The sequence below is a fragment of the Dryobates pubescens genome, chromosome 33 (genome assembly GCF_014839835.1).
Source record: "Dryobates pubescens isolate bDryPub1 chromosome 33, bDryPub1.pri, whole genome shotgun sequence".
Taxonomy (NCBI): domain Eukaryota; kingdom Metazoa; phylum Chordata; class Aves; order Piciformes; family Picidae; genus Dryobates; species Dryobates pubescens.
The window spans coordinates 6,616,186-6,892,595 of record NC_071644.1 but is presented as its reverse complement, the minus strand read 5'-3'; the positions used below and the strand labels follow the sequence as shown (position 1 = coordinate 6,892,595).

The window sequence follows — 276,410 nt, the reverse complement described above, 5'->3', positions numbered from 1 at the left end:
CAACCACCCCCCTGGACAACCCATCCCAGGGCTTCACCACTCTCCTGGGGAAGAACTTCCTCCTCACCTCCAGCCTGAATCTCCCCACCTCCAGCTTCATTCCATTCCCCCTAGTCCTATCACTGCCTGAGATCCTGGGAAGTCCCTTCCCAGCCTTCTTGGAGCCCCTTTCAGATCCTGGAAGGCTTCAACTGCAGCAGTCCCAGTCAGGATTCCTTGGTTTCTCTGGACACTTCATTAGTTAATTAGCTTTCATTAGCAGAGTTTCTTTCAAATGGGAGAGGAAGGTTTTGATTACTTAGTTTTCTTTACATTAACTCCAAAAGGAGGTGGGGGGGGAGGGAGGAGGGGAAAGCACTCAAGCTTCCTGCAGTGAACCCCTCTGTGTGGTTCAGGGCACACCCTAATCTGTCATGCAATTAACTTAGTTGGGATCTTTGCCACCCTCCTTGGAAACTGATGCAGAAGTAATTAACAGTGGATGCTCACTTCCAGCTGGGAAGAGCTGCCAGGCTGAGTGACAGCCTGCAGAGAGTGGCAGTGCCTCTGTGCACAGAGCAGCAGCAGCACCATGAGCAGAGCCAACAGCTTTTGCTAGCACAGCTCAGGCTGTGCCTTACAGGAGATGAAGTCCAACCCACCTGGTGCCAGACCTGATCTGTGGTCATGGCTGAGGCTGCTAAGCCTCACAGATTGATCCAGCCAGAGAGACTTGGACAGGGTTGAGACCTCATTGCCCTCTCCAAGGCCCTGAAGGGAGGTTGGAGCCAGGTGGGGGTTGGGCTCTTCTCCCAGGCACCCAGCACCAGAACAGGAGGACACAGTCTCAAGCTCTGCCAGGGGAAGTTTAGGCTGGAGGTGAGGAGAAAGTTCTTCCCAGGTAGAGGAATTGGCCACTGGGATTTGCTGCCCAGGGAGGTGGTGGAGTCCCCATCCCTGGAGGTGTTTAGGAAGAGCCTGGATGAGGCACTTGGTGCCATGGTTTAGTTGATCAGATGACACTGGGTGATAGGTTGGACTTGATGATCTCAAAGGTCTTTTCCAACCTGGTTCATTTCATTCCATTCCATTCCATTCCATTCCAAAGCTACTCTATGCTTCTATGAGGACAAACCAGAGCAAGCAGTCAGGGTAGGATCAAAGTGAAGCCACTGAGGTTCAAGCTCCTGCTGAAGGGCAGGGTGGAGCACCACAGCCCATGCAGATCATTGTCCTTACCAGAGAATTGGCAGGGTTGGAAGGGACCTCAAGGCTCAGCCAGCTCCAGCCCCCTGCCATGGGCAGGGACACCTCACACCACAGCAGGTTGCTCACAGCCACCTCCAGCCTGGCTGCAAACACCTCCAGGCAGGAGGCTTCCACCACCTCCCTGGGCAGCCTGTGCCAGGCTCTCACCACCCCCATGGGCAATAACTTCTTCCTCACATCCAACTGTTTGCATCACTCCTCTGGAGCTTCAGATGGGGAAAGAGCCTCCTGCAGTGATCCAGAGCTTGGCTTCTCCTTTGAGCTACTCAGTCAGCATCTACCAGCTCAGCTCCTTGTAACACAGAAGCAGGGAATTGCTTTGTGTGGAGGAGACCTTTGAGATCACTCCAGGATTCCACCATCTCCAAGGTCCCTTCCAGCTCAAGCCCTTCTGTTCTGACAGCAAAACTTCTTCCTTTTCCCCACTCACTACCTAAACTGTGTGTGTGTTTCCCCCCACCCCCAGGCTTCTTTTCCCACTCTCCTCCAGTTTCTCCTGCAGCTTGACAGCTTTCACATCTTCCTGCCAGGAAGCTGCAAGGCTTGTGCCTGAAATCCCAGGTGGCTTGGTCCAAGCAATGCTCATGAGAAGCTTTTGATGGAGACAGGGAGGAGAGGAGAGAGAGAGACCCAAACAAAAGGCAAAGAAAGCCACAGGAGAGCAGTTCAGAGCAGCTCCTGGGAACTTTGATCAGTGCCTGGGCTGAACCCAAGCTCCTGTGCTTGCACAAAGCCTCAGCCCTTCATCTGGCAAACTTCAGACAGCTCCACGCAGCAAAATACTCCTCCTGAGTGCCTGCATGCAGCAGAATTTCTGTGTCACCCTTCAGGAACATGACACCAGCCTTCTGGAGGGCCTATAATTGGCTGACAGCTCTCAAGTGAGACACCAGGCTGGGGGCTTAAGAGGAAGTGATTGTCACACTCCTCCACCCCCGGTGCACTGAGGGGCAGATGGTGGCAGAGCTCCTCTCAGGTGTGCCAAAGGCAGCCTCGAGTGGTCTGCTGGGCCGGTGCCTCCGCTTCCAGCCCTCCCCAGCTCCCTGCCTGCCTCTCTCCCCTGCTCACCTGGGCTGGGGGACTAAGCACAGAGCGTTAGGGGATGGAAGGGGGCTCCAGAGATCATCCAGCAGCAGCCCAGCCCTCCTGCCACAGCAGGGGCAGCCAGGAACACAGCCGGGGGGGTTGGAGGGTCTCCAGGGAAGGAGGCTCCACAACACCCCTGGGCAGCCTGCTTCTTGTCATGGAATCAGCCAGGCAGGAAAAGACCTCAGAGAGCATCAAGTCCAACCTGGCACCCAACACCTCCTGACTAACTAAACCCTGTGCCACATCCAAGCCCCTCTTGAACACCTCCAGGGCTGGGGACTCCACCACCTCCCTGGGCAGCACATCCCAATGGCCAAGGGAGGGGGCAGCCACAATGTCCCTGGACAACCTCCAGGGCTCTGCCACCCTCACATGGCCAAAGTTTCTCTTTCTGTTCCCCTGGCACCTCCTCTGCACCCAGTGCCCCTTTGTGCTGTCCTTGGCCATCCCTGAGCAGAGCCTGGCTCCAGCCCTGCTCATCTTTGTCACCAGCAACGAGGGCAGCCCTCAGGCTGCTCTGCTCCCAGCCCCAGCTCCCTTCAGCCTGGCCTCACAGGGGGATGTCCCCTCCCTCAATGGCAAGGACACCTCTTCCTTTCCTTCCCCTTGCCAAGAGGCTGTCACAGGGTGGTGTGCAGGCTGCTCAGAGCCCCTTTACCTGACACATCCACTGCTGAGCCTTCCCTGCCCCAGGGAGATCAGTCCTCAGGTCAGTTCCTCTTTGGCTGTGACATCCAAGGTCATTAGCCTTGCCCCAGTGCATGCACAGGACACAGGGAAGCCTTTGGTTCCTCATCAGGCTGCTCCCTGCAAGCAGCATCTTCCTCATCCCTCAGGCTGCGTTGCAAGGGAAAGAGCACTGCTGAATTTAACTGCTCCTGTTCCAGGCCATATGGCTCAGCAGCTCAGCTCCCTTCAGCTCAGCCCTCCTTGTTGGGGTTTGTTTTGGCAGCTGGGGTGAAGAGCACAAGGTGGATTTGTAAGAAGTCCAACAGCAGCACCAAATTCCAAGGAAAGGAAGGGAAAGGAGATTTAAAACACCCCCAGCCCACACTGTGATCAGAGAGGAGACAGCAAAACCCCCAAGCCAAGACCATCACCTTCAGTTGAGATGATCCTGATCCTCTGCTCAGGCCACACCTGGAGTCCTGTGTCCAGTTCTGGGCTCCTCAGGTTAGGAAAGAGGTTGAGCTGCTGGAAGGTGTCCAGAGAAGGGCAACGAAGCTGGGGAGGGGTCTGGAGCACAGCCCTGGGAGGAGAGGCTGAGGGAGCTGGGGTTGCTTAGCCTGCAGAAGAGGAGGCTCAGGGAAGACCTTCTTGCTCTCTCCAACTCCCTGGAGGGAGGTTGGAGCCAGCTGGGGGTTGGTCTCTTCTCCCAGGCAAGCAGCACCAGAACAAGAGGTCACAGCCTCAAGCTGTGCCAGGGGAGATCAGGCTGGATGTCAGGAAGACATTCTTCCCAGCAAGAGAGATTGGCCCTGGGGATGTGCTGCCCAGGGAGGTGGTGGAGTCCCCATCCCTGGAGCTGTTTAGGAGGAGCCTGGATGAGGCCCTTGGTGCCATGGTTTAGCTGATCAGATGGTGCTGGGTGATAGGTTGGACTGGATGAGCTCTGAGGTCTCTTCCAACCTGGTTAATTCTCTTCTCTTCTCTCTGGTACATTTCATAGAACCCCAGAACCATTTGGGTTGAAAAAGACCTTTGAGATCACCCAGCCCAACCATTCCCTACCTCTGCCAAGGCTGGTGCTAAGCCCTGGCCCTCAGCACCACATCTCTGCAGCTTTGAAACACCTCCAGGGGTAGGGATTCAGCCACCTCCCTGGGCAGCCTGTGCCAGGCTTTGAGAACCCTTTCAGTGAGGAAGTTTCTCCTGACATCCAACCTAAACCTGGTGCCACTTGAGGCCATTTCCTCCTGGCCTCTCACTTGTTGTTAGGGAGAGGAAACCAACACTCACCTGGCTCCAGCCTCCTTTGAGGGAGCTGTAGAGAGCAATGAGGTCTGCCCTCAGCCTCCTTTGCTCCACACTGAACCCCCCCAGCTCCCTCAGCTGCTCCTCTCCAGCCCTGTCCTCCAGCCCCTTCCCTGGACCCTCTCCAGCCTCTCAATGTCCTTCTTGGAGTGAGAGGCCCCAAACTGAACCCAGTATTGAAGTGTGGCCACACCAGTGCCCAGCACAGGGGGCACCATCACCCCTCCCCTCCTGCTGCCCACACCAGTACCCAGCACAGGGGGCACCATCACCCCTCCCCTCCTGCTGCCCACACCAGTGCCCAGCACAGGGGGCACCATCACCCCTCCCCTCCTGCTGCCCACACCAGTGCCCAGCACAGGGGGCACCATCACCCCTCCCCTCCTGCTGCCCACACCAGTGCCCAGCACAGGGGGCACCATCACCTCTCCCCTCCTGCTGCCCACACCAGTGCCCAGCACAGGGGGCACCATCACCCCTCCCCTCCTGCTGCCCACACCATTGCTGAGCCAAGGGGGCACCATCACCCCTCCCCTCCTGCTGCCCACACCAGTGCCCAGCACAGGGGGCACCATCACCCCTCCCTTCCTGCTGCCCACACCAGTGCCCAGCACAGGGGGCACCATCACCCCTCCCTTCCTGCTGCCCACACCAGTGCCCAGCACAGGGGGCACCATCACCCCTCCCCACCTGCTGCCCACACCATTGCTGAGCCAAGGGGGCACCATCACCCCTCCCCTCCTGCTGCCCACACCAGTGCCCAGCACAGGGGGCACCATCACCCCTCCCCTCCTGCTGCCCACACCATTGCTGAGCCAAGGGGGCACCATCACCCCTCCCCTCCTGCTGCCCACACCAGTGCCCAGCACAGGGGGCACCATCACCCCTCCCTTCCTGCTGCCCACACCAGTGCCCAGCACAGGGGGCACCATCACCCCTCCCTTCCTGCTGCCCACACCAGTGCCCAGCACAGGGGGCACCATCACCCCTCCCCTCCTGCTGCCCACACCAGTGCCCAGCACAGGGGGCACCATCACCCCTCCCCTCCTGCTGCCCACACCATTGCTGAGCCAAGCCAGGCTGCTGGTGGCCTTCTTGGCCACCTGGGCACCCTGCTGGCTCATGCTCAGCCAGCTGCCAACCAACACCTCCAGGTCTTCCTTCCAGCCACTCACTCTGCCCCCCAAGCCTGGAGCAGTCATGGGGTGGCTGTGCCCCAAGCTTTGCTTGAGCTCCACTCCTGCTGCAGACAACACACCCTGGGAGCTGAAGCCAGGAGCTGATTTTCTGCTCCCTTCTGAAGGGGACACCCCACTGACCTCCACACACACCACACACACCCAAAGGAAAAGCTCAGATGGGTTTATTTTGGCACCATTGGAAAGTATACAAATCCATGAGAGATCAGGGTGCAACTAAAGCCAGCTCCTTAAAAAGAGAGGTTAGGTCTTTGGAGGGAGATGGAAACCAAACTAACAAACACCAAACCACCACAGCCCAGGTGTGCTTTGACAGTGCAAAGAAAGGAGAAACTGCTTAGAGCAGGAGGCCAACTGTGGCAGGCAGCAAGGAGGGCTCCTGAAACACACAAAAACAGGGGAGAAGAGGAAGAGGAGAAGGGGGGGAGAGGAAAGGAAAGGGAGGAAGAGGAGAAGGGGGGGAGAGGAAAGGAAAGGAAGGAGGAGAAGAAGGGGGGGAGAGGAAAGGAAAGGGAGGAAGAGGAGAAGGGGGGGAGAGGAAAGGAAAGGGAGGAAGAGGAGAAGGGGGGGAGAGGAAAGGAAAGGGAGGAAGAGGAGAAGGGGGGGAGAGGAAAGGAAAGGGAGGAAGAGGAGAAGGGGGGGAGAGGAAAGGAAAGGGAGGAAGAGGAGAAGGGGGGGAGAGGAAAGGAAAGGGAGGAAGAGGAGAAGGGGGGGAGAGGAAAGGAAAGGGAGGAAGAGGAGAAGGGGGGGAGAGGAAAGGAAAGGGAGGAAGAGGAGAAGGGGGGGAGAGGAAAGGGAGGAAGAGGAGAAGGGGGGGAGAGGAAAGGAAAGGAAGGAGGAGAAAGAGGGGAGAGAAAAGGAAAGGAAGGAGAAAAAAGCGGGGAGAGAAAAGGAAAGGAAGGAGGAGAAGGGGGGAGAGAAAAGGAAAGGAAGGAGGAGAAGGGGGGGAGAGAAAAGGAAAGGAAGGAGGAGAAGGGGGGGAGAGAAAAGGAAAAGAAGGAGGAGAAGGGGGGGAGAGGAAAGGAAAAGAAGGAGGAGAAGGGGGGGAGAGAAAAGGCAAGGAGGAGAAGAGAGGGAAGAAGAGTGTGTGGAAGGGATGGGAGTTGTCATCACAGAGAACAACTTGAGCACACAGAGGCAGGAGCAGGAGCTGCCTGCCATTGAACTGCTCCAACCTGCACTCCAGGAGAAGAAAGGCTTCAGCCAGCACGGCGACAGCGACGATCCTTCAATAATTGATGTGGGGGAAAGCAGCTGGCAGCAGCTAAGCAACACAAGGATGCAGCCTGGCTGACAGCTTTGCAAGCAGAAAGCTCCCTGGCTTTCCAAAGTGCAGTTTCTGGGCATGATTTGCATAGTTCCTCCTTGGTTTTTCCAACCCCCCCCTTAGTGGTTAGGAAAACAGTCCAGCAACTAAGTTCAGGCAAAACCAAAACCCAACCACCCCAAACCCCTTCACACCCTCTGCCCCTTCCCCTCACCCCAGCCTCCAGCTGTGGGAAGTGGCAGCAGCACAAAGACAAAGAGACATCAAAATGGCAGCAAGCCCCAGCTGCCACCTCCTGACCTGGCACAGGGCAGAGCTCTTGAGCCCATTCCAGGCTGCCAGCTGAAGGCTCTCCCCACTGGCACTGGCTGCTGCAGGACAGGTTTCATGCCTTGTGGTGACACAAAGCCAGCTCAAGTTCCACCATGGAGCAGTTCAGGCTCTTTGGGGGAGGGGGTTTGGCACAGGGGACCTCTTCCTGGCTTGTTCTTTACCTCTACCCTTTGCCCTACCTGGTTTGGGTGCTCCAAGCAACCTCATTGCCTGGTGAGCAGAGAGGGGGAAAGGAAAAGCAGAGACTCACAGAGTGGTAGAGGTTGGAAGGGTCCTGGAAAGGGCACCCAGTCCAACCCCTCCATGCCAGGGCAGGGCACCCAGGAGCACAGCCAGCTGGGTTTGGAAAGCCTCCAGAGGAGACTCCACAACCTCTCAGGGCAGCCTGCTCCAGGGCTGCAGCATCCTCACAGGGACAAAGTCCTGCCTCCTGTTCCCCTGGCAGCTCCTCTGCTCCAGCTTGCCCCCAGTGCTGTCCTTGGCCATCCCTGAGCAGAGCCTGGCTCCAGCCCTGCACAGCTTGATCCCCAGCACTGAGGGCAGCCCTCAGGCTCCTCTGCTCCCAGCTCCCTCAGCTGTGCTCACAGGGAGATGTGCCACTGCCTGCAGCAGCCCTGTGGCTCTGCCCCAGCAGCTCCCTGAGGTCCTTCTTGAAGTGAGGGGCCCAGACCTGGACACAGCATTGCAGATGTGGCAGAGGGGAGGGGGAAGGACCCTTCCCTACAGCCAGGTCTAGTCAGCTCAGCTCCATTTCTCTCCTCCCACCCCAGTTGTCCTCTTTTAGCTTTGAGGCACACAGCAAAGGGAATCTGCTGAGGAGGCTGGGACTCCTCAGGAGGTTTGGACTCTCCATCTGGGTGTCATGTCAGCTCCAGACAGCTCTGGTCACATGCTCCTGACAAAAAGAGAACCTGCTGTTCCCAGGTCCTGTTCCTGCCAGGGGAGCCTGGGGAAGAGCTTCCAAGGGCTTTATTTTAGGAGCAGAGACCCAGCATGGAGTGCCAGCTCCACCAAAAGAGGCAACAGCAACACAGGTAGGTGGGAAGAGACAAGCTGCAGAGTTAGCATTCCACAGATGGTGGCAGTGACACTTCTCAACCAATTTAGCAAGCTCAGGGGTTGGGGGGGGGGTTTTCTCCCCCCCCCTTCCCCACTCTTCTGCCCATCCCTGTGTGCCCATCCTGCCGGTTCACATGGCAACAGGCAACTCATGCCAGCACAAGCTAGGGGATGAAAGCCCAGGTGGGTGATAACCTAGCCAAAAAACAACCTCCAGCTGGTGTCATGTCCTGACCAAGGGGACTGCTGGGCCACACAGCTGGCACAGGATGGGCAAGAGCCAGCACCTGAGCGTGGAGGGACTGCTTGGGGAGCTCTGCCAGGAGGTGCTGGCCTGCAGGTGTGTGTCAGGCATGTTACCAGAGGGCTTGAGCAAAGCAGCCCCTTTATTGCATTGGCAGGAGCTCACTCCCTGACCTCTCCAGCTCCCCCAGCACTCAGTGATGTGCACACACAGCCACCCTGGAGGAATCTGGGGGTTCCCCCTTCCAGGGCAGGAAGCTACAGAGCTGATCTTTGCAGGACAGGCAGTGGAGCCTGGGGGTGGCAGAGCCACAGCCAAGGGCTCTTTATCCAAGGACTCAGCTAAAGCCAACTGGAGAAAGGTTCCCAGGCTTGGGATTGGACCCATACTGACCACAGCCTTCAGAAGCACCAAGAAGAGCATCTGGATAGCAGAGCTCTGGTCACAGTCAACATCCAGGGGCAGCTCTGTCAGAGGCTGAAGAGGATGCTCCAGGAGGCATCATTTGGTTTTGCTTCAGAAGGATGCTGCACGGAGGAGCTTGGCTGTGGTGGCCTGGGAGGTTCAAGCAGTGGCACTTAGTGTTAGCATTGCCTAGGGGGGAGGTCCCTTCAGGAGCTCCACATCCTTGAGGAATCCCAGGGTGGAGTCCCGGCCCGCAGCACTGAGACCTTCAGGCTCTGGGGACACAGAAGACAGCAGGAGACAGGAAGGAGACACTCGCCAGAGCTCCAGGAGCGCCCCACGGGCGGGCAGGGCTCCCTCAGGGGGCTGGGCTCTAACTGGAGCAGACAATGAGAGCAGAGGGCTGGGACAGTGCACCCCCAGGGCTGATCTGGCATCAGGATCCCGGCACCGGGTTCAGGGTCCCCGGGAAGGTTTGGCACAGCCGCTGGGACGCAGCGCTTCGGCTTCCACGCAGGGTCAGCTGCCGGCGCTTCCGTGGAGGCAGGGAAAAAACCCCCCCACCACGACCCCCCCAAACGGGTCCCTTGGACACTGTGTCCCTTTCTGAAGTCCTCAGCCAGGCAGGAAGGTCAAACGTTGCTGACCCTGGTTTCAGAGGCGGCGACGATGGCAGCGGAGGCGGAGGTGACCAGCGAGCGCTCGCGCCTGACGTACCGCGGCTTCCGCACTGCAACGGGGGGGACACGGCGTCAGCACGGCCTCGGGGGGGGCGAGGGGCCCCGGGGGGGGCGAGGGGCCCCGGGGTCACCCTGACCAACCCCCCTCTGCTCAGCGGGGACCCCTCCAGCCAGCCACAGCAGGGCTGCCCCAGCCGGCCTGCCCCAGCCAGCCACAGCGGGGACCCCTCCAGCCAGCCACAGCAGGGCTGCCCCAGCCGGCCTGCCCCAGCCAGCCACAGCGGGGACCCCTCCAGCCAGCCACAGCAGGGCTGGCCCAGCCGGGCTGCCCCGGCCAGCCACAGTGGGGACCCCTCCAGTCAGCCACAGCAGGGCTGCCCCAGCCGGGCTGCCCCGGCCGGCCACAGTGGGGACCCCCCCAGCCAGCCACAGCAGGGCTGCCCCGGCCAGCCACAGCGGGGACCCCTCCAGCCAGCCACAGCAGGGCTGGCCCAGCCGGCCTGCCCCAGCCAGCCACAGTGGGGACCCCTCCAGCCAGCCACAGCAGGGCTGCCCCAGCTAGCCACAGCGGGGACCCCTCCAGCCAGCCACAGCAGGGCTGCCCCGGCCGGCCTGCCCCAGCCAGCCACAGCGGGGACCCCTCCAGCCAGCCACAGCAGGCTGCCCAGGGCCACAGCAGGGACCCCCCCCAGCCAGCCACAGCAGGGCTGCCCAGGGCCACAGCAGGGACCCCCCCCAGCCAGCCACATCAGGCTGCCCAGGGCCACAGCAGGCACCCCCCCTGCCAGCCACAGCAGGGCTGCCCAGGGCCACAGCAGGGACCCCCTCCAGCCAGCCACAGCAGGCTGCCCAGGGCCACAGCGGGGACCCCCCCCAACCAGCCACAGCAGGGCTGCCCAGGGCCACAGCAGGGACCCCCCCCAGCCAGCCACAGCAGGCTGCCCAGGGCCACAGCAGGGACCCCCTCCAGCCAGCCACAGCAGGCTGCCCAGGGCCACAGCAGGCACCCCCCCTGCCAGCCACAGCAGGGCTGCCCAGGGCCACAGCAGGGACCCCCCCCAGCCAGCCACAGCAGGCTGCCCAGGGCCACAGCAGGGACCCCCCCAGCCAGCCACAGCAGGCTGCCCAGGGCCACAGCAGGGACCCCTCCAGCCAGCCACAGCAGGGACCCCCCCCAACCAGCCAGAGCAGGGCTGCCCAGGGCCACAGCAGGGACCCCCCCAGCTGGCCACAGCAGCTCTGCTCTTGAATGTCTCCAGGGATGGGACCTCAAGCAGCATCCCTGGAGGCTCCAAGCTGGAAGCAGAGGAGGCCTTGGGGAAGGTGGAGCAGGAGCTGTCCCTGCCCATGGCAGGGGGGGTTGGCACTGGGTGGGCTTTAAGTTGCCTTCCAACCCAGCACATCCTATCACCCTGTGAGTGTGAAGCCACCACAAGCCTTGTTAAGGAGGTGCTCAGGAGGGGCTTGGAGGTGGAGCTTGGAGCCAGGGTTTAGTTAGTCAGGAGGTGCTGGGTGCCAGCTCGGCCTTGATGATCCCTGAGGTCTCTTCCAACCCTATTGGTGAGTGTCAGATGTATGAAAGCTCCACCGTGCCTCCCAAAGCCAGCTCCCAGACACCCCCCCAGCACACACACCCCTCCCACCCCCTGACTGCTGCATTCCAGACAGGCTCTCTCCTTTGTTTTCAAGCAGCTGATAAAGCCTCAGCTCAGCAAGCCTGAAAATGAGCCAGGCTGGCACTGCCAAAGAGATTCCAACCCTGAAAATAGATCCCAGACTGAACCACTTCTTTCTGAGCACTTCTAAGGAGATGCAAGATGATGGTGATGATTATTTCCCTCCCCCCACCCAGACTTCTCTATTAGGACAGAGAAGTCAAAGATCTATTTCAGGAACTATTCTAACAGCAAGCTCTCCATCAAGGCTGGAGGCCTACAGTAATTAAAGCAATAAATCCCATCCAGAAAGCTCTGCTAGCCAGAATTCATTGGATTCCTGCCCCCCAACCCCCGGGAGAAGGGAGGAGAAGGGAGAAGGGAGGAATTAACCAGGTTGGAAGAGACCTTCAAGATCATCCAGTCAAACCTATCACCCAACACCATCTAATTAACTAAACCATGGCACCAGGCACCCCATCCAGGCTCTTCCTAAACACCTCCAGGCATGGGGACTCCACCACCTCCCTGGGCAGCACATCCCAATGGCCAACAACTCTCTCTGGGAAAAACTTTCTCCTCCCCTCCAGCCTAAACCTCCCCTGGCACAGCTTGAGACTGTGGCCTCTTGTTCTGGTGCTGCTTGCCTGGGAGAAGAGACCAACCCCCACCTGGCTGCAACCTCCCTTCAGGGAGTTGCAGAGAGCAAGAAGGTCTCCCCTGAGCCTCCTCTTCTGCAGGCTAAGCAACCCCAGCTCCCTCAGCCTCTCCTCCCAGGGCTGTGCCCCAGACCCCTCCCCAGCTCTGTTGCCCTTCTCTGGACACCTTCCAGCATCTCAACCTCTTTCCTAACCTGAGGAGCCCAGAACTGGACACAGGACTCAAGGTGTGGCCTAAGCAGTGCTGAGCACAGGGCACAATGACCTCCCTGCTCCTGCTGGCCACACTGTTCCTGCTGCAGGCCAGGATGCCCTTGGCCCTCTTGGCCACCTAGGCACACTGCAGGCTCATATTCAGCCTACCATCACCCACTACCCCCAGGTCCCTCTCTGCCTGGCTGCTCTCAGCCACTCTGCCCCCAGCCTGTAGCTCTCCCTGGGGTTGCTGTGGCCAACGTGCAGCACCTGGCACTTGGCTGTGTTCAATCTCCTGCCCTTGGCCTCTGCCCATCTGTCCAGCCTGGCAAGGTCCCTCTGCAGAGCCCTTCTGCCCTCCAGCAGATCAACTCCTGCCCCCAGCTTGCTGTCATCTGCAAATCTACTGCTGATGGACTCAATGCCCTCATCCAGATCATCAGTGAAGATACTGAACAGGATGGGGCCACAGCTCTCCACCAGGTGACTGCTTGGACTTGCTGTGTGGTGGCAGCAGGTCTGCTCTGGGATGGTTGCCTGCCCCTCAATTAGAGGCACGAAAGGGCAGCCAGCAGCTGAAGTGTGTGCAGCAGCATGGCCCAGGGAAGAGTTCCTCACCTGAGGAAGCTGGGGGAGGTATCATGGATGCCTGCAGAAGAGAGGGATTGAGCCTGTCAGACAAAGCACCTTTGGGCCTCAGCCTTGCAGCAGCAAATGCAGCAACAGATCAGAGCTGCAAGAAAATTCCCTGAGGCTTTCTTGGAGAAGGCAACTCAATAGAATCCATAGGGTCTGTATTCCCCTTCCCCCCCTATTTCCTTCCACCCCTTCCCCCCCCTATTTCCTTCCACCCCTTCCCCCCCTATTTCCTTCCCACCCCTATTTCCTTCCCCCCCATTTCCTTCCACCCCTTCCCCCCCTATTTCCTTCCCCCCCTTCCCCCCCATATTTCCTTCCCCCCTGCCCCCCCATTTGTCATCTGATTTTCTCCTGTCTCTGGCTAAAGAACCTCCCTCCCCCCCACACCCTTTTAGCTTCATTTCCTCCAAGCAGCTCCCTAATGCACTGTTCAAGCCTCCTAGTCCACACCAGGAGGACAGAGTTCACTTAACTGTTTCACTGGGCTGGAGAACAGAAGCTGAGAGAGAGAAGAGAAAGAGAGAGTGAGAAACCAACCATCATTCATTTCAACACCCCCCCCCCCAGCAGCTCCAACCTCCCAGACAAACACAAACCTGCAACAGAAGAGTTCTGCTGGTGGGGGGGGGGGGGGGGAAAAACTCCACCACAGAGATGAGTTTTGGCACAAAGATTGCAACAGAGCTGGGGAGAAAAAGCCTCAGGTTTGGCACCAGGCTCACACCCACAGAGCAGAAGCCTCTGAGGTGCCATTGGTGGCACACATGGTCTGCAGGGCTCTCTTCAAGACAAGAGCTAAAGGGGTTGCAAAGGTCTCTCCCTCTCCAAGGATGACTTCTTTGGTGTTCAAAGAAAGGAGCCCCAGCAGCAGCTCTTTCATAGGAGGTTTCCACAAGAGGTGGGGTGGAAAAGAAGGCACTTGGAGGCCAAGTGAAAGGCAGGAAGGGAGCAGTGAAGGTGCAAGCCTTTCCACACAGCAGCTTGCTGCCTTGGGCTGGCCACAGGAGAATCATCATCCAGGCAGGACAATGAGCCAGAGAAATGCCTCTGATTGCTTCTCCTTCAAAGGTGGAGCTCAATGCCTTCACCTGCTGCACCAGAGTCGACTGCCAGGCCATGGGGAAGTCACAGCCCAGCCTCAGAGGTCTCCTGTCCTGCTCAGAAGTGTCAAAGCAGATCTTGCTTGACCCACTTGGAAACTGAAGGAGGATCTTGGACTGATGGCTTTTACTTCAGGACACAATGCAAAGGCAAGCCAGAGGCTTCAGCAGGCAGCTGTCATGAGGGCACTGGCACTTCCTGTGCCACTGATCAATTCAGCCCTTGGCCAGCAATGATACCAGAGAGGCTGGAAGCTATGGAATGGGTTGGAAGGGACCTTAAAGATCAGCCAGTTCCAACCCCTTGCCATGGGCAGGGTTATCTCCTGCCAGCCCAGGGCCTCATCCAAGCTGCCCTTCAACACTGCCAGGCTTGGAGCCTCCACAGCTTCTCTGGGCAACCTGTTCCAGTGCCTCACCACCCCCCTGGGGAAGAGGTTGCTGTGGCTAGGCACAGCATCCTTAGCCACAGGATGCAATTGCATTGGGGTGCTTACTCCCTTTTCTCCCCCCTCTTCTCCACACTGATTTTCATTGTGACAGCCCAGCTTGAGCTTGGTCCTTTTAAGACATGATCTAGGCTGGAGATGAGGAAGAAACTCCTTGCAGTGAGGGTGGGGAGACACTGGAGCAGATTGCCCAGGGAGGCTGTGGCTGCCTCCTCCCTGGAGGTGCTCAGGACCAGGCTGGATGAGGCCTTGAGCAAGCTGGGCTGGTGGGAGGTGTCCCTGCAGAGGGAGTTGGAACTGGCTGATCCTTAAGGTCTCCTCCAACCTAAACCATTCTGTGAATCCATGAAGAAAATCAGAGGAGGTCTATTTGTTGAGCAGACCCAGGCAGGAAACAGCTTGCTTTCAACAGAAGGAGCTCTAACACAGCAAATGCTGTGCTGGGGCTTGCTTGGCAGGGGAATCACTCAAAGTGGCTGCAGACCAGGGCCAAGCCAGGGTCAAAGCCGAGGCTCTGCCTCCTGCCAAGCTGGGCAGCACTGGAGGCATCACCTTCCACTGGCTGTGCTCAGCACCTCCCAGCCACTGAAGAGCCAGTGAAGGGTGGACAAAAGAGAGCAACTTGAAGCTGCAGCAGCTGCCAGAAGCAGAGGCAAGCCCTGGGCTGCATCCTACCTTTGTTTCTCCTGTAGAAGATGTTGGGAAGTTTATTGGCACGTTTGAGGTAGAAGAAAGAAGCAACAGAGAGAATCAGGAAGAGGCTGATGAAAAAGGTCCCCAGGATGAGGGAAGCTGCTACTTCTGGGCCACCTGTGCAAACAAAGGAGAGAGAGAGGGCTTTTAGTCACCAGAAAGCCCTTTGGAGAGGACCAGCTTCTTGATAGCCACAGGAGCAAAACAGGACCTCAGTGCTGCTTGCTCTCTGCAATGCAAGCAGAGACCTCCCTGGCAAATTCCTCTCACCCTTCAGTTCTGTTAGCTCAGCAGCTCCCCCCCAGCCCCCACCTGCCAGCAAAGCCTCACTCTCTGCTCTCCCTCAAGACAGCCACAGATTTGTTTTGTAACCTACTGCTGTTTCTTCCCTCTGACTTTCCAAGCCAGTGCTGGGAGGCACTCCACATGGATATTGTTCTTTGGTGCCTTAAATGAAGCCTCCCAAGGCCAGATCCTGTCAGCAGACAATAAACCACTGCTGCAGCACACCCACTGTTGTCTTGGGCCCCAAGAAACCATCCCCCCTGAGGCAGACCTCTAACCCCAAAGATGCCTTCCCTCACCCCTCTGCTCCACTTTCCCCAGCCCCTGCAGATCGACTCAGCTGCTTCATTGAAGGTTCTGATCCCGACCTGCAAGGAGCTGAAGGAATAAAAAGCTGCTTGGGAGCTTGGGGCAGGGGAGCTTAGGCCACCAGATCTACCTCTGCCAAGCCCTGCTTGGAGAAGCCCACACCCTGAGGAGCACTGAGATGTTTCAGGTCGTAGAATCATAGCATCAATAAGGTTGGGAAAGGCCTCAGAGATCAGCAAGTCCAAGCTGGCAGCCAACACCCCCTGACTAACTCAACCATGGCACCAAGGGCCTCAGCCAGGCTCTTCCTAAACACCTCCAGGGCTGGGGACTCCACCACCTCCCTGGGCAGCACATTCCAAGGGCCAATCTCTCTTGCTGGGAAGAATTTCTTCCTCACCTCCAGCCTAAACCTCCCCTGGCACAGCTTGAGGCTGTGGCCTCTTGTTCTGGTGCTGCTTGCCTGGGAGAAGAGACCAACCCCCACCTGGCTCCAACCTCCCTTCAGGGAGTTGCAGAGAGCAAGAAGGTCTTCCCTGAGCCTCCTCTTCTGCAGGCTAAGCAACCCCAGCTCCCTCAGCCTCTCCTCCCAGGGCTCACTGGGCCAAGCTGAAAACTTCCCCCCAGCAAAACCCTGGGGCCTGGAAAACGCAGCTGCAAGCCCTGCCAGAGGCTTCTTGGTGAGACCAAACCAAAAGTGGCCATAAAACCCTCTGCTGGAGCCCTCCAGATTCCACAGCTTGGTTGAAATGGCCCCTGGCAGGCAGGGAAGCACCACACAGCTGCTGCCATCCACTCACCTATGCTCTGCAGGAAGGGAGTTACAGTGCTCATGTTCATGTGGGAACTCATCCCTCTGCTGCCAGCTGGAAATCAAACAGCAAGGAGAAGAGAGACTTGCTTTAAAGTCACACCTGAGCAACCTTCCACATCCCCTGGGGGTCCACTTCCCAGAAGTTCTTGAAGGCATTGAAACTGGGGGGAGAGTTTTGCCATGAAAACTCCCAAGCCCTTTGGAGAATTCAAAGAGGAGGAAAAACCAACCCAAGCAGGGTCAGAGTTTGCCCTCCCCCTGAAGAGCAAAGACAGGAAGTCTCCAGTGCAGCTCTCAGGAAGTTAGGTCTGGAGCTGAGGAAGAAGCTCCTCAGGACAAGGGAAGGGAGAGTCTGGCACAAGGCTGCCCAGGGAGGCTGTGGCTGCCTCCATTGTGGGGATGTGCAAGGCCAGGTTGGATGAGTGAAGGGAGTGCTTGGAAATCATGGAGTCATTAAGGCTGGGAGAGACCTCTAAGATCATCTCCAACCTCCCTGCCATGTGCAGGGACACCTCCCAGCCAGGCTTGGCTGCTCAAGGCCTCATCCAGCCTGGCCTTGAACACCCCCAGGCAGGAGGCAGCCACAGCCTCCCTGGGCAGCCTGTGCCAGAGTCTCAGCACCCTCAGACTGCAGAGCTTCTTCCTCAGCTCCACTCTGACCCTGCTCTGCCTCAGCTTCAAACCATTCCCTTTTGTGCTGTCTTTAGACACCCTCAGGAAAAGTCCTTCTGCAGCCTTCCTGCAGGATCCCTTCAGCTATTGGCAGGCAGCTCTGATGTCCCCTTGGAGCCTTCTCCTCTCCAGGCTGCACATCCCCAGCTCCCTCAGCCTGTGCTCACAGCAGAGCTGCTCCAGCCCTTGGATCATCTTTGTGGCCTCCCTCCAGCAGCTCTGTGTGCTTCTGCTGCTGGGGACACCAGGCCTGGCTGCAGGATTGGAGGTGGGGTCTCCAGCAGAGCAGAGCCAAGGGGCAGAATCCCCTCTCTTAAGCTGCTGGCCACAGCCTTCTTGAACAGGCCCACACACAGGAGAGGAGAGAGCCCAGTACCCAAGACACAAGCACCCAAAGAAAGGGCTGGCAAAAGACTCACAGCTTCTGCATTCAGTCAGGTTGTGCCCAGAGGAGACAGGAAGGGATTCATTTTTGCACTTAATGCAGCTGCTGCTGCCATCCTCATTCCACCTTCTGTAGCAACCTGCAGGGGAAGAAGGTGTCCAAAGGTTTGGAACAACAAAGGCAACGCTGGAAACACTTCCTTGGTCTGGAGGGAGAGGCAAAGGCAACAAACCTCCTCTGTTTGCTCCACTGCTTGCAAACATCTCCTGCTGGCTCTCACACAGGTGAAAGAGGCTCTATAAATGCACAGAATGGGTTGGGTTGGAAGGCACCTCAGAGATCAGCCAGTTCCAACCCCCCTGCCATGGGCAGGGACACCTCCCACCAGCCCAGCTGGCTCAAGGCCTCTATCACCCAGGGAGGAGGCATCCACAGCCTGCCTGGGCAACCTCTTCCAGTGTCTCAGCAGCCTCCTTAGCCAAGACCTTCTTCCTAATGTTCAATGTAGATCTCCTCTCCTCTAACTTCAAGCCATTGCCCCTGGGCCTGTCCCTGCAGGCCTTTGCAAACAGTCCCTCTGCAGCCTTCCTGGAGCCCCCTCCAGGTCCTGGCAGGCTGCTCTTAGGTCCTCCCTGAAGCCTTCTCTTCTCCATGCTGAACACCCCCAGCTCCCTCAGCCTGGCCTTGCAGCAGAGGTGCTGCAGCCCCCTGACCATTTTCAATGGGCTCCTCTGGACCCTCTCCAGCAGGTCCATGTCCTACCTGTGCTGAGGGGCTCCAGGGCTGGCACTGCCATGCCTCAGCCCTCTCCCAGTGCTGTCTGCCTGGTGCCACTTTCAGAGCCCAGCCTGCTTCAGCTCCTCTGTGCCAGCTGGGAGGTGCTGCCTACCAAGCCACCCTCCCTTGCAGGCTGGAGACTGATTAAACATTCATCCTGGCCTGTGTCTTGGCTGCTGAAAGCTCTCCCTTTCCAGCTGAAATGCAGACACTGGGATGCCTTTGTTGAGGGGAGAAGGAAGCAAAACCCCAGCACATTTAGGGCACATCTTCCAGAACAACTTCATTTAATGCACTAAAGCTGTGGCTGCTTCACTGGAGGCTTAGACTGGAAGGGATGAAGATTAGGAGGCTGCTCCCTCCTAGATCCTATTGCAGCCTGCATTTAAAGGGAAGGAGAAAGGAAGGAAACAACAAACCTTCACTGTGCTGGCTAAAGCCCAGCCTTGTAGAGCCTTGAGCCAGACTGGGATCAATTATGCCATAAAGCAAACAATTAGTGAGGTGCTGAGTTGAGAACAGCTCTGCTGGGAGGCTGCCCTCAGAGGGGAGCAGCACTGCTGGATGGCCACAGCCATAAATCCCCCCCTGACACTCAACCTCCACACAGGCAGAGCCAGGGGGAGGGCAAAGGCTTGCTGCAGGAAGAGGAAGGAAGCATCAAAGCACCTACCTGACACCAAAGCTCTGGGGAGGTCAGCAGCTCATGAGGGGATTGGAGTGAGCACAGCCCCCATGGCCTGCAGGCAGCTGTTTGCACCACAGCTAAACCCACTCAGGAGCAGAAATCAAGCTAGACATAGAATCACTGAGGTGGGAAGAGACCTCAGAGAGCATCAAGTCCAACCTCTCACCCAACACCTTCTGGCTAACTAAACCCTGGCTCCAAGTGCCACATCCAAGCCCCTCTTGAACACCCCCAGGGATGGGGACTCCACCACCTCCCTGGGCAGCACATCCCAAGGGCCAATCTCTCTGTCTGGGAAGAACTTTCTCCTCACCTCCAGCCTAAACCTCCCCTGGCACAGCTTGAGACTCCAAGTGGGGTTTCCCCAGAGCTGAGCAGAGGGGGAGAATCACCTCCCTTGCCCTGCTGGCCACTCTTCTCTTGCTGCAGCCCAGGATCTGTGGGCTGCAAGTGCACACTGAGAGCTCCTGGTGAGCTTCTCCTCCCCCAGCACCCCCAAGTCCCTCTCCTCAGGGCTGCTTTCCAGCCTGGATTTGTGCCTGGCATTGCCTCCACCCAGCTGCAGGAGCCTGCCCTTGGTCTTGTTGAACCTCATGAGGTTGGCTTGTGCCCTTCCCTCCAGCCTGCCTAGGTCCCCCTGGCTGGATCCCTTCCCCCCAGCCAGTCTGCTGCCCCACACAGCTTGGTGCCATCAGCAAACCTGCTGAGGCTGCACTCAGTGCTACTGTCCATGGCACCCACAAAGATGTTGAACAAGCCTGGTCCCAGGACTGATCCCTGAGGGACTCTGCTTGTCCCTCCTGGCCTCCAGTGGGACAAGGAGCCATTGAATGCTCCCCTTCCAATCCCCACTGCAGCAGCCCTGCTTCTCATGGTCAGGGTTGGAGCTTTTTAGGGGCTCTTGAGCATTTGCAGAGGGCTCCCACCTCACCCAGCTGCATGCCCCATGAAGAAGAATAAGCTGATGGATGGTGGGCTGCAATCCCTTCCCCAGGCAGGAGCAACAGGTCTGAGCCAGGAGAAGCACAAGCCTTGGGTACAGAGAGGAAGAAAGGCTTCACCCTGCACCCTCTGCTTTCACTCCCCAATTAAATCAGGAGCTTTGTTCCCTGGTGGAGTGGCCAACCCCACCTGGGATGTCACTGAGCAGTGAGACACTTTACCTGGGCTGCACTGGTTGGACACTGGACAGGAGCTGTTGGAGTCCAACATATCCACACAGCATTCTGTTTCTGACACCTAAACAAAGAGCAGAGATATCAGACAACCATGGGAGGCTTTGGCTTGGAAGGGGTTCCTCCCCCTCCCCCAAAAGTCACCTAAGGCCAAGCCCCACTGCACTCAGCAGGGACATCCTCCACTGGATCAGGTTGCTCAGAGCCTTGTCCAGCCTGGCCTTGAGTATCATAGAATCAAAAAGGTTGGAAAAGACCTCAGAGATCATCAAGTCCAAGCTGCCACCCAACACCTCCTGACAGCTAAACCATGGCTCCAAGTGCCACATCCAAGCCCCTCTGGAACACCTCCAGGGATGGGGACTCCACCACCTCCCTGGGCAGCACATCCCAATGGCCAATCTCTCTTTCTATGAAGAACTTTCTCCTCCCCTCCAGCCTGAACCTCCCCTGGCACAGCTTGAGACTGTGGCCTCTTGTTCTGGTGCTGCTTGCCTGGGAGCAGAGACCAACCCCCACCTGGCTCCAACCTCCCTTCAGGGAGTTGGAGAGAGCAAGAAGGTCTCCCCTGAGCCTCCTCTTCTGCAGGCTAAGCAACCCCAGCTCCCTCAGCCTCTCCTCCCAGGGCTGTGCTCCAGACCCCTCCCCAGCTTTGTTGCCCTTCTCTGGACACCTTCAAGTCTCTCAATGTCCTTCTTAAACTGAAGGGCCCAGAACTGGACACAGGAGTCCAGGTGTGGCCTGAGCAGTGCTGAGCCCAGGGCAGAATGCCTTCCCTGCTCTAGTTGGAAGTGCCCTTGCCCACAGCAGCAGGGTTGGACAAGATGACCTTTGAGGTTCTCATGGGAGTTTGTGCTTTTAGGTCCCCAGGGTTTGGATGGTTTGCAGTTCAAGTGGCAAGCAGCTTGCCAAGTGTGTGTGGGGGTTGCTCATCAAGGTGGGGGGGACCCTTTTCCACATGAGTGGTGCTCTCAGTGACCTCCTTGCCCTCCTACAAGCCCTTGAGCAGGGAGAATTCAAGGCAGTCAGCCGTCACAGCAAGCTGACCCTCCGTGCGAGTTCCAGTTAATGACTGCTGGCAGCCAGGGTCATTTCTGTTCAGTGGGAGAGAGGAAACACTCTGATCTGCTTGGCCAGCACCCAGCATGACCAAAACAAGACACACACCCCCCCCTCCCCCCAGCCGAGAGCCACGGAGTACCCACCGAGCTCTCCGGGGATTTGCTGGCGACCTCTGCCACCAGCCGAGTGAAGAGCAGCACGAAGGGCACCTCCATGCCCAGGAGAGGCACAGGCCTGCCTGAGAACAGGGAGAGGAGTCAGAGTGGCTGATGCAGCACAGAATAGCTTCACTTGGAAGGGACCTTCAAGATCACCCACTGCCAGCCCCACTGCCACAGGCACAGACACCTCCCACCTGCCCGGGCTGCTCCGGTAAGGTTGGAAGAGACCTCAGAGAGCAGCAAGTCCAAGCTGGCACCCAGCACCTCCTGACAGCTCAACCATGGCCCCAAGTGCCACATCCAAGCCCCTCCTGAACCCCTCCAGGGATGGGGACACCACCACCTCCCTGGGCAGCACATCCCAGTGGCCAACAACCCTCTCTGGGAAGAACTTTCTCCTCAAGGCTTCACCCAGCCTGGCTTTGTCCCAGCCTCCCTGGGCAGCCTGTGCCAGAGTCTCCCCACCCTCACTGGAAGGAATTTCTTCCTCATCCCCAGTCTGAATCTGCCTTCCTCAAGCTTCAATCCATTCCCTCCCATCTTATCACTCACAACCCCTTGCCAAAAGTCCCTCCCCAGCCTTCCTGCAGCCCCCCTTCAGAGAACCATAGAACCAATAAGGCTGGGAAAGACCTCAGACACCAGCAAGTCCAACCTGCCACCCAACACCCCAGGACTAACTAAACCATGGCTCCAAGTGCCACATCCAAGCCCTTCCTGACCACCTCCAGGCCACCCCAGAGGAGCTCACAGTTTCCTTCTGTTAAGGAACTTTTGACCCCCCCCATTGCTTTTCTCTGGCTACAAAGCCCTCCAAGTTAAATATGCTGGGAGGTGAGGTGGGGGGGGGGAGGGTGGGGAACGACTTACCTTGCTTGGAGACACCAATCTGAGACACTCAAAGAGGGCTTTTTTCCACCCCCCCCCTCCCCTCCAGCTGCAGAGGGGCAGGTTTCTTGCCTAGGGCTGACTGTGGTTGCTAAGAAACCAGGAACCTTATCAGCCTGCTCCAAACTGGGCCAGGCAGAGCCTATTCCACACCCAGGGTCTAGGGAAAAAAAAAACCCCAATCAATGTGACTGCCAGAGAAGGGCTACTGCCTGGCACCAACCCTGATAAGCCTCTCCCCAGCTCCCCTGGCTGCAGCATCGAGCTGGGATGGATTGGGAGCAGGACAGGCAGCAGGCACTGCTGGGCAGAGGCAGGGCTGGCAGTCATTTCTCCCCTGCCAGCACAGTCATGAAGCATTAATGAAGCCTGCCTCTGAACAGGGAGCATTGCTGCCTTGCCTCAGAGCAGAGCTTCCCAGGGTGGAACAGGATAGTTCAGCCTGCTGCCAGCTGAGCTTCCTCCTTCTTCTTCTTCTTCTTCTCTCCCCTGCCCCCACCTCTGCTTTTGCCACCTGCCTTCCTGCTGGAGCAAGTTCACCTCTCCTGCACAGAAGGGTTTGGGTCATGGTTGAGCTACAGAGTGCAGACACTCCTTGTGTCAACATCCTGACATCTGCCTCTTCTCTGGACAGCAGCATGGTGGGAGCTACACCCAGCTCTCCCAAGCACAGAATGTACGTGGGGCAGGCTGTGGATGAGGTCTGCCTGGACCTCAGCAAGGCCTTTTGACACCATCCCCCACAGCAGACTGCTGGCCAAGCTGTCAGCCCCTGGCTGGGACAGCAGCTCTCTGAGCTGGGTTAGGAACTGGCTGGAGGCTGAGCCCAGAGAGTGGTGGTGAATGGTGCCACAGCCAGCTGGCAGCCAGGCACCAGTGGTGTGCCCCAGGGAGCAGTGCTGGGCCCCAGCTTCTTTAACATCTTCATTGATGATCTGGATGAGGGCATTGAGGCAGTCAGCAGCAAGTGTGCAGATGACACCAGGCTGGGGGCAGATGTTGGTCAGTTAGAGGGCAGAAGGGCTCTGCAGAGGGACCTTGACCGACTGGACAGATGGGCAGAGGCCAACAGGATGGCACAGAGCAGGTCCCAGTGCCAGGGGCTGCACTTTGGCCACAGCAACCCCAGGCAGAGCTACAGGCTGGGGGCAGAGTGGCTGAGAGCTGCCAAACAGAGAGAGACCTGGGGGTGCTGATTGACAGCTGCCTGAACAGGAGCCAGCAGTGTGCCCAGGGGGCCAAGAAGGCCAAGGGCATCCTGGCCTGCATCAGGAACAGTGTGGCCAGCAGAAGCCCTGTGCTCAGCACTGCTTAGGCCACACCTTGAGTCCTGTGTCCAGTTCTGGGCTTAAGAAGGACATTGAGAGACTTGAAGGTGTCCAGAGAAGGGCAACAGAGCTGGGGAGGGGTCTGGAGCACAGCCCTGGGAGGAGAGGCTGAGGGAGCTGGGGTTGCTTAGCCTGCAGAAGAGGAGGCTCAGGGGAGACCTTCTTGCTCTCTGCAACTCCCTGAAGGGAGGTTGGAGCCAGGTGGGGGTTGGTCTCTTCTCTCAGGCAAGCAGCACCAGAACAAGAGGCCACAGTCTCAAGCTGTGCCAGGGGAGGTTTAGGCTGGAGGTGAGGAAGAAGTTCTTCATAGAAAGAGAGATTGGCCATTGGGATGTGCTGCCCAGGGGGGTGGTGGAGTCCCCATGCCTGGAGGTGCTTAGGAAGAGCCTGGATGTGGCCCTTGGAGCCATAGTTCAGCTGTCAGGAGGTGCTGGGTGACAGCTTGGACTTGATGAGCTCTGAGGTCTTTCCCAACCTGGTTAATTCCATTCTATTCTATCCCTGCAAAGCCACCCTCCACACAAACCCCTCTGTGAAGCCAAACCACCTCCAACCTCCCAGCCCAGCTCTTTGCTAATCCCAGCAGCTCCACAGCTCAGCATTGATTGGATCCCCAGGCCTGCAACAAATCAAGGCACTCATCAACAATCCTGCTGCATGGATGGGCAGATCTCTGTGCACAGCCCCTCCTGGCTCTAACAAAGCAGAAGAGCTGCCCTGCAGCTGCACCCAGTGGAAGCAGGGCACCAGATCTATTTGCCCTCAACTCATCAGCCAATATCTTTTTTATCTCAGTGAGACAGAGATGATGCCAAAGCTAAAGGTATTGAGTGGTTGGCTGGGGGGGTTTTGTTGGGCTTTGGGTTCAGTTTGAAGCAGCTTGCAGTGCAGAGCTGAACCAAACTGCTTTCAAAGCTTCCAAACACAGCAGACCTATCAGAGAATCAACAAGGTTGGAAGAGACCTCAAGGATCATCCAGTCCAACCTGTCAGCCAAGACCTCCTGACTGCTCAAAGAATGCTTTGGGATGGAAGGGACCTCCCCAAAGCTCATCCAGGCCACCCCCAGTGCACTCAGCAGGGACATCCTCCACTAGGTCAGGTTGCTCTGAGCCTTGTCCAGCCTGGCCTTGGGTATCCCCAGGGATGGAGCCCCAGCCACCTCCCTGGGCAGCCTGCAGTGTTCCAGCAGCCTCTCCTGGTGCAGAGCTTGGTCCTCACAGCCAATCTCAATCTGCCCTGCTCCAACTTCAAACCATTGCCCCAGGGCCTGTCATAGAATCAGCCAGGTTGGAAAAGGCCTCAGAGATCATCAAGTCCAACCTGGCACCTCCTGACTAACTAAACCATGGCTCCAAGTGCCACATCCAAGCCCCTCTTGAACACCTCCAGGGATGGGGACTCCACCACCTCCCTGGGCAGCACATCCCAATGGCTCTCTGGGAAGAACTTTCTCCTCACCTCCAGCCTAAACCTCCCCTGGCACAGCCTGAGGCTGTCCAGGCACTGTGTGCCTGCAGACCTCTACAAACTGTCCCTCTGCAGCCTTCTTGCAGCCTCTTTCAGGTACTGCAAGGCTGCTCTTAGATCTTTCCAGGGCCTTGCTCAGGCTGAACAAGCCCAGCTCCTAGCAGAGGTGCTTCAGTTCCTTGCTCATCTCTGTGGCCTCCTCTGGACCCACTCCACCAGGTCCATGTCCTTCCAGAGCCTTCCCTTGCTCAGGCTGAACAAGCCCAGCTCCCTCAGCCTGTCCTCATAGCAGAGGTGCTTCAGTTCCTTGCTCATCTCTGTGGCCTCCTCTGCACCCTCTCCACCAGGTCCACATCCTTCCTGTGCTGAGGGGCTCCAGAGCTGGACCCAGCACTCTCTTTGAGGTCTCATTTCACATCCTTAACTTCCAAGTTCACTTCACACCATAAACTTCCAAGCTCAGAAAGAGCCCCAGAGCCTCCAAGACATTCAGCACACAGCAATGCTGAACCTGCCTCTGAGTGTGAGGCAGCTGAAGGTTTAGCCTGCAAACCACTTGTGTGGATTTGATGAGGACCAGAGATCCACAGCCAACCAATTTACAAAGCCAGGGAGTAGGTTTCACATTTGGCAGCATTTTCCTCTTTGGATTAAGGTTGGAGGGGGGAAAAGGTGGGGAGGGAACACCCTGATAATGTCACACACACACACTGCTGCTCAAATTAGAAGGCAATTTGTGCTTGAGAAGCCAACAGAGTTGTGAGAGCACAGACATTCTAATTACAACAAGGATTTCACACCAGAGCCTCACAGTTGAAGCAAACCTCAGAGCAGTGACAACTTGGATCTGGAGCACCACAACACACAGAAGCCAAACCACATCAAGATTCACTGAGCTTCCTCTCCTTGCTTTGCAAACAGAGCACAAACAACTCCTGAACTCTTTGAGCACTGGAAGGCTTTTCCCTTCCAGTTCCTGGAAGCAAGTGCTCTGTGATGCACTTGATTTCCACACACAGAGCTGTGCAGCTCTCCTTCCTGCTCCAGGAGCAAGCTCTGCCTTGCTGGAGCAATTGTTGGAGCAAAGTGATGATTTGCAAGCTGTGTAGGAAGGGAACAAAAGCCAACAGAAGAACCATTCATGGAACCAATAAGCTTGGAAAAGACCTCAAGGATCATCAAGCCCAACCTGGCACCCAACACCTCCTGACAACTCAATCATAGCTCCAAGTGCCACATCCAAGCCCCTCTTGAACACCTCCAGGGATGGGGACTCCACCACCTCCCTGGGCAGCACATTCCAAGGGCTAACAATTCTCCCTGGAAGAACTTTCTCCTCACCTCCAGCCTAACCCTCCCCTGGCACAGCTTGAGACTGTGGCCTCTTGTTCTGGTGCTGCTTGCCTGGGAGAAGAGACCAACCCCCACCTGGCTCCAACCTCCCTTCAGGGAGTTGGAGAGAGCAAAAAGGTCTCCCCTGAGCCTCCTCTTCTGCAGGCTAAGCAACCCCAGCTCCCTCAGCCTCTCCTCCCAGGGCTGTGCTCCAGACCCCTCCCCAGCTTTGTTGCCCTTCTCTGGACACCTTCCAGCAGCTCAACCTCTTTCCTAATCTGAGGGGCCCAGAACTGGACACAGGACTCAAGGTGTGGCCTCAGCAGTGCTGAGCACAGGGCAGAAGGATTTCCCTGCTCCTGCTGGCCACACTCTTCCTGCTGCAGGCCAGGATGCCCTTGGCCTTCTTGGCCCCCTGGGCACACTGCTGCCTCATGTTCAGGCAGCTGTCAATCAGCACCCCCAGGTCCCTCTCTGGCTGCTCTCAGCCACTCTGCCCCCAGCCTGTAGCTCTGCCTGGGGTTGCTGTGGCCAAAGTGCAGCCCCTGGCACTGGGACTTGTTGAATGCCATCCTGTTGGCCTCTGCCCTTCTGCCCAGCCTGGCAAGGTCCCTCTGCAGAGCCCTTCTGCCCTCTGACTGACCAACCTCTGCTCCCAGCTTGCTGTCATCTGCAAACCTGCTGCTGACTGACTCAGTGCCCTCATCCAGATCATCAATGAAGATACTGAACAGGCTGGGGCCCAGCACTGATCCCTGGGGGCCACCACTGGTGCCTGGCTGCCAGCTGGCTGTGGCACCATTCACCACCACTCTCTGGGCTCAGCCTCCAGCCAGTTCCTAACCCAGCTCAGAGAGCTGCTGTCCCAGCCATTCCTTAAATTCCAGGTGAGGGTACAATTCCCTCAGCAGACCTGTTTGAGCCATCACACTCCTGCTGCTGCCAACAGCTTCTTAATTCTGATGTGACCTTGAATCAGCCATGACTCGGGGGGGGGTGGGAAGGGGAAAAGAAGTGACACCAGAGAAGCCAAAATGTGCAGTTGCACTTGTGAAGACCTCAACCCTGACTTACCAGCAGCTTCAGAGGCAGGCAGCAGAGCCCTGCATCCTCCCCCAGATAACCCCCAGCACTTGTGGCATGTGGTTGGCTGCTAATTTCCCATTGACACTGCAACTGTTTCACAATCCACCTGCAGGGCAGAGGAGCAGATTAGGTGGAACAATCCTTCCCCGACTCCAGGCTGAAAGGGGACTGGTTTTTCCAGCTCTCTTCACAGGCACCCGTGAAAAGAGCTCTTATCACCCTCCTGGCACCGACAGGATTATGCAAGAGGCCAGCAAGCAGCAATTTGAAACACACACCTTGCAGCCCAGAGAATCAAGATACCAACTTGAAGCCAGGCTTGGCTGCAACAAGCAGCTAGGTGCCTAGAAGGTGCCTAGAGCAAGCACTAATTAACACCAACACTTAGCTGTTGCCATCAACACGAAGCTGGCAGAGACACTCTGCTGTCCTTGCAGCCTTCCACACTGAAGGCAGGAAGGGAATACTGCTGGGAGCTGGCTGCCAATAGGCATCACCAGATGTTGAAATGGGACACATGCATGGCCCCAAAACCCAGGGCTCAGGGATTTCGTTTCCCCCCTTCCCCTCTCCTCCTAAGCAGTGCAACACAAATGTGCATTTCAGAGGTGTCAATGTGCTTAAAGCTTACCCAGAAAACAAAGCAAGCCCCAAACACCCATGAGCCTAAGAAGCAGAGAGTTGTTAAGGTTGGAAGGGACCTCCAAGGATCAGCCAGCTCCAGAGGAGCAAAAGGAAGGAAAGAGACTACTTGAACATTGGCTACCCTCCCATGGACAAAGGCAGAGCCAAGGGGCAGCCCCCCTCACCACGGAGCCCATCTGGGTAAGCTGAATGCCCTCAGGGATCTCTGAATTGCCTTCTGGATGGCTTCTGAATGGCCTCAGGACTTCTGCAGCAGTAGAGAGGAGAAGCTCCAGCACTTATCCTTTGCCAGCCTGCCTCTCCCATACCTGAAACCTGAGCAGCTGGTGGCTGTCCTATGGGAATCATGGGATCAGAGAATTGTCAGGGCTGGAAGGGACCTCAAGGCTCAGCCAGCTCCAACCCCCCTGCCATGGGCAGGGACACCTCACACCACAGCAGGTTGCTCACAGCCACCTCCAGCCTGGCTGCAAACACCTCCAGGCAGGAGGCTTCCACCACCTCCCTGGGCAGCCTGTGCCAGGCTCTCACCACCCTCCTGGGCAACAACTTCTTCCTAACATCCAACCTGAATCTCCCCACTTCTAGCTTTGCTCCATCCCCCCCAGTCCTATCCCTCCCTGACCCCCTCAGAAGTCCCTCCCCAGCTTTCCTGGAGCCCCCTGCAGATCCTGGAAGGCCAGACTGCCCCACACCGTAACAAACTGAGTGAGTTCGTCAAGGAAAACAGCATCCAAAGTTGTACAGGAGCAGGAGGGAGAAAGGATTCGCTTCCAAAGGCATCTCCCGAATCCCGCCCCCCAACGTCAATCGCCCCAGGAGCCAAGCAGCCTTCAAGAAGCTGGGAAAGGAGGAGGGCCGAGGGGCGACTCTTGCCCAGCCTCTCCCTACACGGGCAGACCGCCGCCGCTGCTCCCACGGCAGCGCCGGCCGGAGGTCCCGGGGCCTGCCCTGCGCTCCGCCGGCTGCACCGCTGGGCACAGCCCGGGCCGCGGGGCTGGCCCCGGCAGCCCCCCCCCCGACCCCGCCGCTTCCACCGGCGGCCAGGGGGGCCCTGGGCCGCGGCCGGCAGAACCGCTCCGTGCCCGGCGGTGCTGCCGGGGCCCGCAGCCGAGCCGAAAGCGGCAGCGGCTCCCTCCCGCCCTCTCCTCACCTGCCCGCCGGCGCCTCCCACGCCCCGAACAATGGGGCAACGCCCGGGGGCTCGGCTCGCCGCCCCGCCCGGGCCTTTCCCCCCCTTCCCCTCCCACCACCCCACCGCCTCCCGCCGCCGGAGGGGCCCGGCACCGCTTCCCCGCCGCCTCCTCACCTGAAGCAGCAACCCCCGGCAGCACCGGCGGCAGGTTCCCGTTCGTACCCCCCGCCCTCCGGCAGCGCCCGGCCCGCTCCTTCCCGCCGCGCCCTGGGAGTTGTAGTTCCCCTCGCCGCCGGCCCACGCCCTGCCCAGCGCCGCGGGCCGCCCCGCCCCGAACTACAAATCCCAGCAGGCACCGCGCCGGGCCCTACCTGCGCCCTCCTCCCCCGCAGGTAAAGCCCCGCCCCCGGCCCCGCCCCGCCGCGCCTGCAGCAGCGCCGAGCCCCGGGGAAAGGGAGTCCGGCGGCCGCGGGGGTCCGGGGGGGCGGCCGGGCCCCGCACAGCCTCTCCCGGCGCGGCCGCTCCCGGCGTGCCTGGCGCCGCCGCCGCCGCCATCTTGGGCGTTGCTGGGAGACGCGGACGCGCCGGGGCGGGGGGCGGGGAGCGGCAGGTGGACAGCGGGGAGCTGGAGGGTTCTTCATCCCCCCAACCTCGTCCATGGTCCAGCCTTGCCCATTGTCCATCCTTCAGCCTCGTCCATCCTCCAGCCTTGCCCATTGTCCATCTTTCAGCCTCGTCCATCCTCCAGCCTTGCCCATTGTCCATCCTCCATCCTCACCCATCCTCCAGCCTCATCCACAGTCCAGCCTTGTCCATCCTCCAGCCTTCTGCTCTGCTCTGCTGAGACCCCACTCTGGAGTCCTCAGCACAGCACAGCCCTGGTGGAGCAGGGTCAGAGGAGGACACAGCAGTGCTGGCAGGGCTGGAAGCCCTCTGCTGTGAGGCCAGGCTGGGAGAGCTGGGGTTGTGCAGCCTGGAGAAGAGAAAGCTCCAAGGAGACCTTCTGGTGGCCTTGCAGTGCTTCAAGGGGCCATGAGAAAGCTGGGGACAGACTTAGGGGCTGTTGTGACAAGGGGCGATGGTTTGAACTAAAAGAGGGAGGCTGAGAGTGGAGAGGAGGGAGAAATGTTTGACACTGAGGGTGGTGAGACCCTGGCCAAGGTTCTGTGGAGAAGCAGCAGATGCTCCATCCCTGGAAGCATTCCAGGTCAGGTTGTTTGGGGCTCTGAGCAAGCTGCTGTAGCTGGGGCTGTCCCTGCTGCCTGCAGGGGGGTTGGACTGGATGGCACCCAAACCACTCTGTCCTTCTGTGATTCCACAATCAAAGGAGTAACCAAATATTGAAGCCTCAGGAGAGAGGGCACCAGGAGGTTGTGGCTTTTCATGGTCCCTCCCCCACCTCATCCTCCCCTCAGCTACATTCCTGCTGTGTTTCAGAGGTACTTCAATGCTTCTATTAATTAGGTTTCTATGCTCAGCTTCCTGCCCTGTCTCTTCCTGCCCACAGCTGCCACCGAAGCCCTTCTCTCCTTTGGGCTTCCTGGCTCCTTGTGGCTTCCTCACAACTGGCTGAGGCACTCACCAAGATTTCCTGTGTGAAAGCAAAGCCACTCTCCCTCCACAGCCCAGCTCTGAAGCGAAGCAGGAAGCACGGCTCACACCCTTACTCGGGCACAGAGATCCTCCTGGGGGAGCTTTCTGCTCTACACCACAGAAAGCTGTCCTGCCACGCTGCTCAGGGAACCTGCTTCCTCTCCTCCACAGCACAGGCAGTGACCAACTACCTTGTGATGCTGCTGCCTGATTGATGGCTTCGGGGAGCGGGGGTGAGCCTGCAAGTGACGGTAGGAAGCTGGATGCCCCTGAGCAGAGTCTGTTCCTCGTTGCTGTGAGCAGTGAGCATTTTCCAGTGACTACTGTCTCCTTAAGAAGGCAGCTTGGAGTGCTGGCTCCTGTGGAGGCAATGCCATCTGGAAGCAGTGCTGACAGGTTTTCACGCAGCCCCAGCGTGGTGGGGGTTGGAAGGGACATCTGGAGATCAGCCACTCCAACCCCCCCCCCCCGACTAAAGCAGCCTCACCCGGGAGCAGCCTGCCCAGGATCACAATGCCCAGGCAGGTTTGGCACCTCTTCACTTCCCAACCTCCCTGGGCAGCCTGCTCCAGGGTTCCAGCAGCCTCACAAGGAAGATTCCACACCCCCCACCTCCCCACCCCCCAGATTTGTCCCACTGTACTTCTAATAAACGAAAGCATCAATCCAGGCAAGCAGCTGCAGCCAGCTCTGGTGTCCCCAGCATCAGAAGGACACAGAGCTGTTGGGAGGAGGCCACAAACATGATCTGAGGGCTGGAGCAGCTCTGCTGTGAGCACAGGCTGGGGGAGGGGAGGGAAGAGGGAAGAAGAGAGGGGAGAGAGGGAAGAGGGAAGAAGAGAGGGGAGAGGGGAGAGGGAAGGAGAGAGGGGAGAGGGAAGGAGAGAGGGGAGAGGGAAGGAGAGAGGGGAGAGGGAAGGAGAGAGGGGAGAGAGGGGAGAGAGGGGAGAGAGGGGAATAGAATTAACCAGGTTGGAAGAGACCTTTAGATCATCAAGTCCAACCTCTCACCCAGCACCATCTAATCAACTAACCCATGGCACCAAGCTCCCCATCCAGTCTCTTCCTAAACACCTCCAGGGATGGGGACTCCACCACCTCCCTGGGCAGCACATCCCAGTGGCCAGTAACTCTTTCTATGAAGAACTTCTTCCTAACATCCAGGGGGACCTCAGAGCTGCCTTCCAATAGCTGAAAGGATCCTGCAGGAAAGCTGCAGAGAGGCTTTTCCTGAGGGTGTCTAAAGACAGCACAAGGGGCAGTGGTTTGAAGCTGAGGGAGAGCAGGGTTAGAGTGGAGCTGAGGAAGAAGCTCTTCAGTCTGAGGGTGGTGAGACTCTGGCACAGGCTGCCCAGGGAGGCTGTGGCTGCCTCCTGCCTGGGGGTGTTTAAGGCCAGGTTGGATGAGGCCTTAAGCAGTCAGGTGTGGCTGAGAGGTGCCCCTGGCAGTGGCAGGGAGGTTGGAGTAGGTGAGGTTGGGCTTGATGATCCCTGAGGTCTTTACCAACCTTACTGATTCTCTGATCTCTGAGGTCCCTCCCGACCTAAGCCATTCTGTGACTGTTATGTGTATTCCCATTCTGCTCAGACTGCCCCAAATCAGTCATGATCTGTAAGCTCCTGCCCTGGAATTGCATCTGTCAGGCTGCTTGCCCTGACAGTGCCTCTGAATGACATCATCTGAGAGCCCCACGGCTCCTCCTCACCCAGCCAGCACTGCTGCTGCTTTCACAGAGACACTTGGAAAGCTTTGCTCCTGATCAAAGCAGCAACAGGAAGGCTTTCAAGCTTTCTCTCTTCCAGAGCAGCTTTACATGATGGTGGATTTGCATCCATCTGAAGGCAGAGCCCAGCAGCTCTCTGGTGTTGAGGCAGGGACACACCAAGTCACTTGTAAAATCTGCTGCAGGACTCAAAACAACTCCACACCAGATGGCCAAATCCACAAAGCCACTTGCTCAGCCTCTCTCTTGTTTCTTCCCTGGAAGGATACCTGGCTGGCACACAGCTAGGCAGTCAAGCTGAAAGGGAGAAGAGAAAGAGAGAAGAGAAAGAGAGAAGAGAAAGAGAGAAGAGAAAGAGAGAAGCCAAAGAGAGAAGAGAAAGAAGAGAAGAGAAAGAAGAGAGAGAAGAGAAAGAGAGAAGAGAAAGAAGGATGGGATAGGATAGGATAGGATAGGATGGGATAGGATTCACCAGGTTGGAAAAGACCTTTGAGATCATCAACTCCAACCTATCACCCAGCACCATCTGATCAACTAAACCATGGCACCAAGTGCCTCATTCAGGCTCCTCTTGAACACCTCCAGGGATGGGGACTCCACCATCTCCCTGGGCAGCACATCCCAATGGCCAATCTCTCTTGCTGGGAAGAACTTTCTCCTCACCTCCAGCCTAAACCTCCCCTGGCACAGCTTGAGACTGTGGCCTCTTGTTCTGGTGCTGGTGGCCTGGCAGAAGAGACCAACCCCCACCTGGCTACAGCCTCCCTTCAGGGAGTTGGAGAGAGCAAGAAGGTCTCCCCTGAGCCTCCTCTTCTGCAGGCTAAGCAACCCCAGCTCCCTCAGCCTCTCCTCCCAGGGCTGTGCTCCAGACCCCTCCCCAGCTTTGTTGCCCTTCTCTGGACACCTTCCAGCAGCTCAACCTCTTTCCTAACCTGAGGAGCCCAGGACTGGACACAGGACTCCAGGTGTGGCCTAACCAGCGCTGAGCTATTCTGTTCTAGGTGTTCCTCCTTAGCTCTAAACCACACCAGGGTCCCAACAGGCAGGTACTGGTTCAGACAGCACAAAGGGAGGGTGTGGGACCCCATACATATTCATCACTCTTCCTGAAACATCGCTGCCTGCACGTTCAGCTGCAGGGAAATTGATCAAATGTGGTAATCGCATCAATTACCCATAATAGGCTTTAAACCTTGTTCAATTTCCATGGCCTTGCAGAACATCTTCTCTACCTTTGGCATAGGGGGAAGGGGAGGGAAGGAGGGAGGAGAGGATGGAGGGGAGGGAGAGAGGTGAAGAGAGGGGAGGGGAGGAGAGGGAGGGAGGAGAGGGAAGGGAAGGGAGGGAGGAGTGGGAACGGAAGGGAGGGAGGAGAGGAGAGAGAAGGGAAGGAAGGGAGGGGAGGGAGGGAAAAGAGGGAAGAGAGGGGAGATGGGAGAGGGGAGGAGGGAAGATGGGGGAGGGAAGGAAAAGAGGGGAGGGAAAAGAGGGGAGGGGAGGGAGGAAGAGAGGGGAGGGAGGAAGAGAGGGGAGGGAGGAAGAGAGGGGAGGGGGGAAGAGAGGGGAGGGGGGAAGAGAGGGGAGGGGGGAAGAGAGGGGAGGGGGGAAGAGAGGGGAGGGGGGAAGAGAGGGGAGGGGGGAAGAGAGGGGAGGGGGGAAGAGAGGGGAGGGGAGGGGAGGAGAGGGGAGCAGAGGGACAGGGGGGGAGAGAGGGGAGGGAAGGGACAGGGGGGAAGAGAGGGGAGGGGAGGGGAGGAGGGAAGAGAGGGGAGGGGAAGGAAAGGGGAAGGCAAAAGAGGGGAAGGCAAAAGAGGGAAAGGAGGGGAGGGGAGGGAGGGAAAAAGAGGGGAGATGAGAATGACTCTGGAGGCTCTGGCTGTTGCTCTATAAATACACCTGCAAGTGCCTGAAGGTTTCAATGCCTCCAGTAATCTACAGCTTTAATTACTCTCCCATTGAAAAGGGATTTTTATGGGGGGGGGGAGGGGAGGGAGATCTATTGATTTCCATTGGAGCTTTATTAAAAAGCAAATTGCACTCTGCTGTGCTTGGGCTGTTCATCTGCCTGGATAAGCACACCCCACACACACACAAACCAAGGTCAGGGCAAGTTTGTCTTGGGAGTTGGAAGTGAGCAGTTTATGGCAGAGGTGCCCCAGGGTGGGAAGAAAGGTATTTTCCTATTCTATTCTATTCTATTCTATTCTATTCTATTCTATTCTATTCTATTCTATTCTATTCCCCAGGGGTGGAATCAGGTGCTCCAGGGTGGAACTAGGTGCCCCAGGGGGGAAATCAGGTGCCCCAGGGTGGGAATCAGGTGCTCCAGGGTGGAACTAGGTGCTCCAGGGGGGAAATCAGGTGCCCCAGGGGTGGAATCAGGTGCTCCAGGGTGGAACTAGGTGCTCCAGGGGGGAAATCAGGTGCCCCAGGGGGGAAATCAGGTGCCCCAGGGGGGGAAGAAAGGTATTTTCCAACCTGTTCTATTCTATTCTATTCTATTCTATTCTACTCTACTCTACTCCCCAGGGGTGGAATCAGGTACCCCGGGGTGAAATAGGTGCTCCAGGGGTGGAATCAGGAGATCCACGAGTGAAATAGGTGTTCCAGGGGGCAAATCAGGTGCCCCAGGGGGGGGAATCTGGTGCCCCAGGGGGGGAACTAGGTGCTCCAGGGGGGGAGAAAGATGTTTTCCAACCTATTCTATTCTATTCTATTCTATTCTATTCTATTCTATTCCCCAGGGGGGGAATCAGGTGCCCCAGGTGGGGGAATAGGTGCTCCCGGGGGGGTGGAATCAGTTGCCCCAAGGGGGGAATCAGGTGCCCCAAGGGGGGGGGGGGGAGGGGTAAGATATTTTCCAACCTGGTCTATTCTATTCTATTCTATGCCCCAGGCAGGGAAATCAGGTGCCCCAGGGTGGAACTAGGTGCTCCGGGGGGGGGGGAATCAGGTGCCCCAGGGGGGGGAATCCGGTGCTCCAGGGGCTCATATTGTTCCCGACCCGAGCGCTTTCCCCCCTCCCCGCCCCCAGCCCCTTTGGAGCACTCCGGGCTGGATTTGCTCCCGAAGCAATTCGCAGGCACAGGAAGCAGCGAGGCAGCAGATTTGCGTAAGAGGATTTCCTGCCCAGGAGCCTTCGGCCCCAGCCTCTGCCTCTGGCCGCCGTGGCGGCTCTGCTGCCCACGAGGAGGATGGGGAGCGAGGTTGGTGCCATTTGTGAGGCAGTCCCCGGGGGCTTAACCTTTCCGTTCCCTCCTCGCAGCCAGGAAATTCACAGCATACTCCCGAAGGCACGCAAGGAGCTGCGGAGGGAGGGGTGAGCCTGGCTCCTTTATTAGGGGCTTGTTTCACCGCTTTTATGAAAGGAAGCCCTTCCCAGAGGGTGTTTTTCTTGAGGGATGCTTCAGAGGATGACAACATCACCCCTGGCAGGTCCTGGCAGGCTGCTCAAGGTCTCCCTGGAGCCTTCTCCAGGCTGAGCAGCCCCAGTTCCCTCAGCCTGGCCTCACAGGGCAGGGTCTCCAACCCTCTGATCGTCTTTGTGACCTCCTCCTGCAGCTCCAGGTCCTTCTTATGCTGTGGGCACCAGAGGTGGAGGCAGTGCTCTGCTCTGCTCAGACCCCAGCTGCAGCAGAGGGGCAGAATCCCCTCCCTGTGCTGCTGCTCTCCCTGTTTTGTTCTTGAGGGATGCTTCAGAGGATGACAGCATCACCCCTGGCAGGTCCTGGCAGGCTGCTCAGGGTCTCCCTGGAGCCTTCTCCAGGCTGAACTTCCAACCTTGGTGATTCTGTGATTCTTATGCTGTGGGCACCAGAACTGGAGGCAGTGCTGGCACAGGGTGATAGGTTGGACTTGATGATCTCAAAGGTCTCTCCTCTCCTCTCCTCTCCTCTCCTCTCCTCTCCTCTCCTCTCCTCTCCTCTCCTCTCCTCTCCTCTCCTCTCCTCTCCTCTCCTCTCCTCTCCTCTCCTCCCTCTCCCTCCCCTCTCCTCCCTCTCCCCTCCCCTCCCCTCCCCTCCCCTCCCCTCCAGCACTGCCAGGCTTTGCCACAGATTCAGCTGGAAGCTGCTGCCTTGCCTAAGGAAGGGAAATCCATTGGCAGCCTCTGAACTCCTGGTTTGATTTGAGTTGGTTCAGCTCACAGCAAGAGGAGCTGCCAGAGCCTGGGCAGTCTGCTGCCACATCCACACCCCAGACCCAGGCATTCTGTCTGAGGCAACCTTTCCCTCTACCTTCTCCAAGACTTTGCTGTGTGGCACAGCTTCCAGCAGAGCAAATTCACCAGCAGCTCCCAGCCTGCAGCTCCCAGCCTGCCAGCTGAGGCAGTAATGGGCATCCAGGTTGTAATTACCACTCACTTTCTCCAGGCTGATCTTCCAGCACTTGATTAGCAACCTCCTGTCTTCACCCCATGGACAAAAGAGAAAGCAAGCAGAAGGCCAACCCTGTCCTGGGCTGCATCCAGAGCAGCAGCACAGGGAGGGGATTCTGCCCCTCTGCTCTGCTCTGCTCAGACCCCCACCTGCAGCACTGCCTCCAGTTCTGGTGCCCACACCAAAAGAAGGACCTGGAGCTGCTGGGGAGGGTCCAGAGGAGGTCACAAAGATGATCAGAGGGCTGCAGAGCCTTCCCTATGGACAAAGGCTGAGGGAGCTGGGGCTGTGCAGCCATTGGGGTGTGCTGCCCAGGGAGGTGGTGGAGTCCCCATGCCTGCAGGTGTTCAAGAGTGGAGTGGATGTGGCACTTGGTGCCATGGTTTAGTAGTCAGGAGGTGTTGGGTGATAGGTTGGACTTGATCTTTGAGGTCTTTTCCAACCTTATTGATTCTATGATTCTTCTTCTTCCCAGAGAGAAAGCTCCAGGGAGACCTTGAGCAGCCTGCCAGCAGCTGAAGGGGGCTACAGGAGAGCTGGGGAGGGACTTGGGACAAGGGCTGGGAGTGATGCTGCCAGCTTGCTGGGTCCACAAGCACCTTCACATCATGCAGCACTGCTTAAATCACAGAATGGTGAGGCCTGGAAGGAACCTCCAGAGATGATCCAGTCCAGCTGCCCTGCCAGAGCAGCATCACCCAGGACAGGCCACACAGGAACACATCCAGGCAGGACTGGAGAGTCTGCAGGGAAGGAACCTCCACAGCCTCTCTGGGCAGCTTGCTCCAGGGCACCAGCACCCTCACAGCAAAGTTCCTCCTCATGCTGAGGTGGAACCTGCTGGCTTCCAGCTTGTACCAACAGTTCCTTGTCCTGTCAGTGGGCAGCACCAAAGAGCCTGGCACCTTCCTCTTGCCCCCTCAGATGTTGACAGGCATTGCTCAGATCCCCTCTCAGCCCTCTCTGCACACTAAACAGCCCCAGGGCTCTCAGCATTCCTTCACAGGAGGGATGCTCAAGTCCCTGCATCCTCCTCAGAGCTCTCTGGTGAGCTCTCTCCTGTGGATCCCTGCCTCCCTTGAGCTGGGGAGCCCAAACAGGTTCACACTAAATACAAACCCTGCTTGGTCCACTCCAGATACAAAGAAATAAGTCAAATAAACCCCCCAAAAGAAGACTCTCAGACCCTGGGGAGTACCTGAGGGGGAGTACCAGGTGAGTACCTGGTCATACTACCAGGTACTGAGTACCTACCAGGGGAGTACCTGAAGGGGAGCAAAGATCCTGCAAGGCAAAGTAAATCACCAGAGCCAGGGAAGAGCACAACCAAGGCTATGACAAATGCAGTTCAAGGAGGGGAGGACCTGAGCTGCCAGCTTCTGAAGCTGTGGGTCTAACCCTTCAGGCCATGACCCCAACTGCTCACCCCCCCCCCCCCGGGTCCTTGCAGCATTTTTGCCTCCAGGCAAAAAAAAATGGATGAGGGATGGAGAAGTTATGTCCCACCCAGGGCTCTGACAAAGCTCTTCTGTGCCCAAGGCTCCACAGGGGCTCCAGTTGGGCACTGTGTGGTGGCTTTTCCCCCATCCTGCCCCAGCACAGCCAGCTGGGAACCTCAGCTCCACCCCCCCTAAAGCAGTCTGCTCCTCCGTTCCTACCACAGCATTCCTTCCCCATCACCTGGGGCCGCGGGAGGGAGGAGGCACCCGGTGTGGGCTTTGCCCACAGCATCCTCTCAGCCGACAGGATGTGAGCAGAGGAAGCAGCGACTTCTTTTCCTCCCAGGCACCCACTCATGGCTGTAAAATCCAGGCTGCAGACTGCTCCAAGCCGGGCACTTGTCATCATCTCCTGCTTGCCGGAGGCTGCCGGGCTCAGGAGGACACTTCCAGGGCGGCAGTAGCTTGCAGGTGCCAAGCAGCTCTCCTACAGCCAGCCGCACCTCGTCCTAAAGCCAAAGAAACCAAAGCAGAAGGGAGTTGTGGTCTTGTTTCCTGGAGGGGGATGGACGCTTTGGGGGAGGTGAATGGGAGCTCAGAGTCTGGGAATCAAAGCTCCCAGCACAAAGGAACTTCCTAAACAAAAGCTGCCTGGAGCCTGCGGTGTCGCAGCTGGCAGCTCCTGCGCCCGGCAGCTTTCCCTTTCCCTTTCCCTTTCGCTGGGAGCTCTCAGGACGGGGCCAGACCCAAGGCTTGCTGCGGGGCTTGGAGCTCACCACCTGCCGGCACCCAAAGGAAACCTGCTGCCCCCCCCCTGCCCCTTTGTCACTCAATAACGAGACCGAGCAGGACGTTCCGGGCTTTCAAGCCAAGCTGTGGAGGCGACCCGGCTCTGCTGTCAACGCTCCATCCATTCCTTTCCAGCGGGTGAAGCGGTGCAGCAGCAGCAGCCAGCCCACCCAGCAGGCAGCAAGACCTTGTCTGGATGACGAGGCACTCTGCTGCCAGGGCTGTGAGTCCTCCCCATCAGCTCAGCAAGCTCTGAGCGCACCAACGGCTGGCAGGGGAAAGGAGCAGCAATGCTTGGCTGAAGGAGGCAGCTGGATGTCATCTGAGCCGGCTCCAGAGCAGTTAGAGTAAATGGGAATGATGCTCAAAAGGAAGGAGGATGCAGCAGAGGGAGGGGGGAAAGGGGGGGAAAGAGATAAATGTTGCAATAGATTTTGTTGGAGGCTTCTCCATTAGAGAAAAGAAAGAGAGAGAGAGGGAAATAAAAAGCAAGAAAAGGAAAGGCAAATCTCCTTTATGTTGGGGAAAATAGGAGAGGAGAGGATAGGAGAGAAGAGAATTAACCAGGTTGGAAAAGACCAGCACCATCTGATCAGCTAAACCATAGCACCAAGTGCCACATCCAGGCTCTTCCTAAACACCTCCAGGGATGGGGACTCCACCACCTCCCTGGGCAGCACATCCCAAGGGCCAATCTCTCTTCCTATGAAGAACTCCTTCCTCACCTCCAGCCTAAACCTCCCCTGGCACAGCTTGAGACTGTGGCCTCTTGTTCTGGTGCTGGGTGCCTGGGAAAAGAGACCAACCCCCAGCTGGCTACAACCTCCCTTCAGAGAGTTGGAGAGAGCAAGAAGGTCTCCCCTGAGCCTCCTCTTCTGCAGGCTAAGCAACCCCAGCTCCCTCAGCCTCTCCTCCCAGGGCTGTGCTCCAGACCCCTCCCCAGCTTTGTTGCCCTTCTCTGGACACCTTCCAGCACATTCAGGGACATGGAAGGGCATAGGATGGAAGGGCATAGGATGGAAGGGCATAGGATGGAAGGGACCTTTGAGATCATCCAGTCCAACCTATCACCCAACACCATCTGATCAACTAAACCCTGGCACCAAGCAGTGGTTAGATGCTCATTACCAAGCAAACCACCACCCTAAATCGAATGAAAGTGTTCCTGGTCCTACAAATGTCTTCTTCAGTGCCATCTCTGCTTGTGAACAGGGAGTTTCAGCTTGATTCCATGATGGAATCACCTCCTCCAACAGGCAAACTGCTCCAGAGGCAAGCAAGTGACTGAGCTGGGTGGTTGGAGTATCACAGTGTCACTAAGGTTGGAAGAGACCTCGAGGATCATCGAGTCCAAACCAGATCCCCGATGGAAATGAGAAGGGAATAAAGTCAGCTGGGGTAAGGTGAGATTTAGAAGAAGAAAGAAAGAGGGAGGGGGGAAAAGAGCTGGCTGAGGAAGAATTGCTTCCTGCCCCGCTGGAAGGTGAAGCTGGGAAACGTCCCAGGGAAAGGGAGAAGGCAGCCAGCAGAGGGCTCGGTGCCGGCGGGAGAGGTCCCCGGGGAGGAGAAGCAAGGCGGCCCCGCGGCCGTTCGCCGCTCGGCTCTGACATCACAAACCATTTCCCGAGCCCGTTCTGCCACCGCACCGGGCCGGGAAGTGAGTAAGGCCGCCGGAAGATCAGCTCCCGGGGGCGAGCAGGGCAGCAATTAGCGACGTGGCGGTGAGAACCTGCCGGCGCTGCCCTCCTCCCTGCCTCTGCTGCCACCTCCCCTGCTCCTCCAGCCCTGCCGAGGGCACCCCTCAGCTGCAGCTGCCTCTTGGTCATTTCCTCGAGCAGTTGGTAGCTGCTGCTAGAAATAATCTCCTCTTTGTCTGGCTCTTTTTTTCATTACAAAGCCTCCTGAGACGGTTGGTAGGGGGTGATGCTTTAGGGGTGAAATGGGGAGAGGTGCAGGTGGGAAGGGGCTGCCAACTGAAAGCTTCAACAGTTCAGTCATGAGGAGAGGCTGAGGGAGCTGGGGTTGCTTAGCCTGCAGAAGAGGAGGCTCAGGGGAGACCTTCTTGCTCTCTACAACTCCCTGAGTTTGTAGCCAGGTGGGGGTTGGTCTCTTCTCCCAGGCAAGCAGCACCAGAACAAGAGGACACGGTCTCAAGCTGTGCCAGGGGAGGTTTAGGCTGCAGGTGAAGAAGAAGTTCTTCCCAGCAAGAGAGATTGGCCCTTGGGATGTGCTGCCCAGGGAGGTGGTGGAGTCCCCATCCCTGGAAGTGTTCAAGGAGAGACCTGGCACTTGGTGCCAGGGTTTAGTTGATCAGATGGTGCTGGGTGATAGGTTGGACTGGATGATCTCAAAGGCCTTTTCCAACCTGGTTAATTCTGTATTCATTATTCCCAGAGGATCCCATTTCTGCTTCAGGAGAGGTTATTATGCTTCCCATGCACTTCAGAATCATACAATGGTCTGGGTTGAAAGGGACCTCCAAAGGTGATCTAACCCAACCCCCTCTGCAGTCAGCAAGGGACATCCTCCACCAGATCAGGTTGCCCAGAGCCCTGTGGAGCCTCACCTTGAGTATCTCCAGGGATGAAGCCTCAAGCACCTCCCTGGGCAACCTGTTTACCTGCACTCCCTCTCAACTCCAGCTGCACTGCAGCCACTCACAGCGTCAGAAGTACGCTGCAGCTCTTGGGAGCATCCAGCATCCTTTCAAGCAGGTCCACTCCTCTCATGGGCCACACTGGTGGCATCACCTCAGCTGAAAGGACTGCCACCCTCACTGAATGCTTCCAAGGACCTTAGTGCTGCTGTGGTTTACTCTTCCTTTGAGCCACTGATGACTGAGAGTGACAGCTTGTGGAGTCTCCTCCTCTGGGAGACCTTGCAAACCCACCTGGCTGTGTCCCTGTCTGACCTGCTCTGGGCCTTCAGAGCTCCCTTCCAACCTCTACCATCCTATGATTGCTATCAAACTTTCCTTGCAAGCCACTCCTGAAGCAGCCTGGCCACTGGGAAAGCCAACAGTCTCCCAGGCATGGTGCCATGGATCAGCAGTGCTCTACAGACCACACTTTAGCCACGGCTGCTCCAAATCACTTGCTCCTGCTGGCAAAGCAGACCTGACCTTATGCCCAGGGAATGGTTGCCATCCTTGCTATTTGAGAAGCCAGCCATGGGTGGCTGAATCACAGGCCCTGAAGCCACTGGGGACTCACAGTCACCTGAGTTCCAGAGTATCAGGAAGATTGCTGTGTGGCACCTGCACCTTGGAGTGATTATCTGATGATGCTGCTTGCCTGGGGACTACAGGAAGTGAAGAGCAGCTCCCAGGCAAGGTGCTGGGGTGGAGCCAGTGTTTGAATGAGATTCAGCTCCCAGCATCAGCCAGGTTGGAAGAGACCTCCAAGATCAGCAAGTCCAACTGCTCACCCAGCCCTAACTAACCAACCAGACCATGGCACTGAGTGCCTCATCCAGGCTTTGCTTCAACACCTCCGGGGACATCGACCCTGGGCAGCACATCCCAAGGGCCAATCTCTCTTGCTGGGAAGAACTTCTTCCTAACATCCAGCCTGAACCTCCCCTGGCACAGCTTGAGCCTGCATCCTCTTGTTCTGGTGCTGGGTGCCTGGCAGAGGAGACCAACCCCCACCTGGCTACAGCCTCCTTTCAGGGAGCTGTGGACAGCAAGAAGGTCTCCCCTGAGCCTCCTCTTCTCCAGGAGCACGTGGCTCCAGAACTTGGGCTTGGGAATCACTTCAGGGAGTCACCTGAGGGGTTACAATCCATGGCTCTATCTAACTGGAGCAGCCTCTCTTCCAGGCTGCCCCAAGCCACCTTATCAAGCCACCTTATCAGGCTGTGTCTTGGCACCGCGCAGCTCCGCCGGCGTTTCCCGTTCCACCGCCGCCTCCCCCAGGCCCTTTTCCTCCTCCCCCAGCAGCTCAACTCTGCCATGATAAGGGGCAGCAACCTTTCCAGGCATTGCTGCTGGCACAGAGGTCAGAGCAGCCTTGCTGAAGGGCTGCCTTGAGCTTCCCCCACGACACCACAAAGCAAGACAACAACCCCAAGCAACTTCCTGGGCTGTAAAAAGGAGATAACCTCCTTGAGGAGCAGCAGTTACTGGAAGGCTTGGATCACCCTGCCTGGGAAGTGGCTCGAGATTGCCTGATAGGAACAGCTAGAGGGAGGATAAAAACACAATTAGAGCAGAAGTAGCCCACAGTGAGTTCCCATCCAGCTTTATCTGATGACTCAAGGCAGGCTCGCTGCTGACAGGACATAATCCAGGCGCTGGAATTTCAACAGCCCAGGCTAGCCCTGGGTGCAAACCACAGCAGCAATGATAAGACTTCCCAAGGGAGCACCTGGGGGAGGCAGCCAGCTGCACGTGAAGGCAGGCAAAGGAAAGAGCTCCATGAGCCAGCATGGGAGGCAGCACTTAATGGGGCTGTTTACCAGCCTGGAGCGGTGCTTGCACGGAGCATCAGGGCCTCCTGACTCTGGATGGGATGGGATGGGATGGACCAGGTTGGAAAAGACCTTCAAGACCATCAAGTCCAACCTATCACCCAACACCATCTAATCAACCAAACCATGGCACCAAGCACCCCATCAAGTCCCCTCCTAAACACCTCCAGGAATGGGGACTCCACCACCTCCCTGGGCAGCACATCCCAATGGCCAATCTCTCTTGCTGGGAAGAACTTCTTCCTCACCTCCAGCCTAAACCTCCCCTGGCACAGCTTGAGACTGTGTCCTCTTCTTCTGGTGCTGCTTGCCTGGGAGAAAAGCCCAACCCCCAGCTGGCTACAACCTCCCTTCAGGGAGTTGGAGAGAGCAAGAAGGTCTCCCCTGAGCCTCCTCTTCTGCAGGCTAAGCAACCCCAGCTCCCTCAGCCTCTCCTCATGATTGAGCTATCCTATCCTCTTCTCTCCTATCCTATCCTGGTTAATTCTCTTCTCTTGGCTTCTCTTCTCTTCCCTTCAAGAGGAGGTTGAGGTTGGATATTGGAAGGAAGTTCTTGACTGAAAGGGCTCTCAAAGCCTGGCACAGGCTGCCCAGGGAGGTGGCTGAATCCCCATCCTTGGAGGTGTTTCCAAGGGCCCTGGTTTAGCCCCAGCCTAGGTAGAGAATGGTTGGGCTGGATGATCTCAAAGGTCTTTTCCAACCCAAATGCTGCTGGGGTTCTGTGAGACGCAGCAGAGAGGCTCAGGATCATCTCAACTGAAGGTCATGGTCTTGGCTTGGGGGGTTAGCTGTCTTCTCTCTGATCTCTGATCAGAGGGTGGGGTGGGGGTGTTCCACATCTCCTTTCCCTTCATTTGCCTGGAATGTGGTGCTCCTGGTTTGGCACCAGGTTTGGCAGAGGCAGACCCTGGTTGGACTCCATGGTCTTAAAGGTCTTTTCCAACCCAAACCATTGACTCCACTCTGTGACTCTATGACCTAGGCCATGAGCCACAGGAGTCCATGGAAATGAAGTGTGCTGCCACGGTGCTTCTGCTGGAGGTTTGCATCTCCTACATCTCACCCCAGCCTCCCAGTCACATCACCACCTTCGTGCCTGCATGGCCAGGCAGAAGAAAGATCAACCCAGAGCAGGGATTTTTTTCAGGCTGCTGTTTGCAAACACTTCAGCTGGCCTCAGAGCACACCTCTGGGAAGCCCCTGAGGTGTGCAGATGGAAGGCAGGAGCAAGGAAATCTCTGTGCTAACGAAGCCACTGCCTCTCCTCAGTGCCACTGCTCCTTTAAGGGCAAACACCACGGAGGGTGCTCCCGCAGCTGCTTGCTCCCCAGCCTCTGGGATCCACCCAAGGCCAGCTGCAGCTCCTGGCACGCTCAGTCTGCTCCTCTGAGCTGCAGGTAAAACTAACAAGCAGCCTCCCCCTAGCTCCTGGGAGCCCTGCCCTGCTCGTCATCCTGCCGCGGTGCTGGGGCTCAGCACGCTCAGCACATCCTCACCGAGGGAGGAGTGTGTAGGGCAGCCCAGCTTGCCCCAGGCTCTCGGGTTGGACTCGACCCACTGCAGGCAGCACTCACCTTGAGGCTGATGGGGAAGCAGCCTCAGAGAGGGCAAAGCTCTGGGGGGAGGGCAGTGGGCTGCAGCTCAGCAGTCCTGGGCCTGGCAGGGGGCTCCAGGGGTGCCTGTGTCTGACCTGAGAGCAGGAGCAGAGAGTGGGTCAGTGCTGCTGCCAGGGGAGAGGGTCTCAGCTAGACAGAAACACAGCAACACAGCGTTGTCCTGGGTGGGAAAGCTCTCTCAGGTCACCCAGTCCAGCCACTCACCTAAGGCCCCCATGGCCACGAAACCCTGGCCCCAAGGGCCATGGCCACAGGGCTCTTGAACACCTCCAGGGATGGGGACTCCAGCACCCCCCTGGGCAGCCTGTTCCAACCCCTGACCACTCTTGCAGCAAAGAAACTGCTCCTAATCGCCAACCTAAACCTCCCCTGGTGCAACTTGAGGCCATTTCTTTCATCCTATCCCTTGTTCCTTGGGAGAAGAGACCAAGCCCCACCTGGCTCTAGCCTCCTTTCAGGGAGCTGCAGAGAGCAATGAGGTCTTCCCTCAGCCTCCTTTTCTCCAGACTAAACACCCCCAGCTCCCTCAGCTGCTCCTCCCCAGCCCTGTTCCCCTTGCTCCCCAAAACCCAAGGACTTCCACCCCTCAGTGTGCTGCTGAACAGATCACCCCCCAGGATACTACTGGACCAGGGGTTATTTGGAGCTCAGTTTCCCCAAGTGCTCGTGCAAGTGACTCAGTGAGCAAGACCTTAAACAATCTGATTCCCATCCATTCATCAGCTCTGCTGCTGTGTCAGCTGCAGGCAGGGTTTGCTCCCAGCCTCCCTCCTCCCTCCACAGCAGCATAAATAGAGAGGGGAGTGCTCCCTGCTCAGCCTAGACCACGGTTTGGTGTCCCCATGGTGTGTTTGCCCTCCCCTGAGGTGCACATCTGGCCAAGTTGAGTCTCAACCTGCATCCCTTACTGAGCTGTTTGCCTTGAGCAAAGTGGAGTTGGATTAAATGGATCTCCCAGGGGTCCCTTCCAAGCCTTAGCACTCCCTGGTTCTAGATTGTGATCCACAATGCTCATTGTGATCCACAATGCTCTAGACCAGATCCTTCCAGCTGCTGTTGGAAGGGACCTTGAGAGATCACCCAGCTCAACCCCCCCCTGCTAGAGCAGGTCACACAGGAACACATCCAGTTGGGTTTGGAATGTCCCCAGAGAAGGAGACTCCACAACCTCTCTGGGCAGCCTGAGTGATCAGATAACTTTAGACTTCAGCCTAAAACTGAGTTCAAGCCTGACTTGATTTGAAGGCTGTGAAATTGATTTTAAATGCTCATTTCAACACTGAGGTTTGGTTGGGGGTTGGGTTTTCCACACACACCCCACACACCCCCCCCAGCCTCCTTTTGGATTTCAGCTCACTAAAACTAAACCTAAAGAAGAGTGGAAGGGAATGTGGAAACCAAATGGGACCTGGAAAAGCCAGATGTGGAAGGCAAACGTGACCTGGAGAAGACAAATGTGATCTGGAGAAGCCAAATATACCTGGAGAAGGCAAATGTGGAAGCCAAGTGTGACCTGGAGGAGCCAAGTGTGACCTGGAGGAGCCAAGTGTGACCTGGAGGAGCCAAGTGTGACCTGGAGGAGCCAAGTGTGACCTGGAGGAGCCAAGTGTGGAAGGCAAACATGACCTGGAGGAGACAAATGTGATCTGGAGAAGCCAAACATACCTGGAGAAGGCAAATGTGGAAGCCAAGTGTGACCTGGAGAAGCCAAGTGTGACTTGGAGAAGCCAAATGTGACAACCAAATGTGACCTGGAGAAGACAAATGTGATCTGGAAAAGCCAAATGTGGAAGGCAAACGTGACCTGGAGAAGCCAAGTGTGACCTGGGGAAGCCAAGTGTGGAAACCAAATGAGACCTGGAGAAGCCAAATGTGATCTGGAGAAGCCAAATGTGACAACCAAATGTGACCTGGAGAAGACAACTATGATCTGGAAAAGCCAAATGTGACCTGGAGAAGCCAAATGTGGAAGGCAAACATGACCTGGAGAAGACAAATGTGATCTGGAAAAGCCAAGTGTGACCTGGGGAAGCCAAGTGTGGAAGCCAACTGTGACCTGGAGAAGCCAAGTGTGGGAACCAAGTGTGACCTGGGGAAGCCAAGTGTGGAAACCAAAGAGAGTTGCATCTGACTGTCACAAAAGCCACAAAGACATAGAATTGTTTTGGTTGGAAGGGACCTTTAAGCTCACCAAGTTCAACTCTAGTCTGTGGTTCTCTGTGTCCCACCAGGTCCCTGCCTGCCTCCTTCTCCTGTCCCACCAGGTCCCTGCCTGCCTCCTTCTCCTGTCCCACCAGGTCCCTGCCTGCCTCCTTCTCCTGTCCCACCAGGTCCCTGCTTGCCTCCTTCTCCTGTCCCACCAGATGAAGACACTTCTCTGTATGTTCAGAGCAGGTTTCTCAACCCTGCTTAAGGAAGGGACTCTTTGATACCACCCTTAAAATAAAAGATCCACAACCACCCTGTGCTGGCTCTTGGAGAACCTGGACAAAGGAAAGCATCATTTGCACCCAGGGAGGCCTCAGCTTGCCCACCCCCATCTGCACCTGAGTGTAAATGTCTTGCTGCTTCCTTTCTGCCTCGTGGGCTGATGGCCTGTGAGCCACTAGAGCTTTGCAAGTCCAGTATCATTTCCTCTGAGCCAATTGCTGCCAAGAGCTGCAAAGGATTGAATGCCTTCTCCCTAGGAAATCCATGCAGGATTAATCTGGAGCATTGTGCAGGAGCTTGAAGCAGATAGAGCATTGCATGGAGTGGTTCAATTCATTTCCAAGCAGCTTGCAGACTTCAGCTTCTCTTGCAATAATTTGGGGGGTGAGGGGGAGGTGGTTTTTCTCAACCCATCACTGCAAATTTGACTGCCAGAGATTTGCTTCTGCCATTCAGCTAAGGCACTTGGAAAGGATTTGTTCTCCAGGAAGGCATCAGAGGATAATAAGGAACAAGGGGACAAGAAGAAACAAGAGGGCAAAAAGAAAGGGGAGGAAAACAAGTGACAAGAGGGCAAAAAGACAGGAGAGGGAAAGAAGGGACAAGAGGGCAAAAAAGAAGCAAGAGGGCAAAAAGAAAGGAGAGGAAAAGAAGGGACAGGAGGACAATTAGAAACAGGAGGGCAAAAAGAAAGGAGAGGAAAATAAGGGACAAGAGGGCAAAAAGAAGGGAGAGAACAGTAAGGGACAAGAGGACAATTAGAAACAAGAGGGCAAAAAGAGAGGAGGGAAAAAGAAGGGACAAGAGGGCAAAAAAGAAGCAAGAGGACAAGGAGAAACAAGAGGGCAAAAAGAAAGGAGAGGAAAACAAGTGACAAGAGGGCAAAAAAAGATACAAGAGGACAACAAGGGACAGGAGGACAATGAGAACAAAAAGAAAGGAGAGGAAAATAAGGGACAAGAGGGCAAAAAGAAACAAGAGGACAATGAGAAACAAGGGGATTGTAAGGACTAAGAGGACAAAGAGAAAGAAGAGGCCATGTTTTGGTGTCCTGGCATTTCCTCTTAGGAGATTTGCTGCCCTGTGAGAGCCTGACCCAGAGCAGGTCTTAGAATCACAGAGTGGTTCAGGTTGGAGAAGCCCTCCAAGGTCATTCACTCAGTCCAACCATTGCCCCAGCACCACCCTCCCCACTCAACCATGTCCCAGAGTTCCCTGTCGAGGTGGTTTTGAACACCCCCAGGGATGGGGACTCCACCACCTCCCTGGGCAGCCTCTTCCAATCCCTGCCCACTCTTGCAGCAGAGGAATTGCTCCTAATGTCCAGCCTAAGCCTGGTGCAATTTCAGGCCATTGCATCTCATTCTATCACCTAGAGGGAAGAGACCAAGCCCTGCCTGGCTCCAACCTCCTCTCAGGGAGCCGAGGGGAGACCTTTTCCCCAGACTAAACACTCCCAGGCCCCTCAGCTGCTCTTCTCCAGCCCCTTCCCCAGCCTGGCTGCCCTCGGAGCGACCACCGCCCCCCAAAGCCAGCGGAAGGAGTGTGAGAGAAGTCAGCAGGGAGCAGGTGGCCTTCCCCACTTCAGGGAAGATGAAGAAACAAACATTTCTCCCCCTTTGCTTGCCCAGGGCAGGCACAGGCTCCTTATCAGGAGCATTCCAGCCTGCCCTGTTTGTCACAGGAACCGGCTGGAGCGGGAGCGCGCTCGGAGCCGAGGGAGTGATTCAGTGGTGATGGGGAAAGGCAGGTGGAGCAGGTAAAGTCACCTCCAGACAGGAAGGTATAAAAGATACTTGAATTACAGCAGCTGGGCCACTTGGAGACAGGCAGCTGGGGGAGGTGACTTGTCTTGCCGTGCTTGGGAACGGCTCAGGAGGCCACTGGGGAGCTGGAAGAGCAGCAAGCGGCTTGGAAATACAAAAGACCCTGAGCTTGAGGCGGTCCTCTGGAGAGAAGGCTCTTCAGGGGTAGAGATCAAGAGGCCAGAAGATGCTTTCCTCCTCCTAAGCTTCCCTTTGAACAGGTATTTATGGGCTTTAACACCCTGTGCACCTCTTGCCTTGCTGTGTACTCCAATCCCTCCGAGGCCAAGCTGCCACTGGGGACTGGCAGGGAGCAGCCTGCTTCACTCTCTTGCCTGTGTGTTCTGTTTGGTGGTGTGGAAAGAAGTCCTCTAGAGCCTGGAGGAAGTGACTCCACTGCTTAGCTTTAAACCTAGGGTGGTGTCTGCCTCTCCTGAGTGGTTTTATTTACTGATAGTCCTCTTTGGTTTTTATCCTGGAAGCAGTGGAGAAAGGGAAGGGGAGGGAGAGGGGGGAGAAAAAAAGGCTGAGGGGTCAGAGGAAATGCAGTGTGGCCACGGAGGTCTGAGCAGCTGAAGAGATTTGTTGGTGCTAAAGAAAAAGAAGCTTGAAAACCCCACAGAAAACCAACCCAAACCCTCCAAACTTTACCTTATTTTATGGAGCTTCCATGCTGCAAGCCTTCACCAGGACTCTCCAGCTGTAGAGCCTGGCTCCCCCCAGGAGAGAACCCTCCCTTAGCTGCTGCCCAACCCCAGGTTGGTTTTGTGAGCATCACAGCAAAGGATCTCCAGCTGTAGAGCCTGGCTCCCCCCAGGAGAAATCCCTCCCTTAGCTGCTGCCCAACCCCAGGTTGGTTTTGTGAGCACCACAGCAAAGGATCTCCAGCTGTAGAGCCTGGCTGCCCCCAGGAGAGATCCCTCCCTTAGCTGCTGCCCAACCCCAGGTTGGTTTTGTGAGCACCACAGCAAAGGATCTCCAGCTGTAGAGCCTGGCTGCCCCCAGGAGAAATCCCTCCCTTAGCTGCTGCCCAACCCCAGGTTGGTTTTGTGAGCATCACACCAAAGGATGTCCAGCTGTAGAGCCTGGCTCCCCCCAGGAGAGATCCCTCCCTTAGCTGCTGCCAACCCCAGGTTGGTTTTGTGAGCATCACACCAAAAGACACAAGAAGCAGGCACAGGCTGCCCTGCCCTGTGTGGCAGGGGATGGATTGAAAGTCTTGACCCTGTGCCCTGCTCTTCATGACTGACCTCAACTCCTTGGAGAACACATGAGAGGGACTTTGTGCAAGAGCTTGTAGGGATAGGGTGAGGGGAAATGAAGGGTTAGAGGTAGGAGATTTAGACTGGAGATGAGGAAGAAATTCTTGCCAGTGAGGGTGGGGAGGCACTGGAGCAGGCTGCCCAGGGAGGTTGTGGATGTCCCCTCCATGGAGGTGCTGAAGGCCAGGCTGGATGAGGCTTTGAGCCACCTGGGCTGGTGGGAGGTGTCCCTGCCCATGGCAGGGGGGTTGGAACTGGCTGATCCTTGAGGTCCCTTCCAACCCATCCCCTTCTGTGCCTCTATGATCTTTAAGGTCCCCCTCCAACCCAACCCATTCTGTGATCACCCCGAGATGCTGACTCTAAAAGGGCATCCACAGAGCCCACAACCATCTTGAGCAGGGGGGTGGTGGTGAAAAAAAAAGGCTTCTGTCCTCAGCTAGAAGCAACTCTTGTGAGTAAACTTCCTCCAGTTTACAGCCAAGATCCTGCTGTTGATATTGCTGCTGTATCACAACCTGCAGCAACCCAAGCAGGAGAGCTTTTACACCTGGGTTATGAACTCACCTCTGATTGCATAAGCAAAGGGCTCTCTCTTTCTGAGGTTACCTCCTGCCACTGGTCCCTGCTGCTCATCAGTCCTTACCAAACACTCCAAGGAACTGCGGGGGGGGGGGGGGGAAAGCAACCCCCAACCAACCCCAGAGTATAGGGAATGGAACTCTGCAAAAGAGTAGGGTTGGGTGAAATAAGACCAAAGGAAAACCCTAACAAGTGCTAAAGAGAGGTTTCCCTCCTCTCTGTGCCAGCTTGGGCTTGCATTTGCCATGCAGCTGCCAGGTTGTGCTGCAGGGTGGTCTGCAGGCAGGGGGGGGGGGGGGCTGGAAAATGGCTATTAAGAACTCTATTGCAGCTTGCTGGAAAGTGCAGAGCAGCTCTGAGTGAAAAGGTGGCTTGGGGAGAGGCTCTTCTTTTGCATTAAGAGAAGGATGGTGGTGGGGGGAAAGGGCTGTTGAAGCTGGGTTCAGCCCTGGCAATGGTAGCTGTGCTGGGAGAGAGGAGAGCTCTTCCCTCTTGCATCATGTGTGCAATGTGAGGTCTTTCTGATGCCTTTAATAAGCCTTTCCTGCCGAGGAGCTCAGGGGCAGGGTCTGGCTAGTGGGGTGTGCAGGGAGATGGTTGGGGTAGGGTCGGACTGGCTGAGCTGAAGGTCCTCATTCTGTGGCTCTGTGGAGGATTCTCCAGCCCATGCTGGTGAGCCACTGCTGGGCTGGCTGGAGACCTATAATTACAGCAGCAATCTCCACATTTCTGGCTTGTCATGGCTCAATCTCCCAGCCCAAAGAATCAAGCCCAGCTAGTTCAGTGACACAGCCCCAGAACAATGCTCCCCAGGCACGCAGCACCGGGGCTGGGAAGCTCCTCCGGCTCAGTGCTTGCATCCAGGCAAGAGTGCTCCACAGCCAAGGAGAGCTCCTGCCTTTGAGGATCACAAGGTAGGAGAAGCTGCATGTCTAGCCTGGGAAAAGTGGGATTTGAGGCGCTGCTGAGCTGGCTGAGGAGGCTGCGGGGAGCTGCAGAGCAGTTTGCTGGCAGTGGGGCGGGAGCTGCTCAGCTGGAGGCTGCTGCTGGCACAGCAGAGCTCAGCTCACGGAGCGTGCAGCAAGGCTGGGGCTGTGCTGGCACTCCTCCAGGGCTGGGGGACAGGGCAGAAGTCTGTTTCCCTAGGGAAACCAGGACAACAAGGAAACAGTGGAGAATTCCCCTTGCTCTGGCACCAAGGCCATTTCCTCAACAGAGCTTTTATTGCCGTGTCATGGTGACCCGAGATGCTTCTCCTGCTGCTTGGGGTGGAGGATGGAACTCTGCAAGGGGTTGCCTCACCTCCTTTGGATGCTCCTGGGACACAAGATTCACAGAATGGGTTGGGTTGGAAGGGACCTTAAAGCTCAGCCAGTTCCAACCCCCCTGCCAGGGGCAGGGACACCTCCCACCCTTGGTTGGGACACCAACCACCCAGGTTGCTCAAAGCCTCATCCAGCCTGGCCTTGAGCACCTCCAGGGAGGGGACATCCACAGCCTCTCCCTGGGCAACCTGTTCCAGTGTCTCCTCACCTTCCCTGGAAAGGATTTCTTCCTCATCTCCAGCCTGAATCTCCTCTTTTCAGGCTCCAGTGATGATCCTACTGTGGAGAGACAAAACCAGGCAGCATCCTTGGGTGGTGCCTCGCTCGCCTGGCAGGCTGCAGAGCCACACTTGGAGGCACACCAAAGGGACTCTTCAGCACCACCCCCCTGCTGCCTCCACCACTGAACAGTGTTATCTGTCTCTTAGGCCATGCCCATGCTGTCACCATAATAGCTGAGTGCCTCCCAGACTAATAGGCTGCCATAGCGAGGTCCCTGCTTGACCTCATGGAGTCCTCTGCTCTCCTCCCTGCTCAGGTGTCGGGGAGCACCAGCCGGGGTAGGTCCTTGTCGTCATCTCTCTGCCAGAGGGGGAGAGGCTGCAGCCATCTGTCACGCCGTGGTGGTGCTGGTGGAGAGGCTTTGGCTGGATGCTGGATCTCTGCTGGCTGCCTTGCTCCTTTCCAGGTTGTTGGACTTCACCTCGGGTACAGCAGCTTCCGGCAGGCTACCTGAGCCGACGCTCTCCTCTAGCGGGGATCTGTTCCGGGCTCAGGCTGCAGTGGAAGCCACCACCTTGCACTTCATTCCTTGGGGGGTGGTTCAGCACAGGGCTGGTGATGGGGCTTAGACATCAAGGCTGTGCTTTTCTTCCCTCCTAGAGTCTCCCAGGGCTCTCTTTCTCTCCCGGGGCACCGTCATGTCGTGCTTCACCCAGCTGTGGCACTCCAGCACGCCAGACTCTCCCACCAGCCCAGTCCCTGCCTCTCCAGCTGAAATCCCCATCCCCATCAGCCCCATCGTGGTCACCTCCCCAGGAGACGGCAGGAGGAAGGCCAGGTCCCCGGTGGACAAGCCAGGCTCTCCAAGCCCAGCCTCTCCCAAGCCAGCCTCCCCCGTGGAGTGCTCCATCTGCTTCAACACCTATGACAACAGCTTCAAGACCCCCAAGCTGCTCCAGTGCTCCCACGTCTTCTGCCTGGAGTGCGTGGCCCGCCTGAGCACGGGGCTGCCCCCGAACCAGCCCGAGGACCAGCTGCCCTGCCCCTTCTGCAGGCAGCTGACCAGCATCCCGCAGGAGGGAGCCCCGGCGCTCAAGACCAGCAAGGAGCTGCTCGCCACGCTGCCTCCTGAGCTCCAGCAGGAGAAGGTGCTCTGGATGGAAGGGACCAAGCTGTGCTGCCGCCAGTCGTCTGAGGACCCCGAGAACCCGGACTCCTGCGTCTCCATCGACGTGGCCATGAGCAAGCCGGAGAGCTCGGAAGCGCCCCCCGCAGGGCTGGCCGGGAGGCTGTCCCGCTGCGACATGTGTGACGACTGGAAGCGCATCGTCCTCCTCTCTGCCTTGATCATCATCCTCTTCTGCATCATCCTCTGGCCTGTCCAGTGCGCCCTCAAGACAGGGAACCTGCGCTGCTTCACCAGGACTGTGGCCATGAGCAGGCCAGAGTACCTTTCCCCCAAGCCCACCACGGTGGCACCCCCTGGCACACAGTCTCCTTTCCAGTAGCCCTGCAGCAGCTCCTGGGGAGGCAGGCACAGGACCTGCTGCCCCTGTTGGCATCCCTTGGTTCGCTGGCAGACCCCCAGGGCCCGCTCCCCACGCTCCTCCTTGGCCAGCTGCATCCATCCCCGGGAGCTCTGCTGAAGCACTTGCCTGCCAAGCTGTCTGCAGGCCAGGGATGCTCCAAGGATCCTTCTGCCAAACCCTCCATGGAAACCGAAGCTCTGAAGGCAAGGGCCAGGCTGCCAGGACCGTTTGCCCCCAGCGGGGCTCAGCCTCGGCAGGCTCCCAGGTGCCAGGAGGCGCAGTTCCTCTGACTCCCTGAGGGAATAAAGGCTTCCTCTGGCCAGCTGGAAGGATCTCCAGGATTATTCTTAGGAGGAGCTGGGCTCGGGAGGGTCAGAGACATGGCAAAGCTGGAGGAGGAGATGCGAACCAGCCTCGCTGCGCAGGCTCGGAACCAACCTCTGGGAGGCGTCAGTGCTGCCTCCTGCTGGCCAGCCCCGGACCTACCCCTGCTGGGTTCCGAGGAGCTTTCGGAACGGAAGGCAGCAGCCACTCTCCTCTCTGTTTCCCCCTCTTCTTCTTAAGAAGATGCTTCAAACCTTCTCCTCCCTCCCTGGACAAGGCCTCTGAGCGCAGGCTGGGCTCCGCCAGGCACATCGCGCCGCAGCAGCCTTCAGTCCTGCTTCCCACAGGCAGGAAAAGGGGAGAGGCTCAACCCCTCTGCCAGCTCGATGTGTCAGCAGCAGCTGCTCACCCACCCTGCTCTTATTTCGTGCCAGGGACCTTCTGCCAGTGATTAGCAGAAGCCTTCGTGACGAAGGCGCCCTCCAGTTCAAGGTTTTCTATTCAGACACCCGTGGATGTTGGACAGTGTTGTGTGCAAGGACCATCCCTGTGTGGATTAAATTATCTTTTGTACAATGCCAAGTGTCCCTTTGTAGCCCCTGCTCCACCTTTCCCTTCTCCCTTGCAGCTGGAGGGGCTCCCTGCCCGAGCCCAGCTGTGCTCCCGGCTCAGGGTAGGTACAGGCTGGTGGCACATCTGCCCTGCCCCCTGAGGACAGGCTGAGGCAGAGCTGGGTTTGTCCAGGCTGGAGGAGAGAAGGCTCAGGGGAGACCTTCTCACCACAGGCCAGCACACAAAGGACTGAAAGAGTTGGGGCTGTTCAGTCTGGAGAAGAGAAGGCACAAATCCAGGCTGGAAAGCAGCCCTGAGGAGAGGGACTTGGGGGTGCTGGGGGAGGAGAAGCTCAGCAGGAGCTCTCAGTGTGCACTTGCAGCCCAGAAAGCCAATCAGAGCCCCTATTGCAAGAGGGATCTGGAGGTGCTGGAAGGTGTCCAGAGAAGGGCCAGGAGGATGAGCAGAGGAATGGGTTGTCCAGGGAGGTGGTTGGGGCACCGTCCCTGGAGGTGTTTAAGCCCAGGCTGGATGAGGCTCTGGGCAGCCTGATCTAGCGTGGGGTGTCCCTGTCCATGGCAGGGGGATTGGAACTGGCTGATCCTTGTGGTCCCTTCCAACCCTGACTGATTCTATGGTGCTGTGAAAGGGTGGCTGCCAGGAGGATGGAGACTCCCTCTTCACAAGGAGTCCTGTGGAGAGGACAAGGAGGGATGGGGACAAGTTGTTCCTGGGGAGATTCCCACTGGACTCCAGGAGAAGATGTTTCCCCTTGAGAACAGTCAGAGACTGGAATCATCTCCCAAGGGAAGCAGTGGACTCCCCCCACCCTGGGCAGCTTTAAGCCTCAGCTTGCCTTGGGAGGTGATTCCAAAGCCCAGCTGCCCTCAGGGGGAAGCATTTTCTTCTGCAGTCCAAGCAGAACCAGTGCAGCTCCACTAGCACCCAGAAAGCTTGGAGCAGATGATCCCTGGGGCCCCTTCCAACCTGGCATTCTGTGACCCTGGCCCATGCCCAGCCTGTCCCAGTGCTGCCCCATCCTGAGCACACCACCAGCTCTATCCTGTCGGTTCACACTTGCCACCACCCAGGCAGTGTTGTCCCAGGTGGGACTTCCCTCTCTGCTTGGCCTGATTTGACCTAAACAAGGAGAAGCTGCCCAGGCTTCTCATCTTGGGCTGCTTCCTGGCTGGCTGGAAGATGCTTCCAGTCTGCCTTCCCAGGAACCTTCCCAATCAGGACCAGAAAAGGCAGCAGGAAGAGCAGAAGGAGTCGTGAGGTTGGGGTTGGTCAAGTGATAGGACAAGAGGAAATGGCCTCAAGTTGCAGCAGGAGAGGCTCAGGCTGGATACAAGGAATGATTCCTTTGCTGCCAAGAGTGGTCAGGGGTTGGCAGAGGCTGCCCAGGGAGCTGGTGGAGTCCCCAGCCCCGGGGGGTGTTCAAAAACCAGGTAGAAATGGCATCTTGGGGCATGGATTCGTGGCCATGGTGGTGCTGGGTTGATGACCTTAAAAGGTCTTATCCAACCTTCAGGGCCTTCAGCCTCATCAAAATCAATTGCTGTGGGGGTAAATGGGTCCCAGGGATGTCCTCCCAGCTCCAGCTGCTCACAGAATCCATCAAGCAGGTTGGAAAAGAGCTCAGAGATCATCAAGTCCAACCTATGATCCAACACCTCCTGACAGCTAAACCATAGCCCCAAGTGCCACATCCAAGCCCCTCTTGAACCCCTCCAGGGATGGGGACTCCACCACCTCCCTGGGCAGCACATCCCAGTGGCCAACAACCCTCTCTGGGAAGAACTTTCTCCTCAAGGCTTCACCCAGCCTGGCTTTGAACACCTCCACAGCCTCCCTGGGCAGCCTGTGCCAGAGTCTCCCCACCCTCACTGGAAGGAATTTCTTCCTCATCCCCAGTCTGAATCTGCCTTCCTCAAGCTTCAATCCATTCCCTCCCATCTTATCACAACCCCTTGCCAAAAGTCCCTCCCCAGCCTGCTTGCAGCCCCCCTTCAGAGACCCCTGGAACCAGTAAGGCTGGAAAAGACCTCAGAGGTCATCAAGTCCAACCTGGCACCCAGCACCTCCTGACAGCTAAACCATGGCTCCAAGTGCCACATCCAATCCCCTCTTCCTGAACACCTCCAGGGATGGGGACTCCACCACCTCCCTGGGCAGCACATCCCAATGGCTAACAACTCTCTCCTGGCAGCCTTGTCCCAGCACCCTTGTGGGGGCTGCCCCTTTGCCCTTCTCCTCCTCCCCACCTGCTTGGAAGCAAAGGTTGAAGGCTTAGCTACGATGCAGCTGAACCTCTGCCTCAGGCCTGGTGGCAAAGGAAGAGTCAAAGCAGGAAGAGGGCCCTGTGAGAAGAGGGCCCTGACCATTTGGGTGCTGGGAAGCACCCAGCCTGCCCACAGCAGCAGCTGCCAGTCCCTCCCCTGCAAAGCAAACTGCTCCGAGAGAGCTTCAAACAAACCAAGGCAGACCCCAGCAAAAGCCTGGGGAAGCTCCAACATTTATTCAACATCCACTGAAAGTGCAAGTAAAAAAAGAGAAAAAAAGAACCCAGCTCTCCTGTCCCTGGGGCAAGGGATGAGGAAAGACCAACCAGGAGGGGCAGCCAAGGTGTGACATTGTGCTGGGGCTCTGCTCCACACGTGGAGCCAGCCCCCCAGGCACCAGCACCCCAGGCATGCAGCAAGCTCCTAGGGAGGACCTCAAGAGCAGCCCTCCAGGCTGGCCCTGGAGGTTCAGGCAGTGGCACCTGAGCACTCCCCACCAGACAGCACCTTTGGGTGCTTGCTGCAGAGGTGCTGGACCATTGGCAGGCTGCAGGGCTGGAGCAGCAGGCAGCGCTGGCAGGCACCCAGGCAAGAGCGGCTGGAGCTGGAACACTGCAGGCAGTGACACCCCCCAGGTCCCAGCCACCCCTGCAGCATCCCACCTCCCCCCCCCCACACACACAGCATTTGCCCTTCCCAGGGAGCTGCAGCAGGCAGGCAAAACAAAAAGAGGTCACCCAGCAAGGCGAGGGCAGAGCTGCACCAAAGCTCAGGGGGAGCCCAGCAGCTCAAAGGCTTCAGCTCAGTCGAGCCTCTTAGGCTCTTCCTAAGGGTGGCTTGAAGGCACAGTGCAGTCAGAGCTCCTTCCCTGCTCCTCAGCACCACTCAGCTGGGTGGGATTTCCCTGAGCTCAGCATTCAGGACCCAGAAGGGAGGTGGAGACGCTGAGCTCTGGCTCAAAGGCAGCGAGGCAGCCCTGCAGGGCAGAGCAGGCTCTCAGGCACGGGCAGCTGCTGCCCCACAGCAGCAGGGAGTGCTCAGTGTGCTTTGGCAGGGTTGCATAGAAACCTACAGCTGGTGGAGCCCAAAGGAAGCAGGGGGGGCAGAAGAATCAAGAGGTGCCAACACCTGGAGGGGGCCAGGCAGTGCTCTCTCTCCCTCACCCTCACAAGGCAGCAAAAGCTACTCCAGGGCACAGGCTAAAAACACTTCCAGCTTGGAACTGACTGACCTCATGGGAACAGCTCCAAGCCTACCAACACCTCTGCTCACAGCCCTAGGTGGGCAACCCCCCCTGGGGAGGAAAGCTCCTAAGCCAGCAAGGCCTTTGGGCAACTGGTGTGTGAAAAATAAGGCTCTTAAATTACAAACCACAAACCAACCCCAACACAACCCTCCCCTCCCCCCCAGAATCACCCCCAGGAGAGCTTTGGTTGCCCTCATGAAGGTCCAGAGGCACTTCCACATAAATATCAACCTACTGGGACAAGGGAGAATGGGAGAAGATCCTTCTCATGAATAAGTTAGGTCAAGGCATGGTCTTGGGTGGGGGGTGAGGAGATGCTGCTTGCTTCTGCCAGTCAGCTGCTTCGCTTCCTCACTGAGTCCAAGGTGCTTGGGGAAGGCAAAATGGGCAAAGACCCAAAGCCCACTTGTCCAGAATTGCAGCTCTTGGAAAGGGTGGAAGGAAACACTGCAGGATCCTGCACTGCAGAAGGGCAGCAAGGTGAACCCTGGGGAGAAAAGCACAGTGAGGAGGTTACCAAGCTACAAGCTCTGCACCAGGAGAGGCTGCTGGAACGCTGCAGCAGGCTGCCCAGGGAGGTGGCTGGGGCTCCATCCCTGGAGATACCCAAGGTGAGGCTGGACAGGGCTCTGAGCAACCTGATCTAGGGGAGGATGTCCCTGCTGAGTGCACTGGGGGTGGCCTGGATGAGCTCTGGGGAGGTCCCTTCCAACCCAACCCAGCCTGTGATTGCCAGCACGTGAAAGCTCACAGCCTGCCCTCGAAGCCTGTCAGCTTCCTCCTAACAGCCCCCAGAGCAGATCCCACTCCCTGGTGGCACCGCAAATGTCTTTCCCGGCTGACACCTCACTGCCACACGGAGGAGATGCCAAGGGGCCGCGGGGACGCTCCCAGCGCTCCTACCTGCGCAGCCTCCCCGCGGCTCAGCCTCTACCGCCCCGCGCCGCTCAGCCCGGAGCCCTTCGGGCTCTTGACGTTCAGGTTCTCGTAGACGGAAGCTGACTCATCCTCAGCCCTGGCGAGAGACAAAGCCTTGCAGTGCGCAGCCCCGGAGCTCGGGAACGCGGCCCGCGGGCAGGAAATGGCTAATGCCCTGGCCAGCTCCCCTCTCCCTCCCCAGCCCTGGCTCACCTGCTCCCGGCCAGAGAGGGAGCAGCCCTGGGCTGAACGGCCACGGGCAACCCTCACCAGCCCTCACCACCCATCAGCTTCACAGCCCTCACCGGTCCTCACCTTCACACCCCTCAAAAATCCTCAGCTTCACAGCCCCCAGCTTCACAGCCTTCAACTTCAAATCCTTACCAGCCCCCAGGCTCCTTCACCAGCCCCCAGCCTCCTTCACAACACCCCAGCCTCCTTCACCAGCCCCCAGCAGCTGCTCTGCTATGAGGGCAGACTGAGAGAGTTGGGGTTGTTCAGTCTGGAGAGGAGAAGGCTCCAAGGAGACCTCATTATGGCCTTCCAGTGTCTGAAAGGGGCTACAAGAAAGCTGGGGAGGGACTTCTGAGGGTGTCAGGGAGGGATAGGACTGGGGGGGGGGATGGAGCAAAACTAGGAATGGGAAGGTTCAGATTGGATGTGAGGAAGAAGTTGTTGCCCAGGAGGGTGGTGAGAGCCTGGCACAGGCTGCCCAGGGAGGTGGTGGAAGCCTCAGCCCTGGAGGTGTTTGCAGCCAGGCTGGAGGTGGCTGTGAGCAACCTGCTGTGGTGTGAGGTGTCCCTGCCCATGGCAGGGGGCTGGAGCTGGCTGAGCCTTGAGGTCCCTTCCAGCCCTGACAATTCTCTGATCCCATGATTCCCATAGGACAGCCACCAGCTGCTCAGGTTTCAGGTATGGGAGAGGCAGGCTGGCAAAGGATAAGTGCTGGAGCTTCTCCTCTCTACTGCTGCAGAAGTCCTGAGGCCATTCAGAAGCCATCCAGAAGGCAATTCAGAGATCCCTGAGGGCATTCAGCTTACCCAGATGGGCTCCGTGGTGAGGGGGGCTGCCCCTTGGCTCTGCCTTTGTCCATGGGAGGGTAGCCAATGTTCAAGTAGTCTCTTTCCTTCCTTTTGCTCCTCTGCAAGGGAAAGCAAAGGCAATCCAAATAGAGAATCCCCTCAAAGCAGACACAGAAGGAAGCCCCACCAGGTCCCAGCAGTGGGACACTGGGTGGGAGGCTCCTTTCCATCTGCAGCATTCTCAGTGGTGCCCCAGCAGTGCTGGGTTCAGGGTTGGACTTGATGGCCTGAAAAGTCTCTTCCAACCAAATTGATGCTGGCATTTGAGGCCCAGGGAGCGGAAGGGGTGCTTGGTGTGGCCTGAGCTCTGCCCTGGCTTCTACAGAATCAGAGAAGCCTGGTCTTAGACACCTCCAGGCTGGAAGCACCCACAGGTTCTCTGGGCAAGCTGTCTCACCACCCCCAGAGCCAAGAACTTAGAATCAATAAGGTTGGAAAAGACCTCAGAGGTCATCAAGTCCAACCTGACACTACTAAACCATGGCTCCAAGTGCCACATCCAAGCCCCTCTTGAACACCTCCAGGGATGGGGACTCCACCTCCACCATGCTGGGACCTCTGGAGCTCCTCCAGTCCATACCCCCCTGCTAAAGCAGGGCACCCACAGCAGCTTGCCCAGCAGCACAATGGCCAGGGGGGGTTGGAATCCCTCCAGAGAAGAGCCCCAGGGGCTCTCAGCCTTTCCTCCTCCCAGAGATGCTCCAGGTCCCTCAGAGTGCAGCCTGCTCCAGGGCTCTGGGAGCCTCACAGGGCAGAAGTTCCTCCTCATGTTGAGCTGGAACCTCCAGGGCTGGAGTTTCTATCCATTGCCCCTTGTCCTATCCCAGGGAGCAGAGCCTGTCCCTGTCCCCTCCCTCCTGACCCCCAGCCCTCAGCTATTTATAGGCATTGATTAAATCCCCTCTCAGTCTTCTCCTCTCCAGACCAGCAGCCCCAGATCTCTCAGCCTCTCCTCACAGGGCAGTGCTGCAGTCCCTTCATCATCCCTGCAGCCCTCCCTTGGACTGTCTCCAGCAGCTCCCTGTCCCTGCTGAGCTGGGGAGCCCAGAGCTGGATGCAGTACTCAAGGGGAGGTCTCAGCAGGGCAGAGCAGAGGGGGAGGAGAACCTCCCTGGCTCTGCTGGCCACACTCATTGATGCACCCCAGGATCCCACTGGCCTTCCTGGCCCCCAGGGCACATTGCTGACCCACGGAGAGCTTGTTGCCCACCAGCACTCCCAGGTTCCTTCTCCTTGGGGCTGCTGATCCCCTCCCAGCCTGTGCTGCTGCCCAGCCGCAGGACCCCGCGCTTCGCCCCGGCGGGGCCAGAGCCAGCCCTGCCCTCAGGGGCACACCAGAGGCCTCCAACTGGAGGCAAGCTGACTCACCTGCTCCTCCTCCAGCCTCTTCTGCTCAGCCTCGATGTACTGCTGCACAGCCATGTACACAAACTTGTACTGAGCCTCCGTCTGCACCATGCCCGAGCGCTGCCTGCGCACCATCTGGATGGTCTTGGGGATGTCGATGTCGCAGTCCAGCCCTGCCCAGCAGCCACGAGGTCAAGCTCAAGGAGCTGAAGGTTGAAAACCTCCTGCCTCTAAGCCAGCCCAGAGAGCCTGCAGTGTGCCTGCCTGCCCACAGCACCAGCAAAAGCCGTGGGACTCAGAGAAGGGCTCAGGTAGGAGAGGACCTTTAGAGATCAGCCAGTTCCAAGCCCGCTGCCATGGGCAGGGACACCTCCTGCCACAGCAGGCTGCTCAAAGCCTCATCCAGCCTGGCCTTAAACACTTCCAGGCTTGAAGCATCCACAAGTTCTCTGGGCAAGCTGCCTCACCACCCCCACAGTCAGGAACTTAGAATCAGAATTACAGAATCATAGAATCACCCAGGCTGGAAAAGACCTCAGAGGTCATCAAGTCCAACCTGGCACCCAGCACCTCCTGACAGCTAAACCCTGGCTCCAAGTGCCACATCCAGTCCCCTCCTGAACACCTCCAGGGATGGGGACTCCACCACCTCCCTGGGCAGCACATCCCAATGGCCAATCTCTCTTGCTGGAAGGAATTTCTTCCTCACCTCCAGCCTAAACCTCCCCTGGCACAGCTTGAGACTGTGTCCTCTTGTTCTGGTGCTGCTTGCCTGGCAGAAGAGCCCAACCCACACCTGGCTCCAACCTCCCTGCAGGGAGTTGCAGAGAGCAAGAAGGTCTCCCCTGAGCCTCCTCTTCTGCAGGCTAAGCAACCCCAGCTCCCTCAGCCTCTTCTCCCAGGGCTGTGCTCCAGACCCCTCCCCAGCTCTGTTGCCCTTCTCTGGACACCTTCCAGTCTCTCAATGTCCTTCTTAAACTGAAGGGCCCAGAACTGGCCACAGGCCTCCAGGTGTGGCCTAACTTCTTCCTCATGTCCAACCTAAATCTGCCCTGCTCTGCTTTCAAGCCACTGCCCCTTGTCCTGTCCCCACAAGCCCTTATAGGGCTGGGTGGTGGGGTGGGCTGGGTGATGGGGGAGGGCTGGGTGACCTTGGAGGTCTCTTCCAACCTGGTTGATTCTATGGTTACAAGCAGTGCCCCCACTGATGCCAAGAAGCAGAGTCTCCTGTGCTGTGCTGCTGAAAGCATCTCCTTCACTAGAGGGCTGTCCCAAAGCCCCTCTGACCCTGCAGCCAGACTAAGCCCAGGCCAACGCTGTGCCCTGGCCGAGCCAAAGCCCCTGCCTGGAGGCGAGGCAGCCGCTGCTTGCACAACACAGGGCTGCCCCAGAGGTGGCCAGAGCCAGGGCAGAGGTGAAAGGCAGGAGGCAGGGAGCAGACAGTACCTTGCCTGTGGATGATGTCCACCAGGATGTCGATGACAATGATGGTTCCTGTGCGTCCAATCCCCGCGCTGGCAGGAGGAAAGGAAGAGACAGTCCCCAGGGTCAGCTCAGCTCCAACCCTCCCCCTGCCTGCCCCCAGCCTGGGCAGATGTGCCATGGCTGCCAGCAGATAAGCCCAGCCAAGTGCTCCCCCTGAGGAGATCACAGCCTAGCAGGCTGCATCATGGAGCTGCTGAGGTTGGAAAGGATCTCCGAGGTCAATACCCAACATCAACCCAACACTAAACCATGCCCCACAGTGCCATGCCTGCATGTTCCTTGAGCACCTCCAGGCATGGGGACTCCACCACCTCCCTGGGCAGCCTCTGCCACTGCCTCTTGCAGGAAAGAACTTGTTCAGAGGACACAGTCTCAAGCTGTGCCAGGGGAGGTTTAGGCTGGAGGGGAGGAGAAAGTTCTTCCCAGCAAGAGAGATTGGCCACTGGGATGTGCTGCCCAGGGAGGTGGTGGAGTCCCCATCCCTGGAGGTGTTTAGGAAGAGACTGGATGGGTGCTTGGTGCCATGGTTGAGTTGATCAGATGGTGCTGGGTGATAGGTTTGATGACCTCAAAGGTCTCTTCCAACCTGGTTAAACCTATCCTATCCTATCCTATCCTATCCTATGCCCCAACCTAAACCTCCCCTGGTGCAGCTTGAGGCTGTTTCCTCTTGTTCCATCCCTGGAACCTGGACCTGGAGGTCTCAGCCCTGCTCTTCCCTCCACTACCACCAGTGATGGCCTGGATTTTGCCATGTGTGTACTTCTACCCTAGCTGAGGGTGAGAATGAGCTTCAGGGGTAACACAGAACCACAGAATCACCAAGGTTGGAAGAGACCTCAAAGATCATCGAGTCCAACCTGTCACCACAGACCTCCTGACTAAACCATGGCACCAAGTGCCACATCCAATCCCCTCTGGAACACCTCCAGGGATGGGGACTCCACCACCTCCCTGGGCAGCACATCCCAGTGACCAATCTCTCTGTCTGGGAAGAACTTTCTCCTCACCTCCAGCCCAAACTTCCCCTGGCACAGCTTGAGACTGTGGCCTCTTGTTCTGGTGCTGGGTGCCTGGGAGAAGAGACCAACCCCCACCTGGCTCCAACCTCCCTTCAGGGAGTTGGAGAGAGCAAGAAGGTCTCCCCTGAGCCTCCTCTTCTGCAGGCTAAGCAACCCCAGCTCCCTCAGCCTCTCCTCCCAGGGCTGTGCCCCAGACCCCTCCCCAGCTCTGTTGCCCTTCTCTGGACACCTTCCAGCCTCTCCATGTCCTTCTTAAACTGAGGGGCCCAGAACTGGACACAGGAGTCCAGGTGTGGCCTGAGCAGTGCTGAGCACAGGGGCAGGAGGACTGCCCTGAGAGGAAGAGCCTGCTGCCAGCCCCGGGGGTCCATACCTGCAGTGCACGACGATGGGCCCCGTGTCTGGAATGCTGCGCTGCGCCCGGTTCACTTGGTCCAGAAAGCTCAGAACCCCTCCTGGCTCATTGGGCACCCCATGGTCTGGCCAGCTGAAGTACTGATAATGCTTCACCAGCCTGGGGTGCTCACCCTGCTGGCAGCAAAAACCTGCTCAGAAAGCTCCAGGAGGTTTCTTCCTCTCTTACCAGCAAAGCTTGGGGCCGAGAGCTTCAAGCAGGGAGAGGATGAAGTAGGGGAAACCCAGCTGGCAGAGCCACAGCTGCTTCCCACAGGGCAAGTTCAGGATCCCAGGATGCTGGGGCTTGGAAGGGACCTCTGGAGGTCTTGGAGTCCAACCCCACCCCTGCCAGAGCAGGAGCACATCCAGATGGGGCTGGAAAGGCTCCAGAGAAGGAGGCTCCACAACCTCCCTGGGCAGCCTGCTGCAGGGCTCTGGGAGCCTCACAGTGCAGAAGTTCCTCCTCATGGTGAGGTGGAACCTCCTGGGCTGGAGTCTCCATCCATTGCCCCTTGGCCTATGCCAGGGTGCAGCTGAGCAGAGCCTGGCCCTGTCCCCTCTGACCCCCAGCCCTCAGATATTTATCAAATCCCTCCTCAGCCTTCTCTTCTCCAGGCTGAACACCCCCAGGGCTCTCAGCCTCTCCTCCCAGGGCAGTGCTCCAGCCCTGCAGCCCTCCCTTGGACTCCCTCCAGCAGATCCCTGTCCCTCCTGAGCTGGGGAGCCTGCAACTGGATGCAGTACTGCAGGTGGAGGTCTCCCCGGGGGGGAGCAGAGAGCCTCAGCCTTCTCTCCGGGCTGAACAGCCTCCCCTGCGGGCTCTCTCCAGCACAGGCAGCAGCAGCAGCCGGAGCAAAGCACTCACCCTGTCGGTCCGGAGGATCTCCAGCTCCCGCAGGCAGTAGCCCTGCGCCTCCCTCTCGCTGAGGCCGCGCACCCGGACGCTGCCGTACTCCCTGCTGCAGCTCTTCTCCGGCCAGTAACGGAAGCACTTGTTCTGCACGCACAGCACGGCGGCTCAGCACCCCCCGGGGCGGCTCAGCACCCCCCCCGGGGCGGCGCAGCACCCCGCAGGGCGGCTCAGCATCCCCCGGGGCGGCGCAGCATCCCCCGGGGCGGCGCAGCATCCCCCCCCGGGGCGGCGCAGCACCCTCCGCGGGACCTCAGCACCCCGCAGGGCAGCTCAGCACCCCGCACTGCACCTCAGCACCCCCCGGGGCGGCTCAGCACCCCACACGGCACCTCAGCACCCCGCAGGGCAGCTCAGCACCCCCCGGGGCACCTCAGCACCCTGCAGGGCAGCTCAGCACCCCGCACTGCACCTCAGCACCCCACACTCCAGCCCCTCAGCACCCCACACTCCAGCCCCTCAGCACCCCTCACAGCTCCTCAGCACCCCTCACAGCTCCTCAGCACCCCTTACTGCCCCTCAGCACCCCCCAGGACACCTCAGCAGCCCTCACGGCCCCTCAGCACCCCACACTCCAGCCCCTCAGCACCCCTTACGGCTCCTCAGCACCCCTCACACTCAGCCACACATCAGGTTGCCTTGGAAAGCATCTTCAAGATCATCCAGATCCAACCCCCCCCTGCAGCCATGGGCAGGGACAGCTCCCACCAGCCCAGGTCGCTCAAAGGGCTTCATCCAGCCTGGCCTGGAGCAGCTCCAGGGAGAGGCAGCACCCACAGCAGCCTGCTCAGGGGAGAAACATCTCCCATGCATGGCTGGAAGGGACCTTGAGTCCCCTGGGCTGCAGGATGGGGGACAGGGCTTCCCTTTGCACAATCCCAGCATGGTGGGGGTTGGAAGGGACCTCTGGAGAGGTCCAACCCCCCCTGCTAAAGCAGGGCAGCCACAGCAGCTTGCCCAGGATCACAGTGTCCAGGTGGGGTTGGAATGCCTCCAGAGGAGGAGGCTCCACAGCCTCTCTGTGCAGGCTGCAGGACTCCAGCAGCCTCCCAGCAGTGCATTCACCCTGCAGCTTCGCAGTGCTGGCAGGAATGTCTGCCCATTCTCCCTGGAAGAGCTGCAGGGAGGGGGACAGCCACAGCCTCCCTGGGCACCCTCCTTGTAAAGAATCCTCCCCAGCCTCCACCTGCCCTCCCCAGCCTCCACCTGCCCTCCCCAGCCTCCACCTGCCCTCCCCAGGCCCCCTGCCCGCTCTCACCCTGCCCCGCTCCACCTCCTTGGTGGTCATGACGATGACGTGGCTGTTCTCCTGGTACACCATGGCCCAGAAGTCATTCACCGTGGTCTGCAGGCAGCCCTGGGTGGCTATGTAGACCTTGCCGTGCTCTGAGCTCCTTCCCTCTTCGGGGATGCTCTGAGGAGCCGAGGAGAGGAGGGAGGGAAAGCAAAGCCAGCGCTGAGGAACCCGAGGACTGCTTTCGTGCCCCTCCAGCAGCACTCAGCCAGGCAGGAGGCCACAGGGTGACCCCCAGAGGGTCCCTTCCAGCCCCTATCAAGCTGAGCAACCTACTGCAGTGTGAGGTGTCCCTGGCCATGGCAGGGGGGTTGGAACTGGCTGAGCCTTGAGGTCCCTTCCAACCCTGACAGTTGTCTGATGATGCTCTGATTCCTGACCTCTCCTCCCCTCCAGCACACCTCTCCTCCCCTCCAGCACACCTCTCCTCCCCTCCAGCACACCTCTCCTCCCCTCCAGCACACCTCTCCTCCCCTCCAGCACACCTCTCCTCCCCCCAGCTGCTCCAGCAAAATACCCTGCCTGCCCCCCCAGGGACCTTTCTGGAACCCACACTGCTGTGCCACAGGCTCTTGCCAGCAGGCAGCTGCACAGGTTGCAGGTGGATGTGGCTGGAAGGAAGCCCCCTTGAAGGCTTCCCCAGGGCTGGTGGCTGAAGTGCTAGAGCAGCACTGCTGGAAAGGCAGCTTGGAGCAGCTCCTGCCTTACAGAGGGCAACCAGGATTTGACCTTGGAGATCATGTTCAGGTCACTGAGAGCCTGGCTCAATCCTCAGGGACCTCCTGAGCAGGAATGGAAAAGGAAGGGATGGAGAGCCTCTTAGATAGGGGCAAGGAGGGGATGGAGAGACTCAGATAGGGGCAAGGAGGGGATGGAGAGACTCAGATAGGGGCAAGGAGGGGATGGAGAGACTCTCAGAGGCAAGGAGGGGATGGAGAGACTCTCAGAGGCAAGGAGGGGATTGAGATACTTAGATAGGGGCAAAGAGGGGGTTGAGATATTCTTCCATAGGAGCAAGGAGGGGGTTGAGATACTCTCAGGGGCAAACAGGACATGGAGAATGAGATCCCATGGGATACAGTAGGACAATCCAGTGTTTGGCCTGGATCTGGTGAAAGATACTGGTCCTGATGGGCCATGCCCTCAAAGCTGGCACCCTTACTGCACTTAGCCAGCAGAAACACAGCACTGGGCTGAAGAGAGCCCCCCCAGCACAGTGCCTTCCCTTCCCCAAGTACCTTGATGTAGTTGGCATTGATGTAGTCCGAGCCAGGCACGCTCTCATCCACGTCCCGCAGTGCCACCCGGGTGGTGTCAACTGCAGGAGAAGAGAGCCCAGGATCAGCACCCCTGGGGGCACAGATGGGCTGGCACAGGGCAGCCACAAGGCTCTAGCCCCTTCCCCAGGACCCTGGAGACCTCTTTCCAACTCAGCCAGGATCTGAAAGGTCTCTTCCAACCAAAATGGTTCTATGACCATTCCCCAGGACCCTGGAGACCTCTTTCCATCTCAGCCAGGATCTGAAAAGTCTCTTCCAACCAAACTGATTCTAAGACCATTCCCCAGGATCCTGGAGACCTCTTTCCAACTCAGGCAGGATCTGAAAGGTCTCTTGCAAACAAACTGATTCTATGACCACTCCCCAGGACCCTGGAGACCACTCTCCAACTCAGCCAGGATCTGAAAGGTCTCTTCCAACCAAACTGATTCTAAGACCATTCCCCAGGACCCTGGAGACCTCTTTGCATCTCAGCCAGGCTCTGAAAGCTCTGCAAGGGGACCTGGCCCCAGGGAAGGCTGCAGAAAGGGGGCTGGAAGCCCCAAGGCAGGCTGGCAGGCTCTCCTTACAGGGAAGGATGTTCTTGTAGCGATTCTTAGCCTTGTTCTCCGGTCGCTGTCCCTCCTTCCTGGGGTAGAGGAGTTTGCACTCCTGCTGCTGCAGCATCTGGGGAGCAGAGAACAAGAGAACAAAGTGTTCTGAACAAAGGGGAGGCAGAAGCAAAGGAAGGGCTCTCTTGCCACTAGCTGCTTGGCTTCCTAACGCTGAGAAGAGCAGAGGGAGTGCTGGCAGGAAGGGAAAGGCAGCCAAGAAGCAGCTTGATGAGAGAGTTAATGGAGGGGAGAAGGCACAGATCCCTGCAGGGAACAAAAGCCATGCAGGTCTAGGCTGAGGAAAGAGAAACAGCCTTGGACATGAGGGGGAAAGGGACCTGAGGGACGTAAAGGACCAAGAAATAACTCAGCTGAACACAGAAGACAGGGGAAGGAGAAGCAGCAGCGAGAAGAGGCCCTCAGTGCTTCACACTGCCATGCAGACCTGGTCTGCTTCCCCCATGGGCCCCAGAGGGACAGAGCACAGCAGCAGCTCATACCTCAAACTCTTCCCAGAACCCTTGCTTGGCCTTCTCACTGTGATCTGCCATCTTGTTCAGCTCCTTCACCCTGTTCTCAATGTTGGCTGCGTTGATGCGTGTGGCGTTGAAGGGCTGCGGGCAGATGAGGACAGAAATCACCACCAGGAGCAACCAGGAGCAGCAAACCAGCTCGTGCCCCCCTTGCATAAACAGCTCCTGAATCCCTGGGGGGCAGTGGCAGGAGCTGAGTCCCTTCCTGAAGCCTTGGGTGCACGGCCAGGGACCCCTCCGTGAGCCCGGCCGAGCGGGACAAGCAACCAGCAGGATGTTGTTGTAGGGGCAGGGAGGTCCCGAAGAGCAGGGCCAGCTCTGTGTGCTCCTGCAGAGCCCAGCAACCAGCAGACATGTGCCAGAGCAGCCCTCACACCTGCTTCAGGTGAACCACAGCTCCAGACTTCTCCACCATGGGGTTCTTCTTGTAGTGCTCCACCAGGTCCGTCAGCGTGTCGAAGCGCTCTCCTCCCCCCACGTCGTACTTCCCGTCTGGCTGCAGCAGAGAGTGACAAAACCAGGCTGAGACCTGGGCAGGGGACACGGAGACACGGCTGCCAGCTGGCTCAGACCCCTGCAGGGGGTGGGCAGGGGCAGCAGGGCCGCTCCCACCTGGTAGTGGATCATGACGTGGGTGACGTGCGGCTTGCGGTCCCCGCTCTCCAGCTTGTCCTCGTTGGTCAGCACCGACAGCACGAAGTCCCCCGGCTTGCTCTGGCTCTCCCGCACCAGGAAGCTGCCTGGCTTGCCCTTCTCTGTCAGCAGCTTCTCTGCCTCCTTGCCAGTGAGGTGCCCATGGTACCACCTGGAGAAGGGAAGGAGAAGGGAAGGAGAAGGGAAGGAGAAGGGAAGGAGAAGGGAAGGAGAAGGGAAGGAGAAGGGAAGGAGAAGGGAAGGAGAAGGGAAGGAGAAGGGAAGGAGAAGGGAAGGAGAAGGGAAGGAGAAGGGAAGGAGAAGGGAAGGAGAAGGGAAGGAGAAGGGAAGGAGAAGGGAAGGAGAAGGGAAGGAGAAGGGAAGGAGAAGGGAAGGAGAAGGGAAGGAGAAGGGAAGGAGAAGGGAAGGAGAAGGGAAGGAGAAGGGAAGGAGAAGGGAAGGAGAAGGGAAGGAGAAGGGAAGGAGAAGGGAAGGAGAAGGGAAGGAGAAGGGAAGGAGAAGGGAAGGAGAAGGGAAGGAGAAGGGAAGGAGAAGGGAAGGAGAAGGGAAGGAGAAGGGAAGGAGAAGGGAAGGAGAAGGGAAGGAGAAGGGAAGGATTAACGAGGTTGGAAAAGACCTTTGAGATCATCCAGTCCAATCTGTCACCCAACACCATCTGATCAACTAAACCATGGCACCAAGGGCCTCATCCAGGCTCTTCCTAAACACCTCCAGGGATGGTGACTCCACCACCTCCCTGGGCTAGACAGCCCCAGGGCTCTCAGCCTTGCCTCAGAAGAGAGATGTTCTGTTCCCTCAATCCTCCTCACAGCCTCTCTTGGACACTCTCCAGCAGCTCCCTGTCTGCTGCAGCAAGGAGCCCAGCCCTGGACCCAGCCCTCCAGACGAGACCTCCCCAGGGCAGAGCAGACCACTGCCCTCAGGCAAAGAGCTACCTTCTCTGCTGGGGCTGCTGGTGATGGGAAACCCACTTCCAGGCTCCCCATCTGCCTGCTCAGCCCTCTGGCACGACACCAGCTGGAGCTATTTTAGGAGCAGTCCCCAGGGACTCTCCTCCACCGCGGCTGCAATGTCATCCCAGTACCTTTGCCTGAGGCTGGAAGTGTCAGGGCTTAGCTCAGCCCTCCAGCTAAATGTGAAATGGCATCAGAGCCTCCCAAGTGCCATGTGAGGTGTGACAAGCACTGGCACCTAGGGACAGGGCTCTGAGGAGCAGGGATTCTGGCAGGTCTGACTTGCAGGTGGCTCTGCTTCCCTGGGCAGCAGCCCTGGGGGTCAGCAGGCTGCAGTCAGGCACCAGCCTGGGCAACACTGGCCAAGAGCAAGAGAGAAGCATAGGAGGGGCTGGGAAAAGACCTTTTAAGATCAAGGAGTTCAAGATGCTCTGACACAGCTTGGGGGAGGCTTTTCAGAGGGGTCCTTCTGGCTGTGGCTCCTGCTGCTCCCCTCCCAGCTCATTCCCTCCTCCTCCCCCTTCCAGCCCTTCCTGCAGCCACTTCCCAGCCCAGTGGTGCTCACAACGTGCAGGGAGGTCTGTGCTCAGCTCTTCCAAGCTGCTCCACCTCTCCATCTGTGCCCACCTTGCATGCATCCTCTTTCTCCACCTACTCCCTCCTAACCCTTCCTCCTGCTGCCATACTCACAGTGGCATTCAGGCTCTCCTGGAACCAGCTCCCCCAGGAGCCTGTGGCAGCCTTGCCACCGTGTCTGGCACACAACCATCCACCCAGAGAGCTCAAGCAGCAGCTCAGCCTTGCTAGCTCCATGCTCTGGCTCTGCAGCTCGCCTGGCCAGGCACAAACCCAACCCTTGGGAGAGGAGCAGGGCTTCTTTTCTTGCCTTCCATCACCCCCACACTCCATCCCCACCTCAGCAGGGGCTCTGGGCAGATGCCACAGGCCCCACTTTGAAGGCACCTGGCTCCTGGCCTGCTGACCAAAGCTGCCAGGCTCCAAATAACCTTGCAGGGGAGATGCAGTGGCATCACCTCACGTCCCAGCAACTCTGCCCTGGAGGGCAAAGCTGACAGCAGCAGCCAGAGATGAGCAGGGCAGAGAACATCCCCACCCTGTGCTCAGCACTGGGGAGGCCACACCTCGAATCCTGGCCTCAGTTTTGGGCTCCTCACTCCAAGAAGGACATTGAGGGGCTGGAGTGGGGCCAGAGAAGGGCAACGAAGCTGGGGAAGGGTCTGGAGAACAGGGGCTGGGGAGCAGCAGCTGAGGGAGCAGGGGGTGTGCAGCCTGGAGAGGAGGAGGCTGAGGGGAGACCTCATGGCTCTCTACAGCTCCCTGCTCAGCACTGCTCAGGCCACAGCTTGAGTTCTGAGCTCCTCAGGTTAGGAAAGAGGTTGAGATGCTGGAAGGTGTCCAGAGAAGGGCAACAAAGCTGGGGAGGGGTCTGGAGCACAGCCCTGGGAGGAGAGGCTGAGGGAGCTGGGGTTGCTTAGCCTGCAGGAGAGGAGGCTCAGGGGAGACCTTCTTGCTCTCTGCAACTCCCTGAAGGGAGGTTGGAGCCAGGTGGGGGTTGGGCTCTTCTGCCAGGCAAGCAGCACCAGAACAAGAGGCCACAGTCTCAAGCTGTGCCAGGGGAGGTTTAGGCTGGAGGGGAGGAGAAAGTTCTTCCCAGAGAGAGTCATTGGCCACTGGGATGTGCTGCCCAGGCAGGTGGTGGAGTCCCCATCCCTGGAGGTGTTTAGGAGGAGGGGATGGGGAGCTGGGTGCCATGGTTGGTTGATCAGATGGTGCTGGGGGAGAGGTTGGACTGGATGCTCTCAGAGGTCTCTTGCCACTTCCCCAGGGCTTCTGCTAACCTGAGCAGCTGCCCAGCTGCTCTGCAGAGCAGCAAAGAAACTGCCCTGGCAACAAGGGCAGCATGTGAGCTGCAGGGACTTCCCAGGGCCTGGCCCAGCAGCTCAGGGGGTGGCATGCAGGGGAGTGCCTGGGCTCCATTTCAGGAACTGAGAGTGGGCACAGCTTCAGCTGCTAAAGTTAGACTGCGGAGGGAGCCGCTGGGGCACCGCCAGCAGCCTGCCGCTGCCTTCCCCTCTCCAGCCCAGGGAACCCGAGGGGGAGGAGAGGGCACAGAGGGCTCACTGCAGTGCCACGGATGAGGGGGAGGGAAGGAGGTCACTCATGAGCTGAAGCAGCCCAAGGCAAGCTGCTGCTTGCAGGGAGCTGGAGATCCCCATCCGTGAGAAGGAGAAGGAGCAGCTGGAGAGGCTCCAGAGGAGGCAATGGATCACAGAGTCAGCCAGGTTGGAAGAGACCTCAGAGAGCATCAGGTCCCACCTGGCACCCAGCACCGCCTGACAGCTAAACCATGGCTCCCAGTGCCACATCCAAGCCCCTCCTGAACACCTCCAGGGATGGGGACTCCACCACCTCCCTGGGCAGCACATCCCAAGGGCCAATCTCTTTATGGGAAGAACTTTCTCCTCACCTCCAGCCTAAACCTCCCCTGGCACAGCTTGAGACTGTGGCCTCTTGTTCTGGTGCTGCTTGCCTGGGAGAAGAGCCCAACCCCCACCTGGCTCCAACCTCCCTTCAGGGAGTTGCAGAGAGCAAGAAGGTCTCCCCTGAGCCTCCTCTTCTGCAGGCTAAGCAACCCCAGCTCCCTCAGCCTCTCCTCACAGGGCTGTGCTCCAGACCCCTCCCCAGCCTGGTTGCCCTTCTCTGGACATGATCAATATCCTTCTCAGGATATGATGAGCAGAGGGCTGCAGAACCTCCCCTGTGAGGACAGGCTGAGAGAGCTGGGGCTGTTCAGCCTGGAGAAGGCTGCAGGGAGACCTTGGAGCTGCCTTCCAGGACCTGAAAGGAACTACAGGAGAGCTGGGGAGGGACTTAATAACAGAATAAACCAGGTTGGAAGAGACCTTCAAGATCATCCAGTCCAACCTATCATCCTGCACCACCTAATCACCTAAGCCATGGCACCAAGCACCCCATCAAGCCTCCTCCTGAACACCCCCAGTGCTGGGGACTCCACCACCTCCCCAGGCAGCCCATCCCCATGGGCAACCCTTCTGACACTGCTGTGCAGCTCTGGATGCTCACAACAGCCAAAATCACCTCCACACCCCCACCCTGGCTGTGGAGCTCCGTGCCCACCCCCAGGGCAGGTGCAGCTGCCCACTCTGAGCTCCCTGGGCAGCCAGAAGCTTCCCAGGGGCAGGCAGGGCTGCTGCAGAGCCTGGCTTACCTCTCTGAGGTGGGGTCCTGGCAGTTGAGGGGGTACTTGAGCTCGATGACATTGCTGTTCTTCTCCCTCAGCAGCCCCTGCTGCTCGGTGTAGTACTGCACCAGCTCTGCCAGGGTGGCAAACTTCTCCCCTCCATACAGGTCATAGTAGTCCCCTGTGTTCTGGATCTTGATGTGGGTCACCTCATCGTTCCTTCTGCAGAGGGAAGGCAAAGGAGGCTGTCAGGAGGGCATCCTGCTGCCCACATCCTGCCTCCTGAAGCCCCACCTCGTGTTCTCTGGTGGTTCAGACACCTCTCAGGCTCATCACAGGTCTGCAGGAGAAGGGATGCAGGCTCCTCGGCCAAGGCTCCTCAGCCAAAGCACTGACTCCACACCTTGCACGCTCCCAGGCCAGCAGTGGAGGGATCACAGAACTGTGCTGGTGGGGAAAGACCTCTGAGTTCTATCCAGCTGTTGACCTACAGCCCTGCTCTGGCAGGGAGCCTGGACTGGATGATCCTGAACGTGTCCAGAGAAGGGCAACCAGGCTGGGGAGGGGTCTGGAGCACAGCCCTGGGAGGAGAGGCTGAGGGAGCTGGGGTTGCTTAGCCTGCAGAAGAGGAGGCTGAGGGAGACCTCATTGCTCTCTCCAGCTCCCTGAGAGGAGGCTGGAGCCAGGGGGATGTTGGCCTCTTCTCCCAAGAAACAGGCAGCAGGACAAGAAGAAACAGCTTCAAGATGCCCCAGGGGAGGCTGAGGTTGGGCAGGAGGAACAATTTCTTCCCCCAAAGGTTTGTCAAGGCCTGGCCCAGGCTGCACAGGTGGAGTCCCCATCCTTGGAGGGGTTTCAAAGCCCTGGAGATGTGGTGCTGAGGACCATGGTTTGGTGGTGCCCTGAGCAGTGCTGGGTTGGACTTGATGACCTTGAGGGGAGGTTGGAGCCAGGTGGGGGTTGGTCTCTTCTCCCAGCAGCACCAGAACAAGAGGCCACAGTCTCAAGCTGTGCCAGGGGAGGTTTAGGCTGGAGGGGAGGAGAAAGTTCTTCACTGAGAGAGTTGTTAGCCACTGGAATATGCTGCCCAGGGAGGTGGTGGAGTCCCCATCCCTGGGGGTGTTCAAAAGGGGATTGGATGTGGCACTTGGAGCCATGGTTTAGTTGTCAGGAGGTGTTGGGTGCCAGCTTGGACTTGATGCTCTCTGAGGTCTCTTCCAACCTGCTTGGTTCTATGTTTCTATGATCTGTCAAGGTCCCTTCCAACCCAAACCATTCTGTGGCTTGCAAGCCCTATCAAGGTCCCTTTCAAGGTCCCTTCCAACCCAGACCATTCAGTGATTCCATGACTTTCAAGCCCTAATCAGCTGCTCTGGAAGGGTTAATGCCTTCCCCTCCCCAGTGCTGCCCCCCAGGCTCAGGGCAGCCTGGCTGGAAGCCTTGGCCAGCCTGTTCCACGAGCCACCTGCACCTTGGCACAGCTCCTTCCCCTTCTGAGAAGGCCACACTCAGCTCTGAGGAGCAGCTTCATTGCCTCTCCAAGGCACTGAAGCAGCAGCCCCCCTGAGCTGGGGAGCCATGGCTGGAAGCCCTCTGCTTGATGGACAAGCTGGGTCAGAGAGAGAGAGAGATGGGGAAACCTGGGCACATGGCTCCTCCTTTCCCACCCTGAGCTGCTCCAAGCCTGCCTCAATCTGTTGCCAAAGCAACCAGGACATGCAGGAGGCTCAAGGTGGCAGAAGCAGTGTGCCAGGGCAGGCAGAAAAGGCATTTCAGAGGGGGAAGGGGGGATGAGAAAAGCTGCAGGGCCTGTGCATGAAGAGCTGCACCATGGAAGGGGCTGGGGAGCTCTCTGCAGTGCTGGGCTCCTGCTGCAGCCTCCTCAGCACTGTGGGGAAAGGCTCTGGATGGGCTTGGGTGCCCAGCCCCAGCTCCACAAAACCTCCTCCTGTTTAGCTTTCCTGGGCCTGGCAGATCTTGGCAGGGACCCCTGGGAATCACCCAGCCCAGCCCCCACCCCCTGCCAGAGCAGGGCAGCCACAGCAGCTTGCCCAGGAGCACAGTGTCCAGAGGGGGTTGGGATCTCCCCAGGGCAGGAGGCTGCACAACCTCTCTGGGCAGCCTGCCCCAGGGCTGCAAGAAGCTTCTCCCCTCGTGTTCAGGGGGAGCCTCCTGAGCTGCAGTTTGTGCCAGCCACCCCTCTGTCCTGCCACTGGGCACCACTGAACAGAATCTGCCCTCTTGCCACCCCCCCACGTAGAGGAAGCTGCTGGGCATCACTGCTGGGTGCTTAGAGAGAGAGTTAACTCCTCCTGGGGCATCTGCTTAGCTGAGAGCTGGGCTGCCACACCAGCTCCAGCTGCCCCAGGGGCAGAGGCTGCCAGGTTTGGCCCTGTCTCACCCAGGGGGAGAGCAGAGCTCACCAAGGCTGAAAGGAGAGGTGGCTGTAAGAGCCCAGCTGCCAGCCAGCACTCCCAGCACCAAGAGGAGCCACTGCTGCCATCCACACCAGCAGCTGGACCTGAGGAGCCTTTGTGCAGCCCAGGAGGCAGCAGCCCAAGCTGTGCTGCTGCTGCTTGGCCTCAGGCTCCCAAGCTCCCTGCTTCCCACAGCTCCATCCCCACAGCCCAACAAAAGGCTCAGTTCACAGACACCCCCCACCCCCCACCCCGACCCTGGAGCACTTCAGGGATGAAAAGCAGAGAGCCAGGCAGGGGCATTTACCCCATGAGCCCTCAGGGTCACCCTGAACACAGAGGGCATTGATCAAGGCTCCTTTCCTTCCCATCCTCTCCTCCTGAAGCTTGCTGCAGGCTGGGCAGCAGAGCTGGGCTGCAGAGGAGCAGCAGCCATGAGACTGTGCCCTCCACAAGCTGGCTGCAGGGGGCAAATGAAGCACCAAGGAGATGCCCCAAGCACTCAGCTGCCCTGTGCTGGAGGCTGTGGCTGCTTCTGACTCACAGCCACAGCTCCTCCCGGGCTGCAGCACCGCTCAGTCCCAGCTGCCAGCTCTGGTTGGCAGCACATGGCATGAGAGCTGCCTCCATGCCAAGCTGAGCTTCCTCAGCAGCACAACTCCTTAGCTGGATAGCCAGGAGGCTTCCTGGAGCCAAAACATTCCAGCTTGGGGACCTGAGGCCAGACTGCAGTGACCACCACTCTGCTCCTCTCCAGCACAGAGGAGAGGCAAGAAAAGACCTTGCTCCTTGTTTCTTCCTGCTGCATCCCACCTCTAGTCCATGGCCCTGAGGCAAGGGTTGTCCCTTCTTCCTTGGTCCCCCTTCTCCTTTCTGCCTTTCCTCTGGCTCCTTCCCTCCTTTCCTCTTGCTCCTTCCCTCCTTCCAGCTTGCTCCTTCCCTCCTTCCCTCCTTCCAGCTTGCTCCTTCCCTCCTTCCTCCCTTTCCTCCTGCTCCTTTACTGCTTTCCTCTTGCTCCTTCCCTCCTTTCTCTTCCTTTCTTTCATGTTGGTGAAATGGTGAAGGCTGAAATAGGGAAGAAGAGCAGGGGGGAGAGGGGGAGAGAAGAAGGGCAGGGGGGAGAGGGAGAGAGAAGAAGGGCAGGGGGGAGAGGGGGAGAGAAGAAGGGCAGGGGGGAGAGGGGGAGAGGGAGAGAAGGGCAGGGGGGAGAGGGGGAGAGGGAGAGAAGGGCAGGGGGGAGAGGGGGAGAGGGAGAGAAGGGCAGGGGGGAGAGGGGGAGAGGGAGAGAAGGGCAGGGGGGAGAGGGGGAGAGGGAGAGAAGGGCAGGGGGGAGAGGGGGAGAGGGAGAGAAGGGCAGGGGGGAGAGGGGGAGAGGGAGAGAAGGGCAGGGGGGAGAGGGGGAGAGGGAGAGAAGGGCAGGGGGGAGAGGGGGAGAGGGAGAGAAGGGCAGGACAAAGTAGCCCCAGAGTTCCATGGAAGCCTCCTCCTCAGTTCAGCACTGTGGCTCCCCAGCCCCTCCTGAGGCCATGGCTCTGGGTCCAGCCCAGCACAGGGTCACTTGGTGTGTGGTCTGGTCAGCCAGCACTCCACTGCCTGCCTCCTCCCCAGCCCACATCCTCTCTGGAATTGACAGGAGCTGCATTTCCCCTTTCAAACAAAGCCCTTGAAGAAGCTGAGGGGGTTGAGGGGGAGGTGGTTTGAAAAGAAGAAGAGGTTTTGATTGCTTTCCTCAAGGTACTTTCTCCTCCTGCCACCTCTGGTCTGGGTGCTTCTTGAAAGGTATCTGCAGTGCTTCCTTGGAAACCCTTGGAAAGGAAGCCAAAGCACCCCAGGGAGAGCAAAGCCTCATTCACTCTGTCCTGCTCCAGCTCCAGCTGAGAGGAGCCACACCTTGTGCCATCTGAGTGGGGGGAAGGTACCAGGGAGAGGAGAAGACCCCAAGGGGAAGGCACTCACCGAGGAGGGCAGGAGGAGGAGGGCAGGAGGAGGAGGGCAGGAGGAGGAGGGCAGGAGGAGGAGGGCAGGAGGAGGAGGGCAGGAGGAGGAGGGCAGGAGGGCAGGAGGAGGAGGGGAGGAGGAGGAGGGCAGGAGGGCAGGAGGAGGAGGGGAGGAGGGCAGGAGGAGGAGGGGAGGAGGAGGAGGGCAGGAGGGCAGGAGGAGGAGGGGAGGAGGGCAGGAGGAGGAGGGGAGGAGGGCAGGAGGAGGAGGGGAGGAGGAGGAGGGCAGGAGGGCAGGAGGAGGAGGGCAGGAGGGCAGGAGGAGGAGGGCAGGAGGGCAGGAGGAGGAGGGCAGGCACCACTGGCTCTGGAAAGCCCTTGCCACAAGCACAGAGCTAACCCTGGCAGGCCAGGGGCAAGGGCAGAGCGAAGTGGCCCTTGGATGTGGGACCACAGAATCATTCAGGCTGGGAAAGACCTCTGAGACCAAGTCCAACCATCAAGCCAACACCCCCAAGGCCACTGAACCATGGCCCCCAGGTGCCATGGCCAGATGTTCCTGAGCACCTCCAGGGGTGGGGACCCCACCACCTCCCTGGGCAGCCTGTTCCAGTCCCTGACCACTCTTGCAGCACTTCAGCTGCTCCCACAGAGAGCTCCTCAGTGTCTCTTGCACAGCTCTTCACCAGGGCAGGGAGTGCTGGAGGGGTCCAGACTTCCTCTGCTGCTGTCTGCTTACCTGACAGAGAGGGTGAAGTCTCCTGGGTTGCTCTTGCTGGGTCTGGCCAGAAAGCTGCCATGGACACCTCTGGTCAGGAGCAGCTTCTCTGCCTCAATTCCACTGATGTTGGGATGGAACCACCTGCAAAGTGCAAAGGTGAGATGTGAGGCAGCAGAGAGCAGCCTCAGCCTGCTGGGGTTGCCTTCCTCAGACCCTGTCTTCTGACCTGCAAGGCAGGCAGAGAGCCCCAGACCTCCCCAGCAGATGAACTGCAGACATTCCAAGGCAGGCCTGATGGGACCTGAGCAACCTGATCCAGCAGGGGACATCCCTGCTGGCTGCAAGGGGGCTGGGGCAGGTGACTTCAGGAGGTCCCTTCTAGGATTCTGTGTTGCAGGAACCTCTCCATTCAGATGATTTCAGACCCAGAAAGTCTTCTCAGGCTCCTTCCAAGAGGAGGGACTTTCCCAAGGGACTCTGTCCTCCTCAGACCAAGCACAACCCAAGAGAGCTCTAGGGAGGCCAAGGCCCCCAGCTGCACAACTGCTGTGCCAAACCCACTGCCTGGCCTTGGGAAGCAGCAGCCCAGGGGCTGCTCAGCAGGGCAGGTGGTGCCCATGGCTAGCAGGACAGAGACAGCTCACCCCAAGGGAGGAAATGTTGCATCACACTGTCTGCTCCTGCAGTGCCATCTTCACCTTCCAAGTGCCTGCTGACCTCACCTCTGATGCTATCAGCCTTGACATATCTCCTTGGTGGGATGGCAAGGGCTGGTGCTTCCCCACACCATGCACACCAGGCTGATGGTGTCCCAGCTTCGTGGCTGTGTGTTTCAGAAGGCACTGAAAATCCCCCTCCTGAGGGCCAGCCTCGCTGGAGCAGCCTCACAGGTCACACACACAGCAGCCCAAAGTGAGTCAGCTCAGTCCTGAAAGTGTTGCTCAGGGTTAGGTCATGCTGCAGGAGACAGTTCATGGGGGCAGAGCTGACTCTGAGGCTCTGCTCTGCTCTGCTGAGACCTCACCTGCAGTGCTGTGCCCAGCTATGGGACCCCCCAGCACAAGAGAGGCATGGACCTGAGGGAGTGGGGCCAGAGGAGGCCACAGAGATGAGCAGAGAGGGCTGGAGAACCTCTGCCCTAAGGACAGGCTGAATGAATTGGGGCTGCTCAGCCTGCAGAAGGCCCCAGGGAGACCTCAGAGCTGCATTTCACTCCCTGGAAGGGACCTGGAGGATGGCTGGGGAGGGACTGCTCAGAAGGGGCTGTGGGGAGAGGATGAGAGGCAGTGGTTTGCAACTGGAGCAGGGCAGAGGTAGGTTGGACATCAGGAGGCAGCTCTGCACAGGGAGGGTGGTGAGGCACTGGAACAGGCTGCCCAGGGAGGTGCTTGAGGTCCTGTTCCTGGAGACCCTCAAGATCAGCCTTGATGTGGTCCCGGGCAGCCTGCTGTAGTTGGAGCTGTCCCTGCTGAATGCAGGGGTTGCCAAGATGCCCTTCGAGGCTCCCTTCCACCCTGGTGTGGCCCTGCTTGGCTCCAGCATCCCACTTTGCAGGAGCAAAGAGGAGCAGGGGAGCCACAGGCAGCACTGCAGGGCAGGAGTGAGCGGGGAGGGGGAGAGATCTGGACCCAGCCCCCCCTGACCTGCCAGCCAAGGGAGGTGTGCCTTCTCAAGGGGGGAGGGGGCAGAGCTGGAAACGTTTCTGGGTGCTCCTTGCACAGCATGGCTTGCAGGCAGCTGCCTGTGGGCCAGGTGAAGCCAAGACTCTGTCCCCAGGCGGCTCCGAGCCGCCGCGGGGAGCTGCGTCAGCCAGCGCCTCGCCGGCCGCCTGCGGGGGGGAGATGCCCCCAGGGACCAGACCTGCAGCACACAAAGCCTGAAGAGCAAACCTGCAAAGGCCAAGGGCTCAACCTACACAGGGCCAAGGGCTCAACCCACACAGGGCCAAGGGTTCAACCTGCACACACTGGAGTGTGTTTGTCTCTGAGGTACACAGAGAGAAGGTCAAGGAGGGCCAGCAGCTCCTCCCCAGCCTGGGATTTCCTCCTCCCCACCGCAAGCCAAACAGTTTGGATTAAGGTCCCTTGCATTCTGGAGGAGGGGAGGCTCGTGGATCCAGATGGCAAACAGCAATCCCAAGGCTTCCCAGCCTCTCCCTGCCGCCACAGGGGTGGCAGCCTTGCCCAGAGCCACTGTCTGCAGGGGCTGCACTTAACCGCTCCTGGCCCGGGAATGGAAGCTCTTAATGGAGCTTAATGGAGCCTGGGGAGGAGGAAAAGCTGCCAGAGGCCACACAGCAGCTTTCCACTGAGTGCCTAACAGCCACAAACCCAGCACAGCATCGCCAGCCACAGCACACAGCAGGGAAACCCTAAGGGAACATCTCCAGCAGAAGGGTGGGAGGAGAGCCACCTGAAAGGGGCTGCAGGGGAGCTGGGCAGGGACTTCTGGCAAGGGCTTGAAGTGAGAGGGTGAGAGGGAATGGACTGAAGCTTGAGGAGGGCAGGTTGAGACTGGAGATGAGGAGGAAATGCTCTCCAGTGAGACACTGGCACAGGCTGCCCAGGGAGGCTGTGGCTGTGCCCTCCCTGGAGGTGCTCAAGGCCAGGCTGGATGAGGTCTTGAGCAAGCTGGGCTGGTGGGAGGTGTCCCTGCCCAGGGCAAGGGATTGGGCTCAAGATAATCTGCAAGATGCCTTCCAAGCCAAACCATTCTCTCACTCTCTGAAGGCTCTTTGGTTTGTGAAGGTTGCCTCATCCTCCTCCAGCCCACACCTGGAACCTGCCTGCTCCACTGCTCTCTGCTGCTTCCTCCTCTGGCTGATGGCACAGCTGCCACAAGCCAGCACACAGCCCGAGGTGTGCCCATCACTGCAGCTTGCCTGCTGCCCTGGAACAAGCTGTCCCTGCCACAGAGCAGCTTCAGAGCTGGGGTTTTTTTTTGTGGGAAGAGAGCTGGTAAGCAAAACTCAACCCACAGCAGAGCAGGCAAGGAGAAAAACCCCAACCCACACAGCTCCTGCTAAATGGCAGCACCAAAACCTGCAGCCAGAGACCCACAGCTGGAGGAGAAGGCATCATCCACTTGCAGGTGAACCTTGGGCTGCAGGTTAGACCTTTGGGGCTCTCAGATCACTTGGAGGAAGAGCTGCAGTACCAAGCTGGAGGCTATCAACTACTGGCCCAGGCTCCACAGCAGAGCAGGCAAGGAGAAAACCCCAACCCACACAGCTCCTGCTAAATGGCAGCACCAAAACCTGCAGCCAGAGACCCACAGCTGGAGGAGAAGGCATCACCCACTTGCAGGTGAACCTTGGGTTGCAGGTTAGACCTTTGGGGCTCTCAGATCACTTGGAGGAAGAGCTGCAGTACCAAGCTGGAGGCTGTCAACTGGAGGCTGAGCAACTGGAGCAGGGCAGAGTTAGGTTGGGCAGCAGGAGGAAGTTCTGCCCAGGGAGGGTGGGGAAATACTGGCAGAGGGATGTGGTTGAGGCCCTGGAGACATTCAAGATCAGCCTTGCTGTGGCCCTGGGCAGCCTGCTCTAGCTGGAGGTGTCCCTGCTGAGTGCAGGGGGGGGTGGGGTGGCCAAGATGAGCTTTGAGGGTCCCTTCCAGCCTGATGTGATCTGCGTGGGGCTCTGGCCAGGCTGAGCAGAGCAGCAGAGCTCAGCCTGGTCAGCAGCAGAAAGGGCTCCCAGCCCCCAGAACCCTCCCTTGGAGCGAGGCAGGCTGCCTGAGGGCTGGCAGGAGGCTGGTGTGGGGTGCCTTCAACACCCCTCTGCTTGGGGGGAAGATGCAAGAGCCCTCCTCAGAGAGATGCCAGCTGCCCTCTGCCCCCACACTGTGCTCAGCTCCAGCTGATGCAACAGCCTCAGAGCCTCCCTGCCTCTGGGGCTACCAAGAAAAGCCATGCTGGGGGCCCAGGTAGAGCAGAGATGGGGACCTCTGGCTTCAAGACAGCCCCTTGGGTGGAAGCAAGGTTGCAGCAGCAGCTCTCCAAGAGGGAAACCTTTCCCTGAGCTAAAAAGCTATCCAATAATTTCCCTCTAATTACTGAGGAGTCCTTGTTCCCACCGAGTGTTAGTCATTTCCTCCCTCACAGGAGCAGGAATGCTTGCTTCTGCTGGAATGCACCCCTGTGCATCCCCTGTCTGGGGAGGAAACAAGGACAGAGAGTTGAGCAACAGCCCTACACCCTCAGGAGCCCCTCAAGCAAAGCCCAGCTGGGAACCCTGGAATTCGAAGCAGCCCCAGCAGGCAGCCCCCAGATGAAAGGCACCCTACCTGCAATGATGCCTCTGGAATGACTGGGAAGCCACTCAATGTGGCATCAGGGAGGGAGGGAGGGGACACAGAATCCTGCTCATCAGCTGAGGAGCGCTAGGAAACGACTGCCTGAGGTTTCCTGGAGGGACAGAGCCCCCAGCTGATGCTTGCAGAGCTGGGCTGGGCTCCAAAGGGGGATGGCTTTGAGCTAAAAGAGGGAAATGAGGAGATAAGGAAGAAATTCTACACCCTGAGAATGGTGAAACCCCGGCCCAGAGGGGTGGCAGAAGCTGCAGCCAGGGTTGATTAGGTGGTGTTGGATGATGGGTTGGACTTGATGATCTTGAAGGGCTCTTCCAACCTGGGTGGCAGGTTGTGTCCTGTCCCACTGAGCAGAGCCTGGCCCCAGCCTCTTGCTGCTCAGCCTTCAGCTCCTGCTGAGCATTGCTCAGCTCCTCTCTGGGGCTGCCCTGCTCAACACCCCCAGGGCTCTCAGCCTTTGCTCCTCACAGAGATGCTCCAAGCCCCTCAGCATCTTCCCTCTCCTGGACTCTCTCCAGTAGCTTCCTCTTGAACTGGGGAGCCCAGAACTGGACACAACTCCTCAGCTATGACCTCCCTAGGGCAGAGCAGAAGGAAATCCCCCACTGGTGCTTGCACAGAGTGGGTTTGAACCAACCTTGGCTGCAGCAGTGGAAACCTCAGCCTACATCTCAGCCTGCTGGAGGCTGACCTTCACCAAGAGCAAAGCAGCTTTGGGCTGTGAGCAGCAGGGCACCCAGCACTGCTCTGTGTCACCTTCAAAGGGAGGTCTGAGCTCACCAGGGAGGTTTGAGTTCACCACCCACCTCTGGGGCTGAAGCTCAAAGACACTGCCACAGAAATGGTTTCACTCACAGCTCCTCAGAAACAGCTCCTCCAGAGCTGCCACTTGCAGTGCACTGGGCAGAGTGGCTTAAGCCAGGGATCAGCAGTGGCTTTTGACTAAGAGCAAGCTCAGCTGTGGCCACCTCGTCCCTGGAAGTGTTTAAGACCAGGCTGGGTGAGGCTTTGAGCACCCTGGGCTAGGGGCAGGTGTCCCTGCCCATGGCAGGGGGGCTGGAAGTGGATAAGGGTCCCCTTCCAGCCTGCAGGACCTCCCAGGGTCCCCTTCCAGCCTGCAGGACCTCCCAGGGTCCCCTTCCAGCCTGCAGGACCTCCCAGGGTCCCCTTCCAGCCTGCAGGACCTCCCAGGGTCCCTTCTAACCCAACCCATTCTAGGATCCTATGAATCAGCTTTATGGCTCTGCCATTTAATTCCAGTTTCAGCCCTGTCCCTGGAGACCCTGGGGGAAGGAGGCTGGACAGCCCCCAGCTGCCATCCTGGGAGGTGCTGGGGGGCAGAGGATGAGGCAGGACGAGCAGAGTGCAAACCCCAGAGAGGCAGAGCAGCAAAAGCGCCGCAGGAGCTCTCCAACAGGAGCAGGCAGCGGCCTCCTGGCAGGGAGCTGCTGCAGACAGCTTCCATTTCCCAGCTCTGGAGCCTCCCTTGGCATTAATTGTTAATTAATACAGATGCACATCTGTCCTACCTCCCTGCCACATGCCAGGTTCTGCTCCCATCTGCTCCCCGTGAGTCAGTCCCTGGATCGAACTTGTTCCAGCCCAGGCTTGCCGCTGGCACATCTCCTGCTCCTCAGGTGCTGTCCCCCCCTTCACCCTCTGAGCCTCCCTCCCCAGCTCCCCAAAAGCAGCAGCACAGCCAGCACCTGCCACAGGCTCCTAGCAAAGCTGCCCTCTCCTTCTCTCCCCCAGCTCCTGCCTGCTGCCCTCTCCCCCTCACCCCCAGCTCCTGCCTGCTGCCCTCTCCCCCCAGCTCCTGCCTGCTGCCCTCTCCTGCCCTCTCCCCCAGCTCCTGCCTGCTGCCCTCTCCCCCAGCTCCTGCCTGCTGCCCTCTCCTGCCCTCTCCCCCAGCTCCTGCCTGCTGCCCTCTCCTGCCCTCTCCCCCAGCTCCTGCCTGCTGCCCTCTCCTGCCCTCTCCCCCAGCTCCTGCCTGCTGCCCTCTCCTGCCCTCTCCCCCAGCTCCTGCCTGCTGCCCTCTCCCCCAGCTCCTGCCTGCTGCCCTCTCCTGCCCTCTCCTCCTCTCCCCCAGCTCCTGCCTGCTGCCCTCTCCTGCCCTCTCCCCCAGCTCCTGCCTGCTGCCCTCTCCCTCCAGCTCCTGCCTGCTGCCCTCTCCTGCCCTCTCCCCCAGCTCCTGCCTGCTGCCCTCTCCCTCCAGCTCCTGCCTGCTGCCCTCTCCTGCCCTCTCCCCCTCACCCCCAGCTCCTGCCTGCTGCCCTCTCCCCCCAGCTCCTGCCTGCTGCCCTCTCCTGCCCTCTCCCCCAGCTCCTGCCTGCTGCCCTCTCCCCCAGCTCCTGCCTGCTGCCCTCTCCTGCCCTCTCCCCCAGCTCCTGCCTGCTGCCCTCTCCTGCCCTCTCCCCCAGCTCCTGCCTGCTGCCCTCTCCCTCCAGCTCCTGCCTGCTGCCCACTCCTGCCCTCTCCCCCAGCTCCTGCCTGCTGCCCTCTCCTGCCCTCTCCCCCAGCTCCTGCCTGCTGCCCTCTCCCTCCAGCTCCTGCCTGCTGCCCACTCCTGCCCTCTCCCCCAGCTCCTGCCTGCTGCCCTCTCCTGCCCTCTCCTCCTCTCCCCCAGCTCCTGCCTGCTGCCCTCTCCTGCCCTCTCCCCCAGCTCCTGCCTGCTGCCCTCTCCCTCCAGCTCCTGCCTGCTGCCCTCTCCTGCCCTCTCCCCCAGCTCCTGCCTGCTGCCTCACTCTTTCCTCCTCTCTCCCCAGCACAAAGCACAGCACCATGCCCTCCTCCACCGCTGGAGCCACTGCCTGGCCACTTAACCATGGAGATGGCAGCTGCCACACTGCCCAGGACAGCTCTGCTCCAGCTGTGAGCAGGAACAGCCATCATGGATCCCTGGAGTGGGTTGGTTTGGAAGGGACCTTCCAAAGCTCATCCACTTCCAAGCCCCCTGCCACGGCCAGGGACAGCTCCCACCAGCCCAGCTGGCTCAAGTCCTCACCCAGCCTGGGCTCACACAGCTGCAGGGATGGGGTGGCCCCCAGCTGAGCCTGCTCTACCCCTGCCTGCACACAGCTTCAGCCAGCACCTGCCTATCACCGAGGCTGATAGGGGAAGCTCCTCCTCCACCGCCCCCACGCCTTGCACTGCCCAGATAAAGGCTCTGCAGCCAGAGGGAGAGGAAGCCAGGGACCAGAGTTAAGACCCAGGGCACAGCAAGGCCTCCTCTTGCAGGCTGCTCTGCAGGAGCACAGTCTCACAGTGTCACTGAGGTTGGAAGAGACCTCAGAGATCATCGAGTCCAAGCTGGCACCACAGACCTCACGACCAGACCATGGCTCCAAGGGCCACATCCAAGCCCCTCTTGAACACCTCCAGGGGTGGGGACTCCACCACCTCCCTGGGCAGCACATCCCAGTAGTTAACAGCTCTCTCTGGGAAGAACTTTCTCCTCACCTGCAGCCTAACCCTCCCCTGGCACAGCTTGAGACTCTGGCCTCTTGTTCTGGTGCTGCTTGCCTGGGAGAAGAGCCCAACCCCCACCTGGCTCCAACCTCCCTGCAGGGAGCTGGAGAGAGCAAGAAGGTCTCCCCTGAGCCTCCTCTTCTGCAGCAGCCTCCCAGCAAAGCAGTTTCTCCTCATGCTGAGGAGGACCCTCCTGGGCTCCAGCTTGTCTCTGTTGCTCCTTGTCCCTGGGCACCACTGGCCAGAGCCTGGCCCCTTCACCCTGATGCTTCACGCCTCAGATGCTTACAGACACAAGCCCCACTGCTTCAGCAGCTGCCCCTCTGGCTGCAGGGCTCTGGGGCCACTTCCAGCTCCCCCTGGGGCCACTTCCAGCTCCCCCCAAAGCTCAGCACACCTTGAAATGCCACAGCCCAGCCCAGCAAGTCAGCAGTGCCTGCCAGCCCTGCTCAGCAAGGAGAGGAGCAAGGAGCCCTGAGCACAGCACTGCTGATAAGGATCTAATAACCTCCCCAGCTCACATCCTGCTGGCAGGATGCAGGGGCAGCCTCTCCTGGGCTGCAGGCAGCACCACCAGCCTCCTCAGCAATCACATCAGCAGCAAGCAGAGTCATCAGGCAAATGGAAACTGCTCACCCAGCTGCCCAGGGCTGCAGCCAGCACCAGCAGAAAGGTTCCACCAGCCAGGAGCTTGCAGAGGCATCCCCAGGGCAGCTGCCCCTCCTGGGGCAATCACACACACACAGTGCTTGGAAGCCTGCTCCAGGTGGAGGAGTCCCTGCTGACCACAGGGGCTTGGGGGGGTCCCTCCCAACCCCATGCAGCCTGTGAAGGGACCTCTGAGGGGCAGCTGCAGCCCAAAGCCTCCCCCTGCTAGAGGAGGAGCCCCTGGAGTGCACCACCCAGCAGCCAGGCCCTGGGCCAGGCTGCTCTGCTCATCCCTCTGACCCCCCCCTAACATCACAGAGCCACAGAAACAGTCAGCTGGGAGCAGAGCCTCAGGACCCCCCCAGCCCAAGCCAGAGCCCTGCTCTGCACAGCTCCCTCCTAAACCAGAGCCCCAGGCAGCACAGCCAAACCACCCTGACACACAGCCAGCCCTGGGGACTCCCCCACCTCCCTGGGCAGCACTTGCCAGCCCCTGGCCACCCTTGGTGGGGAAAAGCCTCTTCCTAATGTCCAGTGGTAGCTGGAGGCCATTCCTTGGTCTGCCACTGCTGAGCTGTGAGGAGAGAGCAGCAGCAGCCTCTCCACTACCTCCTTACTTTCAGCTCTCCCCTCAGCCTCCTGCTCTCCAAACCAACCCTCCCCAGCCCCTTCCTCTGCTCCTCAGCAGCTGTCTCCTCCAGGCCCTTCCCCAGCTCCCCTGCCCTGGCTCCAGCCCCTCCTGGGCTGGGCTGCCCAGCAGTGGGCACAGCCCCTCCGATGACTCCTGACCCTCCCCCAGGAGCAGCTCCCATCCTGCTGCAGCACCAGGGGGAGAAGCTTCCAGTGCAAGCTCAGCTCCCCCCAGCCGACCTCCTCCCCTCTGCCTCCTCCCCCAGCTCCGAAGCAGCAGAGCCCAGGGAGGGCATTTCCTACCTCACCATCACCGCTCAGGGCTCCTCCAGAGGCCGGCAGGGACTCCTCAGTCCCCAGGAGGGGCAGCTCCAAAGGCAGGGAGGCTCCTGGGCCGTGGGAGGCTGGGAAGGGCTGGCCCTAGGGGGTGGGCTGCAGCTGGCTGCCCGCTGGGAAGCCTCCAGCCTCCAGCATCCTCCGGGAGGCTGTGCTCCAAGCCGTGGAGCTGGCGACTCCTCAAGCCCAGAAGTGATAAGTGGTTGGCTACCAAACCCCAGCCCAGCTCAGGGTGAAAGGGAGGAGGAGTGGAGAGAAGAAAAGGAAGTCATCTCCTTCTCTTATCAGCAGCCAGCCAGCAGCTGGGGATAGAGTGCTGAGAAGAGGGCTGGGGAGGGGAACCAGCAGGCAGGCAGGGGGGGAGACCACAGCTGCCTGGCACCTTGGGGGCAGCCAGAGCTGAGAGAGAGAGAGAGAGAAGGGTTGGTGGGCACAGCTGGAGCCCAGGGAGCAGAGCTAGAGCCCAGGGAGCTCCCTGGTGGGCAGAGCTGGAGCCCAGGGAGCAGAGCTAGAGCCCAGGGAGATCCCTGGTGAGCAGAGCTGGAGCCCAGGGAGCAGAGCTGGAGCCCAGGGAGCAGAGCTGGAGCCCAGGGAGCAGAGCTGGAGCCCAGGGAGCTCCCTGGTGAGCAGAGCTGGAGCCCAGGGAGCAGAGCTGGAGCCCAGGGAGCAGAGCTGGAGCCCAGGGAGCAGAGCTGGAGCCCAGGGAGATCCCTGGTGAGCAGAGCTGGAGCCCAGGGAGCAGAGCTGGAGCCCAGGGAGCTCCCTGGTGAGCAGAGCTGGAGCCCAGGGAGCAGAGCTGGAGCCCAGGTTGCTCCCAGGTGAGCCCATGGAGCTCCTGGACCTGAAATTCCTCTTCCTCCTTGCAAAGCAGCAGAGGAGGTTTGTGCTGCAGAGCTGCAGTGCTGAGCCAGCCATCAGCCCCCTCCCAGAGCTGGGCTCTGCTGCTGCCAGGCTCCTTCAGGAGGAGCCTTCCAGCTGCTCTGGTGCCCCTGCAGCCCCTCTGCACCCCTGCCTGCCGCTTGGGTTTCCCTCACTTCAGCTTCAAGAGAGTTTGGCCTCTGAGTCAGTTCCTCTGCCCTCCAAAGCAGGGCTCAGAGCCCTTCCCCTGATCTCTCTGCAGCTCTCTCAGCTCCTTGCAGAGGGACACTGCACCTACTGCTGGGACCCCACAGGCAGCTTTGCCTCCAGCACAAAGAGTTCTCCACAGCCCTCCTGAGCTTGGAGGGTTTGATCCCCCCCCCCACCCGGGGACAGGGGCTCAGAGAGCAGCCAAGGCAGAGCCTGGTCCCCTCCTCGAGGCCTGGAGAGAAAGAGTCACTTCCTGAGGTGACACAGAACAGAACCCAGAGCTCTGCCCTGGGGAGGCTGCTCTCAGCCACCCCAGCCCCAGGCACCTCCCCAGGTCCATGTGCAGTGGTGACCTGGCTGAAGGTCTGGGAGGTCTCCTCCAGCCAGAAGCAGAGAATCAGAGGATGGTTAGGGCTGGGAGAGGGGAAGGAAAAGCTCACTCCTCCAGCAAGGACACAGACTGCACAGGCCTGGAAGGGACCTCCAAAGCTCACCCAGCCAGGTCCCAGCAGCAGCCTGAGGCTCCAGCTTGGCAGCAGCTCTGTGCTGTGGGCTGGGGGCAGCAAGCTTGGCTTATTTCTACCCTCATGGCCCACATCTGCACCCCCCCAGCACTGACACATGGCCACTGCCCCCCAGGCTGCCTCCTGTGTCAGAATCAGAGCTGTCAGGGTTGGAAGGGAGCTCAAGGCTCAGCCAGCTCCAACCCCTGCCATGGGCAGGGACACCTCACACCACAGCAGGTTGCTCACAGCCACCTCCAGCCTGGCTGCAAACACCTCCAGGCAGGAGGCTTCCACCACCTCCCTGGGCAGCCTGTGCCAGGCTCTCACCACCCTCCTGGCCAACAACTTCTTCCTCACAGCCAATCTGAGTCTCCCCACTCCTAGTTGTGCTCCATCCCCCCCAGTCCTATCCCTGACCCCCTCTAAAGTCCCTCCCCAGCTTTCCTGGAGCCTCCTTCAGGTGCTGGAAGGATGATTCTGTGACTGCCTGCCCAGGTCTAGAGAGAGGACCTCTGTTGTCAGCTCAGAGGGCACAAGTGGACAGGGCAGCCAGGCACAAAGACCCTTCCTCAGGCCAGCCCCTGGGCAGGAAGGATTCTGTGTTCTCAGCACTGCAAAGGCTGCAAGCAGAGAGGACAACTCCTCCCTTCCAAGCAGAGCCTAAAGCCAGCACCGAGCTCCCCCTGCTCAGCAAGCTGGGGGGGGGGAAGCAGACCTCAACACCCAGACACAGAGCTGTCTCCCAGGGCCTGAAGGGATCCTCCAGGAAGGCTGCAGAGGAACTTTTCCTAGAGGCAGGACAATGGCTTGAAGCTGAGGCAGGGCAGGGTCAGAGGGAGCTGAGGAGGAAGCTCTCCTGTGGGGAGGCTCCGGCACAGGCTGCCCAGGGAGCTTGTGGCTGCCTCCCCCCGGGGGGGGGTTCAAGGCCAGGTTGGCTGAGGCCAGCTGAGAGCTGTCCCTGCCCACGGTGGGAGGCTGGAGCAGAGGATCTCTGAGGTGCCTCCCAGCCTGAGCCATTCTGTGACTCAGCCACAGGATGCACTGGGTGGGAAGGGACCTCTCCAGGTCACCTTGCCCCCACCCCCCCCGCGCTCAGCAGGGCCATCCCCAGCTGGGGCAGGGCTGCTCAGAGCTCCACCAAGCCTCAGCTTGAGCACCCCAGCGACCACCACAGCCCTGCAAGCAGCAAACTGCTCCCTCCCACCTCAGCCAAGGACTCCAAACACCTCCTCCCTCTCTTTCCCTCTCCCTCTGTTATCATCCCAAGGCTGCTCAGCAGCCCAGGCAGTGCCCAGGGAGAGCTGAGCTCGGTGTCTAACAGCCAAGGCCATCAGCAGGCTTCCCAGGCAGGGCAGGACTCCCCTTGGTTCACAGCCAGCACTGGGGTGCAGTGCTGCAGGTTCAAGCACTCCCCAGCTTCCTCTGCTCTCTTCTCACACAACTTTGCCTCTCCACCCCTGGGCAGGCAGCAGAGATGCCCCAGGTCACACCTGCAAGGGCTAGGGGGGAGGCAAAAAGGAGCAGGCTGCAGCCTGGGGGCCGCTGCCCAGCAGCAGCCCTCGGGGAGCAGAGCAAGGAGCAGCAGCTGGGGCAGGGATGCTGCACAGCCCAGCCCCCGAGGGCACCACAGAGAGAGGCAATCCCTCGGTTCCCACCCTTGCTGGGGGAGGGGGGAGGAGGAGAACACTCAGCCTGGGACCTGAGCAGCACTCAGCCCCGGGGGGCTCAGCCCTCTCTCAGCCCCCCGGGGGGCTCAGCCCTCTCTCAGCCCCCCGGGGCTCAGCTCCCAGCCCAGGACTGAGCACAAACGTGGCTGAACTCAATCAGGAGCAAACCAACTCCTCCTTAGGACGATGCCAAGGGTAGGAAACCCCTGAACTACCCCCCCAGGTGCAGAGGAAACCCCAACCCAGCTCCAAGGTGACACAGCCAGCCAAGGAGCCTGGGACCCTTCCCCACTAACCAGACTCGTCCCCAGCCAGCAGGTTCCTCTCCAAGCACCTTGAAGAGAGGAATCCATGAGGAAGCCAGGCAAGGGCAGAGCCTTATGCTGCAGCATCCTGGCTTCCCCAGGCTGCCTCCCACTTGGCAGCAGGGCCAGCAGGAGGAGAGGAGATGCCCTGATGTGTTGTGAGCACTCAGTCCAGGGGCTCAGCTCCCAGCCCAGGACTGAGCACAAACGTGGCTGCACTCAACCAGGAGCAAACCAGCTCCTTCTTAGGATGATGCCAAGGGTGGGAACCCCAAACCAGCTCCAAGGCCACCCAGCCAGCCACGGAGCCTGGGACCCTTCCCCACCAAGGAAGCCAGGCAAGGGCAGAGCCTTATGCTGCTGCATCCTGGCTTCCCCAGGCTGCCTCCCACTTGGCAGCAGGGCCAGCAGGAGAGGAGGAGATCCCCTGCTGCCCTGTCCCTGCCCTGCCACCTCTGCCTGCCACAGGGTGCCCAGGCCCATCACCCATCACGTGCAGCCTGGCTGAGCCCTCCCAGCCTCCAGCTCTCAGGATTATATAACCCTGAGCAGCTCACTTGGAGCCCCCCCAAATACAGACCAGGAGGGTTTATTTTGGGACCCTGGGCAGGGTGACAAGACAAAAATACAGCCCCCAGCAGCCCCCATGGCCCCTTTGAAGGCTTGCCAAGGCTATTTATTGCCCCTCCCCCCCATGAGGAAGAATTGGAGAGGGTTGGGATGGGGGGGGGGGTGGGGGGGGAGGATAAAAAAAGTACCATGGTTATATTTAGGCTCTTAATCAGTTAGCACTTCTTGGAGAGGAGGCTGGTGGAAATAGCTCAGGAGGGTGGGAGGAAGAGGGGAACAAACAAACAAACCAACTCCCCCCCCCCCCCTAAAAAGGGAACCCAACCCATGGACAAATACAGCCCTGGCAACTGGAGGGATGCTGCTCAAGGATGCTGCTGCGGGGTGTGAAGGGGGAGCTGGGGGGGAAAGGAAATCTTGGTCATCTTCCCTTCTCCCCCCCTCTCCTGCAGCGCCAAGGGGAGGGGGTCTCACCTCTCAGGTCACCTCTGGATGGGGCTCCCTCCACCCCCGACTCCCAGCCGGCTCCGAGCTGCTCGCAGCCCTCTGTCCCTTGTGGCCAGGGCGAGGAGCTGCGGGGAAGCCCTGGCTGGTGGAGTCCCGGCCCGTGAGGAAGCTCCTGCTCCCCCGACACCCAGCATCCAGCGCGGGCAGGTCCTGGCTCAGCTGCAGAGCAGCACGAAGGAAAGGATGGGCTCGCACAAAAGGCTCTCCAGCACCACCAGCACCGAGCCAGGCTGGATGAGGCCTTCAGCAGCCTGCTCTGCTTGGGAGGTGTCCCTGCCAGGGCCAGGGAGGTTGGAACCAAATGATCTTCAAGGTTCCTTCCATCCCCAAAGCATCCCATGAATCTTCTCCCCCAGGGAACTCAGAAGGTGGCACCAAGGCATGAAGGCTGCCTGGGCTGTGAGAGGAAGCTGAGAACTCAGCCTGGCACTGGAGGCTGCTGCCAAAGACGCTGGAAACCTGCACAGCAAACCCCCTCTGTGTGCAAGACAGGGCCCATGGCCTGCAGCTGTGCCAGGGGAGGGTCAGGATGGAGGTTGGGAAGAGCTTCTTTGCTGCAGGAGGAGTCAGGGATGGGAATAGGCTGCCCAGGGAGCTGGTGGAGTCCCCATCCCTGGTGGGGGTCAAGAAATGTGGCCCCTGGCACCTGGGGACAGGGTTTCATGGCCATGGTGGTGTTAGGTCCACAGAAGAGATGATCTCTGAGATGAGCATCTCTGAGATGAGCATCTCTGAGATGAGCATCTCTGAGATGAGCATCTCTGAGATGAGCATCTCTGAGATGAGCATCTCTGAGATGAGCATCTCTGAGATGAGCATCTCTGAGATGAGCATCTCTGAGATGAGCATCTCTGAGATGAGCATCTCTGCCGAGCTCCCGGGGCCGAGAGCGCCGCCGGGGCTCCCGGGGCCGAGAGCGCCGCCGGGGGTCAGAGAGCTGCCGAGCTCCCGGGGCCGAGAGCGCCGCCGGGGCTCCCGGGGCCGAGAGCGCCGCCGGGGCTCAGAGCGCTGCCGAGCTCCCGGGGCTGACCGTACTGCCGGGGCTCCCGGGGCCGAGAGCGCCGCCGGGGCTCAGAGCGCCGCCGGGGGTCCCGGGGCCGAGAGTGCTCTCCTCCTCCCCCATCCCACAAGAGATGCTCTCCCCTTCTGTGACTCTCTCTGGCGGTGCACCCTGAGACTGTCTGCATTTGGCCTCTGCTTTGCCCTGCTCCCAGGTCAGCAAGCAGTCCCCAACAAGGAGGTCAAGAGGCAGCCAGCCCCAACAGGGCCAGGCTGGGAACCAGCCCCAGCAGCCCTGTGCCCGGCAAACCTTGAGCAGAGGCTTGCTCAGACCCAGGCTCCTCACCTGATGACACAATCAGGGCAGTTGCAGCAGACACCAGCACAGCCTCTCCTCCCCCAGCACTTCTTCCCACACCAGGGAGCTGCAACAAGCCTGATAAAGTTTATCTCCTTGTCCTGGGAGGCTTCCCCAGCCCAGAGTTCTCAGGAGGGAATGCTGCTGTGATTCACCCTGGGCAAAGCAGCCTCCTGGGGGCCAGCAGCCATGGCTGGACCAGGTGACCTCTTCCTCCCCCTCTTCTCCTCCTCCTCTATGCCCTTTTTAGATCACCTGCTCACTGCCCCCTGTGATAGGGGCAGAGCAGAGCTCATCTGTCTCCCAAGATCAGAGAATTGTCAGGGTTGGAAGGGAGCTCAAGGCTCAGCCAGCTCCAAGCCCCCTGCCACGGCCAGGGACACCTCACACCACAGCAGGTTGCTCACAGCCACCTCCAGCCTGGCCTGGATGGGTCCCTGGAGGCCATAGAGCCTGTCCTGAGGAGCCAGGAAGAGCAGAGAAGGGCTGGAGCTGCAGTGTGGAGACACTGAGAGCATCCCAACATCAACCACCACCATCAGAGCCTGTCACAGGGGAGGCAGCAGATGAGACTCCTCTCCTTCTCCACTCCAGGCAGGAAACCTCCTCCAACACAGAGAAGGGCTGCAAGGTGCAGCCCCTGGCCCTCCCCAGCTCTAACAGCCCCAAAGCTCCCAAACTCACACCCTTGAGAGATGCTTCCTCTGCAGCTGGATCACAGCAACATCCTTCCCCCATGGGACCTGCCTGGGACGACCTGTGACAGCCACAGCATCGGCCCCAGGAGAGCAGCAGCTCAGGAAGCCCAGGAAGAGATGCTGGGGCACCCCTCCCCCCCGGGGGGAGATGCTGGGGCATCCCTCTGGGGCATCCCTCTCCCCGGGGAGAGGGGATGCTGGGGCACCCCTCCCCCCCGGGGGGAGATGCTGGGGCATCCCTCTGGGGCATTCCTCTCCCCGGGGAGGGGATGCTGGGGGACCCCTCTCCCCTGGGAGGGGATGCTGGGGGACCCCTCTCCCCGGGGAGGGGATGCTGGGGGACCCCTCTCCCCGGGGAGGGGATGCTGGGGGACCCCTCTCCCCGGGGAGGGGATGCTGGGGGACCCCTCTCCCCGGGGAGGGGATGCTGGGGGACCCCTCTCCCCGGGGAGGGGATGCTGGGGGACCCCTCTCCCCCAGGCACATCCCTCAGCAAGCAGGCAGAGCTGTTTGGAGAGCAGCCTCCACGCAGCCAGCAGCAGGAGCTATTTGCAGCCCCCAAAACCCCAAAGCCCTCTGCAGGAAGCACACAGTTCCTGGTTTCCAGCTTGGGTTAATGTGAAGAATTTCCTCCTTCCCTTCAGACTCCTGCAGGAAGCCTGCACACAGAGCAGCCCCAGAGTGTGATTAGGCTCCAGCCCACGCAGGTTTCCTGGAACAAGCAATTGGGCTGCAGGAGCCACTTCCCAGCCCTGCCCACCCCTCACCACCAGCAGGCAGCAAGTGCAGCCCTGCCCAAGCCACTGCTCTTCGGTCAAGGCAATGAACAGCAGCAGAACAACCCCATGGCTGCTGCAGGAAAAGGGTCAGAGAGGGCTTGAGGAACTGCAGAGCCCTGGGTGGGGGGGAGGCTTCTCCTCCACACACATCCAGAGGATCAGAGTCACCTGGCTGGAAAAGGTCAGCAGGTCCAACCATAGCCTACACATCTCCCCTGGGCACAGCTGCTGGAGTGTAGACTCCTACAATGGGTTGGAGAAGAGCTCCAAGGCCACCCAGCCCCCAGCAAAGAGCTCCAAGGCCATCAAGTCTGACCATAACCTAACATCTCCTAGAATGGTTTGGGGTTGGAAAAGAGCTCCAAGATGATCAAGCCCTGGAAAAGAGCTCCAAGATGATCAAGTCCAACCATAACCTAACACCTCCCTGTGCACAGCTGTTAGGGTGTAAAATCCTTCAGTGGTTTGAGGTTGGAAAAGAGCTCCAGGATCACCAAGCTCCTGGAGGAGGGCTCCAGGATGACCAAATCCAACCATCAACCTAACCCAGCACCTCATCCAAACACCTCCAAGGATGGGGACCCCAGCACCTCCCTGGGCAGCCTGTTCCAAGCCCTGACCACTCCTGCAGCAAAGGCATTTTCCCTGCTCCCCAGCCTACCTCTCCCCTCCCCTATGGACTTGCCTTTAGCTTGGCAATAACTATTGGCTGTGTAGCTCCCCCAGGCCAAGGATGGAGCCCCAGATTTCCTCTGGGAGATGAGTTTTCAGGGGCAATCTCCAAGGCTGTCAGCACTGCCATGGTGGGATGCTGACCACCACGGAGACAGGGGATGAGTAGATGCTAGGCACTAAATCAGTGACCCAAAATGGGAACAGGAAAGCTCTCAGCTCCAGGCTGCCCACTCACAGGGCCCTCCTGAAGAGGGCCCAGGCTGCTGGTTTGCTCATGGAGTGCCAAGCACCAGGCATGCAGAAGCCCTCTGGCTAAGCCAGACCCCTTCAGCTGGAGCAATAAGTCCAAGCCCCAACACCAGAAGACAAACTCTCCCCCGAGCTGCCTCCAATGGGGTCAGGGAGGAGAGGTCCAGCATGCAGCCAGGCCCTGGGAAGAGCTCTCAAGAGAGCAGGGTTTGCTTTGCTGAGCAGAGGGAAACACCTCCTGCATGCCCAGAGCCACCTCCTGCACGGCTCTGGGGCTGACCAAGTACTCCATGGCAGTGCCTGCAGCAGCTCCCAGCTGCAGAGCCACAGGCACACATCTGCCGGGCCCCTACCACATGCCTTGGCCAGCTGAGCCATCCTTGGGGGCTGGGGGAGCAGCGGCAGCAGCTCGGGGGGCCGGGGGAGCAGTGGCGGCAGGGGCCGGGGGAGCAGCGGCTCGGGGTCCCGGGGACACCGCGAGCAGCCTTCCCCATGTGGCCACCCAGCTCCACGGCAAGCAGGACCTGCACCCAGGAGACACCTGGGAGAGTCCAGCTGGCTACTGCTGCTCCCCTGGCAGAGCTCCACCGGAGCACAAAGCCCCAATTCATTCCTTCAGGTGCCTGGGAGGCTCCCGAGAAGAATCGGCTCCTAGAAAGCCAATTAACTGAAGCCCTGCTTGGAAGCAGCAGCCAGCAGCTCGGGTACCACCCAGCCACAAAGGAAGCTGGCCCTCAAACAGAGCTTTGGCAGCTGGGGCTGGAGGTCTGGGCTGGCTTCTTGCTCAGGGAGCTCTGCCTTACCCTGCTGCTGCTGCTGCTGCAGACGGCGAGGAATTCTCCTTGGCAGCCTGCAAAAGAGATCCAGCTGCAGCTGAGGGATGGGTTCCAGGGCCCAGGGAGCTCCATTTGTCTTGTGACCATGATGAGAGCAGCTCAATCTGCCTGGGGGGCAGGGGGGGAAACCATAGGATACTGGAAAGAGCAGGGGGGGGGGGGGGGAGGGCAAAGGAAATCACCCAGGGGTTGATCCAAGAGCCTCTCCTAGGCATGGCCACAGCTCCTTCCACACTTGGCTGTGGGAGAAGGGGAGACCTAGGCTGAAGATCTTTACTATGAGGGTGGTGAGATGCTGGAAGGGGTTGCCCAGAGAGGTTGTGGATGCTTCATCCCTGGGAGTGGTTAAGACCAGGTGGGATGAGGTCTTGAGCAGCCTGGGCTGGTGGGAGGTGTCCCTGCCCGGGGCAGAGGGGTTGGAACTGGCTGGTCTTGGAGGTCCTTTCCAATCCATCCCAGCCCTGGATTAACCATGCAGTGAGGAGTGAGCACTGCACTCCTGCCCTTCCTGCCCTGCAGTGAGGAGCTTGCCCTAGCTGGAAATAAACAGCAGCCTGGGGGCTTGCAACTGAATCAGAGCATCCCTGGAGGTGTTCAGGAGGGGATTGGAGGTGGCACTTGGAGCCATGGTTTAGTCCTGAGGTCTGTGGTGCCAGCTTGGACTTGATGAGCTCTGAGGCCTCTTCCAACCTTGGTGATTCTGTGATCACAGAACTGTTTCTGTTGGCAAATACCTCCCAGCTCATCCAGTGCAAGCATCAACCCAACCCCACCACGGCCATTCAGTCCTGTCCCCAGGTGCCATGCCCACACAGCTCTTGAGCACCTCCAGGCATGGGGACTCCACCACCTCCCCTGGGCAGCCTGTCCCACCCCCTGCCCACTCTTGCAGCAAAGGAATTGCTCCAAATCTCCAACCTGAAGCTGCCCTGGAGCAACTTGAGGCCATTTCCTCTCGTTCCATCAGCTGATCCTAGCTGCTGCCAAGGTTCCCATCCTCCTCATCCACCACAGGGCAGCTTGGTGACAGAGCACAGCTGCTCCTGCCTCTGCATTGCCATCTCTCTCCTCCCCACCTGGGCAGGCAGAGAGTGCCCAGGCAGTCACAGCAGACACTTGGAGGTCTCCTGCACAAATGCCTCTGAGCTTGGATTCTCCCATGCATGTCCAAAGCTGCCCTCATGCAGAGAGCAAACCAGGGCAAGTCTGAGCTGAGGGGCAGGGGCAGCAACAGCAAAGGAGGGAAGCAGAAGGCAGCTTGCTGGGAAGGTCTGGTGATGAGGGGGAGCCAACACCAATGAAGCCAGGGGGTGAACCCAAGCTGCTGCTGTGGCCAGAGGGTCACAGATTGCATCAGGCTGGAAGGGACCCTGGAAGGGCATCTTTTCCATCCCCTCTGCAGGCAGCAAGGACACCTCCAGCCAGAGCAGGATGCTCAGGGCCACAACAAGGTCTTGAAGGTCTGCAGGACCAGGACCTCAACCTGTTGCAGTGTTTCCCCACTCCCCTGGTGCAACACTTGCTCCTGATGTCCAAGCTCAGCCTCCCCTGCTCCAGCTGCAAACCATTCTCGTGCTGGAGCTGAGCATGAGCCAGCTCCAGAGCCAAGTGCTGCAGTGCTGCATGGAAGTGGTGTGAAGTGAGAGCAGAAGGTGAGGTGGGCTCCCTGCTGCCTGGGAGGCTGCTACCTGAGGCAGCAGAATCCTTTTGGCTCCCCAGCAGTGCTGCACTTCTGCCTGGTGCCTGCAGCAGCCTGGCAGGAACCACAGAATCATAGAGTCAGTAAGGTTGGAAAAGACCTCAGAGATCAGCAAGTCCAAGCTGTCACCCAGCACCTCCTGACAGCTAAGCCATGGCTCCAAGTGCCACATCCAAGCCCTGTTTGAACACCTCCAGGGACGGGGACTCCACCACCTCCCTGGGCAGCACATCCCGATGGCCAACAGCTCTCCCTGTGAGAGGGATGGGAATGAACAGCTCACCATAAAAGAAGGGCCAGAGGACCTTCCTGAGCTTGCCCCAGCAGCTGTGGGCTTGAGCCTGCTCCTGCCAACAAGAGCCACACTCAGCCTGCTGCCAGCCCCTGTCGCCTCCAGCTCTGCCCCCCGGTGCGGCGGCGAGGAGTACCCAGGACGCCAAAAGGCTGACCTGGTTTTGCTTCCTGGACCAGAAATCACCACCATCCCCAGCTGCCAAAGCAAGCAGCTCCTGCAGCTCCTCCAGGTTAATGTTTACACTGGGATTGAGGGCAGGAAGTGCTGTGTTTGCTCACTGGGAAAGGGAGTGGGAAAGCCGGGACCGCAGGGGACTGGCATTCTGCTTCCTGCCCCTGCAGCTGATGCTCAGGGCTGGCTGGCAGGCAAGGGCTGGGACACACCTGGATCCCTTTGAGGCCTCAGATGCACAGCAATGTGCCCTGCCCAAGCAAAGGACACTGAGAGGATGGAGCAGGTCCAGAGAAGGGCAATGAAGCTGGGGAAGGGTCTGGAGAGCAGGGCTGGGGAGAAGCAGCTGAAGAAGGACACTGAGAGGATGGAGCAGGTTCAGAGAAGGGCAATGAAGCTGGGGAAGGGTCTGCAGAACATGGCTGGGGAGGAGCAGCTGAAGGACACTGAGGGGCTGGAGCAGGTTCAGAGAAGGGCAATGAAGCTGGGGAAGGGTCTGCAGAACATGGCTGGGGAGGAGCAGCTGAGGGAGCTGGGGTTGTGCAGCCTGGAGAGAAGGAGGCTGAGGAGAGACCTCATTGCTGTCTGCAACTCCCTGGAAGGAGGCTGGAGCCAGGTGGGGCTTGGTCTCTTCTGACATGTAAGAAGGGACAGGACAAGAGGAAATGACCTCATGTTCCCCAGGGGAGTTCCAGGTGGGAGATTAGGAGAAATTTTTTCGCTGCAGGAGTGGTCAGGGGTTGGAACAGGCTGCCCAGGGGGGTGGTGGAGTCCCCATCCCTGGAGGGGTTCCAAAACCTGTGGATGTGGCACTTTGGGCCATGTTCAGTGGCCATGGGGGTGCTGGGTGGGCGGCTGGACTGGGTGACCTTAGAGGTCTCTTCCAAGCCAACCCATTCTCTGATTCTGTGTCTCTCCAGCCTGCCCTGAGTGCAAGGAGATGAGCACCCACAGTGGGGCTGGCACAGTCACAGCTGCTGGCTAACACCCTACAGCCCACTTGTGGTCCTGGAGCCACCAGCAGCTTCACCACTACCTGGCCTTGGAGCCAGGAAGGGAAGAGGAGCAACTGCCTGCCCCTGAGCAGCAGTCCTCCAACCACCACGAAACACAAGGAGCAATTCCTGCAGAGCTGGGACACCCTTTGCAGAGAGAATCAGGCTGCAGAAGCTGGCATTTACTCTTTTCCTCCAGACTTTCCCTTCTCCCAGCCACAGCATCCCAGGGAACGTGGCTGTGAAGCAAAAACCAAGCCTGCCCTGGAGACGAGGGCACAGCAATGCAGCGCACTGCACAAGCCAGCTGCCAGCTCCCAAGTGCTCCAGACATCCTCCAGCTCCTTTCTAGGAAAGGAAACAGGCATCTGGGATCTGCAAGCCATGGCCTGGGGGAGCTTTATCTCCTCCAAGGTCTCTTTGTTAACAGCAAAAAGCCTCTAAGGGCGCTGAGCAGACAGAAACACCGAGGCAGAGGAGGGGCAGTGGCTGCTCAGCCTCCCAGGATCCAGATCCATCCTGGAATCATGCAATGGCTGGAGCTGGAATGGACCTTAAAGATCAGCCAGTTCCAACCCCCCTGCCATGGGCAGGGACACCTCCCACTGGCCCTGGCTGCTCAAAGCCTCATCCAGCCTGGCCTTGAACACCTCCACAGCTTCTCTGGGCAGCTCATTCCAGTGCCTCACCACCCTGAGAGCAAAGAGGGCAGCTCTGTCCTGGCTGGGCTTGGTCCATCCCTGACCTCCAAAGCTCTCCTGCACTTGAGAGGTCACATGCCAGAGAGGCTGGGAGAGGGGAAGAAAAAGCTCATTCTTCCAGCAAGCTGTTTGGAGGACACAGACTGCTGAATGGCTTGGAAGGGACCTCCAAAGGTCCAGCCAGGTCCCAGCAGCAGCCTGAGGCTCCAGCTTGGCAGCAGCTCTGTGCTGTAGGCTGGGGGCAGCAAGCTTGGCTTATTTCTACCCTCATGGCCCACATCTGCACCCCCCCAGCACTGACACATGGCCACTGCCCCTCCGTGGCCACTGCCCCCTGCCATGGCTATTGCGCCCCCCCCCCCCCCCCCCCCCCCCCCCCCCCATGGCCATTGCCCCCCAGGCTGCCTCCTGTGTCAGAATCAGAGCTGTCAGGGCTGGAAGGGAGCTCAAGGCTCAGCCAGTCCCAACCCCCTGCCATGGCCAGGGACACCTCACACCACAGTAGGTTGCTCACAGCCACCTCCAGCCTGGCTGCAAACACCTCCAGGCAGGAGGCTTCCACCACCTCCCTGGGCAGCCTGTGCCAGGCTCTCACCACCCTCCTGGGGAACAACTTCTTCCTCACATCCAATCTGAGTCTCCCCACTTCTAGCTTTGCTCCATCCCCCCCAGTCCTATCCCTCCCTGACACCCTCAAAAGTCCCTCCCCAGCTTTCTTGCAGCCCCCTGCAGATCCTGGAAGGCCACAATTAGGTCTCCTGGGAGCCTTCTCCTCTCCAGACTGAACCACCCCAACTCTTTCAGTCTCATAGGAGAGTCAGGCTGTGAGCAGTCTGCCCAGCCTCCACCAGAGCTTGCCACCCCCTGCACAGCACAGCAAGGTCACCAGCAGCCCTTCCCAAGCAAGTCAAGCACCCAGGGTGGGTTTTTTTTTTCCACCTCCCATCTGCCTTCCTTGAAGAGAATAAGCACACAGGTCAGTGGGGACATTTGTCCCCCCAAAGCTGGGGGACAGTCCCCACTCGCTCTTGCATCCACACCAGCTCCCAAGGTGTTCAGCTGGGGACAGCCCTCCAGCAGTCCACTTGGTGCTGGAAGCAAGGAAGCACCCCCTGGGCTGGGATGGAGCTGTCACTCCCTCACAGATCAGATCCTCCTGCCCTGCAGTACCTCCTTTCACAGAACCAGCCAGCTTGGAAGAGACCTCCAAGAACACCAAGCCCAACTCATCACCCAGCCCTAACTGATCAACCAGACCCTGGCACTGAGTGCCTCCTCCAGGCTGCTCTTAAACACCTCCAGGGACACTGAGCCCACCAGCTCCCTGGGCAGCCCATTCCCAAGGGCAATCTCTCTGCCTGTGAAGAGCTTCTTACTAAGACTAAGCCTAAACTTCCCCCTGCCCAGCTTGAGGCTGCGTCCTCCTGTCCTGCTGCTTTCAGTGCAACAGGCCAGCTGCACCTTGGCTCACACCAACAGCCTCTGCAGGGCACCCTGGGAGGCTCTCAGCACCACACCACCTTTCAGCCAAGGGTTTCCCTGCAAGGCTGAGTGACCTGCAAGGAAGGGTGGAGAGGTATGGTCCTGCCAGGAGACAAAGGATCCACTACTTAGTGCTTCAGCTGGGCCTTGCAGTGACCTTTCCTCATGAGGAACCACCTTGAGCCTCTCAACACTCATCAGCTCAGCAGATCCCCCTAGGCACAACCAGGCTGTGCTTTGAGCTGGGGGGAGAACAGCCTCAGCCAGGGGCCAGGCAGGAGAGAAGGATGCCCTACAGAGCTGGTTGGCACCCTGCACGTTGCTAGGCAAGAGAGCCAAGGCTGGGGCCAAGCCAGTTTGGCCACACCGTGTGGGGGAGATAAAAAGGACCTGAGCAGGGTTACAGAACCTGCAAATCCAGCACTCTGCTGCGCAGGTGGAGAGGGGGAGGGCAACAGATGCTGGGAGCAGTCTGCCCCCAACAGCAGATCCAGCCCACATGGCCCTGACCCCCCTTCAGCAGCACCACCAGGAGCCGGCCAGGTCTCTCAGGACTCCTGCAAGGGCTTTGCTGGCAGCAGCACCACAACCATTTTGCCGTCTCCAGCAGCCTGCCGCCCTGGGCAGCCGCCCCAGGAGGTGGAGCCAGCAAGGCACGGGCAGTGCAGACAAATATTGACTCGCCTGTGGGCACAAGAGAGCACCCCCAGGGCTGCAGGACGAAGCCCACGGGCCCCACGGGCCAGCCCTCTGCTTTTTAGCTCCATCACCCAGCAGAGCACAAGGAGGGTTTCGTAACTCCCTGTGGCACCGCCCAGAGGAGCGCTGCCTCTTCCTCAACTTCTTCTGCATGCTCCGAGCCCGGACACCAAACACAGCCCAGCACCTGGGGCAGGGGAGGACAGCCAGAGGATGGCCAGAAACACAAACCAAAACGAGAGACACCCCCCCCCAAACACCATAAACCAACCCCCTTCGGTTGCAGGGAGGAACACGGAGCCAGGGCACGTCCAGGAGATGGCTGTGCACACCCCACTCGTGACCTGCCCGTGCTGGGTCCTGTAGCAGCACCAAAGGAGCACTCCCTGTCCTGTAACCGATCCCATTGCTCAGCCTGGAGTGCCTGGCAGCTGTATGGCTGCTCCCCAGCCGCCACCCTCCGCAGGGCTTTTCGACACGCACTTGACTTCCACCACCGCCACCCCCACCCCCCTCCAACGCCTTTTGGGGTCACCTTAAGGCTGTCCCCCGTGAAAAGACCGAGAAGGCTTGAAGAAGCCCCAAAGCAGCTCTTTAAGAACCCCCTCTGCGTGCAGCCCGAGCCGGCCGAGAAGTGCCTACAGGGAGCAGCCCCTGGGCTGCTGTTTAGCCCTTTGGCAGCCACAGCAGAGGGGAAGGAATTTGGGGGACGATGTCCCCAGGTCACGCGAGCTCCTGCCACCCCCCAGGAAGACCCCGAAGCCTTGAAACAGCATCTCTGGGACAACCTGGGGGCGGCACCGACATCACACCAGACGCACCCACGTCTCTCCGCTCCCAGCTCCCAGCCCACCGAGACACCTCAGGCGAGTTGTAGCGCTCGGTCCCGTCCTGGTGTCCCCTCGCCAGCATCTCCAGCAGCCCCTGCCTGAGAAGATGCTTGAAGGCAGCAAGGCTCCTCCTGCCCAGGGGACAGGGGGCGACCCGAAACGGGCAGCGGGAGAGGGGCAGCACAGCCCCCGAGCCCAGCGCATCTACGAGAGAACGTCCCGGGGGTAGGTCCGAGCGCAAGCCGGTGCCCGGGAGCGGCGGTTCGGCTAGGCTGGGCTCTGCTCGGGTTCCGCTCCGGCTCGGTTTAGGCTCGACTCGGCTCGGTTCAGGTTCTGCTACGCGGGGCTCAGGTTCGGCTCTCGGCCCTTACCTGCGGGAGGTCATGGCTCCGCCGAGCTCCGGCCCCGGTCCCGCTCCGTCTGCCCGCCCCGCCGGGGCGCCGGGCCCCGGGCCGCCGGGGAAACCCCTCCCAGTGACGCGGGGGAATCCCCGCCCTCCGCCCGCCCCGCCCCGCCGCCACGCCCGGCCCGGCTCCTGCGGCGCGGGGTCCGCTGGCCCCGGCCTGCTGCTGCTGCCCCCGGGCCCGGCAGCTGCCCGCTCTGCTCCCCTCAGCCCCCCCGGGCTGCCAGTTCAGACGCTGGGCGAGTGGCACAGGGAGCGCTGAGACCCCAGTGAGCAACGCACAGCCTTCCCTCTGTCCCCCTCCTGATGCCATTCCCCTCCTGGAGCCATTCTCTCACAGGTATCACCTGGAGTCAGTCCCCACCTGCAGTCAATCCCCTTCTGATGCCGTTTCTCCTCCTGAAGCCATTCCCTTTCTGGTCCCATCCCCCTTCTGGTCTCATTCCCCTCCTGGAGCCATCCACTTCTGCTGCCTTTCCTCTCCTGCTGCTATTCCCTCCAAGATCCAGTGGTCCTTCACCCTCCAGCCTGGCAAGCATGTTCTCCATCCATGGAGCATCCATGCTCCTTGCCAGGCAGCTCCACAGTACCCAGCCCTTGGCAGCATGTGAGGTTTCACACCAGCAGCAACTTCAGACAGCCCTCAGTCCCCAGACACCATTAAGGAGCAGATTGTGGTGTTGAGCTCCCAAGGACTTGAGATGTTAGGCTACCAAGGGAAGGAAGCAAGCCACAGAGACTAAGCCTCTTGAGTCTGGCAAGGCTCAGCCACACAGAAGCATGGAAGCATGGAAGGTTTGGGGTTCAAAAGGAGCTTTCCAAGCTCATCCAGTCCAACCCCCTTGCACTGAGCAGGAGCATCTTCACCTAGAGCAGGTTTCCCAGATGCTCATCCAGCCTGACCTGGAATGGTTCCAGGGATGGGACACCTACCACCTCTCTGGGCATCCTGTGCCACTGTCTCACCAGTGGCACTGTGAAAGCTTCTTCCTCCTGTCTAAGTCTAGACCTTCCTCTCCCAGTTTCAAACCAACCCTGCTGCCAACAGGCCCTGCTGGAGAGGTTGTCCCCAGCTGTCTCCATTGAAAGATTGGCTCCAACAAAAGCTGTCCCCAAGAAAAGTTCATCCCCATCAACCCACACCATCACCTTTGCTGTTGTCCCTAAATGCCTCCAGCTCCACTTGGGAGCTAAGAGGGCACCTCCAGAGTGTGTTTCACCCCCCCTTGGCAAGGGGTTGGAACTGGATGACCTTTAAGGTCCCTTCCAACCCAACCCATTCTGTGATAAGCACCAAGAGGTCCCTTCCAGCCATGACAGTTCTGTGATTCTCCTCCCAATATCTGTGGTGAGATCACAGAATTGTCAGGGCTGGAAGGGACCTCAAGGCTCAGCCAGTCCCAACCCCCCTGCCATGGGCAGGGACACCTCACACTGCAGCAGCTTGCTCACAGCCACAGCCAGCCTGGCCTTCAAAACCTGATGGGGATGGTGGCACCCAAATCTTCCTCTGGGGCAAGCTGGGATCAGGTGTGCTGCTATAGGCTGCTGTGAGCTTTAGGCCCACACAGCACATTTCATAGGTTCATAGAATGGGTTGGGTTGGAAGGGACCTTCCAGATCAGCCAGTTCCAACCCCCCTGCCACGGGCAGGGACACCTCCCACCAGCCCAGGCTGCTCAAGACCTCAGCCCACCTGCTCTTAAACACTTCCAGGGATGAAGCATCCCCAACTTCTCTGGGCAACCCCTTCCAGTGTCTCCTCACCCTCATAGTAAAGACCTTTTTCCTAGGTCTCCCCTTGACCAAGTTGCTCAAGGCTTCATCCAGCCTGGCCTTGAACACCTCCAGGGAGGGGGCATCCACGACCTCCCTGGGCAACCTGTTCCAGAGCCTCCCCACCCTCCCTGGGAAGAATTTCTTCCTCCCCTCCAGCCTAACTCTGCCCTCCTCGAGCCCAGTTTGCCCTCGGAAGCCTTTGGAACCAGCTCAGCTGGGATCCCTGCTGCTTTAACAGAAAAGACCATAAATTAACCCAAAGCAATGCCCTGAATCTGGCACCTTTCATGAATGCTGGGTGAGAAAACAAAGCCAGCTGTCTGGGAGGGGGGGAAGCCAGGCCACCACGGGCAGCGAGCCCCTGCCCCGCCGCCCTGCCGCGGCAAAAATAGCACTTTTGGGGCTATATTAAGGCTCAGCGGATTCCAGCTCTATTTGGGGAATACCCAGGGAGCTGGCAGCAGCAGGAGCCAGCTCAGCTCCCAGCCGGGAGCTCTGCCCCGAGCCGGCAGCTCTGCCCCCAGCCGGGAGCTCTCCCCGCAGCCGGCAGCTCTGCCCGCAGCCGGCAGCTCTGCCCCGCAGCCGGCAGCTCTGCCCTGGAGCTCTCCCCGCAGCCGGCAGCTCTGCCCCGCAGCCGGGAGCTCTGCCCTGGAGCTCTGCCCCGAGCCGGGAGCTCTGCCCCGGAGCTCTCCCCGCAGCCGGGAGCTCTGCCCTGGAGCTCTGCCCCGAGCCGGGAGCTCTGCCCCGGAGCTCTCCCCGCAGCCGGGAGCTCTGCCCCCAGCCGGCAGCTCTCCCCGCAGCCGGGAGCTCTGCCCTGCCTCCTCGCTGCCCTGCGTGCCGCTGGCTGGCTCCCGGCGCGAAGAGGACCACGGGGGCCAAACAGCAGCCCTGGTGGCAGCGACCTCTGGTCCTCTCCTCCCTCGTTTCCCCTGCCCTTGGAGGCCTCTGGTTACTGGGAGCTTCTGTCACAGCACTGAGACCTCATTGTGAGAGACCAGACTGTGACTGCCCTGCGTGTCTGGAGCAGAGAGGGAGAACAAGACCCTTCCTCAGGGCAGGGAGAAGCTGCTGCTCAGCTGGCTGGGGTTAAAAAGGGAGCAAAAGGAAACCCTTGGAACAGAGCTCCCTCCTTCACAGGGTCACAGGCTGGTGAGGGCTGGCAGGGACCCTCCAGTCCAAGCCCTCTGCTAGAGCAGGGGCATCCCGAGTGAATCACCCAGGATCCAGGTGGGTTTGGATTGCCTCCGGAGCTGGAGGCTCCACAGCCTCTCTGGGCAGCCAGGCAGGGCTCTGAAGGATGTTTAGATGGAAGCTCCTGTGAGCCAGCCTGTGTCTGCTGCCCCTTGTCCTGTCACTGGGCACCACTGGGAAGAGCCTGGCTCCGTCCTCCCTCTGCATATTGATCAGCAATAATGAGATTCCCCCTCGGGGCCTTTCTGCTGGGCTCCCCCCAGCAGTTCCTTGTCCTGCCTGAGCTGGGGAGCCCAGAACTGGGCTGGTTTCTAGGCTATGCAACTAGGACACAGGTAACTGCTGGCAATGGTCCCCTCTTGGGAGACCTCAGCTCTCCTCTCCATTGGAATGCTTTGATCCCATGGAAATAGCCAGCAGAGAGATCCAGGCTGGCTCTCTGCGGCCAGCAGATCCAGTTTTGTTGGTGCTGGGATGCTTCCAGTCCCTTGGGGCACCTGCTGTGATAGAGACACACATAGCAGAGGTGCTAGGTGTCAGTGTGACCCCATCTGCTCTCTGACCTGCTCAGTCTCAGCTGGGAGAGGCTTGAGTGGGCTCTGCCCTGCTGCACCTCCCCCAGCAAGGGCAGAAGCTTCTGGACCTCCTCTGCTGTGCCTCCCAGCAGTGGGGGAGCAGCCAGGCTTCTGTGTGCCCACCACAGCTGCCCCAGAGAGAGGAGAAAGTGGGGTTCAGCCTCAGCTCTCAAGTGGATTAAGGAGAGTGGACTGAGCTGCTCTCAGCCCTGGGCTGAAGCTTGCTGACACAGAGAGGCCATCTGTTGGGGTGAGCTGTTCTCAGACGCCAGCTGAGGATGGGTGAGACCATCCAGCCCCCACTGCCTCCTTCCTGAGGGCATCACCTGCTGGCCCTAGCTCCCAGTGAGCACAAACTGGGCTGCCAGGCTGGATGTGCCCATGCTGTGTTCCTGATGGTGCTGAGCAGGCTGCTCTGAGCAAGAGCTGCCAGAAGGCACGGCCAGGCCATTCCCCTGAGTCATGCTTGCTGCCTGCCCAAGCATGCCCCCAGCATGGCTCTTGTCCTTCTTTTCCTTCCTCTTTCTCCTCACAAAGGGTTTTCCTAGCCTGTAGGACAAGACAAAATCCTCCCCCCTGCAGCTGCCAGAGCCCAGCTCTTCCTTCTGGCCGAGGCAACCACAGCTTTTCCTCCTCCTGCTTTGCAGCAAGCCGGTGAAGTGCCTGGGAAGGAGGCACTGCCCTGGCAAGCCCATGCCTGCCAGGGCATAATAAGGTCATTGTCAAGAAGATGCTGTGCCAGGAGGCTGCTCTTGAGCAAAGCATGGCCCCAGTTGTGCGTTGTGCAAGGCCTGTGGCTCCCCAGACACTGCCTCATTGTTTCCTGGTGTGAGCCTTCGGCATCTGGGAGCCCATCGAGGAGCTGGTGCCCTACCAGGAGGGGCTGAGGGAGCTGGGGTTGCTTAGCCTGCAGAAGAGGAGGCTCAGGGGAGACCTTCTTGCTTTCTACAACTCCCTGAAGGGAGGCTGTAGCCAGGAGGGGGTTGGTCTCTTCCCCCAGGCAACCAGCACCAGAACAAGAGGACACAGTCTCAAGCTGTGCCAGGGGAGGTTTAGGCTGGAGGTGAGGAGAAAGTTCTTCCCAGCAAGAGAAATTGGCCATTGGGATGTGCTGCCCAGGGAGGTGGTGGAGTCCCCATGCCTGGAGGTGTTCAAAACAGGATTGGATGTGGCACTTGGAGCCATAGTTTAGTCAGATGGTGTTGGGTGACAGCTTGGACTTGATGGTCTTTGAAGTCTCTTCCAACCCTATTGATTGTGTGGTTCCTGCCAAGCTGCTGCAGGCACCAGGCAGAAGTGCAGCGCTGCTGGGGAGCCAAAACACCTCTGCTGCCTCAGGTAGCAGCCTCCCAGGCAGCAGGGAGCCCACCTCACCTTCTGCCCTCACTTCACACCCCTCGGCTCAAGACGAGCTCTTGGCTCCCCGCCTGCCACCTCCTCTGCTGCCTGAAAGGCGAAGCTGTGGAGATCAGAGAGTGAGAGAGCTCAAGGCCAGGTCAGGAAGAGCAGTTGAGAGCAGGAACTTCTCAAACCACATCCTGCTTGCAGTGCTTGTGTCTGAATTTCCCTGGCTCCCCAGCTTCGGAGGGTAAAACCCAGGGGAAGCTTCTGCCAGTGGTGAGAAGAAGACCACAGCAGCATCGCTCCTGGTTGGCAGCAATAAAAGGATAAACTAAGCCCTGAGGGGGGTGGTGAGAGGGTGATCAGCATCATATGGGCATGAGAACAACGATTATAGTGAATCAAAGTAGGATGCTGATGAGAATAGGATGACAACAACAACAATATAGTAGCAGGAAGAGTGGTAGCAGTAGTAAGGATATCACAGGATCCCAGGGGGTTGGAAGGGATCTTGAAGATCATCCACTTCCAACCCCCCTGCCGTGGGCAGGGACACCTCCCCCTAGCCCAGCGTGCTCAAAGCCTCACCCAGCCTGGTCTTAAAACACTTCCAGGGATGAGGTGGCCACAACTGAGCTTGCTCTTAGTAGTAATAATAATAATAGTAGTAATAATAGTAATAATAATGACATCAACAACAATAATAATCATGGGATGATAGAATCAGAGAATCAACAAGGTTGGAAAAGACCTCAGAGATCACCAAGTCCAAGCTGGCACCCAACACCTCCTGACAGCTAAACCATGGCTCCAAGTGCCACATCCAAGCCCCTCTGGAACACCTCCAGGGATGGGGACTCCACCACCTCCCTGGGCAGCACATCCCAATGGCCAATCTCTCTTTCCATGAAGAACTTTCTCCTCACCTCCAGCCTGAGCCTCCCCTGGCACAGCTTGAGACTGTGTCCTCTTGTTCTGGTGCTGCTTGCCTGGGGGAAGATACTGACCCCCTCTTGGCTACAGCCTCCCTTCAGGGAGTTGGAGAGAGCTACTGCTAATAATTACTGTTATATTAATGCTAATGATGATAATAATGATGATAGTGATGGTAATAATGAGGGTGATAATACTAATAATTATCACATCAATGCTAATGATGATAATAATGATGATAGTGATGGTAATAATGATGATAATACTACTAATAATGATCACATTAATGATAATGATTATAGTGATGGTAATAGTGAGGATGATACTACTACCACTACTAATTATCACACTAATGATAATGATGATGATAATGATGATAGTGATGGTAATAATGATGATAATGCTACTACTAATAATAATTATCACATTAATGATAATGATGATAATAATGATGATAGTGATGGTGATAATGAGGGTGATAATACTACTACTAATTATTATTGTATCAATGATAATGGTTATAATAATGATAATAGTGATGATAATTATGATAATGCTACTACTAATAATTATTCTTATATTAAAGATAATGATGATAATAATGATGATAGTGATGATGATGATGATGAGAATAGAATAGAATAGACCAGGATATAATACTAGTAATAAATATTATTACATTAATGATGACAAGAAATATGATAGTGATGATAATAATGATGATGGTAATACTAATAATTATTACTGATAATGATGATAGTGAAGAGAATAATGATGATAATAATACACTATTAATAATAATTATAATGATGATGACAATTATGATTATAATAATATACTAATAATATTATTATATTAATGATGATAATGATTATGATACTGATTATTATGACTATAATGATAATATATTATTAATAATTATTACTATATTAATTATAATTCTGATAATGATGATTATAATGATGCTAATTATAATGTATTACTACTAATAATTATTATATTAATGATAATGATGATGATAATAAATATTATCATTGTGATAATGATAATATATTACTACTAATTATTATACTAATCATAATGATGATAATATTACTACTAATTATTGTTATAATGATGATAATATAGAAATAGTAATGATAATAGTAATGGTAATAATATTGATAATATAGTAATAGTAATGGTAGTAATAATAATTATGGGAAGGGAAGGGGAAGGGAAGGGGAAGGGGAAGGGAAGGGGAAGGGAAGGGGAGGGGAAGGGGAGGGGAAGGGGAGGGGAAGAGGAGGGGAAGGGGAGGGGAAGGGGAGGGGAAGGGGAGGGGAAGGGGAGGGGAAGGGGAGGGAAGAGGGAGGAAAGAGGGAGGGAAGGGAAGAGGGAGGGAAGGGAAGAGGGAGGGAAGGGAAGAGGGAGGGAAGGGAAGAGGGAGGGAAGGGAAGAGGGAGGGAAGGGAAGAGGGAGGGAAGGGAAGAGGGAGGGAAGGGAAGAGGGAGGGAAAGGAAGAGGAAGGGAAAGGAAGAGGAAGGGAAAGGAAGAGGAAGGGAAAGGAAGAGGAAGGGAAAGGAAGAGGAAGGGAGAGGAAGAGGAAGGGAAAGGAAGAGGAAGGGAGAGGAAGAGGAAGGGAGAGGAAGAGGAGAGAAGAGGAGAGAAGAGGAGAGAAGAGACGAGACCAGGTTGGAAGATTAATAATAACAACAACAACAACAATAATAACAATAAAGCACCAGGCCCCTTGCAACCATCTTTAATAGCTCTCAAACTTTATTTCATGGTGATTGACAAAGGACACAAGTTAGTAATGGTTATATCATGCTGCTCCTCTTCTACTGTGCATTGCCCTTCCCAAGTCATACAGCAGTTCACGACGCTCATCCATTCCCCCTCTCACTGGAGCCACCTGGACAGCTGGCTTGGCAACCAAAGTTTAACCCTGATGACCAAAAACATCACCCCCCTCCCTCCCACCCCCCCAAAAAAATCACCCAGACTCACCCCCCCACGAAATAAAGGCCAAAACCAAAACACCTCCACACTCTGGTCTGGTGTCGTGGTTTTGGACAGAGCACCTCAGGGATGCTCCTCGCAATGAAGCCCCAGTGAAGTGCAGAGCCCCTAGGGAGCACTGCTTGAAGGTGACCTCGGTTTGCTTGGCCAGGAGGAGGCAGAGGGTCCTGGCTTTAAGGCATTCCCAACACAGACAAACAGAAAGCAGAGAGAGCTTTGGCGTTGCTGTGGTGCTGGGGCTGGCTTGATGTTGGGCTTGGGTGGGGTTTGGGGTTAGTGGTGGTGGTTTGGGGGGTGGGGGTTGAGTTTGGGTGATGATGATGATGATGATGATTTCTCTTTGCAGTGACCCTGGCTTCATTTCAGTGGCATTCTAGACACACACACACACACACACACAACCAATACAATAAAATTAGCAGCTTGCTCTGTGCGTGCCCCTCTCCCTCTGGAGCTGGAGCATCCAGCTCTGCCTTTCAACCATCCCCACCACATGCCCAAAACCACAGCCTGAGGGGCTCAGCGTGGCCCTCCCACCCACCCCGACCCCAGCCTGCAGCCCTGCTTAGCCCCCAGCCAGCATCACAACCCAGCAGAGTCCATCCCTGCCACAGCGTCAGGCACAGCGCTTCCTGCCAGGGATCACTTCCCATCAGGGATCAGTTCCCACCAGGGACCACTTCTTACCAGGGATCAATTCTCACCAGGGATCAATTCTCACCAGGGACCACTTCTTACCAGGGATCAATTCTCACCAGGGACCACTTCCCATCAGGGATCACTTCTTACCAGGGATGAATTCTCACCAGGGACCAATTCCCATCAGGGATCACTTCTTACCAGGGATCAATTTTTACCAGGGACCACTTCCCATTAGGGATCACTTCTTACCAGGGACCACTTGCCACCAGGGACAAATTCTCACCAGGGATCAATTCTCACCAGGGACCACTTCCCATTAGGGATCACTTCTTACCAGGGACCACTTGCCACCAGGGACAAATTCTCACCAGGGATCAATTCTCACCAGGGAGCACTTCCCATCAGGGATCACTTCTCACCAGGGATCAATTCTCACCAGGGACCACTTCCCACCAGGGACCTCTTTCCACCAGGGATCAAGTCCCACCAGGGGCCTCTTTCTACCAGGGACCTCTTCCCACCAAGGATCACTTCCCACCAGGGACCACTTCCCACCCCACCAGGGACTATGAATTACATACAGGAGCCACTTAGAATGTGGTTATTGGCCCTCACACCCAGAGCCAGACCCAGCCACAGAGGGCACAGCCCCCACTGAGCTGTTTCCACCCCTGGGTTTGTTGAGGAACGTCCCTGGAGGAGGCACAGATTTGGGGGGCAGGGGATTGCCTTTAATTAAAGACCAAGAAGAGCCCCAAGAGCTCCCCCCTTGTACCACCTGAGCTCAGAGCTCACCCTGAGCAATGGCATTTGGGCTTCTCGTGGCTTAAAACTGAGACCCAAGGCTTTTCAAGGCAGGGAGGAGGCACTGCTTGGGGAAGGTGTGCTAGAAATAGAGGGAGAAACTGGGGCAATGATGGATGCTGAGGAATCTCTGACACCTGGTGGGGTCCTTCAGGTTAATCCACCCCCCATGGTTCAGCCTGGAGAAGAGGAGGCTGAGGGGAGGCCTCATTGCTCTCTACAGCTCCCTGGAAGGAGGCTGGAGCGAGGTAGGGCTTGGTCTCCTCTCCCCAGTGCCAGGTGATAGAACCAAGAGGCAATGGCCTCAAGTTGTGCCAGGGAAGGTTGAGGCTGGAGATGAGGAACAATTTCTTTCTTGCAGGGGTGGTCAGGGATTGGAAGAGGCTGCCCAAGGGTGGGTGGTGGAGTCCCCATCCCTTGGGAGGGGGAGGTGTCCAAGAAACCTGTGGACATGGCACTTAGGGACATGGTTTAATGGCCAGGGTGGTCTTAGGCTGATGGTTGGACTGGGTGACCTTAGAGGTCTCTTCCAAGCCAACCCATTCTCTGATTCTGTGTCTCTCCAGCCTGCCCTGAGTGCAAGGAGATGAGCACCCACAGTGGGGCTGGCACAGTCACAGCTGCTGGCTAACACCCTACAGCCCACTTGTGGTCCTGGAGCCACCAGCAGCTTCACCACTACCCATGGCCTTGGATCTGGGAGGTCTTCTCCAACCCAAACAATTCTATGGCTCTGTAAAGCTGGTTCCAAACAAAGCAACACCAGCTGCCACCTCAGGGTGGGACAAGGACAGCTGTGTCCTCCTGGTGGGAAGGGCCATGGATGCTGGACAGCATCAGCAAAGTCTTCCCCTGGAGGAGCAACCTGGATGGTGTAGATCATTCCTTTCCTAGCTGCACTCCTCTTTGACCTTAGAATCACAGAATGGGTTGGGTTGGGAGGAAGACTTTGAAGGTGACCTAGTCCAACCCCCCTGCAGTGAGCAGGGACATCTTCACCTGGATCTCCTCCTGCTTCCAGGAGGATCTGGCACACACACACACACACACACTCAGAAACACACCTACTGGCTTTGTAACTGGCACCACAGGATTATTTGCTTTCAACATTTGCCAGGAGGAGGAGCAGGAGGAGGCAGAAACCCCTCAGCCCCCTGCTCCCAAACCCTCCTGCCTCACCAGCTGCCTCCTGCCCCCCCATTCCCATCCCCACTGCAGCCCTTGCTGCTGGGCTGGAAGGTACCCAGAGGAGCCCGGAGCCAGGCGTGGAAGCCCCTGCAGTGCACCAGGCATTGCAAAACACAACACAACAGACAGAGAAGGTGGAAGTCCAAGGTAATCAAAACTCCAATTGCTCTTCATGGGAGAGGCTCCAAACACCCAGAGGTTCACATGCCGGCCGGCTGCAAGCATCCTCGCGGCAGACAGAAGGCAAGGCGTGCCCCGGAGGCTGGAGGCGGCTGATGGAAGGACACATCCAAGGGATTAGAGTGAAAAGGGCCCCAGGCCCCGGGGCCCTGCAGCCCATCTGACAGCACTGGCAGGAGGAAAGCACTCTCCCAGCTCCTGAAGGCATGCTGCAAGGCTCTCACTTGGGTGCATGGGAGGAGGGCAGCGCTCGGCGCACAGAAGCTCTCGGGGGAGAGCAGCCAGGGGCGAGCAGGTGCTTTGGGTCTGGATAAACACAAAGCATGGGGAGTGAGGTCTCACAGCTGCTTCTGCACGTGTCCAGGAGGAGGAGGAGAGCCAACAGAGAAGCCAACATTTCCCCCACAGCCCCTCTGAGTCCGGCAAGCAGTCCCAGGACAACCCCGGGGCAGTGCTTCGGCGGCCGCTCAGAGCAGAGCTCGGTCTCCCTTCCAGCGCACGGCGTCCCTGATCCGGACACAGCACGCAGGGGGAAGCGCTTGGGGATCCTTACACACATAAATTAGAGTGAGAGGAAGCCAGGAGGGGGATGGGGTGAGCACAGGGCCGGGAGGAGGCTTGGCAGGGCCAGGAGGAGGCTTGGCAGGGCCAGGGTGGCAATTCCCACCGCTGGCCACCTCCCTGCTCAAGCCAGCCCCTGCAGGAGGGGACCCTGGGGCCAGCTGGGGGTGGGGGGGAAGGCAGCGAGTGCACGAAGGCCACACAGCTCCCCAGCACCAGCAGCCTCTGCCCTCTCCCCAGCAATCCAAGAGCACAATCAGGAGAGGGAGAAACAACCTCCCCACCACCTCCCCCCTCCCCTTCCCTCCCCCTCCAAAAACCATACACCACAACCAAGGAGCTTCAAGTATGAGTTAAGATTTACACTGCAGGGGCAAGAGGGGGGAAACTTCTGCTGCCACTTCTGGGAGGCTGGGTGCAAGGTTGAGCTCTTCTGGGGGGCTGCTGTGTGACAGTCAAGACTGACCTGGGAATAAACTGCAACTGAGCAAATAACCCAAAGGAAAAAGGTGGTTGGGGTTGGGTTTTTGTGTTGGCTTGGTGCTTGGTGGGGTTCTTTTTTTACCCCCCCCTCCCTTTTCCCCCCTTCCCCACTTTTCCCCTCCCCACTCCCTCCCTCCCCTCCCCCCCCCAAAAAATATAAAAAGCAATAAGTTTACAAAAATAGAAAATAATTACAGCAATAGGCAGGAGGGAGGAGGAGGAAGGGTCCCTGGGGGGGGAGGGAGGGAGGGAGGGGAGGGGGCTGGGGGTCTATTTGGCTGAGCAGTGTAATATCCTGGGGTTGTTCAAAGCGTCCTCCACCAGGTGCAGTTCTCGGCGGTCCACAACCACGTCCCTTATGCAGCCAATGAAGCCTGTGCTGTAGGCCTTGGGCAGCTTGTGAGCCACACTCAGCTTCTCCAGTCCCCCTGCAAAGAGACACCACAGGAGCCTGGGGTGGGGAGGGCCAGCAGCCTGCCCAGGCGGTGCCAGGCAAGGTGGCGCTGCGGGGAGTGGGGAGGGCCAGGCAGCAGCCTGCAGGACTGAGTTTGTCCGCTCAGGAGGTAAGAGGAGGATGGAGTTGGTGCTTGAGCAACCTCCTCGGGGTGGGGAGGTCCCTGCTGACTGCAGGGGGCTTGGGCTAGAGGAGCTTTAAAGCTCCCATCCAAGCCAGGGGCTTCTGTGACTCTAAGGAGAGACCTTGAGAGCTGCTAAAAGGATCCAAGCTGCTCTTGATTGTCTTCAGGGATGGGATCTCAACCCACCCCACCTCTGGGGAACCTGGCCCAGTGTCTCAGCACTCTCATTGCAAAGACCTGTGCTCAGCACTGCTGAGGCCACACCTGGAGGCCTGTGTCCAGTTCTGGGCTCCTCAGGTTAGGAAAGATGTTGAGGTGCTGGAAGGTGTCCAGAGAAGGGCAACAAAGCTGGGGAGGGGTCTGGAGCACAGCCCTGGGAGGAGAGGCTGAGGGAGCTGGGGTTGCTTAGCCTGCAGAAGAGGAGGCTCAGGGGAGACCACCTTGCTCTCTCCAGCTCCCTGAAGGGAGGTTGGAGCCAGGTGGGGGTTGGTCTCTTCTCCCAGGCAAGCAGCACCAGAACAAGAGGCCACAGCCTCAAGCTGTGCCAGGGGAGGTTTAGGCTGGAGGGGAGGAAGAAATTCTTCCCAGCAAGAGAGATTGGCCCTTGGGATGTGCTGCCCAGGGAGGTGGTGGAGTCCCCATCCCTGGAGGTGTTTAGGAAGAGCCTGGATGGGGATGCCATGGTTTAGTTGATCAGATGGTGCTGGGTGATAGGTTGGACTTGATCTCAAAGGTCTCTTCCAACCTGGTAAATTCCATTCCATTCCATTCCATTCCATTCCATTCCATTCCATTCCATTCCATTCCATTCCATTCCATTCCACTCTCCACTCCACTCCACTAGTTTTGACCACAAGGAACAAGGAAGGGCCCTTAAAAGATCCTCCAGGGTGTTGTCCCTTTCCACAGCAACTCACCTAGCCACAGGGCCCCATCTGTGTCCAGCTGTGTTGCACCAAGTGGCGAGGAGCCAGCAATGGGGGCCTCGTTGCCAACTTGAAGGGAACCTTCTCTTTGTACCCTGCTCCCAGAAGAGGAAACAGAAGATGGTTAGCAGAGCCCAGAGCTGCCCAACCCTTCCCACTGAGCTGGGCACCACCACAGAATTGCCAGGGCTGGCAGGGAGATCCTGGATGCTCCCTCCCTGGAGGTGTTGAAGGCCAGGCTGGCTGAGGCTTTGAGCAACCTGGGCTGGTGGGAGGTGTCCCTGCCTGTGGCAGAGAGGTTGGAACTGGCTGATCCTTGAGGTCCCTTCCCTGCCATGGGCAGGGACCCCTCACACTACATCAGGTTGCTCACAGCCACATCCAGCCTGGCCTTCAACACCTCCAGGGATGAGGCTTCCACCAACATCAGCTGGAGAGGAGTGAGGAGCAGAGATTTGGGCCTCAGAGCACAGAGTGCTCCTTGGTCCAGCACCTCCCTGAGGAATGCCACACGTCCCTCCTGCATCCCTTCAGTGGGCACAGCTTCCTCTCTGCCCCCCTCCACCCTCTCCAGAGCCAGCAGCAGCCATCCCTGGCATGCTGGCTGCATGAGCCTGCTCACCACTCCCACCCCCAGCAAAAATAAAAAGGACAGCTTGAGCTCAACATGAACAGAATGTCAAACCCTCAGCAGGCTAAAAAATCCAGGGGCCTTGGGCCCTCCTGGGGGCCTGCCCCTCTGACATTTCCAGGCCTGCCACAACATGTGTCTGGCCCTCCCACTGCCCACATGCCTCTCCTCTATTCTTGTCCGAGGGGAAGAGTGACCCCTGGGGACCACAGGGCATGGAGCCACGGCCATGACTCATAGGAGCACAGAATGGTTTAGGTTGGAAGGGACCTTCAAGATCAGCCAGTGCCAACCCCACTGCCACAGGCAGGGTCACCTCCCACCAGCCCAGGCTGCTCAGAGCCTCATCCAGCCTGGCTTTGAACACCTCCAGGGAGGGAACACCCAGGACCTCCCTGGGCAACCTGTGCCAGATTCTCCCCACCCTCACTGGAAAGGATTTCTTCCTCATCTCCACCCTCAGTCTGCTCTCCTCAAGCTTCAATCCACTCCCTCTCATCCTATCACTACCAGCCTTCGTTGGAGAGACTGGATGGGGAGCATGGTGCCATGGTTGAGTTGATCAGATGGTGTTGGGTGATAGGTTGGACTGGATGAACTCAAAGGTCTCTTCCAACCTGGTCTGGGCTATTCTATTCCATTCCCTTCTAATTCTATTCTATTCTCTTCCCTTCTCTTCTCTTCCCTTCTCTTCTCTCCTCTTCCCTTCCCTTCTCTTCTCTCCTCTTCCCTTCCCTTCTCTCCTCTTCCCTTCTCTTCTCTCCTCTTCCTTTCTCTCCTCTCCTCTCCTCTTCCCTCCCTTCCCCTTCCCTTTTCCCTTCTCTTCTCTTCTCTTCTCTTCTCTCCTCGTCTCTTCTCTTCTCTTCCCTTCTCTCCTCTTCCTTTCTCTCTTCTCCTCTCCTCTTCCCTCCCCTCCCCTTCCCTTTTCCCTTCCCTTTTCCCTTCCCTTTTCCCTTCCCTTTTCCCTTCCCTTCCCCCTTCCCTTTTCCCTTCCTTCCTGCAGCCCCCTCCAGGCCCTGTGAGGCTGCTCTCAGGTCTCCCTTCTCTCCTCAGCCTTCTCAGGCTCCATCTCCCTGGCTCCCCTCTCGCCCATCCCAGAGCGCGCGCGCCGGGATCCAATCCGGCTGGGAAGAGACCTCAAAAGGGTCATCCGAGCCCAGCCCTGCTGAAGGCTCAGCCCTGCAGGGACCTGCTCCTGGTCCTGGCTCTGGCCTGCCCCCATACCTGTATGCTTTGATGTGTATCCACTGGTTGGTGTTGACGGGGACGGTGGAGCGGAGCACCACGGGCTTGGAGCCCAGGTCGTAGCTCATCTGCACGAAGCCATCCACGATGGCCAGGGCGATGTAGTCCGAGCGCTCCAGCCCCTTCCCGCTCCACAGCAGCAGCCCCTGGGTGGCCTCAGTCTTGATGCTCAGCTCAAAGTGGTTGGACTGCAAGGCCTTCTCGCTGCCAGGGGAGACAGGGCAGGGTTAGAGCCCGCGCGGGCGGCTCCCGGGGCCAGGCTGCCCTGTACCCAGCGGCCGAGCCCTGGGGGGACCGGCCCTGCCGGCTGCACCCGGGGGGGGTCACAGCCTTTGCAGCAGCCCAGGCCTGCTCACAAGGCTTGGGGTATGGGGTTAGGAGATGGGAAGCTCTCAGCTGGGCCACAGGAGCACAGGAATGGCCCGCTGGAGGTCTCCAACCCAGCTCCTGCCCAGAGCGTGACCATGAGGGCAGCTGCGGCTCTGCCCAGCTGAGCTTGGGGAACACCAAGGCTGGAGCTCCTCTGTCTGCCTGCTGACCTCAGCCAGGACTGTGCAGCTGGAATCATGGACTGCACTGGGTTGGAAGGCAGCACAGAAGGTCACCTTGTCCAACCCCCCTGCCATGAGCAGGGACATCCTTAGATGACATTGCTCAGGGCCCCATCAAGGCATGGGGTCTGCACCACCTCTCCGAGCAACCTGTCCCAGTCTCTCCTTCTCCTCATTGTGAAGAGCTTCATCCTAATGTCCAGCCTAAATCTACCCTGCTCCACTTCCCCTGGGAATGTTTTCCTCCCCCAGCACCCAGCTTGAACCTCCCCCCAGAGACACAGTCCTGGGCTGCTGGCCTCTTGCTTTTGCCCTCCGTGGAGCACAGGGTTCAGGCACACCAAGCCCCTGACACAAAGCTCTTGGCTTTGGCCTTCTCGTGGGGAGGTGCTGAAGGAAGGGGTCTGCTCTCTGGGCTGGTGGATGGAGGCTGTCCACAGAGGCTTCTTTCTCATGGCTGAGGTGTCCTTTCCCAAGGGAGGAAGGAAGGGAAGGCAGGAGCTTGGTCCCCTTGGGGAACTGGCCAAAGGCTCTTTGGGGCAACAGGAGATGCTGCCTGGTGGCTTCACCACCCACGCTGCTGGGATGCCCTGAGACAGGCTGCTGGCACGTGCACACACAGAGCAGGCAGCATGGGCAACACACAGCTGCTGCTGACCAAGGGCTGGGGGAGGGCTCAGGTCACTCAGCCTCTCCCCTCACCCATGGCTGCTTGCTGTCTAGATTATCCCCCCCCTCAACAGGAGCGAGGGGCTGAGAGGGGCTGCAGAGGGGCTGCAGAGGGGCTGCAGAAGGACTGCAGAGGGGCTGCAAGAGGGGCTGCAAGAGGGGCTGAGAGGGGCTGCTGTTCCTACACTGCAAGGAGAAGGCTCCCTTGGGGTTTGCTCTCCTCACCTGCAGAGCTGCATCCCTTCCAAATCAAAAGGCACAGGGATGGACACACAGGAGACACCACAGACAGAGACATGCTGAGGCAGCAAGAGCAGAGCACGAGACACAAGAGCTGAAAGCCTGGCACAGACTCACCTGGGCTCCACAGGGTAGTCCAGAGCTTCAGGACTTAGGTGCAGGAAGAAAGGGGAGCATGCCATAAGCGCAGGGCAGCAGAGGAGACCCTTCCTTCCCTCCCAGCCCCGCTCAGCAGTGCCAGCTCCTGACCCCTCCACACCACCAAAGCTGAGCAAACCACCCAAAGTGAGCAGGAAACCTCAGCCACTGGCCCTGGGGCAGCTGAGTTGCCTCAAACCAGGCAGAGGAGTTGGCAAGTTGTTGCTTCCTAGATTCACAGAATGGCTTTGGGTTGGAAGGGACCTTCCAGACCAGCCAGTTCCAACCCCCTGCCATGGGCAGGGACACCTCACACCAGCACAGGCTGCTCAAGGCCTCATCCAGCCTGGCCTTCAGCACCTCCAGGAGGGAGCATCCACAGCCTCCCTGGGCAACCTGTGCCAGGGTCTCCCCACCCTCACTGGGAAGGATTTCTTCCTCATCTCCAGTCTCAGTCTCCCCTCCCCAAGCTTCAGTCCATTCCCTCTCATCCTATCACTACCAGCCCTCCTCAGCAGTCCCTGGGCAACCTCATCCAAGATTAGCCAAGGTGAGCAAAGAGTCATAGGATGGGAAGGGTTGGAAGGGACCTCTGGAGATCACTGAGTCCATCCCCCCCTGCTAGATGCCAGCAGCTCCTGTCCCAGGGGAGCAGGAACTCTGCAATGCCCTCCAGCATCATTCTCCCCAGTGAGGCTGGGGAGAGCCTGGCACAGGCTGCCCAGGGCTGCCTCCTCCCTGGAGGTGCTGAAGGCCAGGCTGGATGAGGCCTTGAGCAAGCTGTGCTGGTGGGAGGTGTCCCTGCCCAGGGCAGGGGGGTTGGAACTGGCTGAGCTTGAAGGACCCTTCCAACCCAACCCCATTCTGTGAAGCACAACCATCAGTGTTCCACACTGCCCTGCTGGGATGTGTGTGCCAGGAAGGGGCAGCACTGCTGGGGGGAAGCACTTCTGGGGCCATGGCCCTGCAGGAGCAGCCTGGGCAGCCCTGCAGGCAGCTCTCAGGCTGGGGCTTGTTGGCTGTTTTGGAGGAGCACCTCCAGGTCCCCATCCAGGCAGACACATCAGGCTTCTGAGTCAGCCTCGGGGCACTTGGGCAGCATGGGGAAGGGGAAATCCAGGGCTCCAGCTGTCCTGGCTGGCACTGCCTGCAAGGGTTGGGTGCCACAGGCCTGGCATTGCAGCCAGCTCCAGCCCTGATGGCTGTATCAAAATGGACATCCCCAAAGAGAGGGCCAGGCAGGGCAGGGCACAGCCAGCAGAGCCCAGGGCAGCACTGGGGGGGTTGGCACTGCCCAAGGCACAGCCCAGTGCCTGCCTGCAGGCTGAAGAAACTGCTTTTTATGGGCAGCCCAAGGGGCCCTTCAGTCCTGGCAGGGCTGGGCAGAGCTGCTGCCAAGTGGCCAGCAGAGGAGCTGGGGAGGGGTGCTGAGCTCCTCTGCAGGATGGGACATGCAGAGCCAAAATAGGGCTGCCTGGGGCAGGGAGGAGGCTGGAGGGAGAGGGAGGACACAAAGGTGGCAGGGCCCTGCTCACCTGCAGGGCTCCTGCCTGGGCAGGGGGGCAGCTGGGCATGGCAGCTCTCACTGCTGGGGGGCACTGCCCAGCTTTGGAGGATGCTTGGCTCCTAGGGAGCCCTCTCCAAAACACCAGAGCAAGCCCTGCAGTGCTGTGGACATGCAGCTGATGGCTCTGTGGCTGCTCCCCAGCTGGGGACATGCAGGCATGCACCCAGCTCAGCCTCCTGAGCTTCTGTCTGACCCCAGCCTGGAGAAAATGAGGTGAGATGGGGATGGGACAGGCAGGTAGCTCTCCACATCTCCTCCTGCACACAGTGAGGAACACAGCTACAGGAACCAGTGCTTCCCTTCCACTCCTGCCACTCTCCAAGACAGACAGACAGAGAGCAAATCAAGCTTGCCCTAAGGAAGAAGTCCTCCTCCCCACCCACCTGCCCAGGTCCTCCTTCTGCTCCCTTGGCTGCCCTGCACCTTGGGAGGAGTTGCCCAGACCACAACATCCCTGGCTGGAGACCATTCTCCTAGCCCCCAGCCTGGCCTCCCCAGTGCCACATTCAGGCTGCAGGAAGCAGGGCAGGAGCAGCTTCCATCACCACAGCCCCAGGGGCTCTCAGCCTTTCCTCCTCACAGAGGTGCTCCAAGCCCCTCAGCATCTTTGTAGCCCCTGCTGGACTCTCCAGCAGCTCTCTGCCTCTCTGCTCAGGAGCTGGGCACAAAGGTCCTTGTGTGGCTTGAGCAGGGCAGGACAGAAGGGCAGGAGAAGCCTCCTTGGACCTGGAATGGGACATGTGCCTGTGGCAGACCCCTGGGAAGTGTCCCTGCTCCTCCTCCCCTGGCCCTCCCCTGCAGTGGGCTGGGGTGGCAATGGGAGATGTAGTGGGGGGCAGATGGCTGCAGGGGGGGAGCTGGGCAGTGGGAGCTCTGTACTCACGCAGGGATCTCATTGGTCAGGTGGCTTGAAAGCAAAGAAACAAGGACATTGAGAAGAGACAGACAGACAGACACCAACAAACAGCTCCACACAGGCACCCCGAGGGCTGAGAGGCAGATGGACACAGCCAGTACCCTGCTTTGGACCTTGGTTTAGTCCTAAGCCCTTGCTTTGGAGCTTGGTTCAGCCCTAAGTGCTTGCCTGGACCTTGGTTCAGCCCTAAGTGCTTGCTTTGGAGATGGTTCAGCCCTTAGTGCTTGTCTGGACCTTGGTCCAGCTCTAACTCCTTGTTTTGGAGCTTGGTTCAGCCTTATGTCTTTGTTGTGGGGCTTGGTTCAGCCCTAAGCCCTTGTTTTGGAGCTTGGTTCAGCCCTAAGCCCTTGTTTTGGAGCTTGGTTCAGCCCTAAGCCCTTGTTTTGGAGCTTGGTTCAGCCCTAAGCCCTTGTTTTGGAGCTTGGTTCAGCTCTAAGTCCTTTTCTGGACCTTGGTTCAGCTCTGACTCCTCATTTTGGACCTTGGCTCAGTTCTAACTCCTTGTTGTGAAGCTTGGTTCAGCTCTAACCCATTGTTTAGGAGCTTGCTTCAGCTCTAACTCCTTGTCTGGGCCTTGGTTCAGCCTTAAGCCCTTCTTTTGGAGATGGTTCATCCCTAACCCATTGTTTTGGACCTTGGTTCATCCCTAACTCCTTGTTTTTGAGCTTGGTTCAGCTCTAAGCTCTTGTTTTGGAGCTTGGTTCAGCTCTAAGTCCTTGTCTGGAGCTTGGTTCAGCCCTAAGTCCTTGTCTGGAGCTTGGTTCAGCTGAGCAGCCAGGTTACCTCTTTGTCACAGCATTGTGGTACTCCATGTAGGTCCTGCCATCAAAGGCAATGGCCTCAGCATCTCCAGCAGCCTTCTCAATCATCACTGGAGGGGTGGGGGAGGAAAAGAAGAGCAGTCAGGCAACACAGCAAGGCCTGCCCCTCTTTGGAGAGCAGGAAAGGCTCCCTTTACAGTGCCCAGGAGGAAGGCACACACAAACCTGCCACCCCCTGGGGCAGGTCAGCACTGTGGCACCCTAAGCAAGGCCCTGGGAGGCTTTGCTGTGGCTTTAGAGCCCAGGAGTTTGGATCAGCTCCTGGGCTTGCAGGCAGCTGCCATGAAACCTGCAGCCCTGGTGCTTTCCTTGCTGCATCAGAGAATTGTCAGGGTTGGAAGGGACCTCAAGGATCAGCCAGCCCATGGGCAGGGGGGTTGGAACTGGGTGATGCTTGAGGTCCCTTCCCTGCCATGGGCAGGGACACCTCACAGCACAACAGGCTGCTCACAGCCACCTCCAGCCTGGCTGCAAACACCTCCAGGCAGGAGGCTTCCACCACCTCCCTGGGCAGCCTGTGCCAGGCTCTCACCACCCTCCTGGGCAACAACTTCTTCCTCACAGCCAATCTCCATCTCCCCACTCCTAGCTGTGCTCCATCCCCCCCAGTCCTATCCCTCCCTGACACCCTCAAAAGTCTCTCCCCAGACAGGCAGGAAGCTGGGCTTGGTGGTGGCCCAAGGGCTAACCTCAGGGAGGCAGCAGGGAAGAAACCTTGAGCCAGACATGGCTCAGGGCCTCCAGCTGAATCTGCTGCAGCACCAAACCATCGTTCCCTGCCCCGGGCCACAGCAGCGGGAGCCCAGAGCGGAGCGCAGGGCCCGAAGGAGACGGCAGGGCTGGGTGAGCCCCCCCTGGGCAGCAGCTCTGCAGTGTCACACCACCCTTCTGAGGCATGGCACAGCCCTGACCTCCCAGCCTGGCAAGGCCACGGCTTTTGCCTCTCCTGGCTCCCTCCCAGCAGCCAGGAGAAGGGCAGGGGCCGAGGCTTGGCACGAGGCGGGCGCTGCCCTGCCGCCGGCGCCAGCGGCTCGGGGCGGAGGGTCTGTGGGCAGCCCTGCCCTGCAGCCTCACCTTTCTCACAGTGAGCCCCAGAGAAGCCCCTCTGGCAGGCACACTGGTAGCTCTCCAGCAGGGGGCTGCAGCTGCCCCCGTTCTGGCAGGGGCTGGGTTTCTGGGTGCAGGGGTGGCCTCGGAACGGGGAGATCTCGATGGCGCTGCGGATGTTCTGCTCCTTCAGCACGGGCACCCCCCTGATGGAGACCTGGCAGGCACAAGCAGGGGGAGGCACGCAGCTCACACACCTTGCAGATCACCCAACCCTCCACCCAGCCCTGCCAGGGGCTCAGCACCACAGCTACAGGGCTGTGAAACCCTCCCAGGGATGGGGACTGCACCGCTGCCCCTGGGCAGCCTGGGCCAGGCCTGGGCAGCCTGGGCCAAGCCTTGGCAGCCTGAGCCAGGCCTGGGCAGCCTGAGCCAGGCCTGGGCAGCCTTTCAGGTTGGGCTTTCAAGGAAAGGCTCCTGAGGAAGCACAAGAGTTGACCTGCACCACCCCAGCTCTCTGCAGGGCAGGGCTGAGGCCAGTGTCCCTGCAGGGCAAGAGGAGGTGGGAATCCAGCCCTAAGCCCCACGTGCTCCTGTGATGCATCCCCCCCTCCCCTGCTGCCACCTTTCCCCTCTGTGCCCCCCCAGGCACATGGACCCACAGGGAGCCCACCCCCCAGGCTCCTCCTTGCTCTTCTCACAGAATCCAGCAAACAGTGGAGGGGGTTGGAAGGGACCTGTGGAGCTCCCCCAGTCCAAGCCCCCAGCCAAAGCAGGGCACCCACAGAGGCCCTGGGGGGGGGGGGGGGGGGTTGGAGTCTCCCCAGGGACTGCACTCCACAAGCTCTCTGGGCAGGCTGCTCCAGTGCAGCTGGCACATCTCCCAGCCAGCCAGCTGGCCCCAGCTGCCCAGCAGGTCCTTACCCTCTGCACAGCTCCACTGAAGCTGCTGGAGATGGCAGCTGCTCGAGCCAGCTTGCTGAAGTCAGGGGCTCCCCCCACATACAAGGGCTCCTTCAGGTTCAGGAAAGTGTGAGGCACCTGGGGGTGAGAGGGGAGGAGGTGAGATGCAGAAGGTGCCACAGTGTCCCCAGGCTGCAGGCTGGGCCCAGCTCCAGGGGATCTAAAGGAGGCTGTGAGCAGGGCAGCAGTGCAGGCAGGGCATGGAGTCACAGAACTGTTTTGCTTGGAAGAGACCTCTAAGATCATCAAGGTGCCACTGTTAGCCCAGCACTGCCAGGGCACCACCAAAGCACAGCCCTCAGCACCACAGCTCCATAGCTCTGAAAGCCTTCCAGGGATGGGGACCCCAGCACCGCCCTGGGCAGCCTGGGCCAGGCCTGGAGAAGCTTCCAGGGCAAGAAATTTCTCCTCATGTCCATCCTCAGCCTGCCCTGCTGCAACTTGAGGCCATTTCCTCTTGTCCTGTCCTTACCACCTGGGAGCAGAGCCCAACCCCCACCTGGCTCCAGCCTCCTCTCAGGGAGCTGCAGAGAGCAATGAGGTCTCCCTCAGCCTCCTCTCCTCCAGGCTGAACCACCCCCAGCTCCCTCAGCTGCTCCTCCCCAGCCCTGTTCTCCAGACCCTTCCCCAGCTTGGTTGCCCTTCTCTGGGCTCTCTCCAGCCCCTCAATGTCCTCCTTGGAGCAAGAGGCCCAAAGCAGACCCCAGGGTTCAGCTTGGGTTCCTCCAGCTGCCAGAGCTTCCCTCCCGTGGCCTTTGCTGTCGCCCTGCACCCAACTCCACAGCACACAGGAGGGAAACCTCCCTGGTGAGTCTTCAGCCCCAGAGGTTTCCCTGGGCACACCAGAGGGGGTGATGGAGCTCCCTGAGCCCCTGGGATGGCCCCAGAGGCGCAGCAGGGAGGCAGGGATGCGGTGGTATGAGTTTCTAGCTAATGCTGTGTGGAGTTAACACAAGAAACATGGAGCAGATGGACCGAGATGCTTTCCAGACCCCAAATGGAACAACTGGCTGGGAATTAATGATGGGAGGGTAGGGGAGGAATTAAAGAAATGATTGTCTCTAATCTACAGAGAGCCTAAAGCTGCTGGGGCAGATGGGAAGTTGAAGGACTGAGAGCTGAATGGCAAACAGAAGGGAAGGAGGTGCCCGTGGCAGGTGAGATGGAGGTGCAGGGGGTGGGGGGGGTGATACTTATCTTTACCTTACGGGATTTCTGGGATCCAGACAGCAGGGGAGGGGAGAAATACAAGTGGAAAGCAAAGAGGAAGAGAGAGAGAGAGAGAAAAGGGAGGTCAGTGGTCACATCACAACGTGCAGGGCTGCAAGGCTCCAGCCGCTGCCCGGGGCGGCTGGGGAAGGGGAGCTGCAGAAGGCACAGGAAGGGGCTGCTGCTGCCACCCTGCCAGCTGAGGGCAACCTTCCCACAGCATCAGAGAGTTGCTTGGGTTGGAAAAGCTCTCTGAGGGCATCAAACCCACAGCCAGCAACCTGCCACCAGCATGGGCACTAAACCCTGTCCCCCAGGGGCCACGTCCTTACCTCTCCTGAACACCCCCCCCGGGGACTGGGGACTCCACCACCTCCCTGGGCAGCCTCTCCCAGGGCCTGACCACTCTTGCAGCAAAGAAGTTGTTCCTCCTCTCCAACCTAAGCCTTCCCTGGCATGATTTCAGCCCAGCTCCTCTCTTCACTTGGAGAGAAGCTTGGAAAGATGAGTAAGGGAAGGAAGGGATCCCTGCAGGGAAGCCCTGGCTGCTGCTGCACTTCTAGGGGCATCTGAAGGATGAACTCAGCAGCAGCTGGGGCTTTTCCTGCAGCAGCTTCCCAGCTGGAATGGTGAGGGAAAGGAAGGGCAGTGGCCCTGCCAGGAGACCCCAGGGAGCTGTGGTTTGTGCAGAGACAGAAGCACAGAGGGGACAGGGCGCAGGGAGGAGCCAGCTTGGGAAACAGAGGAGAGAAGGCACTGGTGGATTCAGCAGCAACAGTGCAGCGGGGCTCTGACCACCCCATGACTTCCTCCCAGCCCAGCACCCTGTGCAGGCAGCACTGTGGAAGGCTCTGGAGCATCACCAAGCACAGGCTGAAGGCCACACTGGCCCCAGCACTGCAGCAGCACAACCTGCAAGGGTCCCTGGGGGGCCTGCAGTTGAGGACCTTCAGAAAGAAGGGAGGTGTGGGGAGGGGAGGGAGCCAAACACATGCCTGGGACCAAGGCTCAGGGCATGTGTGCCCATGGCAAAGGTGCTGCAGCTCTGTGTGGGCTGGGGGCCAGCCAGGAAGAGCTGGCAGAGGTTGTGCAGCTGATGTCCTGCAGCAGAGAGCAGCAAAGAGAGGCAGGAGAGCTCTGCCCTCCAGCAGCCTCTTCTCCCCTGGCCTCGCCTCCTCCTCTGCCTTTAAAGCCGTGCACCACAAGAGCTCAGCGAGCCAAGGAGCTCCTCAGCTCATGTCAGAGGTGAGAGGAGCAGGGCTGGAAGCCCAGAGAGCTGTCCCTGGCCCCCCAGCTTACCGGGGACTCCCCCATCACCCTCTCGCCGTCGTTGATCCTCATGACCCCCTTGCGGCCGTTCCTCTCCAGCGAGACGCTGACCCAGCTGTGGAGGGGCACTGGCTCCTTGCTCCTGGGGAGAGGGCACATGGCTGAGAGCTCTGCCAGCACCACCCTGCAGGCACAGTGCTGCAAAGCCCCATAACCACCTTGGGTTGCCCAGCTCCACCAGCTTGGGCTGCCCAGGCCAGCACAGCCTCACCAGTCTGGGGTGCCCAGGCCACCACTGCCTCACCAGTCTGGGGTGCCCAGGCCAGCACAGCCTCACCAGCTTGGGGTGCCCAGGCCAGCACAGCCTCACCAGTCTGGGGTGCCCAGGCCACCACTGCCTCACCAGTCTGGGGTGCCCAGGCCAGCACAGCCTCACCAGCTTGGGGTGCCCAGGCCAGCACAGCCTCACCAGCTTGGGGTGCCCAGGTTACCACAGCCTCACCAGTTTGGGGTGCCCAGGTTACCACAGCCTCACCAGTCTGGGGTGCCCAGGTTACCACAGCCTCACCAGTCTGGGGTGCCCAGGCCAGCACAGCCTCACCAGCTTGGGGTGCCCAGGCCAGCACAGCCTCACCAGTCTGGGGTGCCCAGGTTACCACAGCCTCACCAGTCTGGGGTGCCCAGGCCAGCACAGCCTCACCAGCTTGGGGTGCCCAGGTTACCACAGCCTCACCAGTCTGGGGTGCCCAGGCCAGCACAGCCTCACCAGCTTGGGGTGCCCAGGTTACCACAGCCTCACCAGTTTGGGGTGCCCAGGTTACCACAGCCTCACCAGTCTGGGGTGCCCAGGCCAGCACAGCCTCACCAGTCTGGGGTGCCCAGGCCAGCACAGCAGCTTCCCTGAGAGCCCAGCATTAGCCTGGGGAAGGAGCACAAGCCAGGGCCAGGTCCTGTCCCACAGAGGCACAACCACCCAAGAGCCATTCCTGCCAACTGCTGGGGCCATAAAGCTTTCCTCCCTGCCTCCTCCTGGTTTTCTGGCAAGGGGAAGCTGAAAGCTTCCCCAGAAGCCCTCAGTGTCCCTCCTGGCCCCCTGAGGAGCAGGCCCCCAGCCCAGCCTACCTGAGCACAGCTGCCCCCTTGCCCAGGTCGTATCTGTACTCCAGGTAGCCATCATGTAAAGCCAGAGAGACAAAGTCCCCTTTGCCATCTGTCTTCTGGCCATTGTAGAAGATCATGCCACTGGGGCTCTTGGCCAGGAACACAACCTCCATGGACATTTTGTCCCTGAGGAGAGAAGGATTATGGATACCCTCCAACCCAGGTGCTCTCCTCCTCCACCACCCCTGGGGGCTGAGCCCTTGGAAGACCTCCCCCCAGCTGTGGCAGAGAGATGCCAGCACTGCAAAGCACCTGGCCAGGGAAGAGAGACCTCTGCCACGCTCAGGATGCTGCCCAGGGGAAGATGTGGAGGGACAGCCAGGGTGTGACAGGTGAAGAGCAGAGCATGAGCTCCCTCCTCCTCATCAGCTACCCAGATGATGTCCCTCTCTCTCTCTCCCCTCCACCTCAGCCACCCAGATGATGCCTTTCCCTCTCCCCTCCTCATCAGCCACCCAGATGATGCCTTTCCCTCTCTCCTCTCCTCATCAGCCACCCAGATGATGCCCTTCTCCCTCTCCCCTCCACCTCAGCCACCCAGATGATGCCCTTCTCCCTCTCCCCTCCACCTCAGCCACCCAGATGATGCCCTTCCCTCTCTCCCCTCCACCTCAGCCACCCAGATGATGCCCTTCTCTCTCTCCCCTCCTCATCAGCCACCCAGATGATGCCCTTCCCTCTCTCCCCTCCTCATCAGCCACCCAGATGATGCCCTTCTCCCTCTCCCCTCCACCTCAGCCAGCCAGATGATGTCCCTCTCTCTCCCTCCCCTCCACCTCAGGCACCCAGATGAAGTCCCTCTGGCAGTGCCTGGCACTCACTGCAGGTCAGGAATGAAGGTCTGCAGCCCGTTCAGCTCCAGGTAGGAGAAGCCGTTGAACTCTGGGAGGAAGGGCATGGTGTGGTCCTGCTCTGTCACTGAGCACAAACAAGGGAATGGTGAGGAAGAGGAGGGCAGAGCAGCTTCAGCCAGTGCCCCAAAGCCACAGGAGGCAAACCCAGGCTGGGGAAATCAAGAGGTGCCCTTCCCCCCTTCCCCAGACCCCGCTGCCATCTCACCTCGCTCGCAGAAGTCTCCTTCCCGGCCCATGGGACAGGCACACAGGGCACCTCCCTCTGGCAGCACCAGGCAGGTGGCAGAGATGTGGCAGGGTGAAGGGTCACAGGGGTTCCTCTCATCAGCACACGTTGGACCTGCAGCAGTGAAGGCAACCTGTCAGGTCAGCAGCCCCAGGAGCCAGCAGGCACCTTTCAGCCAGAGACAAACAGCTCTGATGGCTCCTGAGGGCTGCCACCCCTCTCCTCCTGCCTCAGCTTGGGTTCCCATCACCCAGGAAGCCCCCCAACAAATGGCAGACAGTGCTGATGCCAGGCTCCAGCCCTGAAGGGCAAGGAAGAACCACCAGATCTTGGCCCCTGTCTCAAGGGCATATGGGCAGGTCTGTGCTCCACAGCGACAGACTCCCCTGGCTGCAGCTCTACCCTGCCCTACACCACCCCTGGAGGTGCTTGGAAGCCATCTGGATGAGGAGCTTAGGGCCATGGCCAAGGAGTTCTGCACAAGGAGATGTTAGGCCATGGCTGGACTCCACCATCTTAAGGTCTCTTCCAACCAGGTGATTCTAGGATCCTAACCCACTGCTGACACTCCACCCCACATCCCACCCCACTGCAGCCCTTAAAGCAAGGCTCTGGGTACCCTCACCACACTCCACACCTCCTCCCCCTCCCCACTGCTGCTCCTAACCCCCTCCCACAGCTCTGGAAGCCCTCAGGACCGAGCAGCAGCAGGATGAGGAACCCCAGCAATGCTCTACCCCTGTACCATACCAACACTCCACCCCACATCCCACCCCACTGCAGCCCTTAAAGCAAGGCTCTGGGTACCCTCACCACACTCCACACCTCCTCCCCCTCCCCACTGCTGCTCCTAACCCCCTCCCAGAGCTCTGGAAGCCCTCAGGACCAAGCAGCAGGATGAGGAACCCCAGCAATGCTCTACCCCTGTACCGTACCAACACTCCACCCCACATCCCACCCCACTGCAGCCCTTAAAGCAAGGCTCTGGGTACCCTCACCACACTCCACACCTCCTCCCCCTCCCCACTGCTGCTCCTAACCCCCCTCCCAGAGCTCTGGAAGCCCTCAGGACCGAGCAGCAGCAGGATGAGGAACCCCAGCAATGCTCTACCCCTGTACCATACCAACACTCCACCCCACATCCCACCCCACTGCAGCCCTTAAAGCAAGGCTCTGGGTACCCTCACCACACTCCACACCTCCTCCCCCTCCCCACTGCTGCTCCTAACCCCCCTCCCAGAGCTCTGGAAGCCCTCAGGACCGAGCAGCAGCAGGATGAGGAACCCCAGCAATGCTCTACCCCTGTACCGTACCAACACTCCACCCCACATCCCACCCCACTGCAGCCCTTAAAGCAAGGCTCTGGGTACCCTCACCACACTCCACACCTCCTCCCCCTCCCCACTGCTGCTCCTAACCCCCCTCCCAGAGCTCTGGAAGCCCTCAGGACCAAGCAGCAGGATGAGGAACCCCAGCAATGCTCTACCCCTGTACCATACCAACACTCCACCCCACATCCCACCCCACTGCAGCCCTTAAAGCAAGGCTCTGGGTACCCTCACCACACTCCACACCTCCTCCCCCTCCCCACTGCTGCTCCTAACCCCCCTCCCACAGCTCTGGAAGCCCTCAGGACCGAGCAGCAGCAGGATGAGGAACCCCAGCAGCGCTCTCCCCTCCGTACCAGTGTAGGTGTGGAGGCACTCGCAGTGGAACATCTCAGCCTCTTTGACGTGGCAGATGCCACCATGGTGGCAGGGGTTGGGGTGGCAGGGGTCATTGCCACACTCTCCCACCCCACTGCCATAGAGGACATCGCTGCCTTTCTCCCTCAGGTCGTACATCTGGTTGTTGACATCCAGCAGGCGGATGCAGCCCTTCAGGCCGCCGGTGGCCGCCGTGCGCTCTGCCACCCTGCGGGGGACAAAGGGGGTGAGGGCTTTGATCCCCAAGAATGCAGAGGTGCTCCCAAGCAGCTGGGGTCAGCAGGACCTCGAGGGCCTCCTCAGCCCCAGAGATGGTCCACAACCACCCTTCAGTTCAGTCTGGAGGAGGCTGAGGGGAGACCTCACTGCTCTCCCTGAAAGGAGGGGGGAGCCAGGTGGGAGTTGGTCTCTTCTCCCCCTAATATCAGGGGATGGGGCAAGGGGAAATGGCCTCAAGGTGCATCAGGGGAGGTTGAGGTAGGAGGTCAGGAACAATTTCTTGCCTTTGAGAATGGTCAGGCATTGGCACAGGCTGCCCAGGGAGGTGGTAGAGCCCAGACCCCTGGAGAAACCTGTGGCCAGGGCACTTGGGGACACGGTTTGGTGGGCATGGGGGTGTTGGGTTGATGCTTGGACTCAATGCCCTTAGAGGCCTTTTCCAACCAAAGCAGTTCAGTGATTGTATGGTTTAATGGCCATGGTGGTGTTGGGCTTGATGATCTAAGAGGCCTTTTGCAACCAAAGTCATTCTATGGCTTAATGACCATGATGACAGTTGGACCCAATGCCCTTAGAGGCCTTTTCCAACCAAAGCAAGTCAGTGATTCTATGGTTTAAAGGCCATGGTGGTGTTGGGTTGATGCTTGGATTCAATGCCCTTAGAGGCCTTTTCCAACCAAAGCCATTCTATGGTTTAATGGCCATGATGGTGTTGGGCTGACAGTTGGACTCAATGCCCTTAGAGGCCTTTTCCAACCAAAGCCATTCAGTGATTCTATGGTTTAATGGCCATGATGGTGTTGGACTCAATGATCTTAGAGGCCTTTTGCAACCAAAGCCATTCTATGGTCTAATGGCCATGATGGTGTTGGGCTGACAGTTGGACCCAATGCCCTTAGAGGTCCTTCTGGACTCAATGCCCTTAGAGGCCTTTTCCAACCAAAGCAGTTCAGTGATTGTATGGTTCAATGGCCATGGTGGTGTTGGGCTTGATGATCTCAGAGGCCTTTTCCAACCAAAGCCATTCTATGGTTTAAAGGCCATGATGGTGTTGGGCTGACAGTTGGACTCAATGCCCTTAGAGGCCTTTTCCAGCCCAAAGGATTCTATGTCTCAGCCACCACCTCTGAGCAGGCTTGCAGCCCTGCTCGCAGCCGCAGCCTTTCTGCCCCCCACCCCGAAGGGGGCCAGCCCCCCTCGCTCACACAGCCATCTGGTCCTCTGGTGCTCCCCCAAGGAAGAGGTCTGTGTCGAGGTTGAGGCCGTCGGTGCCGGGGGGGCTCTCGCCGCTGACGTGGGGCTCGCCGTCCACCGCCAGCATCCCGCTGCGGCGGTTGCGGTTCACCACCAGCTGGTGCCACCTGCCAGGCTCCACACGCACCCTGCTGCTGATCACCCCCGTGCCAGAGCCTGTGTTAAACCTGCAGGGGAAGAGGGGAAGCGGGGAGAGGCTTGGGTTGGTGTCACTGTGGCAAGTTTAGGCTGGGTGCCTCCTGTGACTGCGCTGGAGGGAGGTGAGTGTTGGTCTCTCTTGCCATTCTCCTTCCTCCAGGAAGCCACAGGCTGAGGAGAAACCTTCTCACTCTCCACAGCTCCCTGGAAGGAGGCTGGAGTGAGGTGAGTGTTGGTCTCTCTTCCCATTCTCCTTCCTCCAGGAAGCCAGAGGCTGAGGAGAAACCTTCTCACTCTCCACAGCTCCCTGGAAGGAGGTTGGAGTGAGGTGAGTGTTGGTCTCTCTTCCCATTCTCCTTCCTCCAGGAAGCCAGAGGCTGAGGAGAAACCTTCTCACTCTCCACAGCTCCCTGGAAGGAGGCTGGAGTGAGGTGAGTGTTGGTCTCTCTTCCCATTCTCCTTCCTCCAGGAAGCCACAGGCTGAGGAGAAACCTTCTCACTCTCCACAGCTGCCTGGAAGGAGACTGGAGTGAGGTGAGTGTTGGTCTCTCTTCCCAAAGAGCAAGCAGCAGGACAAGAGGCCTCAAGTCGCACCAGGGCAGGCTGAGGTCGGCCATGAGGAGCAATTTCTTCCCCAAAAGGGTTGTCAAGGCCTGGCCCAGGCTGCCCAGGGCAGTGGTGGAGTCCCTAGAGGGGTTTCAAAGCCCTGGAGCCGTGGTGCTGAGGGTTTAGCGGCGCCCCGGCAGCGCTGGGTTGAAGGCTGGACCCCCTGACCCTTCCACCTCTCTTCCCACCCAACCCAACCCTCTGGCAGCGCTCCCCAGCACGCAGGGCTGTGGGGAAAGGCAGGGCACCCACCTGAGCTCCACAAAGCCCCCAACCAGGGCCAGGGAGATGAAGTCCTTGCCACGGTTCTGGCCGTTGTAGAGCAGCAGCCCGCTGAGCTCCAGCGCGCGGAACTCCATGGCGATGCGCACCGTGTGGTAAGCCTTCATCATCTTGAAGGCCAGGTAGGACCTGCCCCCAAAGCTGGGGATGAAGTACCTGATAGCTGCAAGAGCCAGGGGAGGGGAGGGAAAGGAAGAGAGGATGAAGTAGAGGAAGGAACAGAAGGGCCAGGGAGCAGATCAAGACCTGCCGTGAGCCTGGGGGTGTTTCCCTGCCTGTCCAAGGAGAGCTCCAGGCTCAAGCTCCTGTGTCCTCTGCCCCTGCCACTGCCTCCCAGATGCTTCTGCTGGTTGCAGCCACCTCCTCCTGTGATGGCCTGTCCCCAGGAGGCTGCTCCCAGGCTTATGGGATGTGTGGTATTCCTCCCCCAGCACTTCAGTGGTGTCCCAGTCTGCTCCTCCTAGGTGAGGACCTAGGTTGTTCCTCCCTCTGCCCAGCTGTCACATCCCCTGCGCTGTCAGCTGGGCTCTGCTGCACACACAGCTCCTGGTGCCTCAACCTCCCTGCTCCTTTCATCACTTTTATCTGTCCTCCCAGAGTCCCATGTGACAGATCCACAGGCATCACTCCTGGGTTTCATTTCTGGCAGCTGAGACTTTCCAAGCAGGCTGGAAGGCCAGGTCCTCTTAAAATGAGCAAGGCTGGGCACCCACATGGAGCAGGAGCTTCCAGGGCTCCAGCTTGCAGAGCTTCAGGGACAAAGGTTCTCAGCAATAAGCACTGACAACCACCCAGAGCCCCCCAGTGTGGCACCAAGCTGCCCATGGGAGCTCACAGGATCACAGAACCCCAGCATGCTGGAGTTGGAAGGGACCTCTGGACATCAGGGTCACCCACAGCAGCTTGCCCAGGATCACAGTGGCCAGGTGGGGTTGGAATCTCTCCAGAGAACACTCCACAGCCTCTCTGGGCAGGCTGCTGCTGCAGGGCTCCAGCACCCTCACAGCAAAGAAGTTTCTCCTGGGTTCCAGCTTGCCCCCGCTGCCCCATGTCCTATCACTGGGCCAGCACTGAGAAGAGCCCAGCCCCATCCCCAGGACCTCCACCCTTTAGAGCTCAGCACTGAGCAGCTCTCCCCTCAGGCTGCTCTCTTCCCCACGCAGCTTGCTGGAGGAGGTGGGGGGGGTCAGAGGCAGGGGCCTACCTTTCTCACAGACAGCTCCTCCTTTGCCAGCTGGGCAGCTGCAGGTGAAGTCCTTCCCATCATCCTCACAGGTGCCCCCATGCAGGCAGGGGTGAGAGTCACAGGGTCTCAGGGGCTTCCTGGTGGCGGGGGGCTGGCGCGTGGGCTTCCGGCGGGCGGTGGGGGGGAAGCTGAAGGAAGGTCTCTTGGTGCTGCCAGCCCCTGCTGGCCTGCTGAGGGGGTGCCCTGCCACCTCCTGGCGCAGGATGTGGGCTGTGGTGGCAGCTGCAGGCGTGCTGGACCTGCGGGTGGTGGCGGGAGCCATGGTGGTGGCCGTGGTGGTGGTCACAGTGGTGGTGAAGAGCCTGGGGATCCAGTCTGAAACACAGCACAAAGCCCTCTGCTCTCTAAGCCCTCTGCTCTCCAAGCCCCCAAGCCCGCTGCTCTCCAAGCCCCCAAGCCTGCTGCTCTCTGCTCTCCTAGCCCCAAAGACCTCTTCTCTCTGCTCTCCTAGCCCCCAAGCCCTCTGCTCTCCAAGCCCCCAAGCCTGCTGCTCTCTGCTCTCCTAGCCCCAAAGACCTCTTCTCTCTGCTCTCCTAGCCCCCAAGCCCTCTGCTCTCCAAGCCCCCAAGCCCTCTGCTCTCTGCTCTCCTAGCCCCCGAGCTCCTGCTCCAGCAGCTGCCTGCACAAAGTGTGTCTGCCATGGATGGTGCTGGCAAGACCTGCAGAGCCAACCAGCCTGATCCAAAGCCTAAAGCAAGAGAGGAGGACTGACCACAGACAGAGAGGGCTCACCAAAGTCCATGAATTTGACATGCTCATGTTGGGGCTTCTTCACCAGGATGGTCTTCTTCTTGGAAGCTTTGATCTGCTTCAGCAGGGCCCCTTGGATGTCAGCTGCTGTGTAGGAAGTGGCTGATCATAGCCAGGAGGAGAAGAAGAAAGGCAAGAGTGAAGATGTAGCTCAGCCAGCAGTGTCCCTCCCATCACACATCCAAGAGGCCACAGTCTCAAGCTGTGCCAGGGGAGGTTTAGGCTGGAGGTGAGGAGAAAGTTCTTCCCAGCAAGAGAGATTGGCCACTGGGATGTGCTGCCCAGGGAGGTGGTGGAGTCCCCATCCCTGGAGGTGTTCAGGAGGGGCTTGGATGTGGCACTGGGAGCCATGGCTTAGTTGTCAGGAGGTGTTGGGTGCCAGGTTGGCCTTGATGACCTCTGAGGTCTTTTGCAACCTGGTTGATTCTATGATTCCAAGGAAGGGGGGAGGGCAGTCTCAGACCTGGCACTGGGGGGAAAGCAGCAGCCCTGGGGTGGGGGTTGGGTAGAGCCTCAGGTTGGGGGAAGGGAAGCGCTGGGAGGCCTTTGGGGGCGCCGGAAGGGACCCTGTGTGCTTTGGGCTGCCTTTGCCATCATGCTGTGCAGCTGCTGTGCAGCACCAAGGGCTTTTCCACGGGGGCTCCTCCTCTCCTACCTGGGTCGAAGTGAGCCTCCACGATGGCTCGGACGGCGCTGCTCTGCCCCAGGTCGCGGACGCGGACGCTCCTGAAGTCCCTCCTGACGTCGGAGGTGCGGAAGAGCTCATCCAGCTGGGGGGGAGGAGGGGAAGGAGAGAAGACAAACTGTTCAGTGGGGAGAGCTGAACAGGAGCCAGCAGTGTGCCCAGGCGGCCAAGAAGGCCAAGGGCATCCTGGCCTGCAGCAGGAACAGCGTGGCCAGCAGGAGCAGCGAGGTCATTGTGCCCCTGTGCTCAGCACTGCTTAGGCCACACCTGGAGTCCTGTGTCCAGTTCTGGGCTCCTCAGGTTAAGAAGGACATTGAGAGGCTTGAAGGTGTCCAGAGAAGGGCAACAAAGCTGGGGAGGGGTCTGGAGCACAGCCCTGGGAGGAGAGGCTGAGGGAGCTGGGGTTGCTTAGCCTGCAGAAGAGGAGGCTCAGGGGAGACCTCCTTGCTCTCTGCAACTCCCTGAAGGGAGGTTGGAGCCAGGTGGGGGTTGGTCTCTTCTCCCAGGCAGCCAGCACCAGAACAAGAGGACACAGTCTCAAGCTGTGCCAGGGGAGGTTTAGGCTGGAGGTGAGGAGAAAGTTTTTCATAGGAAGAGAGATTGGCCATTGGGATGTGCTGGCCAGGGAGGTGGTGGAGTCCCCATCCCTGGAGGTGTTCAAGAGGGGCTTGGATGTGGCACTTGGAGCCATGGATTAGTTTTCAGGAGGTGTTGGGTGACAGCTTGGACTTGATGATCTCTGAGGTCTTTTCCAACCTTATTGATTCTCTGATTCTGATTCTATGATCTTGGCCATGGAAGACCTCCAGTCCCAGCAAGTCTCCTTGGTTGCAACCCCCAGGGCTTTGCATCCAGGCCTTTGCAAGCCTGACCCCTGCAGAGGATCACTTCTTGCTCCTCTTCTTTATGGCCTGCAGTCAGCAGTAGGGAAAAGGCTGCAGAAACAATGTGGGCCAAGTGAGCTGTCTCCATGGAGAAGAGGAGCAGAGCAGAGCCAGAGCAGAGCCACCTTGCAGCTCACAGAAGGATTTCTGTCTTCTGTGGCATCTAAGCCTTGCTGATCTCCTCTAAAGCTGTGTAAACCTGCTTAGGCACTCTGGAAAATCCCCCAGGGCCCCGTTCTGCATCTCTAAGTACCTGCCTGCCTTGTCAGATGTGGCTCCCAGGCACTGCAGGGCTTGCCTGGAGTCACATGAAGGAGACAGTGGCAGTCCAAGGCTTAGAGCAGCTCAGGGCTTTAACACCCAGCCTTGCACTGGGCCATCAGGCATCACAGCTAGAGGCTTCCTTCCCTCAGCTTCAAGGCAAAGAGAGTCACAGAATGGTTTGGGTTTGGAAGGGACCTCCAAAAGTCATCCCCCTGCAGCCAGAAGGGACATCCTCCACTAGATCAGCCCTGTGGAGCCTGACCTTGAATATCTCCAAGGATGAGGCCTCCATCACCTCCCTGGGTGATCTGTTCCAGTGTTCCCCCACCCTCATGGCAGAGAGCTTCCTCCTAACAGCCAACCTAAATCTAATTTCATCTCTAATTTAAAACCAATCAGCTGACTAATGGTCCCTTGGCCTGCTCTCCCCCTGTAACCCATGGCACAGTGATCTCAGAGTCACAGAATGGCTGAGGCTGGGCCTCAGAGATCATCTACTCCAACACCCCTGCCATGGTAAGGAGGCTAAAGAAGGTAGGAAGTGCAAAGGAGCACATCACACCCATGGGTAGGTTGCAGAGGGACAACAGGTCTCAGGAGTAGAGTAGCGTAGAGTAGAGTAGAGTAGAGTAGAGTAGAGTAGAATAGAATAGGAATAGGAATAGGAATAGACCAAACCAGGTTGGAAAAGACCTTTGAGATCATCCAGTCCAACCTATCACCCAGCACCATCTGATCAACTAAAGCATGGCACCAAGTGCCTCATCCAGGCTCTTCCTAAACACCTCCAGGGATGGGGACTCCACCACCTCCCTGGGCAGCACAATCTCTCTTTCTGGGTAGAACTTTCTCCTCACCTCCAGTCTAAACTTCCCCTGGCACAGCTTGAGATTGTGTCCTCTTGTTCTGGTGCTGGCTGCCTGGGAGAAGAGACCAACCCCCACCTGGCTCCAACCTCCCTTCAGGGAGTTGCAGAGAGCAAGAAGGTCTCCCCTGAGTCTCCTCTTCTGCAGGCTAAGCAACCCCAGCTCCCTCAGCCTCTCCTCCCAGGGCTGTGCTCCAGACCCCTCCCCAGCTTTGTTGCCCTTCTCTGGACACCTTCCAGCATCTCAACATCTTTCCTAAGCTGAGGAGCCCAGAACTGGACACAGGACCTCAGGTGTGGCCTAACCAGGAACTCTCATCCCATTCAGAGGGGTGCCTAGGACAGAAGGTCTGTGCCATGCCTGGGCAAAGAGAATGCAAAGCCTCCTGGCCTCCTCCTGGGGCTGAGGGGATGAAGGAGTGAATGAAGCTTTTGTGTCCGTGTTTGCATCCTCAGTGAGGGTGGGAAACACTGCCACTGTGATAGAGAACTGTCTGAAGCATATGGTCCATATGCCAGGCACACATCTGCTTGTAGGACTCAGCATGCTGAGGGCTTGCCAGCTTCTAAATGCAGCCTGGAAGCAGCTCCAAATATGTTAATCCCCTTGCAAAGATGCTTTGTGTTTGCTGAGCTACCCTGCAGGCTGCAGTGAGAGTGCTGCCACCCCACCCAGCACAGCCCTGGCTTCCCCATGTGCACACACTGCCATGCAAGGCCCACCTCCCCCAAGAGCTGGCAAGGCAGGGAGGCTCTCCTTAAGGATAGGAGGCTGGGTTGACACCAGCTGCTTCCCAAGCTGTGCAGCTGAACAGGAGGAGCAAAGGAGGTTTGGGCATGTCTGGAAGCCACAGTGGTGCCCTCCTGGTGAGGACAGCAGAGGGTCTGCAGTTGGAGAGGGTGGTGCTGAGGAGAGGGCTGTGCCTCTGGAAGGGAACACTTGGAGTTGAGGCATGTCATAGCATCACAGCATCACAGACCCATTGAATCATAGCATCAATAAGGTTGGACAAGACCTCAAAGATCATCAGGTGTCACCCAACACCTCCTGACTACTCAACCATGGCTCCAAGTGCCACATCCAATCCCCTCTTGAACACCTCAGCAGCACCTCCACTCCCTGGGCAGGGAACCCAGCACCAGCTCCACTCTCTAGGCAGGGAACCCAGCACCAGCTCCACTCTCTAGGCAGGGAACCCAGCAGCACCTCCACTCCCTAGGCAGGGAACCCAGCAGCACCTCCACTCCCTAGGCAGGGAACCCAGCAGCACCTCCACTCCCTAGGCAGGGAACCCAGCAGTACCTCCACTCCCGGGGCAGGGAACTCACCGCGCTCTCAATGCTCCTGGCTGTCTCCCCAAAGAGCTCTGACTTGGGGTCAGCCATCTCAGGTGTGTAGAACAGCTCCTGGCCTTCCACCTCCTCCAAGATGAGGACTCCTTGGAACACTTTGGTAGCTATGGGCAGGAGGGGAAAGAAGACAAAGGCCTTTAGAGGGCTCGGGGGCAGGCGGGAGGCGTGCGGCTGAGAGCTGCGCGGAGAGGTCGAGTCCCTGGGAGGGGGAAAGGGGGATGGCAGTGTGTGGGTAGTGCCAGCAGTTGGGGGTTAGTCTGGATGGGTCTGGGAGAGCACCATGGAGGATTAGTATCAAGAGGGTGCTGGAGCAGATGGCAAAGACCAGGCTGGAGATGGCAGCTTTTACCATACGGCTTCCTGCGAGCTCCGGCCAGGACAGCAGCCCCCTGCACCGGCTGAGCGACAAGAGAGAGACGTTAGCCACGGCAGCACAAAGTCAACACGGCAGGATCACACCTGGGCATGCACGGGGGGGCCACAGCAGGGCACAGTGTGGGCCCTGGCCAAGGAGAGGGAAGCAGAGCCCCTGCCCTGGGGCTGCGGGCAGCCCTGCGACACCAGACCGAAAGGGCGGCCGGAGCGCCGGCGGTGGAGGCTCCCTTCCGAGGGCTGCTGTGGAGGTGCAGAGGCAGCTTGAGAAAGGTTCCCCAGCGGGGGGGTAAGCAGCTGGGAAATCCCCAGCAGCTGGGAAGTCCTCAGCAGCTGCTGCTTTGTGGCTTAAAAGGGGAAGGTGGTGTCCAGAGGAAAAGGCTGGGGGGTGTCCTGCTGGAAACCCCCAGGCACAGGGGTCCTTAGGAAGGACTCGGTGAGGAAGTAGCTGGAAGGCATCCCCAGAGGAAGTTTTTAGGGGGAGGAGGAGGCGTGGGCAGGGCAACCAACACTCTGACTCAAAGCTCAAGTGTCTCCTCACCAGGGCCAGTGTGACAGGGGCTGTAAGCAGGTAAGAGATGCCCACCCTGGCCACGAGAGCCCTAGGAAGCACAGCGTGACTCACACAGCTCTGACCCTCCAGGACGCCCGCCAGGGACACTGCTCTCCCCAGCTGCCCTGGCACCAAACTGGGCCTGCTCAGCCCAGCTCCCTCTGCAGCCCCTGACAGACACAATGGGAATCCAGGGAATTCCCTCACCCCACCAAGTGGGAGCTCTGCAGAAGCCTGGCCAAAGCTCTGCTCAAAGATTCGAGGCTGGAGTAGCCAGGGAAGAAAGTGGCCACCTAAGGGAAGAAACCTGCGCTGCCCTGGCTCCTTGCGTGCCCAGCAGCACCCACCCAAGCACTGGGGCTGGCTGCTGGGGGCTGAGGCAGGTGGACACAACATCTGCCAGCTACCATGGGTCAGCAATGCCCTCAGGAACATCCCTCCAGGGACACAGCAGCCCCAGGTTAGGCCTCGGGGCTGTGCTCGCTGCCAGCCAGCCCAGCGCCCTGCCGCTGTCCCCACCAGGCAGCTCCCAGTGGCATCTGTCCCTCTCCTGCACCCTCCAAGAGCTCAGCCTGACTCCCTGGCCACCGAAAGGGAGCCCAGAGCCCAGCCCAGAGCACAAACTCACCGGGACAGTTGCTGCCTTCCGCGTCGGCAGCTGCAGTCTTGCCGTCAGAGCAGCAGCCCAGGGGGGTGTTGTAACAGGTTGCCCTCTCGATGGCTGGGGTGGAAGTGACCTGGCTTTCCTCCACCTCCTCTTCCCCTGCAGAGCATGAAGAGGAGCATTCACCAGCAGGAGGCAAGACCTCAGCTCCGTGCCAGAGAGCGAGGCTGAGGCACAGCTGGAGAGGCCGGAGGGGCGAGCTTCAGCCGGCGGCCGGCCCTGCGGCACCCAGCGGCTCCCACTCACCGGCAGACCCCGCTCCGCTCGACTCCTGGTCTCCGCTGATGCCCAGCTCTTGGTCTCCACTGCCTTCTGCGCTGCCTGACTCGGCGTAGGCAGGCTGGCTGGTGGCCAGGACCACGGGGGCGGTGGAGAGAGGGCGGACGGTGGTCTTGTAGGCGCCGTGGGCCGGCCAGGGGGTGGTGGCCGGCCTGGCCGTCGTGGCGCGCCGCGTCGTCGGCCGGCTCCGGGCGGTGGGGCTGGCCTCCGGCGGCAGGGAGCTGCCTGCTGACTCCGTGGGGGCTGGAGGCCGGGTGGTGAACCCCGGGGGGGGAGGCAGGATCAACTTGTCCAAGGGCAGCGTGGGCGGCGGCGTGGGCGGCGGCGTGGGCGGCGAGCCGTGGCTCGTGTGAGTGATGGGCTCTGCAAGGAGCAGCCGCACGCGGCCGAGGTGAGCGGGGACTGCTCTGGCAGAGGCTGCCCAGGATGCTGGGGAGGGGGCTGCAAACCCTCAGGCACCAGCCCTGGACCTTAGGCACCTGGACTTCGGGCACCTGCCCTGGACCTGAGGCACCAGCCCTGGACCTGAGGCACCAGCCCTGGACCTGAGGCACCAGCCCTGGACCTCAGGCACCAGCCCTGGACCTCAGGCACCAGCCCTGGACTTCAGGCACCAGCCCTGGACCTGAGGCACCAGCCCTGGACCTCAGGCACCTGGACTTCGGGCACCTGCCCTGGACCTGAGGCACCAGCCCTGGACCTCAGGCACCAGCCCTGGACCTCAGGCACCTGGACTTCAGGCACCAGCCCTGGACCTGAGGCACCAGCCCTGGACCTCAGGCACCTGGACTTCAGGCACCAGCCCTGGACCTGAGGCACCAGCCCTGGACCTCAGACACCAGCCCTGGACCTCAGGCACCTGGACTTCGGGCACCAGCCCTGGACCTCAGACACCAGCCCTGGACCTCAGGCACCTGGACTTCGGGCACCTGCCCTGGACCTGAGGCACCAGCCCTGGACCTCAGGCATCTGCTGTGCCACAGGGAGTCAGGCAGCAGTGACAAGCTGCAGAGCGAGGCAGCCAAAGCCCAGGGCAGTGTCAGGCCAGAGGGCTGGCAGTGCCCCAGCACCAAGAGCAGCAGACACTCACCGTGGCACTGCCCCACATGCTTCACAGTGATGACCTGGCCCTGCCTGCAGGCGATGGTCTTCAGCTGGCACTGGTCCCCATAGGTGACACCGTCAGAGCCACACACCTGAGAGGCAGAGAGGAAGCATGAGCTGCACTCTGGCCTCCTCCAAAGCCTTGGGCAACACAAACTGCTCTGCAGAGGTCCCTTGGAGGCCCAGGGGTGATGGCCTGCACAGGGGGAAGCCCAGGAGCAGAGCAGCTCAGAGGTGCCAGCTGGGACAGAGCACATCAAGTCCTGCTGAGAGACTTCTGCAGCCCCCACGGCACCCTCCCCCACACCCCAAAGCCTGCCTCTGGCTGGGGGGTGAAGAGACAGCAGACTCCCACACTGCCTGCAGCAGCCCAAGCAGCTGAGCCCTGCACAAGCCCTCCATGGCTGCCTCTCCCACAAACCTTGGTCATGTTGGCTTCTGAGCAGAGTGGGGATGGACACTCGCAGTGGGCAAAGCCATTGACCTCCACACAGGAGGCCCCAAACTCACAGCTCATTTCCTCACAGGATCTGGGGGCTGATGGGTCTGGAGTAGGAGAAAAGGGAGAAGAGGTGACCAAAAGAGCAGGACATAGCAGCCACATGGACACAGGCTATGCTGAACCTCCTCCCAGAGTCTTAGCTCTCCAAGGGACTCAGAGTGGTTCAGACCAGAGGACAGGTCAGAATTCCACCAGAGAGAGAAACAGCTCCTGGTGGCTGTGCCTGAGAGCACAGAGAGCAGCACAGAATCACTAAGGTTGGAAATGACCTCTGAGATCATCAAGTCCAACCATCCCATAATAGGAACCCAGCCCAGAAGGGAGACCATGGGCAGGAAGCCAGGCCAGAAGGGAGACCATGGGCAGGAAGCCAGCCCAGAAGGGAGACCATGGGCAGGAAGCCAGGCCAGAAGGGAGACCATGGGCAGTAACCCAACCCAGAAGGGAGACCATGGCCCCTTTCCCCCCACAGCACAAGCACACAGGGTGGGAGCATCCCAGCACCCATTTCTTGGGTGGCCTTCTGCTAGGTGTCTCCCTCACCTTTCTCACAGCCAGTGGTGCCCAGCTTGCTGCCATTGGGGCACTGGTTGCACTTCATGCCAGTGATGCCAGTCTTGCAGGAGCACAGCCCAGTCATCTGCTCACAGTCGTCACGCACTGAGCCCACTGGGTCACAGCTACAGGCTGGGCAAGGAGGACAAAAAGACATTGGTTTGCTGATGGATGTGGGGAGCAGAGCCTCCCCCCAGCAGCCCCACAAATGAGGAACAGGGTCCAGGGGAGGCCCATGATGCTGACTGCTCTTTACTGGCCCCACACCACCTGTAGGAACCTGCTTCCAGCCACGACCTTGACCGCTGCCCTGGGGCTTGTGGTCCCAGAGCTGCTCCACAGACACAGGCAGGGGCACCAAGGCTCATTCACAATGGGCTCTGGCAGCCCTGCAGAACATCTGAACAGGGAGAAGGGTCCATGGAAGGAGGCAACATCTCCTAGCCAAGCTGCACTGCAGGGGACCAGCAGCAGCTGTGCAATGCTCCAGGCCACCCTTCAGGCTCCTGCAGGGAGTCGTTCAGCTCTGCACAACCTGCTGCTGGAGCTGACTTCCAGCAGGGCCAGAATCAGAGGCTCATGGAATCATTTGGGTTGGAAGAGACTTTTAAGTCCAAGCTTTAAGCCAGAACTGCCAGGTCACAACTAAATCAAGGCCCTCAGCACCATGGCTCTGAAACCCCTCCAGGGATGGGGACTCTGCCACTGCCCTGGGCAGCCTGGGCCAGGCCTTGACAACCCTTTTGGGGAAGAAATTGCTCCTCCTGTGGAAACTAGACCTGCCCTGGGGAAACTTAGAATCATTAAGGTTGGAAAAGACCTCAAAGATCATCAAGTCCAACCTGTCACTCGAGACCTCCTGACTAACTAAACCATGGCTCCAAGTGCCACATCCAATCCCCTCCTGAACACCTCCAGGGATGGGGACTCCACCACCTCCCTGGGCAGCACATCCCAGTGGCCAATCTCTCTTTCTGGGAAGAGCTTTCTCCTCACCTCCAGCCTAAACCTCCCCTGGCATAGCTTGAGACTGTGTCCTCCTGTTCTGGTGCTGGGTGCCCGGGAGCAGAGCCCAACCCCCACCAGGCTCCAGCCTCCTCTCAGGGAGCTGTCGAGAGCAACGAGATCTCCCCTCAGCCTCCTTTTCCCCGGGCTGAACCACCCCCAGCTCCCTCAGCTGCTCCTCCCCAGCAGCTGCTCTCCAGCTCCCTGCTCAGGGCAGGCCCCCCCAGCAGGGCTGAGCCCCCCAGGCTGGCAGGGGAGGGGGCAGCCGGGGCAGACTCACGCGTGCAGCCGCTCTTGCCGTCGGTGACGATGCCGCGGAAGTTCCAGAAGCCAGGCTCGCAGCGGTCGCACTTCAGGCCCCCCACGCCGGGCTTGCAGGAGCACTGCCCCGTGGTGGGCTCACAGGATCCCCCATAGGAGCCATAGGGGTTGCACTGGCAGGTACCTGTGAGCCAGAGAGACAGAGGGAGGCTGAGATGTAGAGCTGGGGAGTCGTTTGGGTTGGAAGAGGGCTGCGAGGTCGTGGAGACCGACCACGGACTCGGCACTGCCAGGGCACCACCAAGCCATGGGGTCATGGGGTCATGGAGTCATGGAATCATAGAGTCATGGAACCATGGAATCATAGAGTCATGGAGTCATGGAATCAGAGTCATGGAACCATGGAATCATAGAGTCATGGAGTCATGGAATCATAGAGTCATGGAATCATGGAATCAGTCATGGAATCATGGAGTCATGGAATGATGGAGTCATGGAATCATAGGGTTGTAAGGGACCTCAAGGATCATGCAGTTCCAACCCCCCTGCCATGGGCAGGGACACCTCACACTAGATGGCCCTCAGCACCGCAGCTACACAGCTCTGAGAGCCCTCCAGGGATGCAGACTCCACCACTGCCCTGGGCAGCCTGGGCCAGGGCTTGACAAACACTTTTAGGGAAGAAATTGTTCCTCATGGCCAACCTAAACCTGCCCTGGGGGCAACTTGAGGCCTTTTCCTCTTGTCCTGTGGCTTGATCCCCTGGGAGAAGAGACTGACCTAGGAGATGGGACTTGACCACCCTTTGGAGGGGAAGAATATTACCCAGTATCCAACCTTAACCTCCCCTGGTGCAACCTGAGTCCTGGTCAAGGTGGAAGAGGGCTGCATCAGTGTGGAGGGACCAACTGCTGAGCCCCCAAGCACTCAGCCAGGGCAGGAACGTGGCCTCAGGCTGGGCAGGAGGAGGTTTCAGCAGCTGCTCTCCACCCTCCTTCCTCTGCCCCAGCTGCAAAGGGGAATTAAACCTTCAGGGACCTGCTTGCTTTGCTGTCATCAAGAACTCCTCTCTCATTAACATCAAAGGGGAAGGAAGCTATTAGAAGTTTATTATTAATTCATTAATTAGGAACTTGATGGAGGGAAAGGATCTGAGGACAGACAGAGAGACGCGCCCCGGATCCGCCGGGAGCAGCGGCGAGGGGACGTGGGGCAGAGCTGGAGGGGAAGGGGGACCTCAGCAGCAGCCATGAGGGTGCACAAGGACATCCCTGGATCGCCAGAGGCACATCCAGAGCTGCCAGCAGTGCCTAAATTGGCCCCAGGGGCTGGTCAAGTGGTAGCCAGGTGGAGGTTGGTCTCTGCTCCCAGGCAAGCAGCACCAGAACAAGAGGACACAGTCTCAAGCTGTGCCAGGGGAGGTTTAGGCTGGAGGTGAGGAAGAAGTTCTTCATAGAAACCATTGGGATGTGCTGCCCAGGGAGGTGGTGGAGTCCCCATCCCTGGAGGTGTTTAGGAAGAGCTTGGATGAGGCACTTGGGGCCATGCTTTAGCTGATCAGATGGTGCTGGGTGAGAGGTTGGACCTGATGATCTCAAAGGTCTCTTCCAACCTGGTTCATTCTATTCTATTCTATTCTATTCCTATTCCATTCCATTCCATTCCACCTCCTGAGGTATGGTTGCTCCAACATAAGGACACAGGTAGGGCAGAAACTGGTGGGATGCTGAATCCCAGCCAGCTGGGAAGCTGTGTCCAGGGCCTGGATGGAGGGCAGAGGACAGGACACCCACCAGTGGCACAGGGGAATGCCACACCACCAACCACAGCTGGCAGGGCAATGCTGAAGGTGAACTGCTTGTGCCCTCCCCTAGTGCCACTCTGCCCAGCTCTTCCCTGTGCAGCTGGTCCCTCTTGACCAGCACACACCACACCACCGTGGATCTGCTCTTCCAACAGCCCCCTCAGCTTGCAGCCCACCTCACACAGCCCCTCCCAAGACATCTGTGGATTGCTGCTGCTGCTTTTCAGCTCACACAGCACATTAAGCAGCACCACATCCTCATCAAGCAGGCAGCAGCCAAGCCCAGGCACGGCATGGATGGTGTCTCCACGGGGTAATGTGTCTCCTTAACAGGCAGCCACAGCCTCAGCTGTCAGGAGCTTGCTAATGCCTTTCCAAATGTGCCTTCAGCCCAAGTGCTGCTCCCATCATTGCTTAATAAATATTAATGAAGCATTTGTCGGCTCAGCTTCCTGCCCAGTGCAGTCACTGGTCCTAGGGTGGCTTGCAGAAGGTCCTGAGGTGAGCCTGACAGCTCTGCTCCACCCCAGCTTGCAGGGCAAGGGCACAAACAGTATTTTAGTCACTCAGGCTGGGAGGGAGCCCTAAGCTTCTAGCAATGGGTTGAAGGCACCAGGAGCATGGGCTGGGCCCAGGGGCACCTTCTGGGGCATTCAGCAGCAGGCAAGGTCTGAGCCACCACCCTGCCTCCTTGCATTTCAGAGGGACTTAGACCTGGAAGGTGTCTCAGAGCCTTTGAAGGGATAAGAGTGATGGACTCATGATGATTAGTAGCTGTAGAAGGAGAAGCATGCATGCACCTCTCCATGTGGGCACGCTGTGAGCCAAGGGTTGGGACAAACAGAGGCTTTCTGAGCCTGGAAGGTCACCAGGTAGCTAAGGAATGGAGGTGGTCTACCTTCCTGTGTTCCCCCTGGGGTGGTGCCTCGAGCTGTCCCTCCACCTGATCTCTTCCAGCCATCCCTCCCTGGAGGTGTTCAAGGCCAGGCTGGATGAGGCCTTGAGCAACCTGGGCTGGTGGGAGGTGTCCCTGCCCATGGCAGTGGGGTTGGAACTGGCTGATCTTGAAGGTCCCTTCCAACCCAACCCATTCTATGAACCTCCAAAGGTCCTTCCTGCCCCCCCAGGTGGGACCAGAGCATTCACTCACTTGGGCATCCAGCTGCCCCCACTCCGAGCGCCAAGGTCGTGTTGTCTGGGCAGCATCCATAGACGGTCTGGCTGCAGTGCACAGCCAGGAGAGGTGGTGGGGTTGTGGCAAGGGCTGCAGAGGAAGGCAGAGAGGCACTGGTTATGTCTGGCATGCAGGCTGCTGCTGGGCACTAGTGCCAACACGGGGGATGCAGCAGCCAGCAGCACTCCTTGCAACCCCCCGCGTGGTGCTTGCAGGGATGCTGAGGCGAGGTCCTACCCTTGGCCAGGGTAAAAGGGAGTGAGGCAGCAGGGAAGCAGCAAACCCACACAGCCACTGCTCAGTGAGCACTTCCTCGCTCAGCCCCAGGGAAGGGACCCCAGGCTGGGGACCAGGGGAGGTGGCTTGTGCCGTGCTGCCCCGGGGGCACTCACCGCGGCAGGCCCCCTGGCTGCTGACGTAGAGGTCCTGGCGCTTCTCACACCTGGTCTTCTTCAGCTCACACTCGTTGGTGTAGGTCACCCCATCAGAGCCACACACCTGGCAGGACAGGGAGGGGACCCGCTCAGGGCTGTACCTGGCACAGGCAGGCAGGTTCCCTACCCGTGGGTGGGTTCCCTCCCCGCGGGATGCCGGTGGCCAGGCGGGAAGGTCACCGAGGGGCAGAGAGGAGGCGTGGGGGAGGGAGGGAGGGAGGGAGGGAGGGAGGGAGGACTCGAGCAGGCAGCCCAGACGTCCCCAGGGCTGCTCACCGGGCTGCGTGGCACCGCCAGGCAGGTGAAGTCGCACACGCAGCGGTCGTCCTCGGCGTCCTCGTCCCACCAGCCCCCGAACTGCCGGCACCGGTCCTGCTCGCACTCGCTGCCGTCGCCCGAGCCCGAGCCCCCCGAGCCGCACTCTGCGGCGCAGCAGAGCCACGGTGAGCAGAGCAGAGGAAGGGGTGGGCACAAAGCCCTCTCCTTGACCCCAGGGGCGGTGGATGGAAGCTCCAGCACAGGAGGTTCCACCTCAACACGAGGAGGAACTTCTGCGCCGGGAGGGTCACAGAGCCCTGGAGCAGGCTCCCCGGGGGGCGGGTTGTGGAGTCTCCTCCTCTGGAGACTTTCAGCACCTGTCTGGATGTGTTCCTGTGGGACCTGCACTGGATTCTAGGGCCCTGCTCTGGCAGGGGGGTTGGACTTGATGATCTCCAGAGGACCCTTCCAACCCCTAACAGCCTGTGAGCCTCTGAGCCAAAGCTGTGTCCTGGATGCAGGGGGAGCAGCCCACTGCTGCACAGGCCTGCCCAAGTCACGTTCAACCCCACAACCCTGGGCCTCAGAGAAGGTCCCTGTCCTGTGGAGAAAGCCTCTTGTCCCACATGGCTGTGCTAAGCCTACACAAGGAAAGCTGCCCAGGGATGCTTTAGCAGGTGGCCTGAGGTCTTCCTCTCCGTGGCATCACCACAGGAGCAACAGCAAAGGGCCCTGCAGCTCCCAGAGCTCTGCAGGCTACCTGGAGGTCAGCCAGCTGAGGGCCATGCAAAGGAGGAAGAGCTGCCACCTGGTTAGTGACAGCTTCACTCCACACTTCCTTCCAACTCCATCCCCTTTCCCCTGCCCTCCCAAGCACAGAGGGAGATTGCTGCTGCTGCTGCTGCTAGAAACATGGAAACCAGAGAGCAGAAGGAGGGCTGAGCCTGGGCTTTAGTCTGAAAGCTCACTCTGCCAGACATGCTTCACAACACATAAACTCTGCTGCACCTCCCAAGGATGCCCAGAGGTCCAGCAGCCAGAGAGAGGGGCTGCTGATTTCAAAGGCTTCTTAAAGGGGAAGCAGGGGGAAGGGCAACCTGGCCCTTTGTATTGAGTGATCAAAGGCTGGCACTTGGCATTACACAGAGAATTATTTAAGATCTTTTCCCACAGGGACATCAACCTGCAATTCCCCAAGGAGGGCTGTGATCAAGCACCATGTTATGTCTTCCTCTCTCCCTGTGCCCTTCCAGAGCACTGAAGTCCCTTCCAGCTAGGCTCTGTGTGCAATGAGCCAGAAAGCCTCAGCTGGCCAGGTCAGCCCAGCAGAGCAGTGAGCTTCACACACCTCCTGCTCCTGCACTCAGCTGCTGTTAACCTACAGCTTTGCCTCCACAGTGGCAAAACTCAGCAGGTTCTCAGCTCTTAGACCACTCAAGCAAGGCAGAGCCAACCCCTGGAGCTTGGTACTGAGTCAACAGTGGCCACAGGGCAGGGCCTCAAGCAGCCCCTGGAGCAGAGGGAATCAAAAGCAGCTGCCAGGCTGCCTGCCCCAGAAAGAGCTCCATTTCTCCTGGCCAAGGCCCACTGAAGTGTGAAATTAAAGCAGTGATAAACTCCTTTCAGGTGGCATCACCTCTTGTTACTGCTGGCTGCAAGGCAGACAAAGGGGGAAGGGAGGTGGCAGGCAGCGTGCTGGGTGACAGCAGCCAGGACAAGCATCACTGGATGCTGGAGGTGGCACAGAGGAGCTCACATTGCTCACAGCACAGCATCAGGAGCAAGAACCCCCTGGCTGCAACCTCATCCCTTCCTCACCCTCTCACAGAACCCCAGAACCCCAGCCTGGTGGGGCTTGGAAGGCAGCTGTGGGGATGACCGAGTCCAACCCCTCTGCCAAAGCAGGAGTGGTCGCCCAGCGCCCCAACGGCCAGGTGGGCTTTGGAGTCTCTCCTGAGAGGGAGGCTCCACAGCCCCCCTGGGCAGCCTCTGCCACCCTCCACAGCCAAGAATTTTTTGCCCCCTCATGTTGAGGCAGAACTTCCTGCCTGCCACTTCGCACCCGGTGCCTCTCATCCCACCCCTCAGGGCCCCGCCACGATGCCCACCCGCCCCTCGCCGCCAACCTACCGTCCTCACACGGCCCCGCCCTGGCCACCTCGATGCTCTTCTGCTGCTGGCAGGAGGCAGCCTGCAGCTGGCACTGGCTGGGGTAGGTGAGGCCATCGGTGCCACAGACGGGTGCCAGGGGCTGGCTGTCGCAGCGGGGGCACACGCACTGCCCGGCCACGCACCGGCTGCCGAAGGAGCACACGGCGCCGCCGCAGGACTCTGCGCGGGGGGAGAGAGAGGGGCAGCAGCGGGGGTGGGGTTAGGCTTCCTGCCCCCTTTAAAGTTTAGTCCTGCAGACTTCCAGCAGGGAAGGAGAGACAGGTAAATAAATCACTGCTGGGTGTGAAAAGGAAAAGCAGAGATTGTTCTGACACCAGCGGGGGTGGAGAGGGGAGGAGAGGATAGGGGAGAGGACAGAAGGGGAGAGGATAGAAGGGGAGAGGACAGAAGGGGAGAGGACAGAAGGGGAGAGGATAGGATAAACCAGGTTGGAAGAGACCTCAGAGATCATCCAGTCCAACCTATCCCCCAACACCATCTGATCAACTAAACCATGGCACCGAGTGCCTCATCCAGGCTCTTCCTAAACACCTCCAGGGATGGGGACTCCACCACCTCCCTGGGCAGCACATTCCAACGGCCAATCTCTCTCTCTCTGAAGAACTTCTTCCTAACATCCAGCATAAACCTTCCCTGGCACAGCTTGAGACTGTGTCCTCTTGTTCTGGTGCTGCTTGCCTGGGAGAAGAGACCAACCCCCACCTGGCTCCAACCTCCCTTCAGGGAGCTGGAGAGAGCAAGAAGGTCTCCCCTGAGCCTCCTCTTCTGCAGGCTAAGCAACCCCAGCTCCCTCAGCCCCATCAGATCATCAGTCTCTTCCAGGTCTCTTCCAACCTGGTCTGGTCTATTCTATTCTATTCTATTCTATTCTCACATCATGCCCTGAGGCAAGCACAGAGCTCCTCCTCCTCCCCACTGGGCTCTTCTTGCTTGTTTAAGCCATGCCAAGGCTCTGCAGTGGGCAAGTGGCACTCGTGGGCACCTCTGCTTCCCAGCACTCCCACAAGGGCTGCGTGCAGGGCACCCACCACAAATCTCCTCTGCTCTCATGGTGTATCCCAACAGATTCACAGATTGCATCAGGTTGGAAGGGAGCCTCAAAGGGCAGCTTGGCCAACCCCCCCCTGCAGGCAGCAGAGTCATCCCCAATGAGATAAAGCTGCCCAGGGCCACATCAAGCCTGACCCTGAATGTCTCCAGGGATGAGGCCTCCACCACCTCTCTGGGCAGCCTGTTCCAGCATTTCCCCACTCTCCCTGTGCAGAGCTTCCTCCTGATGTCCAGCCTAACTCTGCCCTGCTCCAGGTTCAAACCACTGCCTCTCATCCTATCCCTCAGAGCCCTTCTAAACAGCCCCTCCCCAGCCTGCCTGTAGGATCCCTTCAGATCATGTAATGCAGTTACAGCTCAACCTCAGCCTCCTGTTTGCACTGAGAGCCATCTGTCACACTCATCCTTCTGTCCCAGCCTTACAGAGGACCTCCCTGCACACTTCACCCCTGACCACCAGCCCCAGCTGGACAGGTTTTCTGAAGCTCAAAGCCCTCCTTTCACTGAAGGAGCCTTTGTCCTAGGGAAGAACCCAGGCAGGGCTTTTAATTCATTAGGAAATTAGCACAGAGAGTTGCCTGGGCTGGGGAGTGGGGGGAAAACAGAGGAACAAAGAGGAATTAACCCCAGGGGATGGAGGGAAGGGAAAGCTGCTGAGATGAGCTGTGTGATCAGATAGATCCTGGATGCTTTCAGCTCTGGTGGTAGCTATTAAGATGCTTTTAGACCAATTTCTTTGCTTGGCTCGATGGACATTAGGTCCAGTTTCTGTGCTTGGCTCAGACAAGCAACAAGGAGAGCAGATCCCACCTATGATGCACAGCTGAGCCTAAAATGAAGTGGTCTGGGATGCTCAAGATGCCCAGTTCTTATGAGGCCAAAAGGCAAGGCCACACCAGAGAAGGGGAAAGCCCTCAGGCACAGGCTCCAAGAGACCAACCAAGGGCTGCAGCCCAGAGCCAGGCTGCTGGGTGTCCCTGGGGCAAGCCCCGTGCCTCTGGAGCTGATATCCCCCTGGCAAGCCCCGAGAACAACGCACAAAAGCACCAGGAAGAGGGCTGGGCAGACCCTCCACACATCCCAACCCCAGGCTTTGCCTCCTCCACGGCAGTGCCAGGGCGCCACACACGACTGTCCAGTTCTGGGCCACTCAGGTTAAGAAGGACATTGAGACACTTGAAGGTGTCCAGAGAAGGGCAACAAGGCTGGGGAGGGGTCTGGAGCACAGCCCTGGGAGGAGAGGCTGAGGGAGCTGGGGTTGCTTAGCCTGGAGAAGAGGAGGCTCAGGGGTGACCTTATTGCTGTCTACCACTACCTGAAGGGAGGTTGTAGCCAGGAGTGGGCTGGGCTCTTCTCCCAGGCAACCAGAACAAGAGGCCACAGTCTCAAGCTGTGCCAGGGGAAGTTTAGGCTGGAGGTGAGGAGAAAGTTCTTCACTGAGAGAGCTGTTGGCCATTGGGATGTGCTGCCCAGGGAGGTGGTGGAGTCCCCATCCCTGGAGGTGTTCAAGAGGGGATTGGATGTGGCACTTGGTGCCATGGCCTAGTCATGAGGTCTATGGTGAGAGATTGGACTCAATGACCTTTGAGGTCTCTTCCAACCTTATTGATACTATGAGACTGTGATACTGCCAGACTGTGATACTGTGAGACTGTGATACTGTGACTGGTGAGCCCTGGGCGGCCACGGCCAACTCGGGGGCACCTGGGGGGCCCAGCAGGGCTGAGCATCCTCTCTCTGAAATGGCAGCAGCAGGAAGGGGAGGGGGGAAGAGGAAGGGGAGGGGAGCTTGCCAGACTCACTGCAGTCTCCTTGGGCAGCCACCAGGATGTTGGTCTGCTGGGTGCAGGCGCGGACGTGGAGCTCGCACTCGCTGCCGTAGGTGTTGCCGTCGGTGCCGCACACGGGCTGGGAGGAGGGCACGCACTCGGTGGGGCACACGCACCTGCCCGTCTCTGCCTCGCAGATGGCCCCAAACTGGCACTTGCCACAAGGGTCTGGGTGGGAAAAACCAGCAGGTTAGGAGAGCAGGGCGGGCTGGCAGCGCCGCCCAGCCGAGCGCCACGGCCGGAGGTCTTCTCGGGGCTGAAAGGGTGGAGGGCAGCAGGATGGGGCCAGGCTCTGCTCAGGGGTGCCCAGTGACAGGATGAGGGGCTGGGACCATTTGCCCTCAGCTTGCACCTCCTGACTCAGAATCACAGAGCCCCAGCATGGTGGAGGTTGGAAGGGCTCTCTGGGGATCCTAGAATCATGGAATCAGAGAACGAGAAGGGTTGGAAGGGACCTCAAGGCTCAGCCAGTGCCAACCCCCTGCCATGGGCAGGGACACCTCACACCGCAGCAGGTTGCTCACAGCCACCTCCAGCCTGGCTGCAAACACCTCCAGGCAGGAGGCTTCCACCACCTCCCTGGGCAACCTGTGCCAGGCTCTCATCACCCTCATGGGCAACAACTTCTTCCTCACATCCAATCTCAATCTCCCCACTTCTAGTTCTGTTTCATTCCCCTCCAGTCCTATCACCCAGTCCAACCCCCCTGCTCCAGCAGGGCACCCACAGCACCCTGCCCAGCAGCACAATGGCCAGGGGGGGTTGGAAGCTCTCCAGGGAAGGAGACTCCACAACCTCCCTGGGCAGCCTGCTCCAGGGCTCCAGCAGCCTCTCAGCAAAGAATTTTCCCCCTCAGGATGAGGCAGAACTTCCAGGCTGCACCCATTGCCCCTCCTCCTGTCACTGGGCACCAGTGAGAAGAGTCTGACCCCATCCCCTTGCCCCTCACCCTTTAGCTATTGATCTCCTCTCAGCCTTCCCTTCCCCAGGCTAAGCAGCCCCAGGTCTCTCAGCCTCCTGGGTGTTTCATTTTCTCCTTCAGACAAATTCCCTCTCCCCTCCCTGCCATTCAGATCATCAGGAATTTGGCTCCAAGATGTATTCTGTTTTTTCCTCCTTCCCTTCTTTCTCTTTCACACAGCAGCTGCTACCTTTGCATGGGGGAGAGAAGATGCAACAACCTCCTGCTCGGTCTGCGCAGGCTGTTGGCCAGGAGGTTTCTATCTGCAGCACAAAGCCAGGCCTGGGCTCTGCAGGGCAGGAGAGGGACTGCTCAAGGCAGCCTGGGAGCAGACAAGGGCAGCAATTTCCTCCTCTTTACAGCAAGGGTGGGATGGAACAAAACTAGAAGTGGGGAGATTGAGATTGGCTGTGAGGAAGAAGTTGTTCCCCAGGAGGGTGGTGAGAGCCTGGCACAGGTTGCCCAGGGAGGTGGTGGAAGCCTCCTGCCTGGAGGTGTTCCAGGACAACCTGGCTAGTGGGAAGTGTCCCTGAAGGGAGGTTGGAAGTGGATGATCTTTAAGACCCCTTCCAACCCAAACCATTCTGTGAATGCAGGAATCTGTGCATGCTCCCAGCAGGTGAAGTACCTGCACCCTGCTCTGTTTCTCCTGTAACTGCCTGCAGTTGGTACCAGCACTTCCATCTGACCTGATGAGGGCTGAGGATTCACAGACTGCATCAGGTTAGAAGGGACTCTCTCAAAGGTCACCTTGCCCAACCCCCCTGCAGTCAGCAGGGACACCTCCAACTAGGCTGCCCAGGGCCACACCAAGCCTGCTCTTGATTGTCTTCAGGGATGGGACCTCAACCCCACCTCTGGGGAACCTGGCCCAGTGTCTCAGCACTCTCATTGCAAAGACCTGTGCTCAGCACTGCTGAGGCCTTGAGTCCTGTGTCCAGTTCTGGGCTCCTCAGTTTAAGAAGGACATTGAGACACTGGAAGGTGTCCAGAGAAGGGCAACAAAGCTGGGGAGGGGTCTGGAGCACAGCCCTGGGAGGAGAGGCTGAGGGAGCTGGGGTTGCTTAGCCTGCAGAAGAGGAGGCTCAGGGGAGACCTTCTTGCTCTCTCCAACTCCCTGCAGGGAGGTTGTAGCCAGGTGGGGGTTGGGCTCTTCTCCCAGGCAAGCAGCACCAGAACAAGAGGCCACAGTCTCAAGCTGTGCCAGGGGAGGTTTAGGCTGGAGGTGAGGAGAAAGTTCTTCCCAGACAGAGAGATTGGCCCTTGGGATGTGCTGCCCAGGGAGGTGGTGGAGTCCCCATCCCTGGAGGTGTTCAGGAGGGGCTTGGATGTGGCACTTGGAGCCATGGTTTAGTTAGTCAGGAGGTGCTGGGTGGCAGGTTGGACTTGATGATCCCTGAGGCCTTTTCCAACCTTATTGACTCTGTGACCTCCGAGGTCTTTCCCCACCACCACCACCCCAGGAGGGCAGCCCAAGCCCCGCCGCAACCCAGAGGCTCTCTCTCCCCGCAGCCACCTCCCTGCTTGCAGCACACCCAGTGAGCAGAGCAGCAGCAGGTGGAGGGAAGCCCTTCGGGGACGGCCTCTTACCGCAGGGCCCTTTGTGCTTGACTTTGATCTCCCTCTTGAGGACGCAGGCCATGGCGTCGAGCTCGCAGGGGTTGCCGTAGGTGCGGTTGTCGGTGCCGCACACGGGGTCGTAGCGGCCCTGGCACACCTGCTGGCACTCACACACAGCCTCCTGGTTCTTCACCACGCACGTGGCCCCGAAGGTGCACTCCACGCTCAGGCAGGGGCTGGGCACCCCCAGGTCTGCGGAAGGGAGAGGAGGGAAAGGCGGTGGTGGGAGCCCGCCGCCGGCCCGGCTGCCCTCAGCGGCGTGCAGAGCGATGCGTGCCAGGCTGCCCAGCCCCCACCTCCCCACCCCCAAAGCCGTGCCAAATGCACACAGCTCCTGCCCTTGGCACCAGCCCCCGCACCCTCCATGCCCCCCTGCCCGCCCCCGACATGCCCAGCTCAGCGTGGTCCCCATGCTTGGCAGAGGTTAGGGATGGGAAGCAGGCACAGGATCTTCTCCCCGCGCGCCGCGGACAGGGCTGCTGCCTCCTCTCCTCCAGCCCAGCTCCAGCCCCAAAGGGCTGGCCAGAGGGGGTTTCTGCACCTGAGGCTCCCCAGCAGCTCACAGCCAGCAGCAAGGACAAGCATCATGTACCAAGGGAGGCCGACACAGGCTCCTTGTGGCCAGGCCAGCAGCTGCAACTTCTTTTGCCTGGGCAGCACTGGTGCCAGGATCTGGGCATCTGAATGACCAGCTCCATTGGCTGAGGGCAGGAGGCATCAGAAAGCCTTCCTCAGTGTTGGTCTCAGTGCTTCCAGGCCACTCAGAATCACACTGTCTCCTGACCAGCTCATCCTGACAGCTTGTGGCAACAGCCAGGAAGATCTGGCTGGAGAGGACATCTGCATCTGGCTTCACCACACAGCCTCTGTCTCTCTCTTCTTTCCCCAGCAGCTCAGCTGCCTTGCAGGCTGGTGCTGGCAAGGTCATGGAGCTGCTCTGCATAAAGATGAAGAGCTGTGATGCCCTTGCCTGGGCATCTGGCTCCAGAAGCAGAGCCCTGAGGCTCTCTGGGGGATGGGCAGTGCCCACAGTGTGGTGCCGTGAAGGTGGCACCTTGCCTGCAAGACAGCCAGCAGTGATGGGCTGAGCAACCACCCCTGATGGTGAGAGCACAGAGGAAAGCCTGCATCCAGCTCCTGGGTGCAGCTCTGGAATGGCTCCCAGGGGAAGTGCTGTGGTTCCACCTGGCTGCCAGCCCGCTCGGCGAAGGCCAACCCAGCAAGCAAATCCCCCATCCAGATCTGTTCCACCATCCAGAAGCCAGGCAGCTAAGAGGCAGGGCTGGCTGTGCTGCTGGGGAGAGACCCAGCACTGCCCAGCAACCCCTTCCTTGTGACTCAAGCCAGAGCCCTGAGGACCTGGGGCGAGGAAAGGACACCAGCCGTAACCCGGGCCGGACGCCGACGCGGACACACAACGGAATGGATGTGGATGGACAGACAGCCAAGAGGAGATGGATGCAACAGGCAGACACAGCACAGCCCCACCAGCACCACAGAGCGAGGCAGGCACAAAGCTGGAGTGGAGCAGGACAGACAAAGCCCTCCAGAACCTGCTGATGGGGCGGCAGGGCCATTGCCATCCCCTCCTAGGACCAAGGTGGCTTATCTGCAGAGCAAGAGCAAGGCTTGGACCCTCAGGAACCTGGCTGCATGCTGTCAGCCAGCCAAGAAATGGCCAAGAGCATGGGCAAAGGCAAGCCTGGGTTTGGGACTTGCCTCTTTGGGAAGCACCTACCAAGTCAAAACTTAGAGCCAAGGGTCTGCAAAGGAACAGGGAAGACAGGGGGACAGTTCAAGCACAGGGCCACTCCTTCAACCCAGCCTTTTCAGCTGTCCCCCCACAACTTCCCTGCAGCTGAGGAGCTGCTGAGAAATACCCAAGGAGCAGGAACTGCTGCCTGCTCCTGCTCCCTGCCCTCTGATGCTGCTCACACCTCCTGCTTGTGCTTTGCTCCTTGCTCCTGCTTCTTACCCTCTGATGCTGCTCACACCTCCTGCCTGGGCTTTGCTCCTTGCTCCTGCTCCCTGCCCTCTGATGCTGCTCACACCTCGTGCCTGGGCTTTGCTCCTTGCTCCTTCACCCTGCCCTCTGATGCTGCTCACACCTCCTGCCTGGGCTTTGCTCCTTGCTCCTGCTTCTTACCCTCTGATGCTGCTCACACCTCCTGCTTGTGCTTTGCCCCTTGCTCCTGCTCCCTGCCCTCTGATGCTGCTCACACCTCCTGCTTGTGCTTTGCTCCTTGCTCCTTCACCCTGCCCTCTGATGCTGCTCACACCTCCTGCCTGGGCTTTGCTCCTTGCTCCTGCTTCTTACCCTCTGATGCTGCTCACACTTCCTGCTTGTGCTTCCCTTTCTCAGAACACCATCTCTGCCATGGTGATGCCCCTCAGGCCCCCAGAGCCCCCTTGCATGGGGAAGAGCAGCTTTTCTGGAGACAGTTAGGCAGGAAGTAAGGAGCTAGGCATGAAGCAAATCAATCTGCTCATTTAGACCCAAATTCACACTCTTGCCTTGGTGAGCAAGGGGGTGAGGGTGCAGGGAGGTGCCAAGCCTGCTGGAGAACACTGCCCTGACCTCCCCTGCCCTCTCCAGCAGCCAGACCTGCAGAGAAGCAGCACAGGAAGCTCCTTCCCAGCCTGAATCTGAGGCTGTGAGATTTCACACCCGGGCTTGGGCACCTGCAGACGTCAAGGAGGTGTGGGGGAGCTGACACCAGTTTTGGTGTGGGTGGATAGAATGAGGACCTACAGAGCAAGGACCTTAGGCTGTGCTACAATCAAGACCTGCTTTGGCTCCTGGCCCCTCTCCAGCTCTCAGGCAGGGAGGCCAAGGCACAGAGCAGGCAAAATGCTCCTTCTGCAGCCTGTGATCCTTCACCTGCTGCTGAGCTTTGCAGAAACCCAACCAAGCCCTGGCTCCCAGGCACACTGAGCACTGCAAGCCCTTGCCTGGGGATGACTATGGAGAAGCAGCTCTGAAGCTGCTGTGTAACCCATCACACCCCAGCAAGCCCTGCCCATCACACCCAAGAGCTTCAGCACCAGCTCCTCAGGGAAGTATTCAGAGGGAAAGAACCACAGCTGAGCACAGACTCAGCACTTCCAAGAGGCACAGGGTGCTCTGCTGGGCACTGGGCTGGGGGGGCTGTGGTCCCTGCAGAGCCCCTGCCCACTGGGCTTGCACAGACAAGAGTGACACACACTATGGAGAGCAAGGGGACAAGCATCACAGTCCCAAGGCAGGCACAAGTCTCTGGGAAGGAGGAGGTGGGGAAGAAAGGAGGAGGTAGGGAAGAAAGGAGGGTTAGTTGGGTGCAAAAGGAGAGGTAAAAATCAACCAGGGGCAGTCCAGCCTGATGTAGAGGGGCTCACTTAGGAGTGGGGGGGCTCACAGCACCCACCTCTGCTCCCCCTCTCCTTTGCCTCAAAGGGCCAAGCCACAGCAAGCATCGGACGAGAGCCCAGAGCACGGCCAGGCATTCCCATTCCAGCTGGAAGTGACTGGGACGAGGGATGGGAGCAAACCCAGGGCCATCTCCCCATCCTGGGGGGGCTCTCAAGCACAAGTGGAGAGGTTGGGGAGCAGTGGGAAGAAGCCAGGAGTGGCAGTGGCCGTGGGGAAGGGAAGAAAGCAGACCTCCTAGCAGAGCTGTCCGGGTAGGGAGCAGAAGGGTGCTGCCAGGACACAATTCCTTCCTCCACACAGGCAACACTGTAAAACACAAGACACAGACCAAAAAGGAAAGAGAGAGAAAGAGCAGAGGGAGAAAAAACAGAGGAGAGAGAGAGAGCAGAGAGAGGCAGGGAGGAAAAGACAGATACAACAACCCTCCACCTCCTGTCCACACCGGTCTCTCATCCCATCTCTTCTTTCTCAGCTGCACCACCATGGTGCCAGAGCATTAAAATCAAGGTCTGGAGCATTTTGTTTGGCTTTGCCTCCTTTGCCTTGCTGCTGGAAAAGGCAGCAGCAGAGCTCATTGTTCATCAGAGCCACGAGAGATCAAACCCCTGCCACCACACCAACAGCCCTGGCTTCCCTTCCTTCCTTCCTTCCTTCCCTCCTCCCCTTCCCCAGCTCCCTGCATCTCCTGCAGCCTCACAGCACAGAGGATGAATCACAGAATCATCAATGCATCAGGCTGGAAGGGATCTTTGAAAGCTCATCCAGCCCAACCCATCCCTGCAGTCAGCAGGGAGAGCCCCAACTAGATCAGGTTGCTCAGAGCCCCATTGAGCCTGACCTGCAATGTCTCCAGGAATGAGGCCTCCACCACCTTCTCACTGGGCAAAGTGGCCCAGACTGAGACTTGAGCAAGCCCAGACTCAGGGCTTCCACCAGTTTACAACCCAGGAGCTCCACTGAAGCCTGTTTGGGTTGGAAAAGACCTCCAAGATCATCAGGTCCAACCACTGACCCAACAGTGCCATGGCCATTAAAGCACAGTGCCATGTCTACAGGGGTTTCCTAATACCTCCAGGGACTGGGGAGGGCTCCACCACCTGTCTGGGCAACCTGCTGCAGTGTTCCACCACCCTCACAGTAAAGAGCTTCTTCCATGATGAGTAAAGAACTCCCCACACTCCCCACCTTGGGTGCTGGATGCAGGCAGAGCTCCCTCACTCCTTGGTCTCACCCACTGCCAAGGGTCCTACCAGCCCTACAGCACTCATCACACCAACCAGCAGGGCCAGGGAGGGCATTCTCTGCCTCTGCTCTGCTGAGACCCCACTGCATCCACTTCTGGAGCCTCTGTTACAAGAAGGATCTGGAGGTGCTGGAAGGTGTCCAGGGAAGGGCCACGAGGAGGAGCAGAGGGCTGGAGCTGCTCTGCTGTGAGGACAGACTGAGGGAGTTGGGGTTGTGCAGGCTGGAGAGGAGAAGGCTCCCAGGAGACCTAATTGTGGCCTTCCAGGATCTGCAGGGGGCTCCAAGAAAGCTGGGGAGGGACTTTTGAGGGTGTCAGGGAGTGATAGGACTGGGGGGGATGGAGCACAGCTAGAAGTGGGGAGATTGAGATTGGATGTGAGGAAGTTGTTGCCCAGGAGGGTGGTGAGAGCCTGGCACAGGCTGCCCAGGGAGGTGGTGGAAGCCTCCTGCCTGGAGGTGTTTGCAGCCAGGCTGGAGGTGGCTGTGAGCAACCTGCTGCGGTGTGAGGTGTCCCTGCCCATGGCAGGGGGTTGGGACTGGCTGAGCCTTGGGGTCCCTTCCAATCCTAACCATTCTGTGACTCTAATCCTGTCCCAGCCTTGTGCTGGTGGACTGCACCCTGCAGCCCAAGGAGAGAAGTCAGCACCACCAGCTGGGCTCATGCTGAGACCTGTCTTGACACAGAGGCTGGCAGGCAGCAGCACCTCCCCATCCCCACTTCTAAACCTGCTTCTCACCTCACCCTGAGCCTGCCCTGGTGGTGGCACACTGGGGGACAAGCTTCCTTTCCACAGGGCAGCTCTCAGCTCAGGCAGAAGATGCTTTCCTCAGCTGATGAGGAGGCTAAAGGCTTGGCCACACCTCGGGGTGGTTTGGAGGAACAGCAGATGGATAGGGACCACATCCCAGTGCCCACTCAGGGTGGTGGAAACAGTGTGCAGACAGCAGCACAAGTCCTCTGCTCACCCTGGAAATGCTTGGGAAGCCTCAGCAAGGGCTGAGAGGTACAGGGAAGGCTTTGTAGAGAGCCCAAGGCCACCTAGCTGCACACAGCCTCCTGGCCCCACTGCCCCAGCAGCCCAGCCACAGGCACCTCACTTCATCCCCACCCCTCCCTGTGCCAGAAGCAGCCCTGAGCACTCCTGCTCCAGCCCCAGAGGGTGAGCACAGCTCCAGCAAAGCTCCACAATGGCACAGGGGCAGGAAAGGAAAGGAGTGCCAGACCTGCTGGCTTCCTGGCAAGGCTTCTGGTTGCCATCCAGCAGCACTCCCCCATGGCTGGGGGGAAGAGAGGACTGAGAGATGGCCTCTCCCTGTAGGGAGAACTTGGGGAGCTGGCTCCTAACCATCCAAGCACCAGAAAGAGGATGAAAGGGGTGATTAAAACTACCAGTGGTGATTACACTGAGTGGGATTTTGGGAGCCTGACAAACAGTTTCCAAGCAGCTGAGCAATGCCTGGCAGCAGCAGCAAAAGCCCACTGCAGGAGCACAAAGCCAACAAAACACATCCAGGCCACATGGGGCCTGATTTCCAAGGAGGTTTGCTGGAGCTGACATCTCATGGAACATCAGCACCAAATGACAGCTCCAAAGCTGCTCCAGAAGCCATTGGAGCTGCAGTGGCTGGTCCCTTCCACCCCGTGCAGACCAACCCATGCTTGACCTCCTCAGTCTTCACTGTGACACTGGATGTCCCCAGCACTGCAGGGACCCCAAGGGCCCCTTCCTATCACACAGTCCTGGAAAAAAAAAACATCCATTGGAAAGGTCAAAAGCTCCTCCCAGAGACGAGGCAAAGGCATGGAGAGGCCTCCAGAGAGCAGGCACGCTGGCAAAGAGTTCCTGATGGAGAGTACCTGGAGCTGAGAGAAGCAGGCAGGGCATGGAGGGGGAGGCATGGAAGGAGCTTGGGGGCTGGCACTACCCTGGGAGGAGAAATGAATGGTGAGGGCTGCACAGGACCTGCGTGGTGGTGGTGGTGGATGTGCACCTGGCTGTGGTGGTGGTGGTGAATGAGAGGAGCCAGCTGGACAGCAGACATGTGGGTACTGGTTAAGCACAAAGGATTCTTGCCCCCTGGTACTGGGCACACCAGACAGAGACAAGACAAGGAGGAACCCGTGCACACACACACACAGACACACACAGGAGGACTGCTGGAAGGGAAAAAAGCCAGGGAGGAAGGGATCACAGGATGCCAGGGGTTGGAAGGGACCTCCAGAGATCATCCAGAGCAGGTCACACAGAGGCACATCCAGCTGGGCTGGGGGAGGTCTCCAGAGATGAAGACTCCACAGCCTCTCTGGGCAGCCTGGGCAGGGCTTGCCACCCTTTCAGGCACCCTGCTGGCTTGCCCAGCCGCTGGCCGCCGGCACTCGACTTACCTTCCCCGTCCCGACACCACCGCCCCTGCCTCACGGCGGCTGCTGGGGGAGGGCCGAGGAGCGAGGGGGCGGCGGCCGGCGGAGCTGCTCCGCCGGGCTGAAGTTCCCAAGCGTCCCCGTGGGGGGCACCCAGCGCTTACCACAGGGTCCCTGGTGCTTGACGGGGATGGCAGCCTGCTGCTGGCACTCGGCCCGGCGGCGCTGGCAGTCGTTGTTGTAGGTGCGGCCGTCGCGGGCGCACAGGGGTCTGTAGGCTCCGTCGCAGGCCAGGCGCTCGCAGGAGCAGCGAGCAGCCCCCCGCCGGTTCAGGCAGACGGCGTTCAGCTTGCACTCCTCCTGACACCGGTCTGGGACGAGAGACACAGAGAGGAGCTTGCTCACTGCCCTGGGCATGCTCCCCCTGCCCGCTCCGGGCATGCTCCCCCTGCCTGCCTGCCCGCCCCGGGCATGCTCCCCCTGCCTGCCTGCCCGCCCCGGGCATGCTCCTCCACCACCCTCATAGCCAAGAACTTGTTCCCATCATCCAATCCCCTCCTCCTGTGTTCTGTTGTGTGTATTATGGATTGATGTGTTCTGTGTTCCACAGGTGCTTCTCTCCAATCACAGAACCGACCACAGCACCAACCACAGCACCACAGAATCAACCAGAGAATCAATCTCATAGACCCAGAGAATCAACCAGAGAATCAATCACAGAATCAACCAGAGGATCATAGAATCAATCACAGAATCAACCAGAGAATCAATCACAGAATCAACCAGAGAATCACAGAATCAATCACAGAATCAACCAGAGAATCAACCAGAGAATCATAGAATCAATCACAGAATCAATCACAGAATCAGAGAATCAATCACAGAATCAGAGAATCATACACAGAATCAACCAGAGAATCATAGAATCAATCACAAAATCAATCACAGAATCAATCACAGAATTATAGAATCAATCACAGAATCAGTCACAGAATCAACCAGAGAATCATTGAATCAATCACAGAATCAATCAGAGAATCACAGAATCAATCACAGAATCAACCAGAGAATCATAGAATCAATCACAAAATCAATCACAGAATCAATCACAGAATTATAGAATCAATCACAGAATCAGTCACAGAATCAACCAGAGAATCATTGAATCAATCACAGAATCAATCAGAGAATCACAGAATCAATCACAGAATCAACCAGAGAATCATTGAATCAATCACAGACTCAGAGAATCAATGACAGAATCAATGACAGAATCAACCAGAGAATCATAGAGTCAATCATAGTCAGTCCTAGACTCAGTCCTAGACTCAGTCCTAGACTCAGAGCACCAAGCAGAGCACCAACGAACGGTCAGGGCCAGAAGGAGCCTCCGACGGTCCCCCAGCCCGACCTCCCCGCAGCCATCAGGGCCCCCCACCCCCCATTTCGCCCGCCCCCTCGGCAGGGGCTGGGCCGGGACGCCGGCCGGGGGCGCTGGGCACTCACCCTGCTGCTGGCACTGCCCCGAGCGCACCTTCTGGACGTGCAGCCCGCGGATGGCGGCGGAGCGAAGCATCACGCACTCGCTCTCGTAGGTGACGCCGTCGTCGCCGCAGACCGGCTCCCGCCGCGGCGGGCAGCCCTCGGGGCGCGGCAGCAGCTCCGCCCGCCGGCTGCGGGGGTTCACGCGGCACACGCGGCCCGCCTCGCCGGGCACGCCTCGGCACGGGTCTGCGCACACGGACACGGGCGGTCAGCGCTGCCCCTTGCCCTGCCCCCCTCCCCGCCCCGGGAGCCCTCCTCGGCCTGCCCCTCGCACGCTGCTTTGGGTGGGAAGGGACCTGGACGGGTCGCAGGATGCTAAGGGTTGGAAGGGACCTTCGAAGACCGAGCCCCCGGCCGGAGCAGGAGCACAGAATCCAGCACGGGCTGCACAGGAGCGCGTCCAGGCAGGGATGGGAAGGCTCCAGAGGAGGAGACTCTCTGGGCAGCCTGTTCCAGTGCTCTCTGACCCTCACAGGGCAGAAGTTCCTCCTCACCTTGAGGTGGAACCTCCTGTGCTGGAGTTCATATCCATTGCTCCTTGTCCTATCCCAGGGTGCAGCTGAGCAGAGCCTGTCCCTGTCCCTTCCCTCCTGAACCCCAGCCCTCAGTTATTCATAAACATTACTTAAATCCCCTCTCAGTCTTCTCCAGACTAAACAGGTCATTCAGTCCAAGCTCCTCTGCACTAAGCAGATGTGGTAGAGCTGAGGAGATGGGGACCACACCAGAGGGGGTGGGGATGAGGTAGGGATGTGGTGGGGATGAGGTAGGGATGTGGTGGGGATGAGGTAGGGATGTGGTGGGGATGAGGTAGGGATGTGGTGGGGATGAGGTAGGGATGTGGTGGGGATGAGGTGGGGATGAGGTAGGGATGTGGTGGGGATGAGGTAGGGATGTGGTGGGGATGAGGAGATGGGGACCTCACCAGAGGGGCTGGGGATGAGGCAGGGATGTTGTAGAGCTGAGGAGAATGGGGACCACACCAGAGGGGCTGGGGATGAGGCAGGGATGTGATACAGCCAAGGGGATGAGGCAGGGATGTGTTGCAACTGAGGAGGTGGGGATTGCATCAGAGGGGTGGAGGATGAGGCAGAAGCAAGGCCATGGCTCAGGAGCTGCAGGTTGAGGATATCTGAGACGTGCCCTGCCTGCACTGCCCAGCCTCACCCTCTCCCCTACCTCACAGTATGTGCTCAGGCCTCAGAGCACACCCAGCCAAGTCCTGCAAGCGTTCAAGCTCCACAGCCCAGCTCCTCAGCCCGGCTGAGCTGCCTGAGGTTCTGCTGATGCCCAGCTAAAACCAGGAGGGCCACCAAGGAGCAGCGAGGCTCCAAGCCTGCCCTCTGCCCCCAGACACCTGGGGCAGCCCAGGGTGACCTCTCTTTCACACCTCCCACTTGCACCCACCTCACCCTGCTTGGGACTGAGCAAAGAAAGCACAGCTGCAGGTCTGTGTGTGCCCGAGCAGGCTCCTTCCCTGGGGGACAAACACTGGTGTCTGGCACGTGTCCTGGCTGAGCTCCTGCTCCTCCTAATGAATGCAGCTCCTTTTAATTACAAATGTCCCCAGCCATCATTAGCCAAAGAGCAAAGCATCCTCGGAGTGGCAGGGCTGTGTTTGCTCTGGGATCTGTGCCTGTTGGGCTCCTTTAATTAGCAGGAGCTGCTTGCCCCAAGCCCTGGGACGGCAGCTGGCAGCAGGCTCCTTGCCAGAGTGGCAGCTGGGGGGATGCCAGCCAGGGCAAACAGCAGGAGGTGGCACAGATGTTGGAACAGCTCTTTGGGTCGGTGGGGCCTGAGCAGAATCACCCACAGGCAAGTGCAGAGGGGGGGCAAACACAGAACACAGTCACAGAACGCATTCTGTTGGGAGGGACCTTCAAAGGGCAGCTTGGCCAAGCCCCCTGCAGGCAGCAGGGACATCCCCAATTAGATAGAGTTGCTCAGGGTCTTGTCAAGCCTGACCTTGGCTGTCTCCAGGGATGGGGCCTCCACCACCTCTCTGGGCAACCTGTTCCAGGGTTTTTCCACTCTCATTTTGCAGAGCCTTCCTCCTGATGTGCAACCTGCTCCAGTTTCAAGCCACTGCCCCTCATCCAAGCCCCTCTCAGCAGTCCCTCCCCAGTTTTCTTGTAGCCCCCTTCAGATGCTGAAGCAGAGGCATGGGGCTGAGTTCCTGAGGCTGTCTTTTTCCACCCAGCCTGTGTTTTTGAGCTGATGACAACAGTGGGCAAGGTTTTTCCCCTCCAACCCTTGCCATTTCCTGCTGCTCTGCCCTTGATAGCACAGCTCCCTGGCAGGGGGGGTGGAGTGAGGTGGGGGTCAGAGACAGGACAGGAGGAAATGGCCTCAGGTTGCAGCAGGGGAGGTTTAGGTGGGAGATTAATCACAGAATCAAAGAATGGCTTAGGTTAGAAAGGACCTCAGAGATCATCTACTCCAACCCCCTGCCGTGGGCAGGGACACCTCTCAGCTAGACTTGGTTGCCCAGGGCCTCATCTAACCTGGCCTTGAATACCCCCAGGCAGGAGGCAGCCACAGCCTCCCTGGGCAGCCTGTGCCAGAGTCTCACCAGCCTCCTACTGCAGAGCTTCGTCCTCAGCTCCAGTCTAACCCTGCTCTCCCTCAGCTTCAAACCATTCCCCCTTGTCCTGTCTCTAGACCTCCTTATGAGGGCTGTCAAGCCCTGGAACAATCTGAAGCTGACCACTCCTGGAGGGTGTTTCAAAGCCCCAGAGCCGTGGTGCTGAGGGGTATGGCTTAACACCAAGCTCGGCACGCTCACAGAAGGGTTGGACTCTGCGACCTTCGAGTCCTTTTTCAACCCACACCACCAGAAGACCTTTGGAATGGAATGGAAAGGAATGGAAAGGAATGGAATGGAATGGAATGGAATGGATCAGGTTTCAAAAGACTTCAGGGATCATCAAGTCCAACCTCTCACCCAACACCATCTAATCAACCAAACCATGGCACTAAGTGCCACATCCACTCCCTCCTTAAACACCTCCAGGGATGGGGACTCCACCACCTCCCTGGGCAGCACATCCCAATGGCCAATCTCTCTTGCTGGGAAGAACTTCTTCCTAACATCCAGCCTGGACCTCCCCTGGCACAGCTTGAGACTGTGTCCTCTTGTTCTGGTGCTACTTGCCTGGGAGAAGAGCCCAACCCCCACCTGGCTACAACCTCCCTTCAGAAGGGAAGAAGGTCTCCCCTGAGCCTCCTCTTCTGCAGGCTAAGCAACCCCAGCTCCCTCAGCCTCTCCTCCCAGGGCTGTGCTCCAGACCCCTCCCCAGCTTTCTTGCCCTTCTCTGGACACCTTCAAGTCTCTCAATGTCCTTCTGAAACTGAGGAGCCCAGAACTGGACACAGGACTCCAGGTGTGGCCTGAGCAGTGCTGAGCACAGGGGCAGGATGTCCTCCCTGCTCCTGCTGGCCACACTGTTCCTGAGGCAAGCCAGGATGCCCTTGGATAGGATAGAATTAACCAAGTTGGAAAAGACCTACAAGATCATCAAGTCCAACCCAACACCATCTAATCAACTAAACCATGGCACCAAGTGCCTAATCCAGGCCTCTCAAACACCTCCAGGGATGGGGACTCCACCACCTCCCCGGGCAGCACATCCCAGTGGCCAATCTCTCTTGCTGGGAAGAACTTCTTGGCTCACAAGCAACATGGCTAGGGGGGGTGGGGGGATGGGAGGGCAGGGGGAGGACTCACCACAGGGGCCATCAAACTTCTTGAAGACGTTCTCCTGCTTGTCACAGGCGTGCTTGTTGAGGTCGCAGTGGCTGCGGTAGTCGCGGCCGTCGCTGCCGCAGACGGTGGCCTCGGGCACGCCGCGGCAGGAGGCAGGGCACACGCACTTGGCCGCCTGCCCGTCGGCAGAGGGGACGCAGGTGCTGCCAAAGCTGCAGCTCACCTCTGCACAGGGGTCCTTGGAGCCTGGGGGAGGGGAGAAGAAAGACAAAAAAAAACAAACAAAACAGTGGGGGTTTGCTTTTGGACCCCCGAGAAGAGGTTCGCCCAGCGCCGCAGGCAGCAGGTCCTGCCCCAGGAAGCCTGAGCTGACTGAGGGAGTTGGGGCTCCCAGGAGAACTTCTTGTGGCCTTCCAGGATCTGCAGGAGGCTCCAAGAAAGCTGGGGAGGGACTTTTGAGGGTGTCAGGGAGGGATAGGACTGTGGGGGATGGAGCACAACTAGGAGTGGGGAGATTCAGATTGGCTGTCAGGAAGAAGTTGTTGCCCAGGAGGGTGGTGAGAGCCTGGCACAGGCTGCCCAGGGAGGTGGTGGAAGCCTCCTGCCTGGAGGTGTTTGCAGCCAGGCTGGAGGTGGCTGTGAGCAACCTGCTGTGGTGTGAACTGTCCCTGCCCATGGCAGGGGGCTTGGAGCTGGCTGAGCCTTGAGGTCCCTTCCAGCCCTGACAGTTCTATGGTTCTAGAATGGTTTGGGTTGGAAGGGGTCTCAAAGATCATCCACTTCCAACCTCCCTTCAGGGACACCTCCCACCAGCCCAGGTTGCTCAAGGCCTCATCCAACCTGTCCTGGAACACCTCCAGGGAGGGGGCATCAGCAACCTCCCTGGGCAGCCTGTGCCAGTCTCTCCCCACCCTCATGGGGAAGAGCTTCTTCCTCACATCCAGTCTGAATCTACCCACTTCTAGCTTGGACCTCTGCAGCTCATCCAGTCCAACCCCTCTGCAATAATCAAGGACATCTTCAGCCAAATCAGGTTGCTCAATGCCCTCTTGAGCCTCACCCTGAACATCTCCAGGGACAGATGCTGTCCTGGCTTATTGCAAAAGGCTTGGACTGGATGACCTTTGGAGGTCCCTTCCAGCTCAAACTATTCCATGAACAGGAGTTTGAAGGCTGCAGCACCTCTGCTGCAGGGGCAGGCTGTGGGAGCTGGGGCTGTTCAGCCTGGAGAAGAGAAGACTCCAGGGAGACCCTAGAGCAGCCTGCCAGTCCCTGCAGGGGGCTACTGGAAGGCTGCAGAGGGACTGTTTCCAACATCTTCACAGCCTCTGCTGGGCTCTCTCCAGTAGCTCCCTGTCCCTCTTGAACTGGGGAGCCCAGGACTGGACCCAGGACTTCTGATCTGGCCTCACTTGGGCAGAGTGAGGATGGAGCTGATGGCTGTCCTTCCATCAGCTGGAACCTGGTGCTGAGCAGCAAGCTTGATGCCCCCAGAGGCAAGCAGGACTCTGAAGCTGTAGGATCTTAGTCTTGATGATCTCAGAGGGTTGTTTGGGTTTTTTCCCCCCAACCTAAATGGTTCTGTGATCAGCCCCAACCCCCCCCCCCAGCACACCACGAGGGCAGCTCAGTCCCCACCTGGCACTTCAGGCAGAGCCTCTCCACCCTGGCTGCTGTGAGCTCCCTTCCCTGCATCCTCCAAGAGCTTCTCACTTCAGCCAAGGAGCAAAACAAGGGCCCTTAAGGTGCCTTCTGCAAGCCCTAATGAGAGGAAGAGCTCAAGGAGCAATTTCCTCCCTGATGGGCAAGGGCCACACTCTCTTTGCCAGCCTTTGGTTGGGGTTGGGGTTGGCTTTTTTTTTTCCCCCTCCCCTTTTATTTTTCAGGTGATTTTTTTTTTCTCCCCCCTTCTGTATCTGTCCCACTTTGATGATTATTGTTTTCAATCAATCCCTCAGCACTCTCTCTCCCCCCCCCTCTGACAAGAGCCCCAGCAGGAGGGCTGCTGCAGATTTATTGCAAGCCAGAGCACTGCATGAGGGAAAGGTCAAGTTAATTTACTCGGGAGATGAGGAGACTGGGGTCTCATTTACACAGCTCCTTGCTCACAGCTGGTGAATGCCAGGCTGGGGAGGGGCTTTCCTCACCCCCCCCACCCCCACCCCCAGCCTCTGCATACACCCAGGCCCTTCAACTCAGCTCCTAGCTGTAGCAGATGTGACCCAGGATGGGATCCTGGGCAGCCTGCTTTAGGTGACCCTGCTTTAGAAGAGGGCTCCATGAGCTCCAGAGGGCCCTTCCAGCTCATTCCTTGACCCACACTTTGGGGCCACAGGCACAGCTGCCTGACAGAGAGTTGCTCCCTCCCCACTGAGCTGCCTCCTAGCATCACAGAATGGTAGAGGATGGAAGGGACCTCTGGAGGTCATCCCACTCAACCCCCCTGCTAAAGCAGGGCATCCACAGGGCCACCAAGGTTGGAAGAGACCTCAAGGATCATCAAGTCCAAGCTGTCACCACAGACCTCCTGACTAAACCATGGCACCAAGTGCCACATCCAAGCCCCTCTTGAACACCTCCAGGGATGGGGACTCCACCACCTCCCTGGGCAGCACATCCCAATGGATAGCTCCTGAACAGCCTTTGGCCATCACTTTGCCTGCTGCTTAAACTCTGCTGGTCACCAAGGCAGAGCTGGTGGCTCCTGCAGTGTCCCTTCCCACCAGGCCTGTCCCCATGCCCCAGAACATCCCCAGCACTGCAGCTGAGCTCAGGGGAAGCCTTCTCAGCTCTCCATGGAACCCTTCCCAGCTTTCCAGGGAAACTCTTCCCAGCTTTCCAGGGGAAGCCCTCCCAGGGGAACCCTTCCCAGCTCTCCAGGGGAACTCTTTCCAGCTTTCTAGGGGAAGCTTTCCCAAGGGAAGCCTTCCCAGCTCTCCATGGAACCCTTCCCAGGGGAAGCCTTCCCAGCTCTCCATGGAACCCTTCCCAGCTTTCCAGGAGAACCCTTCCCAGCTCTCCAGGGGAAGCCCTCCCAGGGGAACCCTTCCCAGCTCTCCATGGAACCCTTCCCAGCTCTCCATGGAACCCTTCCCAGCTCTCCAGGGGAAGCCCTCCCAGGGGAACCCTTCCCAGCTCACCATGGAACCCTTCCCAGCTCTCCAGGGGAACCCTTCCCAGCTCTCCAGGGGAAGCCCTCCCAGGGGAACCCTTCCCAGCTCTCCATGGAACCCTTCCCAGCTTTCCAAGGGAACCCTCCAGCTCTCCATGGAACCCTTCCCGAGGGAAGCCTTCCCAGCTCTCCATGGAACCCTTCCCACCTTTCCCTGGTCACCTCCCCTCGGGGGGAGCAGAGGGCCGAGCCTGCTGGCCTGGCAACTCACCGCAGGGTCCCTTGCTGATGACCTTGATCCGTCTCTGCTGGTTGCACTGGGCCTTCTCCAGCTCACACTCGTTGCTGTAGGTGGAGTAGTCAGAGCCACAGACGGGAGCCACCACCACGGGGCAGGCTGTCTTCTTGCAGACGCAGGAGGCCTGGGAGGGGTCCGCGGAGCTCCTCTCGCACACCGCCCCGAAGCCGCAGAGCATCCCCCGGCAGGCTGCGGGCACAGAGGCACAGGGTCAGCCCTGGCTGCTCCCCGCTGCTGCACGGCAGCGCCCAGCTCCACACACCCTGGGGAAGGGGCTGCAGCCCAGCCGGGACTGCAAGGGCAGTGCCAGCGGCAGGAGGAGGGTCGAGGCGCTGCGAGGTCCATTGCTGTGCTTAGCGCTTAGGGGAGATCAAAGACACAAGGACAAAGAAAGCACAAAGAGAACATCGAGCCAAGATGAAGAGAGGGCTGGAGCACCTCTCCTGAGAAGACAGGCTGAATTGGAGAGGTCGGGAGGTGTTGGGTACTTGCTAATGGCTTGGACTTGATGGTCTCTGAGGTCTTCTCCAGCCTGGTTGATTCTATGATTCTATGACACAGAGCTGCTGGAGGAAGTCCAGAGGAGGCCACAAAAATGAGCTGAGGTGGAAGACCTCTGCTATGAGGTGGCAGGGTATGTGTCAGACACAGAGGAGCACTTGCTCCAGACCAGCAAGCACTTGCACTGCCCAGGGCAGCTCTGCTCCCTGGGAGATGCCTCCAACACCACTCCAGACACAGAGGAGCATCACCAGCAAGCACTTGCACCGCCCAGGGCAGCTCTGCTCCCAGGGGGATGCCTCCAACACCACTCCAGACACAGAGGAGCATCACCAGCAAGCACTTGCACTGCCCAGGGCAGCTCTGCTCCCTGGGAGATGCCTCCAACACCACTCCAGACACAGAGGAGCATCACCAGAAAGCACTTGCACTGCCCAGGGCAGCTCTGCTCCCTGGGAGATGCCTCCAACACCACTCCAGACACAGAGGAGCATCACCAGAAAGCACTAGCACTGCCCAGGGCAGCTCTGCTCCCAGGGGGATGCCTCCAACACCACTCCAGACACAGAGAAGCATCACCAGCAAGCACTTGCACTGCCCAGGGCAGCTCTGCTCCCAGGGGGATGCCTCCAACACCACTCCAGACACAGAGGAGCACCACCAGAAAGCACTTGCACTGCCCAGGGCAGCTCTGCTCCAGCCTCTGTGAGTCCCTCACAAAACATGAGCAAGAGAAAGGAAAATCAAGGGCTGGGGAAGAAATCCTCCTTGGCTGTCCTGGAGTGGGAGAGGTGGCTCCATGAGCACACTCTGCTTTGTTCACTGCTGCTCCTGCAGAGCTGCTGGGCCACGTGGCTGGTGCCTCCCTGAAGAGGAGGCACTAATCTCCTTATCACAGCCACTCATCAGAGCAGCCAGCACCCACCAGCTCAGCCTCTGAATTCCTAATGTGCTGGGGGATGTCAGTCTGCACTTGGAGGCAAGGAGAGGAAAAGCCTCTCCAGACTCAGCAGTCTCGAGGCAGTGACAGCAAAGAGAGCACAGAATGGGTTGGCTTGGAAGGGACCTTCAAGATCAGCCAGTTCCAAACCCCCTGCCATGGGCAGGGACACCTCCCACCAGCCCAGGTTGCTCAGAGCCTCATCCAGCCTGGCCTTGATCCCACTTGATCCCAGCACCAAGCCTGCACTCACCACACCTCCCTCAACTCAAGCTCAACTCAAGCATTCATAGATTCATAGAATGGGTTGGCTTGGAAGGGACCTTCAAGATCAGCCAGTTCCAACCCCCTGCCACAGCCAGGGACACCTCACACCAGCCCAGGTTGCTCAGAGCCTCATCCAGCCTGGGCTTGATCCCAGCACCAAGCGTGCACTCACCACACCTCCCTCAACTCAAGCTCAACTCAAACATTTATAGATCCATAGAATGGGTTGGGGTGGAAGGGACCTTGAAGCTCAGCCAGTTCCAGAGGGACACTTCCCCCCTAGCTCAAGCTTGCTCAGGGTGCCCAGGATAGAAGCACAGAATGGGTTGGGGTGGAAGGGACCTTGAAGCTCAGCCAGTTCCAGAGGGACACTTCCCCCCTAGCTCAAGCTTGCTCAGGGTGCCCAGGATAGAAGCACAGAATGGGTTGGGTTGGAAGGGACCTTGAAGAGCATCCAGCTCCAACCCCCTGCCAGACACCTCCCAGCAGAGACACCTCCCACCAGCCCAGGTTGCTCAAGGCCTCATCCAGCCTGGCCCTGAACAGCTCTCCAGGGAGGGGACATCCACAGCCTCCCTGGGCAGCCTGTGCCAGGCTCTGCCCCTCAGCAGCCAGGTTCCCCTGCACCGACCACGGCACCAGCAGCAAGGCCACGCAGTGGGCACCCCTGGGCACCCCTCACCACCCTGTGGGCTCCTCCACAGATGGAGGCATGGAGAGTGACCTAGATAATGAGAGAGAGAGAGAGCAGAGAAGGAGGAAGGGAATGCTCCCCAGCAGCTCATTTACACTTCAATTCCCAGGGCCTTTGCCTTTTTGCCTGCCTTGAGGTTTCTTCCCTCTGTGGAGCTCACTGTGCACAGCAACAATGCAGCAGACAGGGACTAATATCATCAAATAATAAGAAAGAAAGAAGAAGAAATAAAGGATCTCTCTCTCTCTTTCTCTCTCTCTCCCCTGCCCAATATCTCAAAGCAATTCATCATCTTTATGACGCACTCCAGGTCGCCTCTGCTGCTCTTCCTCTTTCTCTCTCTCTCTTTCTTCTTTCTCTCTCTCCTTTTTATTTCTGCATCATAAAAAAATCATCACAGAATGGTTGGGGTTGGAAAGGACCTTAAAGGTCATCTAGTTCCATTCCCCCCCTCCCCTGGTATGGGCAGGGACACCTCACACTAGGGCAAGGCTGCTGGACCTCATCCAACCCGGCCCTGAGCACCTCCAGGATCACAGTGTCCAGGTGGGTTTGGAATCTCTCCACAGATGGAGAGCTCTGGAGATGGAGTCCACCATTAGTATATCTGCAGGTGACAGCAAGCTGGGGGCAGGAGTTGAGCTGTCAGAGGGTAGGAGAGCTCTGCAGAGGGACCTTGCCAGGCTGGGCAGATGGGCAGAGGCCAACAGGATGGCATTCAACAAGTCCAAGTGCTGGGTGCTGCACTTTGGCCACAGCAACCCCAGGCAGTGCTGCAGGCTGGGCACTGAGGGACACAGAATCAATAAGGTTGGGAGAGACCTCAGAGATCATCAAGGCCAAGCTGGCACCCAGCACCTCCTGACAACTAAACCATGGCTCCAAGTGCCACATCCAAGCCCCTCTTGAACACCTCCAGGGGTGGGGACTCCACCACCTCCCTGGGCAGCACATCCCAGTGGCCAGTTCCTCTTTCTGGGAAGAACTTTCTCCTCACCTCCAGCCTAAACCTCCCCTGGCACAGCTTGAGACTGTGGCCTCTTGTTCTGGTGCTGGGTGCCTGGGAGAAGAGACCAACCCCCAGCTGGCTACAACCTCCCTTCAGGGAGTTGGAGAGAGCAAGAAGGTCTCCCCTGAGCCTCCTCTTCTGCAGGCTAAGCAACCCCAGCTCCCTCAGCCTGCTGTGCCTGTTCCCTGCTCACAGAGGGGAGCTGGGACGTCTCAGCACTTCAACACTGTCCCCAAAGCACATGGCCAGGCTGTGCAGCAAGCTCAGGGAGCAGCCTGGCTGGAAGGCAAAGCCCAGCTCTGGTTAAATCATCCTGGAGCTGCAGAGAGGAGGCCCAGCAAGGCTCTTGGCAAACAATGAGAGCAGCACTTGTCTGGAGCAGGAAAAAAAGCTGCAGCCAGGAGCTGACCTTTCCCAAACCTCCTGAGCCACTGAAGATGAGGGAGAGAAACAGCCCAAGTGTGAGGCATCTATACAAGCCTGGAGCAAGCCCTGCAGGACAAAAGAGGGGGGGCGGGGGGGGAGCTGGGGAGCTGAGCTTATTGTGACCATGCTGAATAGCAGCCAAGCCTCTCCAGGTCTCTTAGCAGCACTGGAGCACAACCAGGACAATAAATATCAATAACAACAACGATAATAATGAAGGAGTGCACCTCCTGCAGAGGAAGGGAAGAGCTAAAGGTGCTGCTGCAAAGAATTCACGGTCCCCCACTCCCCAGCCAGAGCCAGCATGGCTCCATGGGTGGACACAGGACTCCAGCAGCCCCAGGCTGAGCCTGCCAAAGCCAAGAAGGGCTTTTGGAAGTGATCAAGGCCAAAGCAAAGACCTGCCTGGGTTCAGAGCCTCGGCTCTCAGCTCAGATGACTCTCTGCTCCAAAGCTCTGCCCTGCCTCCTGCGGTGACCACCTGGCTCAGGGTGAAGAGCTCAAAGGGATGCTAACGAGAGGCTCTCATCTCCTGCCTAATTAGGGAAGGTGAGAGACACACCAAAGAGCCTCGACTGATGGCATGGCCTGCATCAATGAGCTGAGAGGGAAGGGGAAAGGAAAGAGATGACAGCAGAGGGAAAAGAGAGAGGGCTGGAGCCCCTCTGCTGTGAGGCCAGGCTGAGAGACTTGGGGTTGTTCAGCCTGGGGGAGGAAAGGCTCCAGGGAGACCCTGGCCCAGGCTGCCCAGAGAGGTGGGAGATGCCCCAGCCCTGGGAGCACTCCAGGTCAGGTCGTTTGTGGCGCTGAGCAGCCTGCTCTGGCTGGGGCTGTCCCTGCTGGCTACAGGGGGGTTGGAATGGGTGAACATTAAAGGTCCCTTCTCACCCAACCCAGTCTGGGCTTCCATGACAAGCTGAGAGGAGCCCCTGGGAGGCTGTCTGAGCTGGCAGCTGAAACTGTGATGGGAAACTGAGAGCCAGGCTTTGCAGAGCATTTCTTACTGCAGTCTGGGCCCAGACCTGGTGGCATCATCAAACCCAAGCTGCTCCTGCAGAGAGAAGACCCAGTCCCCATTGCACCAGGTGCAGTGACACCAGCTCAGGAGCAAGCCTCCCACCCCAGCCACAGCACTTCCTCAGGCAGCCCCTAATTAGCAGCAAGGAGGGAGCAGGATGCTTCATTACCAGGAAAGCCTCTGCCAAGGTTCAGCTCAGCATTTCCCTGAGCAGGCTGTGTGGGCACAGGTGGCTGGGACTGCAGGAGTAGCTGCCAGGGCAGATGGCACCAGCTCCACCTCCTCCCATCCAACAGGGCCTGCAGATGCCCCAAGAACTGCTGGAAAGACAGCTGAGGGTGGGGACAGCTCTGCTGTGGCCAGGGCCACCACGAGAATGGCCACGAGCCACAGGCTGCTCAGCTCTGCAGACAGGGATGGGGTTGGTTGGGTGCTGTGAGGCTGCAGGAGGCTCAGGAGAAGGCTGCTGCTGAAGGAAAAGCTCCTCCTGGGCTGGGCCCAAGAGGCTGAGCAAGAGGAAGATAAAGAACATAGATAAGGATAAACAAAGATAAAGAGCACAGATAAAGAATCAGAGAATTGTCAGGGCTGGAAGGGACCTCAAGGCTCAGCCAGTCCCAACCCCCCTGCCATAGGCAGGGACACCTCACACCACAGCAGGTTGCTCACAGCCACCTCCAGCCTGACTGCAAACACCTCCAGGCAGGAGGCTTCCACCACCTCCCTGGGCAACCTGTGCCAGGCTCTCACCACCCTCCTGGGGAACAACTTCTTCCTCACAGCCAATCTCAATCTCCCCACTTCTAGTTTTGCTCCATCCCTCCCTGACACCATCAAAAGTCCCTCCCCAGCTTTCTTGTAACCCCTTCCAGATACTGGAAGGCCATAATGAGGTCTCCTTGGAGCCTTCTCCTCTCCAGACTGCACAACCCCAATCCTCTCAGTCTGTCCTCACAGCAGAGCAGCTCCACCCCTCTGTTCCTCCTCGTGGATGATGCAGCTTCCTGGCCCTTCTGCAGCACCTCACATCTGCAGCAGCCCGAGGTTTCAAGCTGCACATTGTCCTCCTCACCACCCTCCCCTTCTCTTCCAGCTGCCAGTTCTGGCCATTTGCACCAAGTGCTCCAAGCAGAGCTCCTACACCAACTCCTCAACTCCTCCCAACCACCTTCTTGCTGCTGGACCACAGCGGAGAGGAGAAGGAAGAGGAGAGGAGAAGGAAGAGGAGAGGAGAAGGAAGAGGAGAGGAGAAGGAAGAGGAGAGGAGAAGGAAGAGGAGAGGAGAAGGAAGAGGAGAGGAGAAGGAAGAGGAGAGGAGAAGGAAGAGGAGAGGAGAAGGAAGAGGAGAGGAGAAGGAAGAGGAGAGGAGAAGGAAGAGGAGAGGAGAAGGAAGAGGAGAGGAGAAGGAAGAGGAGAGGAGAAGGAAGAGGAGAGGAGAAGGAAGAGGAGAGGAGAAGGAAGAGGAGAGGAGAAGGAAGAGGAGAGGAGAAGGAAGAGGAGAGGAGAAGGAAGAGGAGAGGAGAAGGAAGAGGAGAGGAGAAGGAAGAGGAGAGGAGAAGGAAGAGGAGAGGAGAAGGAAGAGGAGAGGAGAAGGAAGAGGAGAGGAGAAGGAAGAGGAGAGGAGAAGGAAGAGGAGAGGAGAAGGAAGAGGAGAGGAGAAGGAAGAGGAGAGGAGAGACCAGGTTGGAAATGATCTTTGAGATCATCCAGTCCAACCTATCACCCAGCACCATCTGATCAACTAAACCATGGCACCAAGTGCCTCATCCAGGCTCTTCCTAAACACCTCCAGGGATGGGGACTCCACCACCTCCCTGGGCAGCACATCCCAATGGCCAATCTCTCCTTCTGGGAAGAACTTCTTCCTCACATCCAGCCTAAGGCAAGCTGCAGGGACACAACAACCAGCAGCAGGCAGGGAGGGTGGAGAGCAGCTTCAGCTTCCACTTTTAGCCTCCCCCATCCAGTTCTGCCCCTTCCTTCTCTCACTGACCAGGAAAAAGATGCAAACAATAATAACAATAATGATCCCCACGCTCCCAGGGCCAGCAGGGAAGGAGCTCAGACAGAAGTGGCAGGGATTAACACCACAAGCTGGCTACAATCAAGTGCTTGGAGATCTTGAGGTGAAGAGCTGCAGCTAATAAGCCCCCAGGCAGTCAGAGGAAAATGTTTCTCCAGCTTAATAACAATAATCAGAGTGGTAATGGCAAAAGAAATTGCTCTCTTCCAGCCCAGCAGAGAAGGCACAAACCCTCCCCCCCCCCCCAAAAAAAACCCACCTTAAAAAATGGAGATATAAAATAAAAGGTAAAAAAAAAAGGTAAAAAAAAAGGTAAAATAAAAGGTAAAATGTAAAATAAAGTAGAAAATATCAAATAAAATATCAAATAAAGTAGAAAATAAAGTAGAAAATAAAGTAGAAAATAGAGTAGAAAATAAAGTATAAAATAAAGTACAAAATAAAGTACAAAATAAAGTACAAAATAAAGTATAATAAAAATAAAATATAAAACAAAATATAAAACAATATACAAAATAAAGTACAAAATATAAAAGATATAATAAAATACAGCTATAAAACTAAATATAAAATATAAAAGGAAATAAAAAATAAAAAATAAATGCAATGAAGGAAATAAAAAACAAAAATAAATGAAATAAACAAAATAAAAAATGAGATGAAAAAAAGTAAGAAATTAAATTAAAAAATAAAATGAAACATAGAATAAATGCAACAAAATAAACCAAAATAAAATAAAAAATAAATGCAATGAAGGAAATAAAAAACAAAAATAAATGAAATAAACAAAATCAAAAATGACATAAAAAAAGAAGTAAGAAATTAAATTAAAAAATAAAATAAAAAATAGAATAAATACAACAAAATAAACCAAAATAAAATAAAAATATAAAAATGAAATAAAAATATAAAAATAAGAGAAAAAAATAGCAATAAAAGAACAATAGGATAAAGTCTTTTTGAAATAAAATTTAAAAAATAAAACAGAAAATAAAAATTAAAAATTACAGGACAATAAAATTAAAAATTAAATAAAGGTTCATGAAAATTAAAGAAATAAATTCAAATTAAAAATAAAAATTCAGCAAAAATTAAACAAAACGAAACAAAAAAATTAAACAAAAATAAACATTAAATTAAAATAAACATTAAATTAAAATAAAATAAAAAATTAAAATTGAATAAAAATGAATAAAATTGAATAAAATTGAATAAAATTGAAAAAGTAAAAAATAATAAAAATTCAAATGAGAATAATTTTAAAGTAAATTTTAACAATAAAAACTAAAATAAAATTAAATTAAAAATTACAAAACCCCGAAACTTAACATTAAATAAAAGTTCATAAAACATAACCAAATCAAATTCAAATTAAAAAATTAAAACGAAAACAAAAAAAAATGAAACCAAAGTGAACAAAAAAAAATTTAAAAACTGAGATTAAAAAAAAATTGAATAAAAATAAAATTTAAAATGGCCTAAAAATAAAATTAAATGGAATTAAATAAAAGAAATAAAATAAAAATTAAATTAGAATTAAACCAAAAAAAAATTAAATTAAATAAACATAGAAATAGAAACAAAGTAATGCTCCTGGAGCAGCTTTTGCTGAGAGCTCCTTGCAGCCTGCCTGTGAGCCCAGCAGCCTGGGGCTGGGCCACCAAGAGGCCACCAGCGAGGGGCTCTGGTGGGCACAGGGTTCCTCCCTCCCTGCCAGGGGTGAAGCTTTCATCACAAGAGGAATTTTGCCAAGGGAGGAGGAGGAGGAGGAGGACCCTGAGCACCCCCCAGAGTGAGAGGGATGTGGGGGGAGGCCATTCCCGGCAGCTGCCCGCTCCCAGGCAGCGCTGCCTGCTGGAGGCGGAAGGGGTTTGCCAGCCTGGCCCTGCTCCAGCCGCCGGGGGAGTGCAGCCCTGCTCCAAACAGGCAGAGGAAAACAATCAGAGGAGCGCAGCCAGCGGCCTGATTGCAGCTGGTGGGGGGGAGGTGGGGGTGGGATGTACCTGATTCACGGCTCACAGCATCTCCAGTGACAGGAGCGGGCCAGGCACGGGGCGGGGAGGAAGAAAGGCTAACGATGCGCAACAGCCACACTGCCGTGCTCCAGACAGACACAGCCGGGGAGCCCTGCAGCAGGGACCACAGGCAGGAGAAAAGAAAGCCAGGAAGGGACTTTGATGGAATCAAGAGAACCAACCAGGTTGGAAAAGACCTCGGAGATCATCAAGTCCAACCTAACACCTCCTGGCAACTAAACCATGGCTCCAAGCCCTCTTTACAAGGGCTTGTGGTGGCAGGACAAGGGGGGGTGGACTGAAGCTTGAGGAGGGCAGATTGAGGCTGGAGATGAGGAAGAGATTCTTTCCAGGGAGGCTGGGGAGGCACTGGAACAGGTTGCCCAGGGAGGAGGTGTTCAAGATCAGGTTGGATGAAGCCTTGAGCAAGCTGGGCTGGGGGGAGGTGTCCCTGCCCATGGCAGGGGGGTTGGAACTGGATCAGCTTCGAGGTCCCTTCCAACCCTGACAATGATTCTCTGAAAGGATTCCTTCTTGATCTGCACTCTGAGGATGAAGATCTAAAGAGGAAGATGTAACCATGGTGACCACACTGTGGGACCCCCTGGGCCAGCCAAGGGATGAAGAGAAGAATTGCTCAGGGTCCTGGGGCAGCAGCTCAGGGCACTGAGGTGGGAGGTTGAAGCCATCCAATGAATCAATCAAAGCAAGCCCAGCGCAGGGTGCTGAGCTTGAGCCTCCCGGAGGAGCAGCGAGGCCCTAGCACCAGCACAGCTTCCACGAGCCTGTCCTGCTGCCATCCGGCTGCTGCGGCAGGCAGGGGAAGCCGGCAGAGAGTTTTCCTTGTGCCGAGAGGGCAGAGGGGGAGGCAGAGCCCCGGGGAGGGAGCCGGGCGTGCGGCTGGGCGGCAGCGCCCGGCATCAATTGTGCATGAGGCGAGCCGCCCGTTGCCATGGCGATGGGGAGGCTGCTGCTCCAGCCCGGGCTCGCCTCTGCACGCTCACTCCCCTTCCCCAGCCCACCCTCCCTCCCATCAATATTCATTGCATCAGCCGGGGCTTGCTCAGGGAGGGAGAAGGAGCTGCCTGCTGCCCTGCTCCGAGCGCCACGGCGGAACCAGGCGGCCCCCAGCAGCAGGAAGGAATCATCCCAGGATCCAGGGTGGGACAGACCTCAGAGATCACAGAACCAGAGAAGCAACCAGGGTGGGAAAGACCTCAGAGATCACAGAACCACAGAATCAGCCAGGGTGGGAAAGACCTCAGAGATCACAGAACCACAGAATCAGCCAGGGTGGGAAAGACCTCAGAGATCACAGAACCATAGGATCAGCCAGGGTGGGAAAGACCTCAGGGATCAAGTCCAACTTCTCACCCAACACCTCCTGACAACTAAACCATGGCACCAAGTGCCACATCCAGTCCCCTCCTGAACACCTCCAGGGATGGGGACTCCACCACCTCCCTGGGCAGCACATCCCAGTGGCCAACAACCCTCTCTAGGAAGAACTTTCTCCTCGCCTCCAGCCTAAACTTCCCCTGGCACAGCTTGAGACTGTGACATCCACAACCTCCCTGGGCAACCTGTGCCAGTGTCTCCCCACCCTCACTGTAGAGAATCCCTTCCTAACATCCAGCCTAATCATGTGCTAAACCCAGGAGCTGGAGACAGAGAGATGGGAGGGAGCAAGGTGGAGGTGGTGCTGGGGGTGGGCAGGGTGGGGCAGGGGGGAGTTGGAAGCATCTTGTGTTCTTGGGTCTGAAACATCAAAGCCACTCTTGCACATCAAACACCACCTCAGAAGACTCAGTCATCTGCCAGCAGCCCCCTGCCAGAGCAGCTCTGGGCAGGCTCCGCCAGCTCCCAGGCACTGGGAGAAGCCACAGCACCACAGCCTGGTAGGGGTTGGAAGGGACCTCTAGAGGTCATCCAGTCCAACCCCCCTGCCAGCACAGGGACACCTAGAGAAGGTCCCCCAAGGACACAGCCAGGCAGGTTTGAATGTCTCCAAGGCAGGGGCACCTAGAGAAGGTCCCCCAGGGACACAGCCTGGGAGGTTTGAATGTCTCCAAGGCAGGGGCACCCAGAGAAGGTCCCCCAGGGACACAGCCTGGGAGGTTTGAATGTCTCCAAGGCAGGGGCACCCAGAGAAGGTCCCCCAGGGACACAGCCTGGGAGGTTTGAATGTCTCCAAGGCAGGGGCACCTAGAGAAGGTCCCCCAGGGACACAGCCTGGGAGGTTTGAATGTCTCCAAGGCAGGGGCACCCAGAGAAGGTCCCCCAGGGACACAGCCAGGCAGGTTTGAATGTCTCCAAGGCAGGGGCACCCAGAGAAGGTCCCCCAGGGTCACAGCCAGGCAGGTTTGAATGTCTCCAAGGCAGGGGCACACAGAGAAGGTCCCCCAGGGACACAGCCAGGCAGGTTTGAATGTCTCCAGAGATGGAGTCTCTATCAGAGGAGTTTGGAAAGAGGTTTGGAACCAAGGGCTGGGAGCGAGCCGCCAGCCTCCCCAGCAGGCTTCCACCACCCTCCCAGCTCATCCCAGGACACCCAGAGCCCCCCAGCACCACACAGAAGCAGCAGCCCAGAGCAGGATCTTGCCCTGAGGAGAAGCAGAAGGCCCAGAAGGGTGGAGGCAGGGGGGGATGGATGGCAGCCCAGCCCCAGCCCGGGTGGAGGCAGGGGGGGATGGATGGCAGCCCGGCCACAGCCCACGCCAGGGAGGGAGGCAAAGGCAAGGCATAAAAACCTCCCTGGATTGTTTCATCCTGCTCCCACCTGCAGAGACCACGCTCTGCAGACCTGGGTGTTTACAAATCAGGGAGATGAGAGAGCAGAGCAGGGCAAGGAGAGGGCTGCTGCATGCCAGGGGGCAGAGTCAGCTCCTCAGCAGCCAGGGCAGGGCCAAAGCCAGCACTCAGCTGCACGAAGCCCAGCAGGCTGCCCTTGGACAACCTCTCCCAGGCTGACACTTTGCAAGGCCTTCTCCTGCTCTTCAGAAGGAGCCTGCTCTTTGTAGGGGCTGCTGGCAGGGTGAGAGGGAATGGATTGAAGCTTGAAGAGGGCAGATTAAGACTGAATATTAGGAAGAAATTCTCTACAGTGAGGGTAGGGAGACACTGGGACAGGTTGGATGTCCCCTCCCTGGAGGTGTTCAGGGCCAGGCTGGATGAGGGCTTCAGCAACCTGGGCTGGTGGCAGGTGTCCCTGCCCATGGCAAGGGGCTTGGAACTGGGTGAGCTTTAAGGTCCCTTCAGCCCCAGAGGGTCTCAGCCAGCATCATGCCCCTTGTGGTTCCCTTGGCTCTCCCACTGCACTTCACATCACAGAATCACCAAGGCTGGGACAGACCTCAGAGCTCATGGAGTCCAACCTGGCACCACAGCCCTCCTGACTAAGCCATGGCACCAAGTGCCACCTCCAAGCCCCTCTTGAACACCTCCAGGGATATGAAGCACTGAACATCACAACTGCATCCCCTCAGCCTCCTTTCCTCCAGAGAGCTGCAGAGAATAGAATAGAATAGAACAGAACAGAACTGAACTGAACTGAACTGAACTAACCAGGTTGGAAGAGACCTTCAAGATTATCAAGTCCAACCTTCAAGATTATCAACCCAACACCATCTAATTAACTAAACCCTGGCACCAAGCACCCCATCCAGTCTCCTCCTAAACACCTCCAGGGATGGTGACTCCACCACCTCCCTGGGCAGCACATCCCAAGGGCCAATCTCTCTCTCTCTGCAAGAAGGTCTCCCCTGAGCCTCCTCTTCTGCAGGCTAAGCAACCCCAGCTCCCTCAGCCTCTCCTCCCAGGGCTGTGCTCCAGACCCCTCCCCAGCTTTGTTGCCCTTCTCTGGACACCTTCCAGCATCTCAACATCTTTCCTAACCTGAGGAGCCCAGAACTGGCCACAGGCCTCCAGGTGTGGCCTGAGCAGTGCTGAGCACAGGGGCAGGAGCTGGCAGGGATGCAGTAGGTAGCAGACACCAACCTCAGCATGGCCTGGCCAGGGGGAAGAGAAGACCAAACAAACTAAATGCTGCTTCTTGGTCATATTGCCCTGAGACTAAAAGCCAGGAGGACACTTCTGGGAGAGGGGAGGTTGAGCTGGGGGTGGGGGGGAAGCAAGGCCAGCTTGGCATCTGCAGCCTGAGCAAGGACCTGCTGCAGGGAGGGGGGAAAGGAACACCTCTGCAAGGGGCCCCAGCTCCTCCTCCCCTTCCAACACTTAAGCCACGTAAGATGAAAGTGCATAAATTGATCCCCAAGAGAAAGCTCAAACCCTCCCTGTAAATGGAGAAGAAAATGCTCTCCAGAGATCAAAAGTGGTGTCTAATAACAGCTGCTACCTTATCTGCAGCTCAGGGTTTGAAGAGCTATGTTTAGCACCTCTCCCCTCTCCAGAGCAACCCTGGAGCTGTCTGAGCATGCTGGGCTGAAGCAGCCTTTGCTGTGCTGCTCAGGGTGCAAATCCCAGGCAGGGAAACAGTCAGCCTCCCACTGCAGCAAGGGGCAACAAAGACAGGCTGGGGGAGGGGGGAGGTGGGTTAGAGCCTAGGGGTGAAGCTCCACAAGCAGCCCCCAGTTCTGCCTCCTCAGGTGATGCTTCACTGGGGCAAATGGACTGGAAGAGAAGAGAAGAGAGTGGAAGAGAAGAGAAGAGAGTGGAAGAGAAGAGAAGAGAGTGGAAGAGAAGAGAAGAGAGTGGAAGAGAAGAGAAGAGAGTGGAAGAGAAGAGAGTGGAAGAGAAGAGAGTGGAAGAGAAGAGAGTGGAAGAGAAGAGAGTGGAAGAGAAGAGAGTGGAAGAGAAGAGAGTGGAAGAGAAGAGAGTGGAAGAGAAGAGAGTGGAAGAGAAGAGAGTGGAAGAGAAGAGAGTGGAAGAGAAGAGAGTGGAAGAGAAGAGAGTGGAAGAGAAGAGAGTGGAAGAGAAGAGAGTGGAAGAGAAGAGAGTGGAAGAGAAGAGAGTGGAAGAGAAGAGAGTGGAAGAGAAAACCAGTTTGGAAGAGACCTTTGAGATCCTCAAGTCCAACCTCTCACCCAGCACCATCTGATCAACTCAACCATGGCACCAAGTGCCTCGTCCAGGCTCTTCCTAAACACCTCCAGGGATGGGGACTCCACCACCTCCCTGGGCAGCACATCCCTATGGCCAATCCCTCTTCCTGTGGAGAACTTCTTCCTAAGATCCAGCCTAAACCTCCCCTGGCACAGAAATAGGAGCAAGAAAAGAAGGGGGAGACTCATAGAATGGGATGGGTTGGAGAGGACCTTAAAGTCTAGCTCCAAGCCCCCTGCCATGGGCAGGAACACCTCCCACCAGCACAGGTTGCTCAAGGTCCTATCCAACCTGCCCTTGAACACCTCCTGAGAGGGAGCATCCACAGCCTCCCTGGGCAACCTGTGTCTCACCACCCTCACTGGATCACCCACAAGGATGAGCAGAGGGCTGGAGCTGCTCTGCTATGAGGACAGACTGAGAGAGTTGGGGCTGTGCAGGCTGGAGAGGAGAAGGCTCCCAGGAGACCTAATTGTGGCCTTCCAGGATCTGCAGGGGGCTCCAGGAAAGCTGGGGAGGGACTTTTGAGGGTGTCAGGGAGGGATAGGACTGGGGGGGATGGAGCAAAACTAGAAGTGGGGAGATTGAGATTGGCTGTGAGGAAGAAGTTGTTCCCCAGGAGGGTGGTGAGAGCCTGGCACAGGCTGCCCAGGGAGGTGGTGGAAGCCTCCTGCCTGGAGGTGTTTGCAGCCAGGCTGGAGGTGGCTGTGAGCAACCTGCTGTGGTGTGAGGTGTCCCTGCCCATGGCAGGGGGGTTGGAACTGGCTGAGCCTTGAGGTCCCTTCCAACCCTGACAATGATTCCCTGATTCCATGAAAGGATTTCTTCCTGATCTCCACTCTGAGGATGAAGATCTGAAGAGGAAGATGCAACCACAGCGACTTCACTGTGGGACCCTCTGGGCCAGCCAAGGGATGAAGAGAAGGATGGCTCAGGGTCCTGGGGCAATCAAAAGAGCAGCTCAGGTCACTGAGGTGGGAGGCTGAAGTCCCATCCTGGAGATGCAGGAGGGCAGTGGCAGGCTGTGCTGCAGCAAAGCCTTGGAGAAGGTGGAAGCTGCAGGTAATGAAAAGTGAGCAGCTGCTGAGAAGCCTGCTACAAAGATTTCACCTTGTGCAGGGAGAGAGAGAGACTGATTTCTTTTCCCCCTGCTCTGTGATGTGTGACAAGGCCTCCCACCACGCTCCAGCGCTCCCAGTCCCTCCTAGCTCAGCTATGAGCCTGGCCTGGCACAGCCTGAGGTGCAGAACCGCTCCCCCAGCTCAAGCAGTGCCCAGCTGGGCTCTGCCTGCCTGCTTTGGGACAGGCAGTGCCTCACTGCAGGGTGCAAACCTCTCCCTGCTCCCCACCGTGCTTCACACACAAGGCTGGGGGTTAGAAGGGACCTCTGGAGCTCATCTAAGTCCTGCCAGAGCAGGGTGACCCAGAGCTGGCTGCACAGGTTGGCATCCACAGATGGGAGACTCCACCACCTCTCCGGGCAGCCTGCTCCAGGGCTCCAGCAGCCTCCAGTTAAAGAAGTTCCTCCTCATGTTAAGATGGAACTTCCTATGGACTAATCTGTGCCTGCTGCCCCCTGTCCTGCCCCTGGGCACCACTGAAACAAGCCTGGCCCCATCCTCCTGACAGCCACCCTTCAGGTATTGATCAGCACTGATGAGATCCCCCTCACTCAGTCTGCCCCAAGGCCCTTTCAACCTTTTCCCCCCTGCCATCCTCAGCAGAGGAGAGGTTCCTCAGCACTGCAAGGCTTGGGAGGGGAACACTGACAGCCAAGCAAGCAGGAGAGCATCTCCCTGGAGCCACCACCACCACCCTGGGACATCCCATGCTCCATACACCCCTCCGCTCCACGGAGCAGCCCTTCCCCACACACAGCTCCCGGCGTGGGAGAGCCTTGGGGCTGGCAAAAGCACAAGTGTGAAAGGAAGGAAAGCGTGGGGTGGGCAGGAAAAGTCCAGGGGGCTGCAGAATGCATCTGTGGGCAGGCAGGAAGAGGGGGGAAAAAATAGAGCTGAGCAGCTGGGGCTGCAGCTCCTTCTGCTTCTGGCTGAGCTCAGCCCCACCACGAAGCCTGCACCCTGACTTCATTCGGCAGCATCCAGGGCTCAGGACAGGAAGGACAGGACAGGACAGGACAGGACAGGACAGGAGTAGACCAAACCAGGTTTGAAAAGACCTTTGAGACCATCAAGTCCAACCTATCACCCAACACCACCTAATCAACCAAACCATGGCACCAAGCACCCCATCCAGGCTCTTCCTAAACACCTCCAGGGATGGGGACTCCACCACCTCCCTGGGCAGCACATCCCAAGGGCCAATTCCTCTTGCTGGGAAGAACTTCTTCCTCACCTCCAGCCTAAGCCTCCCCTGGCACAGCTTGAGACTGTGGCCTCTTGTTCAGGTGCTGGGTGCCTGGGAGAAGAGACCAACCCCCACCTGGCTCCAACCTCCCTTCAGGAAGTTGGAGAGAGCAATAATGTCTCCCCTGAGCCTCCTCTTCTCCAGGCTAAGCAACCCCAGCTCCCTCAGCCTCTCCTCCCAGGGCTGTGCTCCAGCCAGAAGAGAAATGGGCTGGGATTAGCAGCCAGAGCCTGCTGGTGCCTCATGGACAAAGGGAATGACCCTGAGGAGCTTGTGGCAAGTTTGACTTTCATGGCTTCCCCCCCAGGACAGCCAAGCATCTCCTCCCCTGTGTCCCTGACAGACATCCTTGGAGAAACTACAAGCCCAGAGCTGCCTCTCTCCAGCAGGGACTGGAGAAGGAAAGGCTCAGAGTGAATTTGGCAGCAGCAGGAGGATTTGGACAGCAAACATCTCCTGAGGCATGCAACAGCCCCAAGCTCCTCACAGCCACCACGCAGCAAGGCTCAGCTCCAGGGCTGCAGGCAGGCTGTGGGCAGCAGGAATAAAGCAGGGGGGGAAGAACCTCCAAAGACTTCTGAGCCCCCAGGCAATTATCTTCCCCTTAGCACAGGTTGGTGGCCAGAGGAAGATGTCCACCAGCATTATGGGGTGGTAATTAAAACCAATCAACTAAGGAAGGACAACAATCTCCTCCTGGTGAAGGATAAAACCAGAGCAGGGCTGCTGAGACGCGGCTCAGGCACGGCCAAGGAGCATCACAGCCAGGTCAAGCCTCTCCCCACACCCTGCCAGGAGCCACTGGAGCAGAAGGGGAGCTGAGGAGAGGACATCCAGCAGCCAGCTGAAAGGCACTGCCCAGGACTGGGAGCCCTGGAGGATCAATCCACTAACCTATGCCCTAAGCAGGCTTGAAGAGCCACCTGCAGCAGCATGTCCTCTACCTCACTGCCATGCCTGGGGCCAGTCCTGCCAAGGCTGCATTTGAGGGGCTGCCAGGCACAAGGAAGCATTTCCCCCACTGTTTAATTTCTCCTCTCCTGCTTGGCTGCTGCTGCTCTGCATCCAGAAAGGAGTGCTCAGCGCTGCTCCCCTCGGCAAGGCGCCGCAGGCCGGGGCCACCAGCACTCCGTCCGGGCTTGCCAAAAGGCAAGGTGGGTGTCCAGCCCCCCTCAGCCCCCATGGGTGCTCCCAAACCCGGCAGAGAGAGGCCCCACAGCTGGCTGATGCCCTCACCAAGCCATCTCAGAGGCACCCAGGTGCCAGCAACAGAGCTGCAGCTCACCGCCCTGCTGACCTGCCCTGACTCTCCTGCTCCCCGGGAGCTGCTTGCTGAAGGAAGATGTAGCTCTGAGGGGAGGACAAACTCCTCCACTTGAATCAGAAGGCTGTTGGGGACAGGAAGAACCCCAAACCTGCCAGGCCACCGAGCTGGTGATAGCACAAGGGGCCGAAGAGGGTGCTGGAGCCTGCGCTCCCCCAAGAGGGGTGGGAGAGCAGCGCGGGTGGAGAACGACGAAGGGAGAACGATAGGAAACGGCCTCAAGCTGCACCCAAGGAGGTTCAGGGTGGATGCTAGGAGCAATTTCTTTGCTGCAGGAGTGGTCAGGCACGGGAACAGGCTGCCCAGGGAGCTGGTGGAGTGCCCATCCCTGGAGGTGGGCAAGAACTGTGCAGATGCGGCACTGGGGGCCGTGGTGGCGTCGGGTTGAATGTTGGGCTGGATGACCTTAAGAGGCCTTTTCCACCCAAAGCAGCTCCATGATTCCATGGCACTGCTTGGACCCTGCCTCATCCTGCTGACCCCCTCCTCTTGCAGCCTGGCTTCAGGGCCCTGAGAGGACTCTCTGCTCCCCTGCCCTCCTCGGAGCAAGCCACGACAGCAGCCCTGCCTCCCGCATGCGCCCGCTCCGAGGGATGCTGCAAGCAACCAGGAATCAAACCTCCCAGCACAGATGCTGCTGCAAGAACACAGCAAGGGGGAGGAGGAGGGACCCTCCAAATCCTCCCCCACCATTTAGTTCACCCCAGGGGATGCAGGAAAACAAAGCCCACCCTGCTTGCCCCCGGCCCCACACCTGCCAACCTCCCGCCCTCCAAAACAACTCCTGCCCTAGGGGGGCTGCAGCTGAGCCAACATCCACCCCCTCTCCAGCTCCCCAAGCTCCTGCTGCAGCTGAGGAGAGGAATTAGCCAGCTTGGATGGCATGGAGCAGTTGCTGAGCTGGGAGAAGGCAGGAGCCTTCCTGGAGCGCTGCTTTGAAGTCAGCCAAGCCTTAAGACCCTACCAGAGCTAAACAGCCCAGTGCCCAGCTGGGGGGATGTGGGAGATGTGGGAAAAGCAGGGAGTTAACAGGCACTTAATGGCCTTGGCTCAGAGAGAAGCAGAGCCCACTCCATAAATCAATGCTGGGACTGCAAAGATGATTAGGGGACCAGAAAGGGCTGCAAAGATGCTGAGGGGAGCAGAACAGCTCTGTGGTGAGGAGAGGCTGAGAGCAGTGGGGCTTTTGGGTCTGGGGGAGAGGAGGATCTCATCAATGCTGAGCAAGGGTGGCTGTCAGGAGGATGGGGCCAGGCTTTTGGTGGTGCCCAGGGGCAGGACAAGGGGTAACAGGCACAAACCTGAGCACAGGCAGTTCCATCTTAACATGAGGAGGAACTTCTTCAAGGCTGCAGGAGCCCTGGAGCAGGCTGCCCAGAGAGGTGGTGGAGTCTCCATCCCTGGAGTCGTTCAGAGCCCACCTGGCTGTGCTCCTGTGTGACCTCCCTAGGTGACTCTGTGGGGTAGTTTCAGGCTATGCCTAGAAACCTTTCCCCTGAGATTGGGCTCAGTGATGTCCAGTCCCTGGAAGAGGCTGCTCAGGGAGGTGGTGGAGTCTCCATCCCTGGAGTCTCCATCCCTGCAGTCTCCATCCCTGCAGTCTCCATCCCTGCAGTCTCCATCCCTGGAGTCATTCAAAGCCCACCTGGCTGTGCTCCTGTATGACCTCCCTAGGTGACTCTCTGGGGTAGATTTAGGCTATGCCTAGATAATTTTCCACTGAGACTGGCTGGGAGGTTGGACTCAGTGATGTCCAGACACTGGAGCAGGCTGCCCAGGGAGGTGGTGGAGTCTCTATCCCTGCAGTCTCCATCCCTGGAGTCATTCAAAGCCCACCTGGCTGTGCTCCTGTGTGACCTCCCCAGGTGACTCTGTGTGGTAGTTTCAGGCTATGCCTAGAAACCTTTCCCCTGAGACTGGGCTCAGTGATGTCCAGACCCTGGAAGAGGCTGCCCAGGGGGGTGGAGGAGTCCCCAGCCCTGGAAGTGTTGAAGGAACCTGTGGGCAGGGCACCTGGGGCCATGCTTTAGTGGCCATGCTGGGTTGATGGTTGGCCTGGATGATCTCAGAAGGGTTTTTTTTTCCCCCACCTGAAACAACCCTATGGCTCTGGGCAGCCTGCTGTAGGTGTGAGGTGTCCCTGGCTGAGCCTTGAGGTCCCTTCCAAGCCCTGCCAGTTCTGTGACTCTCTTGGGCTTGCCTCCTTTGGCAGCCCACCAAGGGTGGTAGTTTTCCATCCCCTGGGGAGGGGGGAGGACCAGAGATCTTTTTGGGGAGGATGTCATCTGGCTGGGGCTGGGCTGCTAATAGTTTGGAGCCCTAAGCTGAGAGTGAACACCCACGTGGGGGTTTATTTTTGCTCTGGATGTCTCCTCTGCTCCCATTCTCGGTTAATCACTTCTCATCTGCCGCTCCCCCGCCTCCTTCCCCACCCCCACCCCGAGCAGCAGGGAGAGAACAGCCACAAACCTGGCAGGAACTGGCTGCTGGCTGCTGCTGGCTTCTTAGCTGCACGTGAAAATTCGGGGAGGGGGCTGGGGAAGGAAGGGGCCTGAGCAGGCTGCCAGCGGCACCCAGCGAGCTCTCCAAGCCTGGCTCTCACAGAGCCTGAGAACTGGCAGGGTTGGAAGGGAGCTCAAGGCTCAGCCAGTCCCAAACCACTGCCCATGGGCAGGGACACCTCACACCACAGCAGGTTGCTCACAGCCACCTCCAGCCTGGCTGCAAACACCTCCAGGCAGGAGGCTTCCACCACCTCCCTGGGCAGCCTGTGCCAGGCTCTCACCACCCTCCTGGGCAACAACTTCTTCCTCACAGCCAATCTGAACCTCCCCACTTCTAGTTCTGTTTCATTCCCCTCCAGTCCTATCACCCAGTCCAACCCCCCTGCTCCAGCAGGGCACCCACAGCACCCTGCCCAGCAGCACAATGGCCAGGGGGGGTTAGAAGCTCTCCAGGGAAGGAGACGCCACAACCTCCCTGGGCAGCCTGCTCCAGGGCTCCAGCAGCCTCTCAGCAAAGAATTTTCCCCCTCAGGATGAGGCAGAACTTCCAGGCTGCACCCATTGCCCCTCCTCCTGTCAGTGGGCACCAGTGAGAAGAGTCTGACCCCATCCCCTTGCCCCTCACCCTTTAGCTATTGATCTCCTCTCATCCAATCTGAATCTACTCACTTGTAGTTTTGCTCCATCCCCCCCAGTCCTATCCCTCCCTGACACCCTCAAAAGTCCCTCCCCAGCTTTCTTGGAGCCCCCTTCAGACACTGGAAGGCCACAATTAGGTCTCCTGGGAGCCTTCTCCTCTCCAGCCTGCACAGCCCCAACTCCCTCAGTCTGTGCTCACAGCAGAGCAGCTCCAGCCCTCTGCTCCTCCTCGTGGCCCTTCTCTGGGCACCTTCCAGCCCCTCCAGATCCTTCCTGTAGTAGTACCTCCAGAACTGGACACAGTGCTCCAGGTGGGGTCTCAGCAGAGCAGAGTAGAGCAGAGCTCCTCTGATGACATTATCTGAGCACAGCCTCCCCTGCCTGCACCAAGCAGCTGCTGAAGCCCCTGGCTGGTTCCAGCATGGCCTCAAGAAGCAGGCTTCAGAGAATTCATTAAGGTTGGAAAAGACCTTGAAGATCACTGAGTCCAACCATAATCCAACCACCATGACCCCCAAACTGTACCCTGAAGCACCACCTCTACCCCTTCTTGAGCACCTCCAGGGATGGGACTCCACCACCTCCCTTGGGCAGCCTGCTCCAGCCCCTGACCACTCTTGCAGCAAAGAAATTGTTCCCAGTCTCCAACCCAAACCTCCCCTGGTGCAACTCCAGGCCATTTCCTACAGGTCTGGGAGGCCAGGAGGCTTTGGCAAGCCCAGGGGAAAGGTGTGAGGTGCTGGTGAGTCCACTGCTCCCCAGGCTCCAGGGGATCCATAGATGAGTGCCACCAGTGCAGGGGAAATGGAGAGAGCCTTTACTCAGCAACCTCTGTCAGCCCCTAAGGTCACCCCTCCCCGAGCTGCTCAGCCCACATCCCACCCTGGAGAGCTTCCTGCCTGCTTTGTGCCCACCTAACCACCACCACAACCCACTCCAGGCCTTCCCCAGCAAGACCAAGACCTGCTGAAGCAGTGGAGAGTCCCAAGGAGGCACTCCCCAGAGCGCACATCCCTCCCTGCTCGGCCTTGCTCTCAGGGCAGGGAGGATGCAGCCTCAAGCTCCAGGTCCCACAGGCTGAAACAAAGCACCTCCCTCACTGTCCTCCTCTGGGATGCCACACCAAACCCCCCAGAAGGACCAGGGGAGGCAGAACACAGCTCCTGACTCTTTCCTCATGCTACCAGTCCATCCCCTTCTCATGCTCTTTCCCTGCAGCTGCACCACACACCATGGGCACACATCCCATTTGGGGGGGGGGGGGGAGGGTTAGCTCTGTTCTTGTCGAGCAGGAAACCTTTCTGCACCTCCTCTTCGCTCCCCCTTCCCCTTGCCAACATCCAGGAAGACCCTTAGAGGACAAAGAAGAGCTTCAGCAGCTCCAACACTGCTGCTGTGGAGGGGGAAGCTCTCATTCTCCACTCCCCTTCCCTTCCACAGCCTCAGCAGCCCAGCCACTACAGCTCCACGAAGTGCTGGAGCACACAAACCATCCCTTCCCTCTTCCCAGCCCTTCTCCACTTCCACCACAGCCACCCAGGAAACCTTCTGTGGAGCAAAAGGCAACGAGGGGCTGGGGCTGGGGCTGTGCCCTCCCTTCCTCCCTCTCCCTGCCGCTTCTGCACCCCGCCGGGGGGGAGGGGAGGGCACCGGCAAAGCTGCTGGCTCGCCCGGGGCACCGAGTGCCAGGCAGTCAGCTGCAAAGTAGATCACTGGGTCAGGAGGTGAGGTTCCAGCAGCAGCAGCAGCTGTGGGAGGCAGGAGAGGCCGAGGCAGTCGGCCCTGCAGCGCAGGGAGCGGCAGGAGGGCACTCACCGTCGCGCGGCGTCGGCGGCGTCTGCGTGAAGTAGCTGTTGGGCTTGTCTGCAAGGGAACACAACACAGGGGGCTGTCAGCAGGGCCTCATTCCTCCTCCTATCCCATCCACCACCCCCCAGATTTCCAGCCACAGCTCCCCAGACTCATAGATTCATAGAATCAGTAAGGTTGGTAAAGACCTCAGGGATCATCAAGCGCAACCTGGCACCCAGCACCTCCTGACAGCTCAACCATGGCTCCAAGTGCCACATCCAAGCCCCTCTGGAACACCTCCAGGGGTGGGGACTCCACCACCTCCCTGGGCAGCACAGTGCAATGGTCAACAGCTCTCTCTGGGAAGAACTTTCTCCTCACCTCCAGCCTAAACCTCCCCTGGCACAGCTTGAGACTGTGGCCTCTTGTTCTGGTGCTGCTTGCCTGGAAGAAGAGACCAACCCCCACCTGGCTACAGCCTCCCTTCAAGGGAGTTGGAGAGAGCAAGAAGGTCTCCCCTGAGCCTCCTCTTCTGCAGGCTAAGCAACCCCAGCTCCCTCAGCCTCTCCTCCCAGGGCTGTGCTCCAGACCCCTCCCCAGCTCTGTTGCCCTTCTCTGGACACCTTCAAGTCTCTCAATGTCCTTCTCAAACTGAGGAGCCCAGAACTGGACACAGGACTCCAGATATGGCCTAAGCAGTGCTGAGCACAGGGCACAAGGACTTCCCTGCTCCTGCTGGCCACACTGTTCCTGCTGCAGGCCAGGATGCCCTTGGCCTTCTTGCCTACCTGGGCACACTGCTGGCTCATGTTCAGCTGCTGTCAATCAGAACCCCCAGGCCCCTTTCTGCCTGGCTGCTCTCAGCCACTCAGACCCCAGCCTGTAATTCACAGCCTTCCTCCCACCCCAACCCCCCCCAGGCAGTTGGGAGCCAGCATTTGATTGCTGCTGCAGCACACGCACCCTGAGTGACTCCCAGGGAACACCCAGGAGGACCTGCAGCAAGCCTGGGAGCCAGCAGCTCCAGCACCCCCCACTTGTATCCATGGAGCATCTCTGGCTTCACATCAGCCCTCTCCTGCCTGCCAGGGCTGGGGCTTGCCTCAGCCCGTTGGGTGCCACCCTGCCAGCTGCAGGTGCTGCTGTGCATCGCCCCTCACACCGGCACCCGCCTGGCTGCTGGCCTTTGGGTCGAGCAGGACGGCAGCAAGAGCCCTGCAGCCCCCCAAGGCAAGGAGGCAAAGGTGGGAGAAGGGGGTGGCCTGGGGCAGCAGACAATGAAAGCTCCCCCAGGCACGAGCTCAAGTCCCCGAGGGAGGTGGCACAGCCTTGTCACCAGCCAGACCTCTGCCTCTGGGTAACCTCTGGTTACCAAGAGGGGCAAGAAGCGTTCCCCCAGGCAGCTGGCTCCACAGACTCTGCCCTCCCGAGGGGGAAACACCCTACAACCAGCACCAAGCTGTGCTCTGCTCTCTGCTAAGCTGTGTGCCCCAGGGCAGCAAAGCCAAGCTGTGGCAGAGGGCACACCACTCCAGCCACTGCGTTCCCCAGGCCTCTGTGCTCCACAGCAGCAGAGGAACCACCTCAGCCCAAAGCTGGGCTGGAGGGTTTGCCTGCCCCCTAAAGGCTTTCCTCACAGCAGGGATTTGGCACTTCCCAGCACCAGGGAGGTCGAAGGCACGTCTGCACCGTGGAGTCTTCCTCCCCAGGCTGCACCCAGCAGGAGCTGGGAGGGCGAGCACCTGGGCAAGGAGCAGGCAACAAAGCACATCGCCCAGGGCGGGCGGCGAGAGGTGGAGGTGGCCACGCTCCAGCCTGCCATCTGCTCAGCCACACCAGGGATCACATCAAGAGCCTCACCTCAGGGAAAACTCCTCCTTCTTGCCCCCAGCCTTCTGCTGGTTCCCCAGAACAAGAGAGCAGAGCTCCTGGAGCAGCCTAGGAGACACATCTCCCACCCACCGCGTACGGCGGCGGGTCCCCGAGGTTCGGCTCTTTGCTGGCACCCAGGGAGCAGGCAGAAACTCCTGGCCAGGTCAGGGCTTCCAGGAGCTCATCTTTTACCTCCTCAGCTCCTACCCAACCCTTACAAACAGACTGACCAGGCTCCCCCAGGAGCATCACCGCACTCAGACCTCAAGGCAGAGCATTCTGGGGGACACAGAGGGAGCAGCACACCACACACAGTGCCCAGCCAAGCCCACCTGCACAGCTCTGGGCCAGCACCCCCTGAGGGAAGAGCGGGGCAGAGCTGTGGAGCAGGCTGGGTGATGAGTGACCCTCGGCTGGTGGCTTGGCAGCCCTTGGCAGGGCACCTCCTGCTCCACGGCCCCCAGCTGACCTCAGCCCAACCTCTCCCTCCCCCCTGGCTCCTCCGCCCGCCCCGGGGACACCTACAGTTGTTGAGGAAGAGCAGCACGGCGAATCCCAGGGTGGAGGTGGCCAGGAGGATGAGGCAGATGTTGCAGGGGATCATGAAGTACCTGACCACCAAGGAGACCTTGTGCTGGTACAGCCGGTCCCGCTCCAGGGCCCCCGGCGCCATGGGGTACTGACAAGCGGTCATGCTGCGGGCCGGAGCTCGACCCGCTGCCAGCCCATCCAAGAGGAGCAGAGGAGGAACCACCAAGCTCACATGGAGCCCTCTCCCCTCCCTCCCCAGTCGTCTTCAGCAGCCACAAGACCTAAGTTTTCCCAGAGGTTCCCATCCTCCGCTCGTAGGAGGGGGCGAGGTGGGCTGGGGGCACCTTCAGCAGCAAGAGCCGCTCCCCGGGGCTGCCATCTCCAGAGCCTGCTCCAGTACGGTCCTGCGGTGCTCAGCAATCCTTCTGGCGGCCCAGGAGGGAGCAGATCCACACCTGCCCGCGGAAAGGAAACTCCTCCGCCCCAGGCAGGAGTGCCCGGAGCTCAAGTTCTGCAGCCCAGCCCGGCGGGATGGGGACGAGCCGCTGCCGGCGCGGGGGCTGCTGCAGCGCCGCCAGCACAGCCCGGCTCCTGGCAGCAGAGCCGGGGTGGAGACGGTGCAGGGGGTGCTGGCATGGGACCCCCCCCCTCGGGCTGGCACCTCAGCAACGCCTGTGTCCTCTCGGTGCGGCTGGCAGGGGAGGTCTTTGCCACCCAGGCGATGCCTCAGCTCCCGGTTCCGGCTCCACGGCAGCGCTCCTCCAGGAATTCTGAGCTGCCTCTGCTGTCCTCCTGCGTCTCCTCCAGGGCAGGTCCGCGCTCCCCAGCTCCCGATCCTCCTCCTCCGGAGCAGATCCTCGCAGCCAGGCACCCAAGGGTGCTGCTTGGGTGAGGGCAGCTGCTCCTCGTCCCCCGCCGCGGCTCCTCTCACAGCCTCTGCGCGTCCATCGCCGCTGGGCTCCTCTTCTTTCAGGGGCAGAAGGAGCTGGGTGCTCCCCCCCCCCCAGCCCTCAGCCTAGCTCCAGCTCTCCAGCACCTTCCCAATCCTCACCAGAGCAAGACGTGGCCGCAGCCCAGCTTCTCCCCAGCCCTTTCTGTCGGGCAGCCAAGCAGCCTAGCGTGGACACTGTCACCTCCACGGCGGTGGCCAGGACATGCCAGTCCCCCTCCTCACACGGCTGGGACATTCCAGTCCTTCCCGAAGAGATTCCAGCTCCCTGCGGAGCCCAGCATGGAGAGAAGCAGCAGGGATTGCCGGGGACGGGAGCGATGCGAGCGCTGGGTGGGTGGGGGGTGGGCGGGAGGGGTGTGGGTGTGCAGCAGGGGAGCTGGGAGCCCCTAATTCCAGCCCCCGAGGTTCACCCCACACCGCGCAGCATCAGACAACAGAGCTACCGGGAGCGAAGCTCCAGCCCCAGCCCCACGCCCCCAACTTTCCCCGCCCGCTCCTCTGCCCCGCGGGGGTCGGCATCGCCCCCACACCCCCTCCATCCTCTTCCTCCTTCCTTCCCTCCCCCGGTACCGCGGCTCCACACCCGCCCCTCCGGCTCTAGGAGCTCCCCGGGGGGGTTCAAAAGGAGTCCGCCCCTCCCGAGCCAACAAAGGGGAAGGGGAAGGGGCGCGGCGCAGACAAAGAGCAAGTGGCGGCGGCGGGGGTCGCGCAGCCCCGGAAGCCCCCCGGGACGGATGGGTAAGGCAGGGTGGCGGCGGGGGGGAATCGGACCCGATAGCCTCCCCTGCACTGATGGGCACCCCCCGGGGCGGGGGAAGGGGGTCGGAGTCCATCGCCTGGCTGCTTGCCCCCACCCCCAGCCTTGTGCATTCGGCTCCTGGAGGTGGTGAGAGGAGAGACTCGGAGAGCCAGGGAACCGTTTGGGTTGCAAAGGACCTTTAGGAGCATCGAGGCCAGCCGTGATCTCACTCTGCAAAGCCAGGTGCTAAGCCACGGCCCTCAGCACCACACCTCTGGGGCTCTGAGACACCGGCAGGGGTGGGGATGCAGCCATCTCCCTGGGCAGCCTGTGCCAGGCTCTGAGAACCCTTTCAGGGCAGAAGTTTTTTCCCCAGTATCCAACCTAAACCTCCCCTGGGGCAACCTGAGGCTCTCTCTCCTCTTGTCCTAGCACTTGTTCCTTGGGAGAAGGAACAGACCCAGGGGAAGAAGACCAACCCCTACCTGGCTCCAACCTCCTTTCAGGGAGCTGTAGAGAGCAATGAGGTCTCCCCTCAGCCTCCTCTCCCCCAGGCTGCACAACCCCAGCTCCCTCAGCTGCTCCTCACCAGCCCTGTTCCCCCCAGACCCTTCCCCAGCTTTGTTGCCCATCTCTGGGCCCTCTCAATGTCCTTTTTGGAGCAAGGGCTCCAAAACTGAGGCCAGCCCTCAAGGTGTGGCTCCAAGCTGTGCTGATCCCTCCCTTGCCTACACCTGGGTGCTCCTGCCCTCTGGAAGCCTCTGGTCACCACTTTCCTTGGACAGCAAGGACAGGCAAGCTGCCAAGAGAAGAGCTGGGATGAAAGCCAGAGAGAGGTCAGGGCCAAGACTTCCTCAAACATCCATCCCCTGCTTGTGCTGCAGAGAAGTGGCCCTGGGTAACTCCACTGTGGTCAGAGTGGGAAGCTCACTGCAGGGAAGCTGCTCTTAAGTTCCTCCTGTCCCACTCAGCCTGCTCAGCACCAGTGCAGTGCCTGGAAGGGAAGCTCAGCTTCCCCTTGGCCACTGCCAGCAGCCACCACGCAGGTCCTGACCACCACACTGCCCTCCTCTCCCTCCCCCACTGGGCTGGCCAAGTGCTGTGGCTCCATGCAATGCAGCTGCAGTGGGTGACTCCAGCTGTGGGGGCTGCACAGCCCTCTCTGCCCTGGGGAGGGGGAGCCAGCAGCATTCCCACCACCCACTGCTCCACAAGGCAACAACAACTCGAGACAGGAGAAGCCTCTCTGGCAGCACGTACCCCTGCCCGCCCCAGCCCTGCTGCCTCTCCCTCCCTCCCTTGGCACTTCCCCTGGAGCCTGAGGGACACAAACACCCAGGCTGAACCCACCCACTCTGCCCTCCAGCAGAGGAGACTGGGTGGTCCTTCGGCAGGGCATCTCAGGCACCGTGTGGCAGGGTGCCCTGCTGGGACTGGCACAAAGGTGCTCTGCAAGCTGCAGCACAAAGCCGCCCTGCAAAGTGCAGCACAAAGCCGCCCTGCAAAGTGCAGCACAAAGCCACCCTGCTCTTCCCTGCTGGACACCTGGGCTGGCAGCACCCTGGGTGTGCCAGCACTGCAGGGTGCAACTTGCCAAGAGCAGGGCAGGGAAGAAGCCAAAGGGGGCAGGCAGGAGAGAAACCTGAGCCACCTCCCGGCCCTTGCTCCTCTTGCCCTCGCCGAACACCATCCCAGCTTGCTGGGAGGCACAAGCTGCCTCCTGACCACCCTGCCAGCAGCAGAGCCCACATGAGCAGGGGGCCTGGTGGCCTCCTGTCCAAGCAGGAAAGCAGCTTGGTGTGCCCCACAGGAGCCCCTTCTGCTCCCAACACACACAGGGACAGCCCCTGAAAGCCCAAGGGCTCAGCAGGCAGCCCTCTGCCAAGCCACCTCTCCCAAGCAGAGCCCTGCCAGGGACTTGGCTCAGGAGCCCACTCACAAGCAAAGTCCTCTGCCAGGTGGGAAGGGCTCCTCAGGCAGCACCACAGGCCACAGGGATGCCTCCTGGGACGTGGCACAGCACCCATCCCCTCACCAGGGATGAGCCTAAGGCTCAGCACGTCAGGAACATCCTAGCAACTGGAGGGACTCCCAGCCCCACAGCACATGGAGCTCCCAGCTCCTCCAGCCCAGCATTTTCCCCTTCACAGTGCAAGCTCCAGTCCCTGCCACTGCTACCCCACTCCTGGTACCCTTCCCAGCTGCTGCCACCCCCTGGGAGCTTCTGGAGCATCACACAAGCAGCCAGACCACGAGCAGCACCCTGGCCCTCTCCTGTGCTTGATCACCACCTGGGGAGCTTGGCCTGGTCCTACATCCTTCCTGCTCTGCCCTGGGACACAGGTGTCAGGCTCTTGCCCCCTGCCTTCCCCAGGACACTGCCACGCTGGCCCTGGCCCAGGGACACCACTTCCCTCTCCTGCCTTGCTCCCCACCAGGCAGGGCTTCAGCTGCTCCCCTGGCAATCCCACCACAAGCAGGCTGAGGCCAAAGGCTCTGATGAAGGAAAAGAATCCCCCAGGGAAGGGCTGGGGGTAGGGGGGGCGGGGGGGACACATTTCCATCCTCCTGCCTGCGTGTTTACACATGCAAAGCAGCCAGCAGGCAGCCCTCCCTTTCTCCCCGGCTCTGCAAGGACTCTGTCCCCTCCAGCCACTTAGGGGCCACGTTTAGGGACAGCAATGCCTCAGCTCCGAGAGGCTTTTGTCTCCTGGGGGAGGCAGCTTCCAGCCCCAGCCCGGGGCAGGCGGGTTCCTCACCCCCCTCTTGGCCACTTACACCTCTGGGAGTCTTTCAGATGAGCCTCTAGGATGAGAGAGGGGGGGGAAGACACCCCCCTGGCCTGCTCCAGCCACGTGGGGGTCATATTTCTGCCTGTCATCACCTTCCCCTCCCCGGAGCCGGCTGCAGGCAGACATCTCAGCAGAGCTCCCAGCGCTTCGCACCTGCCCACATCCCTTCACACCAGCTCCGGCAGGCAGGCGCAGGCAGTCTCCCACCTACTCCCACTGCCACCTGTGTCCACCCAGCCGCCGCAGACCTTCCCTTTACCCTCCCAGCACTGACACCTGAAAGGCCAGGCAAGAACAAACCCAGCGAGACAAGCTGGAGGAGCAGATGGAGGAAGTGAGCAGCTCAGCAGAGCTGGCCGGGGGGGAGCAGCCCGGCGGCGGCACCCAGGGGAGGGGAAGCAGCCCGGCGGCAGCACCCCGGGGAGGGGGAAGCAGCCCGGCGGCACCCAGGGGAGGGGGAAGCAGCCCGGCGGCACCCAGGGGAGGGGGAAGCAGCCCGGCGGCACCCAGGGGAGGGGGAGCAGCCCGGCGGCACCCAGGGGAGGGGGAAGCAGCCCGGCGGCACCCAGGGGAGGGGGAAGCAGCCCGGCGGCACCCAGGGGAGGGGGAGCAGCCCGGCGGCACCCAGGGGAGGGGGAAGCAGCCCGGCGGCACCCAGGGGAGGGGGAAGCAGCCCGGCGGCACCCAGGGGAGGGGGAGCAGCCCGGCGGCACCCAGGGGAGGGGGAAGCAGCCCGGCGGCACCCAGGGGAGGGGGAAGCAGCCCGGCGGCACCCCGGGGAGGGGAAGCAGCCCGGCGGCACCCAGGGGAGGGGGAAGCAGCCCGGCGGCGGCACCCAGGGGAGGGGGGGAGCAGCCCGGCGGCACCCAGGGGAGGGGGAAGCAGCCCGGCGGCGGCACCCAGGGGAGGGGGAGCAGCCCGGCGGCGGCACCCAGGGGAGGGGGAGCAGCCCGGCGGCAGCACCCCGGGGAGGGGGAAGCAGCCCGGCGGCACCCAGGGGAGGGGGAAGCAGCCCGGCGGCACCCAGGGGAGGGGGAAGCAGCCCGGCGGCACCCCGGGGAGGGGGAAGCAGCCCGGCGGCAGCACCCCGGGGAGGGGGAAGCAGCCCGGCGGCAGCACCCCGGGGAGGGGGAAGCAGCCCGGCGGCGGCACCCAGGGGAGGGGGGAAGCAGCCCGGCGGCGGCACCCAGGGGAGGGGGAAGCAGCCCGGCGGCGGCACCCAGGGGAGGGGGGAAGCAGCCCGGCGGCGGCACCCAGGGGAGGGGGGAAGCAGCCCGGCGGCGGCACCCAGGGGAGGGGGAGCAGCCCGGCGGCGGCACCCAGGGGAGGGGGAGCAGCCCGGCGGCGGCACCCAGGGGAGGGGGGGAAGCAGCCCGGCGGCGGCACCCAGGGGCGGGGGGGAAGCAGCCCGGCGGCACCCCGGGGAGGGGAAGCAGCCCGGCGGTGGCACCCAGGGGCGGGGGGGAAGCAGCCCGGCGGTGGCACCCAGCGGTGGGGGGGAGGGAGCAGCCCCGCAGCTCCACACCACTCCGAAGTGGAAAGCGACTTGGTTGTGCCTGAGCCTAAGGCGCCTAAGGCCCAGGGACAGCTCAGCCCCTGCTATCACTGTCACAGGACCACAGGATGCCAGGCTGGAAGGGACCCCAAGGATCAGCTGCTCCAAGCTTCCTAGGTGGCAGTGGAGCTGCACTGAGCTGGCCCAGCCCCCTGGCAAGCTGAGGCTGAAAGCTGCCCACTGTAGGGCCATCCACTGCTTGCCCTGGGAGGTGATTCCAGTGCCCAGCTGTGCTCATGGGGAAGCATTTCCTTCTGCAGCCCAATGGGAGTCTCCCCAGGAGTGACTTGTCCCCATCCCTCCTTGACTTCTCCCTGGGACTCCCTGTGAAAAGGGAGTCTCCATCCTCCTAGTAGCCACCCTTGGTGCCCTGGTCCCTGGCAGCAAGGTCTCCCCTCAGCCTTCTCCTCTCCAGGCTGAACAGCCCCAGCTCCCATAACCTGGCAGGCCTAGCTCAGTCTGCACTGGGCCAGCCCCAGGCTGAGTCTCATCCCTCAGCCACCCCAAGGCTCCAGAGCAGCCCATCCCCTGCTCATCCCCCGTTCTGCCAGCAGCATTTCTCCCTCCTCCACAGGACTGGAAGCAGCCTGGCTTCAGCTGCAGGTGTCTGGGAGGAGGAGCAACCTCAGCAGGGTGCAAGAGGCAGAGAGTCACCTCCTGTGCCAGGAAAGAAGAGGGAGGAACAGGGGCTTGCCAGCCAGCTCCACATCCTCAGCCACAGCTGCTGCTCCTCTAGCCCAGGCAACAAAACATTTCCCTTTGAGCCCCTCTATGTCCCCCACTCCCTCCCCCTGCCCAGCACTCTAAATGGAAGGGCTCAGTGCATTAAGGGCTCTGGTGGTGGCCAGCAGCCAGCCAAGAGCCTGGTGCCACTAATGGGTTTATTTCTGGGCTTTCACAGCCAGGATGTCACAGCCAGGGCCAGAGTGCAGCAGACAGGCAAGAAGGGGCTGGGCTGGGTGCAGCTGGCTCTGCTCAGCCTGGCAGGACACCACTTTGACCCTCCTGCCTCTGCAGGATGGAGCTGGCAGGGAGGCACCATGCCTCCTGCTGGCAGCTGGGAAGGTGCCAGCACACCAGTGCTGGGAGCAGGGTGCCCCAGGCTTGCTGCCCCAGCCTCAGGCTGGGGGGGGGGGGGGCTCACAAGCACCTCCTACAATCAACCAGGTTGGGAAAGACCTCAGGGATCATCGAGCCCAACCTCTCACCCAACACCTCCTGGCTACTAAACCACGGCTCCCAGTGCCACCTCCAATCCCCTCCTGAGCCCCTCCAGGGATGGGGACTCCACCACCTCCCTGGGCAGCACCTCCTGGCCCCTTGCACCCTTCAGCCACCAGGTTCCTTGGAGGAGGGGGGGAGGCAAAGCAGGAGGCAGCAGCTTTGCTCCCTTCACCTCCCTCTTTCTGCCTTCCAGTTGCTAAACAGCTGCCTGCAGCCCCCCCAAAACAACAACAACAACAACAAAAGACCATTTGCATGCTGCTTGCAAAGCTGACTGACAGCTGTCAATCTTCCTCCCCTCCTCAGCCAGCTAGCAGACCCTGCAGAAGGCCCAGCTCTTGCTGTTGCCAGGCTGATTCCCCCCCCAGCCTGGCTCCCTTCTGGCTAATCCTGTTTGGCAGGGAAGCTAATTGGGATTTATCTGACAGCACCCAATGCCTAGAGAGCCATTTTGTGCCTTCCTCCAGGGAGGCAAAGAGGAGGAGGAGGAGGAGGAGGAGGTGGTGGTGGTGGTGGGAGCCTGCAGAAGGCTTTGCACATTCTCCCTTCCCCATCCCCTCCTGCAGTTTTCCAGGCTAATTACCAAGCATTACAGAGAGAAAGGAGCAGGAGGGGGAGGGAGAGAGAGAGAGAGAGGGGGGTTTAATTATTTCATTTAACACTTGGCAGGACCCAGCTTGACTCCTGCTGAGCAGTGCTGGGAAATAAAGAGCTTTTAAACCTCAGCAATGGGAGAACAGGGGAGTGGGAGCTGGGGGGGGGGGGGTGTGTGTGCTGGGGACTGGCAGAGGGTCTTCAGCCCACAGCACCCAGCCCTGCCAGGCACTGCTGGCCCAAGGGGTGCCTGGCTGCCTCTTCTGAAGAGGGGGCTTCCCCTTGCTTTATCCTGAAGCAGACCCCCTCCTGCCATGCCCCACTGGCCTCCCAGATGCCCCCAGGGATGCCCAAGCATGGAGCTTCAGGAGCAAGCCCTCGGGCAGGCAGGTTGCCCTCCAGCCTGGTGGTCTCCACACCACCCCCTGGGCACCAGCACCACCTTTGCCACCCCCAGGGCAGCTCCTCCAGCAGCACCCCGCAGCCCACACCTCCCTCCACCGAGCCAGCACCCCCTGGCAGCAGGGAATGGGCTGCAGGGTGGTCTCTGCCTCCCCCCCCTTGCAAACAAACCCAACCAGCCTTCAGCACGCAGAGCCTGCTGCCTGGGGCCAAAAGCAGCCCCAGAGCCAAGCAGAAGCAGCCCCTGGGAGGGGGAGGCTGCCCCTCAGCACAGCTCCCAGCTCCTCTGGCCAAGCACACCAAGCTCTCTTTGCCCTGTGCCCCTCTGCCTCTGCAAGGCCCAAGCAGGCTCTGGCCAGCCTGCTCTGGTGTGGGGTGTCCCTGCCCATGGATGGATGCTCCTTGTGGTCCCTTCCCACCCTGACTAGGATGCTATGAAAGCATCCCCCTGGGGCACTGCTGCCAGCCCAGCTGCTGGGCTCCTGCGCTCCTGGACCTGACTCCTCACCCCCTGCAAGCCCAGGTCAGGCTCTGAAGGAGGCAGCTGGCCTTGAAGCCGCAGCCTGAGAGGACTGGCAGCACCCTAGGGGGCTGCACAGCTCCAGCAGCCACTGCCTCCCCCCTCTCTGGCCCCCCAGCAGCATCAGGATCCAGGACTCGTGTGCAGGAGCAGTGCTGAGAGGCAGGGTGCAGAGAGGAGAGCCAGGGGGATGCTGGGGGGCAAAAGCCTCCCTGGATCTGTCCCTCCAACCCTGTGCCAACCCCGGGAGGGTGCCCAGGCAGGGGGCATGCAGCACAACAGCCCCCGGCTCGCTGCCACAGAGGCTGGAGGTGCCCTGCAGGCTGCAGCCCTGGCTGCTCTGGCAGGCTCACACTGCCACCTGCGGGGCTGATGCTGGAGCAACAGGAGGATGAGGAGGGAGGGAAGGAAGCCTCTCCGCTGCTAAGGGGCAAACAGACCTTTCTCAGGCCTCAGGGGATGGAATCTGCCCTGAGCTTAGCTGCTGTTAGCCCCAAGGCAGCTTCAACTCACAGAGTCCCAGCGTGGAGGGGCTGGGAGGGACCTCTGGAGAGCAGAGAATTGTCAGGGCTGGAAGGGAGCTCAAGGCTCAGCCAGCTCCAAGCCCCTGCCATGGGCAGGGACACCTCACACCACAGCAGGTTGCTCACAGCCACCTCCAGGCAGGAGGCTTCCACCACCTCCCTGGGCAGCCTGTGCCAGGCTCTCACCACCCTCCTGGGCAACAACTTCTTCCAGTCCAACCCCACTGCCAGAGCAGGGCACCCACAGCAGCTTGCCCAGGAGCACAAAGGTCAGGGGGGGTTGGAAGCTCTCCAGGGGAGACTCCCTGGGCAGCCTGCTCCAGGGCTCTGCACCCTCACCCCAAAGAAGTTGTTCTCCTTATGTTCAAGTGGAACCTCCTGGGTGCCAGTTGGTGCCCATTCCCCCTTGGCCTGGCACCACTGAGCAGAGCCTGGCCCCAGCCTCTTGCCCTCCACAGCTCCTCCAGCTCTTGCTGAGCACTGCTCAGCTCCCCTCTGGGGCTGCTCTTCTGCAGGCTCTCAGCCTTTGCTGCTCCCAGAGCTGCTCCAGGCCCCTCAGCAGCTTTGCAGCCTCCCCTGGACTCTCTCCAGCAGTTCCCTGTCTTGAACTGGGGAGCCCAGGGCTGCACCCAGTCCTCAGCCCCACTGGGGCTGAGTTGTCCCTTCCAGCAGAGGCAGAGCCTTGCCTGAGCAAGCAAATGGTCCAAGCCTCCAGCCCCCCTCTGTGCAGGGAGCTGGCTGAGCTGCTCAGCTGTCCCTCCTGCCAACTCCTCTTCCAAACATAGCCCCAGTTGCTCTGCAAGCTGATGCAAAGCTGCTCAGCTGCAAGGGGGGTGTGAGGATCAGCTGGTGTTGCTGAGCTCCTCGAGGATGTGATAAGATGGGGTGGGTGGAAATGGGGGAAAAACAGCAGAAAACAAAGGCTGGAGCCCAAATCCCAGCACAGTTCCTGCAGCAAGGCAGCCAGCAGGCTAAAACCAGCAGAGATCCCCTGGGCCCTGGGGCTGCCTGCCCACCCACCCACCAAGCAGCTGGCACCAGGGGATGGATGACCTCCTGCAGCCTCAGGCTGGCTCTGCCCACAGGAGCAGCTGGAGCCTGGGTGATGGCAGGAGCCTCACACTGCAAGCAGAGACCCTGACAGCACAGCACTGGCCCTCAACCCACAGCAGCAGAGCCCAGCTGGGGGAGAGCAGAGCACACAGCCCACCAGGAGGCAGAGAGAGAGCCAGAGGCAGCAGGGGGCCAAGAAGTTTGGTGGCCATGGTGGGGTTGGACGGACAGAAGGGATCCTGGGTAGAATAGAATAGCATAGAATAGCATAGAGCAGGTTGGAAGAGACCTCAGAGATCATAGAATCATAGAATTAATAAGGTTGGAAGAGACCTCAGAGATCATCAAGTCCAACCTGGCACCACAGACCTCATGACAGCTAAACCATGGCTCCAAGTGCCACATCCAAGCCCCTCCTGAACACCTCCAGGGATGGGGACTCCACCACCTCCCTGGGCAGCACATCCCAAGGGCCAATCTCTCTTCCTATGAAGAACTTTCTCCTCACCTCCTGCCTAAACCTCCCCTGGCACAGCTTGAGACTGTGTCCTCTTGTTCTGGAGCTGCTTGCCTGGCAGAAGAGCCCAACCCACACCTGGCTCCAACCTCCCTTCAGGGAGCTGCAGAGAGCAAGAAGGTCTCCCCTGAGCCTCCTCTTCTGCAGGCTAAGCAACCCCAGCTCCCTCAGCCTCTCCTCCCAGGGCTGTGCTCCAGACCCCTCCCCAGCTTTGTTGCCCTTCTCTGGACACCTTCAAGTCTCTCAATGTCCTTCTTAAACTGAGGAGCCCAGAGCTGGACACAGGACTCCAGGTGTGGCTTCAGCAGTGCTAAGCACAGGGCACAATGACCTCCCTGCTCCTGCTTGAGGCTGTCTCTCCTTCTCCTATCACCTGATGCTAGGGAGAGGACCCCAGCACCCCTCTGGCTCCAACCTGAGCTGCACAGGAGGGTGCAAAAGAGAGAGAGAGAGAGAGCTTGAGCACATCACCAGAAAGGAGGAAGGCAGCAGTGAAAAGCTGTGTGCATGCTCCTAGGGATGGAGGAGAGCTGCTCCACTTGGATGGAAGAGGCAGGGAGAGCCTCAGGAGCCTTTGGGAAGGAGCAGAGGGGAAAGGCCACCTCCTGCCCTGCCCAGCTGCGGCCCTGCAGCAGGGCTGCACCTTGGATGGGGACCCAGCAAAGGGCAGGGGGCAGCCTGGGGAGCCCAGGGCCTTTCCCTCCCACCCTGCTCCTTTCAAGAGCAGCTGGCACCCAGCTGCCAGCCACAGCAAGCTGCAGGTTCAGTGCCCAGCACCCAGGAGGGGAGCAGGATGCTCCCTGCCTGGGCATGCAGCAGCACTCAGCTTCTGGCTCTCAGGCACTGGAGTGGCAGCCAGCAGAGGATGCTGTTGGCTTAGATTGCTTCTCTGCTGCCTCCTCCTGCTCCCAGGGTCCAGGCCAGGAGCAGACAGCTTTCAATGAAACCTGGATGTCCCTCTGGTCCCCTCTCCAGCACCTCTGCAGCAGGGGCAGGTTTGCAAGCAGAGCCCCAGCCCCACTGCACAGGGCAGCCTCCACCCTGGGCACAACAAGGGGCACAGACCCAGGAGGAAACACAGCAGCAGCAGCTTTAAACAGCTCACCAGGCACAGCTGCTCCAGCCCTGGGGTGACCTCTTTCCCCTGCCTCCAGTGGGGTTAGACACAGCCAAGCTGCAACACCCAGCCCCAGGCTGGCTGAGCTGCCACAGCTCCATCCCACCTCACACCACAGAGCCTCATCCAGCCCAACCCCCCCTGCAAGCAGCAGGGACATCCCCAGCTAGCTCAGGCTGCTCAGAGCCCCATCAAGCCTGACCTGGAAGGTCTGCAGGGCTGGGGGTGGCCTCCACCAACCTCTCTGGGCAACCTGCTCCAGCCTTCCACCAGCCTCAGAGCAAAGAGCTCCTTCCTAGTGCCCAAGCAGCCAGCCTGAAGGTCTCCAGCTGAGTGTGGGCAGAGGAGCAGCCCCAAAGTCCCAGCTGGGACAGAGCTCTGGTACCTCTGCACAAGGCAGACATGGACCTGGGGCCTTTGCTGCAGCAGGGGGGGCTGCTGGGGCACGCTGGAGAGGGCTCAGGGAATCACAGAGAGTCATGGAATGGTTGGAAGGGACCTTAGAGATCATCCAGTTCCAGGGACACCTCCCCACAGAGCAGGGTGCTCAAAGCCTCATCCCAGGATCTCTGTGGTTGGCAAAGCCCTTGGAGGGCATCCAGCCTCATCCTCCTGCCCCAGCCTCCAGCCTCAGCTTCCAGCCCCAGCCTCAAGTCCCAGCCTCCAGCCCTATCCTCCAGCCCTATCCTCCAGCCCCATCTTCCTGCCCCAGCCTCCAGCCCCAGCCTCCAGCCCCAGCCAGCCATGCAGCTGGCTGCAGGGTTCCTGCACTGCATGGGGAGGGCAGGGGATGAGCTGCCAGCCCCCAGCACATGCCAAGCATCTTCCTTCCCTGTGCTCTGTGCCCACAGGCACCAAACAGAGGGGCTGGCCACGAGGTTCCTGGGATGCCAACATGCCCAGCACCAGGGAGCAGAGGGAAGTGGGCACCCAGCCAGCCCCACACAGCCTGCTGCCCCACACAGCCTGCAGCCCCACACAGCCTGCAGCCCCACACAGCCTGCAGCCCCACACAGCCTGCTTGCAGCCCCACACAGCCTGCTTGCAGCCCCACACAGCCTGCTGCCCCACACAGCCTGCTTGCTGCCCCACACAGCCTGCTTGCTGCCCCACACAGCCTGCTTGCTGCCCCTGCTCTGCTCAGGCAGGACCTGCCCAGGTTGGTTTTGCTGCCTGGGGGTCACTGCCTCAGACAGCTCTCCCCTGTGGCTGGCAGCTGGGGGGGGAGCAGCCGCTGCTGGCACGCTGCAGGCACGGTGAGGGGGCCCAGAGGAGCAGGGCCAGGAGGGACAGGGACACCTCAGGGGCTCCCACCCTGGAGTTTTGCTGGAGAGGTGCCCAGCAGCATTGCCTGGGGGGTGTTTGCCTCCCACCTGCAGCCTCAGAGCTCCCCCAGGGCAGGGGGGGCACACAGCAGCCCTGCCCTCCCCCTGCTGCTCTGCCCTCCTGCATCAATTCCATCACAGCCTCACAGCAAGGAAGGGCTTGGAAGAGACCTCCAAGCTCATCCAGCCCCAAGCCCCCTGCCATGGGCAGGGACACCTCCCCCCCAGCCCAGGCTGCTCAAGGGCTCATCCAGCCTGGCCTGGAACCCCTCCAGGGAGGGGACAGCCACAGCCTGGCTCCAGTGCCTCCCCAGCCTCCCTGGGAAGAATTGCCTTCTGGTCTCTCATCTCCTGCCCCAACCTGCCCCCCTGCCAGGCCAGGCCACCACCAGGTCCATTTGCCCTCCCACATGAGCTGGGACACGAGGCTCTCCCCCCCCTCCCCAGGCAGCTGGTGAAGGAGAGAGGCAGAGGATGAAGTCAGACATGAGGCAAGCAGGAGGTGAGGAGTGTCCTTAGATCACAGTTTCACAGCCCCCCAGGGGCTTGGTGCCCCAGCAGCTCAGCCACCTGCCTTGGGCAGGGACACTCAGCAGCCCAATGGAGCTCAAACACCCCCAGGCTGGGCAAGGTGGAGGCAGAAGGTGATGGTGGGAGGGGGGGGTGGGGTAAAACCCCACCCCCCAGATCCTCAAACTGTGATCTAAAAGCAATATCTCCCTCTGAGGTGAGAGCACAGCCTGCAGCCAAGGGGCTGGAGGGGAGGAGGGATGTGCTCTGTGCCCACCTCCAGAAGGGTTCCATTGCTCCAGCACATCCTGGGTGGATGGAAGGAGGGCACAGACTAGCCAGGGAGGGCTGATGGTGGATGGTGGGTGGGGGGGACACACAGAAATGGTGGTTGGGAGGTGGGTTTGGTTTTGCATGACACACCATCACTTACCAGCCAGAAGCTTCCTATGTTCTTTAGAAAGCAGGGGAGGAGAAAAAAAGGGAAGAGAACAAAACAGTTAGAGGCAAGGAAACGTGCAGCTGGGCCCCCAAGCTTTGCTCCCCTGCCCCAAGCCCCCTCCTCCAACACTCCACCAGGCTTGGGCAGCTCCCAGCCTCGGCCAGGCAGCAGCAGCAGCAGCAGCAGCAGCAGCAGCAGCAGCAGCAGCAGCAGCAGCAGCAGCAGCCCCCAGATCACAGCCAGGGGGGGGCTGGGTTTGCCACTTGCACCCTGGGCAGGAGTTCCTCATCCCTGGCCCCAGCAGCCCCCCAGGGAGGAGGCAGGAGGGAAAAGCAGCCAGGCCCTGTGTCCTGGTGAGCTCCAAGGGTGGAATCCAGCTCTCAGCTCCCTCTTTTCTCCCCCCTCCCACCCCCACCCCTGCTCTGCCTCTGCACAGCACCACGCCACAGCCTCCAGAGGGGAGCAGGATGGAGCCTGGACCGGGGGCTGCTTCCCAGGCTCTCCTCTCACAGGCTGCTGAAAGCAGGCAGGCACAGAGCCCCAGGGGATGCACAGCTCAGACAGGGTGGGATGCAAGGGACAGAGGTGGGGAACTTCCCAGGGGAAGTGCTGGGCCACAGGGAGGAAGTGGAGGAGGAGGAGGAAGGGAAGGATGCAGCTGGAGCAGCGCCTCAGCCACTGCCCCAGCCTGGAGCTGCTGCTGCTCTGCTCCCTCTGCCACCTGAGCAGCCCCCAGCCAGGGCTGTGGGGCACAGGTAATGTGACACTGGCAGGAGCTCTGACAGCTCCCTGAGGCTAAGGGGGAAGAACAAAGTGAGCATTGAGGGGCAGGAGGGGGCCCAGTGCCAGGGGAGGGACGTGCAGCCTCCTCCCGCTGGCATCCCGGAGCCCTCCCAGCTCTAACCTGCTGGGAGATGCAAGGAGGGAGGCAGAGGAAGAGGGGAGGTGGAAACCAGCTCAGAAATATCCCAGAGCAGCAGAGCTATTTTTGGTGGGGGGGATTTGTCATTTATAACAACAACAGAAAAGGAGAGGAAGGGAAAAGCCAAAGAGGAAGGGAAAGGAGAATGAAAGCCAAGTCCCCATGGGCAGCTCTGGAGGAGAGGAAGGATTAGTGGCAGGGCTGCAGCATTCCCTCCCCTCCCTCCCCCTGCTCTGATGCCTCTCAGCTGGAGTTCTGTGCAGTCTCCATCCCACCCTTTTGGCACCTGGAAGAGGAGGCTCCTCTGGATTGCCAGAGGGAGTGAGCTCCTCCTCCCCCTGAACCATCCCTGGAGGTTCTGAAGGCCAGGCTGGATGTGGCTGTGAGCAGCCTGCTGCAGTGGGAAGGGTCCCTGCCCATGGCAGGGGGGTTGGGACTGGCTGCTCCCTGAGGTGCCTTCCAACCCTGACAGCTCTCTGCTGCCTGGGGAGCAGGAGATGCCCTCCCTGCAAGGCTGCAGGGGAAAGGAGCAGCAGCAGGTGGCTGGGGCAGCAGAGCTGAGCCTGGTGGAGGCAGTGTGCAGGAAGAGGCTCAGATGCAGCAGCCCTGAGGACAAGGTGGGGGGGCCCCCAAAGCTGTCTGCCCACCCTGGCTTGCTGTGCTGTGCCAAGGGAAGGGAGGTGAACACCAGAGGGGGGGAGAGGCAGCCCCTGCAGGGAACAGGCACAGGAGAGGATGTTCCCCAGTGAGGAGGAGGAGGAGATGCTCAGCCCCCTGCCAGCCCAAGGTACTCCCTGCCCTCAGCTGTGGGGGTGCAGGCAGCTCCCCCAGCTCAGCCTGGCCACCTCAGGCTCTGTGGCAGAGAGCTGCCTGGCAGCAGCCCCACAGCAGCCCTCAGCCCCACAGCAGTGACAGCACTTCCAACCCAACTGCTCCACAGCAGCCAGGCCCCTCTGCTGCTGGCACCAGGAGGGGGCAGGAAGGGGGAAGCCCTGCCCCCCTCCCCCCAGGGAGCTCCTCAGGGGGCTGCCATGCCCCTGCCAGGCAGGGCACAGCACAGTGCCCAGCACACAGCACCAGGGACGTGGCCAAGAGCAGCTGTGGCAGGGCTCTGTAGCACACAGGCAGCAGAGGTCAGGCTGGAAACAGAAGAGCTCCTTTCCCCCGTGCCAAGCACAGCATTCCCCAAGCAGCAGAAGCCTGAGCAAGGCCTGGCTGGGGATGTGTGGAGACCCTCAGCTCCAGCTGGGGCTTTGTGCTGGGTATTGAACCATCCCCTGCCTGCCTCCTCCCTACCAGCTGAGGCTTTCATATGCAGATGCCAAAACCTGATGTTCAGAGGGGCTGGAACAGCAGCTGCTTGTCAGAGCCAGGGGGAAAGCAGAAGGAGGGAGGCAGTGACAAAGAGATGATGAAGTTGCCTGGCCAAGACCCCTGCAGGGCTGCCAGCAGCAGTGCTGCAGCCCTGAGGAGAGGGCAAGTGCAGCTCCAGGGCCCAGGTGGAGAAGGGACCCCAAGGATCAGCTGCTCCAAGCTTCCTGGGTGGCAGTGGAGCTGCACTGAGCTGGCCCAGCCCCCTGGCAAGCTGAGGCTGAAAGCTGCCCACTGCAGGGGGGAAAGCTGCCCACTGCAGGGGGGGAAAGCTGCCCACTGCAGGGGGGGAAAGCTGCCCACTGCAGGGGGGAAAGCTGCCCACTGCAGGGGGGGAAAGCTGCCCACTGCAGGGGGGAAAGCTGCCCACTGCAGGGGGATCCCCTGCTTGCCCTGGGAGCTGATCCCAGCCCTGGGCTGAGTGCTGGGGGGAGAGCCAGGCTCGGCTGCCGCTGCCAGCTCTGCTTTACAGGTGGGGAGGAGGGGGGAAACAGAATGCCAGAAGGGTTAAGGGACTCGAGACAGCTCCTCAGACACAGCAAGGCTGAGCACTTGACCCTGGGGAAGCAGAAGTCAGCTGTGACTCACGGAGCTGAAGGCAACCCAAACCAGCCGGCAGCAGCAGCCAGCAGCAGCCAGCAGCAGCAGCAGCCAGCCACCCACGCAGCACCGCGGCCAGCGGCAGCAGATGGAGCTCTGGGCACCCCAGGCCCTTGCCCCTGGGTACCCCCCAGCCCCTTGCCCCTGGGTACCCCTTGCCCCTGGGTGCCCCTGGGTACCCCTTGCCCCTGGGCACCCTCCAGCTCCTTGGCACCCCCCAGCCCCTTGCCCCTGGGTACCCCTTGCCCCTGGGTACCCCTTGCCCCTGGGCACCCTCCAGCTCCTTGGCACCCCCCAGTCCCTTGCCCCTGGGCACCCTCAGCCCCTTGCCCCTGGGTACCCCCCAGCTCCTTGGCACCCCCCAGTCCCTTGCCCCTGGGCACCCTCAGCCCCTTGCCCCTGGGCACCCCCCAGCCCCTGGGCACCCCCCAGCCCCTTCCCCCTGGACACCCCCAGCCCCTTCCCCCACATGCTGCCCTGCAGAGCTTCCCCCCCCCCCCCCCCCCAAACCTCTCCCACTCCCCCCTGGAGCTGAGGAGGTGACGCCAGCCTGGCAGAGCCCTCTCACACATTCTCACACACACACACAAGTTCTCCCTCCCCTCCTTAGAACAAAAGTGCAATTGAGACACCCAACCCCACGGCCTGACCTGCCTTTCAACTCCAGCAAATTTCCCTGGGCTTTGATTTTCTTCCCCCCCCTCTCTTCCTCCCTTCCTGGGGCTGGGGCTCAGTGGAGCAGCTGCTAACATCCAGGGGGTTGGGGCGGGGGTGGGGAGGAAGAAGTTTGCTTTGCTACACATCAAACCCCAAAAGAGAAGAGAAAGGAGAGCAGGAGGCCTTTGTTCCAAGGTCAGGCAGTTGGCTGGGGAAGGTTTCTCCTGGCTAGAAGCAGAGTGGGGAGCAAGGGAAGGTGGAGCAGGGTTTGGAGAGCTGGGAGCTGGTGCCTGGGGAGGGCAGGTCAGGGACAAAGCTGAGCGACCCAGGAGGTGCTTTTGGGCTTGCCCTTGGCCAAGGGCTGAGCCACTGCATCATGAGAAACCACCTGAGGCTTGGCCAAGCCACCCAAGGCAGCTGCTGCAAGGCCACAGCTCTTTAGGCAGCTCAGCTCCTGAAGCCCCCAGGCTCTGCCTGCTGCCCAGGGCAGGAGAGCTCACCAAGGCCAACTCCTGCTTGGAGAGCCCAGCCTGAAGGGAGGACCCTGGCCTGCCACAAAGACAGCTGCTAAGCAAACAAGGCTCAGCCTTGGGGTGTCCTCTGCAAGGCTTCCTGCACAGCAGGAGCCCACAGTGTGCCAGGAGGGCACAGGGGGTGGGGAGTGCCCACCTGCAGCCACCTCCTCAGTCCGAGGCACCCAAGGGAGGAAGCTGAGCTGGCTGCAGAGCTGAGCTCTTGGGGCCCAGAAGGGATCCTTGATGGAGAGGAGGAGCAATTTCTTTCCTGCAGGAGTGGCCAGGCCCTGGAGCAGGCTGCCCAGGGAGGTGCTGGAGTCCCCAGCCCTGCAGGTGTCCAAGAAACCTGTGGCCATGGCCCTGTGGGACAGGGTTGAGTGGCCATGGTGGGGGTTGGAGGGACAGCTTGGGCTCAGTGGTCTGAGAGCTCTGAACCCAGCTGCTGCTCTGCTGACTCCCCTGCTCCAGCCACACAAACTGAACTCCACCCTGGAGAGGCAAAGCAGGCTGGGGGGGGAGGTACTCAGAGCCCCAACCAACCTGGCCTGGGCTGGAGCTCTCCTTTGGGACCTCACTTGGGAGCTTTCTTGTTCAGCTGGAGGTCAAAGCATCACAGAGCCATGGAATGGTTTGGGTTGGAAGGGATCTTTAAAGCTCATCCAGTCCAACCCCCTGCAGCCAGCAGCCCCAAGTGGAGCAGGTTGCTCTGAGCCCCAACCAACCTGGCCTGGGCTGGAGCTCTCCTTTGGGACCTCACTTAGCAGCTTTCTTGTTCAGCTGGAGGTCAAAGCATCACAGAGCCATGGAATGGTTTGGGTTGGAAGGGATCTTTAAAGCTCATCCAGTCCAACCCCCTGCAGCCAGCAGCCCCAAGTGGAGCAGGTTGCTCTGAGCCCCAACCAACCTGGCCTGGGCTGGTCCCAGGGGTGAGGCAACCTGGGCCAGGCTCTCCCCTCCCTCAGAGTCAACCATTTCTCCCTTCTCCCCAGCCTGAAGCTCCCTTTTTGTTTAGTCCAAACCATCCCCCCCTGCCCCTGTCCCCCACCTGCCTTTAGCATCCTGGAGGGGCTCACTCCAAGGCTGCCTCTGGAGCCTGGGAGCAGCCCCAGCAGCTCTGTGCAAATCACACACTAATTAAGCACCTTCCACTCCCTCTCCAAAACATATCAATCAATTGGCATGTGATCAGCCTCCAATAATTGCTGCTGCTGCAATTCAGCCTCCCTGGAGAGGTGCAAGGTGGGGGTTGTGTGTGCCTTAATTGGTCAGGTTGGGCAAAGCCAGCTGGGAGCTGAGGAGCAGCCCTGGTGCCACCTTGGGGGAGGGGAGGGGAGAGAGGAGGGGAGGGGAGAGAGGAAGGGAGGGGAGAGAGGAAGGGAGGGGAGAGAGGAAGGGAGGGGAGAGAGGAGGGGAGGGGAGAGAGGAGGGGAGGGGAGAGAGGAGGGGAGGGGAGAGAGGAGGGGAGGGGAGAGAGGAGGGGAGGGGAGAGAGGAGGGGAGGGGAGGGGAGAGGGGAGGGGAGGGGAGGGGAGAGAGGAGGGGAGGGGAGGGGAGAGAGGAGGGGAGGGGAGGGGAGAGAGGAGGGGAGGGGAGGGGAGAGAGGAGGGGAGGGGAGGGGAGAGAGGAGGGGAGGGGAGAGGGGAGGGGAGAGGGGAGGGGAGGGGAGGGGAGGGGAGGGGAGGGGAGGGGAGGGGAGGGGAGGGGAGGGGAGGGGAGGGGAGGGGAGGGGAGGGGAGGGGAGGGGAGAGAGGAGGGGAGGGGGGGAGAGAGGAGGGGAGGGGGGAGAGAGGAGGGGAGGGGGGAGAGAGGAGGGGAGGGGGGAGAGAGGAGGGGAGGGGGGAGAGGAGGGGAGGGGAGGGGAGAGAGGAGAGGAGGGGAGGGGAGAGAGGAGGGGAGAAGGGAGGGGAGGGGAGAGAGGAGGGGAGGGGAGGGGAGGGGAGGGGAGGGATGTTTGCCACCTTCCTCCCCGGGCGAGCAGCGCAGCAGCCCCCGGGCGAGCAGCGCAGCAGCCCCCGGGCAGGCCTGGGAGCCGCCGCCTCGGAAGTCTCTCATTTGTAGTAATTGCTTGGCGAGGGTTTGAGGTTTCCCCTCCTGCGCCGCCGCCACGCAAGGAGCTGCCCGGGGGGGGACCGGGAGCTGCTGCTGGGGGTTAGAGGGGAAAGGGGGGAGGGAAGGTAAAGATAACCCCCCCCGGGCAGAGTCTCTCCTACACTAACATTTAGATTGAAGCCAGAGCAGAGTTTACCCAGGCTGGGCTGGCAGCAGCCCTGCTGCGCGGCAGAGGCTCAGATTAAGCCGAAGCAACTTCAGCATCCCAAGCCCAACCTCCCCCCTCCCCTTTCTCCTCTTTTCTGGAGAGCAGGCTCATCACAGCCAAATGATTCGTGAAATAGCCTCCTGATTAGCTCCCCTCGCACCCTCCTCCCCCTCCACGCTGCTCTCAGGAAGGGGAAGGCAGGCAGGAGATGCGCCGGGAGCCAAGAGGATCATTAAGGTCGGTAAAGAGCTCTGAATCCAGCTTGCCTCCTCCTCCTCCTCCTCCCTCCTGCCCAGGCTGATTGGAGAGGCTGGCAGGGACCTCAGGCTTCCCTCCCCCGAGCTTCCCTGCTTTCTGGTTTTACCTGGGGAGCGATTTTCCTGGGCTGGAGCCCTTCACAGACCAGCAGAGACAAAGAGCAGGTCGGGCAGGGCCCCCAGCTGGCTCCCTGCCCCCCCAGCAAGGAGAGCCAAAAGCAAGGCAGGACAGGCAGGAGCTGCCCCAGGGACTGGCTGAGACCCCACACTGCTCAGCCCCTGGCTTCTCCCAAGCCACAGAATCCCCAAGGCTGGAAGAGACCTCAGAGATCACCCAGGCCAAGCTGTCACCCAGCACCTCCTGACTAAACCATGGCTCCAAGTGCCACCTCCAGTCCCCTCTTGAGCACCTCCAGGGATGGGGACTCCAGCACCCAGAGCCATCATTTGCTCATCCCATGGCAGGGGACAGCTCAGCACCCATTCCTCTCACTGACCCTTCCCTTTGGTCTCCTGCTGGATTGCAACCTCTGCACAGCCAAGAAGCCTCTGACAGAATGGAATGGAATGGAATGGAATGGAATGGAATGGAATGGAATGGAATGGAATGGAATGGAATGGACCAGGTTGAAAGAGACCTCAGAGATCATCAAGTTCAACCTCTCACCCAGCACCATCTGATCAACTCAACCATGGCACCAAGGGCCTCATCCAGGCTCTTCCTAAACACCTCCAGGGATGGGGACTCCACCACCTCCCTGGGCAGCACAATCTCTCTTTCTGGGTAGAACTTTCTCCTCACCTCCAGTCTAAACCTCCCCTGGCACAGCTTGAGGCTGTGTCTTCTTGTTCTGGTGCTGCTTGCCTGGCAGAAGAGCCCAACCCCCAGCTGGCTCCAACCTCCCTGCAGGGAGTTGCAGAGAGCAAGAAGGTCTCCCCTGAGCCTCCTCTTCTGCAGGCTAAGCAACCCCAGCTCCCTCAGCCTCTCCTCCCAGGGCTGTGCCCCAGACCCCTCCCCAGCTTTGTTGCCCTTCTCTGGACACCTTCCAGCATCTCAACCTCTTTCCTAACCTGAGGAGCCCAGAACTGGACACAGGCCTCCAGGTGTGGCCTGAGCAGGAGCTGAGCACAGGGCAGGATGAGCTCCCTGCTCCTGACTGGCAGCATCTTACCTTCAAGCCTCCCACTGCACCAGCTTGGGTCACACCTCACCACCCCAGGGGGGTCAGGCAGCCAGCACACCCAGCTGGGCCACGCAGGGGAGCTTCAAGCTGGAGATCAGAAGACATTCCTTGACTGAAAGGCTTCTCAAAGCCTGGCACAGGCTGCCCAGGGAGGTGGCTGAATGCCCACCCCTGGAGGTGTTTCAAAGCCCCAGAGATGTGGTGCTGAGGGCCAGGGCTGGGTAGAGCTGGAGCCTGGTTGGACTGAATCACCTCCAAGGGCCCAAACCCTTCCATCCACGCTCACAGCCACCGCTGGCCACATCTCCCTGGGCACCGCTGTCCCCCGCGGCCTCCCCCTGGGGTCCCAGCGGGCACCCAGCCCCTGCCAGAGGGAGCTGCTGTGTTATCCTGGGCCACACAGCACCCAGTGCTGGAAGCCCCCCAGCAGCATCACCTCTCCATGCAGACAGAGAGCTGCACAGCAGAGGGAGGGACCTGCACCCCTCCTCCCCAGCGCTTTGTCCCCCGGCTAGAGAGCGATGCCCTAAGCCCTGCCCAGCTGCCTCTCCCTACCAGGGGGTAGCGTGGGAGACCCCAGGCCCGGCTGGGCTACACTCCTAGGAGATGACCCTTACCGGAGCACCGCTCTTCCACCCCCCACCCCCCTCCCATTTCCTTCTCCAGCCCCCGCAAGACAAAGGCTTCAGTCTGGGCTCGGCACACAGTGCCGGAGCCAGCCCCCGGGGGACGGGCTGGGAGAGCGACTCCAGTGTCACCGGAGGAGCAGGCAGCCCGCATTCTTTTCGGTGAGAGGGGGATAATGGAGAGCCTGCAAAGCCTCCCCTGCTCCTTGGGCTCCTTTCTGCAGCCCCTTGAGCGGGGCCGCCTCCCCTCCCCGGCGCAGGAGCGGCGGCGCAGCTCCGCTCGCAGCCTCCGGGGCTCAGACAATAGCCGCTTATGTTCGGGACCCGGGCTGCTCGCTGGGAAGAGGGCCAGGGCTGGCAGCTCCCAGCAGCAGGGAATAAAGGCTGTGTTTGTGCTCCCAAAGCCCTCTGCAGCAGTGGGGCACCCGCAGAGGGAGGCCAGGCAGCAGCCTGCCCAGGAGCCCCAAGGGAAAAGGCAGGCGGGCGCCGTGGGCCTGGGGAGAGGGGAGGGCCCAGGGGGCTGGGAGAGGAGCAGGAGGCTGCTGGAAGGAAGCTGTGCCACCAGCCCTTGGGAACAGGCAGAGCATCCTCCTCTCTCTCTCTCCCTCCCTCCCTCCCTCCAAGAGCCAAACCTGCAGCCCATCAGGCTGCTGGAGGCGCTGGGAGTTGAGGATGCTCGGAGCACCAGCGGCAGGGGCCTGGTGAAACACCAGCAGAGCCCTCCCCAGCAGCCAGCTGGATGCCAGCAGGGCAGCAGCAGCACTGCTCTGAGCTGCAGTGGAGCTCCCTCAGCCCACAGCAGGAGGCAGGCAGCCAGCACCGAGCCTTGCCAGGCCTCTCTCCATCCGTGCTGGTTGCTGCCAAGCCTGAGCACGCAGTCCCAGGGGATCTCCTCCTCTGCAGCATGGCTCTCTGGATGCCTGCACTGCAGCCCTGCAGAGCAAGAGCTGCCCTTTGGAGCCTCTTGAAGTCCCTGGAGAAGCAGAGAGTGCCACCCTGCAGAGCCCATGGATGCTCAAGCCCTGGCAGCAGCACGCCAGACCCCACCTGAGAGCCCGACCTTGGCTCTGACACTCTCACACCCTGCACATCCCTGGCCAGGAGGTGATGGAACCACACATTTGGCCCCTTTGCCATCACAACCACGTCCACAGGCTCAGCTTGAGCTGCTGGGAGCACAGCAGGGCTGAAAGGCCACCACAAGAGGGGCAGGGGCAGCAGGGACAGAGCTGTGGGCAGGTCCCACGCTGGGCACAAGCCATGGCTTGGCTCACACCTCAGCTGCCTAGGTCAGAAAGGGGAAGGTGCACATCCCAGGCCAGGACCAGGATCACAGGAGGGTAGGGGCTGGAAGGGACCTCAGGGGGTCACAGGAGGGTAGGGGATTGGAAGGGACCTCAGGGGGTCACAGGAGGGTAGGGGCTTGGAAGGGACCTCAGGGGGTCACAGGAGGGTGGGGGCTGGAAGGGACCTCAGGGAATCATCAAGTCCAACCCCCTGCCAGAGCAGGAGCATAGCACCCAGCACAGGAATGCATCCAGCTGGGGCTTGAAAGTGCCCAGAGAAGTCCCTGCAGCCCTCAGCCCAGCCCTCCAAGAGCCATCCCCTGGCACAAAGATCCTCCCCACACAGGCAGCTCTCTGGCTTGGGCAGCAGGCAGCACAGCACCCAGCCTGCAGCTGTGGCCTTCCCAGCCCAGCTTTTGGCCCTTGCCTTCTTTTCTTCTGCCCCACTGAGCTCCTTGGGCACCTCCAGCGTGCCCCAGGCGGTACAGAAGTCACTTCCTGAGATCCTTCCTCCTCAGCACTGCTGTCAGATGCAATCACTGACACCAGCAGCTTCCAAGGTGGACCATGGGCCAGGATGCAAACCAATTAATCCTTAACAACATTATCTCTCTCTCTCTCTATGTATGGAATGAAACTTAATCAAAGCAGCCTCTTCCTTCTCCTTCCTTTTGATTTCTCTCTCTGGCTTCCTTCTCCTTCCCATGGAGCTTTAAAGTTGCCTTTGCCACTGTCCTGAATAATTGAAGGGAGCATGAAAATTTAAAGCCTTTCTCCAGCCCTCATTAAAATTCATTCCCTTCCCCTTGGAGAGGATTGCCCCTGCCAGAGCCCCATCCAGGGCAGGCAGCACCAGCAGCTGCCTCCTTCCCCCCCCACCGTTTCACTCCCTTCTCCCTGGCCAAAGGAAGTTCCCTCTTCATTCCTCACTGCAGGCCCTCACAGGTCCTTCACTGCTTTCCAGCCCCCCTCCCCACTTCAGCAGCCTGCTAACCTCCATCCAGCTTGATCCCAGCACCAATCCTGCCCTCACCACCCCTCCCTCAACCCACTGAAGCTCAACCATTTCATAGATTCATAGAATGCTTTGGGTTGGAAGGGACCTTGAAGAGCCTCCAGCTCCATCCCCCTGCCATGGGCAGGGACACCTCCCACCAGCCCAGGCTGCTCAGAGCCTCATCCAGCCTGGCCTTGATCCCACTTGATCCCAGCACCAATTCTGTGCTCACCACACCTCTCTCAGTTCACTGAAGCTCAACCATTTCATACATTGATAGAATGCTTTGGGCTGGGAGGGACCTTGAAGCTCAGCCAGTTCCAAGCCCCTGCCACAGCCAGGGACACCTCCCACCAGCCCAGGTTGCTCACAGTCTCATCCAGCTTGATCCCAGCACCAATCCTGCACTCACCACACCTCCCTCAACTCAAGCTCAACTCAAGCATTCATAGAATGCTTTGGGTTGGGTTGGAAGGGACCTTAAAGCTCATCCAGTTCCAACCCCCTGCCATGGGCAGGGACACCTCCCACCAGCCCAGGGTGCTCAGAGCCTCATCCAGCCTGGCCTTGATCCCACTTGATCCCAGCACCAAACCTGCACTCACCACCCCTCCCTCAACTCAAGCTCAACCATTTCATACATCCATAGAATGCTTTGGGCTGGAAGGGACCTTGAAGCTCACAGAATCAACCAACCAGGTTGGGAAAGACCTCAGAGATCATCAAGAGCAACCTAACCCCCAACACCTCCTGACTAACTAAACCATGGCTCCAAGTGCCACATCCAGCCAGCCAGTTCCACCCCCCCTGCCACAGCCAGGGACACCTCTCAGCTCCACTCAGCTGCTCAGGGCCTCATCCAGCCTGGCCTGGAACACCTCCAGGGAGGGGACAGCCACAGCCTCCCTGGGCAGCCTGCTCCAGGGTCTCCTCACCCTCACTGCAGCCTCCTCTCCAGCCTCAATCTGCCCTCCTCCAGCCTCCATCCCTCCCCTCCTGACCACCTCTCCTGTCCCTGCAGCTCAGCACAGCGCTGTGCTCTCGCACCAAGCCAGCCAGGCAGCCCCCTTGACCCTTCCCTCACACTCCTTAGGTGATGCCCTCCCTCCCTCAGCCCTCTCTGCTTCACATCCCATCTATCCCTGGTGGGCACAGCACTTCACAGCAGCACAGAGCTGCTGCTGCTGGAGAAGACCTCCCAGGTCATCCAGCCCAACCCCACCACAGCCACCAAACCCTGTCCCAAAGTGCCATGGCACCGTGGGCACCTCCAGGGATGGGGAGCTCTCACCTCCAGGGATGGGCAGCACCTGGAGGGATGGGATTCTGCCCCTGCTGAGACCCCAGCTGCAGTGCTGGGGCCGGCTCTGGAGTGCTCAGCACAGCACAGCCCTGCTGGAGCAGGCTCAGAGGAGGCCACAGCAGGGCTGGCAGCCAGGCCAGGCTGGCACAGCTGGGCTTGGGCAGGCTGCAGAAGACTCCAAGGAGACCTTCTGGTGGCCTGCAAGGGCTGAGGAGAAAGCTGGGGACAGACTTCCTGGGCAGAGCCTGTGGGGCCAGGAACAGGGCTGAGGGTTGGAACCAAAAGAGGGAGGTTGAGAGTGGAGGGAAGGGAGAAACCTTCCAGGCTAGAGCTGCACTTGGTGCTTCCAGGTGATGCTGAGGCAGACTCCAGCTGCCTGTTCTGCAGGAGCTGTCCAGCTGCACCCCTAGGGGCTGCTGCCCATTCCCAGCCCCACTGCACCCTGCCCCCCAGCCCCACTGCCCATTCCTAGCCCCACTCCCCCACACTCCCCCCTACTCACTTCCCCCCAGCCCCACTGCCCACTCACTCCAGTCCTACTGCCCACTTCCCCCAGCCCCACTGCCCAGCCCCCCTCACCAGAAAGGCAGGAAACCTCTCCAGACCCCCTCTGCCACCTCCTGTGCCACCTCCTCAGCAAGAAGCCTCTCCAGACCCCCTCTGCCACCTCCTTTGCCACCTCCACAGCAGGAAGCCTCTCCAGACCCCCTCTGCCACCTCCTTTGCCACCTCCACAGCAGGAAGCCTCTCCAGACCCCCTCTGCCACCTCCTGTGCCACCTCCACAGCAGGAAGCCTCTCCAGACCCCCTCTGCCACCTCCTGTGCCACCTCCACAGCAGGAAGCCTCTCCAGACCCCCTTAGCCACCTCCTGTGCCACCTCCACAGCAAGAAGCCTCTCCAGCCAGCCACAGGCTCCCTGCCTGCCCTGGAACAGGCTGCTCCCTGGAACCAGCCCCCCAGCACCCATGCCCTGTGCTCCCTGGAAGCCCTGAGCTCCCAGCAGACAAAGCAGCCTCCTGTGGAGAGACTCAAACACAGCCCAGACCTCCCCTGCCCCACTTGCAGGCCAAGGAAGGAGAGAAATGTTGCTCTTACCTAGCAATGAGCAATCCAGGAGCCACGTGGGAGAGGGCAGCACATGCAAAGGAAAAGCAGAGAAAGAGCCAAAGAGAGTTGGTCAGACCCCAGTGCAATGTCCCCAAGCTCTGCCCCGCTCCTCCCTGCTGCTGCTGCCCATGGGGAGAACAGGACTGGGCTGGGGGAGGGCTTGGAGCTTCCCCACAGCCTGTTCTCACTCCCCCCACCCCTGGAAGCCTGAAGCTCCCCCCCTCCAAGGGCAGCCAGCTGCCCAGGGGACCTGCAAAGCATCATCCCTCACCCAGCCCAGCTCCAGGCCAGAGAGAGAGCAGCAGCAAAGCCCTGAGAAGAACAACCTGGGTGACAGCCAAGGAGGAGCCCTGACCTCTGCAGAGACTCCAGCAGAAGGCAGAGAAGGGCTCAGCAGCAGCACAGAAGGGCCAGCAGAGCCCCTGCTGCCTGCCAGGCTTCCCAGGGAGCAGCTCTGAGCCCACACAAGCAGCCCTGGGGCAGCAGCCTCCCCACACCTCCCCTTCTGTGGGCTGCAAGGTGGTCAACCCCACGAGGGGGGGAGAGCAGAGGCAGCAGGTGGCAGAGGAGCATCTGTGTGTGCCCAGCCAGGGGCCAGCAAGGAGCTGCCCACCAAAGCCCTGGCAGGGAACCCCAGAGTGCTTTTGCTTTGAGCTCACCCAGTCCAAGCAGCAGCCCAGCCCCAGCATGGCCACCAGACCCTGGCCCCAGAGCCCATCCCCCACCTGGCTCCAGCCTCCCTTCAGGGAGCTGGAGAGAGCAAGGAGGTCTCCCCTGAGCCTCCTCTTCTCTGGCTGTTGGAGGGGGCTGGGCTCTTCTCCCAGGCACCCAGCACCAGAACAAGAGGCCACAGTCTCAAGCTGTGCCAGGAGAGGTTTAGGCTGGAGGGGAGGAGAAAGTTCTTCCCAGAGAGAGGAATTGGCCATTGGGATGTGCTGCCCAGGGAGGTGGTGGAGTCCCCATCCCTGGAGGTGTTCAGGAGGGGCTTGGATGTGGCACTTGGAGCCATGGTTTAGCAGTCAGGAGGTGCTGGGTGACAGCTTGGACTTGCTGAGCTCTGAGGTCTTTCCCAACCTTATTGATTCTCCTTTCCTCCAGGCTAAGCAACCCCAGCTCCCTCAGCCTCTCCTCCCAGGGCTGTGCTCCAGACCCCTCCCCAGCTCTGTTGCCCTTCTCTGGACACCTCTCAATGTCCTTCTTAGACTGAGGAGCCCAGAACTGGACCCAGGCCTCCAGGTGTGGCCTTTGGAGCTGAGGCCCCGAGCTGAAGCTGCCCTCCTTGCACTGCTGTCCCTCCTCAGCTAACAAGCAGAGGTGCCCAAGGGGGAAATGCAGATGGGAGCAGCCAAAAGGGGGCCAAGGCTGCCCTGCAGGTGCTCCAAACCTCCTGTGTGGTGAGCATGGGGACTCAGAGAGAAGAGAGCAATGACAGCAGTGGATTGCCTGGGAGAGACTGGGGAGCAGCAGCCCAGGGGAAAGCAGAAGCCCAGAGCCCATGGCCCCTGTGGCAGGGGAGTGGGCATCCCCCCCCCCACCCAGTGCAGTGGGAGCCCAGCAGCACACAGCTGCTGCCAGGGCTCTGGCCAGAGAGGGTTGCCAAGGCTGCTGGGCTCTGTATATGCAGCAACAACCTTTGAAGTCAGGGCAGAGGAATGTGCCCTGCTGCTCCCTGCCAAGGCAGGCCAGGAGGGACCACGGCCCCCTGGCCACCCCTCTGCTCTTCAGCTGCTGCCTGGAGCCTGGGACCACACAGAGGCAAAAGCCCCTGCTGCAGCCTGCCTGCAGGGCCACAGAGGGCACTGGGCTGGCAGGCACCTCCCAAGGGCATCCCCCTGCAGCTACAGCAGCCAGGCTGAGCTGGAATGGCTGCAGGGATGGTGCCTCCACCCTGGGCAGCCTGTGCCAGCCTCTCCCCAGCCTCCCTGTGCAGAGCTGCCTCCTGCTGTCCAACCTGGCTCTGCCCTGCTCCGCTTTCAAACCGCTGCCTCTCCTCCTCTGCCCACAGCCCCTTCTGAGCAGCCCCTCCCCAGCCTGTCTGGGGCTCCCCTGCAGGTACTGGAAGGCTGCACTAAGCTCTCCCCACAGCCTTCTCCAGAGGCTGGCCAGCCCCAGCTCCCTCAGCCTGTGCTCACAGCAGCTCTCCAGCCCTCTGCTCACCTTTGTGGCCCCTCCTCTGGACCTGCCCCATCAGGTCCAAGTCTCTCCTGTGCAGGGGACCCCACAGCTGGACACAGCACTGCAGCTGAGGTCCCAGCAGAGAGACTTCAGACCTCAGCTGAGTGGCAGCATCACAGAACCAATAAGGTTGGGAAAGACCTCCAAGGTCACCAAGTCCACCTCTCCCCTGCTGGCCACACTGCCTTGGGAGCAGTGAGCCACAGCAGAGCAGCAGCAAGCCGAGAGCACAAAGCACCCCACAGCCTCTTGCCCTCTGGGCCCTTGCTTCCCAGAACAACAGCACTTGGCAGCCAGAGGACAGTGCCCAGCAGGTCACCCTGGTCCCCCAGGGCCACCAGGTGCCAGCTGGCTCTGCCCCAGCCCCATGAGTCTGACAGCTTGGCCAGAGCAGGGCCACGAGGAGGAGCAGAGGGATGGAGCTGCTCTGCTGTGAGCACAGCCTGAGGGAGTTGGGGTTGTGCAGGCTGGAGAAGAGAAGGCTCCCAGGAGACCTCACTGTGGCCTTCCAGGATCTGCAGGGGGCTCCAGGAAAGCTGGGGAGGGACTTTGGAGGGTGTCAGGGAGGGATAGGGCTGGGGGGGATGGAGCAGAACTAGAAGATTGAGATTGGCTGTGAGGAAGAAGTTGTTCCCCAGGAGGGTGGTGAGAGCCTGGCACAGGCTGCCCAGGGAGGTGGTGGAAGCCTCCTGCCTGGAGGTGTTTGCAGCCAGGCTGGAGGTGGCTGTGAGCAACCTGCTGTGGTGTGAGGTGTCCCTGGAGGTGTTCAAGAGCTCATCCAACCTGGCCTCCCTGGGCCAGTGCCTGCCCACCCTCACTGCCAAAGAATTCCTTCCTCATCTCCAGCCTCAATCTCCTCTCCTCCAGCTCAAAGCCACTGCCCCCTGTCCAAGGGCCCTGCACTAAGAAGCCTCCTGCACAGAAGCCCCAGCAGCCAACCCCCTTGGTGCCTTCTCCCCTTGCCCTGCAGCAGGAGCTGGAGGTGGCCACATTCCCACCCCTGAGAGCTCTCTGCATGGATTAAACCCTCAGCAGGGCAGGAAGTCTGCAGCCAGGTCCCTGCAGAGCTGCATGTGCAGGGTCAGGGGGCAAAGCTCAGAGGAGGAGAGGGGGAAGAGGAGGAGAGGGGGAAGAGGAGGAGAGGGGGAAGAGGAGGAGAGGGGGAAGAGGAGGAGAGGGGGAAGAGGAGGAGAGGGGGAAGAGGAGGAGAGGGGGAAGAGGAGGAGAGGGGGAAGAGGAGGAGAGGGGGAAGAGGAGGAGAGGGGGAAGAGGATAGAATCAACTAGGTTGGAAAAGACCTCAGAGATCACCAAGTCCAACCTCTCACCCAACACCATCTGATCAACTAAACCATGGCACCAAGCACCCATCCAGGCTCTTCCTAAACACCTCCAGGGATGGGGACTCCACCACCTCCCTGGGCAGCACATCCCAATGGCCAACCTCTGTTTCTGGGCAGAACTTTCTCCTCACCTCCAGCCTGAACCTCCCCTGGCACAACTTGAGACTGTGTCTGAGCTCCAAACCCCTCTGGAAAGCAGAGCAAAAGGCCCAGGCTGTGTGAAGGAGGCAGCCAGCCCCTGGGCTCTGCTCAGGAAACAGAAGGCCTGGAGCAGGATCCTCTCTTATCATGCCAGATGCGATGGCCAGAAGGTCCCAGGGGGCTGGAGGCTCCCTGGCTGGGTTCACAGGGCAGAGGCTGCAGCCCACACTGCTGCTTCCCTTCACCCTCTGCTTCCCTTCATCCTCTGGCAGCAGGACACCAGCCCTGCTGATGGGATCAAGGGCAGCACTTCAGCAGAGGGTTCCCACGCTAGGGACCGTCCAGCAGCCTCCCCCTGGGGAAGGAGAAAGCTCTCCTCACAGCCTCCCCCCCCTGCAGCCACTGGCAGGCAGGCAGCACTGCTCCCAGGGCTGCTGCCAGCCCCCCTTGCACAGCAGGCTGGGGAGCAGGGCCAGGAGCAAGAGACACTGCAACAGGCTGCCCAGGGATGCTCCCTCCCTGGAGGTGTTCAGGGCCAGGCTGGAGGAGGCCTTGAGCAGCCTGGGCTAGGGGGGAGGTGTCCCTGCCCCTGGTGGAGAGGCTGGAGCTGGGTGGCCTTTCAGGTCCCTGCCAAGCCAAACCTTTCTGTGCTTCTAAATGCAGCTGGGCCTGGAGCTCCTGGGCTCTGCATGGCAGCAGCACAGGGCTGGGGGGCAGGGGGGCAAGTGCAGAAGAGCTGAAAGCAGAAGGCAGCACTGCAGACCTCCAGCCCCACCAGCAAGGCTGTTCCCAGGGCTGCACCCCTCAGCAGAGGATGCTCCCAGCTCTACATCACCAGCCAGCCACCCTCAGTCCCAGCAGAGGATGCTCCCAGCTCTACATCACCAGCCAGCCACCCTCAGTCCCAGCAGGGGATGCTCCCAGCTCTACATCACCAGCCAGCCACCCTCAGTCCCAGCAGAGGATGCTCCCAGCTCTACATCACCAGCCAGCCACCCTCAGTCCCAGCAGAGGATGCTCCCAGCTCTACATCACCAGCCAGCCACCCTCAGTCTCAGCCAGCTTCTGTTCCCTCCCAGCCAGCTTCCCCCCCAGCCCTGTCCTGCTCCCTCCATCCATCTTCTCCCCCCAGCCCTGTCCTGCTCCCTCCATCCATCTTCTCCCCCCAGTCCTGTCCTGCTCCCTCCATCCATCTTCTCCCCCCAGTCCTGTCCTGCTCCCTCCAGCCAGCTTCCCCCCCAGCCCTGTCCTGCTGCCTCTCATTCAGCTTCTCCCACCAGCCCTGTCCTGCTCCCTCCAGCCAGCTTCTGTTCCCTCCCAGCCATCTTCTCCCCCCAGCCCTGTCCTGCTCCCTCCATCCAGCTTCTCCCACCAGCCCTGTCCTGCTGCCTCCTGGCTCCATGGCATTGAAGTGCAGATGCCATGAGCAGAGGAGCAGGATGGGAGCTTGCTGAGGCATCACTCTCAGCCTCCAGGGAGCCAGGGCTTCAGAGAGAGTCTAGAGAAAGCTCCCCCTGGGCAAGGAAAGTGCAAGTCCTGCTGGCTAGGAGTCTAAGTGAGAGCTGTCTGGGAGAAATTATCAGTCTAGGAAAACAATTCCAGCCCTGGGTTTTCTTTAGATTCCCTCCTGCTTCACTGCCTGGGAACTGGGTCCCAGCCAGCAGCTCTGAGCTCAGCAGGCCAAGGTTCTCATGAGCCACAAGAGCATGAAGCAGATCAGCTGGTGTCAGGAGAAAGCTTGGGGCTGAGGCAGGGTTCAGGAGGCACTTGGCAGATTTACCTCTCCTTTGCTTGGCTCCCAAGCAGAGATGCTCCCAGGCAACCAGGCTGGCTCCCACCAACACACCCCTGAGCTATCCCTGGCTGCCACCAGCTTCACCTTCACCTGCAAAGGGAAGGGTCCCCTCCTGACCACATCCACTTGCCCACCCTGCTGGGAAAGGCAGCTGAAAGCAGGCAAGGCTCTGCTGGGAGAGCCCTTGAGATCTGCACAGCTGCTCTGCCAGCCCAGCCCCTCAGCACAGCAGCCACAGCTCAGACTCACTGGGCTGGAAGGGACCCTCAGAGGTCAGCTTGCCCAACCCCCCTGCACCCAGCAGGGACCCCTCCAGCTGGAGCAGGCTGCACACAGCAAGGCTGAGCTTGAAGGGCTCCAGGGGTGGGACCCCAACCACCTCTCTGGGCAGCCTGTGCCAGTGGCTCCCCTGCCTCCCTGTGCAGAGCTCCCTCCTGATGGCCAACCTGAGAGGGGCAGCGAGGGGGGCAGCAGAGGAGCAGCCAGGGGGGGCAGCCAGGGGGGGCAGCCAGGGGGGGCCTCTCTCACCTCTGCCCAGGAAATACAAAAGGGCCTAGAAGGTGGGAGGTGAGCCTTAGGCAGCACAGGGCTGGATGAGGAGGTGTGAGAAGAATGCCTCCCTGCAGGAGAGGAGGGCAGAGGCAGGGCTCCAACCCACCTGCACTGCCAGCCCCACAGCCTCCTGGCTCCAAGGGCTCAGTCCACAGCTGCCCTGCAGGGATGGGGAAGCTGCTGCCTGCCAGCCTGGGGCTGCAGGAGCCCCTCAGCCCTTGCCATCCAGCCCTCAGCATCCAGCTGGCACCTCAGGAGCCACCAGGGCTTCCAGCAGCTGCCAACTTGCCGCCCTCTGGGCCGGCTCCAGCTTCTCCCCAGGCTGCTGAGAGGCTCTTGCCAGGCTCAGCAGTGCCAGTCCCCAGGGCCCATGCTGCAGCTGGGCAGGGGCATGTGGCCTCACACCCTGAGGCATGCCCAGGCACCTGCAGCTCTCACCCCCTCCAGCCTCACCAAGGTCCAAGACGAGGATCTGGGGGCCAGGAAGGTCCCTGGGAGGGCTCAGCAGACCCCTTGGACGTTGGCCTCTAAACTCAGACATTGTTTTTTCCCCCCCCCACTTCCCTGGAGCCACTTCTGGAAGGCAGAAGCTTCTCTCTCACCCTCCCAGGTCTGAAGGCTTGCCCAGGGCTTGCCTGGCAGTCCCCTTCGGGCTGCCCTGGCTCAGCATCCCTCAGCACGTGGAGGAGCCCAGCAGCAGCCCAGCCCCTGGGCTCAGCCAGCTCCCTGCTTCCCCCCAGTCGAGGGGGTGGGGGGAAAAACCAACAATCCAGCCCTTTGATGTTGCACTGAGCTGCTCCAAAACAAAGCTGGGCTGGGGGAGATAAACCCCAGCAAACAAACGCCACGCCGGGACGCATCCGGCACACAGAGGAACTCCCTGCCCGGGGAAGGCAGCCTGCATGTGGGCCCTGGCTGAGCCAAGGGGCAGCTCCTGTCCAGCTCCAAACCCCCAGCACACCCTGCTGCACACATCCCAGCAGGAGAGAGCAGGCTGGGTGCCAGCAGCTGCCCCAAAAGCTGTGGTGGGGCTGCGGGAAGAGGAGAGGGGGAAGAGGAGAGAGGAGAGAGGGAAGAGAGGAGCAGAGAGGAGAGGGGAGAAGAGAAGAGAATTAACCAGGTTGGAAGAGACCTTTGAGATCATCCAGTCCAACCTCTCACCCAGCACCATCTGATCAACTAAACCATGGCACCAAGTGCCTCATCCAGGCTCTTCCTAAGCACCTCCCTGGGCAGCACACTCCCATGGCCAGTCTCTCTTGCTGGGAAGAGTTGGCTTGGCCTGGGTGTTAGAATCATAGAATCAATAAGGTTGGAAAAGACCTCAGAGCTCATCAAGTCCAAGCTGTCACCCAGCACCTCCTGACAGCTAAACCATGGCTCCAAGTGCCACATCCAGTCCCCTCTTGAACACCTCCAGGGATGGGGACTCCACCACCTCCCTGGGCAGCACATCCCAATGGCCAATCTCTCTTGCTGGGAAGAATTTCTTCCTCACCTCCAGCCTAAACCTCCCCTGGCACAGCTTGAGACTGTGGCCTCTTGTTCTGGTGCTGCTTGCCTGGGAGAAGAGCCCAACCCCCACCTGCCTCCAACCTCCCTTCAGGTAGCTGGAGAGAGCAAGAAGGTCTCCCCTGAGCCTCCTCTTCTGCAGGCTAAGCAACCCCAGCTCAAAGCAGTCATCCAAACAAAGCTGCTCCCTGCAGGGATGCTCTGGGGCCAGGCAGCTTCCTCACAGCCTTATCTCAGCCTGCCCAGAGAGCCTCTCCCAGGTATCTGCAGCTGGACATCATCCAGCTCATCCCTCACGTGGTGCACAACAGGCAGCAGAGAGGAGGAAGCAGGATGGAAAACAATCTGCAAGCCAGCAGCCAGCCCCTGCTGGGGTGGGTTTGGGCTCTGGGAAGCAGGGAGCAGGGCTTTGAGGCAGGATGTGGTGCAGTCCCCACCCCTGGAGGTGCTCAGAGAAGGCTTGGATGTGGCACTTGGAGCCATGGTTCAGCTGTCAGGAGGTGTTGGGTGTCAGGGAATAGGTTGGACTTGGTGAGCTCTGAGGTCTTTGCCAGCCTGGTTGGTTGATTCTGTGATGTGCTGTGGGACCCTTTGCACACTGCCCTGGGTCTGCTCCATGCTGTCACCTCCCCACAAATCACACTCAGAGACACAGAGGCACAGAATCAGGCACAGAGTCAGAGCCACAGAGGCACAGAATTAGTCCCAGAGTCAGTCACAGAGTCATAGAATCAGTGTCACAGAATCAGTCACAGAGTCAGAGTGTCACAGAATCAGAGCCACAGAATCAGAGGCTCAGAGTCACAGAGCCACAGAATCAGAGCCACAGAGTCAGTCAGAGGCACAGAATCAGAGGCTCAGAGTCACAGAATCAGAGCCACAGAGTCAGTCAGAGCCACAGAATCAGAGCCACAGAGGCACAGATTCAGAGTGAGAGTCACAGAATCAGTCTCAGTCACAGAATCAGAGGCACAGAGGCACAGATTGAGAGGCACAGAATCAGAGACACAGAATCAGAGGCACAGAAGCACAGAATCAGAGAACACAGAGACACAGAATCAGAGTCACAGATTCAGAGTGAGAGTCCCAGAATCAGAGGCACAGACACTGAATCCCAGAGTCAGAGGCACAGAATCAGTCACAGAATCCAAGTCCCAGAATCAGAGTCAGTCCCAGAATCAGAATCCCAGAGTCTGAGTCCCAGAATCAGAGTCCCAGAATGTTATGGGCTGGAAGGGACCTCAAATGCTCACCCAGTCCAACCTCCCCCCTGCCAGAGCAGCTCACACAGCAACACATCCAGGTGGCTCTTGAGCATCTCCAGCGAGGGAGACTCCCCAGCCCCCCTGGGCAGCCTGCTCCAGTGTTCCACCCCCCTCACAGGGGAAGAAATCCTTCCTCCTGCCTCCATGGAACTTCCTCTGCCTCCTTGCCCCTGGTCCTGTCTCTGGGCATCACTGAGCAGAGCCTGGCTCCATCCTCCTGCCACTCCCCTTGCATATCTTCATAACCACATCTGTAAAGGTGCTGCTGTGCTGAGTGCTTCTCTCCAGCCCTTCTCCCTCCCTCCCTTCCCTGCTCCATCTCCCTCTGCACAGCACCACTGAACCACCTGGAGTGAAGGAGACCTTTAAAGATGTGAGTCCAAGGTGGGAGAGGGAGCAGCCAGCCCTGCCACCCTGGAAGTGCAAATTGAATCCTCAGGTGTGGTCACTTGGCCAGGCAGGCACAGGGGTGGCTGCAGCTTGTTTGCCTGCTGCAAGCAATTTGCAGCTCAGCCAGGGCCTGAGAGTGGCTTCTGCCTCTCTGCCAGGGGCAGAGCTCAGCTCTCTGCTGAGTCCTGCTGCTCCAGGTGGCCTTTGGGACACCCAGGGCTGGAGAGTGGCTTCTGCCTCTCTGCCAGGGGCAGAGCTCAGCCCTCTGCTGCACACTGCTGAGTCCTGCTGCTCCAGGTGGCCTTTGGGACACCCAGGTCCTGAGAGTGGCTTCTGCCTCTCTGCTGCACACTGCTGAGTCCTGCTGCTCCAGGTGGCCTTTGGGACACCCAGGGCTGGAGAGTGGCTTCTGCCTCTCTGCTGCACACTGCTGAGTCCTGCTGCTCCAGGTGGCTTTGGGGACACCCAGGGCCTGAAGCATTCATCCTGGGACTCACTCTCTGGCCCTGAGCTGGCCACACAGGTCAGAACTGGTCAGCCCCAGAAGCTGTGCCAGCAGGAAGGATGTGGGGAGAGGGAAAGGAGGAAATGGCTTCAGGTTGCAGCAGGGGAGGTTCAGGTGGGAGGTTAGGAACAAGTTCTTCGCTGCAGGAGTGGTCAGGCACTGGAGCAGGTGGAGTCACCACCCTTGGGGGTGGTCAAAACCTGTGTAGGCATGGCCCCTGGGGAGGTGGCTGAGTGGCCAGGGTGGTGCTGGGTTGCACTCCATGGTCTTTGGTGTCTTGGCCAGCTGCAAAGCTTTTGTGGCTCTGCACCAGGGCTCGGAACCCATCTGGGCTCCACAGCAAGCCCTGGAGCTGGGCTGTGCTGGGCTCTGAGGAGGACAGAGCTGGCCTGCCCCCCGCTCCAGGGCTGTGGTGGGGAGCTGGGCAGCGCTGGGCAAGCCAACCTCTGCCCATGAGCCCCGGAGGGCTCTGCTGGCAGAGCTGCTGCCACCGCCTGCCCGGGCTTGCTCCCTGCTAATCCTCCCCGGCAGTGGGACTTGGGGCTGCTTATCTTATTAACCACCCTGCAAAGGTCCTGCATTCCTTTGGGATGACTTCTGGGAGCTCTTTGAGGTCCTGTGTGGCCAGAGGGAGGGGGCAGAGCGGCCTCACTGCCCAGGAGGGGGTTGCTGTCCTCCAGGCTGTGGGCTGGAGGAGGCCAGCGGGGCTCTGCCAGCTGCTCCCCCCTCACCCCAGCCCCTTTCCTGCCTTCAGAAACTGCTTCTCTTCTCTTCCCTCATTTCCAGCTTCCCAGAATAATTTCCTTTGATTAGCAGAGGAAATGGGACTGGAGTGGCTTCAATAATTCATACCCAACTGGGCTAATTTCAGCCTGGCTGCAGCAGGGACTGCTCCGAAGTGCAGGGCTGCGAACAGGAGAGGCTCCCAGCCGCCTCCTCTTGCTGCCTTCTGATTTCTTTTCCCCTCCCCTGCTTCTTCCTGTGTCCAGCAGCTACAGCAGAGTCTCTCCTGGCCTCCAAGAGGGCTGAGTGGCACCCTGGTGGTGGTGGGTTGAAGGTTGGACTTCCCCTCAGAGGTCTCCCCCCAGCTGAAGCCATCCTCTGACTGCCAGCCCTGGAGGTGGTGAGAAGCTGCAGAGATGTGGTGCTGAGGGACCACCAAACACCAGGCTTGGGGGAGCTGGAGAATGGTTGGCCTCAGCCTCAAAGGTCTCCTTCCAGCCCCAGTGACTCTCCACTCTTTACAGACCAGAGATGCTCTGCCTCAGCTGGGCTTTGCTGCTGGCCTTGCCCTGCTGCTTGCTCCTGAGTTGCCTCTTCAGAAGGGAAGCAGCTTCCAAGGGCTCTGCTGCCCCTCTCCAGATCCAGGAGACCAACCTCCACATCTTCCAAGGCCTCTTCCTAGCCTCTGTTCTTCTCTCCCCTCTGCAGCAGTGGATGTTGGAAGGGAACTGCAGGCTCCCAGAGGATGTTGTGCCCTCTTGATGGGCTGTAAGTGCATCTCCTAGCTAATATTAGACCACTGGGCTGTCTCTCCCCCTTGCAGGGATGCTTAATTAGCTTAAGTGAACTGGAGGACTGGCTGTGCTTCAGCAGCTTTGATTTGTGGGTGATACTCAATTAAAAGGATGAGGGGAAGAGGGGAGAGCTGAGGGAGCTTCTGCTGAGCTCTGCACTTCTGCAGGCAGTGCTTTGAGCTGGCTGGGCAGCCCTCAGTCCTCTGCTGAGGGCCAGACCATGGAGATCAACCCAAAACCTTCCTCCAGGCATCCAGGAGTGCTTTGGGTTGGAACTGGTCTCCTCCAAACCACTGCTCAGGTCTGTGCTTGGGGCCAGACCATGGAGATCAACCCAAAACCTTCCTCAAGACATCCAGGAACCATGGAACCCAACTCAGTTCTCCTCAAGGCATCCAGGAGTGCTTTGGGCTGGAACTGGTCTCATCCAAACCGCTGCTCAGGTCTGTGCTTAAGGCCAGACCATGGAAACCAGCTCACAGCTCTCCTCAAGACATCCAGGAGTGCTTTGGGTTGGAACTGGTCTCCTCCAAACTGCTGCTCAGGTCTGTGCTTGGGGCCAGACCATGGAGATCAACTCAAAACCTTCCTCAAGACATCCAGGAACCATGGAACCCAACTCACAGTTCTCCTCAAAACATCCAGAAGTGCTTTGGGTTGGAGCTGATCTCCTCCAAACTGCTGCTCAGGTCTGTGCTTGAGGCCAGACCATGGAGATCAACACAAAACCTTCCTCAGACATCCAGGAACCATGGAAACTAACTCACAGCTCTCCTCAAGACACCCAGGAGTGCTTTGAGCTGGAACTGGTCTCCTCCAAACTGCTGCTCAGGTCTGTGCTTGAGGCCAGACCATGGAAACCAGCTCACAGCTCTCCTCAAGACACCCAGGAGTGCTTTGGGTTGGAACTGGTCTCCTCCAAACTGCTGCTCAGTTCTCTGCTTGAGGCCAGACCATCCAGATCAACACAAAACCTTCCTCAGATGTCCAGGAGGGCTTTGAGCTGGAGCTGATCTCATCCAAACTGCTGCTCAGGTCTATGCTTAAGGCCAGACCATGGAAATCAACTCAAAACCTTCCTCAGACATCCAGGAACCATGGAAGAGGAGAGCTCACAGCTCTGCTCAAGTCATCCAGGAGTGCTTTGGGTTGGAACTGGTCTCATCCAAACTGCTGCTCAGGTCTGTGCTTGAGGCCAGACCATGGAGATCAACCCAAAACCTTCCTCAGATGTCCAGGAGTGCTTTGGGTTGGAACTGGTCTCATCCAAACTGCTGCTCTTGGGGAGAGAGGGCAGTGTGGAGGCTCAGGATTTGCTGGAGAGCAGCTGGAAGCAGTTGTCTCTGCTCTGGGGGCTTCAAAGCAATTTGCCCATGTCAACAAACTGCTCAGCCCCCCTGGGTGCTGCCTGCATGTGTGCAGAGGCCAGACAGGGATGGTGAGCAAGCAGCCATCTGGCCCCAGCTTGCAGAGCAATTCCATGACCAAGCAAGGAGTGGGAGCTGGAAGTCCTAACCTGGAAGGCTGCTCAGGGCTGCCAGCAGCAGAAGGGGAAAGACAGCACCACAGTGGCAGGGGTTGGAAGGGACCCCTGCAGAGCAAATCCAGAGCATGCCCAGCCCCTAACTGTGATCTTGACTCTGAATGGATGCTCCTCTAGCCTGGCTGGGTCCCTCCTAGCTCCTACCAGAAGAAAAACTGCCTGGTGCTCAGCTCTGGCTACCAAAGGGGCTGAGGAAGTTGCAGCCCTCAAGCACCTGCAGCACTTCTGAGCTCTGCCCTGGCAAGGCTGCACCTGCAGTGTTGTGCCCAGTTCTGGGCTGCCCCAGTCTGAGAGGGGCAGGGAAGTACTGGAGAGAGTCCAGGGGAGGCTAGGAGGGTGCTGAGGGGCCTGGAGCAGCTCTGTGAGGAGGAAAGGCTGAGAGCCCTGGGGCTGAGAGCCTGCAGAAGCAGCACCCCTGAGAGCAGAGGCAGGTATTGAGGAGCAGTGATTTTGGCTCCCTTCCATGAGTCTCTCTGTCCTGGGAGCCTTCCCTCTGTCCCTCCATGCAGCCAGCCCAGGAGAGAGGTGCTTGGTTGGGTGCTGCCAGCCCCAGCCCTCCCCCTTGCAGCTCTCTGCTGCCAAACCTCCATCCCCTCTTGCTGCAGGGGGCAGTGGCTGGGCAGGCAGCCAGGGACAGCATTCCAGGCATAGTTCAGGCAGGTAGGCTGGCAGGAGCAGCTCTGCTGGGGGGCATCTGTGGAGCAAGGTGTGGCAGAAGCAGCCTGCCTGCAGCCAAGGGAGGCTGTGGGGAGCAGGGTGCTGCCAGATGAGCTGAGCCCATGACCTCTTCCTCTTGCTGGAGCCTCCTCTTTGGGTCCTTGCTCCTCAAACCTCTCTCTTGCTGGAGTCTCCTCTTTGGGTCCTTCCTCCTCAGACCTTCTCTCTCTTGCTGGAGTCTCCTCTTTGGGTCCTTGCTCCTCAGACCTTCTCTCTCTTGCTGGAGTCTCCTCTTTGGGTCCTTGCTCCTCAGACCTTCTTTCTCCTGCTGGAGTCTCCTCTTTGGGTCCTTGCTCCTCAGACCTTCTCTCTCTTGCTGGAGCCTCCTCTTTGGGGCCTTCCTCCTCAAACCTTCTTTCTCCTGCTGGAGTCTCCTCTTTGGGTCCTTGCTCCTCAAACCTTCTTTCTCCTGCTGGGGTCTCCTCTTTGGGTCCTTCCTCCTCAGACCTTCTCTCTCTTGCTGGAGTCTCCTCTTTGGGTCCTTCCTCCTCAGACCTTCTCTCTCTTGCTGGGGTCTCCTCTTTGGGTCCTTCCTCTTCAGACCTTCTCTCTCTTGCTGGAGTCTCCTCTTTGGGTCCTTCCTCCTCAAACCTTCTCTCTCTTGCTGGGGTCTCCTCTTTGGGTCCTTCCTCCTCAGACCTTTCTCTTGGTGGTTGTCCTGGCAGGAGAGGACATCCCACCAGCTAAAAACCTCCCTGCATGTGATTGCTGGGCAAAGCCCTGGCTGGATGTACCACACAGCAAACCAGAAAGGTCCTTGCTTGGAAGGTCAGCACCAGTCCATAGCTCCACACCAAGGAAGAAGTGACAGGACCAGAGGCAATGGCCTCAGGCTGCACCAGAGGAGGTTTAGGTTGGAATTTCTTCACTGCAAGAGTTCTCAGGGGTGGGAGCAGGCTGCCCAAGGGGGTGGTGGTGGAGTCCCCATCCCTTGAGGGGCTCAAGAAAGGGGTGGACATAGCCCCTGGGGAGAGGGCTTAGTGGCCCTGGGGGGGTTGGATTGATGGCTGAGTGACCTCAGTGATCTGAGAGGCCCTTTGCAACTCAATGCAAGGATTCTAGGAGTGTGGCTTGGGGCTGCCAAGAGCTCTCCCTGGGTCAGTCCTGCTCTTGGGCAGGCAGCCCTTGAGGAAAGAGCTTCCTTGCCTGTGTTGTATTTCTCCTCCTCCTGCTTGCAGGCAGTTGCTGCTCTCCCTCTCAGCTCTCCCTGCACCTCTGGGCTCTCTGTTTATGTAGAGATAAAATCCCTGAGCAAATTGTTTTCACTGATGCTGTTTATCTAAGAGATAAACTGGGATCAGTGGAAGCTCCTGGCAGTTGCATGGGGGAAGCTCTCTCAGGAGGAGCCCTTTGAGCTCAGCCTAAGTGAGCTCTTCTGCTGCTGCTTGCTGCTCTCAGCTTGTCCCAACCTAAGCAGAGAGACCCAGAGCTGCAGAAATCCTCCTTGCTTGCCTTTGCCTTGGGGTTGGAATGGCTGCAGACCTCCAGGGGAGAGAGGGTTTTGCTTCTGGGGTGGCCTCTGCCTGGGCTGAGGGTGCAGAGGCCGTGGGTTGTGCCCCTCAGGTGGCCCTTGGGCTGCTTTGGTTGGGAGGGAGCTGCCAGACCACCAAGCCACCTCACCAGGGCACCACCAAGCCATGGCCCTCAGCACCACATCTACACAGCTTTGAAGCCACTCCAGGGATGGAGACTCCCAGCACTGTCCCAAGGCCTGGACAACCCTTCTGGGGAAGAAACTGTTCCTCACTTCCAACCTCAACCTCCCCTGGTGCAACTTGAGGCCATTTCCACCTTGTGCCCTGCTGCCCTGCAGGGACCAAGTTCCTCTCTCTTTTGAAGGCTGATGAAAGCCTGAGGGCTGCCCTCCTCAAGACCTTCTCCAAGGCCCTTAACCAGTGCCAAGTTAAGGCACAAACCAAAGCCCAGGTGGTCCTCACAGGGGCATCTGCAGCAAGCAGAGCAGCAGCAGCTCAGTGCTTGGATAAAAGGTGGACTTCAGGGATTGACAGAGAGGTTTGGGTTGGAAGGGACCTTTAAAGCCCATCCAGTCCCAGGGACATCTCCCACCAGCCCAGGCTGCTCAAACCTTCCTCCAGCCTGGCCTTGAACACCTGCAGGGATGGAGCAGCCACAGCCTCCCTGGGCAGCCTGCTCCAAGGTCTCCCCAGCCTCACTGGCAAGGATTTCTTCCTCATCTCCAGTCTCAATCTGCCCTCTTCCAGCTTCAGACCAGCTGTGTGTGACCTGCTGCTCTCAGCCCAGGGAGCTCCTGCAGCCAGGGCTGGAGCTGGGTGCTCGTCTAGCAGCTCTCTATCTCTCTTCCCCTCTGCTGCAGGGCTGCTTGCTGCTTCCTCAGATAAGAGCAGCCAGGTGGCTGGTGGCTTTGTTTCAGGGCTGGGCTGAGGAGTGAGCTCTCCTGTGCAGGAAGCATTTCCCACCCCAGGCACCTCTCCCAGCCCCCAGCTGCATTCCTGGGCAGTGAGGCTGCCTGCAAACAATGGCACCGAGATAGTGTCCCTCTGGGGGGCCTGCTGACCTAACCCTGCTGAGCAGGGACCCCTTCTGCACAGCCTGGCCTTTGGCTCTGGCAGCTCCCTGGGTGGCTTTCCTCTGCCTCTGCTGGTGTCCAGAGAAGGGCAAGGGAGCTGGAGAAAGGTCTGGAGAGCAGGGCTGAGGAGCAGCTGAGGGAGCTGGGGGTGTTCAGCCTGGAGAGGAGGAGGCTGAGAGGAGACCTCAGCTCCTGCTTGGAGCCAGGTGGGGGTTGGTCTCTTCCCCCAAGTAACTGGCAACAGGACAGGAGGAAATGGCTCTGGTGCTGCAGGGAGCAGAGGGTTGGTCTCTTCCCCCCAGTACCAAGTGATAGACCAAGAGGAAATGGCTCTGATGCTGTAGGGAGCAGAGGGTTGGTCTCTTCCCCCCAGTACCAAGTGATAGACCAAGAGGAAATGGCTCTGGTGCTGCAGGGAGGTGAGGGTTGGTCTCTTCTCCCCAGTACCAAGTGATAGACCAAGAGGAAATGGCTCTGGTGCTGCAGGGAGCTGAGGGCTGGTCTCTTCCCCCCAGTACCAAGTGATAGACCAAGAGGAAATGGCTCTGGTGCTGCAGGGAGCTGAGGGTTGGTCTCTTCCTCCCAGCATCAAGTGATCAAGATGAGGAGATGAGGCTGAATCCCTTCCTCCTGCCCCAGGGGAAGTGATCAAGATGAGGAGATGAGGCTGAATCCTTTCCTCCTCCCTCTGTGCTGCACAGAAAGGACAAACCTCTGTCACATCCTGACTTACTTGGCAGGGGTGAGCTGGAAGGGTCAGAGTGCTCTGCAGCCAGCTGGAAGGGCTGGGCTTGAGGATGCTGATGAGACTGCAGCATCACTCCAAGGAGGAGAAGTCTGAGAGCCCTGGGACTGTTTAGGCTGGAGAAGAGCAGCCTGAGAGGGGTCAGGGCATACAAATAGCTGCAGGGTGGAGGTCATGAGGAGGGGGAGAGACTCTTCAGTGAGAGCTCAAGGGGCAGCCTAGGAGATGCCACTTGAACTTAAGGAGAACCTCCTTTGGTGAGAGGGTGCTGGAGCCCTGGAGCAGGGCTGCCCAGAGAGGTGGTGGAGCCTCCTTCCAAAGCCACCTGGACACTGTGCTCCTGGGCAGGCTGCTGTGGGTAGCTGTGTGCCAGCAGGGAGGGTTGGGCTCAGCCTCCAGAGGTCCCTTCCAGCTCCTGCAGTCCTTAAACATGCAGGGAAGGCACAGGGCAGCCCCAGCTCCTTCCCCAGCCTTTGCCCCCCTTTCCCTGCCCCAGCCTGAGCGTGCTCTGTTTGCATAACCTGTTGTGGCATGTGCCCTGGTCAGGTGGATTATGTGCTGTGCCAGCCTGGAATGCCAGCTATGCATCCCCTCAGCTCCCCTGGACACAGAGGCAGACACCCCTGGGAAGCACCCAGCAGCACTGCTGCCTCTCAGAGAGGATTTGGGGCGGTGGAAGCATGGGAGAGGGGAATGCTTGGGAAGCAGCTCCTCTGCCAGGCTGGGGAAGGTGCTGGGCTCGGTGGTTAGGGGGTGAGGCTGCTGGAAAGCAGCAGCAGCAGCAGCAGCATCCCTGCCTCGCTGGAGGCTTCTTGTGTGAACTTGCTTGGGTGCTGGGAGGCTGGGAGCTGCTGCTCCTCTCCCTCCCTGCAGCGTGGGAGGCTGTGGGGTGGGGAGCTGCAGAGGAGCTGGGCATGCAGAGGGCCTGTGGAGCTCCAGCTCTGCTCTGGGAATGGAACAGCTTGCCCAGAGAGGTGGGGGAGGCCCCATGGATGGAGAGACTCGAGGGCAAACAACCTGATCTCAAGAGGGAAAGACTAGAGAGAGGCCAACAAGGGCTGCAAGGGTGAGGGAAGGACTTGCAGTGCTTCTGGACTCTGCCCTGCTGAGGCCACATCTGGAGCACTGGGGCCAGACCTGGGCTCCCCAGTTCAAAAGGGACAGGGAACTGCTGGAGGGAGCCCAGTGGAGGCTGCAAGGATGCTGAGGGGCCTGGAGCAGCTCTGTGAGGAGCAAAGGCTGAGAGCCCCTGGGGCTGTTGAGCCTGGAGAGCAGCCCCAGAGGGGAGCTGAGCAATGCTTCCAGAGACCTGAAGGGTGGGGGGCAAGCAAAAAGGGGCAAGGCCCTTCTCAGTGGGGCCCAGGGGGAGCACAAGGGCCAAGAGGTACAAACTGAGGCTTCACCTCCACACCAGAATAAACCTTTCCTGTGAAGGTGCCCTTGGAGCAGGCTTCCCAGAGAGGTTGTGGAGTCTCCTCTGGAGAGCTTCCAGCCCCCCCTGGCCACTCTGCCCTTGGGCAGCCTCCTCTGACTGACCCTGCTTCAGCAGAGGGGTTGGGCTGGAGGGCAACAGAGCTGGGGAGGGGTCTGGAGCACAGCCCTGGGAGGAGAGGCTGAGGGAGCTGGGGTTGCTTAGCCTGCAGAAGAGGAGGCTCAGGGGAGACCTTCTTGCTCTCTTCAACTCCCTGAAGGGAGGCTGTAGCCAGGTGGGGGTTGGGCTCTTCTCCCAGGCAAGCAGCACCAGAACAAGAGGCCACAGTCTCAAGCTGTGCCAGGGGAGGTTGAGGCTGGAGGTGAGGAAGAAGTTCTTCATAGAAAGAGGAACTGGCCCTTGGGATGTGCTGCCCAGGGAGGTGGTGGAGTCCCCATCCCTGGAGGTGCTCAAGAGGGGCTTGGATGAGGCCCTTGGTGCCATGGTTTAGTTGATCAGATGGTGCTGGGTGAGAGGTTGGACTTGATGATCTCAGAGGTCTCTTCCAACCTGCTTAATTCTATTCTATTCTATCTCCAGAGGCCCCCTCCAGGCCCCCCACCACGCTGGGGTTGTGCCATTCTGCCCCTGCTCACCACGGGGAGGCTTGCACAAGATGACCTTTGAGTCTCCCTTCCAACCTGCTGCACTCTGCCTGGGAGCAAGCCCTTGGTGGTGAAGAGCTGAGCCCTCCTCCAAGAGGGGACTGGATGTGGCACTTGGTGCCATGGTTCAGTAGCCAGGAGGCCCTGGGTGCCAGGTTGGACTTGGTGGTCTCTGAGGTCTTTTCCAACCTTTTTTGATTCTCTGATCCTAAGGGGGCTGCTGCTGCTGCTGCTGCTGCTGCCTGAAGAGCAGGGCACAGTGCCCTGGGTTGCACAGGAGCTGCCTTTCCCCCCTCCCTCCCTGCCTGGGGCAAAGAGGGGATTAATCTCTTTAGGGAGAGAGCTGCTGGGTTACTTTCCACTGCCAGCCTGGCAGGCCTGAGCCAGGCACAGCACTGCACTGTTCTCTGCAGGAAGCTGAGGGGGGAAACTTCTAATCCTGGAGGGAGGAGGAGGGGTGGGAAAGGCTCTTTTCCATCTGAGGCAATGCTGAAGCAGCCTGCTGCAAACCCAGGGTCCTTCGAGCCCAGCCTCAGAGCCAGAAGGGTCCTGGCTCCTGCATGGGACCAAGAGGGCTGAGGGAGCTCATTGCTGTGATGCTCTCAGGGGCAGGGCAGTTCCTCTGGGCAAATCCCACAATCCCATCAGGGCTCCTGCAGGCCTGGAGCCAGGCTTTGTCACTAACCTGTCAGGAGAGGCTGAGGGAGCTGGGGTTGCTTAGCCTGCAGAAGAGGAGGCTCAGGGGAGACCTCATTGCTCTCTGCAACTCCCTGAAGTTGGAGCCAGCTGGGGGTTGGGCTCTTCTCCCAGACAAGCAGCACCAGAACAAGAGGCCACAGTCTCAAGCTGTGCCAGGGGAGGTTTAGGCTGGAGGTGAGGAAAAAGTTCTACCCAGAAAGAGAGATTGTGCTGCCCAGGGAGGTGGTGGAGTCCCCATCCCTGGAGGTGTTTAGGAAGAGCCTGGCTGAGGCCCTCAGTGCCATGGTTTGGTTGATGAGATGGTGCTGGGGGATAGGTTGGGCTTGGTGATCTCAAAGGTCTCTTCCAACCTGGTTAATTCTGTTCTATTCTATCCTAACCTCGAGGGTCTGAGGCATAGATTTAGCTCTCAGAACAAGAGGGCAACAGTTCCACCACCAGAGTGGCCTGGAGATGGTTTCCCTGGGGGATGCTGAAGGAGTATCCCTTGTCATTGATGCACAGGTTGCACCAGGTCAGAAGGGACCCTCCAAGGGCATCTTGTCCAAGCCCCTGCAGTCAGCAGGGGCATCTCCAACTAGAGCAGGCTGCCCAGGGACACAGCAAGGCTGATCTTGAATGTCTCCAGGGATGAGGCCTCCACCACCTCCCTGGGTAACTTGCTTCAGTGTCTCCCCACCCTCATTGTGCAGAACTTCCTCCTGGTGATCAACCTAACTCTGCCCTGCTCTGGTTTCAAACCATTGCCTCTCATCCTATCACTCCAAGCCCTTCTGAACAGCCTTCCTGTAGGATCCCTTCAGATATTGAAATGCAGCTCTGAGGTCTCCCTGGAGCCTTCTCTTCTCCAGGCTGAGCATCCCCAACACCCTTACAGCCTCTGCTGGACTCTCTCCAGCAGTTATAGAATAGAATTAACCAGGTTGGAAAAGACCTTTGAGATCATCAAGTCCAACCTAGCACCCAGCACCATCTGATCAACTAAACCATGGCACCAAGGGCCTCAGCCAGGCTCTTCCTAAACACCTCCAGGGATGGTGACTCCACCACCTCCCTGGGCAGCACATCCCAAGGGCCAATCTCTCTTGCTGGGAAGGATTTCTTCCTAACATCCAGCACAAACCTCCCCTGGCACAGCTTGAGGCTGTGGGAGCCCAGAACTGGACACAATACTCCAGACATGGCCTCAGACAGGAACCAGAGCACAGGCTGTGCCTTCCCAGCAGCCAGGAGGTGATGCAGCAGCCCAGATCCCAGCAGCTGAAGGGGAAACCACTGAGCAGAAGAGCAGCACAGAGCCTGGAAGAGCAGCAGCAGCAGCAGCTCCCCTCCAGCCCAGCAGCCAGCCACGGTCCACCCCTCCAAGTTACTAAGCAGAGCAAACAAAGGCAAAGCAGAACCCACAAGCAGCACATGGCCAGGGCCCAGCACTTGTCACAGCTGCCCAGCTGGCACCACCAAAGAGGTTCACTGCCTGTGCTGCTGCCCCAGGAAGCCCCAGAGAAAGGCAGCAGGCTGTGCCAGAGCGGGGAGGGAGGCCAGAAGCAGCCTTCCCAGCCCAGCAGCCTCCCACAGCAGATTAACATTCCCTAGGAATCTGCCAAACAAATCGACTCTCTCAGCTACTGCCCTGAGCCCCTGGGATGTTTTGCATTGCTACCATGCACAGGGAGGGAGGGAGGCAGGGAGGAAGCAGCCCCTTGTGCTCGGCCCACGCACGCAGCCACAGCCTGCCCTGCGCGGCCCGGGCTGCAGCTGGGGGCAGGCTGCTTCCTGCAGCGCCAGCCCCAGGAGCTGGCTCCAGGAAGCACCAGCACCTCACCCACAGCAAGGCCCTGTGCCAGCCTGGGATGCAGCAGCCCCAGAGGAACCTGCTCCGGCCATGGCCGAGCCTGCTGCGGTGCCCGAGCTGCCCCAGCCCCAGCCGAGCCTGCTGCGGTGCCCGAGCTGCCCCAGCCCCAGCCGAGCCTGCTGCGGTGCCCGAGCTGCCCCAGCCCCAGCCGAGCCTGCTGCGGTGCCCGAGCTGCCCCAGCCCCAGCCGAGCCTGCTGCGGTGCCCGAGCCTGCTGCGGTGCCCGAGCTAGCCACAGCCGAGCCTGCTGCGGTGCCTGAGCCTGCTGCGGTGCCCGAGCTAGCCACAGCCGAGCCTGCTGCGGTGCCTGAGCCTGCTGCGGTGCCCGAGCCTGCTGTGGTGCCCGAGCTGCCCCAGCCCCAGCCGAGCCTGCTGCGGTGCCCGAGCTGCCCCAGCCCCAGCCGAGCCTGCTGCGGTGCCCGAGCCTGCTGCGGTGCCCGAGCTAGCCACAGCCGAGCCTGCTGCGGTGCCCGAGCCTGCTGCGGTGCCCGAGCTAGCCACAGCCGAGCCTGCTGCGGTGCCCGAGCCTGCTGCGGTGCCCGAGCTAGCCACAGCCGAGCCTGCTGCGGTGCCCGAGCCTGCTGCGGTGCCCGAGCTAGCCACAGCCGAGCCTGCTGCGGTGCCCGAGCCTGCTGCGGTGCCCGAGCTGCCCCAGCCCCAGCCGAGCCTGCTGCGGTGCCCGAGCTGCCCCAGCCCCAGCCGAGCCTGCTGCGGTGCCCGAGCTGCCCCAGCCCCAGCCGAGCCTGCTGCGGTGCCCGAGCTGCCCCAGCCGAGCCTGCTGCGGTGCCCGAGCTGCCCCAGCCCCAGCCGAGCCTGCTGCGGTGCCTGAGCCTGCTGCAGGGCTCAACCTGCCCCCCAGCCCAGCCAGCTGCTGCAGTGCCCAAGCCAACCCCCTGGCCAAGCCAGCTGCAGTGCCCAAGCCTGCTGCAGTGCCCAAGCTAGCCACAGCCAAGCCTGCTGCTAGTGCCCAAGCCAGCCACAGCCAAGCCAGCTGCAGTGCCCAAGCCTGCTGCAGGGCCCAACCTGCCCCACAGCCAAGCCAGCTGCAGTGCCCAAGCCAGCCACAGCCAAGCCAGCTGCAGTGCCCAAGCCAGCCCCCGGCCAAGCCAGCTGCAGTGCCCAAGCCAGCCCCTGGCCAAGCCAGCTGCAGTGCCCAAGCCAGCCCCTGGCCAAGCCAGCTGCAGTGCCCAAGCCAGCCCCTGGCCAAGCCAGCTGCAGTGCCCAAGCCAGCCCCCGGCCAAGCCAGCTGCAATGCCCAAGCTAGCCACAGCCAAGCCAGCTGCAGTGCCCAAGCCAGCTGCAGTGCCCAAGCTGCCCCACAGCCAAGCCAGCTGCAGTGCCCAAGCCAGCCCCTGGCCAAGCCAGCTGCAGTGCCCAAGCCAGCTGCAGTGCCCAAGCCAGCTGCAGTGCCCAAGCCAGCTGCAGTGGCCCCGGGCCAGGGCTGCAGAGGGCCCCAGGAGTGTTCAGTGGTGGATTTCTCTCCTCTCACTTGAGTACATTTCACAGCTGCTGGCCAACTCTCACCCCCCTGAGACGGAGGTGTTGATGCTGTTCTCATTATCTCCAACTGGAAGCGGAGCCAAGAGGAGGAGGGAAGGGAAGGAACAGAAACCCTTCTTTAAGAAGGAACCCACACACTAACCCTCTGCCAGCCCCTTCCCCTGCCTCTCCCAAACACCAGGGGTGGATTCAAAAGGAACAGTTGGAGGGGTGGAGAAAGGCTTCAGAGGGAGAGAGCAGAGCATGGGAAGTGACCACAGCCCCAGTCACCTAACACAGACCCGTGCCAGCAATTTCCTTGCCTGCTGTGTGTGCCCTTCCAGCCCCTGTGAGGAGCCTGAAAAGAGCATTTTGCATGGGCTGGTTTACAAGAACAAAACCCCTCAGTTCTGTGGAGGCAGAGACCTACAAAGGGAAGGGGGAAAAAAAAGAGAGAGAGAGAGAGAACAGAATGAGAGTGAACAGGCAGGAGATAAAATAAAAGGAAGGGACAGTGGCACTTGAAAGGAGAGGCTTTCAAAGCAGCCCCCAGAGGAGAGGAGGGAAAACATGGAAGAGCTGAGGCTGCAGGACTGGAATGTGAATAGTTGACAGGGTTGCCCACCCAGAGGAGAGGTCAGAGGAGAGCTCTGGGGTGGCTGGGACAGGGATTTCAGTAGCAGCTAAGTGACATGTGTCAACACCCTGCAGCAGGTGGAATGCCAGCCAGGGCAGCCAGAGCTTTGTCATGGGCATCTGGAGAGAATCAGGGATTGTTTGGCTTGGGAAAGACCTCTCAGACCATCCAAGTCTAACCATCAACCCAACACCACCATGGCCATGAAACTGTGGCCCCCAAAGTGCCATGGCCACACATTTCTCAGTCACCTCCAGGGGTAGGGACTCCACCACCTCCCTGGGCAGCCTGTTCCAATCCCTGACCACTCAGATGGAAGAGAGCTGCAGAAGCCTGGACTCTGTCCTCCTAGCAGCCCTCAACATGTGTTGGGCTCCTCCAGCTGCACCCAAAGGTGACCATCCCAGCATCACACACACTCCCTTCCCCCCAACTCCTACCAGAGGGAGCAGCCCCTGGGCAGGAGGACGCAGCAGAGAAGCTGCTGAGCCCTGTGGAAGCACAAGCTCAGCACTGGCCATGACAGCTTCCAGCAGCCTGGGAGGCTGGCAGGTGGTCCAGAAAGGATTTGGGATGGCTGCTGTGTGTGCACACAAAGGGTCAGAGCTCAGCTTTAGCTTCTCCTAAGGAGGAGGTGGAGTCCCACCCATGCACTGCCCTCCAGACAGGCACATCCCCAAAGGCTTAAACCCTCCCCCAGCTCTTGGTTTCTGGGGCTTCCTTTCCCTGCCACCTGAGGTCACACCACAGCAGCTCACAGAGCCACTGAATTGTTTCAGCTGGCACAGACCTCCAGGATCATCCAGTCCAAGCATCAACCCAACACCTCCATGGCCACCAAACCATGGCCCCAAGGGCCATGGCCACAGGGTTTCTTTGGACACCTCCAAGGATGGGGGACTCCAGCACCTCCCTGGGCAGCCTCTCCCACTCCTGGAGGAAAGGAATTGCTTCTAGTACCCAAAGCAGTTAAAGTGCAATGCAAGAGTGCCCAAGCAAGGCACTGCCCATGAGGAGCTCTGGGTTCTCATTAACCAGAGGCCTAACAAAGCTTTCATCTGAACTTCCTTCCACCCAGCCAGCTCAGAGTGGAGTCAGCACACAGCCCCTCCCAGACCATACACACACAAAAAAACAACCCCTTGATTTCCTTCAAGAGCTGTTGGGATCAAAGTGAAACATGAGACACACAAGGAGGAGAAAGAGCTCTTGGGGATTAGTCAGCTGTTGAGCTGCTCCATGGAACTGTCAGCAAGGAGAGGAGAGCACTGCTGCACCTAGCATGGAGCACGCCAGTGGTGTGCCCTGGGGAGCTCCAGCACAGCCACTCCAGGCCTCTCCGTGCAGGGCCAGCATCCAAGGCACAAACACAGCCAGGCTGGGGCTTAGCAGCTTCACAGAGTCACTGTGGGTGGCAAAGACCTCTCAGGGAAACTCCAAGCATCAGCCCAACACATCCCCATGGCCACTGAACTCTGTCCCCAGGTGCCATGGCCACAGGGTTCTTGAACACCTCCAGGGATGGGGACTCCACCACCTCCTAGTTCCAGCCCCTGACCACTCCTGCAGCAATGAAATTGTGCCAGAGCTCCAACCTAGACCTCCTCTGGTGCAACCTGAGTCTGTCTCCTCTTCTTCTATCACTTGATACCAGGGAGAAGAGAGCAAGCCCACCTCACTCCAACCTCCTTTCAGGGAGCTGTGGAGAGCCAGGTGGTCTCCCCTCAGACCAGACATCCTGAAGAACAAGAGGAAATCCTCTCCTGGTGGCACACAGCACTGCACCCTGCTTGGGACCAGCTCCTTTTCCACGCATTGCCCCACAGAGGCACCAGAGCAAACCTCCTCCTTCAGCCAGGGAGCTGATCCCAGCCTCCTGAGCAAGCTCCAGAGCCCCTCTCCCCCTGCCCCAGGCACCCTCAGCGCTGAGCCAGGCTGCAGAGCTTAGCTCAGGTCCTACACTTCCTCCATCCCACACTTTCCTCTGAGTCTCTGGCTTGGACCACAGCTGCTGAAAAGCATTTTATACCCCAGTTAGGCACAATCAAACCCATGCTGCTTCCACTCTACAGCCTGAGCTGCTCAAGAGAGGGGTGGCCTGGTTTGAATTGCCCTCCTGGACAGGAAAGCTTTTGAGGGCTAGGATTTTTCCCAAGCTGCAGCAAGAGGAGAGGCAGATCCTCACAAACATGGATGTTTTTCCACTCAGCTGCCACCATTCCTCCAATTCCTCCTGCAAAAGCACTCAGAAGTTTGTTTTTCAAAGGCCAAGTGCAGCAGAGAGCAGAGCTTTGCTTTGAAGCCTCCTGTGAGGAGCTGATGGGAAGCAAGTCCTGCAGCTAACTTCACAAGGCTCAGAGCTCAGCAAGGCTTCCCAGGGTGGCAGGAGCAGGTTCTCAGGGGCTGCTTTTGCATGGCCTCCCACAGACCAGCTGCACTGGGTGAGCTGAGAGGGACTTTCAGAGAGCTCAGGAGGGGCCTGAGCTTTGGGTAGGGCTGGAGGGAAGTCAAAGCCTGGGGGGAGCCAGTTTGCTCCCATGCTCTCCAGCCTAGCACCCAGCATGTGGGATGCTCACACAACCACCACGTGCTTCCAAGATGAGAGAGTCACAGAATCAATAGGGTTGGAAGAGGCCTCAAAGATCATCAGGTCCAACCTGTCACCCAACACCTCCTGACTACTAAACCAGAAGAAATGCAAGTCCTTGACACAGCTGCCAAAAGCAGACTCCCTGCATCTCCCTCCAGCAACACTTCTTGACCTACCTGAGCCACGAGGAACTCAAGGTGGCCTTGGCTTTGCCACTTCTCAGCCCCACAGCTGGACAGCCCCCATCAGCTTGGAGGAATCAGGCCCAGCACACGTGGCAAGTGGTCTGCAGGGTGTTTTCCAGCCCTCCCAAGCCCTGAGTCACCAACCAGCCTGGTCCTGTCTCTTCATGCCACCAGCATCCTGCTGTGCCTTTGGGAAGAGCACTCTAATTAGAGGAAGCAAAGCTATGGAGCAAGTGATCCTCAGAGCAGAGAGGAGCCCCAGATAGAATCATCAGCTGCCTGGCATCAGGAAAGGTTACCATAGCAGAGAGGGGAGATAAACCTACCTATAGCTGCATGGACCTGCAGGTTCAGCAGATGGGAAAGAGGGAGTTGAGACATGCCCAGCTTTGGCAGCTTCAGCTCCCTTGCACAACAGCATGGGAGGGACACCAAGCCAGCTGCAGCAGAGGACATGCTTACAGCCAGGCACCTCCACTGCAGCCTGCTGCAGGCCAGCACCTCACACCTCCCCTCTCCTGGCAGCAGTGACAGCCCCAGCACCACCCCAACCCTCTGCAAGGCTGCAACAGCCTGCCCAGGGAGGTGGTGGAAGCCTCATCCCTGGAGACATTCAAGGTCAGGCTTGATGGGGCCCTGAGCAACCTGGTCTAGCTGGGGATGTCCCTGCTGATTGCAGAGGGGGTTGGACAGGATGACCTTTGGGTGTGAGCTGAGGTGTCTGAGCTAGGTGGACCTTTGAAGGTCCCTTCCAACCCAAGCCATAATATCAGGAGGGAAACTAAAGCTTTCATCACCTTCCAGGAGCCTTGCAGGACAACCTCCCTTACCACCCAGCTCAGACACCTCAGCTCACACCCAAAGCTGCCAAAGGCCACAGCAGACTAATGAAGATGGAATTCTTCCTCAGGTTTAACCAAACCAGGCTTGCATCTGTCCCCCTTCCTCCTCCCTCCCTTCCACTAGCTGCAAGGAAGGAGCAGAACTGATACCTGATAGAAGATAGTGGTAGAAATGGAGCCACAGAATGGGTTGGGTTGGAAGGGACCTCCAAAGCTCACCCAGTCCAACCCTCCTGCACTCAGCAGGGACATCCTCCACTGGATCAGGTTGCTCAGAGCCCTGTCCAGCCTCACCTTGAGTATCTCCAGGGATGGAGCCCCAACCACCTCCCTGGGCAACCTGTTGCAGTGTTCCAGCAGCCTCCTGCTGCAGAACTTGTTCCTAGCACCCAATCCAAATCTGCTCTGCTCTCATTCCAAGCCATTGCCCCTGGTCCTGTCCCTGCAGGCCTTTGCAAACAGTCCCTCTGCAGCCTTCTTACAGCCCCCTGGAAAGCTGCTCTGAGGTCTCCCCAGAGCCTTCTCTTCTCCAGGCTGAGCACAGATAAAGGTAGACACAGAAATGCACAGCCAGAAAGCCAGCAGTGTCTCTCCTGCTTACCAAACCCACTCAGGGAGGGTTCCTCTCCTAAGCCCCTTGGCTGAACCAACTCTCTTCCAGCCTCCCAGCCCAAGGCTTGGGTCATTTCCCTCTGACAGCATTCCCAGCTGGGAAAAAAAAAGGGGTTATGGCCTCTCTGCTGCTCACCCAAGGGCAGGAGGCAGCCAAGCTGCATGTTTATTTGTTGTCTGTGCAGGATCCCTGCATTCCTTCCAGTGTTTACTCATCTGCTCTCAGGACATGCTGGGACCCCCAGCAAAAGGCCTTTTGGGGCACCACATTTCCCCCACGAGCTCAAGGCTCTTGCTGGAGCACAGGACAAGAAGAAAGGGAGGAGAGAGGAGCCAGCAACTGCCAGAAGGATGTTTTCAATGGAGGAGGAGGAGGAGATGATCAACTCTCTCTATCCAGATGTGCTCTCTAGAGAGGCTCATCTCCACACCTGGAGGTCTAAAGAGCACATCTGGGCTCTTCCCAACATATTAACTCTTCCCAACAGGGAGCAGACACAAAGATTCTAAAGAGATGGATGTGGAAGGGATCTGGGGCTTCATCCTAACAGAGGAGGACAACTCATAGCTCCTCAAATCACTGCCCAGCCTGGTCCTGACCTGGCTACACCTTAGCTAAGTGAACTTCACCCCCAGGCAGGTCTCAGCTATGACAACAGAGGAGGACATCCTAAAGCTCCTCAAATCACTGCTCAGCCTGGTCCTGAGCTGGCTACACCTTAGCTAAGTGAATTTTACCCCCAGGCAGGTCTCAGCTATGACAACAGAGGAGGACATCCTAAAGCTCCTCAAATCACTGCTCAGCCTGGTCCTGACCTGGCTACACCTTAGCTAAGTGAATTTTACCCCCAGGCAGGTCTCAGCTGGCTTCTCAGATCCCTGCAGGAGTCTGCAAGGAGGGAAATAAGGAAGTTCTGAGAGGAAACTGAAGGTGGCTACCATGAAGGACAGGCCTTCATCACAGCACTAACTCATCAGCTCTCAGCCTAAAGGAGGAATCCAGCTCAGGGTGTGAGGAGCCTAAACTCCTTGGTTAGTGCCAACCACACCCCTGTGGTAGGAGAGGACTTGCAATGAGGATGCTCCCAACCACACCAGACTGAGAACCTGCATCCAATTTGGAGGAAAAAAAGATGACACCACCACAAACCACTTTCCTTTGGCTGTATCTTGCTTGCAATCCCTGCCTCTGCCAACCAGGTCAATGCCAGGCACTCTCCCTGTGACCCTACCTCAGCCACATCCCAGAGGTCATCACCAGACCATTTGCCAATCAATCATTGATAAGCTAAGAGCAGAGAGCAGCCAACTAAGCCCACAGGGAGCCACTTCTTGGCTGGACCTTGCTTGCAGCCCCCTGCCTCTGCCAGCCAGGTCAACGCCAGTCCCTCTCCCCACAACCAACAGGTCCACAGAGCACCATGACCCTACCCCAGCCACACCCCAGAGCTCATCACCAGCCCCTTTACCAATCAATCACTGACAAGCTAAGGGCAGAGAGCAGCCAACTAAGCCCACAGGGAGTCAGGTCCTGCTCCTTCTCCAGCAGACTGAGAACCTGCATCAAAATCTGGAGCAAACAAAAGATGGCAACACCACAAACTACTTCTCCTTGTGGCTGGACCTTGCTTGCAACCCCTGCCTCTGCCAGCCAGGTCAACACCAGTCCCTCTCCCCACAACCAGCAGGTCCACAGAGCGCCATGACCCTACCCCAGCCACATCCTGGAGCTCATCACCAAACCCTTTGCCAATCAGTCACTGACAAGCTAAGAGCAGAGAGCAGCCAACTAAGCCCACAGGGAGCCACTTCTCCTTGGCTGGACCTTGCTTGCAAGCCCTACCTCTGCCAGCCAGGTCAACGCCAGTCCCTCTCCCCACATCCAGAGTCAACGCCAGTCCCTCTCCCCACATCCAGCAGGTCCACAGAGCGCCATGACCCTACCCCAGCCACATCACTGACAAGCTAAGAGCAGAGGGCGGCCAACTAAGCCCACAGGGAGCCACTTCTCTTTGTGGCTGGATTTTGCTTGCAAGCCCTACCTCTGCCAGCCAGGTCAACGCCAGTCCCTCTCCCCACATCCAGCAGGTCCACAGAGCACCATGACCCTACCCCAGCCACATCCCGGAGCTCATCACTAGCCCCTTCGCCAATCACTCACTGACAAGCCAAGAGCAGAGAGCAGCCAACTAAGCCCACAGGGAGCCACTTCTCCTTGGCTGAACCTTGCTTGCAAGCCCTACCTCTGCCAGCCAGGTCAACGCCAGTCCCTCTCCCCACAACCAAAGTCAACGCCGGTCCCTCTCCCCACATCCAGCAGGTCCACAGAGCACCATGACCCTACCCCAGCCACACCCCAGAGCTCATCACCAGCCCCTTCGCCAACCACTCATCGACAAGCCAAGAGCAGAGAGCAGCCAAGGCCGTGTGTGGCACCCTCAGGGCAGCACCCCCGGGGAGCCAGGTCCTCCTCTCCCTGCTGCCGCGGCCTCACCTTCCACGCAGTGCTCCACCTCCTCCAGGTTGCGCAGCGTAATCCGCATGAGGCTGGAGTTGAGCATCAGCTCGTTGCGGTGCGCCGGCCACAGGTACTGGGGGGCAGGGTTGACGAAGAAGATCCTGGTGTCCCCCGTGGAGACCTGGTTGTCGCAGATCAGGGGGTCCCCGAAGCCGCCGATCACCACCTTGTTGCCGCCGTCCAGCAGGATGTGGTGGGTGACGATGTCTTTGCCTTTCAGGTAGCGCCAGACCCGCACCTGGGAGGGGAGGGAGGGAGGAATAGAACAGAATAAACCAGGTTGGAAGAGACCTTCAAGATCATCACGTCCAACCCATCAACCAATCCAACACCACCCAAACAACTAACCCATGGCACCAAGCAGCCCATCAAGTCTCCTCCTGAACACCTCCAATGAGGGCGACTCCACCACCTCCCCCGGCAGCCCATCCCAATGGGCAATCACTCTCTCTGTATAGAACTTCTTCCTAACATCCAACCTGAACCTCCCCTGGCACAGCCTGAGACTGTGTCCTCTTGTTCTGGTGCTGGCTGCCTGGGAGAAGAGACCAACATCCATCTGTCTGCAACCTCCCTTCAGGTAGTTGTAGAGAGTGATAAGGTCACCCCTGAGCCTCCTCTTCTGCAGGCTAAGCAACCCCAGCTCCCTCAGCCTCTCCTCATAGGGCTTGTGTTCCAAACCCCTCACCTCTCTGGACTCGTTCCAGCAAGTCAACCTCCTTCCTAAACTGAGGAGCCCAGAACTGGACACAATACTCGAGGTGCAGCCTAACCAGTGCAGTGTGCAGGGGCAGAATGACCTCCCTGCTCCTGCTGGCCACACTGTTCTTGATGCAGGCCAGGATGCCATTGGCCCTCTTGGCCGCCTGGGCACACTGCAGGCTCATGTTCAGCCTGCCATCAACCAGTACCCCCAGGTCCCTCTCCACCTGGCTGCTCTCAGCCACTCTGACCCCAGCCTGTAGCACTGCCTGGGGTTGTTGTGGCCAATGTGCAGAACCCAGCACTTGGATGTGTTGAATCTCCTGCCCTTGGCCTCTGCCCATCTGCCCAGCCTGTGGAGGTCCCTCTGCAGAGCCTCTCTACCCTCCAGCAGATCAACTCCTGCCCCCAGGAAGGGCAGAGCTCAATGTGGTGGTGAGAGAAAGTTCAGCTCTGCCCCTCCACCCCCACAAAGAAACCACAGCTAACTCAGAGAAGCAGAGATGAAATGCAGTGAATACATACACAATATACAATATTTACAGTGTATACAGAAATACACAGCAAAGAAAGCAATACAGAACAAAACTCCCTCCTCCAGCAAGAGGAGGGTCTCCCCCCCTGTCCCCCCACCTCCCTTTTTTCCCCCCAAAAGGGTTAGAGAGAGGGAAAAGGTAATTATTAAGGGGGGAAACTCTGTTAGCTCAGAGTGCATGCAAGGATTAGTTTTTCTTATCTGTTAGTCAAGGTTAGGTCCTGCAGCTGCTGCTCAGAAGCAGACAGGCAGAACTGAAAGAACAAAACTAGCCGAGATTCAAACTGAACTAAAACTTACAGTTGCATTCTACTGATGAAATTCAGTTAGAATATCAATGTTTTCATTGCCTTCACCAAAACATTCAGCCAGAGTGTTCCAACACTGTCCCTTTCTTAAAGGCACAGCCTCAAACGGTCACAATCCACCCCTTCCAAACAATTCCATTGGCTGCTCGTACTGCCCATCCAATCTAAAACAATATCTACAGTAAAGCTCATAGTCCATTCTGGCTATCCTCAGGTGTAGATGATTCAGAAGTCCAAGAAAATGGAAAACAGTTTGCTTCTTTGCAGACAAAGCAAAGAAAAGGGCAACAGGGACACAGGGACTCTCAGTTGACTCAGCAACTGTCCCTTTCTTAAAGGCACAGCCTCAAACGGTCACAATCCACCCCTTCCAAACAATTCCATTGGCTGCTCGTACTGCCCATCCAATCTAAAACAGTATCTACAGTAAAGTTCATAGTCCATTCTGGCTATCCTCAGGTGTAGATGATTCAGAAGTCCAAGAAAATGGAAAACAGTTTGCTTCTTTGCAGACAAAGCAAAGAAAAGGGCAACAGGGACACAGGGACTCTCAGTTGACTCAGCAACTGTCCCTTTCTTAAAGGCACAGCCTCAAACGGTCACAATCCACCCCTTCCAAACAATTCCATTGGCTGCTCGTACTGCCCATCCAATCTAAAACAGTATCTACAGTAAAGTTCATAGTCCATTCTGGCTATCCTCAGGTGTAGATGATCCAGAAGTCCAAGAAAATGGAAAACAGTTTGCTTCTTTGCAGACAAAGCAAAGAAAAGGGCAACAGGGACACAGGGACTCTCAGTTGACTCAGCAACTGTCCCTTTCTTAAAGGCACAGCCTCAAACGGTCACAATCCACCCCTTCCAAACCATTTCATTGGCTGCTCGTACCGCCCATTCAATCTAAAACAATAGCTACAGCTGGTAAGTAAAGTTCATCATCCATTCCAGCCATCCTCAGGTGTAGATGATTCAGAAGTCCAAGAAAATGGAAAACAGTTTGTCTCTTCACAGACAAAGCAAACAAAAGGGGAACAGGGACACGGGGACTCTCAGTTGACTCAGCAACTGTCCCTTTCTTAAAGGCACAGCCTAAAAGGGTCACAATCAGGCACCGGCCACGCAGAGCTGGGAGCTCTCTCCAGCCCAGTTTGATCTCTTGGCAGCTTGGTGCTGCAGGCCAGGCAAAGCCCTTCCAGCAGAGCAGATTTCCTGCAGCATCCCTCCCATGCTTTGGGGTGTGGGCAAAAAAAAAAAAAAGGGCTAAAAATTAGTGAGATATAGAGAGTATAATGGTTTGTATAGCTTATATTCATTACAGATATAGGAAAAGAAAAAGAAGAAGGAGAAGAAAAGGAAGAGTGCAAGAGTGGTCAGGGGTTGGAACAGGCTGCAAGGGAGGTGGTGGAGTCCCCATCCCTGGAGGTGTTCGAGAAACCTGTGGCCATGGCCCTTTGGGACATGGTTCTGTGGGAATGGAATGGAATGGACCTTCAAGATCATCCAGTCCAACCTATCACCCAACACCATCTGATCAACTCAACCATGGCACCAAGTGCCTCATCCAGGCTCTTCCTAAACACCTCCAGGGATGGGGACTCCACCACCTACCTGGGCAGCACATCCCAAGGGCCAATCTCTCATTCTGGGCAGAACTTTCTCCTCACCTCCAGCCTAAACCTCCCCTGGCACAGCTTGAGACTGTGGCCTCTTGTTCTGGTGCTGCTTGCCTGGGAGAAGAGACCAACCCCCACCTGGCTCCAACCTCCCTTCAGGGAGTTGGAGAGAGCAAGAAGGTCTCCCCTGAGCCTCCTCTTCTGCAGGCTAAGCAACCCCAGCTCCCTCAGCCTCTCCTCCCAGGGCTTGTGGGGTCAATGCTTGGGACCTGATGACCTTAAGAGATCTTTTTCCAACCTTAATAACCCTGTGATTCTGTTCTGTGAGCTGTGGCCCCATCCCCTGCAGACCCAACCCGTGGGGGCCAAGCCTCCGTTCAAGCCCTATCAAGGGCAGCATCCAAGGCCTGAGCCTTGCCAGAGGAATTCCCCTTCTAATCCCAGGCAGCTTCATTCAAGGTGACAGGCACCAGCTGGTAAAGTTCTCCCAGAGACATCCTCCCTGACAACAACACACAAAGTCTCAGGGGTGAAATGTAGGAAGGAAGAAGAAAACACTTCTGAATAAAAAGGAGCTTTGAAGGGAGCATTAAATGGCTGCAAGGTCCCAGCTGGGGAGGGCTGCAGAACTCAGGAGGACACCTCCCATCCCTGGGGGAGGCTCTGAGCAGTGGCACAGGAGGTGTAAAGCAGGGGCAGGAGGGGGGGGGGGGGGGTTTGGGGAGTGAAAGAAGGCAGTCTGGTGGCTCTGGCAAGGCACTGGTACCTGGCAGGGGATGAAAGGCAGAGCAGGTACCACCTCCACGTGGACATGGCAAAAGCAACTCATAGAATCAATAAGGGTGGAAAAGACCTCAAAGATCGTCAAGTCCAATGTTCCTAGCAAGGACTGAAGAAGAACTTTGCCATAGCAGCATGGAGGATTGGGCAGCAGGAGCCCCTTCCCCTGGCCACACCACTTGGTCCTGCTCTCCCCCTCCCACTGCCTCTCTTCTAGAGCAGCCTCCCTGCATCTCACATGCTGGGATTTTGTGACCTCACTGCTGGCTCATCCCCCTGCCCAAAAAAGGTGACATCTGCACTCAGCTGCAAGCCAACCTCCCCCCAGTTCCATGCTCTCCACTGCAAGCTGCCTAAACAGAAAGGCCTGCAGAGAGGAGAAGCAGCAATAACTCTCTAGTGCACATGGGACACCAGACTGCCTTACGGAACCACAGAATGATGGGGGCTGGGATCTGGAGATCATCCAAGTCCAACCCCTCTGCTAAAGCAGGGCACCCACAGCAGCTTGCCCAGCATCACACTGTCCAGGTGGGGGTTGGAATCACTCCAGGGAAAGGGACTCCACCACCCCTCTGGGCAGCCTGCTCCAGGGCTTTGCCATCCTCACAGTAAGGTTTTTCCCTCACACTGAGGCAGAACTTCTGTGTTCCAGTTTGTGCCCACTGCCCCTGGTCCTACCACTGAGCACCAGTGAAAAGGGACTGGCCCCATCCCCTTGACACCCACCCTCCCTGAAGGGATTTATACACTGATCAGATCCCCTCTCAGCCTTCTCCTCCCCAGGCTAAGCAGCCCCAGGGCTCTCAGCCTTTCCTCCTCACAGAGCTGTTCTGTTCCATTAATCATTCTTGTGGCCTCCACTGGACTCTCTCCAGTAGTTCTCGGTCTCTCTTGACCTGGGGAGCCCTGACCTGGAGGTTTTTAAGGCCAGGCTGGAGGTGGCTCTGAGCAACCCACTCTAATGTGAGGTGTCCCTGCCCATGGCAGGGGGTTGGAACTGGCTGAGCCTTGAGGTCCCTTCCAACCCTAACAATTCTGTGATTCCTGGACCCAGCACTCCAGATGAGACCTCCCTAGGGCAGAGTACATCATGTCCCCATCCACTCCTGACAGGTCAGAACTGCTGCTGCTACAGCGTTATTGCAGGCAAAAGAGGAGACAGAGCAGAGTCAGTGAGCTGCATGCAAGAGGAGCAGCTCCTCAGAGCTGGCAGAGCTTGCAGCCTGGAGCAAAGGTATGGCTGTGAGCTGAGGCATCCCTGGCCTGGCACGCTCAGAACCTGCTTTATCATGCACCCTGCCAGCATCTCCCCTCCTACCACAGCCCCAGTGCTCAACCACCTGCATTCTCCAGCTGTCTCCTCCACCCGAAGACCACGGAGGTCTTAGGCTGATGGTTGGACTTGATCACAACATGTGAGGGGCTGGAAAGGACCTCCAGAGATCACCAAGTCCAACCTCCCTGCCAGAGCAGGATCATGGAATCTAGCACAGGTTGCAGAGGAATGCATCCAGGTGGGGCTTGAAAGTCTCCAGAGAAGAAGACTCCACAACCCCTCTGGGCAGCCTGTTCCAGTGCTCTGTGACCCTCCCAGTGCAGAAGTTCCTCCTCATGTTAAGGTGGAAGCTCCTGTGCTGGAGTTTATATCCATTGCCCCTTAAAGGTCTTTTCCAACCAAAACAACTCCTCTACAAAGACTCTGGAGTTGAGGAGTCTCAGCTGCCACCCAGCTCAGCAGGTCCTGTGATCCAAGGGCTGTATTCCCAGGATGAGTGAGCCCTGGTCTGCATACCCGAGATCAAAAACCACCCCTGGCACAACCAGCACCGTGACAGCTCTGCTGTGGAAGCTGCTCAGGCCTCTGCTGCTCCCAGCTGTGGAGAGGAGAGCTTGTACCCACAGGCTCTCACACTCATTTGTCTGCCAGCATGAGGGCAGCCACCTCCCCCTGGGCCAGTGCTGAGCGGTGCCACAGCAACCCGAGGGCAAGCAGCAACTCACAGGCAGTGACACACAGCCCAAGTCTCTGGGAAGGAGGAAGAGCAGGGGCTGGGGAAGCAAATGCCTTCAAAGGCAGGTGGCTTTCGAAGCACCAACCTCTTTCAGCCCCAGAAGCAGCCTGCTGCAGAAGCTGGCTGCTGGGCTGGGCATTGCCCCGTCAGCAGGAGCTCTTTTCTGGAGAGAGCTGGCAGGCAACCAGCAAGCAGAGGGAGCTTCAGCTGGTGAGGAAGGGTAGCTGTGACAGGCAGCTTTCCTCGCCTCTGATCTCACAGCCATCCCAGCGCCGCCACAGACATCTGCTCCACCACGTGCAGCTGGTGCCGCAGGAGGCAACCCCCCTTCAAAAGGGAGCCGGTCCCGGGGCCACCTGCCAGCCTGGCACCTCAGGTGAGGCCAGGAGCCCGGGTGCTAAGAGCACAGCTTGCAGAGCTTTAGCACAAGCCCTTCCCCGCCCGGGACCAGCTGTTCCTCCAGCATTTCGCATCAGCCCAGCTCCCTCTGCTCCTGCTCGCAGTCAAGTCAAGACACCTCCCTGCAGCCCCACCAGCCCCAGCTCCTCCTCCTCCTCCTTCGGCAGCAGCCTGCAGCCCGCAGGGCAGGCGCTCGCTGCGTGGAGGTGAGGTGAAGACAACCAGGGCAAACCCCCCAGGAACGGAGAGGAGACAAAAGGGGGAGAAGAGGGGAGGGGGAATCCTGGAGACAGAGAGCAGAGCTTGGGGCTTGTGCTGGAGGTAGCAGTTGGGCATTTTCACAGCTAGGTCTAAGGAGGGGGGGGGGGGGGGGAGGGGGGGAAGGCTAAAGCCTCCCCCTTCTTGTGAGGCAGATGGTAATTGGAGTTAATTAGCACGGCTGCTCCAGTCATACACCTCAGAGCCAGGCCGCAGCAACATCAGAGTCCAGCGGCCTTCATCCCCACCCTTACCCTCGGTAATGAATGGACGGGAAGGCACCAAAGAGCCAGCAATTACCTGTAGGGCATCCCATTCATCAGCGCACACAATTAAGGACTTGGTCACCGGTGACTCACCGGCGGCTGCCGCTGCAGCGAGGAGATCGGGGGAGAAAAGGAAGGGAGGGAGGGAGAGAGAGTCAACCAACTCCCAGAAAGAAAGGGCTGGAAGCTAATTCCAAGCGGTCCCTTCTCTGCAGCAGCCTCCCTCAGCGCTGAGCACATAAACCCCCGGATTAAGGCCGTTTCACAAGGCTCCTGGCAGATGCAAGGAGCAGCCAAAACTTGAAGCAGAGATCCTTGCAAGGACCTTTCTGCCATGGGGTTGGGGGGGGGGGGGGGAATGGGACCACCTGGACTGGCAACGTGCAGTGCCCAAGAGGATTCCTGCCAGGAGGATGCTCTGGGAAAGGCCAACCTTGGGGCTGCAAAGACAAATGAGAAGTCAGAGCGTGGTCTCCTCAAAGAGGAGAGGGAGAGATGTCACTCTGGACACGGGAGTGAAAAGGGTCACCACCAGATGTGGGCAGTTTGAGATGCAAGGTGCTGGTCAGATGCAGCCCCAACCCTGCAGCTTCAGAAGCAGCCCTGCCAAACCCTCCCCTCCTGATTGCACATCATCCCTCTCCCCTTGCTTGTCACTCTCTGCCCCTCCCTGCCAGAAGCCAGCTGCTCTTTCCCCAGGAGCAAGCACAGCACCAAACCCACCTCCCCCCAGCAACTTCTCCATCCCACCCTGGCTGGAGAACAGCCTCCCTGACCCCCCCCCCCAAAACCCGAGGTCTATTGTTTGGAGCAGGATCCACATCCTTTTCAGCACTTCCTACAGCACATATAGATCCTGCCCTATAAATAGGGGCTCCCTTCATAAATACCAGGTCAGCCCAGAAAGAGGCACAGCAGAGGACCCAAAAGCAGGGAGGAACAAAGCCAGCTGGAAGGGGGATGAGCAGCAGCACCCCAGCCTCAGGGAGCAGAGCAAGCCTGAGGCTGCAGTCAGTACAAGCACAGCATCCCAGTTCCCACATCCAACATCAGAGCAGGGCACAGCAGGGGACCCAAAAGCAAGGAGGGACAAAACCAGCTGAAAGGGGGATGAGCAGCAGCACCCCAACCTCGGGGAGCAGAGCAAGCCTGAGGCTGCAGTCAGTACAAGCACAGCATCCCAGTTCCCACATCCAACTCCAGAGCAGGAAGGGACAAAGCCAGCTGGAAGGGGGATGAGCAGCAGCACCCCAACCTCAAGGCATCAGAGCAAGCCTGAGGCTGCAGTCAGTACAAGCACAGCATCCCAGTTCCCACATCCAACCCCAGAGCAGGAAGGGACAAAGCCAGCTGGAAGGGGGATGAACAGCAGCACCCCAGCCTCAAGGGAGCAGAGCAAGCCTGAGGCTGCAGTCAGGACAAGCACAGCATCCCAGTCCCAGGTCCAAGGCCTGGGTGAAGCAGCACATCAGAGTCACTTCCAGGAGCTCTGTCAGCCTGTTCTGCCCTGCTCTTCCTCTCCTCCTTGGCTAGCTGGCTGGCAGCTGTTTACAGGTGTTTATCTCAACACTAATTTCACATTTCTCCCGGGTTGTAACGTTCTTATCTTCCTCCTATCAAAGGCTTCAGCTGGGAGGGCTGAGAGTTTCACCAGGGGAGAACAACACAGGAAGGCAGCAGTCCCATGCCTGCTGCCTCCAGACCACCCAGCACCAACAACACCCAGTGCTGGGTGTGGGCTCTGGGGAGCTCCTACCACACATTTGGCCCTTGCCTCCCCTCTGCAGATAAAGAGGAGCCTGACAAGAGATAACTCTGGTATTTGCAGGTAACCCCAGGGCCTAAGGAACGCTTGTGGAGCATGACAGTGAGGCAGTGAGTGTGTGTCTGCTTCCCACCAACACCCTTCCCCTCCCCAAGATCCCTTCCCTCCCCACCCAGACCCACCAACCCCTTTCCCCTCCCCTCCCTGACCCCTTTCCCCTTCCCTCCACACCCCAACCCCTTTCCCCTCCCCTTCACACCCCAACCCCTTTCCCCTCCCCATCAAGACCCTTCCCCTCTCCACCCCAACCCCTTTCCCCTCCCCACCCTGAACCCTTTCCCTTCCCCACCCTGAACCCTTTCCCTTCCCCAGGGCTTATTCCACCTCCACATGGCACCAGGGTGGATGTGAGAGGAGAGCAGGAGCCAGCAGCCAGGTTTAATGCCCAAAGTGCCCTTTGGGATTCTAGCTGCTTGGGTAAAAAAGGAAGCCACCCAGAGCAAACCAAACTGCAAGCACATCTCTGACCCTGCAGCCCAGCACCAGCAGAGTGTGTCCCCCTAGGGATTTCACTGACTTGGAGAGATCTTAAGAGTGGAACAAACCAACAGCTGCTGCAAAGCTGTGCATTTACAAGTCACAGTTAGGAGAGATTTATTTGCTTTCAGGCCTTTTAAGACACCCCAGAGTGCCAGTCCCCAGCTCCTTGCCCTCCCTGCCCGCCAGCCCCCAGCCCTCCCTGCCCCGCCACCAAGATCTACCTAGGGAAGGCTGCTGGTGTAGGTGAAGGAGCTGAAGAGCTGCTGTCCTGAGACAAAAGTCCCAGCAGAACCGGGAGAGCCACAACGAGATGGGATGGGCACTTCCATCCCGGGCAGGAGGAACAGGAGAGCTTTACCTCCTTTCACTTTCTTTTACGAGACTCTCAAACTGGGAATGTGCCCTCGGGGGGCAGGTTCTGGCCTTCAGCTGCTGCTGTGACACCAATAAACCAGCAGAAGCAAAACCCCACGGCTAAATCCACAGCACTGGGGGTGGCTGAGGGGGGAACCAAGCAGGCGAGGGACCACCCCCACCCCGCCTCCCGTCCCAAGCTGAGCCGCACAAACTGGGTTTGAAATGAAGCCGCCGAGCACCAGAGCAGCTCTCTCCCCACCAGCTCTTCTTCCTTGGACTTGACTGCACCCTTGCAGAGGCAGAGCTGCTGAGCAAGCAGCTATGCCATCGTCACAAGAGCACGGGCAAACCCACTTCTCCTGGCCCCACAAGTCTCGCTGCGATGCTGCGGGATGAAGATGGGGAGCTTTAACTCCAGCCAGACACCTTGCTGTGCCGTCTGCAGGGGGTGGGGGGAGGGAAGAAAGAGCTCTTAGCTGAGCGTTTCTACCTCATCACCAGCCTCTCCCTGGACCACCTTCTGCCTGCTTGCATGCCGATGGCAACCCTTGCCCCCAGCATCTGGTGGGCCGCAGCCACTCGGCCATATGCGCCCCACAAGCTGCCGCAGGACACCGGCTGCTGGCAGCAGCTGATTAGTTTTCCTCCGTGGCACCCGGGACGTGCCAGACACTTTGCAAACAGAAGGGCTTCGGCACTAGCCTGGAGGGTCTGTGATCTCATTTGCGAGCTCGGGGTGCAGATTGCACCGTGCAGCATTATTACGGAGCGTGTTGGAAGGGACCTTGAAGGTCGTCCAGTTCCAACCCCCCCCTGCCATGGGCAGGGACACCTCCCACCAGCCCAGCTTGCTTAAAGCCCCATCCTGGCCTTGAACCCCCCTCCAGGGAAGGCGGCATCCACAATCTCCCCGGGCAACCTGTTCCAGCGCTTCGCCACCCGCGCTGTGAAGAATTTCTTCCTAATCTCCAGCCTAAATCTGCCCTCCTCACGCTTCAATCCATTCCCTCTCCTCCTCTCACAAGCCCTTGTGAGGAAAAAAAATAAAAGAGAGTGCCTGGCATGGGGCAGCGCAGTGGGAACAAGCTGGGAAGCAGCAGGCACCAGCTGGGCAGACAAGAAGCTGTTCAACTACTTTACGGGGCTGAGAGATGCTCCAGCGCTGAGGGCAACACCGTGGTACAGAGTTAACCTTCTCCTGCCCCGCTCTCCAACGCGCTGCCGAGCATCACCCCCAGGCCCTGCCGAGCACCAGCCACGGGCAGCACTTTTTAAGGATGGGGAGGAAAAAGGGGGAGGATGGGGAAGAAGAGTGGGGTGGGGAGGAGGGGGAAATAAGCCGTGTAGCAGCACGTCCTCACAAGTGAGATTCCTGCCCCAGGTTAAAGGAAGGGTTAAGACATCCAGCACGTTTTCTGACAACCAGACGGATGGTATTTCAGGTTGCTCGGTACTTTATACCGTCTCTCAGCTTAAAGGGTGGGGGGAGAAAAAAAAACATAGCCAGGGGCTAGAATGGTAGTTAAACAATAGCTTGAGCTGGAGGAACTCAAGATGCTGCTAAGTAAACAGGGAGCTAGGAGCAGGAGCAGCCAGAGGCTCCGCTCTCACCTTCCCCAGCAGCCCAAAGCCCGGCCGAGCAGAAAGTTGGGAACCAGGCTGCACATCGCAGCAAGGGAGGGAAATGCCCATAAAAAGCAACCTTGCGAGATTCCCCTGGACACAGCTGTGGGAGCTCCAAGCCGGGAAAAGACTCCGCAGTCTAAAAATACCTAATTACACACCAAAGCTCCAGCGCCTACAATACGAACCACATGCGCTCCGCGGAAGGAGCGGCAGTTTAGGGGCTGCAAAGTTTCCCCCCGAAAGCCACCACCCCCCCATCCACCCCCACCCCCTCCCGTAACACCTTTACCTTGCAGGAGTAGGTATGGTGCACAGGGTCCACGTTCATGATCTCCTCCACCGTCCCCGTCAACACCACGTTGGCTTCTTCCTCCCGCCGCTCCAGCTCCCGTTCGGGGCAGCTCCCCTCTCCGCCGCCCATCGTTAGCCCCAGTAACACCAGTAAAACCAGCAAGAGCCGGGGAGCCGCTCTTCTCCCCGTCATGGCCCCCGCCGGGCGAGGCGGCTCAGCCCAGCCCGGTTGCCGGTTCCGGGTACCCGACCGAGCGGGCAGACAAAGCGGCTGCGCTGGCTGCCGTACGGAGAAGGGCTACTTTTGTTCGAGGAGGTGAAAAGGAGGAAAGAAAGAGAGGGAGGGAAGCAGGGAGGGGAGGGGAGAGCAGGGGAGGGGAGAAGGAAGAAAATCCCAAGAGGAGGAGGAGGAGGAGGTGGTGGAGGAGGAGGTGGAGATATCTCTCGCCCGAAACCAGGGCCGGAGAAAAACGCTGGGTCCTTCGCTTTGCCCCTGTAAGAAAGCCCGCAGATTTGCATGCAATCTGAATTGCTGATAAGGAGGGGAGAGAGGGGGGGTAGGGGAGAAGAGAGAGAGAGAGGGAGGAAGGCAGGCAGGGAGCCAGCCCTGCTGCCGGCTCTGATTGCAGCGCTGCCGCGCACGCCCCCCCCAGGAAAGGGAGCTCGCATCAGGTTAATGGATAATCAGCGCGGCAACGTGAGGAGACTTTTAAAGGTGTACGGACGGCTGCCGAGCGGCAGCTGGGGCCCTCCTCCCCCTGCCCACCTCCCACAACCCCCCCGTGATGTCCCCCCGCCTGGATCCCGCATCACGCATCCTGTCCCAGGGGCCCTAGCCTGGATACTGCCACCCTGTTTCCTCTCCAGTCCTGCCCCGGAATCTTCTGCCCTGGAGCCTGCACCATGCCCCAGCCCTGTCCCGCGGCCCCCTCATCCTGGACCCTGCACCCTAAGGGCTTCTTCTCTAACCCTGTCCCGGATTTGCACCTTGGCCCAGGGTCCCCTCCTCTAGCCCTGTCGAGGGGTTCCCCACTGTGGACCCTGTACCTTCTCCCTGAACCCTGCAATCTACCCCATCCCTGTCCCAGGGTCCCCCCATCGTGGATCCTGCACCCTGTTTCCCCTCCATCCCTATCCTGGAGCACCCCATCCTGGACCTTGCACCTTGTCCGGGGGCCCCCACCCTGGCCACTGCACCTTGTCCTGGGGTTCCCCCACCTCAGCACGGCTGCATGAAGAGCTCAGGACCCAGAGCTTCTCCACATCCCATCCTGCACCCCCATTTGCCTAGTGGGGAAACTGAGGCCTGGGGCTGCCCCTGCTCAGCAGAGCCCCCAGGAATCGCCCACGCCAAGCCCTTCACTCCTGGTCCCTCACCCTCTGCGCTCAGTTCCCAGGAGGAGACGGTGCTCAGGGCTCCCCCACAGCCTTCCTGCCCCACACATGGCACAGCCACCGTCCCCGTGGAATGGCCGGGATCTGCCTCCGGAGCGCCGTGACCTCCTGCCCTGGCTTTCTCCAGGGGCTGGGCTGCAATTTTTCCAGATGTCATCTGCAATTACGGCGAATATAAAATGAAAAGTTAAGTGGCACCAGGGGAGGGATATTGTTTCTCCCCTCCATAAATTAGCCGTCCCCCAGAGGCCTTTTTACAAGGCTGTTTTCCTTGATGGCCCTAAACAAGCGGCGTTTGTGACCCTGGGCCGGGCAGGTGAAGTTTAACCACGTCCATGCCACCACCCCAGGGGAGGCTGTGAGGTGCCAGGGGCCTTCCCCGATGAGCTTGTCCCAATGCCCAGCAGATTCCTGCCCTGAGAGGCTCTGCAGATCACCATCCATCCTCTTTGCCCTCTAAGTTTTGGGCTGGTCGTGCTGTTTGCCCCTGCAGTGGTGGATGTGCCAAGCCCTTTTCTCTCTCTTTTTTTCCTCCCCTTCCCTTCTCTCCCCTGGAACATGAACAGAAATCAGCTACAAGATGAGAATTAATGAATCTCTCTCTGAGTGCTCAAAATGCTGCACCCAGGACAACCAAATACCAGAGCTCACATCAATCTGTCTGGAGGTAGCACAACTGCTCTGGGGTTTGCTGTGCTTCAGTCTCTCTCAGAGCATGGAGTTGGCATCTTCACAGTGGGCTTTGGTCTCCACACCAGGGCTGCATTTAGGAACTCCACACCTTGGAATCATCCTAGAATCATCCTTCTCCCTCTCCCACCTTCAATTTCTGACCCACAAAACCGGAGTGCCCAGCTCAGTCCCAAGGGAAGGAAGCCTTGTGGTGGAGTCACCATCCCTGGAGGGACGTGTCCTAAAAACATGTGGACGTGGCACTGTGGGGCACGGTTTGGGGGGCATGGTGGGGTTGGGTTGATGGTTGGACTCTGGTCTTGGAGGTCTCTTCCAACTTCAATGATTCCATGACTCCATGGTTCTATGACTCCATGATTTAATGACTCCATGATTCTATGACTCCATGGTACTATGATTCCATGGTTCTATGATTCCATGATTTAATGACTCCATGATTCTATGGCTCCATGGTTCCATGACTCCATGAGTCCATGACTCCATGGTTCCATGATTGCCTGACTCCATGGTTCTATGATTCCATGATTTAATGACTCCATGATTTAATGACTCCATGATTCTATGGCTCCATGGCTCCATGGTTCCATGATTCTATGGCTCCATGGCTCCATGGTTCCATGACTCTCTGACTCCATGACTCTATGGTTCCATGACTCCATGGTTCCATGGCTCCATGATTTAATGACTTCATGATTCCATGATTCAATGATTCCATGGTTCCATGACTCCATGGTTCTATGATTCCATGATTTAATGACTCCATGATTTAATGACTCCATGATTCCATGGCTCCATGGTTCTATGGCTCCCTGACTCCATGATTCCATGGTTCCATGACTCCATGGCTCCCTGGTTCCATGATTTAATGACTCCATGAATCTAAGGCTGCATGACTCCATGGTTCTGACTCCCTGACTCCATGATTCCATGGTTCCATGACTCTATGATTCCATGGTTCTATTATTCCATGGTTTCATGACTCCATGGTTCCATTATTCCATGGTTCCATGACTCCATGGTTCCATGACTCCACGGTTCCATGATGTAACAATCCCATGTCCCAGTGCTTCCATCCACAAGCCTCTGCAGCTCTTAATCTCCTCAGTGAGGCCTTCAGAGAGAGGATTTGCAGAAGGAAGTGGCCCCCAGCACACTCAGGCCTGCAGGGAACCTGCCTTGCTGGGGCTTAACTCTCCTAAACCTCTCAGTCTGCTGGAAGGAGTAGAACCAGAGAATTGTTTTGGTTGGGAAAGGCCTCTGAGATCACTGAGCCCCAAAACACCACCATGGCCTCTAAACCATGGCCTCAGTTCCATGGTCACACACTTCTTGAACACCTCCAGGGGTGATGACTCCACCACCTCCCCAGGGGGAACTGATCCCTGTGAGAAAAAGGTGGCAAAGGGACCCAAAGTAGGACATCCAGCACAGCTTTTTCTACCTGTGCCAAGCCAAAAAAGCTTCACCAGAGCCCTGTGGTTCCTGGGTGAGGGCCTAGGGAGCAGCATCCATCTGCAGTGAGAAGACTCCACCACAAAGCCAAGAGCCAAGTGGAGCCCAAGTTAGCTACCCAGCAGAGGTTCAACACAGAGAGCTCCATGCCCAGAAAGAGAGATTGGCCATGGGAATGTGCTGCCCTGGGAGGTGGTGGAGTCCCCAGCCCTGGAGGTGTTTAAGAAGAGCCTGGATGAGGCACTTGGTGCCATGGTTGAGTTGATCAGATGGTGCTGGGTGCTAGGTTGGACTTGATGATCTCTGAGGTCTTTTCCAACCTGGTTAATTTCTATTCTATTCTATGCTATGCTATTCTATTCTATTCTATTCTATTCTATTCTATTCTATTCTATTCTATTCTATTCTATTCTATTCTATTCTATTCTATTCTATTCCATTCCATTCCATTCCATTCCTTGTTCCATTCCATTCCTTATTCCATTCCATTCCTTATTCTATTCCTTATTCCATTCCATTCCTTATTCCATTCTGTTCCTTCTTCCATTCCATTCCATTCTATTTCTTGTTCCATTCTATTCCTTGTTACATTCTATTCCATTCTATTCCTTATTCTATTCCATTCTATTCCATTCCATTCTATTCCTTATTCTATTCCATTCTATTCCTTATTCTATTCCATTCTATTCCTTATTCCATTCCATTCTATTCCACTCTATTCTTTATTCTATTCCATATTCTATTCCATTCCTTATTCTATTCCATTCCATTCTATTCCATTCCATTCTATTCCTTATTCCATTCCATTCCATTCCTTATTCCATTGTATTCCTTATTCCATTCCATTCCATTCCATTCCATTCCATTCCATTCCATTCCATTCCTTATTCCATTGTATTCCTTATTCCATTCCATTCCATTCCTTATTCCATTGTATTCCTTATTCCATTCCATTCCATTCCATTCCTTATTCCATTCCATTCCATTCCTTATTCCATTGTATTCCTTATTCCATTCCATTCCATTCTATTCTATTCCATTCCATTCTATTCCTTATTCCATTCCACTCTATTCCATTCCATTCTATTCCTTATTCCATTCCATTCCATGGCTGCTATTCAAACCTCCAGCAACCACCTAAAAATATTTCTATGCCTGGCAGATTCTTCCCCCCCCTTCCCCCCCCCCCCCCCCCCCTTTGCTCTCTTAATTATTAATTTTTATTGTGTTCCTCCAGCTCTGCTCAGTTGTAAATTCCCAGCACCAACCTCAGCTCGAGGTGGGAGAAACCAGCTGCAAGCTTCTGCTCCCACACTTTGCCAAGAGGAGAAGAATTCTCTCCACTGCTTGGGCTATTTTCTGTTTGTTCTCTCCCAGCCCCACCTCACCATCTGCTTTCAAGGAGCTGTGAAGAAGGGGAGGGGGAGAAAAATAAACCCAACAGGATTTCAGAAGCTTTTCTGGTGTATTTGCCCCTGACTGGGCAGTTCTTCGAGGGGGTTTAACTCAGCCTCGCAGGCTTTGTGCTGGAGATGCCACGGAAGGCTCTCAGCATCTCAGCTCTCCTGTCCCACGAGTGGGTTGAAAAAGTTCGTGAGGGAGGCCAAAGGAGGCTGTGAGGATGCTGAGGGCCCTGGAGCAGCTCTGTGAGAGCCCTGAGCCTGGAGAAGAGCAGTCCCAGAGGGGATCTGATCAATGCTCAGCAAGAGAGAAAGGAAGAGGGGGAGAGGAGAGGGGGAGAGGAGGAGAAGAGGAGAGGGGGAGAGGAGGAGAAGAGGAGAGGGGGAGAGGAGGAGAAGAGGAGAGGGGGAGAGGAGGAGAAGAGGCGAGGGGGAGAGGAGGAGAAGAGGCGAGGGGGAGAGGAGGAGAAGAGGCGAGGGGGAGAGGAGGAGAAGAGGCGAGGGGGAGAGGAGGAGAAGAGGCGAGGGGGAGAGGAGGAGAAGAGGCGAGGGGGAGAGGAGGAGAAGAGGCGAGGGGGAGAGGAGGAGAAGAGGAGAGGGGGAGCAGAATGGCAGGCTGGACGGGAGCTCCAGGCTTGTCCGTGGTGCAAAGCAGCTTTGCTTGTGATCCACAGCGCCCAGGAAGAAGGTAGCCACAATGTTTCCCGCTTGAAAATAAACATCAACTGCCGAAAGACTACAAACCCCGGCGAAAGCCTCGACAGGACGCAGCATGTTCCCAGAGCCGAGCACTAGGAGCACAAAAGAAATCAACTAATGGCACCAGACAACCTCTTAACGCCCAGCAGCGCTCCACTCCACCCGGCTCCGAGGAGGCAACGCCGAGACGAAAAGCTCCGCGCAGAAAGGAAGAAGGTTCGAGGCATCAACACCTTAAGGTCCAAACAACCCTTCCGGGCTTAAGGCTGAAGCCTTAAGATGTATTCTGGCCTGGTGGGTTGAAGGGAAGCTCGGTGACCCTCCCAGCGAGGTGGTTAAAGGCGGCCACCGCTTCCCCTAAGCCCCTCGGGCGCTGTGAGCCCGTTGCTGGCAGCGGGTGGCTGAGCGCCGCTGACCTGCAGACCCCTCCAGCCCCTCAGCTTGCTCCAGAGGTGGCTGCCGCATTTCTCACACCCTCTGAAGTCAAGTGCCTGGGTCAGGCTCTGCCTGATCAGGGTTAGGGTGGGTTTTTTTCACCCCTCCAGCTCAAGCTCAACAGGAGCCAGCAGTGAGCACTTGCAGCACAGAAAGCAAATCCCATCCTGGGCTGCAGCAAGAGAAGCAGAGCCAGCAGGGCCAGGGAGGGGATTCTCTGCTCAGACCCCACCTGGAGCACTGTGTCCAATCGTAGCCAGGTGGGGGTTGGGCTCTTCTCCCAGGCAAGCAGCACCAGAAGAAGAGGCCACAGTCTCAAGCTGTGCCAGGGGAGGTTTAGGCTGGAGGTGAGGAAGAAGTTCTTGGTAGAAAGAGAGATTGCCCATTGGGATGTGCTGCCCAGGGAGGTGGTGGAGTCACCATCCCTGGAGGTGTCTAGGAAGAGACTGGATGAGGAACTTGGTGCCATGGTTTGGTTGATTAGATGGTGTTGGGTGATAGGTTGGACTTGATGATCTCGAAGGTCTCTTCCAACCTGGTCTGGTCTATTCTATTCTATTTCTATTCTATTTCTATTCCATTCCACTCCATTCCAGAGCCTCTGTTCCAGAAAGGATCTGGAGGGGCTGGAAGGTGCCCAGAGAAGGGCCACAAGGATGAGCAGAGGGCTGGAGCTGCTCTGCTATGAGGACAGACTGAGGGAGTTGGGGTTGTGCAGTCTGGAGAGGAGAAGGCTCCCAGGAGACCTTCTTGTGGCCTTCCAGGATCTGCAGGGGGCTCCAAGAAAGCTGGGGAGGGACTTTTGAGGGTGACAGGGAGGGATAGGACTGGGGGGGATGGAGCAAAACTAGAAGTGGGGAGATTCAGATTGGCTGTGAGGAAGAAGTTGTTCCCCATGAGGGTGGTGAGAGCCTGGCACAGGCTGCCCAGGGAGGTGGTGGAAGCCTCATCCCTGGAGGTGTTTGCAGCCAGGCTGGAGGTGGCTGTGAGCAACCTGCTGCGGTGTGAGGTGTCCCTGGCCATGGCAGGGGGTTGGGACTGGCTGAGCCTTGAGGTCCCTTCCAACCCTAACTCTCCTCTGGTTCTGTGCTGTCAGTAGCAGCTGTCACATTTTCAACAGGACTGTAAATTTTACACATTTTTTAATGTCCTTTGAAGATTTATATTCCCACCCTGCCCCCTCTCCCCCTCCAATTTCAACAGCTCATGACACAGGCAAATGAGCTGCTTTGAGGCTGGGCTGAGTAACTCTGCAGAGGTCTCTCCTTTATTGCCTCCTCAGAGGGACTGCACAGGCACTCCTGCTGCACTCAGCAGTTTCAGGCCAGCATCTCTCCGTGGTTTGACCCTGAAGCACTTCCCTCACAACAGACTTCTTATCACAGCTCTCAGCCCAGGCTATCACAAGTGTCATACCTTCAATTCCCCAGCTGCTTCCCTTGCTGGGGCCCTGGGGGCTGCAGGCAGGTGCTGGAAGCTGAGAGCAGATCCTTTGAGGTGCAGCAGGTGAGGAGGGATCTGAAAGCCAGAGCAGCCCAAGGATCAGTAACCAGAGAGTAAATAAATGAGCTGAGGGGCTGAGGGCAGAGCTCTGTTCACACCACTGTGGCACCCACAGCACTGCAAGAAACCTGCAGCACTGGAAGCCAAGCCTTCAAAGCAAATAAAAGACCTGAGCAAATACCCTGGCAAAGCAAAAATAGGCTGAGGGGAGAGCTCCTTGCTCTCTGTAACTCCCTGAGAGGAGCTTGGAGTGAGGTGGGGGGTTGGTGCCTTCTCCCTA

The 276,410-nt window shown here is 58.9% G+C and overlaps 4 protein-coding genes across 4 annotated transcripts; 1 reads left to right on the top strand and 3 right to left on the bottom strand.

Annotated features, from left to right (window-relative positions):
• Positions 1–9,450: 9,450 nt before the first annotated feature.
• Positions 9,451–21,286, bottom strand: C33H1orf159 (chromosome 33 C1orf159 homolog). Its single transcript, XM_054175691.1, has 8 exons — positions 21,199–21,286; positions 19,982–20,057; positions 17,388–17,492; positions 16,283–16,348; positions 14,871–15,005; positions 13,120–13,145; positions 12,626–12,656; positions 9,451–9,548 (listed from the first exon to the last, which is right to left on the bottom strand). The coding sequence occupies exons 1-8, from the start codon at positions 21,268–21,270 to the stop codon at positions 9,451–9,453; spliced, it is 609 nt and encodes a 202-aa protein (XP_054031666.1). The 5' UTR covers positions 21,271–21,286.
• Positions 21,287–53,018: 31,732 nt separating this feature from the next.
• On the top strand, positions 53,019–54,240 carry RNF223 (ring finger protein 223). The gene is made up of 2 exons (XM_009906784.2): positions 53,019–53,070; positions 53,393–54,240. The coding sequence occupies exons 1-2, from the start codon at positions 53,019–53,021 to the stop codon at positions 54,238–54,240; spliced, it is 900 nt and encodes a 299-aa protein (XP_009905086.2).
• Positions 54,241–59,577: 5,337 nt separating this feature from the next.
• LOC104305936 (tyrosine-protein phosphatase non-receptor type 11) lies at positions 59,578–105,373 on the bottom strand. Its single transcript, XM_054175779.1, has 15 exons — positions 105,283–105,373; positions 79,452–79,574; positions 74,386–74,580; positions 70,141–70,333; positions 69,905–70,024; positions 69,496–69,609; positions 68,972–69,068; positions 68,361–68,440; positions 67,087–67,242; positions 65,784–65,915; positions 64,896–65,050; positions 63,462–63,529; positions 62,037–62,188; positions 60,627–60,727; positions 59,578–59,683 (listed from the first exon to the last, which is right to left on the bottom strand). Exons 1-15 carry the CDS (start codon positions 105,294–105,296, stop codon positions 59,599–59,601), a joined length of 1,785 nt encoding a protein of 594 aa, XP_054031754.1. The 5' UTR covers positions 105,297–105,373; the 3' UTR covers positions 59,578–59,598.
• Positions 105,374–117,211: 11,838 nt separating this feature from the next.
• AGRN (agrin) lies at positions 117,212–269,103 on the bottom strand. The gene is made up of 40 exons (XM_054175724.1): positions 268,552–269,103; positions 257,076–257,337; positions 213,772–213,792; positions 197,136–197,183; positions 174,506–174,721; positions 171,144–171,368; positions 167,378–167,602; positions 166,036–166,242; positions 158,826–159,047; positions 156,248–156,442; positions 153,354–153,554; positions 151,242–151,387; positions 150,924–151,029; positions 150,508–150,621; positions 147,573–147,737; positions 146,276–146,419; positions 145,652–145,776; positions 145,217–145,322; positions 144,094–144,489; positions 143,812–143,946; positions 142,235–142,362; positions 138,863–138,977; positions 138,190–138,309; positions 137,416–137,772; positions 136,182–136,374; positions 135,137–135,352; positions 133,691–133,920; positions 131,986–132,120; positions 131,748–131,844; positions 130,888–131,052; positions 129,796–129,907; positions 128,491–128,502; positions 127,249–127,365; positions 126,352–126,541; positions 125,240–125,327; positions 124,424–124,447; positions 121,953–121,985; positions 120,355–120,579; positions 118,491–118,594; positions 117,212–117,423 (listed from the first exon to the last, which is right to left on the bottom strand). Exons 1-40 carry the CDS (start codon positions 268,744–268,746, stop codon positions 117,266–117,268), a joined length of 6,273 nt encoding a protein of 2,090 aa, XP_054031699.1. The 5' UTR covers positions 268,747–269,103; the 3' UTR covers positions 117,212–117,265.
• Between the last annotated feature and the right edge of the window lie 7,307 nt (positions 269,104–276,410).

Bases quoted from the DNA above. Each gene is read 5' to 3' on its own strand.
- C33H1orf159 (XM_054175691.1), bottom strand. From the start codon at position 21,270: ATGGAGGTGCCCTTCGTGCTGCTCTTCACTCGGCTGGTGGCAGAGGTC. The intron at 20,058-21,198 runs GTGGGTACTCCG...CTCTTTGTTTAG, and splicing joins GCAAATCCCCGGAGAGCTCG to GTGTCAGAAACAGAATGCTG. The intron at 12,657-13,119 runs GTTAAGTGAACT...TCTCTTCTGCAG, and splicing joins TTCTCCAGCCCAGTGAAACA to GCATCCATGATACCTCCCCC.
- RNF223 (XM_009906784.2), top strand. From the start codon at position 53,019: ATGGAGTCCTCTGCTCTCCTCCCTGCTCAGGTGTCGGGGAGCACCAGC. The intron at 53,071-53,392 runs GTAGGTCCTTGT...CTTCCCTCCTAG, and splicing joins GTCGGGGAGCACCAGCCGGG to AGTCTCCCAGGGCTCTCTTT.
- LOC104305936 (XM_054175779.1), bottom strand. The intron at 69,069-69,495 runs GTATGAGCTGCT...TCTGCTCCCCAG, and splicing joins GGTTCTGGGAAGAGTTTGAG to ATGCTGCAGCAGCAGGAGTG. The intron at 65,051-65,783 runs GTGAGTGCTTTG...TGCTGCCAGCAG, and splicing joins AGATCCTCCGGACCGACAGG to GGTGAGCACCCCAGGCTGGT.
- AGRN (XM_054175724.1), bottom strand. From the start codon at position 268,746: ATGACGGGGAGAAGAGCGGCTCCCCGGCTCTTGCTGGTTTTACTGGTG. The intron at 142,363-143,811 runs GTGAGTTTGTGC...TCCTGCCCATAG, and splicing joins GGAAGGCAGCAACTGTCCCG to CTACCAAAGTGTTCCAAGGA. The intron at 118,595-120,354 runs GTATGGGGGCAG...TTCTGGGAGCAG, and splicing joins ATACACATCAAAGCATACAG to GGTACAAAGAGAAGGTTCCC.